Genomic DNA, 288,358 nt, shown 5'->3' on the forward strand with positions numbered 1-288,358 from the left:
CGGTATATTTAGTTTTTTAAGTCAAAAAACAGAATGTGCCATAAAGCTAAGGTATTGATTATTCTGAAATCACTAAAGGCAATTTTGATTTATAACAAATTTATTTCTCCTTTGTCTTACACCAGCTCTGGCTTGCTACCAAAAAAGAGGAATTTGAGGCTAAACAATTAAGAATGAATTGGTGATGGCTTTTGATGCCAAGCAACCAAAACAACAGATTCCGAGTTCACCCTGAGGATAGTCACCCTCTAAGATGGTCACAGCCCACTGCCCTGAGGGATCTGGACAATGTTGACAAACAACTTGGGACAAAGTGGGGGCGGATCCCTGGCAATTAAATGAAACGAACTCATTTTTTCTCTCTTTCCACATAAAAATATATACATTTATATCCAGCACACTCATATATTTTCAATCAATAACACTTCCCATTTAGCCTTTCAAAAATGACTCAGGATTTCTGTATCTTGGAATGGATTCCCCAGCAACTGAGCAAATCAACATCATGGACCCTGCGATGTGATACACTGGGAACACATTACCTGGGTAACAATATTCCTGCCCAAAGTGAAATTAAATCTTAAATTAATTATGGAGAAACAATCACACAAGTGTAAAGGGAAGGTCATTTTGAAAAATCCACTAGCCTACACTTTTTTGTTGCTGTTGTTATAAAATACATGTAACACAACGTTGGCCAATTTAACATTTTTCATATGTACAATTTACTGACATCACGTTAATCATGTTGTATAACCATCACCAATACCTGTTGCCAAACGAACCCAGACTTTTAAACAATATTAAAGACATGAAAGACCAAAAACGGTGGGGGGGGGGGGGCGGGGGAGAAGGGAGGAGATGGGATGCTGTTCAAGACCAAAAGTGGTAAAAAGACTTGACAGTGACAGCTACATGTGATGAGCGATCCTTACGTAAATCCTGGAGAGAAAAAAAATAGCTATTGTCTTAGTCATCTAGTGCTGCTATAACAGAAATACCACAAGTGGGATGGCTTTAACAAAGAGAAGTTTATTTTCTCACAGTCCAGTAGGCTAGAAGTCCGAATTCAGGGCACTGGTTCCAGGGGAAGGCTTCCTCTCTCTCTCTGTTGGCTCTGGAAGAAGGCTCTTGTCATTAGTCTTCCCGTGGTGTGGTCTGGGAGCATCTCGGCACAAGAACCTCCGGTCCAAAGGACGTGCTCTGCTCCTGGCGCTGCTTTCTTGGTGGTATGAGGGCCCCAACTCTCTGCTTACTTCCCATTCCTTTTATCTTTTGAGAGATAAAAGGTGGTGCAGGCCACACCCCAGAGAAACTCCCTTTATATTGGATCAGGGAAGTGACCTGGTAAGGGTGTTACAATTCCACCCTAATCCTCTTTAACATAAAATTACAATCACAAAATGGAGGACAACCACAGAATACTGAATCATGGCCTAACCAAGTTAATATACATGTTTTTGGGGGGATATAATTCAATCCATGACAACTATGAAGGATATCGTAGGGACAATTGGAGACATTTCAATATTGATAGTAAATTAGATGATATTTAGAATCAACGTTAAGTGTCCCGAGTATGATCATTATTCTTATCCTTAGGAGACACGTGCTGAAGTATTTGGGATGAAGAGCTGTATTGGGCAGCTTTTGCTGTACGACAAACTATGCTCAAACACAGCCATCACCATTGTTTACATCATTATCCTATTTAGGCTGAACACACCTGGGTGGTTCCTCTCATCTCAGCTGGGGTCCCTTATGTGTGTCTGTGATTAGCTCCAGGTTGGCAATGTAGCTCTGCTTTGGGGGGTAAGCTGGCAGTCAGCTGGATCAATAGGGATGACAAGGGTCTCTTTCGAATACAGATGAGAGCTTCGAGGGATAGCTATTTGCGGAAGAGTTTAATGAACTAGTAGAAATTATATTTTAAGATCACACTGGAAATGCAGTGAAGGAGCCTGCCACCTAAGGAAGAACCATCATGAACCTTTTCAAAACTCCAGCCATACTTCGCCACCACTCCAGCTTGTGCTGGTGAAGGTAAGCACTCGCTCTGAAATGCAGTTTCTTGATCTCCTCAGAAGGCCACACACTCAGTGGTCTCTTGGGTTCTTTGCACATTTAGGGTCTTCCCATATTTGTGTGTGTTTGAGCATTGGGAAGCAGAACAGTGCTGGAGGTCCAGGTGTCCCCACAAACCCAGCAGCTGCTTTAGGGGGGTGGAGAGCCCGGGAGCACCTATGAGGGCGGTGATTTTCTCACTTCTGAGCACTGTGACCTCTTCCTAGTTCAAAGGAGTCTGTAACGGAGCAACAATTTGAGCTTTGTGTTTGTTTGTATTACCCTGAGCAGCAGCAATGGGTGGAGATGGGGCTTAGAGTATACCTCTAAGGCTCCTTTCACCTACAATTTTAAGAGCTGTCTAAAAGTTGTATTCATTGAACAGGTATTTATGGAGCAACTACTAAGTGAATGAAACAGACAAGCTCCCTTCCCTCGTGGACAGAATATGGAGTCCTTTGTTGATTAGACGTAGAAGCTTGGAATAAGAAAACTTAGCATGTCTTACTTGGTGAGGGATGAGAGTTGAACTTCACACAGATCAAGATTAGGCATTCACGGTCCCAATTTACCAGTTGCCATTGAGTAGATTTCAACTCATGGTGACCCCATGTGTGTCAGAGTAAAACTGTGCCAATAGGGTTTTTAAAGGCTGGTTTTTCAGAAGTAGATTGCCAGGCCTTTCTTCCAAGGTGCCCCTGGGTGAACTCAAACCTTCAACCATTTGGTTAGCAGTGAGCATGTTGTTTCCACCATCTAGAGTCTCTAGTCTCCATTTACAGATAAGGATACTGAAACTCAAGAGGGATAAAAGGACTTGCCCAAAAGGTTACATGATTAGTAAGTGGAGTCCACCTGACTCGTCTTCGCTCTGTTTCATATATGGCACTTCAGATGACATGGTGAGGTGTGCCAACCTCTTAAAACAGAGGTTGGCAAACTGAGTCCTGGAGTCGAGCTGCCTGTTTGTGTACACAGTGTTATTAAAACACAGCCGTGCCCATTTGTTTGCCTAGTGTCTATGGCTGCTTCCCTGCTGCAAAGGTACCTTATGCCCACAAAGCCAAAAATATTTGCTACTGGCTCTTTTAAGGAAAAAGTTAGCCACCCCTCTCAGAACATTGTCCCCTAAATTAGGGTACTGCACGCTCTTGTAACGACTCCCAAATTGTAGTGGCTTAACACAATAAAATAATTATTTCTCAATCACAGAACAGCCTGGTGAGGGTGCTCCTGGGCAGCAACAGGGTGGGGCTCTACTCCGGGGATCCAGGATGATCACTGCTCTGCAGCCACCCTGGGCAAACGCACCCAGCCAGACGGCAAGGGGAAAGAGGGAGGATCCTGCACAGGACGATTTTAAGATTTAGCTCTAGAAGTGGCACACATCTAGCACTTCTGCCCACATTTTCCTTTCAAGGGCTGGAACTCAGTCACATGGCTTTACCTAGATGTAATGGCTGTTGGGAAATGCAGTCTAGTGCTATGTCCCAGAAGGAAATGGGTTTTGGTGAAGGCCTAACAGCCTCCACCCTAACCCCTGAATGCTAATCAACCTACATCTAGAAAAAGTTTTAACTTTTCAAATCTGCTTAAAGCTCACATAAATGTCTGTTTTTTTTTTTTAATTTAATGAGCTTTTTTTTTTTTTTTTTTTTGAGATACATACTGAAATACTTACAAGTGAAATAATATGTCTGAGATCTGCTTCAAAATAACTGGAAAGAGAGGAATTGGATGAGAACACAGATAAGACAAGGTTGGCCATGAGTTAATAGTTGTTGAAGCTGGGTGACGGCTTTGTGAAGAACTAGTTTTGACTTTATATTTTTACTTTCCTACATATTTAGGTTTTTCCATAATAAAAGTTTTTGTAAAGATGACACTAAAACTACTCTTTGATGTCTTTCAACAGTCTTTTGCAATAAAAAATAAAACCCTGACCATATTAAATCACAATGTTCTCTTCGATGGTATTTACTACAGGTGTTCTGGCCTGTCCCTTTCTCTTATGTTCTCCAAATATTCCAGTAAAATAAATGTCTGTAATATAAATGGACAAACAATGAAAGACAAACAAATCTATGAGATTATTGTACAAACAAGGGTCAGAAGAGTTAATAATATTTGCATGCCAGCTACCTATCATGAGGGCACATTAAGGAGAGTTAATTTTTTAAGTCTAAATAAAAACTGTTTATTTAGACTCTATTTAATACTGGAAACCCTGGTGGTGTTTAGAGCTATGGCTGCTGAGCAAAAGGTCAACAGTTTGAATCCATCAGGCACTTCTTGGAAACCCTATGGGGCATTTCTACTCTGTCCTACAGGGTCACTATGAGTCAGAATCAACTCAATGGCAACGGGTTTGGTTGTTTTTTGTTTTGTTTTTAATAAAAACTATGGGGCATTGGTGGTGCAGTGATGGAATTCTTACCTTCCAGATGGGAGGCCTGGGTTCAATTCCTGGCCAATGCACCTTACAAGCAGCCACTATCTGTCAGTGAAGGCGTGTGCGCTGCCATGCTGCTGGACAGGTTACAGCACAGCTTCCAGACTAAGATGACCAGAAAATAAGGCCTAGAAATCTACTTCCAAAATCAAACCGTGAAAACCCTACAGATGACAATGGTATGGGCGGCAGTTTGTTCTGTTTTGCATGGAGTCGCCATGAGTCGAGGCCACCATGCGGCAGGGTTGACTGCATGGCAGCTAACAACAACGAATAAAAACTATATTTGTTACATTCATTAAACAACCACTTATTGAGAAACGACTCTATGCAGGGCATTGCGCTCAGCTCTAGAACTATAATGACGATTAGGCAATTACGCCGTCTCGAAGATTGCGATATTAGGTAACACTAGCTGCTATAACAAACATCCCAACATTACAGTGGCTGTGAATAATCAAGTTTTATTTCTCACTTGTGCAAGATTGAATGCTGATTTTCCTGGTCTGATAGCTCTCTTTTGAGCAGCAACTCAGGGGTTTGCGTTCCTTCTACTTCAGAGGCTTTGCCACATAGAAAGGAGATGTGTGTAGATGATCACTCAGGATGTTTTATGGCTGGACCTGGGAGTAACAGAGCTCTTCATGGTCCACCTAAATGCAAGTGTTGCTGGAAAAATGGTCTCTAGCTGTGAACCCACAAAGAAGAAAACTAGATACCGGGGGGCTCTAGAATGTTCTACCACAAATATGATCCAGGTCCAGTGGGAAGACAAACATGCAAAGAGACACATTCTACTAGGGTATATAGTAAGATCAATAATGAAGATAAAAGTAAGGTACTATGAGAACTCTGAAGAAGGTAAGATTTTAAAAACTTTCACCAGCTGTTGGTACTGACTTCATAAATGCACTTGGAACTAAATTTGTTTCAGCTATTAAATTTGTAATTCTTTTTCCACAAAAATTGCAAGTCAGTTTTCCCTAACTCCTCAAAACCTGGCTGGGCACTGCTGGCAGCCTTGTTTGGTAACTCCAGTCACGTGTGCTTAACCAGCTGCTGCGGAGTCAATTCTAACTCATGGCAATCCCATGTGTGTCAGACTAGAACTGTGCTCCATAGGGTTTCGATGGCTAATTTTTTGGAAGTTGATCACCAGTCCTTTCTAAAGCACCTCTGGGTAGACTTGAACCACCAACCTTTAGATAGTTTGCACTACCCAGGATATGTGTGCTTAAACCTCACTGCCATAGCGTCGATTCCAACATGTAGTGACCCTTGCGGACAGAGTAGAACGTCCCCCATAGAGTTACTGAGGCTGTAAATCTTTATGGAAGCAGACTACTACGTCTCTCTGCTGCAGAGCAGCTGGTGGGTTTGCACTGCCAACTTTTCTGTTAGCAGCTGGACTGCTTAGCCAGTGTGCCACCAGGGGTCCTTAACGTGTGCTTGCTAGAACCTAAACTTACCTGGAAGTTGGAGCTAAAGCATGAAGGGATTTTAATAGGATTCATTCATACATTTGTTTAACATTTTATAAAAACTTTCATCCTAACACTCAATTTACAATTTTACAAAGGCTTTGATCCCCAAATCTCCCTTTATAAATTTATAAGAATTTGCATCCATTGCAAGGATTTCTTTCAAAAGTTTTTTTTTTTTTAAATAAGTTACTTTTCCTTACCACCAAAACATGTTCATTTTAAGCTGAGAGGAGAGGCAGTTGGAGCTCACATGTTAGGACTGTGGGTGATGAAAATGCAGGGCGCAGCAGCCTTAGATTCTAATTTAGACCAGCCTCCCTCAGGCAATAGGGAAGTCATTTTTCCTTGTGAGTCCACAACACAATCTGACACGACTGGTGGATGAGAGCCATCCTTAAACTACCCTGGCTACAGAATTCTACTTTGCCGTCTTAATTTATACGTAAGACCCTTGTGCTGATAGTCCAGCTCTTTCCCTCTTTTTAAGTGATCCTAATTAGAAAACTTACAGAAACATCCTTGTGGGATTTGCGAGCTGCTGGGATCCCCTCTTTGATCTTCCCTCTTAACCACCGAAGGGCTGTTGCTTCAGATTCCACCCCCCACCCCCCCGCATCCGAGTGCTCCAGTTGACAATTACTGGCATTTTAGAGCCTGGAGACTTCAATAACATGCCCATCAGGACCCAGGATATGCAGCCTGGAAATCTAAAGCAAATACTCCCTCCAACATACCCCCCCCTCCAAAAAAATACTGAAAAGGAAAAGATATCGCGCGCTCTATAACCAAATGCCAATTTCGTAAAAGATGGTTGGGTTACTTAGACTTTTAAAGATGCTCGAGGTACCTTTAAAGAGGCAGCTAGTTCTTCCCCCACCAAAAAATCTACTGCCTTGGAGTGGTTTCCGACTCATACGGGCCCTATAAGACAGAGCAGAACTACCCCCCTGAGGTTTTCAAAGCTGTAAATCTTTATAAAGGCAGACTGCCACACCTTTCTCCCGCAGCGGCTCGAACCACCGATCTTTCGGTTGGCAGCCGAGCGCTTTAACCATTGAGCCACCAGAACACCTCACGCTCTTCTCCCATCCCCCACCCCTCCCTTTTCCTTCCTTAGCCCCCCCCCACCCAACCCCCGCCAAACAAACTCGACCAGCATTCGTACCTTAATCACCGCTATTTAAAACCTGCAAAATGCCACGATGACCTGAGGAACTTTTGGAACTTTTGGCGAAAGTGTTCTCTCTCTTAATTTGGTTAAGACTTGGCTGAAGTGCCTTATGTAAAGATGTGAACTGAAGATGGTAGCTGATTTAAGAATCTTACAGCTTCTAGAACGCGTAGGAGGAGGGCAGAAAGGGGGGCGTGAGGGAAAGAAAGGTTTTTTGTTTTTGTTTCTGTTTGTATTTCACTCACCAAGGGAGAATTGCGAGGATCCAGCCTCCCCCAGAGATCGGGATGGACTTGGAAATTTGCAGTACGGGTTTCTGTAGACGCCCGAACTAGAGATCCGCTCAAGTGGAGGGAAGGGCTAGGCTGGCGCAGGGGAGGGGAGGGGAGGGGTGAGGGAGAGAGGAGAGGAGGAAACAGGAGCTGGGAGGTGGAGGGAGCAGACTATAAAAGGCCGTAGCCCTAGCCGGCGCCCGCCACTCGGAACCGCTTCGGGAAGGCGGGAGTCAGGGCAAGATCGGGAGGGAGGCAAGCACGCCGTGCCACTGCGGTGCCCTGAGTCCACGACCGGACCTAGGTTGCTCTTGCATCCCAGGCGAGGATCCCGAGCCATCAGCTCGACCCCTGATCCCTTCCACTCGCCAGCCGCCTCCGGCAAGGCATGAGCGGCAAGCGGGAGCCCGAGGCTGCAGCGCGGTCATGAGGCAGTGTCCCCGGAGCGGCCGATGCGCGACGGCAACCCCCAGATCCCCTCCAGGTGCAGCGCCCCCGGGATGAGCCTCCCGACTCGCGGCTGCCGGAGCTGAGAATCACCTCCAGTGCCCAACCTAGAGCCTGCGCGCCTGAGCGGCGGGCACTGCGTCCCTGCAGCTTTTCGCCACGACACCTGCGCGCTTAACTGGCCAGGCGGTTTCGATTCGCCTCCCCTCCCAGGGTCCACGGGGCGCCGCGGACGCGCAAGCAGCGTGTCTAGGAATCCGGCGGAACGGCGTCCAGGAGAAAGTGTCAAGACCCCTCCGGACCGACACTTTGTCATCCTCCCCCTCCCCTGCCTGCTCCAAGCAGCGGCGCAGACACCTGGCTAGTCCGGCGCCCCCTCCGTTTACTACCACCACAACTCCAGCTCCACTTTGCCAATAAAGGTTTCTAAACTCGCCCAAGCATCCCCACCCACCCACAGCTCCGAGCCTCGGTGCAGACTAGGGCCCTGCCTTCGCCTCCCACAGCGACCTCGGCAGCGGCGGCGCGCACTTGACACAGCTGGGTAGGAGGACGCGGACTCCGGAGGGGAGCCTAGGCCACCTCCAAACAGTGACAACTCCCTTGTGCCCGGGTCCTCCGATCTGGAACCGGCCCGCCCCGGGACTCGGCGAGCGGGACGGCGTGGCCCGGAGGAGCGAGGGGAGGAGGAGAGGTGGTTCGCCGGGTGAGTGGCTCGGGGCGGCGAGGGCGGGGGAGCTGAGCGTGGAGGTAACTCCGGGCAGCCGCTGAAGCCCTCCTCCTCCTCTCCACCTCCTCCTCCCCGCGATCCTCTGGCGGCCGTTCCCGCTCCAGCTGCGGCGCCGGGGCCACATCTGGGGCGCCCATGTGCGCTCGGGGGCTCGGCTGCGCCCGCCCCGCCGCCGCCCCCGCTGCCCCCTGCCCGCAGGGTGGCCCCTGGTCAGGCCCGGGCCCCGGACAGCCCCGGGTCCCAGTCCCCGCCGGGCGGCGCCGGGGTCTGCTCCACAGCCGGTTTGGACGCCCCCGGCCCCGCGGTGGCTCCGCCCCGGTGCGGCGGCGACGTCGGCGGCCCCTGCGCCTCCGGCCCCGCGCGCCCCGCCGCGCCCAGCTCCAGCCCGGCGGGCCCGGAGAGCGGGGCCCCGGTGGCGGCCGAGGCGGGAGCCGCGCTGCCCTGCTCCCGGGCTCCGACTCCTCCTCCCCCAGCGCCGCCGCCGCCTGCCGCGCCGGGTCCTAAAGCCGCGCGTCTCCGGAGGATGATGCGCCTGGCGGCCGAACTGCTGTTGCTGCTCGGGTTGCTGCTGCTCACGCTGCACATCACGGTGCTGCGCGGCTCGGGTGCCGCCGACGGGCCGGACGCGGCCGCCGGCAACATCAGCAGGGTCCAGCTGCAGGTGAGTGCGCGGCCGGAGGGGGGCGGGGACCGCTGCGGGGACGGGGGAGCGGGTGCCGATCTGGAGCCCTGCGGTTGCCAGGAGGCGGGCCCCCGCCCCACCGGAGAGCAACTGTCTTGGCAGCAGTTTTGCTCCGGCAACCCAGCACAGGCAGAGGCACAGCCGAGTCACCGGCGTGGAGGCTAGTCGCCGCTACCAGGCCGGCGGACGCATCCGTCCAGCGCTCTGTCAGGTCAGGTCCTTGCCATGGCGAGGCTCGGGATGAGCGCAGCAGTGTGGACTACCGGAGTTATCTGGGGTTCTTTAACTTTCAGAAAAGATTTCTTCCCAGCGTCTGCCCGTCCCTGTTGAAGGTTTTAGGAATCGGATTCTGTAGACACGTTTCAACTCCAAAACCGGGAAGGGGGCACGACTGGAGAGAGAGGAGTGGGCGTCGTATGCAATGGGGATTCTGGTTTCCCAGTGAAGAATTGCCCAGGTGGGGATTTCCTCGGGCCTTGTGACACTTGTCAAATTGGAGCTCGGGTAGAAGCGAGCAGGGAGGTTCCCAGGAGGAAGCGGGGATGCTCTGGCTGCTAACGCTTGCTCCTCACATCAGCCCCTCTAAAGCTCTCCTGCAGCGCGGAGATAGGCATTATTCACGCTGCCAGGAGGCTTTACAAGCCATGCTAGCGCCAATTCATTTTAAAACCTGACTGTTAGAGAAAGAGAATAATTCATTTAAACACTTCCATAGTGTTGACTACGTGCTACTGTTTTAAGTGCTTTACAGATTTTAACTCATTGAATAATCATAATCCTGTGAGATACATTGGGTCCCCGGTAGCGCAGTGGTTAAGGGTTTGACGGCTAACCAAAAGGCCCGCAGTTCCAATCCACCAGCCGCTCCTTGGAAACCTCATGGGACATTCTACTCTATTCTATAGGGTTGATATGAGTTGGAAATCCACTGAAGGCAATGGGTTTGGTTTTTGGGGTTTGGTTCGGTGGCCGAGTGGTTAAGAGCTCGGCTGCTAACCAAAAGTTCGGCAGTTTGAATCCACCAGCAGCTCCTTGAAAGCCTACGGGGCAGTCAACTCTGTGCTGTAGGGTCGGTATGAGTCAGAATCCACTTGATGGCAGCAGGTTTGGTTTTTTGATGTTAGAATCCTTGCTTTACTGATGGGAAAACTGAGGCACAGAAAGGTTAAGTAACTTACCCAAGTTCACGCATTCCAAGTTTTCTCTCTGCCAGCGTGTTACAGAATACAGAAAGGTGACCCTTGCACACAAATACAAAGCCTGAAAAAGTAGACACCCCGAAGCCACTTCTGAAAGTGTCCTAACTTTCTAGGGCTTTCTCCTTTTCTCCAGTGCGTCGACAGGTATGGTGGCAGAACGATGGAATTTCTCTGGGGAAATTGAAGACGCCTCCAACCCATAGACTATGTGATCCACCTACCAGCCTAACACTGTAGACTAATTCTTAATATCTTCAAGATTTCTGGAAGTCATCTTTCATACATGATGATTTCTTTCCTCGTGGACTCATGAATAGCTGTAAAAATGATGTTCTGTGGAAAAGTAAATTTGGCAGATTTCTTTCTGAGGTGTTTGCTATCATTAGAATAACCTGGGGTTGGCCTTTTCTACCTGAACAGTAAGGTAATGAGAGAAGCAGCTGGTGGAAGTAGCAACTGCAAAGGGGAAGTGGATTGAATTCTCTAAGGGGGCTTTGGTTGAAGAATTGCCCCCACAAGGGCAGAAGAAATGGTGGATTTAGAGAGAGTAGTCCTCCTTGGAATATCTTGGGTCCCAAGTAGCTGCTCACCCCTTTAACTTCTGCTTACCTTGTAATAGTGTGTTTGGCTATGCTGTCCAGTAAATGAACACACTATTCTAGCAGAATGATGAGTTTAACAGTTTAGCTTGTAATTTTTCTCTCCTTTGTTATTATAAAAGTTTTATGTTCTTCCTGACTGAAGTTATTTCTTTGGCCCTGTCTCTCTCCAAAGATATTAAAATTCTAACAGAGAAAATATGTTCTGCCAAGTAAGGAGGCCTGCAAAAGACATTTATTGTTCAGTCATTTGCAGGCCCCCAAAAGTGAATTCTCTAGTAGCAGGTGTATTTAAAGATAAAACTGTGGATACTGTATTCTGTTTACGGGGCATTTTTAACCCAAGCCTACTAAAATCCTTTCTAGCTGCAATAAAGTTAATTAATTCTTATACATTACATTTTTGTTATATCTGCATTGAATTAAAGTATGGGGTTGAATTTGTCAGGAAGATACAACGGTGGATCTTTTTACCCAGTGGTAGTATACTTGAGATCATTTCAAAAGACACACTCTTATTTACGATTTGGTGGTTTGGCTATATCAAGGACACCCAATAAAATAGTAGTAGTAATAACAATAATAATAGCTAAGATTTGTGAAGTCCCTTTTATGTGGGTCAGGCACTGTTTTTAGGACTTTATACAGATTAACTTTCTTAATCTTCACGAAAGTTCCATGAATTAAGCACTAATCACTAGGGGCAGATTAATCAGTAAGCAAGGTACCCACGGGCTTACAGTAATACATGGGCTTAACTGTGTTTCCTTACTAGCCTGTGGTGCACAATTTTACATGGGTGTCACCATATCTTTGATATCCTTATTGGGTAATTTGTCCCTGACTATCATTGTCCATGTTTCAGATGAGGAAACTGATGTTAGGTAAATTGCCTAAATTTGTACAGATTTGTTGTTGTTGTTAGGTACCGTTAACTTGGTTCCAAATCACAGTGACCCGAGGTACAGTAGAACAAAACACTCTCCAGTCCTGTGCCATCCTCACAACTGTTGGTATGTTTGAGCCCATTGTTGCAGCCACTGTGTCAATCCATCTCATTGAGGGTCTTTCTCTTTTTCAATGACCCTCTGCTTTACCAAGAATGCTGTCGTGTTCAAAATGCTTGAGACGAAGTCTTGTCATCCTTGCTTCTAAGGAGCATTCTGGTTGTACTTCTTGCAAGACATATTTGTTCATTCTTTTGGCAGTCCATGGTATATTCAATATTCTTCGCCAACACCATAATTCAAAGGCATCAATTCTTCTTCGGTCTTCCTTATTCATTGTCCAGCTTTCACATGTATATGAGGCTATTGAAAAGACCACGGCTTTTTTTTTTTTTTTTAAGTCAGGTGCACCTTAGTCCTCAAAGTGACACCATTACTTTTTAACACTTTAAAGAGATCTTTTGCAGCAGATTTGCCCAATGCACTGTGTCATTTGATTTCTTGACTGCTGCTTCCATGGGTGTTGATTGTGGATCCAAGTAAAATGAAATCCTTGACAACTTCAGTGTTTTCTCCATTTATCATGTTTCTTATCAGTCCAGTTGTGAGGATTTTTGTTTTCTTTGTTTTAAGGTGTAATCCATACTGAAAGCTGTAGTCTTTGACCTTCATCAGTAAATGCTTCAAGTCCTCTTCACTTTCAGCAAGCAAGGTTGTATCATCTGTATATCATAGGTTGTTAATGAGTCTTCCTCCAATCATTCTTCTTCATATAGTCCAGCTTCTTAGACTGTTTACTCAGCATATAGATTGAGTAAGTATGGTAAAAAGATACAACCCTGATACACACCTTTCCTGATTTTAAACCACACAGTAGCCCCTCGTTCTGTTTGAACAACTGCCTCTTGGCCTATGTACACATTCTGTGTGAGCACAATCAAGTGTTCTGGAGTTCCCATTCTTCTCAATGTTAACCATAATTTGTTATGATCCACACAGTCAATAAAACACAGATAAACACCTTTCTGATATTCTCTGCTTTCAGCCAAGACGCATCTGACATCAACAATGATACCCCTTGTTCCACGTCCTCTTCTGAATCAGGTTTGAATTTCTGGCAGTTCCCTGTTCATGTACTGCTGCAAACATTTTTGAATTATCATCAGCATAATTTTACTTACATGTGATATTAGTAATATTGTTCGATAATTTCCACATTCTGTTGGATCACCTTTCTTTGGAATGGGCACAAATATGGATCTCTTCCAGTCGGTTGGCCAGGTAGCTGTCTTCCACATTTCTTGACATAGACAAGTGAGCTCTTCCAGCATCGCATCCATTTTTTGAAATATTCCGTCAATTTCTGGAAGCTTTATTTATTTATTTTCTTGGCCAATGCCCTCTGTGTAGCCTGGACTTCTTCCTTCAGTACAGTGGATTCTTGGTCTTATGCTACCTCCTGAAATGATTGAATGTTGACCAGTTCTTCTTGGTCCAGTAACTCCTTCCATTTGCTTTTTGTGTGTGTGTGTATGTTTTCTTTTTTTTTTTTTTCATTTGAACTTTAGATGAAGGTTTACAGAACAAACTAGTTTCTCATCAAACAGCACACACATTGTTGCATGACACTGGTTAACAACCCCATGACATGTCAACACTCTCCCTTCTCAATCCTGGGTTCCCTATTACCAGCTTTCCTGTTCCCCCTTACTTTCTAGTCCCTGCCCCAGGGCTGCTGTGCCTCTGTAGTCTTGTTTTGTTCCATGGGCCTGTTCAATCTTTGGGTGAAGGGTGAACCTCAGGAGCGGCCTCATTACTGAGCAGAAAGGGTGTCCGGGGTCCATACTCTCAGGCTTTCTCCAGTCTCTGTCTGGTCTTTATTTTTGAGTTAGAATTTTGTTTTACATTTTTCTCCAGCTCTGTCTGGGACCTTCTATTGTGATCCCTGTACTGGACTTAGTCTGGTGGAGGCCGTGGTAGATGTGGTCCATTAGTCCTCTGGACTAATCTTTCCCCTGTGTCTTTAGTTTTCTTCATTCTTCCTTGCTCCAGAAGGGATGAGACGAGTGCAGCATCCTAGATGGCCACTCACAGGCTTTTAAGACCCCAGACGCTACTCACCAAAGTAGAATGTAGAACATTTTCTTTATAAGCTTTGTTATGCCAATTGAACTAGATGTTTCCTGAGATCATGGTCCCCACAGCCCTCAGCCCAACAATTCGATCCCTCAGGGAGTTTGGGTGTGTCTATGGAGCTGCCATGGCCCTGCCTTGTACAGGCTGTGCTGGCTTCCCCAGTATTGTGTACTGTCTTACCCGTCACCAAAGTTACCACTTACCTATTGTCTAGTAAGTGTTTTCCAATCCCCACCCCTCCCCACCCTCATAACTATCAAAGATTGTTTCTTTTTGCATGTAAACCTTTTCATGAATTTTTACAGCAGTGGTCTCATACAATATTTGTCCTTTTGTGATTGACTTATGTCACTCAGCATAATGTCCTCCAGATGCATCCATGTTATGTGATGCTTCACAGATTCATCGTTGTTTTTTAGCGTTGCATAAAACTCCATCATGTGTATGTACCACAGTTTGTTTATCTCTTCCTCTGTTGATGGGCATCTAGATTGTTTCCATCTTTTTGCTCTTGTGAACAATGCTGCAGTGAACATGAGTGTACATTATCTATTCATGTGATGACTCCTATTTCTCTAGGATATACTCCTAGGAGTGGGATTGCTGGATCATATGGTATTTCTATTTCTAGCTTTCTAAGGAAGCACCATATCATTTTCCAAAATGGTTGTATCATTTTGCTTTCCCACCAGCAGTGCATAAGAGTTCCAATCTCCCCAAAGCCTCTCCAACATTTGTTATTTCCTGTTTTATTGATTCACGCCAGTAATGCCAGGGTGGGATGGTATCTCACTGTGGTTTTGATTTGCATTTCTCTGATGGCTAGAGATCATGAGAATTTCCTCATGGCCGTTTGAATGTCTTCTTTGGTGAAGTGTCTGTTCATATCCTTTGCCCATTCTTTAATTGGATTACTTACCTTTTTGTTGTTGAGGTGTTGGATCTTCTTGTGGATTTTAGAGATTAGACCTTTGTCTGATTTGTAATAGCCAAAAATTTTTTCCCAGTCTGTAGGTTCTCTTTTTACTCTTTTGGTGAAGTCTTTTGATGAGCATAAGTGTTTAATTTTTAGAAGATCCCAGTTATCTAGTTAATCTTCTGTGGCTTATGTGTTGTTGGTTGTGATTTGTATCCTGTTAACACCTTGTATTAAGGTCTCTAGCATTGGTGCTATTTTTTCTTCTGTGAACTTCATAGTTTTTGGCTTTATATTTAGGTCTTCTATCCATTTTGAGTTAGTTTTTGTATATGGTGTGAGGTATGGGTCCTGTTTCATTTTTTTGTGGGTGGACATCCAGTTTTGCCAGCACCATTTGCTGAAAAGACTGTCTTTTCCCCTTTTGATGGACTTTGGGCCCTTGTTGAAGATCAGGTGACCATAGGTGGATGGATTTACATCTGGGTTCTCGATTCTGTCCCATTGGTCAATGTATCTGTCGCTGTACCAGTACCAAGCTGTTTTGACTACCATAGCTGTATAGTAGGTTCTGAGGTCAGGTAGTGCGAGTCCTCCTATTTTATCCTTCTTCTTCGATAGTGCTTTACTTACCCAGGGCCTCTTCCCTTTCCATATAAAGTTAATGATAAGTTTTTCCATCTCTTTAAAGAATGCATTGGTATTTGGATCGGTATTGCTTTGTATTTGTAATTGCTTTGGGTAGAATTGTCATTTTCACAATGTTGAGTCTACCTACCTATCCATGAGCATGACACGTTTTTCCATTTATGTAGATCTTTTTTGGATTCTTGCAGTACTGTTTTGTAGTTTTCTTTGATATCCCTGATTAGGTTTTTTCCTCAAGTATTTTATTTTTTTATGGGCTATTGTAAATGGTATTGTTTTCCTGATTTCCTTTTCATCATTCTCTTTATTGGTATATAGGAATCCAACTGATTTTTGTATGTTGATCTTGTATCCTGCTACTCTGCTGAATCTATTAGTTCCAGTAGTTTTCTGGTGGAGTCTTTTGGATTTTCTAAGTATAATATCATATTATCTTCAAACAGGGAGAGTTTAACTTCATTACCAATTTGGATGCCCTTTATTTGTGTTTCTTACCTTACTGCTCTAGCTAAGATTTCCAACATGATGTTAAATAGGACTGGTGATAAAGGGCATCCTTGTCTTGTTCCTGTTCTCAAGGGGAATGTTTTCAACCTCTCTCTGTTGAGAACAATGTTGGCCGTTGGTTTTGCATAAATGCCCTTTATTATGTTGAGAAATTTCTCTTCTATACGTATTTTATTGAGAGTCTTTATAGGAATGAGTGTTGGACCTTGTCAAATGCCTTTACTGTGTCAATTAAGATAATCATGTGATTCTTTTCTTTCATTTTATTTATGTGGTGGATTACGTTGATTGACTTTCTAATGTTGAACCATCCTTGCATACCTGGTACGAATCCTACTTGGTCATGGTGTATTATTTTTTTGATATGATGCTGAATTCTATTGGCTAGAATTTTGTTGAGGATTTTTGTTTCAATATTCATGAGAGATATTGGTCTGTAATTTTCTTTTTTGTGGTGTCTTTGCCTGGTTTTGGTATCAAGGTTATGCTGGCTTCATAGAATGAATTCGGAAGTATCACCTCCTTTTCTATGTTCTGAAATAGTTTGAGTAATACTACTGTAAACTCTTCTCTGAATGTTTTGTAGAATTCTCCAAGGAAGCTATCTAGGCCAGGGCTTTTTTTGGTTGGGAGTTTTTTTTATTTCCTTTTCAATCTCTTTTCTTTTATGGATCTGTTGAGATTTTCAATGTCATTTTGTGTTAGTTTGGGTAGGTAGTGTGTCTCTAGAAATTTGTCCATACCCTCTAGGTTTTCAAATTCGTTGGCGTATAGTTTTTCATAATACTGTTATGATACTTTTCATTTCAGTTGGGTCTGTTGTGATGTCCCCCATTTCATTTCTTATTTAGGTTATTTGCTTTCTCTCCTGTTTTTCTTTTGTCAGTTTGGCCAGTGTTTGATTTTGTTGATCTTTTCAAAGAACCAACTTTTGGTTATGTTGATCCCTTCTGTTGCTTTTCTATTCTCTATTTATTTCTGCTCTGATCTTTATTATTGCCTTTCTTCTGGTGCTGCGGGCTTCTTTTGCTCTTCCCTTCTATTGTTCAAGTTGTGTAACTAATGTTTTGATTTTGTCCCTTTCTTCTTTTTTGATGTGTGCATCTAGGGCTATAAATTGACCTCTAAGGACTGCCTTTGCTGTGTCCCAAACGTTTTGATATGATGTGCTTTCTTTCTCGTTTGATTCTAGGAACTTTTTGATTCCATCTTTGATTTCTTCTATTACTCAGTGGTTTTTAAGCAGGGTGTCGTTCAGTTTCCACGTAACTGATTTTCTTTCCTTACTCTTCATGTTGTTAATTTCTACTTCAATGGCATTGTGGTCAGAGAAGATACTTTGCATTATCTCAATGTTTTGGATTTTGTTGAGGGTTGTTCTGCGGCCTAATATATGGCCTATTCTGGAGAATGTTCTATGTGCATTGGAAAAGAATGTGTACTTTGCAGCTGTTGGGTGAAGTGTTCTGTATATGTCTATGAGGTCAAGTTGGCTGATTGTGCTCTTTAACTCTTCTGTATATTTGTTGAGTTTCTTTCTACATGTTCTGTCCTTTACTGAGAGTGGTGTGTTGAAGTCCTGCTATTATTATGGAACTGACAATTTCTGTTTTCAGTGCTGTTAGAGCTTTATGTATTTTGGAGCTTTGTCATTGGGTGCGTGGATGTGTGTTATGGTTAAGTCTTCATGATGGATCATCCATTTAATCATTATATAGTGCCCTTCTTTGTCTTTTGTGGTGGATTTTGTTTTAAAGCCTATCTTATCTGAGATTAGTATTGCCACTCCTGCTCTTTTTTGGTAGTTATTTGCTTGATATGTTTTTTTGCATTCATTGATTTTTAATAAATTTACATCTTTGTTTCTAAGGTGTGTCTCTTGTAGACAGCATATTGATGGATCCTGTTTTTTAATTATTATTCATTCCGTCACTCCTCATCTCCTTATGGGTGTGTTTGGGCCATTTACATTCAGTGTAATTGTTGGTAGGTGTGAGTTTATTGCTGTCATTTTGTAGTGTTTCTTTTTTGTATTGCTAATGTTTTCTTTGTTCCTCTTACTCTCCTCTGCTAAGTGCCTTTTGTTTTGTTTATGAATTTCTTTTGTTTTTGTAGATTTTGTTTTTATTGAGACTTTGTTTTCTTCTTTATTTTGATGAGTAGGTTTGTTAACTTCCTTTGTGGTTACCTTGATATTTACCCTTGTCTTCCTAGGTTTGAACTAGTCTGTTATTACTTGGTACCGCCTTGCCTTCCTCTCCATTACAAAGTTCTATACCTACAACGTTTATTCCCTCTTTTATTGTTTTGATGTTCTTGTCATTTACAGATTAACCTCTCTGGTTTCCTGTTACAATTGTTTTGGTTTTGGCTGGTCCTTGAGAGTTCATTTCCTAGGTTGGTATCTGGCTAGTACAATCTTGCATCCTATATTCAGGCTGTGTTCTGATGTTGTTTGTTCTCAGACAAGAGGACTACCTTTAATAATTCTTCTAAATTTAGTTTGGTTTTTACATATTCCATTAATTTCTGTTTATCTGGAAATGTTCTAATTTCCCCATCATATTTGAATGAAAGTTTTGCAGGATATATTATTCTTGATTGGCAATTTTTTCTTTAAAGGTTTTATATATGTCATCCCATTGCCTTCTTGCCTGCATGGTTTCTGCCAAGTAATCAGACCTTAGTCTTATTGTTTCTCCTCTATACACAACCTTTTGTTTTTCTCGAGCTGCTTTCAGGATTTTTTCTTTGTCTTTGATTTTAGCGAGTGCAATTATGATATGCCTTGCTGTTTTTCTTTTGGGGTCTATCCTATATGGGGCTCATTGAGCTTCTTGGATGGTCAGCTTTTCATCGTTAATGATATTAGGGAAGTTTTCTGTCAGCAATTCTTCAATGATCTTCTCTGTGTTTTCTGTTTTCTCTCCCTGTTCTGGATCTCTGATCAGCCACAGATTTTTACTTTTGATTGTATCCCACATAATTCTCTGGGTTTCTTCATTTTTCTTCATTCTTTTTTATGATTTTTCCTCAGAGTTGTATCTAAGTGTTTGTTTTCAATTTCACTGATTCTGTCTTCCATTATTTCAAACCTGCTCCTCAGCCCTTCTATGACACTGTCCATTGCTGAAATCTTGTTTTTCTTTTGGATTTCTAATTGTTGTTTTTGTGTGACTTGTAGTTGTGAGTTTATTTTGGCATTTTGTTCTTGTATTACTTTCCTGAATTTTTTCATTTTTTGTCTGTATTTTCCATGAATTTGTCTGCCTTTTCCATAAATTTGTCTATTTTTACCTCATTTCTGTCTGCTTTTTGCTTCAACCCTTGTATTGCTCTGAATAATAGAGATTTGAATTCCTTGTCAGGTGGTTCTAGTGCCTTTTCTTCTGCTGGAAAGTCATCTGGTGTTTTATTTTGAACGCCCACTGGAACCATCTTGTCCTGTTTTTTTATGTTTTGGTATTGTCTGCTGTCTTGGGGATATTCAGCATTTTCTTCATTTTTTGATTGTAGATTTGTTTGTTACGCCCTGCTTTTTTGTTTTATTTGGTTATGTCTGAGCAGGTGGTCTATGCATTCTTGGTTGTTTGCTCATCTGTAGTAACAATATTTTTCACCTCGTTCTCCAATGGGCTGGGCCAGTCAATCAGCTATGGTACAGCAGGGCAGGTCCAGCTGAAGGGGAGGGTCTGGGATGGGTTATTTGTGGCACGTACTAGGGCCAACAGGTCTGGCCAGGAATCAGTGCAGGGCAGGTTCCAGTAGCCATGCCTGTGCTACTCAGGGGTGTGATGTTCAGTCCATGGTCCAGGTAGGCAGGAAAGAGGGAGGAGGTTGTGATGTGTGGAGCCATTAGGAGCTTTTTTTTTTTTTTTACAGGAGCGAGAGGAGCTAGAAACAGGAACTAAGAACAAACAAGCCAAGAAAGAAAGGAGAATAAAAAAGAGTGCTAAAGGAGCTCACCATTGGATGGAGAGAAAAGAAATGGAGAAAAGCAAATAGGAAAAAAAGAAAAACAGAAAGGGAAAAGGCAAGAAAAAATAACTAGATAAAAACTTGGAAACAAAAGCCCCCAGGAGCTCTGGAGTCCCACCAGCGTGGCTGCTACAACCAGGGAAGCGGCTCCCAGGCTGCACAGTATGGACTGGCTAGAGGGGGTATAGCTGTCACACAGCACCAGGTATTCAGGAGGCAGAAAAACAAGGTAAGTGTAGAGAGAAAAGAACTGAGAAATGAGGAAAGGCAGAAAGGGAAAAGAGAGAGAGAGAGAGAGAAAAGAAATGCCCCCAGGGATCCCGCCTACATAGCTGCATAGATTGGGGAGTGGCTCCTGAGCCATTTAGTGCAGCCCAGCTCTCAAGCCGCGAAAAGATAAAGAAAACAGAACAAAGCATAACTAGGCAAAAACAACAACAAAAAAAGAGCCCCAGGGATCCTACCAGCTTGGTGTCACAGACCAAGGGCATGGTTCCCCAATTAAGCATGGCTTCACAGCCTTTCAAAAAGAAGCAAAGATGCCACATGGACCCAGGTGTTCCAGAGAAAGGAGGGGGAGGTGGTAGGAGGCACAGAAGAAACCAAAAGAGACAAAAAGAACCAACACCAGTTCAGGAGCCCGGCCAGGGTGGGCAGGGTGAATCCAAGTAGCCTGAGGCCAAAGCATTTGCCTCCCGGCCAAGAGACTGTGGCTGGCAGGAAGCAGAGGTCCAAAGAGGGGAGGCAGAAGGAGGGGGTTTAGGAAAGCATATATCCCTCGTTACTGGCTGCCCTGTCTCCTGTTGGGAACCTTGTGAAGCTGCTTCCCCATACTCCCTGTCTGCTGATCTCCAACATGGATAGGGCGAATCCAAGCAGCTCAGATGCTGCACTTCCTGGCTGGCCAAGCCACTGCAGCCAGCCAGCAAGCTTGGAGGTAGAGCAGCGGGAGAGAATAGTGGGTGGGAAAGTGTGTATCACTGGTTACTGGGGTGCTCTGTCTCCTGCTGAGTGTTCCATGAAGCTGCTTTCCTGTGCTCCCTCTCTGCCGATCCCCAGCAGGAGTTCAAGATGGTGGATCCATACTGAGTTAGGGATGGGGCCCTCCAAACATTTCTCTTTTCGCTCTCCGTCCTCTGTCAGTTTCTTGTTCTATTTGGTGCTTGGCTGAGTTCTTTATCTCCTCATTTGACACTTCAGGTTCCAGGAATGACATTTGTCTCTGTTTTACTTAGTTTTTCAGGTCTTTGCTGTAGATGGATGGCATGGTGCTTTTGTCTATGGTGCCATGTTGGCCGGAAGTCTCCATTTTCTTTTGATACTTCCTGTGTCACTCAATATTTTGCCCATAGAATCCCTCAATATTGCAACTCGAGGCTTGAATTTTTTTCTTCAGTTCTTTCAGCTTGAGAAATGCCGTGTGTGTTCTTTCCTTTTGGTTTTTTAACTCCAGGTCTTTGCACATTTCATTATAATACTTTACTTTGTCTTCTCAAGCTGCCCTTTGAAATATTCTGTTAATCTCTTTTACTTCATTGTTTCTTCCTTTTGCTTTAGCTACTCTGTATTCAAGAGCAAGTTTCAGAGTCTGTTCTGATGTCCATTTTGGTCTTTTTTGTTTGTTTTCTGTCTTTCTATGACCTTTTGCTTTCTTCATGTATATTGTCTTTGATGTCATTCCACAACTTGTCTGATCTTCTGTCATTAGTGTTCAATGCATCAAATCTATTCTCGAGTTAGTCTCTAAATCAGGTGGGATATACTCAAGGTTGCTATGAGTTGGAGTTGACTACACAACAGGTTGTAGAGCTAGAAGCTGCTTAATTTGCTTTCATTTTTTTATACTGTTAAAATCCTTGAAACATACTTGTATTCCAAGTTCTTCGTAAGGTTATAGAAGAGAGAAAGCCTTTTAACAATTTGCATTTTCTCATGCATCGTGATTGTCTTATTGTATCAAATATGGACATATATGTGTAGACACATGCGTACACAGATACATCATATATATGTGTGTATACACACAAACATATATATATATATAAATATAAACATGTTAGGACATGAATTTTTTTTGTAGTTTCAGCATATTAGGGGGTATATTTTAGACTCTGTAAATGACTGTCCCTGTAATATAAGTATGCTGTTATGAGGTGGCAGTAACATGATTTGAGCACATTACCTCTATTGATCATCTGGCTCATGAAGATAATGATAGTATTCTTCTTGCAGTTTTTATGTTTTAAAATAAGAAATTTTACAGTTGTTTACAAGAGCTGCAAAAAATGTACCGAAACATCAACTTTCTTCATTTTTTAATTAAGTCACATCTCCTCATTAAGTTTGTCTGCTACCAATCAGATACCCAGATTGGTTCTTTCATGTGTCTGTAATTAATAATAGTTCATTTATAGCTGTAGAAGCAAAAGCAACATTTCTTTGTACTTAATACACATAAGTTTCCTCACAATGACCTTTTGAGATAGATAGTACTTATGCACTTTTTCACAGATGAGGAAATTGCCCCAAGTCCCACAGCTGTACTAGGACAGAGCCAGAATGCAAACTCAGGCAGTCTTACTGTGGAATGGAAGTTCTTGTTTCCATCTATCAACAGTGATTCCTCCAGCTTTAACTCAAATCAACAGCCGTTTGTGTTTCTTATCTCATGACTTGCCTGCCCATTTTCCAGGCATGCTGTTTATTCTTATCGTTGTAACTCTTTATAAATTATTGATAATTGTCTCCATTTTCTGTTGCTGTATAACAAACCACTCTAAAACTTACTGGCTTAAAACAACAACGATTTCATTTGCTCATGAGCTTGTGCATCAGCAGCTTGCTCTGGGCTCACGTGGTGTGGTTTTTGTGCTGGTCTTGCCTGGGATCACTCATGTGGCTACAGCCATCTGATGGCTTGATGTGGGCTAGATGGTCCAAGATGACTTCACTCATGTGTCTGATGGTTGGTGCTGGCTGTCAACCAGGTCTCTGTTCTGAGCTTTTCTACATGGTGGTCTCGGAGCAGCAAGAGAGTAAACACAGAAGTCAGGAGGCCTCTTGAGGACCTCGCACAATGTCACTTCTGCTGCGTTTTTTGGCCAAATCACAAGATCGTCTTAGATCGGGGACGGGAAATAGATTCTACTTCTTGACGGGAGAACCAGCAAAGTAACATTGCAAAGGAACAATACAGGGAGGGAAGGAATTGTTTTGACCATCTTTGCAAAGTATCTACAATATTGACCTTTTCTTTCATATATATTGTAAATGTTTTAACCAATCCAAAAAGATATAGACTTATAAGATCACAATTACTAATTATATTATGCAAATCCTGCATATCCTGACTTATTTATTGTCCCTGGGTAGTGCAAGGAAACTCTGGTGGTGTAGTGGTTAAGTGGTATGGCTGCTAACCAAAGGGTCAACAGTTCAAATCTGCCAGGTGCTCCTTGGAAACTCTATGGGGCAGTTCTACTCTGTCCTATAGGGTCGCTATGAGTCGGAATCGGCTCGACGGTACTGGGTTTGGTTTTTTGGTTTGGGTAGTGCAAACAGTTAAGTGCTTGACTACTGGCTGAAGGGTTAGTGGTTTGAACCTATGCAGAGGTGCCTTGGAAAATAGGCCTGGCAATCTGCTTCTGAAAGGTTACAGCCTTGAAAATCCTATGGAGCAGTTCTGCTCTGAACACATGAGGTCACCATGGGTCAGAATCAACTTTACAGCAAACAACTCCAACCTATCCACTGATTCCTAAAAACAATTGATTGTAATCTTACACTCTTTTGCATTTGTGTGTTTCTCCTTGTGATTGCATTAATTTTTGCTTTACATGTTTAAAATACATGGTATTAGTACATAAAATGTCTTTGATAGTGGTTGTAATCGATGACAAAGGGTTCGGTTTTTTTGGTTTGGTATTTTTATCAGGTGAAGTTACTTTTCTCTTTTATTTCCTCTTGTTTTGAATGCTTCTTGTTTTTTATATTATGTTATTACATTGTACTGTAGTGTACTATACTATATTATATGTTGTTGATATTAATATTGCCTCTTCTGCTTTTTTTCTTTTTTTTTCCTTTTGGCATTTGCCTGTTTGTCTTCATCCTGCCTTTATTTTCAAGCTTTCTCTACCTTTTCTTGATTTAAACATCTGTCTTATTAATACCTATGGCTACATTTTTCCTTTACCATGCAACACATCAAAGAATTTAACCCATTCATATTTATTGTGGTTACTGATAAATTTGAATAAATTTCTTTCATTTAATTTGGTGCCTTTGATTTTTCAGTTTTTTCATTTTGTATCCTTCCCCCACCCCAACTTATTATCAATATGTCCTATTGATAAATGTGTCCATCTGTCTGAATCTCAATTTCCTCATCTGTAAAATAGATACATAATAAGTATTTCCCATTGTAGTTGCAAAGATTAAAAGAATGAATGCACGCTACTCATGCAGGCTTACTCTGGAATGAAATTCTTGTTCCAGTTCATCAACAGGACTCCTCCAGCTTTGACTCATGTCAATATCATTTGCGTTTCTTATCTCATGACTTGCCTGCCCATTTTTCAGGCATGCTGTTTGCACTTATTACTGGAACTCTTTGTAAATTATGGATAACTGCGTAGGTCAGAGCTTGGCATTTAAACATTTAGTGAGTATTTAAATATTATTTATTATGTTAATTGTTCCTCAAATTTTGAAAGTTAGCTGTTCTTGTTCTGTTGCTCCTAACATTTTAGCAGACACATTTGAACTTACATTTTCTATCAGTGATGACAATCAATCCATTTCTTTAGCCTGAAATCTGAAAACAAGATCCTAACATGCTTTTTCTCTCTCTTGACTGCTATCTCGCAAATTTTAACCGGTAGTAAACTCTCTGAGACCCTACATTTTGAAACATATTTTTTATTTAGTCCTCACACTTAAATGCTAATTTGGAAATTGTCTGTGTTCTTTTTCCCTTAGAATTTTGAAGATGCAATTCAATATTATTCTACCATCTCATGTTTCAGATGAAAACTCTGATGCCATTTCTTTGAAAGTAATTTTTTTTTCCAGCTGAAAGGTTTTCGTATTTTTCTCTTTTTTCATACTGTTAACAATTTTGTCAGATTACATTTAGATTCAGGTCTTTAGTTGCTAGTCCTTTTTAGCACTTGGACCCTATTAATCTAAAACCCCAAATATGTCTTTAGCTTAAGAAAATTTCATTGATTATTTGCAATATCTCTGTACTCTCCCTCTAGATCTCTTCTTAGAAGTTGAAACTAATATTGAGATTTTGAGGCCTATCCTCCATGTCTCTTAATCTTTCTCTAATAGTATTATCTCTTTGTGATTTTATAGCATATTTTATGAGACTGCCTTGGTCCAATCTTCCAGCTTTTGCAACCCCAGTACCCATTCTAAGAGTATCTGTGGTGAAATGAGTTTCTTTATGTGGTCTTTTGACTTGGTTCTGTGAAAAAGAGAGAAAAAGAAAAGAACTTGGGAAATTTTTTCCCCTGGCCCCTGAGGAGCTGTTACAGTTGCCCTTGTTGACGTTACCAAGGAAAGGAGCCAATCCCTGCTGGCAGAAAATGTCATTTATTATACAAATAGATGGATATACTTAAGAGGTGATTGGTCGATTTAATCCAGAGAAGGAATTGGTCATTTATTATGCAAATAGCCTGCATAAAATATGTCCAGTAGGATTGAGCCACTTGGCTATATAAGCACCCATCCCATAGAGGTTTAGGGAGACATCACTCACCAAGAACAGCCTAAAGCAGAGTGTGTCCTTTGGACCCAGAGTCCTTGTGCTGAGAACCTTCTAGACCCAAGAGACAGAGAGAGCTGTAATACTGCAGCAGCAGCAGAACCATGACACTGGAGCGAGTCAGCATGGTAGGCTTCCTGACTCATGAAGTGAAGCAACTGCTGTGGCCTTGCCAACCCGTAGAGTGAGAACTGAGCACCTTCAGGCAGGAGGCTTGCTGGTGGAGTGGGGTGCCTCCAAGGACTTGTTGGTGGAGCTAAAAAGCTGTAACACTTGCTGAACAGGGTAGAGACCAGGCCCGAGCAGAGAGTGAGACCAGGTCCAAACAGAGACTGAGGCCAGGCCTGACAGGGGGCTGAGAGGAGACCTGTCCTCAGGGGGCTGAGAGGAGCGTGTCCTTAGGGGGCCAAGAGGGACCTGCCATGAGGGGGATCAGAGGATGCCTGTATGGCCAGCCGAGAGAGAGAGAGCTGTCCTACGCTAAAGAAGGAAGGATGTGCTCTTCACTTTGGGGGAGCCTTCCAGACCTTGCCTCTGTGCTTCCTGATGTTGATCCTGTTCCTATTACTTCCTAGTTATTCCTGATCCCATGTTACTTCACTAATAAACCATATAAATGTGAGTATGCTCTGTGAGTTTTGTGTGTCCATTGCAATGAATTATCGAACCCAGCAGAGAAGTGGAGATTGCTATCAGGAGGACAACTAGTGTCAGAGTTGGTAAAAAAAAGTTGGAGAGTGGAGGTATGTCTGACCTCCACTTCATAGAATCAGCTTTGGGCTGATGCTGGTGCTGAAGTTAGACGAGGCCCAATGCTACCACTACCTGGTTGTAATTGGTGTCAGAAGTGGGATCTGTTGCAGTGGCTCCTGATTCATGGAAGTATGGGATTTTGGAAGAGAAAGAATGAAAGCTTGTGGGAGGTAAAAGTTTTGATTCTTGGGTGGTTATTTGGGTTGTTATCTTTACTGGCTAAAATGAAAATAAGAGATTTATGCTGGAGCAACAGATAGGAAAATTGAGGATAGGAAAGCTGCATCTGGAGTGGCTTGAGATGAAAGCCCAGCAGGTTAAGAAAGATGATTGACAGGGGGCCAAGGTCTTCTGGTTCCACCCAGTCATACAGGCCCAAGGCAATGTGCATATGAGTGAGAAATTGGTCAGGGGTTGAAGAAGAGAAGATGAAACAGGAATATTAAAAAAGGTTTGTGTTTATCTGAATATATTGCTTCTCTTACCTGCTTCTCTAAAACAGACCTAAAGGTGTTATAGAAATGAATTTTGAGTACTATAAAAAAAAAACAGAGTATATAACTCTGCCCAGCCAGAACTTGATTGGATATGCTAAAAGGGGAACTAAGATTTGCCCAAAAGAAACACAGTTTGCTCATTTTGATATAGTAGCCATGTACAGAGTACTGATTTGATAGGGTGATTTAAACATTGGCTATCTAAAATGGGGGGAGATAAAAGCTTGAAGTGGCTAGCTTACACACTTTCATAATTGTGCTTGCATTCAAAATAAGGGGACAAGGGAGCATCACCACTGAATAGACTCCTTTTTTCCTGATGGGTCTGGGGAAGAGAGTGTGGGGGAAGATGCTGATATGATTATATAGTTCAGTTGTGAGTGTTATTGTTAACAGGGTTAATTGTGATTGTAAAAACTGTAATTGTTGAAGTTATAAGTGTAAAAGAGTGGACTAAGGGGGAGGCACTGCTGGACTAGAGTACAATGGCTGAACCTGAAGTCCCTTAAGGGCTTTGCTATGTTAACACCTTGAGAGAGACTCAGAGCAAGGGAATAGTAATCTTAGTTAAATTTTATCAGATGCCAGAATGAGTGAAGCTGAGACAACTTTTGAAGAACCTGACCAGATGGACACGTGCAACAAACCTCTGCGGCTGGTACCTGAGTGACCTCACCTTGAAAGGAGTTTTTAAGATACCAGTGGACAAATTGTCAATGACTGCCTTTGAAATAAGATTGTAATATTGCTGGTAAAATGTAGGGGGAGAGGGAAGTAACCCTCTGAATGTTATATATGTGATAGAAGCCACGGCCAAAAGCCCAGAGGGTGGTCTGTGGTGAAATGAGTTTCTTTATGTGGCCCTTAGCATCGATTCTGTGAAAAAGAGACAAAAAGAAAACATTTTGGGTGATTTTTTTCCTCCTGGACCCTTACGCATTGTTACAGTTGCCCTTGTTACAGTTACCCAGGAAGAAGCCATTTCCCTCTGGGAAAATGTCAGCTATTATGCAGATAGATGGAGCCACTTGAGAAGGGGTTGGTCAGTTTAGTCCAGAGAGGAGATTGTTCAGTTATTATGTAAATAGGGTACATAAAATGCATCCAATAGGTCTGAGCCACTTGTATATAAGCACTCAACCCACAGAGGATGAGGAGGACCTATCATCAAGAAGAAGAGCCTGGAGCAGAGTATGTTCTTTGGCCCAGGGTCCCTGTGCTGAGAATCTCCTAGACCCAGGAGACAGAGAGAGCTGTAATACTGGAACAGTGGCAGCAGAGCCAGGAGTCTGGTTCAAGATGGCATGGTGGATTTCCTGGCCCCCAGAACGAGCTGGCTACAGGGGGCTTGCCAACATGCAGAGTGAGAGAGCTGAGTGCCTTCAGGCAGGACGCTTACTGGCAGAGTGGGGTGCCTTTGGGCACTTGTTGGCAGAGCTAAAGGGGCTTGCCAACCCAAGGGGCAATGGCACTGAGGGCTTTCCAGCAGGAGGCTTGCTGGTGGAGTGGGGTGCCTCTGGGCACTGTTGATGGAGCTAAAAAACCGTAACACTCACCCAAGCAGGGTGGTGACCAGGCCAGGGCAGGGGTAAAAACCAGGCCCAAGCAGGGACAGAGGAGTTCAGGCCCAAGAAGGGGCTGAGAGGAGGCCTGTCCTAAAGGGGCTGAGAGCAGCCTCCTGTCCTGAGGGGGCCTAGAGGAGGCCTGTCCTAGGGAACAAAGAGGAGGCTGGCTGAGGGAGAGAGAAAAAGATGACCTACACTAAAGAAGGGAAGGATGTGCTCCCCGCCCCTCCTCTCGCCTCCTCTCTTCCCCCCTCCTCCCTTCCCCTCCCGTTGGTTTATTTCCCTCTGCTCCTCTTTCCTCTCCTCTCTCTTTTTGAATTTTTAAAGATTGGTTTAAGTTAGGTATAATTTACACATATGAGAAAGGATGGATCTTAAGTATTTAGTTCTATTTTTGACAATTGCATATGTCCACATAACTACCATCAAAAATAAGAAATAGAACATCCTCATCACCAGAAAGTCTTCTGGTGTACATTTGTAGACAATTCACTCCCGCCTAGAGGCAACCACTTTCTGACGGCTGTCACTGGAAATTAGTTTTTCCTACTTGGATCTTCATATAAATACAATCATACAGTATGCATTTTTGTATGTGTGCCTGGCTTCATTCACTCAGCATAATGTTTTTGAGATTCATTGATGTGTATACTAGTAGATTTCTCTTTTTATTGCTAAGTAATATTCCACTGTATGACTATACCACAATTTGTTTATCCATTCCACTGTTGATGGACATTTGGGTTGTTCCCAATACTTTGGGGTTTTTTGTTCTTGTTGTTGTTCATTTGTTTGTTTATAATATTTTATTATGTTTTTGATGAAAGTTTACACAGCAAATTAAGCTCCCATTTAACAATTCTGTACATATTGTTCAGTGACATTGGTAACATTTTTCACGTTGTGTCAACATTCTCATTATTTCTATTCTGGTTGTTCTGTTTCCATTAATCTAGCTTTCCTCCCCGCCGCCCCCCCCCCACCCCCACCTTACGTTCTCATCTTTGCTTTAAGGTAAATGTTAACTGTTTGTTTTCAAATAGATGAATTTTTAAAGGAGCACTGTACTCACAAGTGATACTGTTTATTTTGTGAGCCAATCTGTTATTTAGCTGAAAGGTGACCTCTGGAAGTAGTTTTAGTTCCCAGTTTAAAGGGTACCTCAGGGCAAAAATATCAGGTGTTCCTCTAGTCTCTACTAGTCCAGTAAGCCTGGCCTTTTTTTTTAAGAATTTGAGTTTTGTTCTACATTTTTCTCCCATTCTATCTGGGACCATCTATCATGTCTTTGGTCACAACAGTCAGTATTTGTGTCTAGTTATTCTGGTCTCAGGGTAGATGAGGCACTGGTTCATGTGAGCTGTTAGACTGGTTTATTCTTCGAGTCTTTGTTTCCCTTCTTTTCTCTTATGCTCCAGACAAGTAGAGATCAGTAGTTGTATCTTAGATGGAATGCTTACAAGCTTTTAAGACTCCAGATGCTACTCACCAAACTAGGCTGTAGAACATAAACCTTATGAACTATGTTATGCCAGTTGACCAAGTTGTCCCATGAAACTATGGTTATAAAGCCTTCAAACCCAGTATACCAATCCCACAAGGTGTTTGGTTATGTCTAGAAAGTATCTGTAACTGTGCCTTTTAGATTCTTTATTATACAGGTAGCCACCAACTTACAACGGGGTTCCATTGCAACAACTCCGTTGTAAGTCTGTTCTGATGTAGGTTGAACACTTCATTTTTTTTTTTTTTTTAGTTTTCATCGTTATTGCCTTTTATTAGTATCATTATAAATCCAATCTTTGTCTTTGGAGGTTGGGAACATTACATATAAACTTGCAGATATGTTAATACCAGCAAGTTATGTGCTGCAACATTGTATGTAGTACGTATCACTAACAATAAGATGAAAGAAGGAAGGCAGGGAGGTGGGGAGGCAGGAAGGCGGGGAGGCAGGAAGGAGGAAGGAAGGAAGGAGGAGGGAGGGAGGGAGGGAGGGAGGAAGGAAGGAAGGAGGGAGGGAGGGAAAGAGGGAAGGAGGGAAGGTGGGAAGGCGGGCAGGAAGAAGGAAGGAAGGAAGGAAGGAAGGAAGGAAGGAAGGAAGGAAGGAAGGAAGGAAGGAAGGAAGGAAGGAAGGAAGGAAGGAAGGAAGGAAGGAAGGAAGGAAGGAAGGAAGGAAGGAAGGAAGGAAGGAAGGAAGGAAGGAAGGAGGGAAGACAGGCAGGAAGGAGAAAGGAAGGAAGGAGGAGGGAGGGAGAAAGGCAGGCAGGCAGGATGAAAGGAAGGGATGGTCATAAGTGTGGTTCGTCATAACTAGAATATGCCCAAACATGTATATACATATGCCTACAGGTGCACCTATACATGCACATGTGTATATACACATATCCTTCCTATTTGCATATATGCATACACATCTACCTATGTAATCTCACATGTATTTTTTGGTTGCTATTGCAAAATAGTATGTGTTAATAAAACCAAACCCGTTGGCCATCAGTTGATTCCTACTCTTAGCAACCCTATAGGACAGAGTAGAACTGCCCCCATAGGGTTTCCAAGGAGAACCTGGTGGTTTCAAACTGCCAACCTTTTGGTTAGCTGCCATAGCTACTACAACACCAGGTTTTCCACATATGTTAATAGCATTTACCAAAACTGTCCCTTATTCATGTGTACTTCTTGGTGTCATCATTTACCTTGATCAAGTTGTGCATGCTTCACCCGCATTTGGTGTTGCCTTTCCCATCACCAAAACTAACATGTGTCTACTATCTGAAAACGAGCCCTGGTGGCACAGTGGTTAAAGCGATCAACTGCTAACTGAAAGGTTGGCAGTTCAAAACCACCAGCTGCTCCACGGGAGAAAGATGTGGCAGTCTGCTTCCATAGAGATTTAGAGCCTTAGAAACCCTGTGGGGTCACTGTGAGTCAGAATCAACTCAGTAGCAGTGGGTTTGGGTACTATCTAAAGAGTGATTCTCCTTCCCTCCACTTCCCGTTCCTAGTAACCACCAGTGAACGTTGATTTCTGTGTGTATACCTATTCTTGTCTTTTTATAAAAGTGAGATCATATGTTTGTCCTTTTGTGATTAACTTACTTCACTCAGCATGATATTCTCTAGCTTCTCCACATTATGTTTCAAGAACTCATCATTATTCTTTATAGCTGCATAGTTTTCCATTGTAGGTATGTACCATGTTTTGTTTATCCAGTCATCCATTAATGGACATTTAGGTTGTTTCCATCTTTTTGCTTTCAAATAATGCTGCAATGACCCTAGGTGTGCACATGCCTGTTCATGTCACTACTATTATATCTTCCAGATATATACCTAGAAGTGGGATTGCTGGATCTTCCCCCATCTCTGCTGCTTTCACTCACTTGTTTAATCTCTTTTATATCTCAAAAGAGATTGACTTAAGACACACCCTATATAACCCTGCCTCATTAACATAACAAAGAAAACCCATTCCCAAATGGGATTGTAATCACAGGCGTTGAGGTTACCATTTACAACACATGTTTTGGGGGGACACAATTTAATCCATAACATTGTTCTCAAGGGGAAGGCTCTCAGTCTTTCTCCATTGCAAATAATGTTATCTGTTGATTTTGCATATATGCCCTTAATTGTGTTGAGGAATTTCCCTTCTATTCCTATTTTGTTGAGAGTTTTCATCCGAAATGAGTGTTGGATTTTATCAAATGCTTTTTCTGCGTCAATTGAGATGATCGTGTTATTATTTTCCTTTGTTTTATCTATGTGGTGAATTACATTGATTGATTTTCTAATCTGAACAACCCTTGCATTTTTAGTATGAATCCCACCATATGCTATTGAATTCTGTTAGCTAGTTTTTGAGAATTTTTTTTTTACTTGTGCTTTAGATGAAGGTTTACAGAGCAATTAATGCACATATTGTTTTGTGACATCAATGGCCAACCCTGCAATGTGTCAACACTCTCCCCTTCTCGACCTTGAGTGCCCCAATTCCTTTTGTCCAGTTTTCCTGTCCTCTCCTGCCTGCTTGTCCTTGCCCCGGGGCTGGTGAGCCCATGTAATCTCATATATGTGGTTGAGCTATGTGCATTATTTTTTGTCTTTTGGACCTGGGTAATCTTGGCTGAAGGGGAAACCTCAGGAGTGACTTCAATACCGAATTAAGAGGGTGTCCAGCGGCCATACTCTTGGGTTTTCTCCAATCTCTGTCAGACCAGTAAGTCTGGTCTTTTTTTTAGAGTTAGAATTTTTGTTCTCCATTTTTCTCCTCCTCTGTCCAGGACCTCTATTATGATCCCTGTCAGAGCAGTTGGTGGTGGTAGCCAGGCACCATCTAGTTAGTTTCTGATAATTTTTGCATCTATATTCATGATGGATATTGGCCTGTACTTTTTTTGTGATGTCTTTACCTGGCTTTGGTATCAGGGTGATGCTGGCTTCACAGAATGAGTTAGAAAGTATTCCTTCCTTTTCTATATTTTGGAAAAATTTGAGTAGAATTGGTGTCAACTCTTCTTTGAATGCTTGGTAAAATTCTATAGTGAAGCCATCAGATCCAGATCTTTTTTGTTGGTTTGGAGTTTTTTTTTATGATATCTTCAATCTCTTCTTCTATTATGGGTCTTTTTAGATTTTATGCCTCTATTTGTGTTAGTTTAGATAGGTAGTGTGTTCCTAGAAATTTGTCCATTTCTCCTAGGTTTTCTGATTTGCTGGAGTACAATTTTTTGTAGTGTTCTGATGATCCTCTTTTTCTCAGTTAGAGCTGTTGTAATGTCTCCAATTTCATTTTTTATTTTGGTTATTTTCTTCTCACATTGTTCCTTTGTCAATTTCCCCAGTGGTTTGCCAATTTTGTTGATCCTCTCGAAGAACCAACTTCTAGCGCTGTTGGTTCTTTCTGTGTTTTTCTGTTTTCTATTTCATTTATTTCTGCTCTGATCTTTATTATTTCTTTTCTTCTGGTAGGTTTAGTCTTCTTTTGCTCCTCCTTTTCTATTTGCTCAAGTTTAGTTTTTAGATTAAGTTATTGATTTGGGGCATTTCTTCTTTTTTAATGTATGCATTTATTACTATAAATTTTCCTCTGAGAACTCCTTTTACAAAAGAAAAGGGTTTTGGTATGTTATGTTTTCATTTTCATTTGATTCTAAGTATTTTTTATTTCACTTTTGATTTCTCCTATGACATAATTGTTTTTAGTAATGTCTTATTTAGCTTCCATGTATTTAATTTTTTCTCTTGTTTTTCCTGTTATTGATTTCTAGATTTATACTTTGTGGTTAGAGCAGATGCTTTGTATGATTCTAATCTTTTAAAATTTATTGAGGCTTATTTTATGGTCTAAAATACGTTCTATTCTGGAGAATGTTCCGTGTGTATTGAAGAAAAGTGTGTATGGTGCTTCCTTTGGGTGGTTTGTACTATATATGTCTGTGACATCCAGTTGGCTAATAGAGTTATTTAGATCTTCTGCATCTTTATTGATTTTCTTTCTAGTTCTATCCATCATCGAAAGTGTTATGTTAAAATCTCCTGTTATTATTGTAATTGTAGATCTGTCTAATTCTCTCTTCAATTCTGTTAGACTTTGTTTTATAAATTATGCAGCTATAGCATGGGGTGCAAGGAGCCCTCATGGTGCAATGATTAAGTGCGTGGCTGCTAACCGAAAGGTCAGCAGTCCGAACACACCATCTACTCCAGAAAAGAATGATGTGGCAGGCTGCTTCCGTAAAAATTTACAGCCTTAGAAACTCTATGTGGCAGTTCTACTCTATGAGTCAGAATTCAACTTGATGGCAAGTTTTGTTTGTTTGTTTGTTTGGGAGGGAGCATTGGGTACATAAATATTTATAATTGTTATGTCTTCTTGGTGAATTGACCCCTTAATTGTTATATAACATTCTTCTCTGTCTCTCATGGTGGATTTGACTTAAAGTTTATTTTGTCAGATGTTACTATTGCCACCCCTGTCCTCTTTTGGTTACTGTTTGCTTGGTCTATTTTTTACCATCCTTTGATTTTTTTTTTTTTTTTAGCTTATTTATGTCTTTGTGTCTAAAGTGTATCTTTTATAGACAAGGTAATGGTGAGTCATGTTTTGTTTTGTTTTAATCCATTCTGCTACTCTCTTTCTCTTGACTGGTGCATTTAATCCATTTAAATTCAGTATGATTATTGATAAGTAGGAGTTCACAACTACTACTTTGTTATACTTTTTTGTGTGTGTGATGTTAATGGTTTCTTTGTTCTTCTTTCTGTGCTGAACTCTCATAAATGGATTTCTTTTCCTTTCATTTGTTATTGTTGTTTTTGTGTTTACTGAGTAGAGTTATTAATTTTCTTTGTGGTTACCCTGAGGTTTACAATTATCATCCTATATTTAAAACAGGTCTTTTATATACAAACCAAAAGAAAGTTCTGTTATCTGAAAAGCCCCTTCGTTCATTCTGTTTCAGCCATGTTCTAATTTGTATTGATCCTTGAGACTGGGAATCACCCTCGGATACCATGAGAAATGCCCTTTCAGTAAAGAAGAATCTACTTTGGTTTTAAAGCCTCCAAAGGAAAGAATCCCACAGCCATCTTCCATACATCATACCAATATTAATTTTGACAAGCCTCAATGTCAGAAAATTCTTCCTTTGATATGTCCTTTGAATGTTTCATGCTACGTCTTAATTTGCTTTTCTCCTCCCAGTGTTCATGAGCAGATGGCTGCCCTCTTTTCAAGAAATTTCTTATGCAGGACTTGAAGATTATTATTTAATTGCCCCTCTGTCTTCTCCATATTTGATTATCTCAGTTCCTTGATCCTGTCTTCATTGATCTTATTTTACAACCCTTTAATTATCTCTGTGGTTCTCTTCTTTCTTTCTCATCTTCTGAACATCTTTCTTCTGCAACCCTTGGATCAAGGTTTTCATGATTTATAAATGAAAAGATGATGATGAAGCCCCTTTCTTCAGTGACAGCCAAGGGTATCCCTCCCGTTTGCACTCATCCCCCAGTATACAGAAGATAATTTAGGAGATGGGATAAAAACATCAATTTAAAGCCCTGGTTGTATGCAGTGAATGTAAAGAAATGGTGAGGGAGTTTGTTGTTGGAAAAATAGATGTCATTTTGTATCATGTTTAAGCCTCGTCTATATTCTCTTTCCATAAAAACTTTATAAGAAGTCATGTACATAAAAGGTATAAAACTTACTTTTTTTCTGGCATGTCTCAGTCAAGAGGTCAGATCAAGTATACTGTTAATAAAGTCAGCATGCCCTGGTCCAGTTTCCCCCATGGGACTGAGCACCCTGTGGCCACAATGTTAACTAGCTTATATACCCCATGACTCTTTTCCTTTCCCACTTTCCTACCCCCATCTCCAACCAGAGTTTCTTGGGTCATCTCCCAAATAAATGACTTGTTCTTTGTCTCAGAGCCTGCTTTGAGAGACCCCAAACTAAATGAAGCATTATCCAAATACTAGGCATAGGAGCAGTAACTATTTCCCTAGGTAGTGACTCTGTAGGAAGTCACTGGGAAGGTCCAAGGGCCTAGATTCCACATGGCACTTGCTGGTGTTGGTTGTCATTAGAATGGGATGTGTTGTGGAAGCAACTGAATCAGGCTACTCCATGTCCCCTCAGATCTGTTGGGAAGAAAAGAATTCCAAAATTGTAAGGGTGGGAAAGGTCAGGCCTATGCAAAGCCTATAACTTCCTGGTGTTTAGAGAGATAATTGGTCGTTTTTCCCTGAGAGCCTGACCTTGTGGTCAGTGGCTGTTTTAGGTGGGAGTATGAGTGGCAATGGGGAGTCCTGAAAGGTGTGTGGGATTGTCATCTAATGCCTGAGAAAGGCAGAGGCCAGGGTACCTTGAAAATATAGGTCAGCATCAAATTGCCATGCACAGCCCAGCGTGTGTCCCTGGAAAGTTATTTCTGTAAAGTGAGTAGAAGAAAAAACAGTCATGTTAACTACCCCTTCTTCCTGTTGGCTTGACCCATATACATTTCAATAAACTGAGTCATCTTGCATAGAGCTTTTTCTGTGGCTGGTATACCTCCATGAGAGAGAAATACCCCCAACTCCTCTTGAAGGGATGGTGCTGCAAGACTGGGGGAATAGGAGTTCTGCTGTCTTCAAGTTTGGGGCCCTGCGCTGCCAGGCTTGGAGTTTTGGGCACCACTACCCCCAGATGTTCAACAGCAGTGACCTGGAAAGGGCAGAACAACTTTGAATGCGATAGGCCTTTTCCTGCTGGACACGTCTCTATTTTCAAAAATAACAGGGTGTGGCTTGAATCTATACGAAGGTTGCAGAGAAGCTGAAGACGATGCCATGGCCCACCCAGGTGTTAACCCATGGGCATCCAGATAGAATATTCATGCCAATGCCAAGGAAACAAATAAAACACATGCCTTGGCTCATAGCCATCCCTTGTGGATAGTGATGAGGAGGGGAAGAAAGGGAAAGTGGAAGTCATTTTATTATTTTTTAAAACACAGTTTTATTGATGTGCAATGAGCTTAACATATTTAGAGCAAACAATTTGGTGAGTTTTGACACCTGTGAAACTATCACAACAATCAAGATAATGAACAAATCCACCATCCTCAAAACTTTCTTTGTGCCCATTTGTTATTCCTTTTTCATTCTCCAATAATCTGCAGGCAGCCATGGATCTCTGCCTTCTTTGACTGTAGATTAATTTTACCTTTCTTTGAATTTTATAAAAATGGAATTAAATCATACAGAATGTACAGTATTCTACAGCTTGGCTCCTTTCACTGACCATAGTGATTTTGAGATTCATCCAGGTTGTTACTGTGCATCGTTTGTTTCTTTTTATTGCCAAATAGTATTTCATGATATGGATATACCATAATTTGTTATCCATTCATCCACTGAGGGACATTTAGGTTGTTTCCAATTTGGGGCTATTAAAATAAAGATGCTATAAACATTCATGTTTAAGTCTTTGTGTGAACGTCTGCTTTAGTTCTCTTGGGTGAACATTTAAGAGTGAAGCAGCTTGGTCACAAATGGTAGTTGTATGTCTGACGTATTAAGAAATGATAGCAGTCTTTTTAATGCTCTCACATAATGTGTTTAGGATCTGCAGTGTCCTAGGGGCACCCTTAGAAAACTTCAGAGAGGTTAGAAGTTAGGCCCTAGGAGGAGATTTTCTTACAGTTAAAACAACTGTATGATTATTCTCACAGTATAAAACATAACATACTCTGTGTGATCTATGATAAATATATGAACAACTGAAGGAAAAAGGGAAGATATTGGCTCTTTGGAAATAATTTTACTTTCTTTTCAGAATTCCCAAAGCACAAAAGTCTCCGGGGGCTCAGTTTTCCAGGTGACGGTGGTGGCTGTAATGACAGTGATAGGGGTGGTGGCCATGGGTGGAATAGAAGGAAATGAGTTAGAAAAGTGTCCCAGCAGAAGACTTGACTTTCTTCTTGCTGCTGCTGTCCATTGCCACTCCCTCTATCCTCTGGCCCTCAGATCTGACCAAACTGGAAATTAAGAAAACCAGAAATGTATTTGTATCTCCTGCCTGGGGACTCAATCACATTAAAAAAAAAAAAAAAAGGAAGACTCTTAGGTGTTAACATGAACTGACTTCTGGCTCCACTGGGCATTAGAGGAACACAGATTGCTAAAACCCACACAAGATTCTCATTGTGAAGGCAAACAATGTCTTTCTCTTACACATAAGGTGGCCCACACACTGCCCAGGTGCTAACCACGTGCAGTTTTTAGCCCAGACATGCCGACAAGAAGCTCAGAAATGACTTCTTGGTCTTTGCACTCAGAGTATATTAAGTAGACCAGCATCATCAGCATTTACTGGAAGCTTGTTAGAAAATAAGACTCTCAGGGCCCACCTCAGACCTACTGAATGAGAATCTGTATTTAACAAGACTCCCAGGTTAATCATATGCATATTACAGTTTGAGAAGCACTGGTGTAAATGCAAGTTTTTCTTGCAAGTCCCAGAAGGCACTCCATATGGGTCCTGTATTATTTAGCTATTGCCCAGCCATGCTGCAGAACAAACTACCCCAAAGCCCAGGGACCTGCAACAGTAAGCATACATTCTCATGGTCATGGGTCTGCTGGATGGCTGGGATTTGGTAGATCTACACAGGTGTGGCTCCAAGATATGGACTGGGCTTTGGTTTGTTCCACATTCTTCTGTGACCCACAGGCTACCTGCCACACATTTCTCTCATGGAGATAAGAGAAGTGCTAAAAGACCAGCCCAAATGCACGTACTCACTTCAGCCCTTTGCTTGGGTCACGCTTGTTAATATTTCATAGGCCAAAACAAGACACAAGGCCCAGCAGAGTGGCCAAGGCATGGGCTTTGGAATTGTTTCAATTCCTTGTCTGCTTCTGACTTAATTGCATGCCCTCAGGCAAAAGTTTCATTTCTTTGCGCCTCTGTTCTGTAAAATGGGATAATAATTGCTGTATCTCTGGGGTGTTTTATTGTTGTAAGGACAGTCCTTGGTACAATAGTCAGTGTCTAACACATAGAGTTATTGGTATTTATATAGGTGTGTGACCTTGGGGAAGTCTCTTCAACTCTCTGAATTTCATTTTCCTAATCTAGAACTAGATGTCCTCAGGGAATAATTCTATTAGTTTTTTAACTTCACCTTTCAAAATTGATGATGATGATGATAATGATGGTCATGATAATAATAATAAATTAATATTGAGCATTTACTTTGTGTCAGGCACTGTTGTAAGGACTTCATATGTATTTACTTTAATTTTCAGTAATAGCCCAATGAGAATTATCCCCACTTTGAAGTTGAAACTGAGGCCAAGCAATGTCAGGAAATCAAGGTTTAACATTAGATCGTTCTGAGCACCTTACTTGGACAGAAACATATCACAGAACTGATATAGTCCAGGCTGGCCCCATGCAGCTGCCTTCCACTGAGAAGACACACATTCTGTCTTCTAATCAGAGCTGCTTCTAAAAAGGCTGTCCTTGAATGTTCCTCTTGTGTGGGAAAAGGACAGGAAAGAGTAGGGGTAGCTCAAGCGAAGGGACTCGGGGAGCAGCTGGTCACCTGGTTACAATTCCCTTTCCATCCCCACCTCCTTGCCCACCATGTGACACCATCCTGGGAAGCAGTTGCCCAACAGATGTGTTGAACATTTCCAGTGGGACCCAACCATCTAGGAGGACTTCTCAGCCTGGTTTTGAGGCCATGGTCAGGCCAAGGGGAAGGCTGAGGTCCATGATAATGGATCTGTATCTGAGCTATTAGAGCTGGAACGACTCCTGAGTGTCACCTTGTAGGTTTCACAGTCAGCACAGGATTTGTTGTTAGTTGTCGCCATGTCAGCTTCAACTCATGGAGACCCCATGTACAACAGAACAAAATGTTGCCCAATCCTTTGTCACACTTCACAATCGTTGGTATGCCTGAGTCCATTGTTGCAACCACTGTGTATTTATTTTTAGTGCTTTCCAACCTAGGGGGCACTTCTTCCAGTACCATATTCTGTTGTGATCCATAAGGTTTTCATTGGCTAATTTTTGGAAGAAGATCATTAGGCCTTTCTTCTTAGTCTTTCTTAGTCTGGGGGCCCCACTGACACCCGTCCACCCTGGGTGACCCTGCTGGTATTTGAAATACTGGTGGCATAGCAACACACAAGCCACCGGAGTAAGACAAACTGACAGATGGGTAGTGGAGCACAGGATTACACCCCACCAAAAGCTGTTTCTGAGTCAAGATGTGCACATCCATGTCTTTTAATCTTCTTTCTGAATGATCGCTCTTGTGCAGTTTCACTGCTCAAAATCATACTCTGTGATAGGGATGGAACTTTGCCCACCAATGTTATTCATCACTTATAGGACTTTGACAATTTCAGCCTACAACCACTCTCCCTGACAAAGGGGCACACTCTTCTACCTTCTTTTCCCAGACATAACAAGAGAAACAGGACATACCCGGGGACAGGGGTTCACAAGTTCTGTGAGTTGTATATTCTGCTTTTTAATTACTGCTGCTGGCCAGAAGAGTTTCTTCCTTTTAACTAATCAGATTTCCCTTTTCCTCAGTGTGTCACAGAGTCCATTTCTTCATGGTCTTTTGGGAAACAAGTGGTCAGGGGTTTAAAATGTTTCCCATACCCAAGAGCAGTGTCATATTTCCTTTTTTAGTTATGGCATTACATTGCTGATATCTAATTGGCTTGTGGGCCAGCTTGTTTCCAGATCTTTTTCTGTTATCTTTCCCATATCCCTGATGCCCTAGAGCCCCACTGAAGTTTATCTTTTGTTTTAATAATATTTCATTGTGTTTTCAGTGAAAGTTTACACAGGAAATTAGGTTCCCATTTGACAATTTCTATACAAATTGTTGAGTGACATTAGTTACATTTTCCAAAATGTGTCTACATTCTCTTTAATACTGTTCTGGTTGTTCGGTTTCTATTACTCTAGTTTCCCTGCCCCCCTTATCTTCTCCTGTTTGCTTTAGAGTAAGTGTTGTTCTTTTGGTCTCATACAGATGGTGTTTTAAAAGAGCACCGCACTCATGGGTGATATCCTTTATTTTGTGTGTCAATCTGTTATTTTCCTAAAAGGTGACCTCAGAGGATAGTTTAAGTTCAAGGTTTAGAGAGTATCTCAGGGTGATAGTCTAAGGGAGTCCTCTAGTCTCAACTGCCCTATTGTCTTCACTTTTTAAGAATTTGTGTTCTGCATTTTTTCTGTGTTATATCAGAGTCCATCTATTGTGGCCCTGATCAGAATGGTTGATAGTGATAGCTGGATACCATCTAGTTCTTCTGGTCTCAGAGTAGATGAGGCCGTCGCTCATATAGGCTAATACACCTGTAGACTAGTTCCTCCTCTGATACTTTGGTTTCTTTCTTTTTCTTTTGCTTCTGATGAGTAGAGACCAATAGTTATCTTTGATGGCTGCCCCCAAGTTTTTAAGATCCCAGACTCTGCTCACCCCACTAAGATGCAGAACATGAACTTTGCGAACTATATCATGCCAGTTGACTGAGTTGTCCCATGAGACTAAGGTCCTAAGCCTTCGAAACCAGAAAACCAATCTTGCAAGATGTTTGGTTATGTCTGAGAAGTAACTAACTGTGTCCTTTCTGAACTATATATGCACACACACACACCTGTACGTACATGTAGATAAAGCTACTTTCGTCTTATGCACACATATTCCTACCCGTACACATACATGTCCATACACACCATATGTGATCATACATTCATTTTTTTGTTATTGTTGGTTTTGTTGCAAAATTATATATGTCATATTCTTTAGCACAAACATCCTTTTTTCTTGTGTGCTTCTTAGTGGCATTGTTTACTTTGGTCAAGCTGTGTTCGTTATAGTCACTTTTGTTTACTTTGGTCAAGCTGTGTTCATTACACTCACTTTTAGTGCTACTTTTTTCCATCACCAAAAATAACAATTATCTACAGTCTACAGAGTGATTCCCTGCCATCCCCAACACTCATCCCTGCTAACCACCATTGGTCTCTATATATGTATCTATTCTTGTTTTCTTATAAAAATGGAATCATACAGTATTTGTACTTAGGTGCTTGACTTATTTCACTTAGCATTATGTCCTCCAGGTCCATCCATGTTATGTTTTGCAGACTCATCATTGTTCTTTATGGTTGCGTGGTATTCCATTGCATGTATGCACCACGTTTTGCTTATGCGTTCATTCGTCTATGGGCACTTAGGTCGTTCCCGTTGTTTCGCTCTTGTGAATAATGCTGCAGTGTCTATGTCTGCATATGTGCATGTGTCTGGCCATGTATCTTTTATTATTAGATCTCTAGGGTATATACCAAGGAGGGGGATTGCAGTGGTTGTGCCATTTTACAGTCCCACCAGCAATGGATAAAGGTTTCAATCCCTCTACATCCTCGCCAGTATTTCTTATCTGCTTTTTTTTTTTTAAAATCAGCGCCATTTTAGCCCAGGTGAGATAATATCTCATTGTAGTTTTGATTTACATCTCTCTAATGCCGTAGTGACACAGTAGTTAAGAGCTCGGCTGCTGACCAAAAGGTCAGCAGTTTGAATCCACCAGCTGCTCCTTAGAGCCCCTCTGGGCAGTTCTACTATGTCTTATAGGGTCGTTATGACTCAATGGCAATAAATTTTTTTTTCTCTCTTGGTGTTTAATGATTGTGAGCATCTTTTCATGTTTTTGTTGTTTGCTTGACTGTCTGTTTGGTGAAGTGTCTGTTAGTCTCCTCTGCCCATTGTTTAATTAGGCTGTCTGTCCTTTTGTTTTTGAGTTGTTGAAGTTTTCTGTATATTTTCAAGATTAGACCCTTATTGGATATGTCATTCCCAAATTTTTTCCCAGTCTAGGTTGTCTTTTTACTCTTTTGATAAAGTGTTTTGATGAGCATCAGTGTTTAATTTTAAAAGTTTCCAATTATTATTTCATCTTCTGCTATTTGTAGATTTGTACTTATGTTTGTTGGCCCTTTTTTTTTTTTTTTTAATTAGGTCCCATAGTTTTCTCCCTATGTTTGGCTCCCGGAACTTTATAGCTTTAGGTTTAACATTAAGGTCTTTGATCCATTTTTGGTTAGTTTTTGTGTATGGTATGAGGTATGGGTCCTGTCTTATTTTTCTGCAAGTGAATATCCAGTTTTGCCAGCACCATTTACTGATGAGACTGTTTCTTCCCCATTGAATGAACTTTGATCCCTTGTCAAAAATCAGTTGTCCTTATATGGGTGGCTTTATTTCTAGGTTCTCAGTTTGTTCTGCTGGTCTATGCCGCTATCATTGAACCAGTACCAGCATGTTTTGATTACAGTGACTGTATAGTGACTTTTGAGATTGGGAAGTGTGAGGCCTCCTGATTTGTTTCTCTTTTTCAGTACTGCTTTTAACTATTTGGGGCCTCTTTCCTTTCCATATAAAGTGGGTGATTAGTTTTTCCATTCCAGTAAAGAATGTTGTTGGGATTGGTATTGAATTGCATTGTATCAGTAGATCACTTTAGGTAGTATTAACACTTTCACTATATTGTCTTCTAATCCAAGAGCATGGAAGGCCTTCCCATTTATGATTCTCTTTTAGTCTTTTGGGAACTCTGGTGGCGTAGTGGTTAAGTGCCATTGCTGTTAACCAAGAGGTCGGCAGTTCGAATCTGCCAGGCGCTCCTTGGAAACTCTACGGCACAGTTCTACTCTATCCTATAGGGTCGCTATGAGTCGGAATCGACTGAAGGGCAGTGGGTCTCTTTTTTCTAGTCTTTTGTAGTAGTGTTTTATCATTTTATTATATAATTCTTTTATGTCCCTGGTTAGGTTAATTCCTAGGTATTTTATTGTTTTGGGGACTATTGTAAATGGTATTTTTTTTTATTTCCTTTTTGGAGTAACTCCTTGTTAGTGTAAAGAACCCAACTGATTTCTGTGTGTTGATCTTGTATACTACAACGTTGCTTAGTTCTATTAGATCCAGTAGTTTTCTTGTGGAATCTTTAAGGTTTTCTGTTTATAGGCCATGTCATCTGCGAGTAGAGATAGTTTTAATTCTTGTCCCATTTGGCTACCTTTTATTTCTCTTTCTTGCCTTGTTGCTCTGGCTAGGACTTCCTAGTATGATATTGAATAACAGTGATGATAATGGGCATTCTTGTCTATTTGTCTCAAAGGGAAGGCTCTCAGTCTTTCTGCATTGAGAATAATGTTCACTGTTGGTTTTGCATACTGTCCTTTATTAACTTGAGAGATTTCCCTTTTATTCCTATTTTACTGAGAATTTTTTTTTTTTTAATCAGGAAAGGGTGTTGAATTTTGTCAAATGCCTCTTCTGCATCAATTGATCTAATCATGTGGTTCTTTCCTTTGTTTTATTTGTGTAGTGGATTTCATTGATTGATTTTCTAACATTGAACCACCACTGCATTCCTGGTATAAATCCCACTTGATTGTAGTATATATAAATATATGTATATATATATATGTATTTTTTTATATGCTGTTGAATTCTGTTTGCTAGAATTTTGTTGAAATTTTTCCATCTATATTCATAATAGATATGGGTCTGTAATTTTCTTTCTTTTTTTTTGTGATACCTTTGCCTTGTTTTGGTTTCAGGATAATGCTAGCTTCATAGAATTATTTTGGGAGTATTCCTTCCTCTTTCATGTTTTTGAAGAATTTAAGTAGAATTGCTATAAAGTTTTTATTTTTAATAGACTGCTTTCTTGTTTATTAAGTACAACCTCTTCAATTTCATCAAACTTCTGCATCCCAAACGTTGAGTTGTGACCAGTCTCATTTCCACTATCTTAATAATTTATTGATTTTATGGTTCCTGAATTGAGCACTGACTGGATAGATAGAATAGAAAATAGAAAGGAAAAAAAAAAATCTTTAAAAATGGTATGACCACTAAAAATGTGAAACCTCTATATACCACTAGAATGGCAAAAATGAAAAAAAAAAAAAAAAAGCTATCGAGTGTTGGTGAGAATATGGAACAATCTGGTGGGAGTGTGAATTGATATAAACACTTTGAAAACTGTTATTTCAAAGTAATTACTAAAATAGAATGTATACATTCCTCTGACCCAGCAATTCCACCAGTGGGTATATACCCAACAGAAAACTGTGTATCTATCCTCTCAAAGACCTGAAAAAAATGTTCCTAGCAATAGTATTCATAATAGCCCCAAACTGGAGATGGCCCAAATGCCAACACATGGTAGAATGGATAATTAGGCAGTATGTTCACATATTGGAATACTACACACATATGGGAATGAACTACAAGCAACACATAAAATTTCGCAAGTAAAATGTTGTATAAAAGTAGCCAGACACAAGAGTACGAGCTGAATAGTTCTGTTGACGTAAAGTTCAAAAACAGAAAGAACTCTTCTATGCTGTTGGAAGACCAAAAAACAAACCTATTGCCATCGAGTCGATTCTGACTCATTAATTACCTAGAAGGGAACACAAGGAGGGGCATCCGGCGCACTGGCCATGCTCTGTTTCTTGATCTGTGTCTTGGTTAAACATGTGTCTTCAGTTTGTAAAATTTCATTGAGCTGTATACTTAGATTCATGCGCTCATCTATATGTATGTCATAAATTCAATCCAAATTAAAGGCTGCAGCAAGCAGGGCCAATAGTGTAGACAAGCTGGCCTTTTTTTCATTAACAAAGGTAACCTGCAGCCCTGGAGCCTACTCTCTGCGTTCCCTGACATGGGCTACCCTGCAGACTGTTCTCACTCCAATTTTCTTTCTTTTTTTTTTTTTGGACTTCAGATGAAGGCTTACAGAACAAACTACCTTCTCATTAAACAGTACACATATTGTTTTATGATATTGGTTGCCAACCCCACAACAAGTCACCACTCTCCCTTCTCGATCCTGGGTTCCCTATTACCAGCTTTCCTGTCCCCTCCTGCTTTCTAGTCCTTGCCCCTGGGCTGGTGTGCCCCTCTCATCTCATTTTGTTTAATGGGCCTCTCTAGTCTTGGGCTGAGTGGTGAACCTCAGGAGTGACTTCGTTACTGAGCTAAAACAGTGTCTGGTGCCCATACTCTCAGGGTTTCTTCAGTCTCCATCAGGCCAGTATCTCGCTCCAAATTTTAATGAAGGCCAACTAGTTTCTGTGTTATGGGAGTCCTCATCTGCCTCACTGGCCCAGTGCTATTGTTACAACATCAAAGACCAACAGCTGCTAAGATACAGTCCATATAAAAAGTGTGACCAGCAAATTTATTGCTTGACTTCATTCCCTTTAAATGGAACTGGCCCCATGGTCCTCTTTCAAAGCTCAGTTGTGGACATACATCTTCTTTATAAGACACCACGTACAATAAAGAGAAGCAATAACTTTAAAAAAAAAAAAAAAAGAGTACCTTTGAGGACACTGTGGGATGAACATTCCATTTTATAAACATCCCTGTGGTTTTGTATGCCTAAACCCTCCCAGGATTCTGGCCACTGGCCTGAGAGCCTTCTACTTGACATGGTAACTTTTTTGGATTAATTGTATTTTTATACTCCAACCTTTTCCTTAGGCTCTGCAAGGTTTTGGGGAACTCATTAATGAGAAGTGATCTACTTCAAACTAGACGACTGCCTCACTAAAATCAGGCAAAATGGCAAAGATCATATCCCATTACTCATTAACTTATTTGAAGTTGCCCTTCAGTGGAGTAAACATTTATTGAGCACTGAGGCCAAACTAAACTCTGGAATCAGGTATTATTGACAGTCCCCAACTAACTCTATGGACATCAGTCCTTCATGTATTCCTGAAGGGTGTTATGCTGGGTGAAATAAGTCAACCGCAAAAGGACAAATATTGTATGCAACCACTATTGTGAAAACCCAAGAGAAGGTTTTAAAAAACCCACGGCCATCGAGTCAGTTCCTACTTATAGCAACCTTATTGGACAGAGTAGAACTGCCCCATAGAGTTTCCAAGGAGCACCTGGCAGATTCGAACTGCCAACATTTTGGTTAGCACCCATAACACTTAACCATTACACCACCAGGGTTTCCAGAAAAGGTTTACACATGGGAAAAAAAAAAAAAAAAACTATCTTTGATGGCTACAAGGGAGGGGATGGTTAGATAGTAGACAAGTGTTAACTTTGGTGAAGGGAAAGACAGCACACAATGTCAGAGAAGTCAGCACAACTTGTCCAAGGCAAAGCATAGACGCTTCCTAGACACATCTAAACACCTTGAGGGACCAAGTTACTGGGGCTGAGGCCTGGGGGCCATGATTTCAAAGAACATCTAGGTCAATTGGCATAGCATAGTTTGTAAAGAAAATGTTCTACATCCTACTTTGGTAAGTAGTGTCCAAGTGGTGGAGGGTAACATGTCAGTTGATCGATAATGGACATATTGAGTTTGAAATGCCTGTAGGACATCTGGAGTCCCTGGGTGGCACAAACTGTTAAGCACGCAGCTCCTAATTGCAAAGGAGGGTCGTTCATATCCACCCAGAGGCACCTCAGAAGGCCTGGCTATCTACTTCTGAAAGGTCACAGCCATTGAAAACCCTATGGAGCACAGTTTTTCTCTAACAAATGTGGTGTCACAATGAGTCAGAATCAACTGGATGACAAATTTTTTGGTATGGGACATCTTAGTGAAAATGATGAGTAGGGAGGGGATCAAATAAATTTGGAACTGAGACTGAGATGGCATGACCAAAGTTTTAGGAGGAAAGCCAAGAGTTTTGTCACAAAAGCAGAGGGAGCATTTAAGGAGAGAGTCCTGGATGCTGCTGAAAGAGCAAGTAAGATGAGGACAGAGAAGTGTCCAATTAATTGCACAACGTGGCAGTTACTAGTGGCCATGATGGGAGCTAATTCAGAGGCATTATTATGGGAACAGATGCCAGTACCTACTGGCTAAAGGAGTGGCAGGGGAGGAAGTGGAGATAGAATACATTGATAAGTCTTACAGAAGTTTTGCTCCAAAGAGGTGAGTATTTTCGTTCATTTGTTTTAAGATGAGAGATACCAGGGCGTCTTTGATGCTGATGAGAATAATCCAGAAGAAAGGGAGAAATTAATGATGCAGAATTGAGAGAGGAGGACTTAGGAGTAACTCCTCAAGAAGGTGAGAGTATAAGTGTGGGAATTGGCCTTTAAAAAGAAAAAACGTTGTTAGGTGCTGTTGAGTGAGTTCCGATTCATAACGACCCCATCTACAACGAACGGAACGATACTTTGCCCAGCCCTGGACCATCCTCACAGTCCTTGCTATGCTTGAACCCATTATTGCAGTCACTATGACAATCCATTTCATTGAGGGTCTTCTTCTTTTTAACTGACCCTCTACCTTACCAAGCATGACGTCCTTCTCCAGTGACTGATCCCTCCTGATGACATGTCCAAAGTATGTGAGATGAAGTCTCACCACCTTCACCAAGGAGCACCCTAGCTGTACTTCTTCCAAGACATACTTGTTCATTCTTCTGGCATTTCATGGTATATTCAATATTTATCACCAACACCATAATTCAAAGGCATCAATTATTCTTCAGTCTTCCTTATTTCTTGTCCAGCTTTTGCATGAATATGAGGCCATTGAAAGCATCATGGCTTGGGTCAGACACACCTTAGTCTTCAAAGTGACATCTTTGCTTTTCAACACTTTAAAGAGGTCTTTTGCATCAGATTCAATGCAATATGTCATCTGATTTCTTGACTGCCGCTTCTGTGGTTATTGATTGTGGATCCAAGTAAAATGAAATCCTTGACAACTTCAATCTTTTCTCTGTTTGTCATGATGTTGCTTATTGGTCCAGTTGTGAGGGCTTTTGTTTTCTTTATGTTCAAGTGAAATCTGTACTGCAGCCTGTAGTTTTTGATCTTCATCAGTAAGTGCTTCAGGTCCTCTTTACTTTCAGCAAGCAAGGTTGTGTTATCTGCACATCACAGCTTGTTAATGAGTCGTCCTCCAATCCTGATGCCCCATCCTTCTTCATATAGTCCAGCTTCTCTGATTATTTGCTCAGCATACAGATTGAATAAGTATAGTGAAAGGATACAACCCTGGTGCACAACTTTCCTGATTTTAAAACACGCAGTATCCCATTGTTCTGTTTGAAAGACTGCCTCTTGTTCTATGTACAGGCTCCACATGAGCACAATGAAGAATTCTGAAATTCCCATTCTCCACAATGTTATCCATATTTTGTTATGACCCTCACAGTGGAATGCCTTTGCATAGTCAACAAAACACAGGTAAACATCTTTCTGGTATTCCCTGCTTTCAGCCAAGATCCATCTGACATCAGCAATGGTATCCCTCAGGTTACATGTCCTCTTTTGAATCCAGCTGGAATTTCTGGCAATTCCTTGCTCATGTACTGCTGCAACCATTTTTAAATTATCTTCAGCAAAATTTAACTTGTGTGTGATGTTAATGATATTGTTCGATAATTTTTGCATTTTGTGGGATCGCCTTCCTTTGGAATAGGCACAAATATGGATCTCTTCCAGTCGGTTGGTCAGGTAGCTGTCTTCCAAGCTCCTAAACATAGATGAGTGAGTCCTGCCTCCATTTTTTGAAACATCATAATTACTATTTCATCAGTTCCTGGAGCCTTGTTTTTCACCAATAACTTCAGTGCAGATTGGATTTCTTCCTTCAATACTGTCATGGATTGAATTGTGTCCCCCCGAAATATCTGTCAACTGGGCTAGGTCATGATTCCCAGTATTGTGTGATTGTGTACCATTTTATCATCTGATGTGATTTCCCTATATGTTGTAAATCCTACCACTATGATGTAATAAGATGGATTAGCCGCAGTTATATTGGTGCGATCTACAAGATTAGAGAGTGTCTTCAGCCAATCTCTTCTGAGATATAAAAGAGGGAGAGAAGCAGAGAGATGTGGAGACCTCACACCACCAAGAAAGCACTGTGGGCAAACCACGTCCTTTGGACCTGAGGTTCCCGTGCTGACATGCTCCCAGACCAAGGGAAGATTGGTGACAAAGACCTTCCTCCAGAGCCGACAGAGAGAGAAAAGCCTTCCCCTGGAGCTGACGCCCTGAATTTGGACTCGTAGCCTACTAGACTGTGAGAGGATAAATTTTTCTTTGTTAAAGCCATCCTCTTGTGGTATTTCTGTCAAAGCAGCACTAGATGACCAAGACAAATACCATCAGTTCATAATCATATGCTGCCTTCTGAAATGGTTGAGCATTGACCAATTCTTCTTGGTACAGTGACTTTGTGTCTTCCTTCCATTTTCTATTGATGCTTCTTTTGCTGTTCAATATATTGCTCATAGACTCTTTCAAAATTGCAACTTGAGACTTAATTTTTTCTTCATTTCTTGAGAAATGTTGAGCATGTTCCTCCCTTTTGGCTGTCTAACTCCAGGTCTTTGCACATTTCATTATGATACTTTACTTTGTCTTCTCAATCTACCCTTTGAAATCTTCTGTTCAGCTCTTTTACTTCATCATTTTTTCCATTCACCTCAGCTACTTTATGTTCAAGTGCAAGTTCCAGAGTCTCTTCTGACATCCATTTTGGTCTTTTATTTTTTTCCTGACTTTTTAAACATCTCTTGCTCTCTTCATGTATGATGTCACTGAGGTCACCCCACAACTAGTCTGGCCTCCAGACATTAGTGTTTGATGCATCAAATCTATTCTTGAGATGGTCTCTAAATTTGAGTGGGATATTCTCAAGGCCATGTTTTGGCTCTTGAAGGCTTGTTTTAATTTTCTTCAGCTTCAACGTGAACTTGTATATGAGCAGTTGGCAATCTGTTCCACGGTCAGCCCCTGGCCTTGTTCTGACTGATGATATTGAGTCTTTCTATCATCTCTTTCCACAGATGTAGTCAATTTGATTCCTGTGTTTTCCATCCAATGAGGCTGACATGTATAGTCACTGGTCCTGTTGTTGAAAAAAGGTATTTGCAATGAAGGAGTCATTAGTCTTGCAAACTTCTATCATGTAATCTACAGCATCATTTCAATCACCAAGGCCATATTTTCCCACTACTTATCCTTTGTTTCCCATTTTTGCATTGTAGTCATGAGTAATTATCAATGCATCTTAATTGCATGCTTGATCAATTTCAGACTGCAGAAGTTGGTAAAAATCTTCAATTTCTTCATCATTGACATTAGTGTTTGGTGTGTAAAATTCAGTAATAGTCATATTAACTGGTCCTCCTTGTAGGCACATGGATATTATCCTATCAATGACAGAGTTGTACATCAGGATAGATCATGAAATGTTTTTGATTATGAATGTGAGGCCATTGCTCTCCAATTTGTTATTCCCAGCATAGTAGATCATATAATTGTCTGATTCACGATGGCCAATACCAGTCCATTTCAGCTGACTGATGCCTAGGATATTGATCTTTATGTGTTCCATTTCATTTTTGATGACTTCCAATTTTCCTAGATTCATACTTTGTACATTCCACATTCTGATTATTAATGGATGTTTACAGGTGTTTCTTCTCATTTTGAGTCATGCCACATCAGCACATGAAGTTCTGAAAGCTTAATTTCATACACGTCATTAAGATGGACTCACTTTGAGGAGGCAACTCTTTCCCCAGTCGTATTTTGAGTGCCTTCCAACCTGAGGGGTTCTTCTTCTGGCACTGTATCAGACAATATTCCACTGCTCTTCATAAGGTTTTCACTGGCTAATTGTTTTCAGAAGTAGAGCACCAAGTCCTTCTTTCTAGTCTTAGTCAGGAAGCTCTGCTGAAACCTGTCCACCCTGAGTGATCCTGCTGGTATTTGAAATACTGGTGACGTAGCTTCCAGCATCACAGCAACACGCAAGCCACCACAGTACAACAAACTGAGAAATGCATGGTGGATTTTATTGTAGCAAAATATATGTAACAAAATTTGCAATTTTAACCATTTTTAGGTGAACAATTTAATAGCATTAATTACTTTTACAATGTTGGGTATCCATCAGTGCTATTTCCAAAACTTTTCATCACACCAGACAGAAACTTTGCACCCAGTAGGTTATAACTTCTCCTTCTCCCAAACCCAAGCCCTTGGTAAACTCAAATCTATATTCTGTCTGTATGAATTTGCCTGTTCTGGGCATTTCATATAAGTAGAATCACAAAATATTTGCCCTTTTGTGTATGGCTTATTTTGCTTAGCAAAATGTTTACAAGGTTGGTCTATGCGGTAGCATGTATCAGAATTTCATTTCTCTTTATGGCTGAATAACATTCCAGTATATGCAAAAAAAAATTTTTTTTTTATATGCATATACCACATTTTGTCTACCTATTCATCTACTAATAGACACTTGAGCTGTTTTCACCTTTTAGGTATTGTGAATAATGCTGCAATGAACAAGCGTCTGTTTGAATTTCGGCTTTTAATCCCTTGAGGTAATACTTATGACTGGAATTACTGGGTAATATGGTAGCCCTATGTTTAACTTTTTGAGAAACTGTCAAGCTGTGTTCCACAGTGGCTGCACCATTTTACATACCCGCTAGCAATGTATAAGGTTTTCAGTTTCTTCACATCCTTGCCAACACTTCTTTTTTTCTGATTGTTTTTCTATAATGGCTATCCTAGTGGGTGTAAAGTGCTATCTCATTATAATTTTGATCTGCATTTCCCTCATGACTAGTGATGTTGAGCATCTGTCTTAGGCTGGGTTCTCTGGAGAAGCAAAACCAGTAAAGCATATACATACAGAGAGAGAGAGAGATTTATATCAAGGAAACAGCTCATGTGATTGTAGAGGCTGGACCATCCCAAATCCATGGATCAGGATAGAGGCTTCTCCTGATTCACGTAGCTGGTGAGTCCAAGATCATCAGGTCAGAGAGCAGGGCTCTTGCTCACAGGCTGTGAAGATCAATGAATCCCAAGATCGGCAGGCTTCTCCTGATTCATGTAGCTGTGGGGGCTGGTGAAGTAAAGATCGGCAGGTCAGAGAGCAAGACTCTTGCTCACAAGCTGCAAAGATCGATGAATCCCAAGACTGGCAGGTAAGCTGCTAGCTCAAGTCCCAAGAAATGGAGATCAGATGAACAAGAGGCAGCTGCAGAATCCAGAGAGGGCAAAAGCCAGAATGTCTACTTATATTCAGATGCAGGCTACATGCCCAAGGAAACTCCATTTCATCTGATTGGCTACTCACAGCAGATCCCACCATGGGGGTAATCCCATATAAACACTGAGAATCATGGCCCAGCCAGGTTGACATGCAATCTTAACCATCACAGTCCACCCCTTGTCAACATGGCACCTGTACACAACTCTCCAAACCATACATAATCTCTGAATGCAGACAATTACAAAGTCATACTTGTGCCTAACATGATACAGCTAACACACGTACAACCAAAAACGCACTAGCCCCATTTACATCTTATATTTTATAAGTGAAGAAAACAAAAATATTTGATGCATACATACAAAGGAGAAATGCTCATAACAATTATAGTCCTCATTTCTGCAACTGGTCACATGGCCATAACTGGTATTTCTAACTACTTTCTTCCACCCCCAGTTCCGTGTTCCCTTTGCCCTCAGCAAGCACCTCAGCTGATCCTGGTTCTTTGCCTGATGGGGTGACCCAGACCTTTATTCCTGAAGGGTCTGGGCCATTAGTAGTCATGTCAGAATTGGGTTGATGTAGTTTTCCATTGACTTTAATCACAGGGCATGATAGTACTAAGAGACACCCTAAGGGATCTCCTGCATTCCGTACATCTTCTTTACCTCCATTATGTAATATCAATCTGATTTCCTCTTGGTAATCAGGATCAGTCACACCTGTCAGTATGGTAACTCCCTTCTTTGTTGATACAAAGGCATAAGGAGCCCTAAGTGACCAGATGGAATTCTTAGCTTCCAGTTCAGTGGAATCAGTGATGTGTCTCCAGATGGGAGCATTCCTCCCTTTGGAACTAAGATCTCTAGACCTGTAGAGCATAAGGATGTGGGGACAGGAAGCAAAAACCTTGCAAGTAGGTCACTAGGGATGATAGTGAGTGGTGCCATTCCTGTTTCCACCCCTTGATTCCTAGGCCCATAAATCCCGGATATGGGAGAAAGAGCACCATATATTGGATGCTGGTTTAGAGTATATACATCCTCCTGGAGAACATTGCCTCAACCCTGCATGGCATTGTCAACTAGCTGATGCCATAATTGTGTCCGTAGGAGGCTATTCCATCGTTCTATCAAGCCAGCTGCTTCAGGATGATGGAAAACATGGTAAGACCAGTGAATTCCGTCAGCATGGGCCCACTGCCACACTTCATTTGCTGAGAAGTGAGTCCCTTGATCAGAGGCAATGCTGTGTGGGATACTATGATGGTGGATAAGGCATTCTGTAAGTCCATGGATAGTAGTTTTGGCAGAAGCATTACGTGCAGGGAAGGCAGACCCATATCCAGAGTAAGTATCTATTCCAGTAAGGACAAAATGCTGTCCTTGCCATGATGGAAGTGGTCCAATGTAATCAACTTGCCGCCAGGTTGCTGGCTGATTACCTCGAGGGATGGTGCCATACTGGGGACTCAGTGTTGGTTGCTCCTGCTGGAAGACTGGGCACTCAGTAGTGGCTATAGTCCAGTCAGCCTTGGTGAGTGGAAGTCCATGTTGTTCGGTACATGCATAACCTCCATCCCTACCGCCATGACCACTTTGTTCATTGAGCAATGACAGGAGTAGCTGGGGAAAGAGAATGACTAGTTTCCACAGAACACATCCTCATATCCACTTGATTGTTAAAGTCATCTTCTGTTGAGGTCACCCTTTGATGAGCATTCACAAGAGACATAAATATCTTCACTTCTTTGGCCCATTCGGAGAGGTCTATCTACATTACTTCTTCCCCATAAATCCTTGTCTCCAGTTTTCCGGTCGTGTTCCTGCCAAGTCCCTGACCATCCAGCCAAACCATTGGACACAGCCCATGAATCAGTATACAATTGCACCCCTGGCCATTTCTGCTTGCAAGCAAAGTGAACAACCAGGTGCACTGCTCAAAGTTCTGCCCATTGGGAGGATTTCCCTTCACCAATGTCCCTCAGGAAGGTCCCAGAAAGGGGCTGTAGTGTTGCCACTGTCCACTTCTGAGTGGTGCCTGCATATCATGCAGAACCATCTGTAAACCAGGCACGAGTTTTCTCTTCTTCAGTCAACTGATCATAAGGCACTCCCCATGAGACCATAGGTGCAGACTGAGAGATGGAATGTAATGTGACAGGAGCGGAGACCATGGACATTTGGGCCACTTCCTCATGCAACTTACTGTCCCTTCAGGTCCAGCTTGGGACTGATCTTGTATATAACACTTCCATTTAATGATGGAGTGTTGCTGTGCACATCCAACTTTATGACTCTGTGGGTCAGACAACACCCAGTTCATGATGGACAGCTCAGGCTGCATGGTGACTTGGTGGCCCATAGTTAAGTGTTCAGTCTCTACTAAGGCCCCACAACAAGCCAAAAGTTGTTTCTCAAAAGAGTAGTTATCTGCAGAGGATGACTGGGCTTTGCTCCAAAATCCTAAGGCCTGCCAAAAACTCCAAATAGCATCTCTATCTGCCACAGACACTTTGAGCACCATTAAATCAGCTGGATCATATGGCCCAGGTGGCAGAGTGGCTTGTACAGCAGCCTGAACCTGTTGCAGAGCCTTTTCTTGTTCTGGACGCCACTCAAAACTAGCAGCTTCTCAAGTCACTTGATAATAGGCCAGAGTAGCATACCCAAATGAGGAATATGTTGCCTCCAAAATCCAAAGAGGCTTGGTAGGCATTGTGCCTCATTTTTAGTTGTGGAAGCAGCCAGATGCAATAATTTATCCTTCACTTTAGAAGGAATATCTCGACATGCCCCACACCACTCGACTCCTAGAAATTTTCTCTGAGGTGGAAGATGCCTGAATTTTTGTGGGATTAGTATTTTACCTTCTAGCATGCAAATGTTTTACCAATAAGTCCAGAGTCATTGACACTTCTTCCTTACTAGGTCCAATCAGCATATTGTCATCAGTATAATGGACCAGTGTGATGTCTTGTGGAAGGGAAAGGCGATCAGGTTCCTTGCAGACTAAATTATGACCTGGGGTTGGAAAGTTGATGTAGCTCTGAGGCAGGCAACTAAAGGTGCATTGCTGGCCTTGCCAGCTGAAGGCAAACTGATTCTGGTGGTCCTTTGAAATAGGTATGGAGAAAAACGCATTAGCCAGATCAGTAGCTGCATACCAGGTACCAGGAGACGTATTAATTTTCTCAGGCAATGAAACTGCATCTGAAACAGCAGCTGCAATTGGAGTCACCACCTGGTTACGTTTTTGATAATCTACTGTCATTCTCCAGAATCCATCTGTTTTTTGCATGGATCAAATAGACGAGTTGAATGGGGTTGTGGTGGAAATCCTTCAAGCCCTTGATGGTGGCAGTATTCTCTGCAGTTCCTCTCGGAATGTGGTATTGCTTCTGGTTTACTATTTTCCTAGGTAGCGGTAGTTCTAGTGGCTTTCACTTGGTTTTTCCTATGGTAATAGCCCTTCCTCCATTTGTCAGGGATCCAATCTGGGGGTTCTGCCAGTTGCTGAGTGTATCTATTCCAATTATGCATCCTGTAACTGGGGAAATCACTACAAGATGGTTTGGGGGATCCCCTGGACCTAGTGTGAGATGGACATGAGCCAGGACTCCATTAATATCCTTACCTCCATATGCCCCCATTCTGACTGGTGGGCCACAGTGAGTTTTTGGGTCTCCTGGAATTAGGGTCAGTTCAGAGCTAGTATCCAGTCTGATTTTTCCTTTTCCCCAGATTTCTATTTGTACATATTTAAAAAGTCAAGCAGTTCTTTTGAAATGTAGTGTACATCCTCCTGGGTCACACTTTTTACTTTACCTTTTGGGACTCGCTGAGACTTTAGTTATAGGTCTAGAAGCTAAAATCAGTAGTATGAAATTGTTTTGAGAACATTCAACATTGTCTTGTAAAGCTTCTGGCCCAGGTGATGTCCCAGGCAATGGCTCAAGCAAGGGCTCTTTAGAAGTAGCTCCATTGCCACGAAGTCGATTCTGACTCATAGTGACCCTGAAGGACAGAATAGAGCTGCCCCATAGGGTTTCCAAGGAGCACCTGGTGGATTCAAACTGCCCACTTTTTGGTTAGCAGCCATAGCTCTTAACCACTATGCCACCAGGGTTTCCTACAGGCAGCTGGGCTAGGGCTAATCTCATTAGATGTAAGTGGAGGGGGGCTAATGTTTTTTTTCTGGACAGGGTGGTGTAGCAGACAAACAAAGTAATCTCTTCAGATGGGAGTAGTTTTGTTGGCAGAAATGATTCAATGGAATTTAGGGGCTCAATATCTCCAGCTTCCTGATTATCTGCCTATATGTCCCCATCCCAAGTTTCAGGATCCCATTTATTACAATCAGTGCCCTCACTTTAACTTCAGACACCTCTCAAGGTTGGCAATTGAGCTGGTGTTGTAATTCAGCCAATCTTACAATAGGACTCTGGTTTTGGGCAATATCAGCTCTGTTACTACAAGAAATAAGGCTTTCTTTCAAAGTACAAGTGGAAACTTTGAGGTTGTTTATGCTGCACTTGAGCTTTGACTCTGAAGCCCTGAGCACATCTCTTTCACCAGTTTGTCTAGTGAAAGTAGGACCAACCAACCAGCTTCCTTATACTTCTCATTATAACAACATTGTAGAAAGTTATCATATATGCAATCACCCAGAGCCTCACCTTTCACCAATACCTGATCTATTGGTGGGAATATTTTGCATATTTGAATTGCCACATCATACCCTGGATTAGCAGTGCCCTCTTTACCACTGGAAGCAGAGTCATCAACACCTTTTAAGACTAACCAGACTTGGAAGCCAATTTAGAAAATTCATCCTTATAATTTTGTTTCTCTAGAATCACTCTCAGTACCAAATGTCTTAGGCTGGGTTCTCTGGAGAAGCAAAACCAGTAAAGCATACACATATATATGTAGTGAGAGATTTATACCAAGGAAACAGCTCACACAGTTATAGAGGCTGGAACATCCCAAGTCCATGGATCAAGATAGAGGCTTCTCCTGATTCACGTAGCTGCAGGGGCTGGTGAATCCAAGATCAGCAGGCGAAACCGCAAGGCTTCTCCTGATTCACATAGCTGCAGGGGCTGGCGAATCCAGTATCAGCAGGTCAAAGAGCAGGACTCTTGCTCACAAGCTGTGAAGACTGACAAATCCCAAGATCAACAGGTAAGCTCAAGTTCCAAGAATGAGAGGTCAGACGAACAAGAGGCATCTGCAGGATCCAGAGAGGGCAAAAGCCAGAATGTCTACTTATATTCAGATGCAGGTTACACGCTCAAGGAAATTCCCTTTCAACTGATTGGTTACTCACAGCAGATCCCATTATGGGGGTGATCACATATAAACATTGAGAATCATGGCAAGTTGACACACAATCTTAACCATCACAGCATCTTTTCATGTGCTTATTAGCCATTTGTATACCTTCTTTGGAGAAATGTCTATTCAAGTCCTTTGTTCATTTTTTAGTTTGTCCTTCAGAATATAAACCTTTGTCAGACATATGGTTTCCAAATGTTTTATCCTATTCTTTAGGTTGCCTTTTGGTTTCTGTCTGGGTTATTTACTGCTGCTATTTTTTTTTTTTTTTATAACAGAAATACCACAAGTGGGTGGCTTTAACAAACAGAAGTTTATTCTCTCACAGTCCAGGAGGCTTGAAGTCCAAATTCAGGGCTCTGGCTCCAGGGGAAGGCTTTCTCTGTCAGCTGTCGAGGAAGGTCCTTGTCATCAGTCTTCCCTTGTTCTGGGAGCACCTCAGAGCAGGAAACTCAGATCCAAAGGATGCGCTGTGCTCCCAGTGCTGCTTTCTTGGTGGTGTGAGGTTCCCACTCTCTGCTTGTTTCTCTTTCCTTTTATCGCTTATAAGATAAAAGGTGGTACAGACCACACTCTAGGGAAACCCCCTTTACATTGGATCAGGAATGTGACCTTAATAAAGGCATCGTAATCCTATCCTAATCCTCTTTAACATAAAATTACGATCACAAAATGGAGGACAACCACACAATACTGGGAATCATGGCCTAACCAAGTTGACACATATTTTGGGGGGACACAATTCAGTCCAAGACAGTTGCCTTTTCACTTTCTTAATAATGTCCTTTGATGTATGAAAGTTTATAGTTTTGATGCAGTCCAATTTATCTATTTTTTTCTTTCATTGCCATATTAAAAACTAGTGTCAAATACAAGGTCTTGAAGGATCACCCCTGTATTTTTTTCTAACAACTTTATAGTTTTAGGTCATAGATCCACTTAGAGTTAATTTTTGTATTTGGTGAGAGGTAGGGGTCCAACTTCATTCTTTTGTATTTGGAAATCCAGTTGTCTCGGGAATTGGCCTTTGGTAAATGCAGTGAAGCTCCATCCATGTAACAATTGGAAAGAGAGACAACAAAAGCGATGCAGACACACATGTGGATAGAGTGGGAATGGGAGTCATCATCCAATGGCTCTTGTTCATTCAGTGAATCCTAAATTGAAGTCAATGAGAAGGCATAGGGGATTTGAGAAGAGAAGGCATGAAATAGTTATCTCAGATGCTGGAGGTAAGATTATAAGAGAAGGCAGTAGGATTTTGGAACAGTACTGGGTACCCATTTGAGATTTGTGAATATGAATCTGAAATGAAGCAAATTTGTCAAGCTGGGCAATTTTATTTTTCCCATCATCCAGCTGCTTGGATGCTAACCTAGGGAAGTTGTAACATTGGGTCAACCAAAATTTAGGTTTTGCTGGTCAAATAGATCAGTAAGAAGAGAGCTAGGAGAGTTAAGGAAAGTTGCAAGGGGTTATATTATATGATTATCATAGGCAACACATGCTGAATAAGAAGGGAAGCAAAGGCAAGAGAAGGCTGATCGATCACTGGTGAGAAAATGGTGGATTAGTAATCTCAATGAGTTTGAAAAACTGTATAAATGAGCTAAAAGGACAGGAAGAATCAGAATGTGGAATGTTTGCTGAGGAAAAGGTCTGGGGAAATGAGTCGCTGAGGTAAAATGGAGTAGAAAGATTGTTGATCAAGGAACTGCGAGGCCAAGGAGTTGGAAGGGTCATCCACCTGCATGTTGAAGTCACCAAAAAGGATAACAGGGGGTGTTTGGTGAAGAGAACTAAGAGCCAGAAACTTAAATTTTCAGTGAATGAGGGAGAGAGCAGAAGCTCCATAGAGTGTCCAGCTTTAGAGTTGGAATATCCACTGTCCTGAAGGATGCATACAGGACTCTGTGTGCACGCTGCTCGGTACAGCTCTTGAGCCTGTGCCCTTGGCTGTTTGTCTTCTTCCTACCTGACCTCTAGATATTGCACATCACTAAGCAATCACTGATCACCTGAACACTATTAGCTGTCACGTAGCCCGTCACTTCTTAGAATACAAGATATAACTTAGTCCTTTCCCAGTGATGATACCCAAGCAAGAAATTAAATTAGAATTTCAAGCCATGTTCATCATATTTAAGCATTTATTGGCACTGTGAATATTTATCTAGAAACTAATAAGCAGAACATAGTTTAGGTAGGAGTTGCTACAACCCATTTGTGATAGAACACAGAACTTAGAGGTTTGCAGTATCTCTGCAGTTAGTGCAGTTAGTTTCCTGAAATAGATATCTGAAGAGAAGATGGACTTAGTTTCTCATTATCCAGATAACACATTTGTCTTGGTGAAAACAAGACAGACCTCAGCTCTCATGGGAGAAGGGAATGTTTATCTATTGCCACAGCTGCGATGTGGAAGAGCTGATTTACCCGCAGGTGATAGAGAGCGACACCATTAGCCAGTTTGGAGCGAAAATACTTGTAGATAAACCCAGTGTATTTTGGTATTCCTTGAATGAAAAGTACAGAAGAGCAGATGACTTGGTTCACAATAGCTCATCTCTGACTGGTTTGCACTTGAGCAGAGGTGGCTGTCTGTCTCCACAAAGATGACCACAGTCTTACAGAGGTCAAGCTGAAATACAGAGGATTTTACTGCAACCGTGGAAGATGCTGTGTATAAAACCCAGCCTTAGCTAATAAAAAATGTTCTTAAGTCCTACAAGTTATGTACAAAGTCAGTTTTGTAATTTTTTCTCAAAGCAAGAATACCAGCAAAAAGAATTTAGCTAAAATCATGTTTCATATAAAAACATATTAAAGAGGTTTAGCGTGGAGGCTTTATTCCACAGTTGACAGTCATTGGCTTTGCTATATATGACCATAACTCAAACATCAATGAAATCCCTTGGCTATATTTTCTCTTAACTGTTGTTCAGGTATTTTGGTGCTCTGGTGGTATAGTGGTTAAGTGTTATGGCTGCTAACCAAAAGATCGGCAGTTCAAATCCACCAGGCACTCCTTGGAAACTCTAGGGGGCAGTTTTGCTTTGTCCTATAGGGTCACTATGAAGTTGGAAATGACCCCATGGCAGTGGGTTTTGGTTTGGTTTTTTAATGCATTTGTGGAGTCCCTGGTTTGTACAAATGGTTATGGTGCTTGGCTGCTAACCAAAAGGTTGGAAGTTTGAGTCCAGTCAGAGGCACCTTGGAAGAAAGGCTTGGTGATCTACTTCTGAAAAATCACCCATTGAAAACCCTATGGAACACAGTTCTACTCTGACACACATGGGGATGCCATGAATCAGAATCAACTCGACAGCAGCTTTTCTTCTTTTTTTTTTTTTAATGCATTTGCAGAGTGACTTATTTCATATTGAGAGAATATTTTCCCTTTCTCACCTACCCCCCCCAAAAAAACCAATGCAAAATCAGAGTAAGACATTGTAAAAAGAAAACGTGTGTTTCCCCCTAAGTGTCAGATTCAGAAGCATCTGCCTTGCCTCTGCGTATGGCATTAATTTCCTGCCCTTGTTCTATCGGAATGCATCCCCCTGGGTCGTTTGAAATTGAAAATCAAGACCTGTTTCTTTAATCATCTCTAGGAAACTGTGAAAGAAGGGGTGGTGGTGAGCTTTCATTTTATGAAAAGTGCCTAACAACAACTCAGCCTAGAAGAAAGAGGGATGCATGACTTCGGATGATGATGCTCAGAGTCTGGGATTTTAATCCCAAAGAGCATTTGTCCCCTGCCCTTCCCATGTTAGTTAAGCATCTCCGTCCATGTATTAGTTATCTGTTGCTGTGTAACAAATGACTACAAGACGTATCAGTTGAAATGAACGTGTTTATTATCTCATAGTTTGCACGGAGCAGGAATTCAGGCACAGTTTAAACGGGCGCCTCTGGCTCAGGGTCTCTCGTAGGCTGTGAAAAAGGGATCAAACAGGGCTGCAGTCATCACGAGGCTTAAGTGGAGGAGGATTTCCAAGCTTACTCAATTGTTTTGCAGCAGGATTCGGTTTTGTGTGGCCTGTTGGCCAGAGGGTACCCTCAGTTTCTTGCCATGGGGGGCTTCACCATATGGTGGCTAACGAGATGGCCACTGGCTTCATCAGAGCAAACAAATGAGAAGAGCCAGAGAGAGGGGGAGCAAAATGAAAATCATAGTCTCTTGTAACCTGTTGTCAAAAGTGACATCCAATCACTTTTGCCATATTCTGTGGGTCCCTGGGTTGTGCAAATGGTTAAGCACTCAGAAATCTCAGAAGAAAGTCTGGTGATATACTTCTGAAAGGTCACAAACATTGCAAACCCTGTGAAGCACAGTTCTGCTCTTAGATACACAGGGTCGCCGTGAGTCGGAATCGACTTTGATGGCAACTGGTATTGATTAGAAGCAAGTCACCAGGTCCAGTCCACAACCAAAGGGAGGGAATTGCATAGGATCTGAATTCTAGAAGGCAGGGACCATTGAGAGCCATTTCAGAAGCTGCCTACCATACTGTCCTTCATGTGTACTGGGTACCTGCTCACTCCTGTCAACCCCAAAGATGACAGTTTCCCTTCACCGTCTGGTGTGGTTAGCTGGATCCTTATTTTCCCAGATTCCCTTAATTTCAATTCTAGTTTCCCTCTTGTCGTTTCCACTTAGAATATAATACCCAGATTCAGTTTCTTAAAAATGTTGCCGTCCAGTGGTTCCTCATCCCTCACCTCATGACGGGTATTGCAGAACTCCCTATCTGGAATTCACCAACCTTTCCTGCCCTCCATTCATCACCACCTTATAGGCTATATTTGCAGCCAGATTGGACTCTTAGCATTTCTGTGTCCTCTCTATGCTCTTTTTTTCTCTCTGCTCATGCTGTTCCCCTGGCTAATAAAGCCTTCCTCCCCATTTCCAGCTGAGAAAACTCTGGACATGCCACAAAAGCTTTTCTGTGAACTGCCAAGGTGGAAATGGGCTCATTTATGAACATCTGAACATCCATTAAATCTATTACATCCTTTGTCACACATACATATATGTCCACATACAGATAAGTAGATAGGCAGGTAGGCAGATAGATAGACAGGTAGGTAGGTAAGTAGGTAGGTAGGTATGTAGGTAGGTAGGTGCGTAGGTAGGTAGATAGATATAGATGATAGGTAGATACGTAGATAGATTAGATAGATAGATACATAGATAGATGATAGATAGGAAGGAAGGAGAGAGGGAGAAAGGGAGGGAGGGAGGGAGGGAGGGAGGGAAGGAAGGGAGGAAGGGAGGAAGGGAGGAAGGGAGGAAGGGAGGAAGGGAGGAAGGGAGGAAGGGAGGGAGGGAGGGAGGGAGGGAGGGAGGGAGGGAGGGAGGGAGGGAGGAAGGGAGGAAGGGATCATCCCTACTTTCCACTCTATCAAAATACAGTAGGGGTCTTGAGAGAATAGCATCTTCCTTCTCTTTTATACCCATGGCATTTAATGTAGCCTCATGCATATATCAAGGGCTGAGTAAAGTCTGATATGTGGGTGAGTGTTGTACTTTCCAAAATGCCTTTGCCACATTTAGGAAGACAGAGCAGATACTGTTATACCGATTTTATAGATAAGAAAACTGAGACCCAGAAAGGTCACATGCTTGACTGACAGCAGAACCCTGATTAAAGTCCCAAGTCCCTAGCCCTGGTCCAATCCCCCAATGTCTTGACCATTTAGAAAAAAAAAAAAGGAAGTGACTAATTTGGAGTTTTCCATTCATATTTCTTTTTCTTCATCTTTTAAATGTGAAACCACCTAACTTGACCTGATTTTGAATGGAAAGATTCAGAGAAACTCGACAACCCCTGCATTGTAGTAAATGCCCTTCTCTGAAGGATCTTTTCTTAACCTTTTTTTAAACCACTCCAAGAGAAGGGAGGGAATGGGGCAGAGATAAAACAGAACTTCAGGGGCAAGAAGAGGGCTTGGGTCTATGATATTTTGTTCCTCTGTGAATTAACATTTTCAGCTTACCCAAAAGAGCAGCATCAGAAAACGTGATTTGAAATGTCACCTTATGTGTCTCTTGCTGTCCCGTGATTAACTTCCGACTGTGGCGATGATGTTGTCATGTAGCTTGTAGCTTGCCCGGTTCAAGAGCATTCTAGTGACCCAGCTAGATGCTGCAGCTGGAATCACAGGCATTTCATCAAAGCGGGGTGTCTGTGTGTGTGTGTGTGTGTGTGTGTAGAAGGAAGAACAACTTAAAAGGGAGACTAAGGTGTGAGAATTAATTATTTCTCAAAATCCACTGTCCAGATCTCTGTAGGCAGTATTTCTGATTTTCAGCTAAGTCATGTTTGCACCTGGAAACTGTGAGAAGTATTGAAAACTTCATAAAGGAGATGAAACTTGTCCACGACAGGAAGTGACTTACAGCCTGAAGGCTCAGCCTTATTGACATAAGGTAGTGGAGTAGGAAAGAATTACTGCTCAAAAAGAAGTTGGATCTTGGTTTCTCTTTTATCTCAGTGTAATGTGTGTGTCCTAGAATCAAACCCTCTAACCACACTGCAGAAGTGACATTTAGGTAACAGGAGTGGTCTGAATCCCGTGCTTTTGTCGGATACAGAAGAAAGTCAGAATTTCACATATGACTTGTTCATCGTGTGTTAGTATTATGGTTTTCAAATACTGTGTGAGCCTGATTTTTCAGATTCCAGGTGGGCTGTGTGGGTGACTGTAACAGCCGAAAGTGCTGAAGGAATTAGCTAGAGCCACCATTTTACTTGGAGACTGGGGCTATGGCTGTCTGATTCGTTTCTCTGTACACAAATTGGCAAGAACCTTTACTCTCTAGCACTTCTCCGTAGTTAAAACAACCAGGGAATGATTTTATAGCCTCTTCATGGAACATTTTTCTTTCGCTTTTGTGTGTGTGTGTGTGTGTGTTAAATATATAGGTAACAAAACATTGCTATTTCAACAATTTTCTCATGTACAGTTGAGTAGTCATGTTGTTCAACCATCACCATTAACCGTTTCCAAATTTTTCCATCACCCTTGACAGCAGCTCAGGGTCCCCTAAACGTTGTATCTTTCTTTCCCCTTTCCTCCCACCTTTATTCTCTAGCATTTCTCTACTTGATTCTCCTTTTGGAACATTTCTAATTCATCTCCTAGAATTCAGGGTCTTGTGTCCAGCAGCAAGTGATTATCCAAAGGGCTGAGTGTGGACTGTCTCAGAGGGTCCATAATTGACTGGAAATTTTGATATAATCATGACAAGTTCTTGGACCATTCATCTTGGCAGTAAGATGTCTACATTCTGCAGGAAGCTGGGTTTTTTTATGGGCAAAATCTGACATACTGATCTCCAAGTTAGCAAAAGCACGCTTCATCGTCTCTCAGCAGGTGACTTCTTAATAAATGAGAACATTGAATTCCACCCCTTGAACCAGGTCATATAACACTAATTTCTACCGGTGTTCATCTCAGGTGCCCTTGGTTAGCTGAGCTAATTTTGTTTCCTCTTCCATTACCCTTCTTTTCCTCTCCTTCCTCCCAATTCCTACGTTAGAGTGACAACTTCAGATATGCTGAAGGGAAGTCACATGATTACTTTTCATGCCGGTCCCTTGATCCCATGAGATATTTCCGTACTCTGCATTACCAAGCTGTTTGGGGAAAGGAAAAAAAAAAAAAGCACAGTGGAATAAATATATTTTTATCTACAAAGCATAGCATTGGCTTTGAACTTAACATTGAAGATGCAAATGGAAGGCTTAGGGTAAAAGCATATGATGTAAGTAAAAGAGTTGATAAACATGAGAATAGTAGAAAGGGCTGTTATTTCTTAAGATGCTTATATAGAGGGGGAAAAAAGCTGTTTATGTTTGGGTGGGACTGGGTAAACACCATGGGCCAAATTTGGGCCCCAAGTACATGTGGTCAGCCTATGAGCTCTGAAAAGAATCTGGCTTTGCCTTTATCCAAATATTAGTCATTGCTGGGTGGATTTTTGTAGGATGATTTTCAAAAAGATAAATAAAATAAGGACACAAAGACCTGGAAGGAAAGCCAAATTTCACAAGGAGGGAGGATCTCAATGCCCTTTCACTCTCCCTACCAGTGAGAGCTACTCCAAACCAGGCCAGGAGTGAGGACCAGCAGAAAGCCTTCCCATTACACAGATGCACCAGGAATCAGGGGCTAATGCAGCCAGTCCAGTCCCAGCGCCTCCTGCCTCTCCATCCCTGCCTCTGCCCAGCAGGCTGCCATAGCCAGACATAAAGACCAACAGGCCAGCTTGACCCCCTCCACGCCCTGAGTGGATGGACGTGGTGGGAGTACATGGAGTCCACTCTTCCCTAGCAAAGCAGTGATGTATTTCAGGCAAAACCCCAACCTGGGATGATTTGGCCCAAAGGAAACATTTACAAGCAAATTATACACCTCAGAAAATAAATGAGCTTTCATTTTGGAAGGAAACCCTGCCAAGCTCTTTATTATTTGCACCACAATCATAAAGTTGGTTTTAATCTCTGTAATGGAATGCTGCTGGGTAGGCCAACTGGCAGGCTCTGGTGGTCTCTGAGTGGAGACCACTTCACCTTTCAGAACACACAATGGGAGGCAAGGTAAAGTACTTCTCCTAAAACATTTTTCTCAGGATCCATGGCCTTTTTTTTTTTTTTGGCCTGTTTGTTGCAACTTCAAAGCAGACTCTTTTTTTTCTTTTCTTCCTCTTTTCTTTTATTCTCAATTTTTAAAATTCCTGGGACCTTCCAGAAAAAGGCTTAATGTAATGTTTCCTTTCTAAATTGTTGCAAATCCAGGAGTGAGCCCAAGAATGTCTATAATGGATTTCCATTGATGGCTTGAAGGGGAATTGGTACGAAGAAGCTCAGAGAGAGCCGAGGGGAAGGGCCATGGAGCAAGTTTTCTTTTTCCACCTAAACAAAAAAATCTGGCAATGAAAACCTGCCCAGAAGTCCGCTCCCAGGACTCATGCCATGAAATGACCTTGTTGATATGGCAGCTGGGAGGCTTAGATTTTCCGGGATAGCCTGTGTTTCAAATATTTTATACCATTATCAGATTAGGTGCCGGGTAATGTGGCCCAATTTGGGACTTGGAAAAAGGAGGTTTTACCAGCTTTTAATGATGTGGCTATGTAATTTTAGGAAAATCCCTTGAAAGGACTCAGAATGGATTAAACTGCCAGAGAATTTCACACTATTACTGATGACATTAGAGCGAGATCTTCCTGGGTGTATTGAGTTTTAAACAGCAGAGCAGTTACTGCTAACAGTAACGGGCAAGGGTTCAGTGCTGGTCAGTTCACCAAATGATGGCAACACAATTAAGACCCCTAAGTGGTTGCCCAAACTTCAATGCACGTTGAAATCACCGGTGAGTTTTTAAGAAGAACTGTTGCCTGAATTCTATCGCAGACATCTTGATTTAGATGGCTTGGGATGTGATCTGAACATCAGGTATGCTGATAAATTTGGGAATCCCTGCTGTGGACTATAAGGTCCCTGAGAGCAGGTACCAAGTCTGTCTTGTTCGCCATTGTATTCTCAGCACTTGGAACAGAATAATTGGGTCTCAGTAATTATATGTTGAATAACTAAATGAATAAAGGCCTGGAAACACATCTGCCCACACAATCAAATAAATCCCAGCTCATTAGGTGATTTCAGCTCTCAAATATTTTGGGTGGTTTAGGGTAGCATGTAGCATAAGTTCTAGGTCCTCCTTTCTTGCTCCCATATATTTTTACCTCCACTTCTCTCAAGTTAAAACAACCAGGGAATGATTTTATAGCCTCTTCATGGAACATTTTTCTTTCACTTTTTTTTTTATTGCATTAAATGTATAGATAACAAAACATTGCTGTTTCGACAATCTTCTCATGTACAGCTCAGTGATCATGTTGTTCAACCATCACCATTAACCAAATTTTTCCATCATCCTTGACAGAAGCTTAGGGTCCCCTAAGCATTGTGTCTTCCTTTCTGCCTCCCTCCCACCAGCCCCTGATAACCATGACTAAACTTTGATCTCTATACACTTGCCCTTTTTAGATATTTAATGTAAGTGGGCTCACACAATATTTGTCCTTTTGTGACTAACTTGTTTCACTCAGCATGATGTTTTCAAGTTTCATCCATGTTGTAGAATGTATCAGGTCTTCATTTCTCTTTATGGCAGGTGATCTATGTGTATGTATATGTATATACGTACACACACACCACGTTTTGTTTATCCATGCATCTGTTGATGGACATTTAGGCTGTTTCCACCTTCTGACTGTTGTGAATACTGCTGCAGTGAGCATGGGTATATAAGTATCTGTTTGCACTTCTGCTTTGAATTCTTTTGGGGATATACCTAGGTGTGGAATTGCTGGATCATATGGTATTTCTATGTTTAACTTTTTTAGGAATCACCAAACTGTTTTCTACAGCGGTTGCACCATTTTACAATCCCACCAGCAATGGATGAGGGTTTCATGAAACATTTTTAATAATCGTGACCTGGCAGTTTCATAACCGATGACCCTTGATTGCTTTATATTTTCCAAAAGTCAGGAATTTATGCCTGAGCTGTCTGCTCCTCTGGTTTCCTCACCCCTCCCTGTAATAGCTGAATTCTTTGGAGGTAGATCAACCAGTTCTTTGCCTGCAGCGCTGTGCGGGCGCCTTCCCCCCAATGGTTCAATGGGCAGCACTTGTTCTGTAGTTACAGATTTGCACTTCCCACTCCCGGCCTCCTTCCCATGCCACCCCCACCCCCACCTCCCAGACACCAAACCCTGGCAGGGGATAAGTCAGCTTTTATTGTAAAACTGTTTATGGAGACTGTCAGTTCTTAACCTTAAAACTGAACCATGCTGTTTGTATTTTTCCAAGTGATGGAGAGTGTGAAAGACTAATGAAAATGGAGCGTGAAGAGATCAAACATGCGTCGTGGAGGCTTTGTTCAAGATCTGGAGCAGGGGAAATTCTGCTTTCAGGGAGGGGGGTGTCAGACATTCTGGGGAATACGATCCTTGTTAGTCCAGCTCGGACCTGAGATCATGATCTGGCATGACGAAAAGTGAGGCGCGCGGGCATGGGGGGACCAGCGGTGGGGCTGTGGGAGGGAGGCATCGTGAGACCCTTTTTGTGTCTTTTGAAAAGCTACAAACATTATTTCCTTTGGTCAGATAGCGAATAAATCCACTTGTAACAAACTCTATCTTCTGACCTTCTCAAGCCTGCATTTCAGAAGTCAGGATTTTGAAAGAAATCATTCATAAGTCTGTATACCATGCTGTGTTGGAGGACTTTTGGCTTACCATGCGACTTTTCTGTAGACCACTGGGAGAGCGCGCATTGGGATCGGAGAGCTGGGCTCTTAGTAACTGAATAGCCAGGACTTTGGTAAAAAATGAGTTTGGCTAAATCTAAAAAGCCAGTCATTATATCTGAAGATTTTGGGGGTGAGCGGGAGAGACCAAGCTGAAGCAAGCAAAGGTATTTTCACAGGACAAGTTACAAATTTGCTGGAGGAAAGTGCAGCTGCGTTGCGACACGAGCCTTTCCAGTTGGGGCCTGTGCAGCTTATTTAAAGATGAGCATTTTCTTGGGTTGAATTCTTGGCAGCAGTTGGCCCTGTCTGCAGAACCTTCAGACACACAGATATGGGTGGATCCACTGGGCCTCTGTTTTCCGGAAGATCTCCCCGGAAAAATAAGATACAAGTGTCCAGAGAAGCTGGTGATGAATGCTTCCCAGGGATTTTTTTTTTTTTCTTTTGAGTAGGCAAGGTTTGGCCTCTGGAAACAGAGTAGATTTTACTTCTTCAACTTCATCCATGAATCATTCCTTTAATCTGGAAAACTTCAAGTGAGATGTTGAACTGTCTGAGGTTCGTCCCTGCTGATAAGTTTGTCTTGAGTAGGCTGTTTGGACACCATGGTGCTCTTGGGTTTGAACAGGATCAATCTTCAAAACACCTCCTTTCTTCACACTTTTTTAATATACTGTTTCTCCTCTCTCTTAGGCCTTCCTGGGCCCCTAGGTCCCCTCTCAGGTCTTGCTTATTCTTCTGGGCTAGAAAAGTTTATCCTAGCAGGAGCCAATCTGGACCCAAGCTAGCCCTGGACCTGTGGCTTACTTAGGAGATGCACAATGATGGAAAAGCCATTTAGAGGCCATTTGCTTCCCCATTTGGGGGCACTTGCTATCTAAGCAATCCTGGCAAGACTATGATATATTTATGCCAGGGAAAAACAGAAAATGAGTCAAGTGATATGTTTACCCTCCATCTATCTTTTCACCTTGTGTGTTGACCTTTAACGTCACTTGGCTTAGCTGGCATCCTCCTTCAGCTCAATCACCCAGGGAGGCAGGAGCTTAAGGAGCTTGGCCCTTGCCTCACAGTGTTCCATCCAAGGTGGAGGGGCAAGTGGGCAATGGCTCAGAGGGCCTCTCCATACAGACTGGATGCCTTGCAGTGCATTTGCTGTTTATCTCATTGCATTCCCCTGAGGTGGAAGCGCACCAACCAACTGAGAGCCCTTCATGTCGTAGAAATCTTTTCCCTTTCTAAAGTGACCCTCAGAGTAAGAGTTCCTTAACTACTACTCAGCCACCTGCCATTCATCTTCTCCTAGTTAGAGGCAAGGTTCTCAGATATTAGCTAGCACCAGAACCACCTAGGAGAACTGTTAAAATACAGATTGCTAGTGCCAACCCCCGGAGACTCTGATTTTGTCGGTTGGGGGATGGGGCCTTAGACAGCTTTTTTAACAAGTTTCCAGGTGATGGTGATGCTGCTTGGAATGGGGACCACACTTTGAGAACCACTGGGTTAAGGTGCTAACTTAGCATTATTGTCAGCTTTTCTGTGAGCTTAGTTAGAAAGGGATGGGATGGTTGGGGTATCTTAAACACACACACTCATATGTATGTATTTGTGTATATACACACATGTATATTGGTATTTTTGAATTTTTATTTGACATTGAAGAGAAGCAAGCAGATTCAGAAAGTATTCAGAATCAGAATTGAATTCAAGAGAGCAAAATGCCTGCCTCAGGCAACTTACCTCCTTTCCTGACCTGCTTCCCAAATCTCTAGGGTCCCATTTTGCTCCAGCAGGGCTGCTCCTTGGTGCATTTGTGGGGTGTTGTGAATTGGTCATGCACAGGTGTCTGCAATGGTTGGTCCCTGCAACACAGTCTGTGTATTCTCCGCCTAGGCAAAGGCAAGGCTTGGCCTTGCTCATGACATCATTCGGAGGCAGATGTCTGTGCCATGGCTGTTGTGACAGGACTCAGCGTCAAGAGACAAGTGGACTAAGCAGGAACTTTGCCAGGAGGACGTTTCTCTGCCTCTGCCAGAGCTTCTGGTCATTGTTCCACATCCCAGGACCTGCAGGTGCTTACATGTCCCAAACTTTTGAGACTTTGAAATCCTATTCTTTTGTTCATTTATTCACCCATCTATCCGTCCATCCATTTATTCATCCATCTATACATTCATTCACTCATCCATCCATTGATTCATCCAAAGGGTATTTAGTGAGGTGCTCCCATGTGCCAGGCTCTGCGCTAGGTGTTGAGGATACAGAAGTGACAGAACAGACATAGTCCATGCCTCAAGTTGCCGACATCTGGTCGGGGCTGACAGCAAAGAAGCATATGAATAGAATAATGTCCACTTGAGATAGTACTATAAAGGAAATAAACAGATGATTGAGAGGACCTATGAGGGGAGGAGCACTACTTATTTAAGATGATCAAGGATTCTTCCCTTTCTGGGGGCGACATTTAAGCTGAGACTTGAAACATAGAAGAGACAGTGATGATGGTGGATTGAACTAGGATGATGCCAGAAGAATGTGAGAAGTGGACAAAATGCTCCTTTTTGTTGTCAGCAGATATGAATGGACTTGAAGAAGGTAACATGGCTAATGTTTTACCCCCTAGGTGCAGTTGAGTTTACAGTTCAATTACTGTTTGTGGGCCTTTATTAGCTAGGAACTGGACAAAAAGGAATAAAAGTCTAGTTTTTTTTAATGTATGTAAATACAATAGAAGAAGTATATGTAAGGTATAGAAGTAATGCGGAGCAAGGAGGGATTAATTCCGTTGAAGATTAGAAAAACTTTCACAGGGAAAGCAATATGTAAACAGGGTTTTAAAGGATGCATAGGAGTTTCCTGTTTGGCTAGGGAAAGGAAAAGCTTTATAGGTAGAAGGGACAGAAAGAGGCATAAACTAGGGCTATCCATAAGCACCTATTAGCTTCTCTAGGAATCAAAGGCCTTTCTCTGGGCAGACTATAACCCTTCCTCCAGTCTGAATTTCAACCCCTACCGACCCCCTTACCTGACATCTTTGTGCTATGCACAGATGCTACAGCTTACGTCCTAGCCCTAAATGAAACCACAAAGAAACTCAGATTTTTTGACGAAACTGCGATTATAAGGAGGGAAAGACTAAGTTTTTGTGATTCCATCTTGGAAAACTGTGAAGGGAAACCAGCAGTGCCGTTGAAGCAGCCCAATTTAACAGGAAGAGCACTAGGCTGGGCATCTGAACCCTGTATTCTGGGCTCAGGCCGTCCAGATTGTCATGGATTGAATTGTGTCTCCCCAAAATTTGTGTTGACTTGGTTGGGCCATGATTCCGTATCGTGCAATTTCCACCATTTTGTAATTTGATGAGATTTCCCTATGTGTTGTAAATCCTATCACTATGATATAATGAGATTATTTAGTGGCAGTTATATTAAAAAAATATATATATATTGATGAGAACTACAAGATTAGATAGTATCTTAAGCCAGTCTCTTTTGAAATATAAAAGAGAGAAGTGAGCAGAGAGACATGGAGATCTCATACCACCAAGAAAGCAGTGCCGGGAGCAGAGTTTGACCTTTGGACCTGAGGTTCCTGCGCTGAGATGCTCCCAGACCAAGGGAAGACTGATGACAAGGACCTTCCTCCAGAGCCAACAGAGAGAGAAAGCCGTCTCCTGGGCTGGTGCCCTGAATTCAGGCTTCTAGCCTACTGGACTGTGAGAGAGTAAACTTCTCTTTGTTAAAGCCATCCACTGGTAGTATTTCTGTTAGAGCAGCGCTAGATGACTGAGACACAGATACATTTTCATGTGCCACCTCCCTACTCCCACCCCTGCCTGATGATCCTCTGGATCATTTCTGGAAATCTGGATTGGATCACTTGCTACAAAAATAGGGAATTAGAACCTGAGACCCTCCTGGGCCATGCTTCTCCCAGGCAGATCTGGTCTGTCTATTCTCAGTGTAAAAAAAATAAAAAATAGTTTCATTGAGTCAGTTCTGACTCATGTCGACCCCATGTGTGTAGAGTAAAACTGTGCTCCATAAGGTTTTCAATGGCTGCTTTTTCAGAAGTGGATCACCAGGCCTTTCTTCCAAGGCACCTCTGGGTGGACTTGAACCACCAACCTTTCGGTTAACAGCCAAGCAATCAACCATTTGTACCACCCAGGGACTCCATTCTCAGCATAGCTGAGTTTTAAGAGGGATTTTTTTTTTTCCTCAAAGCTGGAAGGAACCATTTTATTTATTTATTGGTATAAAAACTTTAGTGAGATATAATTCACACACCATACAGTTTACCCATTGAAAGTGTACAATTCAGTGATTTTTAGTGTATTCACAGAGTTGTGCAACCATCAATACCAAAAATATTAAAAAAAAAAAACTATCAATAACCGCTCTCTAATTCCAGAACATTTCACCATCCAAAAAAGAAATCCTGTACCCATTAGCAGTTACTCCCTATTCTGCACTCCCCCCGACCTCAGGCAACCACTAACGTACATTCTGTCTCTATGAATTTACCTATTCGGGACATTTCATATCTCCCTGGGTGACACGATTGGTTAAATGCTCAACTACTAACCAAAAGGTTGCTGGTACAAACCCACCCAGAGGTACTTTGGAAGAAAGCCCTGGAAATCCAAAAGGTCATAGTCTTGAAAACCCTATGGAACAGTTCTACTCAGCACGCATACAGTCTCCATGAGTCAGGATCAACTTGACAGCAACACTTATTTATTTATTTTTGAATCATACAATATGTGACCTTTTGCATCTGACTTCTCTTGCTCAGCACAACGTTTTTTTTTAAGTTTTATCCACACTGTAGCATGCTTCAGAACTTCATCCGTCTTTTATGACTGAATAATACTCCAAATAGGGAATTGTGTAGTAGAAATGGAAGTGGCTTTAAAAGTCAAAAGACTAAAGTAGTGCCCCCGCCAAAGATAAGCCTTTTTTGGGGAGGCTGCCACCTGGTGGTCTAGGTCCTTCTCAGTGTTGTAGCCACTCTCTTTACACGGGGTGGTTTAGAAAAGTTGTTAGCACTCTCCTTGTGGCATCAGACAACACAGGCTGGTGTCCATCTCTCATCTGGCCCAGCTTTAACACTGGCAGCTCCCTGCAAGGTAGGAGGATTCCACAGGTCTTACTGAGCCCCAACTGGACCCTTTATGAGCTGGGTGACTTTGGTGTAATTCTAAACTTCAGTTTCCTCACTTGTTAAGTAGGGGTGATGGTAATTGTACCTGTCTGGTGGAGAGCTTTGGGGGAGATTTATTGAGATAATGCATGAAGATGTTTGGATCTACCCAGCACACAGAAGACACTCAGAAAAGATGGAGGAGGTGGTGGTGTGGTTATGATTGAGGAAGACAAGAGCTGGGCCTGAGGGGGAAAAGCGTTTAAGAGAAAAGGGGACAATATAAGAATGAGTACTAGAAAAGGCAAATGAGAGAAGGGAATGAAAAAGGGGAGAAAAAAAGTGCTTTTACCATCAAGATGCTCCCCATTTTACAAGTGAGAGAACTGAGCCACAGAGAGATTAAATAAAGTACCCAAGGTGGATCCCCTCTTTTAATATTGTATTTTCCTGCACTATTTATTGTTCAGGAAATAAATAACAGTGACAGAGAAACTTATCTTCTTTAAGAAATATCTATGACCTTACCTTGCCAATTGCCATTTCTATTTCATTTCTAGTTTCTTCTCTTTTGTTTTTCTTTCTTTCTTTCCTTTTTATTTTTGTAGTTAAGGAAGTACTATATGTAAACATTGTGGTGGTGATTGTTGTTGTCAGATGCTGTCGAGTCGGTTCCGACCCATAGTGACCCTATGTACTATAGAACAAAACAATGCCCAGTCCTGCGCCATGCCCACAGTCATTGTTATGCTTGAGCCCATTGTTGAAGCCACTGTGTCAATCCATTTCGTTGAGAGTCTTCCTCTTTTTCATTGATTCTGTTCTTTACCAAGCATGAAGTCCTTCTCCAGGGACTGATCTCTCCTGACAGGACGTCCAAAATATGTAAGACGTAGTCTTGCCATCCTTGCTTCTAAGGAGCATTCTAGTTGTACTTCTTCCAGGACAGACTTGTTCATTCTTTTGACAGTCCATGGTATATTCAATACTCTTCGCTAATACCGCAATTCAAAGGCGTCAATTCTTCTGTCTTCCTAATTTATTGTTTGGCTTTCACATACATATGATACAATTGAAAATACCATGACTTGAGTCAGGCACACCTTAGTCTTTAAGGTGACATCTTTGCTTTTCAACACTCTCATGAGATGTTTTGCATCAGATTTGCCCAATGCAATGCGTCTTTTGTTTTCTTGACTGCTGCTTCCATGGATGTTGATTGTGGATCCAAGCAAAATGAAGTCCTTAACAACTTCAGTCTTTTTTCCGTTTATCATGATTTTGCTTATTGGTCCAGTTCTGAGGATTTTTGTTTTATGTCGAGGTGTGGTCTGAAGGCTGTGGTCTTTGATCTTCATCAGTAAGTGCTTCAAGTCCTCTTCACTTTCAGCAAGCAAGCTTGTGTCATCTGCATAACACAGGTTGCTAATGAGCCTTCCACCAATCCTGATACCCTGTTCTTGTTCATATAGCCCAGCTTCTGAGATTATTTCCTCAGCATACAGATTGAATAACCAAAAACCAAACCCAGTGCCGTTGAGTCAATTCCAACTCATAGTGACCTTATAGGACAGAGTAGCACTGCCCCATAGAGTTTCCAAGGAGCGCCTGGCAGATTCAAGCTGCTGACTCTTGGGTTAGCAGCCATAGCACTTAACCACTACGCCACCAGGGTTTCCACAGATTGAATAGGTATGGTGAAAGGATACAACCCTGTCACACACCTTTCCTGACTTTAAACCACTCAGTATCCCCTTGTTCTGTCCAAACAGCTGCCTCTTGATCTATGTACAGGTTCCTCATGCGCACAATTAAGTGTTCTGTAATTCTCATTCTTGACAATGTTATCCATTATTTGTTATGACCCACACAGTTGAATGCCTTCGTGTAGTCAATAAAACACAGATAAACATCTTTCTGGTATTCTCTGCTTTCAGCCAAGATGCATCTGACATCAGCAATGATATCCCTGGTTCCATGTCCTCTTCTGAATTTGGCCTGAATTTCTGGCAGTTCCCTGTTGATATACTGCTACAGCTACTTTTAAATGGTCTTCAGTAAATTTTACTTGCGTGTGATACTAATGATATTGTTCAATAATTTCCGCATTCAGTTGGATCACCTTTCTTGGGAATAGGCAAAAATATGGATCTCTTCCAGTCAGTTGGCCAGGTAGCTGTCTTCCAAATTTCTTGGCATAGACAAGTGAGCACTTCCAGCACTGCCTGCATTTGTTGAAATATCTCAGTTGATATTCCTTCAATTCCTGGAGCCTTGTTTTTTGCCAATGCCTTCTGTGCAGTTTGGACTTCTTCCTTTAGTACCATCGGTTCTTAATCATTGGTACCTCCTGAAATGGTTGACTATCGACCAGTTCATTTTGGTATAATGACTCTGTATTTCCTCCATCTTCTTTTGATGCTTCCTGCATCGTTTAATATTTCACCATGGAATCCTTCACTATTGCAACTTGAGGCTTGAATTTTTCCTTCAGTTCTTTCAGCTTGAAAAATATGGAGCATGTTCTTCCCTTTTGGTTTTCTATCTCCAGCTCTTTGCATGTGTCATTATGATACTTTGTCTTCTCGAGCCGCCCTTTGAAATCTTCTGTTCAATTCTTTTACTTCATCATTTCTTCCTTTTCCTTTGGCTACTTGACGTTCAAAAGCAAGTTTCAGAATCTCTTCTGACATCCATTTTGGTCTTTTCTTTCTTTCCTGCCTTTTTAACGACTTCTTGCTTTCTTCATGTTTGACGACCTTGATGTCATTCCACAACTTGTCTGGTCTTCAGTCATTAGTATTCAACGCATCAAATCTATTCTTGAGTTGGTCTCTAAATTTAGGTAGGATATACTCAAGGCCATACTTTGGCTCTCATGGACTTGTTCTAATTTTCTTCAGTTTTAACTTGAACTTGCATATGAGCTGCAGTCAGCCCTGGCCTTGTTCTGACTGATCATAATGAGCTTTTCCATTGTCTCTTCCCACAGATGTAGTCAGTCTGTTTCCTGTGTATTCCATCTGGTGAGGTCTATGTGTATAGTCACCATTTATGCTGGTGAAAAAGGTATTTCCAGTGAAGTTGTTGGTCTTGCAAAATTCTATCATGCTATCTCCGACATTGTTTCTGTCACCAAGGCCATATTTTCTAACTACTGATCCTTCTTAGTTTCCAACTTTCCCATTCCAATCACCAGTAATTATCAATGCATCCTGATTGCGTGTTTGATCAATTTCAGACTGCAGAAGTTGGTAAAAATCTTTAATTTCTTCACCTTTGGCCTTAGTGGTCATTGCATAAATTTGAATAATAGTCATACTAACTGGTCTTCCTTGTAGGTATATGGGTATTATCCTATCACTGACAGCGTTCTACTTTAGGATAGATTTTGAAATGTTTTTTTTGAAGATGAGTGCAATGCTATTCCTCTTCAAGTTGTCATTCCTGGCATAGTAGACCATATGAGTGTCTGATTCAAGATGGCCAATACCAGTCCATTTCGGCCCACTAATGCCTAGGATGATGATGTTCGTGCCTTCCATTTCATTTTTGACAATTTCCAATTTCCCTAGATTCATGCTTCATACATTTCCGTTTCCAATTATTAGTGGATGTTTGCAACTGTTTCTTCTCATTTTGAGTCATGCCACATCAGCAAATGAAGGTCCTGAAAGCTTGACTCCATCCACGTCTACTCCTCCATACTACTTTGAAGAGGCAGCTCTTCCCCAGTCATCTTCTGAGTGCCTTCCAGCCTGGGGGGCTCATCTTCCAGCACTATATCAGACAATGTTCTGCTGCTATTCATAAGGTATTCACTGGCTAGTTCTTTTCAGAAGTAGACTGCCAGGTCCTTCCTCCTGGTCTGTCTTAGTCTGGAAGCTCAGCTGAAATCTGTCCTCCATGGGTGACTCTGCTGGTATCTGAATACGGGTGGCATCATTTCCAGCATCACAGCAACACGCCATGGGGTTAAATGTAAATAACATACAGAAAAAAGTACAAATCATACACGTATTGCTCAGTGAATTTTCACAGGGTGAACACATCCATGTAAGTAGCTCCCAGATCAAGAAACAGAATGTGGTGATGTCCTGGAAGAATCAGGAGCACTTCCTTCCAACCTGTAGCAATCCAGGGTCACCACTGTCCTGATTTCTAGCAGCATTGATTGGTTTTGTCTGCTTTTGAACTTTGTATAAATAGAGTCATAAGTGATATGTCCTTTTGTATCTGGCTCCCTTCATTCAATATTATGAAATTCATCAGTGCTGGTGGATGTGGTTATAGTTTGTCACTGTATTGCTGTATAGTATTCCATTGTGTGAATATTTACTTACACATTCCACTTCGATGGTCATTTGGGCCCCTGTCAATTTTAGAGTTCATCCCAAATGTTTACTAGGTCTAAGGAATAACATGGTGATATCCAAAACAATATTTAGGCCCTGGCTTTTTGGGACCTCACTTTCTCTATTCTCTGCCTCACTCAGTCCATTGAATAGGTCTCACAATGTTTGCATAAAGTACCAGGTGCTGTTTCACTCCCACCTTCTCCTTTCACAAGTTAGTCCCGTCATTTCTCTTACATACTCATTATATCTTCTGCTTTTGTTGACCTGATCTAATGAACCCCGTGAATTCACCGGACTGCACAAGTCAAGCAGTGTTGATATGGACTGTATCTAGATGTGAGTTTTCCTAGGAAAATGAGGCTAGGACTTCCCCTGCCGTACAAAGGGGAGCAGTGTTCAGGGTGAAATCAATGATGTGCTGCAGGTTAGTGTTCTTGAGCCAGGCATCGTAGACCCCTAACTCTAGATAGGGCCATAGCTGGGGGATGATGGGGAATTCAGGGTGGCTGTAGACCCTCTTACACTAGATAACACCTCTAGGCAAGAAATTAGGGCATCAGGGTACGGTGGAAAGAACACTGGAGTCCACTTACTAGTTGAGTCTCCTTAGCCTCAATTTCCTCATCCATGTGATAGAGTGACTCGTCTACCTCAAGAGGATGTTGTGAAGATTAGATTTAATGTACAGTGCCTGGCACATATGCTAGCTGATATTTCTTCCAGACATGTCCTGTGGGTCGAGTATCTTCTATTCATCTCTCTAGATCCACTCTTTACCCTTTGCCGTTCCTAATTTATGCCTTGAGCACCTGACCTATATATATTACATCAATGGGCTTCCTTACTTCTTGGCTCTGTTTGGATTTGGCCAATGGTAAACATGGCAGGAGATGAGAGGAAGAGGAGAAAGAGGTTGCAGCCCTCCATTTCCCCTCCACATACACAACTTTCTCTTTCTCTGTGTATGTGTCTGTCTGTCTGTCTGTCTGTGTGTAAATAGTAACCTCTATTTTCCTTGCCTCATAAGGCCTAGGGGGTTAGATCTCCTTGGCTTTAGTGGCCCTGGATATTATAGCATCCCTGTTTGTTCTAGGATACTCTGCCCAGACATCTATAAATTGTTCCTTTATTAAGCTCTTCCCGGTTAATCAGTTTGAGGGTGTCATCCATTTCCTGCCCAGACCCAAACTGATACATCCTATTGCCATGATATTCATACTGGGGAGAATAGAAAACATAACCATGTTCTCTGCTGCATCCTCCTCACGACCACCTTGAACAGAAAGCCTCTGAGAGGCTAACAGCTAACAGAATGAGTTCTAATGGGTGAATTACCTTTGATGAGAATAACACTAAGAGACACTTTGTCTCTCTAGCGTCAGAGTAGTGACTTGTATGGGGATAACCAGTTGCCATTGAGTTGACTCTGGCTCATGGCAACTTCATGTGTGTCAGAGTAGAACTGTACTTCATAGGATTTTCCATGGCTGGTTTTTCAGAAGTTGATCTCCAAGCTTTTCTTCCTAGGTACTTCTGGGTAGACTCTAAACTCCAATCTTTTAGTTAGTAGGCAAACGTGTTAGCTGTTTGTACCACTCAGGGACTTGTATGGGATAGGAAGGTAATAATATAGTTGAAAGTAAAGTGGGTGCCCTCTGCTACCTGATGCTTTGCCTTCTGCCTTCCCCCAGGGCTCCTCACGTGGGGAGATACCAGGGGCAGTTCCTGTTCACAAGCCATGTCCCTCATCACTTGTTACAACCTGTTAGTTCATTGGACCAGTATCCAGATAGGGGTCTTTTACAGAAAATTAAAGAACAAAATATGGTGATATCGAGGATTCCACAGGTGGTAAGTCACAGTGTCACTGGGCTCATAATTAGGAGTCAGAAATGGTTTGCTATCCACTGTTAACCTAAAGGTTGGCAGCTTGAACCCACCCAGCAGCACTGTGGAAGATAAGCCTGGTGATTTGCTTCCATAAAGATTACAGCCAAGAAAACCATCTGGAGCAGTTCTACTCTATAACACATGTGGTTGCCATGAGTCGACATCAACTCAATGGCCACAGTTTTAGTTTGTTTTTTTACATTGAAAACTTCCACTCCTTAAGAATTTCCCACTTTCTGCCTTGCATTTTATATGCATGTAAGGGTTTAAGTCCCTCAATAGAGTCTGAACTCCTTGAAGACAAAAGCCTATCCAAATATAGTTTTCAAAATATTAAAAACATGAGTCTTACATGAACATAGAACAAACACATGTCAAAGATTTATTTAATTGATTAATGAGGGAACTAAAAAAAGATGCTAATGCTAGTTTAGAGCATTTGAGGAACTGAAAAAAAAAAAAAAAACATTGCTGTCGGGTCGATTCCGACTCATAGCGACTTATAGTACAGAGTAGAACTGCCACGTGGAGTTTCCAAGGAGCGCCAGGTGGATTCAAACTGCCGACCTTGTGGTTAGCAGCCATAGCTCTTAACCACTACACCACCAGGGTTTCCAACTTGAGGAACAGAGATTTGTGAAGTTAGTCAGGAAAATTATGCTGAAGTAAATTTGTAAATTAGAAATAAGACTGGTTAATGTTCTATGGGTCAATAAAACAAGCTTTTGAGTTACTGTTTCTACCAGACAGAATACATTGGCATTTCTACAGTATGAAAATCTATAAGGTAACATGTAACTTTTAATCTGGACCCTAATCAGTAGTAAATAGTAGGCCAAACAAAGGAACATTCTTCTAGAGAATTAAATCATTCACAGGAAGGTTTGTTAGACTGTGACCTAGTATAAAGTGAATGACTTGCAGTCATCCTTTTGTTTTTATGGTATGTCCAAGTGTAGGATAATTTATCTTAACAAACCATGTGTGTTGAACTGTCTCACCCCAGCATGGTACCTGGCACATAGTAGATGCTCAGCGTTTGCTGAATGAACCCATGAAAGGAACAAATGCCCCAGCCACTTATAGAGAAGGGTTGGCCAAGTCAATGGCCCATAATTGCATTGGCTGCCAGTTTTCGAAGCAGGGATCAAACAGTTTCCCTGAAGGAGAACATAACAGCAGTCCAAATAAGAACAATCTGTATAGGCAGGTGGGAAGGGGAACCAGCCCTGGTGGTATATAGCTTTCTCTTTACCTCAGGCCATATTTGGTCTGTGATAGCGCCATAATCACTTTATAGTGTCAGTGGGGGTTACCTAGTAAATGAGCATTACTAGTTTCTGGCAACCCACAGAGCTGTACAGGTGCATCATGAAAGTGCAAGGGAGAACTGTTAAGCCTCAGATCCAAATCTTTGAAATAACTGGCAATGAGGCCGTTAACAAGGAAACACATGTAAATGAAGGAAGAAGTAGGCAGGGGCTGGAACTTTCCAACAGATTTTACCCAGCTCTGAGTAAGCAGGTAGAAGGATAGGAGAGAGGAGAAGGTGCTCTAGTCATGAAGACAGTATTTATATTTTACACGTTTAGAACCATGATTTTTTTGTTTGTTTGTTTTTTAATTTTCCTGCTTTCAATTTGATGTTTTCAGCACTTGGGTAAGTTTTTTTTTTTTTTTTAAGTTTTGGAAAATGATTTCTTAAGCATCTTTTCAGGATTATTATTCTCTTTCTAGGATGTCAGAACTGGATGGGCTGAGAGGTTTTCTGCAATCCCCATCTTACCTCCCCATACCCATTTCGCAGAAGAAATAACTGAGGTCCAGCATCAGTTAGCTTTTGTTGTGTAACAAACCGCCCTGATTCGTTAGCTTAAAGACACAAACATTTATATTTCTCATGATTCTGAGTCAGCTGGGTGGCTCTGCCAGTCTGGGTTGGCTCAGTTGGGGTGGGGTAGCCTAGGATGGTCTCATTCATGTCATTGGCCATTGGCAGACTGATTGGTTTGGGATAGATTGCCTCAGTTCCACTCGTCTCTCGTCATCCGACAGGCTAGCCTAGGCTTCTGCACATGGTGGATTCCAAAGAGCAACAAGAACAGATAAACTGCAGTGCACAAGTACTTTTCAAATCTCTGCTTACTGCTGTCTAATTGGCCAAAGTAAGTCACATGGCCAAGCTCAGTGTGGGAAGCAGCTACCCAAGGTGTGAGTAGCTAGTCAACGAGAAGAATTTGTGACATTTTTGCAAATGAATTTACCACAAGTGCAAAGGTATGGTAACTTTCCTAAGCTTACAAAGGTAGGTAGGGGGAGTGCTAGGACCAAAAGCCAGGCCTCGTAACTCCTGACCCGAGCCCCCTCCGCAGTATCATGAGCTCTTTTCCAGAATTCCAAGTATATGGTCCAGTATCCTTAGAACGTATTTCAGAGGCACTTGGAGCAGAGAGATTTGTGGTAGTTTTCCATTAGTGGTCTTGATGTTGGGCTTTAAAAGGAATCCATCTCCTTAGTCAGAATAACAAGCCGGCGAACTGTCCCACCCACAGCCTCAGCCTCTGCCATCCCATACTCCGGCTTGCCTTCCAGAGTTCTGCCTCCCAATGGCGTAACACCAGCCTTGGCCTGGGTCTTGGGGCTCCCATTCCGTGTGGAGAGACACAGAATCCCTATAAGGGACATTTGCCTCCTTGTCCTGCTCTACATCCTCCTAGTCAAAGAGGACTCAGGTAGCTGGGCCTCTCAGGCACACTAATTCGGTGCCTCACCAATCCCATATTCATTAAATATTTGCTCAGAATTTGACTTAGAGGGGAGGCTGAGCTCTCCATAGGGGAAGAGCAGAGACTGAAGCCCTCTGGTGGCCAGCCGTGGCCTGTCTTCTATAAAATCAGTTGAAGTAGAGGCCATTCCAACTCAGGGTGACTCCATGTGTGTCTGTGTAGAATTGTGCTTCACAGGGATTTCGATTGCTTTCCTCCTGAGATAGCCCTGGGTAGACTGAAGCCTCCGACCTTCCAGTTAGCAGCTGAGCAACCGTCTGCACCACCCCGTGTCTTCAGTGTTGTTGTTGCTGTTAGTTACCATGGAGTCGATAGCCCTAAGCAATTTAGCTCTGGCCTTGAATACCCTGCTCAGTAGACAAAAGTGTCCCTTCTAGGCCAAGTCCAGCATTCTCCTGAGAAGGCTTGCTTCTGGTAAATACAATTTCTCCATCTCCTTACATTTGCAAAGATGTTTTACAGGATGGGTGAAAGTTTCTTTGGCCAAACTGGATTTACACCTTACCCTACTTCTTACATATTCCCTTAGACTTACAGGAATACTTCATGTTTCATTTCTGTTCAATCTTTAGCCTAACAGGACATAAAGGAAATGGGCCTTGGAAAGTTATCACTCTGTTTTCTTTGCCAGCAGTGGGAAAGCATAACTTGAAAATTCACTGAATATCCACACAATTTCAAGGTCAAAGCCATTTATGGAAGTGTTCAAGGTGAAACACTGGGGTACTGACTTCCATTTTTTCAGCCTGCCCCAGCAGCCTTCCTTTAAGAAAGATGCACAGGGGTGGGCAGCCCACAGGAGTGGTCCTGTCTCCCATGGAGCTAGCTCTCTGCCCAAGTGCAACAAACTGACCAGTCTTCATTTCTTCTAAAGTGTCACCCAAGATCATATACGAGGTCACTTCCAAGCCCTAAAGTAAACATCCATTCTGCCACCAGAATGAGAGGTTCCTCAGCTATTAGTCAGCCTTTCAACAGAAGGCTCTGTTCCCAACCAGGACTGCAACACTCCTGTGTTCCTGAAGCTTAGTGTGTCTGTGTCACTAGCTCCCAGGGTTATCTTCAGGGTCCTACAGCAAAGATTGAAGCTGAGTTTCTGGCCAGCTCCTTTCTGCCTGGGATGGATCCTAGAGATACATTGCATTTTCATGCTTAGTATAAAATAAAACTAAAAAAAAACATGTTGCCATCTATTCTGACTCATGGTGACCACATATGGTGCACAGTAGAACTGCTCCATAAGGTTTTCTTGGCTGTAATCTTTACAGAAGCAAATCGCCAGGCCTTTCTTCCACAGCGCCGCTGGGTGGGTTCAAACCGCCAACCTTTCCGTCACTCTTGTTAGCTGTCATCGAGTCAGTCCCACCTCTGGCGACTCCACATGTGCACAGTAGAACTACTCTACCGGGTTTTGAAGGCTGTGACTTTTTGGAAGCAAATTGCTGGGCTTGTCTTCTGAAGCACCTCAGGGTGGGCTCAAACCACCAACTTTTCAGCTAGTAGTCAAGTGATTAACCATTTTGCCACCCTGAGCACTAACCATTCACACCACCCAGGACCTTTTGCAATAAAACAGGGCCATGGTTAGCCGCTCTGTTCTCACCGCCTGAAGGGAAAGCATTACAATCACACATGGGTGGAGTGAGAGCAAAAGGTGTCGTGACAGATCCTGGTTCCTCCTTTCCAACATGTCACAGAACAAGCCTCCACCACCCCCTACTGCCACTCTTGTGATGGTGGTCTCCAGGGGTAAGCACAAGTGCGCCCCCTTGGGGACAAGTGTGCAGATTTTACGGTCTGAAACTCGCGTTGCTCCTTCCCCTTGGCTTCTCTTCCGAGGAGCAGTTGCTTCTCAACCATGTGTAAAGATAATCAGTGTGTCCTTTTCTTGCAAATAGGGAAACTTTTGCTCTTCCCTTTGAAATACCACCGGTGGCGTTCTTGAACTTATTTTTAGATGTGCGGATTTGTTCCAGACAAAAATTGATGCCCACCACAGATAAAACCCTGAGTGTGGCTCTCGTGGGTAATGGGAAGAAGCAGCCCAGGGTTTTAATGTGGAAGGAGCACTGCCATACGCCTGTGTACAGTACGGCTCCCTTTAATCTGAAAAAGGAAACAAGCATTGTCGATAATAATATGCAGATGTCCGGCCCCAAATGAAGACATATTGCTAATTAGCTATATTGTTAGCCTCTTTTAAAGAGAAAGGCTGCAGTGACGTTAATTATAATCTCTGTTGTTTGTTGTTCAAAGTCTGAGACCAAAAGCATTGCTAATAATGTCTTCTTTAATATCTTCAATAGAACATTCCTGGATTTTTCTCTTTCTTTAAAATCCCACATAAAAGCCACATTAGGGGTAATGAGGCCTGTAGACTGAGCCTAGTTAAAACAAAATATAACTAGGCACGTAGCCATCTTTATCTTCAACTAGTACTTATTGGGTGCCCCTTGAGCTTGTGGAATTGGGGGAATGGGGTTTGGAGATTACAGATACGACTTGTTCTCTGCCCTCCAGAAACTTGCCATCCAGTCTGCCTCCAAGAAGTAGGCCTGGTTGTGTTAATCTGAGAATAGTTACCACAGCCTTAAAAAGAAAAAAAGTACTAAAACTGTCCTAGCTGGCCACACAATTTGGTACCAGTTTGGGCCTCCTCCGAAGGTTCTGGGAGTGGTCAAATCAGCCTTTTCTTTCACTTGCCGCCTTTTGTTACTGTTTGCAGAACAGGCAAGGTGACTGTTTTAGACTGGGACATCGATGCTTAGCACATTTTTTCCAAAGGTGGGCCCGATTTCCCATTTCCACACCTTGATCTTCCCACTCAGGTAATCACCCTAATTTTCTCTGTGGTGTGATTCTCTAAAAACCTCATTCTCTCCCTTGTATTCATCTGTCTGTGCCAGCTGAACAGCTAGGGGACTCTGACCATTGTGACCACTTTATTCCTGTTGTGGCTATGGCAATTCACCTTAGTCACCAGGACAGCCAAAATGAGCAGCTCCAGCCATGCAGTGGTTGGGATCGGTGGCTGGGTATCCTTCATCTTGGGCCAGTGATGTACTCGGCAGAAAGGACACCAATGATAAAGCATCAGGCTCACATCTCAGACATTATATCCAGCCTGCACATGAGAGATTTATTCTTCTGCATTCATCTTGGCAGAGCTTTCTCAGGGCCAGGGGAATTCAGAGCCAACACAGCTTCGGCAAGCCTCCAAATGACCCAGAGAGTGCTGCCAGGGACACGATGGTCTAGTGGAAAAGTCACAACACACTGTGATAGAACACCCTCAACCCAAAGGCTGAGTGTCCAGACCCCTGGGTGCTAGCTCTGGCGATTTTGTTGTTCCATCAGTAATCTCTTAAGAAAACAGTAGAATGGCCCAGACTGTAACATCCATTCCATCCCAGCCCTGAAATCCTTGGGATCAATACACCAGTCACGCTCTAGGAGGCCTCAGGGAACCTGCACCTGCCGTTTCCTTCTCCCGGATTGCGGTTTTACCTGGCCCACCTCCTCCCTCTGCCCTGTTTTCTTCACCTGCTGAAATTGTCTTTTTTATCTCAGCTAAAGCATTACTTTCTCAGGCAAGCCTCTCTTTCTCCTTAATACTAATTTTCAAAGTAAGGAGTTTTATAATAACTACCTCAAAGAGAGACAGTAAAGTTTCTTCTGGCTTTCTCTCTTCTTTGGGCATCATCGTAGGAGCTTGGCTTTTCACAACTTTTGACATCTAGGTTGCCTAATCTTTGAGTGATGGCAACCCTTTGCACTTCGCTTCTGTGTTCTTTAAAGAGGACCCTGATCATTGAAAGCTTCCTTGTGTTCGGGTACAGCAAAGTATCTCAAAATCCCTGTACCTTCCCCACACAAGCTCTGAAATCAGCCATTTGTCCAAGGAGCCCTGGTTCCTTTTAGTGAAGACAAACCCCTTGAAATTTAGTGGCAGTATTTTAAGACAGTGAATAACTGATTTGCAGAATGTAATTTATAGATGTTTAAACGATGAAAAGATTCTGTAAACATATGGAGAAAGGTGTAGATGGCAGATGTGGAATAGAATATTCAGGACAGTTATCAGCAGAGCTGCTGAGTATAACCAGAATGCTTCTTAGAGCAAGGATGGTGAGACTACATCTCACATACATGTTATCAGGAGGGATCAGTCCCTGGAGACGGACATCATTCTTGGTAAAGTACAGAGTCAATGAAAAAGAGGAAGACCTTCAAAGAGATGGATTGACACAGTGGCTGCAACAGTGGGCTCAAGCATAACAATGATTGTGAGAATGGCACAGGACTGGGCAGTGTTTTGTTCTGTTGTACGTCGTGTCGCTGTAAGTTGGAATGACCCGATGGCACCTAACAACAACAACAACAACAAGCAGCAGAGCATTCCTAGCTTTGGTGCTATTGTGAAGTTCAACCGTTACGTTTCACTAAATGCCCCGTAGGCACTTCCATCAGTTGGGGATTGTGTTCAACTGCAAGGAACAGAAAACTCAAGTTAGAGAACCTCAGACAAATAGGGCTTTTATTTTTCTCAGATGAAAGAAGGTCTGAGGTCAGAATTCCAGGGTGGATATGATGGCCTGACACAATTATCAGGGACCCAGGAACCCTCCACCTTTGCTTTCAGCCATCCTTAGAGTGTGGTCTTCATCTTCATGGCTGCCAGCTACCTCACTTCACTTCAAGCACAATTTCCAGGCAGAACAAAGTGGAAAAGAGAAGGACAAAAGGCAAAGTTGAATCTGCCTCCTTGGGAGCAGTCCCACCGTCACCTCCTACTTTTATATCATTGAGCAGAATTGTGTCACATGGCCACCCTGGCTGCAATGAATGCTGGGAAATGTAGTTTTTGTCAGGTCCGTTGCTACCTGAAACAAACAACCAAACAACCGAACTAAACCATTGCCGTTAAGTCGATTCCAATTCATAGCGACCCTGTAGAACAGAGTAGAACTGCCCCATAGAGTTTCTAAGGAGCCCCTGGTGAATTTGAACTGCTGACCTTTTGGTTAGCAGCTGTAGCACTTAACCACTACACCAAGAGGGTTTCCAACAGTAGGAAACAAAGAGAGGAAGGGATATCAGGTAGGCAATGTAATGGCTGCCATGGTACTGCCATCTAAGGGAAAATACTAGGTTGCATGAGCCTGGCATTTTTATTATTATTCATGCTTTAGATAAGAACAAGTTGTAAAATAATGAGGGGACAGGCACTGTGCCCACAGGTGGGGAGCACCAAGCAGTAGCAGCATGGATCACCTGCCTTAGCAGTTGGTGTGGGTATGTGTATAAACCATGTAATAAATAGCTTTAGTTCTTTTTACTGGTAGCCACCACTCTAAGATTGAAGTCACAAGAGGGCACATTTCTAGGGGCATTGCAGAGTTGTCACTGTTAACTCACAGATCGAATATAGCTCAGACGTGCTCTGGGTAAAAAGACATCTTCCCAAGCTGAGCAGGCCCCCTCTTGTCACTTTAATTCAGACAAAATAAATCCTACAGCACCTTGGAAAGAAGGATGACCTTTCTCTTCTTAAATTCCTGGACTTCCCTATGCTATCACCTTCACGGAATAAAGCACAAACTACTTTAATCCTCATTTTGAGATCCACTCTTCCTGAGACTCTTTACTCCGCTAGAGTAATTTAAGGAAGACACTTCATGAGCAAGGTTGGTGAGTGCTGGTGATAACCGGAGTGAATGTCCACCACCCAGAACCGCTGACTGGGGTTCTGTAAGGAAATGTGCCGTGTGCCCCTTTGAGAAAGGAGGAGTATGAAGAAAAGGCTCCGTCCTACATTTTTTTTTTTTTTATAATAACTTTTATTAAGCTTCAAGTGAACGTTTACAAATCCAATCAGTCTGTCACATATAAGTTTACATACATCTCACTCCCTACTCCCACTTACTCTCCCCGTCTTGAGTCAGCCCTTTCAGTCTCTCCTTTCTTGACAATTTTGCCGGCTTCCCTCTCTCTCTATCCTCCCATCCCCCCTCCAGACAAGAGTTGCCAACACAATCTCAAGTGTACACCTGATATAATTAGCTCACTCTTCATCAGCGTCTCTCTCCCACCCGCTGACCAGTCCCTTTCATGTCTGATGAGTTGTCTTCAGGGATGGTTCCTGTCCTGTGTCAACAGAAGGTCTGGAGAGCATGACCGCCGGGATTCCTCCAGTCTCAGTCAGACCATTAAGTTTGGTCTTCTTATGAGAATTTGGGGTCTGCATCCCACTGCTCTCCTGCTCCCTCAGGGGTCCTCTGCTGAGCTCCCTGTCAGGGCAGTCATCGATTGTGGCCGGGCACCAACTAGTTCTTCTGATCTCAGGATGATGTAGGTCTCTGGTTCATGTGGCCCTTTCTGTCTCTTGGGCTCTTAGTTGTCATGTGGGCTTGGTGTTCTTCATTTTCCTTTGCTCCAGGTGGGTTGAGACCAATTGCTGCATCTTAGATGGCTGCTTGTTAGCATTTAAGACCCCAGACGCCACATTTCAAAGTGGGATGCAGAATGATTTCATAATAGAATTATTTTGCCAATTGACTTAGAAGTCCCCGCAAACCATGTTCCCCAGACCCCCGCGCTTGCTCCGCTGAGCTTTGAAGCATTCATTTTATCCCGGAAACTTCTTTGCTTTTGGTCCAGTCCAATTGAGCTGACCTTCCATGTATTGAGTGTTGTCTTTCCCTTCACCTAAAGCAGTTCTTATCTACTGATTAATCAATAAAAAACCCTCTCCCACCCTCCCTCCCTCCCCCCCTCGTAACCACAAAAGTATGTGTTCTTCTCAGGTTTACTATTTCTCAAGATCTTATAATAGTGGTCTTATACAGTATTTGTCCTTTTGCCTCTGACTCATTTCGCTCAGCATAATGCCTTCCAGGTTCCTCCATGTTATGAAATGTTTCAGAGATTCGTCACTGTTCTTTATCGATGCGTAGTATTCCATTGTGTGAATATACCACAATTTATTTACCCATTCATCCGTTGATGGACACCTTGGTTGCTTCCAACTTTTTGCTATTGTAAACAGAGCTGCAATAAACATGGGTGTGCAAATATCTGTTTGTATGAAGGCTCTTGTATCTCTAGGGTATATTCCGAGGAGTGGGATTTCTGGGTTGTATGGTAGTTCTATTTCTAACTGTTTAAGATAACGCCAGATAGATTTCCAAAGTGGTTGTACCCTTTTACATTCCCACCAGCAGTGTATGAGAGTTCCAATCTCTCCACAGCCTCTCCAACATTTATTCTTTTGTGTTTTTTGGATTAATGCCAGCCTTGCTGGTGTGAGATGGAATCTCATCGTAGTTTTAATTTGCATTTCTCTAATGGCTAATGATCGAGAGCATTTTCTCATGTATCTGTTGGCTGCCTGAATATCTTCTTTAGAGAAATGTGTGTTCATATCCTTTGCCCACTTCTTGATTGGGTTGTTTGTCTTTTTGTGGTTGAGTTTTGACAGAATCATGTTGATTTTAGAGATCAGGCGCTGGTCGGAGATGTCATAGCTGAAAATTCTTTCCCAATCTGTAGGTGGTCTTTTTACTCTTTTGGTGAAGTCTTTAGATGAGCATAGGTGTTTGATTTTTAGGAGCTCCCAGTTATCGGGTTTCTCTTCATCATTTTTGGTAATGTTTTGTATTCTGTTTATACCTTGTATTAGGGCTCCTAGGGTTGTCCCAATTTTTTCTTCCATGATCTTTATCGTTTTAGTCTTTATGTTTAGGTCTTTGATCCACTTGGAGTTAGTTTTTGTGCATGGTGTGAGGTATGGGTCCTGTTTCATTTTTTTGCAAATGGATATCCAGTTATGCCAGCACCATTTGTTAAAAAGGCTGTCTTTTCCCCAGTTAATTGACACTGGTCCTTTGTCAAATATCAGCTGCTCATACGTGGATGGATCTATGTCTGGGTTCTCAATTCTGTTCCATTGGTCTATGTGTCTGTTGTTGTACCAATACCAGGCTGTTTTGACTACTGTGGCTGTATAATAGGTTCTGAAGTCAGGTAAGGTGAGGCCTCCCACTTTCTTCTTCTTTTTCAGTAGTGCTTTGCTTATCCGGGGCTTCTTTCCCTTCCATATGAAATTGGTGATTTGTTTCTCTATCCCCTTAAAATATGACATTGGAATTTGGATCGGAAGTGCGTTAAATGTATAGATGGCTTTTGGTAGAATAGACATTTTTACTATGTTAAGTCTTCCTATCCATGAGCAAGGTATGTTTTTCCACTTAAGTATGTCCTTTTGAATTTCTTGTAGTAGAGCTTTGTAGTTTTCTTTGTATAGGTCTTTTACATCCTTGGTAAGATTTATTCCTAAGTATCTTATCTTCTTGGGGGCTACTGTGAATGGTATTGATTTGGTTATTTCCTCTTCGGTGTTCTTTTTGTTGATGTAGAGGAATCCAAGTGATTTTTGTATGTTTATTTTATAACCTGAGACTCTGCCAAACTCTTCTATTAGTTTCAGTAGTTTTCTGGAGGATTCCTTAGGGTTTTCTGTGTATATAATCATGTCATCTGCAAATAGTGATAACTTTACTTCTTCCTTGCCAATCCGGATACCTTTTATTTCTTTATCTAGCCTGATTGCCCTGGCTAAGACTTCCAACACGATGTTGAATAAGAGCGGTGATAAAGGGCATCCTTGTCTGGTTCCCGTTCTCAAGGGAAATGCTTTCAGGTTCTCTCCATTTAGAGTGATATTGGCTGTTGGCTTTGCATAGATGCCCTTTATTATGTTGCCGTCCTACATTTTTATAAGACCCTGTCTGCTGTCTTTCACCCAGGATTTAAAATCTAGATCACCAAAATAATGTCTAGTCTAGAATCTTGTTAAACTGATTGAGTTACATGGAGTTTCATTTTATCGGGACCACTCTTGAAACCTCTTCATCTAGCACAGGACTCTTAGTTTCTGAGCAGTTTGGGGCATTCCATTGCAGGGACCCAAGGCTTCTTGTTAAATATGTCTTGGCAAAGGTGCAAGAGTAGTTCAAATATTCGGACATTGTGATTAGCATTTTCTTATTACTTCCCATCTTCCAAGTGCTTTATAAACACTGAGCCTGGGCTGGAGAGAAGGGGGGATATGGAGAAATATCACAATTGTGGCTGTAACTCAAGCCAAAACATACATTATTAGCCCCAGTAACCGGAATAGTCCTGGCAGATGCGCTTGTGGCCTGAATTGCCCAGCAAGTGCCCTAACTCTGCACTTCCCTTTTCATGTGTAGACACAGCCCAAGTTATCTTAATTGTCCTGCTGGGAGAGGACAGGGCTGTCCTTATTATCTGCTCAGTTACATGGAGGCTCTGTGAACCACACAGAGCTTAAATGAGTTGCTTGGTCAGTGGCAGAGCCAAGATCACTCTGCGGAGTTGTATCTCCTACCAGAAAATATTCAAGAGTCAGGTCAAGAAACCACTTGGATTCAGGCCTTTTTTTTTTTTTTTTCTTTTTTTAACCATCTAAGTGAAATGCCAAATAGCAAAACTACAATTCCTAGCTCTTCTTTTATAAACCATAAGTTTTAGTTGTAGAAAGAGTAGTTCATCACAGGGGAAAGATAGAGTTGGCTTCAAACCCCATTTTTCACCCAATTAAGCAGTATGTCCAAGTTGCCACAATGAAGTTAGAGCTTGATTTGACAGGGAATCCTGAAGCAATTGGGAAGCAAATCCTGGTCCCCTCCTGAGACTTATCTACCCAAGTCCTGTGCAGTAGGCTTTCCATGAGAATCCACTGTCGTCACTAATGCTGTTGAGAAAGTTCTAAGGTTTGGGAGAAAAGTAAGATAACAATTGTTCATTTCTTTTTCCTTGGGCTGTGATAGAAAGCTCTTATGTTGAGGGAAGACATAGAGTGTTTTCTTCTTCTCTCTCATCTCTCCTCCCTCCTCTTCCCTTCTTTCTCCTTTCTCTCCCTCCCTTGTCTCTACTCCTTCCTCTCCCTTGTCCTTGTCCTCTCTCTCTCTCTGTTGGGCTCAATCTCAGAGTAATACATTTGGACTCCATTGCATTTAGCAATGCCTCAGAATGCCAGGGCAACTCCCTCTGCAAGGATGTGCCAGGAGAAAACCCATGGCAGAGAAGTGGCTGGAAAGGTGAACAAAGACTCTGCCCCCGGCCACATTTCCTGCACAGAAAGGAAGGGCAAGCAAAAACATGAAGAAGGGCAGCCAGCTTTTCCCTCTGTAACTGCACCTCTTAAAGAGGAGTCAGACATGTTTCCTGTCTTGTTCCTCCTCTTGGCCTCTTCACAGATTCACACAGGTGGTCTCTGCACCAGTAAGTGTTTTCTTCAGCCCCATTCCTGTTTAAAGCAGCATGTTAAACTCCATTCTTCTAAGAGCCCTCATGCTAGCTCTCTAAGAAGTTATTTGTCTGTTGCATGTGTTTTATCCTCAGGCCACTCTTGACCTTGGATTTTCAGAGTCAGGAGTGTTTTGATACCAGATGTAACCCCTTGGCTGGGCCAAAGGCGCTGTGGTGGGGGCCAGGGAGTGTGTGTGGAGACACTGTACTGGAATAGACACTCCAAAACCCCAAAACATGCCCAAGAATAACAAGGGCATTCACCACTGATCCAAACGCTGGCGAAATTCTATCTCCACAGCTCTCTCCACTAGTAAACGTGAATACACAATCCCCAAAGGAATGGAGGAAGCCTTTTGGGTGAGAGAGCCAGGGAGAATGAGAGGAGCAAAAGAAGGGCTGGTTTGAGAAAGGAATCCAGCAGCTCCTACACTCTTCAATCATTAGAAAAATTGTCCCCCAGTGAGTGCTAAATAGAGACATTTCTGCTAGTTGTGAAGAACAACAGACTTGCAATTTTCTTTTAGAGTAAAGGCATTCCATTTCAGAATGTTGTTTTGTCCCTTTTGATTGGCTGTGCCAATCTTTTCTTCCCTCATTCACTCCAAACCAGCCTCACCGGCCTTTCTGTTCTTAAACAAACCAAGCTCATCCTCATCTCAGGGCTGTTTTACTTACTATTCCCTCTGCTAGAATGTTCTTCCCCCAAATCCTTGCAGGGTGCCTCCTTCTTTTATTCATTTGTCACTTTCTTGGAAAGGTTTTCCCTAGCCATCTACCTACTATTGTCCCTAGCCGCTCTCTAGTACCTTCTTCTTGTTTCTTTTCTTCTTAGCAGTCACCATGCTCTGATCTGGTCTTATTTATTTATTCATGTATATATTGTTTATTTACACCACCCCCAACTAGATATACACTCCAAGAAAATAGGGTTCATGCCTGTCTTGTTCTTGACTGTATCCACTGTGCCTAGCATGTGGTTGGCATTTGTTGATTGGATGGATGGATGGATGGATGGATGGATGGATGGATGGATGGATGGATGGATGGATGGATGGATGGATGGATGGATGGATGGATGGATGGATGGATGGATGGATGGATGGATGGATGGATGGATGGATGGATGGATGGATGGATGGATGGATGGATGGGTGGGTGGGTGGGTGGGTGGGTGGGTGGGTGGGTGTTTGGGTAGGTGGATCGATGGATCGATGGATGGATGGATCGATGGATGGATGGATCGATGGATGGATGGATCGATGGATGGATGGATCGATGGATGGATAGATCAATCGAATCAATGATTTGGCTTCAGTATTTTATCCAGTTTGGCCAGACATTTACTCCATGGCCTATACCAAAGAAACAAACCCTGGACACTGGGGCCACAGCTAAAGCCAGGGTGGTTAGTAGATTAAAGCTATGAGAAAGAAACCATAATTTGATTCCAGTTCTAAATGAGCACCTATTCTCCTTCAAAACAGCACTTTGTTTTGATGTGCTTTGAGGCTTAATAAATACCCCTTAACTCATTAACCCTCATAATATTCCCAAGGAGTGGGCTGGAAGAAATTTCCTAATGATTAGGCTTTTTGAAGATAGAGAAACTAAACCATAGGGAAGGCAAATGAATTGGGAATATTTTCCTGGCTTAATTTCAGCTGCTGGAACATCCTTGCTCTTGACTTTGATGGATTGTTAAGGGTGGCATTGTTTTTAAATCATATGTCTCCTATTTGTTTGTTTTAGAATAACCTCAATGTGGAAAGTGATTCCACATCAGAAACCAGCTTTACCGTCTCCAGAGAAGAGCCTGGGGAGCCTTCAGATCATCAGGTCGCACACAGACCCTTCCCCAGACAGCGATTCCGTCAGGAGACTGGGCACCCTTCGTTGCAAAGAGATGGCCCCAGGTCCTTTCTCTTCGATCTACCAAATTTTCCAGATCTTTCCAAAGCCGATATCAATGGACAGAATCCAAATATTCAGGTAATGTTTGGCAGCTGGATGGTGGAAGAAAATGCAGCAGGCCATCTCTTTCTTTCATGATCTGATCCCAGAACAACTTCTGTCTTACTCCACTTTTCTTCTTAACCCATTGATGAGTCCTGTGTATGATCATGGTGTTTCTAATAAGAACAGTACTGCACTTCGTCTAATCTAATATCTTTGATTGTAAGACGTTCCATTATTTTATGAACTATACATGAAGAAAAAGCTAACTGAATTATGATAAACTGTTGATTATAAGACATATTCTGATTCCAGAGACTATATATATATATATATATATATATATATACTGAAATTGATGAAATATGGCAATATGTTAGCCATAGGAAAGGGCAATCTAACATGAATAGTCTAGGCAAATCATAGTATGACTTCAAAAGCACTCAGGAAAGGCCAACTTCTCTCTCAAATACTTCTCCAGCTTGACTTGGACACCAGAAATTCCTTCAGTAGGTGACAAAGCTTTAGTTACTCTAAAGTGTAAATGACTGACAAAAAAAAATTCTGCCAAGAGGAAAGAAGGTGAGAGCAGGAGTTTCTGGGGAGAGATGAGTACATACTAATAAACTGGGATGGCCAAAGCACAGGGAAATGGGAGGTTAGGGAAAGGGGTGCCTAGCGTTAAAGTTAATAACACCCATCTACCGAAATAGCACTCTATACATTGAGTAGTTCCTGGGTGGCGCCAATTGTTAAGTGCTCTACCAGTAGCTCAAAGGTTAGTGGTTCGAACCCATCCAGAGCACCTCAGAAGTCAGGCCTGGTGATCTGCTTCTGAAAGATTACGGCTCTGAAAGCCCTATGGAGCAGTTCTGCCCTGCACACATGTGGTTGCCATGAGTTGGAATTGACTCAACGGCAGCTAACAGCATTACAAAGCAAATGCTGATCTGACTTGACCTTCCCAATACCCTCATAAAGGAGATGGAGCACATGTCATTCTTTCAATATTATAAAGGATACAACAGGTACTTAGGAAGTTATAATCTGGTTTACCCAAGGTCACATGGCTAGTACACAGTAGTCGTGGGCCTCAAATCCAGGTTCTCAGCTTCCAAGAACACTTATCCCACCAATCTGTGTTGCAGAGACAAACTCTTACTTTTGAATTGGGTTTGTACCTCCCTCTGTCTCTCCCCAAAGATGGTCCCATGATGACTGAGGGAGGCTCATGCCCACCCCAGGCAGTCTAGCCCCTGCCCAGCTCCTGTCCTCATTTGCCTGCTGCTGTACTTTTTACTGGAGTCCCTAAGTGATATAAACTGTTAACATGCTCAGTTGCCAGCCGAGTTTGGAAGTTTGAGCCCATCCAGAGACATTTGGGAAGAAAGTTTTGGCAATCTGCTTCTGAAAAATCAGGCATTGAAAACCCTACGGAGCACAGTTCTACTCTGACACACATGGGGTCACCATGAGGTAGAATCAACTGAATGGCAAGTGGTGATGGTCATGGTATATTTTTTAGCTTTGTTTTCAATTCTTTTCATTTGTGCAAAGGCAGCTTTTCCTTATTCTTCCTTTCTGCACCAAATGCCAAATTAGCTCACAGGGCAGAAAGTTCCTGAACTTGACCTCAGAGCAATTGATGCTTAATTAAGTTAACTGTCTCTCTCTCAAGACTAAAGCCCTCTGCATGACACAGTTTTAGATCAGGTTTCTTTGATCACAGCTGTTTGCTCATAACACTAGTGTCAGGAGAGCTGATGGATGTCACTGAAAGCACAACTCAGTTAGAATACACTGACCTGCACCTACTACATAGAAGACACTGTTAGATCATGGGAAACTGAGAAACGTAAGGCCTTTTCCCTCCAGTAATTCATAGGCCAAGGGAGGAAATGCCAAAGGTGTAAAGGTTCTGGTACTATATAAGACAGTGCCAGAGGGAGCATGGGGAAAAGAGGAACAAGCCCTGTTTTCCACAGTGGGCAGATCTCATCCACCTAATAGGTTTGTGCATGAATAGCCAAGGAGGGCAGGACAGTGACAAAACGTGCAGAAATGGAAAGTGTTTTAGAGGGCATCTTTAATAATCCATATGCAGAAATCAGTGCATGCCCCAATTAATATTTCTGATGAGTCTTGTGTTGTTCTAATTGATTAATTAAAAAAATGGACCTCTTGCCCCAGTGTGCTTTCTTCATGTAGCTCTCTGATAAAGAACAAAGGATCGACTTGGGGGAGGTGCAGATGGCCAAAAAAGGCTTCAAACATCTCCATCCTGTTGCTCAACCTTCTCCCAATCATGGCTTCATCTGCAGGAAGTAATTTATCATTGTTAATAGATTCTGTGGTTCCAGGACCTGATAGCCCTCACCCCAAGGGTGCTTAAGCCATGCCCTAAACTACATGGGTTTTCTGTAGCTAGCATTTTTTTCCCAGAGGAGGGACATGTCACTGTAGGGCTTAATGTTGAGGACCGAGCTATTAGTGCAGTTGATTTAACAATTACTGATGTAAAGAAAGGCCTGGTGATCTACTTCTGAAAAACCAGCCATTGAAAACCCTATGGAGCACAGTTCTACTCTGACGCATACTGGGTCACCATGAATCAGAGCTGACTCAATGGCAGCTGACTGGTTGCTTGCAATGTAAGTTTACCAAAAATTGCCTAGATGCAGAGGCATGGGAAGGCTGTAGGGAGAGTGGGTCCTTGCTGAAACATCACGGAATGTGTAGTGCTATACCTAAGAACCAAATTTTGAGAATTTCTCAGGATCCCTTTTTTTTCTCCCAGATGATCCAATCCATCTAAATATCCCCATACCCAGCTCAGATCCCACTTGGGTCTTTTAAAACTATTACCTAAATGTTAGGAAAGAACAAAGATACAAAAACAGTTGGGATCCACAAGGCTGGGAGCCCAGCTTTCTTTTCCAAAAAAAAGGAACGGGAAACCATGAAGTGCCAACCCCACTGCCAGCTCCATGATGGATTTTTGCGTGAACTCAGTAGAGCAGCAGGATTGCAATTCATTTTTCATCATAATAAGCTGGGCTGTTTTTAGCTGAATGGGAAGTAAAGCATGCTTTGCAAGAGTTGGGCCTAGCTTCCTGGTGGGGAAGGGGGACGCTGGACTTGCTGGGCATGAAAGAACTAGAGTGTAACAAGGGAACAGAGGATAAATGCAGGGAGAGGTATAACAAGGCTGTACTAGGTGATGGCTGCTCAAAGCCTGGAGTCTCTCTGGCGGCCAGTTGGACTTTTATAAAATTCAGCTTCCCCAAATGTTGTCACAAAGCTGGGGCTCCAAGTATGCTACAAGTGGAAATAATTTGCCCTCATTTTCTCTGATCCACCCACCCATCTGCCAGTTGGTCACACTGTGGTGGCTCATGTGTGGCTGTTATGCTGGAAGCTATACCACTGGTATTTCAAATACCAGCAGGGTCACCCATGGTGGACAAATTTCAGCAGAGCTTCCAGACTAAGACAGATTAGGAAGAAAAGCCTGGCAATCTACTTCCAAAAATTAGCGCGTGAAAACACTGTGGATCACAGCAGAATATGGTCTGGTATAGTGCTGGAAGATGAGCCCCCGAGCTTGGAAGGCACTATGCAATAGCTGCCACAATGGACTTACGCATGCCGGCTAACATGAGAATGATACAGAACCAACCAGTATTTTGTTCTGTTGTGCATGGGGTTGCCATGACAGCGACTAACATCTTTTCTGATACCCGAAGCTGTGTGCTTATGTAGACTTATATAACAAGTGGAAAGTAAGAATCACTGCTCTGTCTTCCACTTCCTCTTACCCCTACCCCAGCATGGGAACAAGAAGTTTACCTCCAGATGGTCCTTCCAAAATTGAGCTTTCGAGCCCTGGGTGGGAAGGGGGACGGGTCACTTCTATGAGGTCCCCATATTCTTCTTGAGTTACCCTTCTAACAGCAAAGACCACCACAGATCCCAAGAATATAGATTTTCATTTGTATAGGGACAGCTTTTCTAAAGCTTCAAATATTGGTGCTAGATATTAGAAACTAGTTCAGCTACAACCCAGATACAGTTAAAGTCAAAACCTGAAAAGACTAGCCCAACACTGCCTTTTTGCCCATCACCCAGTGGGGTCATTTCATTTCTGCTTTTATACAGTCCCTGTGCCTGTGAACCTTCCACAGGCGGTCGGAGGGGGTGGAGATATGGGCGCAAGTATTAATCCGATGACCTGGTGGTCCTAAAGAAAAGAAAATTGATCATCATTTCTGGCCTTCTGCTTCTGGAAGACCACAAAAGTTTAGTGCTGGCCACTCGGAAAGATGTTCAAAGAAAGAATGAAGCAGCTGCTGCCTCTGGGAGCCTCAGGCCTGTTTTTGTATGTAAGTGCACACAAACACACTCACATACACACTCACACACGCAGAGCACTGCCCACTGTAGGCCCATGCACCACTGCACTTCAGTAAACCAGTTCCTTGGTGGTCCTTTAAAAGATGAGGTGTTTCCCAAAAGGGGGCGATGATTTCCTTGTTGGCAGTGCTCCTTTGTTGAAATCCACTGGTTTGACACAGGGCCGATTCAGCAGAGCAGACAGCCCCGCTGGTCGGTGCAGACCCAGTCAAAGCACTTTTACTCTCTGGGTAGCAGAGTGAAGACAGGTGAAAGGGCGCATCAGTGGGTCAGCTTCCGCTGCCAACTGCGGCTGGCCGTGTCTCCCCCTCCCCTGGCAACCTGCTCGCCACCCCCTACCTAGTTCTCACTTCGGCTGGAGCTGGGAGCTGAACAGGAATTTGACACCCCTCTCTCTGAACTGCCACCCCCACCCCCAGCCCTGCCAGTCTCTGGAATCATTTCCCACGCTCCCAGGGTTGGGGTCCCAAGAAACAGCCCGCACCTTCCCCGGTGACATTGCTGAGCCCATGCGAGGGGCACATCCCTCTTTGGCCTTATGGCTTTTAAAGTAAGGCACAGCATCTGCTTCTGCGGAGTTTTTTGACCCCCGGCCTCTCTCTCAAGTTTATCAGACTCTCCCATTTAAGACTGGCCGCAGGTTGTGGAAGTGAGTGGGAACAAAAAAAACTTTGCACAAAATATAAAGATACAGTCTCAAACTCCTGAGCCAAATCTCCATATTAAATCTACAATACTGGGTGTTGGGTTTTGTTTAAAAAAAAAAAAAAAAAATTATTCAGGAAAGAAAATAAATCCCACAGGACGAGTTAGACTTGAATTTTAGTACAGTATCATTGTCTGGGTTTTTGGGCTACAGCCGATGGCCAGATAGCAAAGACAGAAATCTCTAAAATAAACTCATTATTAGGCTTACTGCATCAATTCATTGCTACAGTAGCTATTCACACCCAAGTAGTTCTCTTTTCTGGATCAAGCTGAGATTTGTATTCATTTCAACCAATATACATATGTCTCTTCTTCCACTGAATGAGACTTTAAAAACAGTTATCTGAAGGCCCTTTTCCCCTCTTAGATATCACAAGATACCATCAGATGAGTTGGCCAGGGCTACACATGGCGTATGTGCTGCTTCTTCATATTCCTTCCCTCCTTTTTCTCTAAAATAATTTGGAATAGCAGGTCTGGCTGAGTAAGAACCAAGAAATTTCAGTGCCCAGGACACTGGCCCACACACCCATGGGGACCGACTACTCCTGTTCTGCTCAGATTCTCTTGGGGCACTGCTGTCAACACATGAGCTAGGGAGTCAGATTGAAATGTATTTGGGATCTGACACCACCATATAGTGGGCCAGGCTTGACCTCCGTGGCCTCATATAGATTACTCCACATCTCTGTGCTACAGTTTCCTTGTCTTTAAAGTTAGAATGGTCTTATACCAGCTTTCATTGAGTATATTCTGACTCATGACAACCCTATCTGTTGGAGAGTGGAACTGCACACTCCATAGGGTTTTCAAGGCAGTGACCTTTCAGAAGCACATAGCTGTGCCTTTCTTCTGAGGCACCTCTAGATGGGTTCAAACCACCAACCTTTCAGCTAGTAGATATACCCTTAACTGTTGAGCCACCCAGGACCTCCCTAGAATGACCATAAAACCAAACCCATTGCCGTTGAGTTGATTCTGACTCATGGCAACCCTTTAGGACGGAGTAGAAATGCATCATAGGGTTTTCAAGGAGCAGCTTGTGAGCTTGAACTGCTGAGCTTTTGGTTAGCAGCCAAGCTCTTAACCACTGAGCAACCAGGGCTCCAGAATGATCATACTACCACCTATATGGTTGTCTGTGAGCATTAAATGAGAAAACCTCTGTGAAACTGTTAGCACAGGGTCAGAAACAAAGTGAGCTTCCCAAAACTGTTAGGTGTTGGTTGATAAGAATAACAGGGATAAAGGTGACAGAGGAAACATGTAGGAAATAACTGGCAGTCAGAAGACCTAGTTTTGGGACTCTATTTCTGCTTTGCTGTACACCTCGGGAACTTAATTCTCTGGTCTAGTTTCTATACCTGAAAATTGGGACTCAATTGTGTAGAAAGAGCAATCATGTTTTGGGAAAGTACGCTGCCAGGTTCAAACCACAGTTATCTGTGTTGCCACTGTTGTTTTTATAGCATTGGTGGGTCTGAGAGGAGGAGAGTCCATCTTCCTAAGGAAGAAGGGGTTATATAACCTGAGGCCAAAATATTATCAGGAGACTGTCTTCTAGTCCCAGGAGGCAGTGTGCTCCTGAGCAAATCACCTCACCTTTTGGTACAAATTTTCCTTTCTGGGAAATATCAACCAACAAACACCTATTGCCACTGCTCACAAGGGCTTGGTAGGCTTCCGAGGAACATGCATGGCTTCCAGATTCTTACTGCCATTAGTTTATTATCAGTTACAGTGAGAATTGTATTTGTTTCCCTATGGAAAGTGCTTCTCAGAACAAGAGGTGAAGAGTTTGTTTCCGGTAAATGTCTTAATTATCAAGAGAAGGAAAGAAGCTGGTAAAATTGCCTAAGATCCTATCCTCATTCCATGCTTTTCAACAGATTTCTCTCCTTGTTGGTATCAATTTTGGACTTTGTTTCTTGGAGCTGGGAAAACTTTGCAAGAAGTTGGACTTGAGGCTTTTGACAGTCTCTTTTCTTTTACTGTCTTTATTCATAGTGTTGAAAAGTCTGGAAGAAACAAGTGCACTAAGACGCTTCAATTATAGGTCTTAAGTATGAGAAAGCATGTAAGATCTAGGGTCTTCATCAGTTTGGAGATGTGGTTTGCTCACACGCACACCTTCAGCTCATCACAACAATTATAGCTCAAGACATCTTAATAAAAGAATCCCTTGACTCTAAAGAACATGGAACTAGAATGAGAGCAACAGGAAATATAAAACTAATCCCCATCATTTTAGAAGTCATTGATCATACTCATTAAGTCTTTTTAATTGGATGCCTATGAAATTTCAGATTCGAGATAAGATTTCTTCTTTTGATAGCAGTTTAAGGTTTCCACATTGTTAATTCTAGGAAAGGGTGGAGCTGAAGGTTTTTTTGTTGTTGTTCTTTTTTAAGTCAGTTGGGGCAGCAGATAAAAATTAAAGGGAAAAAAGAAACCTCTAAACTGTTGAGATGTAGTCATTGATATAGCTTTTGGAGTAAATTCTTATTTTGCTACTCACTGCTTGGCCAGGCAACAAATCTATTTTGTTTGGATCTGAGCAGCAGTTTGAAAAAAATTTAAAAAATTGTATTGACGGTAATAGCTTGAAACATGAAATTGTTTTTATTCCCAGGTTGGAGAAATTGCAGCCCATGTTTTGTTTAGGCAATGCCTTTGACTCCAGTCTGAATACAAGCAGAATACCAAAACTGTTGGGCACGTTCTCTTATCTCCTACCCAGGGACTGATTTCATTACCATAATTGAAGGCTTGCCTGGATCTTCGTAACCTCTCCCCTCCGAGACTCTTAATAGCTTTGCAGACATTATTGCAGCTCCATTGTTCCGTATGCAGGCAGAGGGGGACAAGCCTGCACAGAGGAAGGTTATGTCTCCCAAGACTCAGCATTGCCTTGTCACTGCCCAGCTGGGCACTCCTTCTGCACTTGTCCTTCCAGAGTTGCAAGTGGGAGCCAGTCACCATCTCTCTGCAACCAGCATCCATTCCAGCAAACAACAGTGATGCAAGATGTATCCCTTTGCTTCCTCATCCTTTTATCTTTTGGGGGATGACTAAGAAGTTCTATAATTATTTATAAAATATGCAAGGGATGCTTACAAGACTGAGATAATGGTGGTGGCATGGGATAAAGCTTAGGGTGCCCTTGTAGGCATTGCATGCTAGAGGAGAAAGATGTGCTTGGCCTTCTGTGGTCTGAGTATATTCTGGGATTGAAGGCCACACACTTGACCTTGGCGTGGGCCACAAAAGACAACAGCCTATATCCACCCTCAGCTGGGTGACTTCCTTGACTGTCAAAGCGAGGAGGATTACAGCCTCCTGTTTCCTAACATAAAAGGAAGGGGCTGTTTGTCTCCGGGATGGGCACACCCCATTGCAATTTGGCAGAGCATCTCAACAACTCTCAGATGTCAGGTTGGGGCAAAACTGGAAATGCATCTGTCCAGTACATCTTGCACTGATTACTTGGAGCGCGTGTTTCTGATTCATTTACACGTAACTCATCCAGGGGGTATTGCAAGAGCTATGTGAAGGCCAAATTAGTCCAATGAGTCTTTTATTATATTTTTTAAACAAGTTTCTCTTAGTTGATTGTCTCTCAGAGCCAAGAAGCTGCATTCTTCCAACCATGTACCAGACTTCAAAATTAGGTTTCATAAATCTGAGAGCAAGTTCTAACCTTGGCTAGGGGACTATCTGCTCTGACCCTGAGGGTGCAGTTAATGAGTCCGCCATTCTGGGTCTGGCCTGGGCTATAAGATGAATGAAAATCATAACTGTGAAAACCTGGATCTTGAGGAACTTGTGTTTCCACACCATGTGGCATCAGCCCCTACAGGGAACTCTCCAGCTCCACAGCTGTATCTGTGACCATTTGTTCCCTCAGTTTCATGAGGGAACAGAACCTCTATTATTACCTTTTTGAGAGGCAGTGTGGCAAAGTTGGTAAGAGCATGGGCTCTGAAACAAGACCACTTGAGCCTGCCACGTACCAGCTCTGTGACTAGGAGCGAGTTATTAACTTGTCTGTGCGCCAGTTTCACCTGTCTGTAACAAGCTGTCTGTTGCTAACAGCCACCCCAAAACTTAATAGCTTGAAGAAAAGACCATTTGATTGCTCATGATTTTGTGGGTCAGGAATTTGAGCAGGGTTCATCTGGGAGAGCATATCTCTGTCTCATGTGATATTGGCTGTATGACAAGTTTGACGCAATTGGGACTGGAAGAACCGAGATGACCCCACCCACATGGCTACGGCATCAGAGCTGACTGTTAGCTAAGGTTCCCAAGTCCTTATCCATGTGGCCTCTCTCTGTGCATGTAGTAGTCTAGGCTAGGTTTCCTTATGTTTCCAAGAGATTGAAAATGAAAGCTGCAAGGCCTCATAAGGCCTGTCACATAGTGTCACTTCCACTACATTTACTCCTTGAATTATAAGGTTCCCAATAACTTAGTCATCAGTAAGCCAGGGGCCTGATGAAAAAATATCTACTCCCAATCCAAGGCCCGTGTATATCAGTTTTATCTAGTCATGGAACTCATTTGGGCCATCCCTGAATGTTTCCTATTCTGTGTCACCATGCAATCTCAGCTTTCTTTCATGAGGGGTGCATCCATCATTCCCTCTGCTCTGTCAGATTTTCTTGAAAGGATCATGCAGCTTGGATGCTGTTGGCTCTTATTGACCCTGGCATGTTCTGAATTCTTCAGGTCACCATAGAAGTGGTCGACGGTCCTGACTCTGAAGCAGATAAAGACCAGCATCCAGAGAATAAGCCCAGTTGGTCAGTCCCATCCCCTGACTGGCGGGCCTGGTGGCAGAGGTCCTTGTCTTTGGCAAGGGTGAACAGCGGGGATCAGGACTACAAGTATGACAGTACCTCAGATGACACCAACTTCCTCAACCCTCCCAGGGGGTGGGACCGTCCGGCCCCAGGCCACCGGACTTTTGAAACCAAAGAGCAGCCAGAATATGGTGAGTTTACCACCCAGTATTATAAAATTAGTGGGGAGAATAAAAGAGGATGATGAAGCCTAAAGGGCATGGAGCCAAGCAAAACCCAGTTTACAGTATGTGGCTTTTGGTCTTCTGTGAAGCATACCTCATAAAGGCTCTATTCCACAGAAGCCCCAAAGAGGCACCAACAGCTACATTTTTCCGGAAAGAATATAATTTTAAAATCATAACGATTATCTTAGGAGATGATTTTTTTTAGGGGTCTTTGGAGTTCTGCCTTTAAAAAACAGAAATTAGTTCTTTTTCTAAAAATGAAGAGATAACAGAATTAACTTGCTTGAGTTTCTTACCATAAAAATTCATACTGAAGATCAATTCAGTTAAAGAGACACACCCAGCTGTTTCCTTTAACCAGGCACTGTGTTATGCTTGGCATTGACAGGAGATGGAGAAGTGGATCCCTTAGGAATACACATGGACATGTGTATCATGGAGTGTCAAAGTAAGGACACCCCCTACTACATTTCGAGAGCCTAAGCCAGGACTTTTCATTTCCCAGTATTTATAGTAGGATAGCTGAGGCAGCAAACAACTTCCAAATTCAGTGACATAAAATCGTAAAGGTTTACTTCTCACCTGAATTTGGATGGGAGATAGGGTGGGAGGATCTCGACTCCACTCAGTCATTCAGGGACCCAGGATCCTTCCATCTAAGAGCTCCACCAACTTTTTGGGCCTGAGAGTTATCTGCTGCGTGCTCTACGTCCAATCGGTAGCCAAGGAAAGAGAGGGAATCTGGAGAAGACACACACACACTCTTAACCACCTCAGCCAGAAGTGACACATCACATCCATTCAAATTCTGTGGTGAAGACCAAGTAGTATGGCCTCACTTGGTTGCAAGGAAGGCTAGGAAATGGATTCTGTTTGTCCAGAAAGAAGTTTGGCAAGCATCTGTCAAAGCACTATCTAAATGTTCACAGGTACTGAAAGAAGGATGTTTCTGCTTACTGACAGGGTTATTGTAGGAATTCATTCAGTGGGTATATATAGAGCACCTGTATAGAGTGGGCTCTCACTCAATGGTAGCCATTATCATCTAGGAGAAATGATGGAGGCTTGCCTGGGGGCTGAGCCAAGACTCCAGTCACTTCAGATTCCCTGACACTCTAACTCCCCCGCAGAACTCTAGTTCCCTGAAACTATATGAGGACTAGTTTAAAATTCTAAGTGGCGTCTACAGAATCCAGCTCTCAGCCCAATGCATGATGATTGTTTTCTTCCCTCTCTGGGGTCTTTGATGTCTCCGATAGGGGCTGTCAAAGCACCATATAAATGTTCACAGGAACTGCTTTTTACTCTGGTTGTTATCTTTGCCATGACTGTTGTTAACATTAATTTTCTGCTCTGAGCAATGCTCCCTGGTAGGCGGGTGAATGAGAACAAGCTTATTACGGCATAAAGCAATATTGCCCTCAAAGCCTTGTCCCACACTCAGAAGTTCCCTTTCTGTCCTTTGAGCACATTAACACATAGAAGTTCTCCAAGAGGAGCATCTCTGCCTGGACGTTCATTGAGGCTTCCGGGCGGTAAGCTGACATACACAGTTTTTCCTAGGTAGCATCATTACTAGCTTCAATACAAATGATATGCCACATAACTATATAGATGTTCTGTGCCTAGCTTTTAGGTATTCATATAAAAAATATTTGTGAGCATTTAAAACAAAGACATGACAAAGGCTACTTAATGGGATGACAAACCCTTAACAGTCACTGAGTCTGTTCCCCATTAAGAGAGCTAATTTTAAGGAGTATTACCTAGTATGTTTGTAACAGTTAGCTTTTGCTGCTAAGCAACTACTCCAAAATTTAGTGGCTTAAAACAGCAAATGGAATCTCTCTTGTGATTCTGGGTGGTCTGAACTGTTCTGCTGGTCTAGGCTGGTTTGGCTGGGGCTGTATGGTCTAGGCTGGCCTCACTCACACTGATGGGGCCTCAGCTGCAATGTTGAGTTGGCTGGGGCCTCCCCCACATGGCTCCTCACCCTCCAGGAGGCTCCAAAAAAAAATGAAAACAAACCCATTGCTGTCAAGTCAATTCCAACTCATGGCAACCCTATAGGACAGAGTAGAACTCCCCATAGGGATTCCAAGGAGTGGCTGGTGGATTCCAGCTGCGGACCTTTTGGTTTGCAGCAGAGCTCTTAACCATTATGCCACCAGGCTTTTCACACAGTGGAGGAAGTGTCCCCAACAGCACGACAGTACAGACCATGATGAGCAGCTTGCATTAGGTTTGCTATTGTCCCACTGGTCAAAGCCAGTCTCGGGAGGTGGAGGGCTGGCAGCCTAATATCAGCACGAAAGGGCAGTAACCAAGGGGGTAGGGATATGGGGAGGGGAATTGTGGAAGTCATTTTTCAAACAATCTGCCCCAGTATTAATATCGAATAATTTAGTTCCAAGAAACTACTTCATGCAAAGATTCCAATGTAAGCCTCATCTGGATTTATAGCTTAATGTTAAAATCTCAAATTTGGGGGATGATATTTCCCAAAATTTGTTCTCTACATTAGTGTAACAGGGAGGAAAGCCTGCAGGCGATTTCTGGATGGTTGAGGCCCCGTTGCTCTTGCTGAGCCCAGCAGGGCATGACTCGGCATAATTGGATTATTTTTTACGCTGGTACCTGCCTCACAGGTGACGTGAACTCTACTTAAATGTGATTTAATGAGCTTTTTCTGACTTACCCACTCCCCCCTTTTTATGGGTCTAAAAACATTATAATTTTAACTTGTGACTCTTTTGGTCATTGCTATTCCCTTGAACAAAACCTGGCCTTGGTGGTGTGTGCAGGATATGGCTGAGTGTGTGTGTGAGCCCACAGCAGCTGGATGCTCCCGCTGACAAGGGTGTGACTATGAGGTTGCTCCAGCCACATCTCTGGGGTCCTTGGGGAGATCACTGGCTGGGCCTAAGACTGTGCAGGTTTCAGAGAGAAAAGCCACTACCCCTAACTCAGTGGCTTTTTTCTCTGGAAGCAACTTGTCTCTGCAGTTTTGCTGTGTTGATGCCTAGTACCCCAAAAAAAACCTATTGCCATCGAGTCGATTCCGACTCATAGCAACTCTATAAGGCAGAGTAGAACTGCCCCCTAGAGCACCTGGTGGATTAGAACTGCCAACCTTTTTGGCTAGCAGCCATAGCATTTAACCATTATACCATCAGGGTTTCTTGATGCCAAGTAAGAAGTGATAAAGAGGTGAAGGAGGCTGAAGCTGGACAAGCAGCCCCAACTCCCTCACATAAGGCAATGGTTTCAAACATCTGCTTTGGCTGTATTGTTGGAAAAATCATTTCTTAAAAGAAAATCAAAGTTTGGAAAAATTCTTTTTTGGGGGAGGGAAGAGAGATGGATAGGACTCCTGGGTGGAGGTGGGCAGGAGACAAACTTTCCCCTCAGGCTCAGGGAATAGGATACAGCCATGAATCTCCTTCGGACTCTCCTTAATGGGCTGAGGAGGCTTCACTGCCATGTTTGCCTGAAGGGTGTTCTGAGTGAACGCCATGTAAACAACGGGCTGTAAGGCTGGCATGGGCCCACAGTTCAGGTAGAAACATGTGTGGACAGCATTCTTGCCAGGCCTACATAATAACAATCACACAACCTGTTAAGAATGAGGCCACCCTTCCCTGCAAGGCACATGCCTGTTGCTCTGTGCTTGGCACCAAAAGAGGCCCCAGGGCCATAGAAGCATTTGGGTGGACCAGGAGAAATGATTACACAGTGGAGGAGCTGCAGAAAGAGCAATGCTTTAGAGATGGAGGGCTTAGCACTATAACCCAAGCTTTCCTTTCTGTTAACTGTATGACCTTGGTCAAGTCACCCAACTATTCCAGGTCTTCATAATATACCAACCTTTCCTACACCTTTCACCCTCCCAGGCCCCATTAGCCTAGTCTATGTTTCCTTTTCCTATACCACTCATCAACTTCTAACATACTATGTAATTTACTTGTTCATTATGTTTATTGATTATTGTCTGTCTCTTTCCACTAAAATGTTAGTTTCCCCAGGGCAAGGATCTTTGGAACTATTATTTAATGATATACCCCATATACGTAAAATTGTGCCTTGAATATAGTTAAAAATAAAAATGAAAAAAAACATTTGCTATTGAATCAGTTCCAACTCATGGTGACCCCGTGTGTGTCAGAGTAGAACCGTGCTCCGTAGGGTTTCAATGGCTGATTTTTCAGAAGTAGATCACCAGGTCTTTCTTTCAAGGTACCTCTGGGTGGACTTGAACCATTAACCTTTCAAGTAATAGAGGCTCAAATGTATAGGTGTAGAGCAATGACTACAAAGGGCTATTTCTAGCTTTAATGTTATGTATCAATTTTCTACTGCTGGGTGACAAACCACCCCAAAATTTGAGGCCTTAAATCAACAGCAATCTAGTATGTCTATGATTCTGGTTTTTTGGTATGGCTCTGTGTCTCAGGATTTCAGACAGGAATCTGCTGGGAGGCCCCTCTGTTCCTGCTGGCATTGGCTGGGTCGCTCATTCAGCTGCATTCAACTGTCGTTGTACAGGACTGGAAGGTTCAAGAAGGCTTCACACACATGGCTGGTGCCTCAGTTCTTCATGTGTCTTTCCTTCCTTGTAATGTCCTATAATTCACAGGTCTAGCTTGAGCTTCTTGCACAATGACAAGATTCCCTAGAGGAAAAGCTAAAAGCTGGCAGGCCTCTCAAGGCCAAGGCTCAGAACATGCACAGCAGCACTTCCATTGCATTCTATTAGTCAGAGCAAGTCAGGAGCCCAGCCCAGATTCTAGGAAGGGGAAATAAACCCAACTGTTAATAGGTGGATGTATGCACAGGAAGGAACTGGTGGTAGCCATCTTTGGCAACTACCCACCATATTATTCCACGGTCCCATGCTCTGCAGATATAGTCACTCTCAGTATTTACTGGGTACCTTCTAGGGGTCAGGTACTGGTCATGTACTGATCACCACACTACAGGACAAAGTCTCTGCCCTAGTGAAGCTAATCACTAAGATGAGCCCTGGAGCTGTAAGCCTTATGGCTCCACCTGGCATCTGGCCGCCTCCAACAGTGAGACGATGGAAGTGGATAACTGGTAAGCTGCTTGACGAGAGAGACGGGGGACTCTTTGGGCAAGGTTGTTGACTATCTCCCTGTCTCCCTTCCAGATTCCACGGACGGTGAGGGTGACTGGAGTCTCTGGTCTGTCTGCAGCGTCACCTGTGGGAATGGCAACCAGAAACGCACCCGGTCTTGTGGCTACGCCTGTACCGCAACAGAATCGAGGACGTGTGACCGTCCAAACTGCCCAGGTGGGCTTATGCAGGGGCGTGGCTCTAAGTTCAAGAGGAAGCTCTTAGTTTATATTTAAAAGTTATTAAAATTGACTTTTTAAATGACAACCTTTTCCCTAAACAAGACTTCTGACCAGAGTGAGACAAGAGACAATTAATGAGCTGAATGGATAAAAAGATGAATTTTCTGAGTCTTATTTTAGTTTTATGCACAGTTGTAGTGGCCGTGACCTAGGGGACAAGTCCAAACGCCACTTACTGGATTTAAAGAAGGGATCTGGTTAATTTGGGCCTTTGAAGTACATTAGTTTGTGTCTTGAAGAGGACAGTAAACTCGACATTAACAGCCTGACAAGGAAGCTAGGACAAGAGGTTTGACAGCCATCTACAGAAAAATTACACATTAATCCTGCCTACAAAGCCTGAAAGTTGCCAGAGACTCCCAAGAGAGCAAACTAGGACCTTGGCAATTATTTATTACTTTATACTCCATTGTCAGTTTTTTTTTTTTTTTTAAACTAATTGCAAACTTGTTGAAAGGTCACAATAGGGGTAAAAAATAATTGTGACTGTCATGGTTAGGCATTGGGCTGCTAACCAAAAGGTCAGCAGTTCAAATCCACCAGCTGCTCCTTGGAATCCCTATGAGGCAGTTATACTCTGTCCTATACAGTTGCCATGGGTCAAAATCTACTGGACAGCAACTTTTTTTTTTTTCTTAATAGCAAGGGTTGTCAAACTATGACCCATTAGCCAAGTCCGGCCTGTGGCCTGTTTTTGTGTGGCCCACACATTTTTAAAGAGTTGTTAAGAACCAAAAAGAAGGAGAATACGCAACCAAAACCATGTGTGATCCCCAAACTCTGAGATATTTACTATCTGATCATTTACATTTGCTATATGTCCCCCGTTGCCAGGTAGAATACCAGCCTAAAATATTATCTTTGGCTCATCCAAAAAACCACACATTCCAAATGACTTCATCAGAAGGAAATTTCAGACAGAAAATTTGACCCTCCACCCCAGACTTCCTTTTCCTACCCTCTAGACCCTCTGATTCCAAACCATAAGGCCAAGATTTGAAACTAAAAAGAAGTGGAAGAGCAAAGGGGTCCCTGAGGAAAAAGAGAAAGGGTCAGATTGGTATGGATGTGTATGTTAGCAGAAGGGGCATATGTGGAAAGTGGAGGTAAAATATAAGAAGTGGCCGTCCTGGCTCCATGTCATCCATGCAAAAAGATCTCAAGAAGTGGAGCAATCATCAAGGTGCTTTTCCTGATCTTTCTCATGCTCATCATGATGAAGCTGAGGTCATTATGGGATCTGGTGGGATGGTTGGGATTTGGGTAGATAGAAATCAATCAATAATAATAATAGGAGGAGAAAGAGGAGGACAAGAAGAAAATGAAGAAGGAGGTGAGGGAGAATACAAAGAATAAGGAAGAAGAGGAGAGGGAGGAGAATGAGAAGAAGGAAATAAAAAAGTTAATGGTAAAGGAGATCATGAAGAATAAGATTTTGGAGTATTTATATATCAAGTACATTTCTAAGGATGTTATTCATTCAATCCTCATGGTAGACTCATGAAAGGAGTATTATTATTGTATCCATTTGACAACTGTGGAAACTCAAGTACAGATGGTTAACTTGATTAGAGCCACATAGGTAGCAAGTTATCAGTGTGAAGCCAGGAGATCTGATTCCAGGGTCCATGTTCTTAACCATTAAGCTGTTCCCCCTCCATCAGAAAGAAGGGTATTGGGGTTTTGCCACATATGGATACAGACAGCATTTAATGTCAGAGTGTTTGAGGCTTCCCTTGTGTCTTCTTGCAGAGCTGACACCTAGACCCAACGTGGTGGATTTAGGTATCTTCTCGGGGGAGGCTCTTCTCTGCTGCCATTTTGAATGTTTCATTCTCGTTTTCTCTCACCACTAAGAGCAATGTGGCTAGCAGCCCTGTTCATGCATGCTCCTCTCCCCTGTCCTTGCTCTCCTTCCATCCTTTCTGCCTCTGTTCCTGACAGTTCCAGCTTTTCAGGGCTCCCTTGGAGCATGAAGGATTTCCATTTGGGGCATCTTTTTCCTTGTTGGGCTTTGTTGATTCTCAGCCTTACTAGAAAGAATCATGGGGCAGACAAGGTCTCACTGGCCTGGCAGAGATTTCACTGTAAAAAGTATATCCCCTATGTCAACTCTAAAAATAAGTTTGCAATGTCTTAAATAAAGTCAGAGAGAGCCCCTTAAAAGAAATCAAGTCATGCCCAGCAGGGAGACCAAAGTTCGACAACAAAGGCCCTGGCTTCCATCAACCCTTCCTCTTTGCATTAGTTTTCACAAGATTCCTATTTGTAAAGGAAGCTGGGTGGGGGTGGTAGTTTGGTGGCAGAAGGAGGTGTTGAGGCAAGCTGAAGCCAGTTCCTCAGAACAAGTAATGGCAAGCCCACCTTATTTATTCGTTCTGGAGCATCAGGGCAGTGCTGAGTCCTAGAACATGGGACATCTGGTCTTTGCCTATGGACTGCTGCATCCTCAAAATGAGCCAGACAAATATCAAGGGAAAAATATCACATAACACTGACCACTTTCTTTCTTGACACAGAACTCATTTAATTCATTCAGCAACCCTGTGAACTTCTTTATTTTGTTCTTCCCATTTTAGAGATGTGGAAACTGAGGCACACAGATTGGTTAAGTGGCATATCTAGGGTCATACAGATAGTACGATTTGAACTCTGGCAGCCAGTCCCCAAAGACAAGGTATTAACAGCTACACTCAACTGTCTCTAGTTTGTCACTCTGAGACCACCAATCATCCTGCCACATGTCCCCCACTGCCAAGACCCCATCCCCAGACCTACCAAGGGACTTCCTTAGGACTCACTCAGGCGCATTTGGATCTGATTTCATGCTGCAAATGGTATGTGGAGTTTTCATATATTTTATGTTGTACTACCTGCTTTTTACTGTTTCCTCTGCTGGCAAGTTTCTGCCAGTGAGTGGTAATGAATACAAAAAAAGGCTTTGTTCAGGTGTATTTGTTTTTTTTTTATTTTAAGTTTTAGGGGGGAGGGTGCTGACTTTTTCCGCATAACTAGGGAAAAATGAGCTCTTGTCTATGTACAGGAATTGAAGACACCTTCAGGACAGCTGCCACTGAAGTGAGCCTGCTTGCGGGAAGCGAGGAGTTTAATGCCACCAAACTGTTTGAAGTTGGTAAGAAGATTTTTTTTTTCTTCTTTATCCAAATATTGATTTAGTGCTTTGGAGATCCCTTTTGCCTTTGCAATGCCATCCTTGGATCTATTTAAAAGTTTCATTTTCCTCTGATGGGGTCCAATTCTCTCAGCATATTTCTTGTTCACTGAACACACTCCAAGCAACATGAGCAATCCCATTTTTCCTGCACCAGACAGAGCCCAGTAACACTCTTATGTCCACCCTGCTTGCTATGCAGCTGCCACGGCAATGGGCAGGCAGGGACCACTCCCTTCCCTTAGCAATGAATCAGTCCACAGGAAGGGCGCAAGCTGCCATGAAATCTGCTGACAGCCAGGCTGTCGCCAATGAAATCGAGAAATGATGATCTCAGTTCTTCAGCAGAGGGAGGAGAGGGGGAGTATTTTCAATATTATGCCCCCCATGAATTTTTCATAAGCCTTTGGTACACCCCGCTACTACTTGTCTGATATTTGTGTGTTTCTGGATGTAATTCTATATTGTAGAAGGGTAAGGACTCCTTCTGCTGTATTCCTTTTGCTACCCAAAAATTCTTTCTTAGCCTCTTCACACTTCTAACCTGCTGCCTAAGTTAAAAGTTATGGAGCACTGAGTTCCTGTTTACGGTGATGGAAAATTCACCTTGATTAAAGGTAATGGTCACACAGCCATTTAATGTAATCGATGTCACTAAGTTGTACACCTATAAAAAATTTAATTGACAAATGTTGTGTTATTTACACTTTTACAACAAAAAAAAGAGGAGCTGCTAAGGCTGCTTATGTAAAACCAAACACCTCATAGGATTTGTTTTCTTGGTTTGGAGGTTTAAGGCCATGGATCAGAGATTCTACAGAAGAATACTAATCAAAAGGGGGGGAAATATAGAACAGGGTTTCAAATTCTCATGGAATCCAGATTATCTGGAGTCATTAAGGCTGGATAAACCTCCAGAACTATTGCCTGAGATAATCTTTAAAACTTAAACCAAAAATATCCCCTGAAACCTTCTTTAAATCAAATAACCAAACCAAACCCAGTGCCATCGAGTCGATTCTGACTCATAGCGACCCTATAGGACAGAGTAGAACTGCCCCACAGAGTTTCCAAGGAGCGCCTGGTGGATCCGAACTGCCAACCCTTTTGGTTAGCAGCCGTAGCACTTAGCCACTATGCCACCAGGGTTTCCCTTAAACCAAATAGTTTAGCTTAATTAGTAAAGGATGTCTGCCTTGAGCATTGTGCTCTTCTAAAGAACTGTCTATTTGGGATCAAACTGACAACAGCAACTCTAAAGGTTAGATAGGAAGCTTGGAGACAATGAGTTTTTGTTAATGTGGAGAAACAATTTGCAAAGGGAGGGTGAAAATGGTTGGACAACTTGAAGAATGTTATCAGTGTTACTGAATTGTACGAGTAGAAATTGCTGATTTGGTGTATGTTCTGCTGTGTGTATTTTCAACAATAAAAATAAATAAAATTATTTTTTAATTAAAAGTTAACAGTCCTAAGTTCCAATTTTTCACATCTCTGCTGTTTGATAGCCAATCTACTAAATGTTGTTGTTGTTTTGTTCTTGGGCACTGTTGAGTCAGTTCCAACTCATAGTGACCCCAGGTAACAGAGTAGACCTGCCCCATAGGGATTTCTTGGCTGGAATCTTTGTTGAAGAAGATCGCACCCTGCTTGCTAAACAGCCTCCACGACAATAGACAGGCAGGAGCCACTCTCTTCCTTTAGCGACGAATCAGTCCATAGGACGGGTGCAAGCCACCATGGAATCTGTCCTCATGGCCCTCAAAGAATACAGATCCAGTTTTGCCAGGGATTCTGGTTTTCTAAAAGAGGCCAGAAATCTAGGTTTCGGCAGAACATCTCTCAATTTTTTAAACACTTGATAATAATGCATTTTTTGAAAAACCTGACATGTCTCTGAGCCAAACTGAAGGCAGTATGCAAATTCTGGATCACCCGGGGTCTGACTTTATCCCCAATCCCTTCACAGACCCAGCAGAACTACATTTTAACAGGAGCCTTCTGAAAATACAGTACATTAGAACTAAGGAATGACTTTAAAGGTAGGAATTTTACATGAAATGGTAGAGCAGTAAAGGAGAACCTTTTGGGTAAAGAGTTTCACCAGTCTTCTCACATCATACTCCACAGGCTGGCAACCTCCCTCGCTTTTGCAGAGAACCAGTCAGATGCACAAGACCTCACCCTGTGTGTGGCCAAGGGCTCAGAGGGGTAAGGAGGCCTGGTAGACCAGTCAAGTCCTGGTAGGAAAGGACATAGCTCACTCAAAATATGTAAGTGAGGAGCATTTGATGGTGGAACTGTTTGCAAAGCTATGAGAAGGATGGGGGGAAATCAACAAGGGCTTGTGCAGAACCCCAGGCCTGGCAGTAGTGGGAGCGCTTACCACCCCTTGGCCTAAAGGGGCCAGAGAAACGAGTGGTCACTGGAACCCAGAGGGAGTAAGTGTCTGCAGAGGCCACCTGACAGCAATGCTTCCCCAGAAGAATGCAGCCAGCCTGCACCACTGAAGGAGGAGCCAAGTGGATAAATACTCTGACATCACTCTCCTCTCTCCCTCGAGCCTCTTGCCAAGTTCTCCCATTGGCTGAACCCAACTGGAAACCAGGGGTCAAGAAGCCTGTTGACAAAGTCCACACAGGTCATCCTTCCAGGGCAAGGAGAAGATTGGGATGGGGATAGAGAAGGACAAACGGAAGATGCCCAGCAGAGATGAGAAAGAATGACTTGCACAACATCGTTACTTTTCTTAGTCCTGCCTCAGTTTCCTGGTCTGTAAAATGGTATGAGGTGATAGTGCCTAGTTCATAGAGTTATTGTAAAATCAAGTGAGTTGATATCTGTAAGGCACTTAGAGCATGCCCATCATAATGAAAGCACTATATAAGTTTGATAAATGAACCATAAAAACAAGTCAGTGACAGACTGGGAAAGAATTTTCAGCTCTGACGTCTCCGACCAGCGCCTGATCTCTAAAATCTACATGATTCTGTCAAAACTCAACCACAAAAAGACAAACAACCCAATCAAGAAGTGGGCAAAGGATATGAACACACACTTCACTAAAGAAGATATTCAGGCAGCTAACAGATACATGAGAAAATGCTCTCGATCATTAGCCATTAGAGAAATGCAAATTAAAACTACGATGAGATTCCGTCTCACTCCCACAAGGCTGGCATTAATCCAAAAAACACAAAATAATAAATGTTGGAGAGGCTGCGGAGAGATTGGAACTCTTATAAACTGCTGGTGGGAATGTCAAATGGTACAACCACTTTGGAAATCTATCTGGCATTATCTTAAACAGTTAGAAATAGAACTACCATACAACCCAGAAATCCCCCTCCTCGGAATATACCCTAGAGAAACAAGAGCCTTCACACAAACAGGTATATGCACACCCATGTTTATTGCAGCTCTGTTCACAAAAGCAAAAAGCTGGAAGCAACCAAGGTGTCCATCAACGGATGAATGGGTAAATAAATTGTGGTATATTCACACAATGGAATACTACGCATCGATAAAGAACTGTGAAACATTTCATAACATGGGGGAACCTGGAAGGCATTATGCTGAGCGAAATCAGTCAGAGGCAAAAGGACAAATATTGTATAAGACCACTATTATAAGATCTTGAGAAATAGTATAAACTGAGAAGAACACATACTTTTGTGGTTACGAGGGGGGAGGGAGGGAGGGAGGGAGAGGGTTTTTTACTGATTAATTAGCAGATAAGAACTGCTTTAGGTGAAGGGAAGGACAATATTCAATACATGGAAGGTCAGCTCAACTGGACTGGACTGGACTGGACCAAAAGCAAAGAAGTTTCCGGGATAAACTGAATACTTTAAAGGTCAACAGAGCAAGGGTGGGGGTTTGGGAACCATGGTTTAAGGGGACTTCTAAGTCAATTGGCAAAATCATTCTATTATGAAAACATTCTGCATCCCACTTTGAAATGTGGCGTCTGGGGTCTTAAATGCTAACAAGCGGCCATCTAAGATGCATCAATTGGTCTCAACCCACCTGGAGCAAAGGAGAATGAAGAACACCAAGGTCACACGACAATTAAGAGCCCAAGAGACAGAAAGGGCCACATGAACCAGAGACCTACATCATCCTGAGACCAGAAGAATGAGATGGTGCCCGGCCACAATCGATGACTGCCCTCACAGGGAGCACAATAGAGAACCCCTGAGGGAGCAGGAGATCAGTGGGATGCAGACCCCAAATTCTCATAAAAAGACCAGACTTAATGGTCTGACTGTGACTAGAGGAATCCCGGCGGTCATGGTCCCCAAACCTTCTGTTGGCACAGGACGGGAACCATCCCCGAAGACAATTCATCAGACATGAAAGGGACTGGACAGTGGGTGGGAGAGAAATGCTGATGAAGAGTGAGCTACTTGTATCAGGTGGACACTTGAGACTGTGTTGGCATCTCCTGTCTGGAGGGGGGATGGGAGGATAGAGAGAGTTGGAGGCTGGCAAAGTTTTCACGAAAGGAGAGACTGGAAGAGCTGACTCATTAGGGGGAGAGCAAGTGGGAGTAAGGAGTAAGATGTATATTAACTTATACGTGACAGACTGACTTGATTTGTAAACGTTCACTTGAAGCTCAATAAAAGTTAATAATAATAATAAAAAAAACAAGTCAGTGGATGCTCTGCAGCTACATGAACACTGCACCCTGGAGGGAACATACAGAGCCATTTTCTGAGCTTCAACATCCCATGGAATTTTGTTTCTGAAGATCTTGCCTCCTGAGGGAGATCCCTTAGGCTTTGCAGATACAACTGCCCAAGATCCAACTTCCATTTTCTCAGTAACTGTCTAGTCAGTGATTGTAGCCGTGGAATCAAAGAACTTAGAGCTGAAAGGAGCCTTAGACACTATTCCAGCTGCCAGGACACCGGACACTGTTTTGAGCACTTGCTAGATTTGCTCCCATTTAATCTTCCTCAGTGTTCTGAGATAGGCCCCATTTTACCCCCAGTTTGGAGATGAGAAAACTGAAGCACGGTATGGTGAGGTAACTTGAAGGTCACAGAGTTAATAAATAGTTGAGTTGGGATACAATCACAGGCAGTCTAGCACCAGATCCCAAGCTTTCAACCTTATGCCAGGCCTTTCTGAGCTCACTGGAGATGCCCTGTTTCTCTGTTCCTCATTTTCCTGAGTCCTCCTGGTGGGTCCACCTGAGCCCTCCTCCAAGATGCTCCTCTTCCTGATTTCAACTATGGCATCACCAGCCCCCCAGACGCCATGATCAGAGTCTGAGTCACTTCTCATAGCTTCCTCTCTTTACCCCTATGTTCACCAACCACCAAGACCTGGCAGCTCTAACTCTCTGACTACTTTTGGTCCTACATGCTTTCCCTTCCCAGAGTATCTCACCTGGACCCTTTACAAGTACCTCTAATTGTTCTCTACGACCTTCCATTCTGTTATCAGTGCTGAATTCACTTTCTTACTATAAAAATCAGTTAATAACCTACTATCATCTACAAGACACATAGTCTACATGAACCACAGCCTCATCTACCCTGAGACCAGAAGAAGTAGATGGTACCCAACTACTACCACCAACCATTCTAATCAGGGCCACAATAGATGGACCCTAATAGAATGGGAGAATAATGTGGAACAGAACCATAAATTCCTTAAAAAAAAAAAAACTAGACCTACTAGACTGGTTGAGACTCCTCAAGACCATAACCCTGAGATACTCTTCAAATCGTGAATGAAAACTAACCCCTGAGGTCACCTTTTACCTAAATAACAAATCAGCTGAGAAAATAATATCACCCATAAGTACTGTGCACCTTTAAAAAATCACTTATATGAGACCAAAAGGTCAACAATTACTTTCAAACAAAGATGAGAATGTAAGGAGGGCAGGGAAACCAGACTAATGGAATCAGAACAACCAGAATGTAAAGAATGAGAATGTTCACACATTGTAAAGAATGTAACCAATGTCACTGAGTAACTTGTGTAGAAGTTGTTGAATGAGAACCTAAACTGCTGTGCAAACCTTCAAAGAAAACACAATAAAATTGAAAAATAAGTAGCAGGAAAAGAGTAATAATCCACTATGACTCAAAAACCTTCAGTGTCTGCCCAGTGCCTTCTTAATAAGCCTGAGCTGCTTTGGAGACGTCCATGATATGACACCAACAACCTTATTTCCCTCTATCCTCTGCTCCAGTTAAACTCAACAAGTCCCCAGCCCCTAAACATCCCCGCCAGAGTCTTTCTGCTAAACCTTGGTTTGCACACTTCACATTTTCCTTGAATGCCCTCCCTTGACCCTGCCCCCATCTCTGCTATTGCAGCCTATGTCAGTTCAGGTCCTCCAAGAAGCAAGTACCCAGGTGGGAATAGACCTGCAATTTGTTGGGGGAATGCCTGTGAAGGATAAAGGGGAAGGGAGCAGGACTAGGCAGGGAGAGCTTCCAGACTGAGGTGAAGGTCTGACTACTGTGGAAGGAAGAGGGAAGGAAGAAGGATCGGGAATGAAGAGCCCAGGATACCTCTGAGAGAGTCTCAACCATGTGGTGAGGAACCCCAGCACAGGCTACTGGTAGGAGGAGTCCTGCATTGGGTAGGAATGCACTGACTCCCATACCCCCACCTTGCTGAGTCATTGGCTGAGAGCAGCCACCACACCGCCCTACCATGCCTTAGGGCCAGCGTGGTTGTCACATGCTTCTTGAAGCCCACCTGACATCCCTGCTGGAAATGGCATTGTGTTTTTGAACATCCACAAGGCTTTTTTCTTTATAATTTTTATTTTATTGGGTAATGTATATATAATATGAAGTTTGCCATTTTAACTGATTCAGTGGCATTAATTTACAATGTGGTATAACCATCACCACCATCTACTTCCAAAATTTTTCATCACCCACCCATGGTCATTTTGCCTTTGCCTCCTTTACTGCACCCCACATTCCACCACAGCTGGCTTCCTTAAAGGGTGTGTACCTCGGCTTATCCGCTGCAACACACTGAGGCAGATGCTGTGGTTGCTCTGCCCATGTCCCCTTGTCCCCACCAAGTCCCTGTACACCAGCTCGACCGCCACATGGAGGCCCCTGTGTTTCTTTGCTGAAGGCTTTTTCTGGTCTCCAGAGCTCACAGGCCCATGAATGTGTGGTGGCTGGAAGTGACTCAGCCAGGAATGTCCAAAAGCAGCACTCCTTCAGTTGTTATTTGGAGCTGTTGGGTAAATAACCAGATCCATCACCCCTTGAATGGGAAAGCTCTGAGGTGTGTCCTCTGCACTGTTTCCCCAACAGAGCTGAGCTCCAGCTGTTAAAAGTGATTATCTATTTAATAATAATTAAAAAAAAAAAAAAACCCCTATTTAATATGCACCCTATATTGGCCCTGGGTGGTGCAAATAGCTAATACATTCATCTGCTAATGGAAGGTTGGCTGTTCAAGTCCATCTAGAGGTGCCTCAGAGGAAAGGCCTGGTGATCTCTCAGCCATTGAAAACCCTGTGGAGCACAGTTCTACTCTGACACACTTGTGGTCACCATGAGTCTAAGTCAACTTGACTACAACTGGATTGGTCTTTTTTTTTTTTTTTGGTTCTATATTGACTGCCTTCCTTCCCTATCTCACTTCCTTGCTTCCCTACTGGCATTTTTTAGAATCATCAGCCAAAGAACCATTTTCACTGGAATCTTCATCTCAGGGTCTACTTCTGGGAGTACCCCAACTAAGATATTAAGTAAATCAGAGGTCCCAAACTCAGATGACAAAATAAAGCCTATGAATCAGGTGGCTCAAGCAGGGACTGGGGTGGTCTGGAGAACCTGCACCATTGTCCAAGAAGTGGTCCCTGTTCACCTATTCACAGCAGCCAGTGGTTCCCATGGAGAAATGCAGGACCAGTGTAGACACATCTTTGGGTTTTTCAAATGAAGCCAGGAATCCCCATTTGTAAGTGAAATTGCCTATTTTTAAATGTTGACAACTAATTCAAAATTTTTTATTACTGTAATAACTAAACAGAACATCTCCTCAGGTAAATTCTGGCCAGTGACCTCTAGCCTAAATGTTAACAACAACAACAAAAAAAGTTGTCATTGAGTCCATTCCAACTCTTGGCAACCTCCTGTGAGTCAGGGTGTTCAATGGCTGGTTTTTCAGAGGTAGATTACCAGCTTTTTTTTCTGAGGCACCTCTGGGTGGACTCCAGCCTCCAACCTTTCAGTTAGCAGTCAAATGCGTTAGCCATTTGCACCACCCAGGGACGCCAGCCTAAATGTTAAGTCCCCCAAAAGGAGGGACCACCCCTCCCTTTCCTCACTGAAGCATTTTATATAGATTTACATACAATGATTGATAAATATCTAAGGTTGTTATGTTGTTTGTTGTTGTCTGTTGCCTTTGAGTCAGTTCTGACTCATAGCAACCCTATAGAACAGGGTAGAACTGCCCCATAGTGTTTCCAAGGAGTGGCTGGTGGATTCCAACTGCCGACCTTTTGGTTAGCAGTCATTCCTAGCTCTAAACCACATCTACGGTTAAGAGGCTAAAAGACTAAAAGACTAGCCCTAGTTTAAACCAGAAACCGAGTGGCAAAATAAAACTTAGTCCTTCGAATGTTTTTCAGAGGCATTTCTACCGCCTCATCCCTTGTTTAGAGAGGCGATTCAGAATGGTCCTGTGAATTATTGTTAATTTTGTTAAGGGTGTTCATGAGATTATAATTACCTAGGAAAAATCTCTTTTATTTGTTTATGTATTTTTATAGATTCCTAGTTAAATTTAGGAGTCATAATATCATATAAAAAAAATTTTTTTTCATAGTTTCACAAAATTAAAGACAAAAGATGAAGCAAATATAAAAACCCCATATAATGATGGTTAAATCCAGATGATGGCATATAGGCAGTCATATAAGTATTATTCTCTCTACTTTTATATGTATTTAAATTTTTTCATAATATAAGGGGGAGGGGAGCCTATGGACAAAGAAACTCTCAGTCATCTCCAAGTCCAAGAGAGACGAGAGTGGCCATCTGTGGCTTGGGGGCTCCAGGCAGCTGTGGGGGACTGGGGCTCAATGAGGGAGGTATTGACTGTAACATAGACTAGTTTTGCACATGGTGAGAGGGTGTCTCTGTGGCCTTTTTCAGACATGGACAGTTGTGAGCGATGGATGAGCTGCAAAAGTGAGTTCTTAAAGAAGTACATGCACAAAGTAATGAACGACCTGCCCAGCTGCCCCTGCTTCTATCCCACCGAAGTGGCCTACAGCACAGCAGACATCTTTGACCACATCAAGCAGAAGGACTTCCGCTGGAAGGACGCCAGCGGGCCCAAGGAGAAGTTGGAGATCTACAAGCCAACGGCCCGATACTGCATCCGGTCCATGCTGTCACTAGAGAGCACCACACTGGCTGCCCAGCACTGTTGCTATGGTGACAACATGCAGCTCATCACCAGGGGCAAAGGGGCTGGGACGCCCAACCTCATCAGCACTGAGTTCTCTGCAGAGCTCCATTACAAAGTGGACATTCTGCCCTGGATTATCTGCAAGGGTGACTGGAGCAGGTATAATGAGGCTCGGCCTCCCAACAATGGACAGAAGTGCACAGAGAGCCCTTCAGACGAAGATTACTTCAAGCAGTTCCAAGAGGCCAGGGAATATTAAGAGGCTGGGGATAAGGTGGACGGAGATGGGGGCGCCACCTCTGGCATTTGTAACACAGACACGCTGCACTGGTCTACTCACCTGGAGCAGAATCCTCGTTACCTGCATATGTGTATATTTGTATATACTACACGAATATTTTCCATAAATTACATGAGAGGTGTGCGCCAAGCCCAGGTGACTGCCATCTGAAGCCACGCTTACCCTCTGAGATGCCTACAGACTTTTTGGATATCCTGTTAGGACAATGCAGGCAGGTGCATGGGACAGCAAAGCAGCCAAAAGGACCTGGAGGGGATAGTGGGTAGGACTCAATTCACACCTGATCCAGTGTTTCTAAGAGAAGCTAAGTGGGCAAGAGACTGAAGGTGTAAACGTTATAAGCAATTTTTATATATAACTTATTTAATATGAATGTGACTTAAGTGCAAACTTTTCTCTGGAGTTGTTATTGTGAAACTATTTAATCACTTCTCTGAGAAAACAGAGAGGAAGGGGCTTAGAAAAGTGGAAGAGAAAGGGAATTTAGTAATGAGTTCTTTTAAACAAAAAGAAACTCAATGGAAATGTAGCGAAACAAACAAACAAACAAAAAAGCCACTGTAAACCAAAGGTTATTTAGTCATAAGGCACCTTGCTGAAGTCTCGACCATCCAAAATTCCCTTGCCTCAGACTGGGTCACGATGAGTTGGAATTGACTCAATGGCAAGGGGCTTTTTTTTTTCCAGACTGGGTAGGGTTTGGGAGCAAATGAGTAATTTAGGGGCAAATCTGAGGTCTGGTTTTTGTAACCATATTAAAAGGCTTTAGAATAAAAGAGCAATATTTCTTATTTGCATAATGCTATGATTCTACTAAAAAACTCCAAAATGGCAGAATTTCTGTTCATGTAGGTTCAGAAAACAACAGAAAGTTCAGGCATAAGAACAGGGAATAGCACTTTTCCAAAGGAAAAAAGGAAGAATTAGACCTCATTTCATCTATTTTATTTTAATACCATTGTAACAATTTTCCCTTCACCGATATATTCCTAGTAAATGCTATAAAAAGGGGAGGGAGGGCTAAAGTCTGGGAAATCCTAATTTTTTTTTATGTTTTAAGAAAGAAGAAAGCTGCATTATTTTTATAAAGTATTTATTGAATCATTGGGTCTTGTGCATCAAGCAGTTGTAATATGACCTGGTTCTGTAGGGTGGAACGTGGGGCAAATAAAGAGTTGGTTCTTATTCAATATTTTACTTGCAAAACTCCAGGAAAAGAGAATATATAATAAACTCATAATAAAATGTGTTGCCTGCATCCTTGATTTATGACACAAATACCATAAATAGCCTTGATGAAGCAGGGCTTCTAGGCAGGGAAAGGAAGGTTCAAACCAGGTGGGAATAAAGGACTCATTGATTGACATGATGGTGGGTGGTGTAGGTCATAGCATCTTTGGCACAAAGAGCATCCACCAAAGAGGCTGGAGCCCATTGACGCATGTGTGACCCGTTGCCCACCCAGAACTAAGAAAGTGAAGCCAAAGTAAAGGCTTAAGACAGCCCAGGTGAGTGGGACCACTTCCAGACAAAATTCTGCAATTAGGGTAATAAGTAAAACTATGCATCTTGCAGATTATTCCTTTTCCAGATGAGAAAACCAAGGCTGAGAGAACATAAATCACATTGAAACTCATCTTTCATTTCCTAGCCCAGTGCTCTTTCTACTACATTTTTGGTGTCCTCATATTCCTGGTGTCTTTGGTATTCTTGATGCCATCTTTGTTGTTGTTGTTAGGTGCCATCAAGTCGATTCCAACTCATAGCAACTCTATGTACAACAGAATGCCCAGTTCTTACCATCCTCACAATCCTTGCTGTGCTTGAGCCCATCGTTGCAGCCACTGTGTCAACCCATCTCATTGAGAGTCTTTCTCTCTTTCACTGACCCTCTACTTTACCAAGCATGATGTCCTTCTCCAGGGACTGGTCCTTCCCAATAACGCGTCTAAAATATGTAAGATGAAGTCTCACCATCCTCACTTCTAAGGAGCATTTTGACTGTACTCCATCCTTAGGTTCCCCTACTACAATCCTGCTCTTATCAGTCATTTGTACTTTAGAATGAATCGTCCATGTATTTCCCATTCTCAGGATATTTATATTTAAGATTCATTTCTAATTTGTGGAATGAGAAGTATTATGCACATCTAAAGGAATTTTAGGCAGCTGAACTTGTAGGGAAGAAAATCAATGTTTCCATATATCAGGGAAGCAGATTTGGCTTCTAGTAATAGGCAAAGAGAGTTGGCCAGCAATAATAGAATGCCTTGCCTTTGAGGTGAGCTCCCTGTCGGGACAGGTGTTCAAACGGAGGCTGGAGACGATGCACATGAGAAACTCAATTGAGTGATGAAGAGAGGCAGAAACGTACAATGACACCCTCTGATAGATACTCTGTTAATGGTGGGTGCAAAGCACTGGGAAAATAGAGGCAGGAATCAGGAAAGTGCCTATAAATTCTTACGGAGGAGTGGAATTTTCTAATGCAAAGAGAAGGGAGGGCGGAGTGGATGCATTTGGAATAAGAAAATAGCATGGACACAAAGTAATCAAATAGGAAGGAGCTTGATGTTTTTAGTGTTTTCTGGAAGCTAGGATGTTTAGAGTGATGAGCAGAGGGAGGAGAGTGGCAAGTAATGGAGCCATATTTCGGGAGTTTTTGTTGAGAATCTAGCATGGAATCTTCAGGGGACACAGAGATCTTTCTTACTACAGTGAGAATGACTGATCCAGTAATGTTTTCCATGGGTTATTTGTTTTTGTTGACCTAGTTAATTGATAATCAGAAAGTGGAGTGAATTGGGAGTGGGGAAGAGCATTTTGCCTCCTAAAGGCCACTCCAAAATACCTTTAGTCTCTTTGACATCATTGGGATGGTGTCATGCCTCTAAAAATTTGCTGATCTATAATCTGCCTCTATCAAGATAAGCTAATTTTCAATCTCAAAGCCCTATGAGTCTGATGGGTGAACCTCAGAAATCAAGACTCCACTACCCAGGTTATCCAATAAGACAAGGACGTTCTTGTTTTAGTCAATCCAGGGCCCACACTGCCCCAAGGTGGCTTCAAGCAATTTCCTCAGTGAATAGTGAATAATTTTCTGAAGGGCCAACATTGCCCACAGCAGAGTACTGCCTGTGACCTCTCTCTATAACATCTCACCAGCTGTTCTACAAACTTCTTATCTAATGTGCTGCTCCTTTGCCTCTCCCTGGAAAGATAACCCCTTTTCTGGTAATCCACTGGGCCCCTGGGGTGTCACATCTCAACAAGCCAACCTTGGCAAACAGATACCCAAGGCCCTCTAGTGGCTACACATGGGAAGGGCGAGGGAGAAGCCCAGGAAGTGTGTAGCTTTCTCTTCAGCATCAGAGTGCTGTTCAAGTGCCCACCATGATTATAGTCTCAAAGAGTTTCTGCCTTTGTATTTCAGCAGCTAAGAGAGTAGAGGGCCCTATCTTTGGACCAGGAGTCAAAGAATAAGTACTATAAAAAAGAAAAACAAACAAAAACCCACTGTGGTAGAGTCAGTTCTGACTCATAGCGACCACAGGGCTTTCCAAGACAGTAAATCTTTATGGAAGCAGGCTGCCACATCTTTCTCCCATGAAGCCCTGGGTGGTTCCGAACTGCTGACCTTTCAGTTAGCAGTCAATCACTTTACCCACTGCACCACCAAGTCTTCTTATAGGTACTCTACCAGTCATTATTTTCTGAGTATTTTGTGCCTCTGTACTAATCACTTTATCATGGGAAACCAAAAAAAAAAACCTAATTTCTGTCAAGTCAATTCCGACTCTTAGCGACCCTATTGGACAGAGTAGAACTGCCAGTACAGCTTCCAAGGAGCACCTGGTGAATTTGAACTGCTGACATTTTGGTTAGCAGCCACAGCTTTTAACCACTACGCCACCAGGGTCTTGCAGGTATTATTACATCCATTCTATAGGTGAGGAAAAAGAAGTCCAGAGAAATTAGCTAACTTGCCCATGCCATACTACTAAGTAAATGGCAGTCATGTTGAAGACAGTCTTTGTGATCACCAAGCCCAGGCTCTTAAACTTAACCCCTGTGCTATACTCTCTTCCTAAATCTTCCCAAGACTCACAGGTTCAGTTCTTTAGCTCTGACTTACTCTGCCTTTGCTCAAATTGTTCAAATCTGCCAACGTCCCTGGGCCAACCCTCATCAGTGTCTCACATTGGTCATACCAGGATCTGGCTTTTTCTCTTCTGTGTTCTGCTTAGTTCTGTCATATTCCCTAAGAAGTTTTTCTGAGTTCGTAGCTAAGATCTTGCTCAGATCAGGGTGAGTGGCAGATCTCAACGTTTCTAGAAGACAGTCTGCTCCACAAATAAGGGCAGAAACTGCTCTATTTTCCCCTGCACGTAAACTCAGTGCTAACTGTTGACTGTGGGATAGACCTCAGGGGCAGACACTGTGTCTCACCCTTCTCTGTACATTCAGCTCCTAGCACTGCATCTGGCACATATAGTCTGGACAAGGTGTAAAGGCCTCAGAGTTTAGGCGTTGAGTCAGACTGTCTGGATTCCAATCCTGACTGGCTCATTTGCCTGCAGGGTACCTATGGATAAGTTAATCAATGTCTCTAAGTCTCAGTTTCCCTATATGCTTGTGAGAATGAAATGAGATAAAGTCCATAGTTCCTAGGATGTCCAGGACCTGTCACATACCAAGTGTGCAATAAAGGAAGATTTGGGGTTGGTAGTTTGTCATTCGACAAATATTTATTGAGAATCTACTAGGTTCCAGGTATTGTTCCAGATGCCGAAACCATATCAGCGAACAAATCCAAGTCCCTCTTTTTGCAGGGCAGACAGGCAATAAATAGATATGTAATCTAATATGAGGTAATGGTCGTCGTCTTTAGGTGCTATCAAGTCGGTTCTGACTCATAGTGACCCTCTGTGCTACAGAATGTAACACTTCCAGGTCCTGCTCCATTCTCACAACCGTTGCTATACGTGAGCCCATTGTTACAGCCACTGTGTCAATCCATCTCGTTGAGGGTCTTTCTCTTTTTGGCTGAGCCCCTACTTTACCAAGCGTGATGTCCTTCTTTAGAGACTGGTCCCTCCTAATAACATGTCCAAAGTACACAAGACAAAGTCTCACCACCCTCGCTTCTAAGGAGCATTCTGGCTGTAATTTTTCCGAGACAGATTTGTTCGTTCTTCTGACATTCCACGGTATACTCAGTATTCGTCACCAACACCATAATTCAAAGGTATCAGTTCTTCTTTGCTTTGCCTTATTTGTTGTCCAGCTTTTGTATGCATATGAGGCGATTGAAAATACCATGGTTTGGGTCAGGCACACCTTAGTCTTCAATGTGACATCTCTGTTTTTTAACACCTTATAGAGGTCTTTTACAGCAGATTTGCCCAGTGCAATAACAGGTCGTTTGATTTTTTGACTGCTGCTTCCATGGGTGTTGATTGTGGATCCAGGTAAAATGAAATACTTGACAACTTCAGTTTGCTCCGTTTATCATGGTGTTGCTTATCGGCCCAGTTGTGAGGATTTTTGCTTTCTTTATGTTGAGGTGCAATCCATACTGAAGGCTGTAGTCTTTGATTTTCATCAGTAAATGCTTCAAATCCTCTTCATTTTCAGTAAGCAAAGTGCTGTCATCTGCATATCACAAGTTGTTAATGAGTTTTCCACTAATCCTGATGCCACAATCTTCTTCATATAATGCAGCTTCTCAGATTATTTGCTCAGCACACAGACTGAATAAGTATGGTGAAAGGATACAGCCCTGACACACACCTTTCCGGACTTTAAGCCACACGGTATCCCCTTGTTCTGTTTGAATGACTGCCTTTTGGTCTATGTACAGATTCCTCATGAGCACCCTCGTTTGTGAGTTTGTCATATTGTAGTGGCTTGCGTGTTGCTGTGATGCTGAAACTTATGCCACCAGTATTCAAATACAAGCAGGGTCACCCCTGGTGGAAAGGTTTCAGTGGAGCTTCCAGACGAAGAGAGATTAAAAAAAGGAAGGAGGAACTGATCATCTACTTCTGAAAAAAAATGGCCAATGAAAACCTCATGGATAGCAGCCGAACACTGTCTGATATAGTGCCAGAAGATGAGCCCCTCAGGTTGGAAAGCACTCAAAATACAACTGTGGAAGAGCTGCCTCCTCAAAGTAGAGTCAATCTAAATGACGTGGATGGAGGAAAGCTTTCAGAACCTTCATTTCTTGATGTGGAATAACTTAAAATGAGAAGAAACAGCCACAAAAATCCATTAGTAATCGAAACTCTAAATGTACAAATTATAAATAAAGGAAAATTAGAAGTTATCAAAAATGAAATGGAACCTTTGAAGATCGATATCCTAGGCATTAGTGACCTGAAATGGACTGGTATTGGCCATTTTGAATAAAACAATCATATTTTTTTTTTATGGCTACTATGCCAGGAATTACACATTGAAGAATGGTGTCTCATTCATTGTCAAAAAGAACATTTAAAGATCTGTCCTGAAATACAATGTTGTCAGTGACAATACAATATTCATATGCCTACAATGAAGACCAGTTAACACAACTATTATTCAAATTTACACACCAACCGCTAATGTGAAAGATGAAGAAATTGAAGATTTTTACCAACTTCAGCCTGAAATTGATCAAACATGCAATCAAGATGCATTGATAATTACTGGTGATTAGAATGCAAAAGCTGGAAACAAGGAACTAATGGTAAATGATATAAAATAATATAAAGTATTTGATTACCTATGTATAACGTTGCATTATTTAAGGTAAATCTAGTTGCCGTAATAAATATGTCTAAAATCACAGTGACTTAACATAATAAAAGTTTATTTCTCACTCTTGCAACAGTCTAAAGAATATATTTCTGGTTGAGTGTCCCTCCTCTAAATATGACCCAGGGACCCAGGCTTTTTCCATCCTGTGTCCTGCCACCTTCATGGGTACCCTGGTGGTCATCTCTTTTCCAGCCAGCTTTTAGGGAAAGAGCAAGGAGAGTGGGCATGCAGGGTTTCACAGGTCAGGTCAAGAAGTGTTATACTTTCACTTGCCCTCCACAGCGAAGTACATGCCACACCTTTCTTCAAGGGACGCTGGGAAATGAAGTCCAGTCAGAAGCCTAGAGAGCGGAAGAAAAGGACTTTGTGAGCACCCAACCAGCCTCTCCCACAGAGGTAGATCACCACCCACCTGATTACACAGAGCAGGCAAGAAAGTAAAGGGGCTCTGGATGGGCCCAAAGTAGGTGAACAGAAGGGAAAGCTCCTTCCCACCCCTCCACCGTCTTCCACATTGCACTATAGTGACAAGTTGGTCCTCTGTTTCCTTAACAGGTGGTCTTATGCCAATTATAGGTAACTATAAATTGGCATAAGTTACCTATAAATTGGCATAAGACCACCTGTCCTACTTACTTGTGACAGTTAATTTTGATGCCTCCACATCTTCTTGGCACTTACTGTTTCTGTGCAGAACAGCCCAGCTTTCATTGTCAGCTCCTGCTCCAAGTCTTTGCCTGATGGCTTCCTCTAGCCACTGGAGCCCACTCTGCTTACACAGAGGCAGGGTGGGAGGGCCAGGGAGTTAACACTGCTCCCAGAGCACTTTACACTTGACTGACAGGAACGTGGAGCACAAATACCCCAGCTCCCTCACTCCTCAAGTGGCAATTCTGGAGCATGCTTTATACCATTCTTGGAGTTCCCACTGGGTTTAAGCTCCAGTCGTGTGCAGTGGAATTTTGCTAGGTTACACGTGAATTTGTTAGTTTCCTTCCCTTCCCTCTTCTCCACTCCCCTGTGAGTGCTTCTGGGAACGCCTCTCAAATAAGCTACCTGCACTAGAATCCCTGTCTCAGGGTCTGCTTTGGGGGGTAGTGGAGCCATACCAAGACACCTTCATGCTTTAATACTGTTAAGTGCTATTCACATATGAGCTACTTGTTATTATTTTCATCATCCATGTCTGGGGATGAGGTTTTCTTGATGACTAAATCTACCAAAAAAGAAAAATTAGTCTCATTCTGGCCAGAGATAGGAGCACTACTAGATTTCAATACCACTGAGATTTTACAAAATAAAAATAAAAATCAAGTCTTTGCTATATGATGTAGAAGTAGAGGAATGGATAAACCCATAAAACGCTTTTTTTTGACAAATGGATTCCACTCCACAGAGAACCTATTTTCCCTTTCCTGATAACCTTTGGGGATAAATTGTGCCTAAGAAGCAAGTGAACCAAAGGGCAGGTGGCTAGAAATAGCGAAAACAGAAGGCATCAACGCCAAAACCAAACCAGTGCCGTCGAGTTGATTTCGACTCATAGTGACCCTATAGGACAGAGTGGAACTGCCCCATAGAGTTTCCAAGGAGCGCCTGGTGGATTCGAACTGCCAACCTTTTGGCTAGCATCTGTAGCACTTAACCACTACACCACCACTGTTTCCAAGAGAAGGCACAGGGCCTGTGTAATCACGAATTAGAGCAGCAACAGTGGCTGTTTCCGTCTTACCTTCTTCTGCACAGAAAACCTCTTTCTACCTGTATGTTTGAATTGAAAGGAAAGGTAAGTACTCCCTTCTCCCTTTACCTCTGAAGGCTGTGTTAGAGCAATCAGGAAAATTCAAGAATGCTCAGTTATCCTCTTGGATGATAGATTAAAGTTACTGGCATACAGACAATGTTCCTTCTATCAAACTCATATCTGCAATCATCCTGGGTTACGTTGGTGTGGGGCAGGTCTAGGTTTATGTTTCAACAGGAGCAGACCCTAAGACAAGGATTTGAGTGCAAGTAGCTTTTTTGAAAGGTGATCACAAGATGCACTAGTAGGACAGAGAAGTGTGACAGAGAAGGGAAGGCAAAATAAAGGTGTGTTAGCAGGTAAGCTATGGAGACAGTGTTGGTTCTGTGGTAGATTTCTAGCCTTCCATACAGGAGACCTGAGTTCGATTCCTGGCCAATGTACTTTATGCACAACTACCACCCATTCATCAGTAGAGGCTTGAGTGTTGCCATGATGCTGAGCAGATGTCAAGACTAAAACAGACTGGGAAAAAAGGGCTAGCAATCTACTTCCAAAAATCAGCCAGTGAAAATCGTATGGATCACAATGGTCCAATCTGCAACCAATGATGGGAATAACACAGGACCAGCAGCATTTTGTGGTGTCTAGGGCCACGATGAGTCAGGTCTGACTTGACAGTAGCTAACGATAACATCAAGTAAGTTACCACTATGGATAGCCAGAGCTCAATACCACCATGCAACTCTGGGAGTTATAACCAAGGGGTAAGGGAGCTGGGGTATTTATTCAACAACTCTCATCAGTCATTGACTGAGGACTAATTCTGGGTGCGTTAACTCTCCAACACTCCTGGCTCGCCCTCTACCTGGGCCAACTACAGTCTTGTGGCCATAAAAAAAAAAGTGCTCTTAGGTGGAGAGTCACAGATACTCAGAGTAAACAGCCTCTGGTGTATAGAGATGATTGTCTAAGGGACAGGAACAGGGCACCAACAGCATCTACAAAGTAACGATCCATAAATTGCGGAGACTTTACTTACATTCAGCCTTGACAAGAGACAGACAACTGAACCTGCTTCCAAAAGGCTGCAAAGGCACGGAAACACAGAGGCAGAACACAGATACAATACACACCCTCTGCAGAATTCAAAGAGGAGACGGAGATCAGGAAATTCAGATGGGAAGAAAAGCAGTGTTTGCAGACTGCAATGTAAAGAAGCCTTGACAGCTACTGAGTGGCCTGTGGAATGCTAACACTCATGGATAACAGGGATGCTGCTGGCCAGTGTGTTTCGCAGGAGTGGCCTATCTACTGTTCTAAGGCTCCACACACTTACTCGGAATGCATTGGGCCCAACTCACAGGGCCTTAGCCAAGACTCACAGGGCCTTAGCCAAGAGGGAAGAGTTCCCTGGACCACCAGGGAATTGAGAATGTGGGTTTTCCCCCTTCAACACAGTTTTCTAATCCACTGCTTCTCAAACCATCCGTGATGAAGAAGCAGTTCTGAGAGACTGATAGATTGATTTCCAGTTCATCACAGCCTCGTGTTTTGTCAAATACAATAAAAAAAAAATGAATGAATAGTAAATGCTATTGAAGGAATGTCTGGGCGGCACAAATATTTAATGCTCTCAGCTGCTAACTGAAAGGTTGGAGATTCCAGTCCACCTAGAGGTGCCTCAGAATAAAGGCCTGGTGATCCACTTCCGAAAAATCAGCTGCTGAAAGCCATACGGAGCACGGTTCTGCTCTGACACACATGGGGTCACCATGAGTCAGAACGACTTGATGGCAACTGGTCTTTTATTTAAACAATATTTTTAAAAAGACATACAAAAAACAAGCCCCCAATTTTTATGATTAGATTCAACAGACATAAAATTACTCTTCCAAGTTGCTCTAAACATTTGTAAACAAATCTTCTCAACTTTTGAGTTTATCTCCTTGAGAACTGAAGAACAGTACTGCTCTGAGGACCACACTTTGAGTAGCACAGCCCTAATCAACTTTGCGAAAACTATCAAGACCTCCATGAGCATTGATTCTGGCCCAACATAGGAAGAGTTATGAGAAAGTTTCCCAGGAAGTGGGGGAGGGGTGGGAGCGCAGAGTTCTGTCTTTGTCATCCATTTACAATTTCCAATGGAAAAATGTGTGGGTCGTCACCATTATGCCTGCACAATTTCAGACAAATTAAAGGCTTGCCTCAGTAATTACGGGGTGGGTATATTCAGAAACGTACATCCATGTATACAGGACTGCATACAGTAGTGTAAATTAAGGCAGAGCACTTACAGCCAGTTCCTTTCCTGAGGTTCAGTATTGGTTTACAGTGTGGGATTAGAAGAACAGGGATGTTTTCTGGGATTAGAAGGTAAGACTTTCCAGGAATAAATTCACGGGACTAGAAAGTCTTTGGTGAACCCCACCAGAAGAACAAAGCTTAGATACAGATCTTTTTTTTTTTTTTAGGTTTCCATGTAGATATTTGGAAGGCCAACATACAAAGACCAGTGACTTGCTTGTAATGGCAAAAATAACATCATCCTTAACCATTTTAGCAACCGGGGTATTGGCAGGAGACTGGTTTGAGACACAGCTGCAATAGCAAAGCTGGTCAAGAGTTTTATGACTTTGCTAATTTTCTATCTGCTCTGGGAGTAATAAATATGCCCTTATAGATATTCATGTTTGCACTCAAAATGCAAAAGCCTTTTAAATGGCACAGAAAAGCCTTTCATTCTTGAGTCATGTAACTCATGGATGATTTTCAAATTGTCATGTTTGAACTGGAAAAATAACATTTCTCAAATTAATCAGGCAATTGCTTCAAGAATATGACTCAAAGGATATAAAAATTTCAAGCCTGACTTTGAAAAAAAAGAAAAAGTTTTTTTTTTTTCTATGCAGCTAAGTTTATTTTTCACAAAAGACCATAGTTAAATCTTAGGTTTATTAGCCATGGAAGGGAACAGTCTAAATGAACTACGCCTTTAATTCCTTAGTGAAAGGGAATGTTAGAGGATCTTAACAAGCAACTTTGAATTTTTTATACCGCTAGACATGTAGTTCTGCTTTATCTAGCTGACCCTCCTTTATTCCCTCTATACCCAGCTGCCCCCTGCCACCCACCCACCTATGGAGAGCTCAGCAAATGGAGAAGTAGTAAGGCAGAAAAAAAAAAAAGAAGAAGAAGAAAGAAAACAGCCAAAGTCTCCCAGGACAAAATTCAAATTCTCTTCGGAGCCTCTACAGAGGGACCCCCTCCCCTGTCAGCAACACAAACAGAGTGAGGCTTTTGATAAGGTGAAAATAGAGTGACTCACACAGCTGGTGCACCTTTCCCCAGGAAGCATTCCCATCCCTTCTCAGGGAGGACAGGACCAGGAAGGGATTTCCAAAGGCCTTCAGCCTCAGAGCCCTCAGACTTCCTCAGGTCAAAAAAGAACAAGGTGTCCTACACTGATGGCTGTTGAGGGCAAAATTTTCATCAAGAACGTTCCAGGGTCCTTGCCGGGAGACCCCACTGAGTTGTGGCCAAGGTCACCTGCTCCATATCCCAGGCAAGCCTACCACCGAGCCATTCTTGAGCAATTTCTCCTGCTCCTACAAGGTATTATGAAAAAAAAAAATTATAAAGAGGGGGAAAAAAGTGATCCAGTGCTGGGCAAATAAAAGCTAGAAGCTACCACTCCTCAGCAGCAAGCGTAGAAAGTGAAGCTTGGGCTGGGGACTGGCTGACTCACTTTTTGTTCCCTTCTTCAACACAATTTCTACACCAGCCCACACCTGGCCATTCCAATCACCTTCCCCACTGCCCTTCTAGTACACCCCTCTACCACTTAGATCTGTCATCCAATTGGCCTTCTTGGAAGTAATCTTTTTGATTTTTACATTTTTAAACATTTTTTTGTAGTATAATGTGCATTCATGAAAGTACACATGCGTCATCAGTACACAGCTCAATGAATTTTTACAAAGTGAGTATATTCAAGTAACCAGTGCTCATGACCAAGGTCAAGAAATAGAGCATACAGGTCATGAGAGAGCTCTCCAGTGTGATGGAAATGTTCTATACCTTGATATATGCTGGTTACACAATGGCTTGCATTTGTCAAAACTCATCAAAATGGACACTTTAAAAAAGTTAATTTCCTTACAGGTAAATTTTACCTCAATATATACTACAAAATTAATAAACGTTATGACACTCCCCTGCCCTTCTTCTGGTAAACACCCACCACCTTCTAAGAGAAATCAGTATTGTACTTCTCTACAATAGTCAGTTCTGCCTGGCTTTTTTTTAAATTATGCTTTAAGTGAAAGTTTACAGCTCAAGTTAGTTTCTCATACAAAAATTTATACAACTCATTGTTATGTGACCCTAGCTGCTCTCTCTATAATGTGACAGCACACTCCTACTTTCCACCCCAAATTTCCTGTGTCCATTCAACCAGCTCCTACCCCTTTCTGCCTTGTCATCTTTCCTCCTGACAGGAGCTGCCCATTTAGTCTCATGTATCTACTTGAACTAAGAAGCACACTCTTCACAAGTATCATTTTATGTCTTCTAGTCCATTTTAATCTTTGTCTGAAGAGTTGAGCTTTGCCTGGTTTTGAACTTTGGGTAAATGGAATCCTACAGCGTATTCTCCTTGAGATCTAGCGTTTGTTAACATTGTACTGTGAGATTCTTTCTTATTGCTGCATGTTGCTATAGATTACTCATTCTCATCGCTATCTAGTATTCCAACTCCACATTTTTATTTAACAGTTCTACCGTTTGTGGGCATTTGGGTAATTTCCAGTTTGGAATTTTTGTAAATAGTGCTGTTATGATATTCTAAGGTACATCTTTTGATGCTCACATGCATAGATTTCTCTTGGGTAAACGCCCAGAAGTGGAATTAATTGTCATAGGGCATGCGCAGCTTTGGTAGATGTTGCCCAAGAGTTTTCCAGAGTGGTTATATGGTTGACACTCTGTCCAGAGGTATTTTAAGGTTCCAGTTCTTTGACCAATCTTGGTCCCATTCCTTTCACTAAGACTTTCCTGATCACTCTGTTCTTTGATCCCTTGTTTCTTTATGTTTAAGTCAACATGTGTGTACTGAGCACTTACTGTGTGCCTGCCACTGTGCTGGGTGCTAGGGACACAAAAAAGAACAGACAGGAACCCCATCATCAATGAATGACCTGGTCGGGGTGACTATATAGTCAGTCACTCAGATGATTACAATGTGATATATGCCATGTGAACAGATGAGGGTATGTTTAATCATCAAACCAAGCCCATTGTTGTTGAGTTGATTCCAACTCATAATGACTCTATAGGACAGAGTAGAACTTCCCCGTATGGTTTCCAAAGAGCAGCTGGTGGATTCGAACTGCCAACCTTTTAGTTAGCAGCCAAATACTTAACCACTGTGCCACCAGGCCTATCCGCCAGAGTTACCACATTGTTATTGTTATTGTATGCCTTCCAAGTCCAACCAGCTTCCTCATTAAACTAAATGAATTTCTCCCTGATCTCCACCTTCTTTTGGCCATTCCACCACCCATAACTGATGATTCAGCATTCAAAGGTCTGCCCAGGGAGTCTTTCCACAATCTGCTCCTTGAAAAAACAATGTGCAGAAAACCAGAGAAAGAGCACGAGCAACTGTTGTGTCAGCAGATGGTCTGGACACACATCACCCCAAAATATGCACACAGCACCCTAGGTGTCCCAGCTTCTAGAAGACGGAGCTCTGGCACATCAGGGGCAGCTGATCCACATCATGTTTGGGTTTAGTGGAGGCCTGGAGTCGAGGAATGATCCTCATTTAAACCTAAGAGGGAAGAGTCACCAGAGAGGGTAAGAGAGGAGAGTGAGATATGGTACAGATTAGAGAAAAGAGAGAACTAAAAAAAGAAAGAAAGAAAAAAAGGCAAAATGGCAGCTTGAGAAACATATCCCACCTCCTACCTCATTTGTCTGTCAAGAAAAAGAGGATCAGTTTTCAGTGTTCTAAGGCTGCTATGATACTTGGAGATACAAAGGCGTTAAGTTTTGGCTACAGGGAAATGTTTATTCACTGATTTCTATAAATTAACCCCACCCCAGCCACACGCATACACACCACACACACTTACACTCCACTGCAACACACCCCAGACTGTGAGAGAGACCCAGGCAGGGGCACCACATCGCCTCGTCTCTGGCCTGCAGCACTCAGCACGGCACATGGCTGTGGCTGGTAGAGTTTGGTTGAGGAGGGAGGCACTCTGAGCATCATGGGCCATCAGAGATGGTGTAGGTCCCCTTCCAGTGAGCAGGGGGCGACTAGCCCTCCTGGCACCAGAACAAAGGGAAGAACGCACAGGCAGTCCTGAAAGCTCCACCTAAGGGTGAGGGTGTTGTCTGTTCACCTGGAACTAAGACCCCAATCTCTGGAAAGAGAAAGGATGATAGATCATAACTGCAACAAACACACTTCCCAGATTTCCAAGAGAATTGTTGGAACTTCATTAGCAGAGTTTGTGTTTCAGGGGGTACCTTCACCCAAAGAGCCTTGGCAACATGTTGTGTTTGCAAACCAAAGTGAAGAGTTTAGAGACACCCAGTACCAGTCCGGGCTCAAGGCTAAGAACATAAGAACTTAACTCTGGTTGAATTAAAGAAAAAGTAAGCGTATTGGAGAGATACTGGGTAGTTCTTAGAAAGGATGGGAGACAAGATAAACTGGCCTCTCCACTTCCTTCCCAGGAGGAATCCTAGGTGCTGAAAGGCCCCAATTGTCAAAGGAAACCCTAAGATATGAAGTTGTTGGATATTCCGACTGGATGCATGTCACAGGGAGGAGGCAGAGACCTAGGCAGGGAGAGACAGGACTCTGAAAGTGGACCTCTCTGGTTCTTGAGTGGCTGGGGCCTGGGACCTGCGAGAGGAGGAGAAAGCAGAAGTAGTGCATACTGGCATCTGTAGCAGGCAGTAAGACTGAGAATGCTCTGATGCAGAAAGGGAATTTGAGCAGGACTAGAGAAGAGACATTTCCTTTGGCTGCACTTGGCACAAGGAGGGGAAGTAAGAGGTTAACAGCAGAACCACACTGTGTATGATCTATACATGGCACTTGCTTAATTTAACTCTTTTTAAAAAAAACTCTACAATTTGTGGCATTGTGCTTGTTCATTAATTCTGAATGAATTCTTGTTGTTGATTTTTGAAAGACCCAAATTAAAAGAACCACTTCAAATATGATTCAAGAGAGATGCTATACAAACTAGAATAAGTTTTCACTATCGTAGGTGAAGGTGGCGGGGTGGCACAAATAGTTAAGCACTTGACTACCATATTTTTACACAAATAATGCACGTTGTATGTTTTTTGCCAATGGCACCCTCCCTCCAGGAGGTATTTTCATAAGCACACTGTGCTAATTTTTTTTTAAGTACTGCATAGCAAGTTTATGAAAATATCTCAAGGACAGAAGGCTGTGATTAGCAAAAAAAAGTATATAACATGCACATTATTTGCATAAAAATACTATACTAGTGGAAATGTTGATGTTTCAAGCACATCCAGAGGCACCTTGGAAGACAGGCCTAGTAATCTGTTTCTGAAAGATCACAGCCTTGAAAGCCCTATGGAGGGGTTCTACTCTGCACATGTGGGGTCACCTTGAGTGGAAATCGACTCCATAGCAGCTAATAAAACAAAAATGTAGTGGGTGAGATAAAAGCAAAGTAACCACGGTTTACATAAGATAAGAGTTTGTTGCTTTCACATGAAAAAAGAAATTCCGACGTAGATAGTCCAAGGTAGGTATGGGATTCAGGTTCCTTCAATCTCATTGTTTCACATTTCTCTTCAAGCAACTTTAACTTCATGACCTAAGATGGCTGCCCAAGCTCCAGCCATCACATTCATTTCCAGCCAGCAAAAAAAGAGGAAGGAGTGAAAATGACTTCCCAGGAGTTACAGACAGGATTTTTCTTTGTATCTCATTGAACAGATCTTACTGATATGGCCACTAGTTTCAAGAGATGCTGTGTAATAGAGTCTTTACCTGAGGCAGCCAAGTGCCGTCAGCTAAAAAATAAGGATTTATGGCTAAGAAAGGATATACTGGAAAGGAAATTTTCAATTTCTTCCACAGGGGTCTAAGCTATATGAATCCTAGCTGGCAGTTTTAGCAAAAAATTTTATGTAAATGTGGTCAAACCAGATAAGGAGCCCACTGTGAAGTACTCCCTCAAGCAGGGCTTTTCCTCTCTGGTGAGTGGTGACTACTGCTTGAGTCAGGGAGAGAAATTCTCTGTCCCAGAAAATTCCAGAATCCTGACCTCACAGTGTTTAAAATCCTTACTAGCATTACAGAGTAAACGTGATCCTCCATCTCTTGGCCTGTTGCCTTTAAGCCTCATCCTGAGCATAGAAACCTGGTACATTTTCTCAAGCACTCAATCCCCAGCACCTTGCCCTGGGCCTGACACACACAGACAGCTCTCAAGGAAATGTTCGCGAACCTGAGGAAAGAACCACTACATTCAGCTGCCTCCACGTGAATGTATGACTACTTTTCATGTGTATGCAAATTGCTCTTGTGATCACTAAAACACGTTTATTTAAAAGTATTTAAAACTCCATGGCACCTTTTCTTACCTTGTCTATTCTCTTAGTGAATTTCTAAGAAGGAGCAGCATAGTCAGAACCTGGGACTAGACTGGGTTTGAATCTCTAATCAGCCACATGCTAGCTGTGTGAGCTTGAGTAAGTTACTTAACCTCTCTTTGGCTTACTTTCCTCATTTATAAAATGTGGTTAGGAAATGCTACTCTTGCTCAGACTGTTTTCATGAAAATTTAATGAGTTAATATTTATATTATAGAAATTGGGTGTGTATGTGTGCATACGCACACACGTATCATTTAGAAAGGTGATCAGCACAGAGTGTTAAATACAACTACTAGAAGAAAACATTGGGACAAATCTTCCTGACCCTGGATATGACACTAAAAGCACAAGCAATAAAAGAAAAAATAGATAAATTGAACGTCAACAAAATTAAAAACTTTTGTGCATCAAAGGACACTGTGAAGAGAATGAAGGCAAACCACAGAATGGGAGAAAATATTTGCAAGTCTTATATCTGACACTGCTGTAATATTCAAAACATATAAAGAACTCTTACAACTCAACAGCAAAGAGGTAAACAACCAATTTGTCACAGGCAAAGTACTTAAGTAGACGTTTCCCCCAAGAAGGCATACAAATGGCCAACAAGTACGTGAAAAGATGCTCGACATCGTTAGTCACTAGGGAAATGCAAATCAAAACCACGATGATATACCACTTCACAACCACTAGGATGGTCATGATAAAATAATAATGACAACAAGTGTTGACAAGGATGTGGCAGAATTGGAATACTGGTTCATTGGTGGTGGGAAAGTGAAACGGTGCAGCTGCTGTGAAAAACAGTTTGCTGGCTCCTCAATACATTCAACACAGAATTACCACAAACCGGTTGCGATTGAGTCAATTCCAACTCATGACGACCCCAGGTGTGTCAGAGTAGAACTGTGCTCCATAGGGTTTTTAATGGCAGATTTTTCTAAAGTAAATCACCAGGCCTTCCTTTTGAGAAGCCTCTGGGTGAACTTGAACCTCCAACCTTTGGGTTAGCAATTGACAGCATTAACCATTCACATGACATAAGGATCCAGAATGATCATATGACCCTGCAATTCCACTCCTAGGTCTATGCCCAAAAGACTTAAAAAGATCTGTTCAAACAAAATCTTGTACAGAAATGTTCATAGTAGCTCTGTTCACAATAGCCGAAAAGTGGAAACAGTCCAAATGTTCATCAAAGGTAAATGGCTAAACAAAATGTGGTATAGCCATACAATGGAATATTATGCGGCCATAAAAGAGAATGAAGTACTAATACATGCTACAACATGGATGAACCTTGAAAACATGCTAAGTGACAGAAGCCAGACATAAAAACCACATATTTTATGGCTTCATTTATACGAAATGTACAAAATAGGCAAATCGATAGGGACAGAAAGCAGACTAGTAGTTTACAGAATGGGGAGTAACTGCTAATGGGTACAGGGTTTACGTTTGTGGTGATGAAAACATTTTGGAACAAGATAGTGGTTGATGATGGTTGCACAATTTTATGAATGTACTTAATGCCATAGAATTGTACACTTCAAATGGTTAAGCTGATAAATTTAGCGTTGCATGTATTTTACCACAATAAAAAATATATATATACTTTTTAAGTGCAACCCTTTTGCAAAGACTTGTTTTTGTTTTTAATGTTATAAAGAGAGTCTCCTCAACAAAGCTGGAAAACTGTGACCTATCCTGGATGATTTCCAATTTGGTGGCTTTTTAGGTTCAAGCGTTTCTTAAAATTGCTCACCTGCCAAGAGTGAGGCAGTTCATCATCATCGATGACAGTTTGTGGTGCAGGTCCTGAGTGTCTGGACTCCAGTTAAGGTTGCTCTAAGAAAAGAGACTCTACCCAAACCCTCCCGTTTTCCTGGCAGTCGAACCCAGTGGAGGGACTGATGTTATTTCTCTCTCAAAGCCCTCCACCTGCCAACTCGCTTGTTTTGTTGCATCCCAGCCACTGATCATGTTGCAACCAGAGACCAGCTTCCTTTGAAGCCAGGACCAGACGAGGTCCATATGAGGCTCTCCAATGAAGCTTTCGCTTTGTTTCTAAACAAAAGAAGAATTAAAGGAGGAAGAAGTGCCCTATTTTCTCAGTCTCCCTTTCCTGCTCAAACAGAAAGAAAAACCCAAGACCCAGGGAGGGACACAATAAGACAGAGGGAGACAGGCTTTGAGGAGGCAGGCAGAAGCTCAGGACGAGAAATGGCTGCAAAGCTTACATTACTTTCTAAAGAACGGGGGTGGGGGATACGTGATCTTTATCTAATCAGACAGTCTACCCAGGAAGTCACTGAGATCAAAGCAAAGGGCTTTTTATTTAGCACTGTGTCAACTTAAAAACAGTCCTGGCAAAGCCACAGATCTGGACAAGCTCACACCTCTCCCCACCCCCACTGCCCTGTCTCTCAGCATCTGAACCCTCTTAACATTCCATTTGGAATAAAACCCTGGGATGAAAAGAGTCCCTGGGATTACTGTAGGGAGAGACAACATCTGACAAAGCAAGGGAGAAAACACTTGGCAGAGCCTCAGTCCTTCCTGGCTTCCCAGAACTAGGTGTGTGCTCTAGGCGAAGGCACTGGCACTGTCATTTCTCTCCGTAGATCCTCCCCACCCCCAGCCACTATTCTTCTAAGATCAAAGAAGTCACCAGGGGAAAAGGTACACAGCTTCTTGTCAGGAACGTTTTCCTCAACCTGAGACACCGCCTGGCTTTCTGTCATGACAACTCTGAGGAAAAGCAGGTACTAAGGGAAAAAGGGGAGTCACTGAATGGTGCAATAGTTAAGGCGCTCAGCTGCTAACTGTAAGGCTGGAGGTTCAAGTTCACCCAGAGGCATCTCCTAAGGAAGGCCTGGTAATCTACTTTCAAAAAATCAGCCAATGAAAATCCTATGGAGCACAGCTCTACTCTGACACACATGGAGTCGCCAGGAGACAGAGTCAACTCCGCAGGAAGTGGTTGGCTATGAGAAAAAGGATACGGAAGGGAGAGCAATGGAAATGGTGATATGGAATAGAGGAAGGTAAGAGAAAAGACATACAGTCCCCAAATATTCCTTAGTGAAAAGGATGAGTGATTGGCAGGGCTGGGCGTGAGGTGTGTTTGTGTAAGGAGACGCAAAGGATGGCCTCTTTGGAAGAAAGGACAGGTACTGAAGACACTGGGGACTGGTTCAAAGAGAGGAAGGTCATTTCTTGGAAATAGAATGGGTCAAGAGGAACAAGGCAGGAACTGTGAATTATAGTACAAAGGCAAAAAAATAACTCTTCTTCCTGAATAAAAGACTATTAAAACACATTTTTCTTTCCGCAATGTATTTCCACAGAGAAAGAGCCCAGCCCAGGTTTTCCTTCCCAATGCAGGTAATATCCTGGGATGTTTTCCTACTAAAAACATGGTCTTGATTTCCTCATTGTGGTACTATTTGTTAGAAGCTGCAATTTCTTGGTAATTTACTTTGTTGAGCATTTAAAAATATATATTATCTCATTTCATTTCTGTTAATGAGAGAGGAACAACTTGGGAAATGAGGGTGAGAATGGTTGCCAACTTGAAGAATGTAGTCAATGTCACTAAACTGTACACGTAGAAACTGTTGAACTGGCATATGTTTTGCTGTATATATTCACAACGACAACCACAAAATAAATAAAATTCAGAAACATATATTATCTCATTTACTCTTTATAACTGCCTTATGATTATAATACCCATTTAATAACTCTGTTCATCAGTTTGGACTTGACTTTTCTTACAGATGCCGTGGATTACTCCAGGAGTCAATTATTGAAGGAATTTTTTTTTTTAATAATTTTTATTGTGCTTTAAGTGAAAGTTTACAAATCAAGTCAGTCTGTCACATATAAGCTTATATACACCTTACTCCATACTCCCACTTACCCTCCCCCTAATGAGTCAGCCCGCTCCCTCCTTCCAGTCTCTCCTTTCGTGACAATTTTGCCAGTTTCTAACCCTCTCTACCCTCCTATCTCCCCTCCAGACAGGAGATGCCAACACAGTCTCAAGTGTCCACCTGATACAAGTAGCTCACTCTTCGTCAGCATCTCTCTCCACCCATTGTCCAGTCCCTTCCATGTCTAACGAGTTGTCTTCGGGAATGGTTCCTCTCCTGGGCCAACAGAAGGTTTGGGGACCATGACTGCCGGGATTCTTCTAGTCTCAGTCAGACCATTAAGTATGGTCTTTTTGTGAGAATTTGGGGTCTGCATCCCACTGTTCTCCTGGTCCCTCAGGGGTTCTCTGTTGTGCTCCCTGTCAGGGCAATCATCGGTTATGGCCGGGCACCACCTCGTTCTTCTGGTCTCAGGATGATGTAAGTCTCTGGTGCATGTGGCCCTTTCTGTCTCTTGGGCTCATAGTTATCGTGTGACCTTGTGTTCTTCATTCTCCTTTGCTCCAGGTGGGTTGAGACCAATTGATGCATCTTAGATGGCCGCTTGTTAGCATTTAAGACCCCAGACGCCACATTTCAAAGTGGGATGCAGAATGTTTTCATAATAGAGTTATTTTGCCAATTGACTTAGAAGTCCCCTTAAGCCATAGTCCCCAAACCCCCACCCTTGCTCCGCTGATCTTTGAAGTATTCAGTTTATCCTGGACACTTCTTTGCTTTTGGTCCAGTCCAGTTGAGCTGACCTTGCATGTATTGAGTATTGTCCTTCCCTTCACCTAAAGTAGTTCTTATCTACTAACTAATCAGTAAATAACCCTCTCCCACCCTCCCTCCCTCCCTCATAATCACGAAAGTATGTCTTCTTCTTGGTATATACTATTTCTCAAGATCTTATAATAGTGGTCTTATACAATATTTGTCCTTTTGCCTCTGACTAATTTCACTCAGCATAATGCCTTCCAGGTTCCTCCATGTTATGAAATGTTTCACAGACTCGTCACTGTTCTTTATCGATGCATAGTATTCCATTGTGTGAATATACCACAATTTATTTACCCATTCATCCGTTGATGGACACCTTGGTTGTTTCCAGCTTTTTGCTATTGTAAACAGAGCTGCAATAAACATGGGTGTGCATATACCTATTTGTGTAAAGGCTCTTATTTCTCTAGGGTATATTCCGAGGAGTGGGTTTTCTGGTTTGTATGGTAGTTCTAATTTTTTAAGAAAACACCAGATAGATTTCCAAAGTGGTTGTACCATTTGACATTCCCACCAGCAGTGTATAAGAGTTCCAATCTCTCCGCAGCCTCTCCAACATTTATTATTTTGTGTTTTTTGGATTAATGCCAGCCTTGTTGGAGTGAGATGGAATCTCATCGTAGTTTTAATTTGCATTTCTCTAATGGCTAATGATCGAGAACATTTTCTCATGTATCTGTTAGCTGCCTGAATATCTTCTTTAGTGAAGTGTGTGTTCATATCCTTTGCCCACTTTTTGATTGGCTTGTTTGTCTTTTTGTGGTTGAGTTTTAACAGAATCATATAGATTTTAGAGATCAGGCGCTGGTCTGAGATGTCATAGCTGAAAATTCTTTCCCAGTCTGTAGGTGGTCTTTCAACTCTTTTGGTGAAGTCGTTAGATGAGCATAGGTGTTTGATTTTTAGCAGCTCCCAGTTATCTGTTTTCTCTTCGTCATTTTTGGTAATGTTTTGTATTCTGTTTATGCCTTGTATTAGGGCTCCTAAGGTTGTCCCTACTTTTTCTTCCATGATCTTTATCATTTTAGTCTTCATGTTTAGGTCTTTTATCCACTTGGTGTTAGTTTTTGTACATGGTGTGAGGTATGGGTCCTGTTTCTTTTTTTTGCAAATGGATATCCAGTTATGCCAGCACCATTTGTTAAAAAGACTATCTTTTCCCCAATTAACTGACACTGGGCCTTTGTCAAATATCAGCTGCTCATATGTGGATGGATTTGTATCTGGGTTCTCAATTCTGTTCCATTGGTCTATGTGCCTGTTGTTGTACCAGTACCAGGCTGTTTTGACTACTGTGGCTGTATAATAGGTTCTGAAATCAGGTAGAGTGAGGCCTCCCACTTTCTTCTTCTTTTTCAGTAATGCTTTACTTATCCAGGGCTTCTTTCCCTTCCATATGAAGTTGGTGATTTGTTTCTCCATCACATTAAAAAACGTCGTTGGAATTTGGATCGGAAGTGCATTGCATGTGTAGATGACTTTTGGTAGAATAGATATTTTTACTATGTTAAGTCTTCCTATCCATGAGCAAGGTATGTTTTTCCACTTAAGTAGGTCCTTTTTAGTTTCTTGCAGTAGTACTTTGTAGTTTTCTTTGTATAGGTCTTTTACATCTTTGGTAAGATTTATTCCTAAGTATTTTATCTTCCTGGGGGCTACTGTGAATGGTATTGATTTGGTTATTTCCTCTTCGATGTTCTTTTTGTTGATGTAGAGGAATCCAAGTGATTTTTGTATGTTTATCTTATAACCTGAGACTCTGCCGAACTCTTCTATTAGTTTCAGTAGCTTTCTGGAGGATTCCTTAGGGTTTTCTGTGTATAAGATCATGTCATCTGCAAATAGAGATAATTTTACTTCCTCCTTGCCAATCCGGATGCCCTTTATTTCTTTGTCTAGCCTAATTGTTCTGGCTAGGACCTCTAGCACAATGTTGAAAACGAGCAGTGATAAAGGGCATCCTTGTCTGGTTCCCATTCTCAAGGGGAATGCTTTCAGGCTCTCTCCATTTAGAGTGATGTTGGCTGTTGGCTTTGTTTGTATAGATGCCCTTTATTATGTTGAGGAATTTTCCTTCAATTCCTATTTTGCTGAGAGTTTTTATCATGAATGGGTGTTGGACTTTGTCAAATGCCTTTTCTGCATCAATTGATGAGGTCATGTGGTTTTTGTCTTTTGTTTTATTTGTATGGTGGATTACATTAATGGTTTTTCTAATATTAAACCAGCCTTGCATAAAAAAAAGATTTGCATACCTCGTATAAATCCCACTTGGTCGTGGTGGATTATTTTTTTGATATGTTGTTGAATTCTATTGGCTAGAATTTTGTTGAGTATTTTTGCATCTATGTTCATGAGGGATATAGGTCTGTAATTTTCTTTTTTTGTGATGTCTTTACCTGGTTTTGGTATCAGGGATATGGTGGCTTCATAGAACGAGCTAGGTAGTATTCTGTCATTTTCTATGCTTTGAAATACCTTTAGTAGTAGTGGTGTTAACTCTTCTCTGAAAGTTTGGTAGAACTCTGAGTGAAGCCATCCAGACCAGGGTTTTTTTTTGTTGGAAGTTTTTTGATTACCTTTTCAGTCTCTTTTTTTGTTATGGGTCTATTTAGTTGTTCTACTTCTGATTGTGTTAGTTTAGGTAGGTAGTGTTTTTCTAGGAATTCAGCCATTTCTTCTAGGTTTGCAAATTTGTTAGAGTACAATTTTTCATAGTAATCTGAAATGATTCTTTTAATTTCATTTGGTTCCGTTGTGATGTGGCCCATCTCGTTTCTTATTTGGGTTATATGTTCCCTTTCCTGTATTTCTTTAGTCAGTCTAGCCAATGGTTTATCAATTTTGTTAATTTTTTCAAAGAACCAGCTTTTGGCTTTGTTCATTCTTTCAATTGTTTTTCTATTCTCTAATTCATTTAGTTCAGCTCTAATTTTTATTATTTGTTTTCTTCTGCTGCCTGATGGATTCTTTTGTTGGTCATTTTCTATTTGTTCAAGTTGTAGGGACAGTTCTCTGATTTTGGCTCTTTCTTCTTTGTGTATGTGTGCATTTTTCGATATAAATTGACCTCTGAGCACTGCTTTTGCTGTGTCCCAGAGGTTTTGATAGGAAGTGTTTTCATTCTTGTTGCATTCTGTGAATTTCTTTATTCCCTCCTTAATGTCTTCTATAACCCAGTCTTTTTTCATCAGGGTATTGTTCAGTTTCCAAGTGTTTGATTTCTTTTCCCTAATTTTTCTGTTATTGATTTCTACTTTTATGGCCTTGTGGTCTGAGAAGATGTTTTGTAATATTTCGATGTTTTGGATTCTGCAAAGGTTTGTTTCATGACCTAATATGTGGTCTATTCTAGAGAATGTTCCATGTGCACTAGGAAAAAAATTATACTTTGCAGCTGTTGGGTGGAGTGTTCTGTATAAGTCTATGAGGTCACGTTGGTTGATTGTAGCAATTAGGTCTTCCATGTCTCTATTGAGCTTCTTACTGGAAGTCCTGTCTATTGAAGAAAATTTTAAAGAGTATTAACATTCACCTTGAAAGCAAACCTTGTCATTCAACCCCAGCAGTTTGAAATGGAGGCTTCCTTATGAAAAAATGGACAAACTTTTTCCTGTTCTCTCCTCCAAACAAAATATATATATATTTTAATAGCTAAACTGACAAAGGAGGCCTGGTGGTACAGTGGTTAAGTGCTATGGCTGCTAACCAAAAGGTCGTAGTTTGAATCCACCAGCCACTCCTTGGAAACCTTAGGGGGCAGTTCTACTCCATCATATAGGGTTGCTGTGGGTTGGAATCAACTCAACAGCAATGGGTTTTTTGGTTTCAAACTGATGAAAAACACATTATTGTTGGTGAGTTTTTCTGAGTTTCTGTGGAGTCAGTTAACCACTTCCATGACGTGTGTTTCTTCAAGAAATGTATCTGACCTTCTTCTAAAGTAAGGACAGCAATTTGCACTGAGGAGGGATATCATTTATAACCAGGAAAAATTTGATGTAATGTCATGATGTCCTGTAGGAAAACACTGTGATTTTCAGGTGCCATCTCTGGGATCCAGCTGTGAAATCAGTTTTAATAACATTCACTAATGCTTGTGTAAGGAGCCCTGGTGGCACAGTGGTTAAGTGCTCAGCTGCTAACCAAAAGGTCTGTGGTTCAAACCCACCAGCCACTCCATAGGAGAAAGATGTGGCAGTCTGCTTCCGTAAAAAAGATCATGGCCTCGGAAACCCTATGGGGCAGTTCTACTCTGTCCTTTAGGGTCTCTATGAGTTAGACTCAATTTGACAGCAATGGCACTGGCGGGGGTTAGGTTTTGTTTTGTTTTGTTGGTAAGGCTTGTGTAGCCTCTACAAAGCCTATCCCCATGTGTTGTCTCTGACTCTCACAGCCTCTACTCACAGGTAAGGAAATAGAAGATGAAAGCAATCAAGTGACTTGCTTAAAAATACACAAGTAGTTGTGGGGATCAACAGCCTTCTTAGCTGTAAAACGTGGCTCAAATGTGAGATATATTTTTTAAATACAACCTAAAGCTTCAGGATTGTGTAGCCTTAAAACGGTGGGCAGGAGCTCAAGATGGTGGCTTAGCCACACACATTATGCTGTCACCCTATAGTAAAAAACCCAAGAAATCAGGTGAAACGTACAGATGACAATCTGGGAACCAAAAACAGCAAACGGAAAGATAAAGAATTAGATCAAACACTGAATGAAAGCAGAAACTGGATGAAAATAGCCAACGAGGGGATTTATGGATCATAGGCTCTCCTAGCTGACCTGGTGCAGCGTGGACTTCTTGAGACAAAGCAAGCAGCATTCCTGGGTGAGGAGCATAGGAAGGCAACTTCACAGAATTCCCAGTAGGAGACAGGGATACTGTTTGGACAAACTCAGAGCGAAGCAAGGTAAGCAGAACATGAATCAGACCTAAGGAGGGAAATTGCAAGAAGGCAGAGGAGAGCTCTAGGGATCCAGGCAACCACAGAGCAGGGAGGGAGCCAGAAAATAATGACAGAACTACTCACCAGCAGTGGTCGCTGATTATTTGGGTGGGTGGCATTCACAGAGTAGGGAATCCGTAGATTGGCCACTTGAGATTCCTCACCTGACTAAACTCTGAACAGCCCCCCTTCTTCTTGCATTTATTTGGAGCCAGGTCCTTATTGCCAACTGTACAGGGAGTACATTGGCACCCATGCCAGTGACCAGCGGACCATGCTTATCCCTCCTTCCCTACCCTCCCAGTGACCAGTGGTGTGGCCCTCTGTCCCCCCACCTGCAACCTGTGACACATGCCCACCCATCTGGCAACCAGAGGTGGACCCCCTGCCACCACCCTGCTTGGAAATCCACTACATGTGCTCCCATGCTACCAGACCAAGGACTAGAGGCACACACCCACCCCATGTGCCCTCTCCCACTGTTCTGTTCCCCTGCCAATCAGCAGAGCATCCTCCCTGCACCACCAGACTGGCAGCCAATGGAGCATACCGGTTCCACCTGACCCGACCACCTCACCATTCTGGTGATCATGCCCACCTGTGCTGCCAGATCAGCAACCAGAGGCATGTGACTGCCCCACCTGCCCTGATCTCTACCCCTGCCACCCTCACCTGTCTGGCTACCTGCATACACTCCAGTGCTGCTGAACTAGCAACTGGAGGCACATAAGCACTCTGCCTCCCCTCCTTTACCACCCCACTTCCCTCGTGATAGGCTGCATTCATTCCCCACATCACCAGACTGACAACCAGTGGAGAACCCCCTTCACTCCATCTGCACCCCTGCACCACACTGTCCACTGGGCAACTGGCGTCATGCACTCCCGTGCTGCCAGACTGGTAAATAGCAAAATGCAGCTGTGCTGCCTGCCCCTCATCATAGCCCTACCCACCCAGTGATCAGCAACACATGCTCCCACGCTGCCAGACCATGACCAGGGATGCAAGCTTTCCCCCACTTTCCCTGCCCTACAAATGGCAGTGCGAGCTCTTGTGCCACATACCTAGTGACAATGACCTGTGCACCTCCACCCCAACCACACAGCAACCAGTGGCACACACACACAGTGCCCAACTCAGCAACTGGTGAGAATGCTCCCTGCACCCATGTTCAGTGACCAACCAGACAGGTACATCACCTCATGAGCAATGCCAGTCACATCCCAACAGGTGTCATCTGCACCTCTGCCAAAAGATGAGCAGAACATCATAATGCCTTCATCCAATGTCCACCCGGCAACAAAGTCATACATACCACACCCAAACAGTTCCTGCAGGCTAACTGCACATCCGCTGAAACCCCTTGATCACTCCCCCCACACTGAGATGCTAATTTCTACATGCAGCGTGGGCCTACCCCATCCATTTTGGTAGCACTCCCTCACAAGTGGATATAGAAATGTCCTTCCCTGAACTGCAGAGAACACACTAACTTCTAGCACCACCCTGGAAGGACCCCGCAGTCCCACAAAGGCTACGGAGGGACTCTGGCCACTCAACACTTATCACCCAATATTAGGGAAAGAACCAGCTCTCCTGCCTCCACTCAATCCTGTAAGGGAAGACATACAAGACTATGACCCACCATACCCACTAGTGAAAAGAAATCACACCCAGCCAACTGACACCAACAAAATCACACATAGACAAGAGCCACAAAAGAACAACTAAAATGATACAAAGGAAAGAAGACATTCTGAAGAGAAAGAGAAGAAACAAAGCTCCTGATAGATCAAAATAAGATTTTTAAAAAATCAGCACAAAACAAACAACAAATAAATAAACACCTTAATGCTTCAGAGACAGCAGACAATAACAAATCATACAAAGAAACAGGATAAGATGGCCCAAACATGTGAGCAAAATAAAGAGAAAAAAGACCTTCCTAAGAAAGAAATGGTAATAGAACAACCTGATATGGAATTCAAAAGCATTGTATTTAGGCTCCTCGAGATCAAGGAGACATAGACAAAACCCTGGAAGAATTCAGGAAAACAATGCAAGAACAAAATGACAAACTTAATAGACAATTACAAAGCATACAAAAACATCAACTATAAATCCAGAAGATTAACAATAAAATATCAGAAATACATAACTCAATGGAAGGACTTAGAAGTATAATTCAACCGATGGAAGAAAGAATCAGTGAAATAGAGGACAAATCCCTTGATACTAATTTGTTGGCGGAACGATCAGAAAAAAAGGAATGAAGAAAGCCTAAGAATGAAGTAAGAGCAATAGTTTACATATAATAGGATTTTCAGAAGAAGAGGAGGGATTCTAAAAATTGCAGAGGGAATTTTTGAAGAAAGCTTCACTAATATCAAGAAAGATGAGAAGGTTTCCATCCAAGAAGTTCAACAAACCCCATAGAGGATAGAATCCAAAAGCAATTCACCAAGAGAATCATAACCAAATTTTCAAAACCAAAGACAAAGAAAGAATTCTGAAAGCAGCATGGGAAAAATGAAATATCACAAAGGGACACCAGTAAGGCTAAGCATTAATTTCTCATCAGAAACCATGCAGCAAGAAGGCAATGGGATGAAATATATAATGCCCTGAAAGAAAAGAATTCCAACCAAGAATCATATATCCAGCACAATTGTCTTTCAAATACTGTAGTGAAACATTCCAGATAACCAGATATTAAGGGAATTTGTAAAAGCCAGACCAATATTACAAGAAATATTAAAAGGAGTCCTTCACGCAAAGAATCAACGACATCAGAAAACAACTTGAGATAAAGACATGCAACAGCATCATCAAGATACCAACCCAGGAAAAGAATTCTCAAAAGTAAAATAAAGCTGCAAAACTGACAACAAGGAATCACAGATGTCAAGCTATAAATGACCACAACTTAAAAACAAAATGGGGAAACAATGGTGTAGCTGTAGAACTTCCATATGGAGAGGAAGTCAAGATATCACAGGCTGTTTTAAGCTTAGGAAGATAAAGGTAAATTTCTCAGTAACCACAAAGTTAATAAATCTACTGATCAAAATAAAGAAGAAGAAAATAAAAAGACTCAGTCAACACATAATCAGCAACAACAAAAGATACAAAAAGAAAATCCATAAGCAAAAAGAACACAGCACAGAAAAGCAAGCAGAACAACAACAAAAAAAAGTGTTAACACTACAAAGAAAAGCATAACCAAATGGCAGCAGTAAATTCATACCTGTCAATAATCACCAGGTGCTACAGCTGCTAACCAAAGGGTTGGCAGTTCGAATCCACTAGGCGCTCCTTGGAAACTCTGTGGGGTAGTACTACTCTGTCCTATAGGGTCACTATATGTCGGAATTGACTCAACAGCAACGGGTTTTCAATAATCACACTGAATATAAATGAATTAAATGAATCATTGGTCTGCTATGCCGGGAATGACAACTTGAAAAGGAATGGCATTGCAGTTATCATCAAAAAGAACATTTCAAGATCTATCCTGAAGTACAGTGCTGTCAGTGATAGGATAATGTCCATACACCCACAAGGAAGACCAGTTAATACAACTATTATTCAAATTTACACACCAAACACTAATGCCAACAATGAGTAGAAGATTTTTACAAACTACTGCAGTCTGAAATTGATCAAATATCCAATCAGGATGCAGTGATAATCACTGGTGATTGGAATGCAAAAGTTCAAACAAACAAGGAGGATAAGTAGTTGGAAAATATGGCCTTGGTGATAGAAACAATGCTGGAGAACATGTGATTGAATTTTGCAAGACCAACGACTTCTTCACTGCAAATACCTTTCTTCATCTACATAAACGGTGACTATACACATGGACCTCTCCAGATACAATACGCAGGCATCAAATCAACTACATCTGTGGAAAGAGATGATGGAAAACCTGAATGTCATCAGTTAGAACAAGGACTGGGGCCAACTGCTGATCAGATGATCAATTATTCCTATGCAAGTTCAAATTGAAACTGAAGAAAATTAGAAAAAGTCCATGAAAGCCAAAGTACAACCTTGAGTATATCCCACATGAATTTAGAGATCATCTTAAGAATAGATTTGATGTGTTGAACACTAATGATTGAAGACTAGATGAGTTGTGGAATGACATCAAGGACATCCTACATGAAGAAAGAAGGAGGTCATTAAAAAGACAGGAGAGAAAGAAAAGATCTAAATGGATGTTGGAAGAGACTCTGAAGCTTGCTGCTCTTGAACATTGAGTAGCTAAAGCAAAAGGAAAAAAATGATGAAGTAAAAGAGCTGAAGAGAAGGCTTCCAAGGGTGGCTCAAGAAGACAAAATAAAGTATGATGATGACACGTGCAGAGACCTGGAGATAGAAAACCAAAAGGGAAGAACATCCTCAGAATTCCTCAAGCTGAAAGAACTGAAGAAAACAGTCAAGCCTCAAAATGCAATACTGAAGGATTCTACAGGGAAAATATTACACAATGCAGGAAACATCAAAAGAAGATGGAAGGAATGCACAGAGTAACTATTCCAAAAAGAATTGGTTGATGTTCAACCATTTCAGGAGGTAACATATGATCAGGAACAGATGGTACTGAAGGAAGAAGTCCAAGTTGCACCAAAGGCATTGGCGAAAACAAGGCTCTGGGAATTGATGGAATATCAGTTGAGGTGTTTCAACAAATGGATGCAGTGATTCAAGCACTCACTCATCCATCTATGCAAAGAAATTTGGAAGACAGCTACCTGGCCAACTGACTGAAAGAGATCCATATTTATGCTTATTCCCAAGAAAGGTGATCCAACCAAATGCAGAAATTATCAAACAATATCATTAATATCACATGCAAGCAAAATTTTGATGAAGATTATTCAAAAGTGGCTATAGCAGTATATTGACAGGGAACTGCCAGAAATTTAAGCCAGATTTAGAAGAGGACATATAACCAGGGATATCATTGCTGATGTCAGATAGATCCTGGCTGAAAGCAGAGAATACCAGAAAGATCTTTACCTGTGTTTTATTGACTATGCAAAGACGTTTGACTGTGTGGATCATACCAAATTAGGGATAACGTTGTGGAGAACTTGAATTCCAGAACACTTAATTGTGCTCGTGAGGAACCTGTATATGAATCAAGAGGCAGTTGTTTGAACAGAACAAGGGGATACTGCATGATTTAAAGTCAGGAAAAGTGTGCATCAGGGTTGTATCCTTTCACCATACTCATTCAATCTGTATGCTGAGCAAATAATCCAAGAAGCTGGACTATATGAAGAAGAATGGGGCATCAGGATTGGAGGAAGACTCACTAACAACCCGTGTTATGCAGATAACACAACCTTGCTTGCTGAAAGTGAAGACGACTTGAAGCGCTTACTGATGACCAAAGACCACAGCTTCAGTATGGATTACATCTCAACATAAAGAAAACAAAAATCCTCACAACTGGACCAATAAGCCACGTTGTGATAAATGGAGAAAAGATTGAAGTTGTCAAGGATTTCATTTTACTTGGATCCACAATCAACACCCATGGAAGTAACAGTCAAGAAGTCAAAAAATGCATTGCATTGGGCAAAAAGGCTGCAAAAGACCTCTTTCAAGTGTTGAAAAGCAAGGAGGTTCACCTTGAGGACTAAAATGCACCTGACCCAAGCCATAGCGTTTTCAATCACCTCATATGCGTGCGAAAACTGGACAATGAATAAGGAAGACAGAAGAACTGATGCCTTTGAATTGTGTTGTTGGTGAAGGATACCGAATATAGTATGGACTGCCAAAAGAATGAACAAATCTGTCTTGGAAGACGTACAACCAGAAAGCTTCTTAGAAGGAAGCATGGCAAGATTACATCTCACATACTTTGGACACTTTATCAGGAGGGATCAGTCCCTAGAGAAGGACATCACTCTTGGCAAAGTACGAGGTCAGCGAAAAAGAAGAAGACCCTCAATAAGATGGCTGCTACAATGGGCTTAAGCATAGCAACAATTGTGAGGATGGTGCAGGACTGAGCAGGGTTCCATTCTGTTGTGCATATGATTTCTTTGAGTTGGAACTGACTCAACGGAACCTAACAACAACAACAACAACAATCACACTGAATGTAAATGAATTAAATGCACCAGTCAAGAGACAGAGTAGCAGACTGGATAAAAAAAGCATAATCCAACAATATGTTGCCTACAAGAGACACACCTTAGATACAAAGACATAAGTAGGCTGAAAACAAACAAACAAACAAAAAAGTATCAAGCAAATAGTAACTAAAAGAGAGCAGGAGTGGCAATAATAATTTTGGATAAAATAGGCTTTATGTCAAAATCCGTTATAAGAGACAAAGGCCATTATATAATGATTAAAGGGTCAATCCACCAAGAAGACATAACAAAAATAAATATTTATGCACTTAAAAACAAAGGTCCGAAATACATGAAACAAACTCTAACAGAATTAAAAAGAGAAATAGACAATTCTACAATAATAGCATGAGACTTTAACACACGATTTTTGATGAAGGACAGAACAACTAGAAAGAAACTCAACAAAGATAAAAAAGATAGAAATAACATAATAAACCAAATTGACCTCATAGACATAAACAAAATATACCACCCAACAGCAGCACAGTACACATTCTTCTCCAATGCACCTGGATCATTCTCTAGAATAGACCATATTTTAGGCCACAAAGAAACCTCAATAAATTCAAAAACATCAAAATATTGCAAAGCATCTTTGACCACAATGCTACAAAACTAGAAGTCAATAAGAGAAAAAACAAAGAAAAAAATTAAATGCATGAAAACTGAATAACACCTTACTTAAAAACTATTGGGAAATAGAAGAAATTAAAAATGAAATAAAAAAAAATTCTTACAATTAAATGAGAATCAAAACAACATACCAAAACCTTTCGGGACACAGCAAAAGCAGTGCTCGAGGAGAATTTATAGCAACAAAAGCATACATCATAAAAGAGGAAGGGGCAGAACTCCATAGCTTAACCTGACAGCTTCAATGAACAGAAAAGGAGCAGCAAAAGAAGATCACAGTTACCAGAAGAAAGGAAATAGTAAAGATCAGAGCAGAAACAAATGAAATAGAAACAGAAAAACAATAGAAGGAGGCAACAAGACTAGAAGTTGGTTCTTTGAGAAAATCAATAAAATTGACAAACCACTGACCAAATCAACAAAGATAAAAAATGAAAAGATGCAAATAGCCAAAAAAGAAATTAAGTGGGTGACATAACAATAGAACAAACTGAGATAGAGAGGATCATAACAGAATATCATGAAAAATTATACTCCAACAAATTTGAAAATCTAGAAGAAATGGACAAATTTCTAAAACAGGCTACCTACCAAAACAAACACAAGTAGAGGTAGAAATCTTAACAGACCCTTAACAAAAGAAGAAATTTATGATGCCATTAAAAAAACTCCCAGCAACAACAACAAAAAAGCCCTGGCCCAGATGACGTTACTGGAGAAATCTACAAAACATTCAGAGAAGAGTTTGCACCAATTCTACTCAAACTATTTCAGAAATAGAAAAGGAAGGAATACTCCATAATTCATTTTACGCAGCCAGCAGAACCCTGATACCAAAGCCAGGCAAAGACACTGCAATAAAAGAAAACTACAGACCAATATCCTTCATTAATATAGACACAAAAATTCTCAACAAAATTCTGGCCAACAGAATTCAACAACATATCAAGAAAATAATACATTGTGATTGTCTTAGTTATGTAGTGCTGCTATAACAGAAATACCACATGCAGATGGCTTTAACAAACACAAGTTTATTCTCTCAAAGTCTGGTAGGCTGGAAGTCTGAATTCAGGGCACCAGCTCTAAGGGAAGGCTTTTTCTCTCTGTTGGCTCTGGAGGAAATTCCTTGTCATTAATCTTCTCCCGGTCTAGTTGTTTCTCAGCACAGGGACCCCAGGTCCTTGCTCCTGGCACTACTTTCCTGGTGGTGTGACATCCCCCCATCTCTCTGTTTGCTTCTTTTTTTATGTATCTCAAAAGAGATTGACTCAAGGTTGAGTCTTGTAGGTTGAGATTTATAGATTGAGTCCTGCCTCATTAATATAACTGCCTCTAATCCTGCCTCATTAACATCATAGAAGCAGGATTTACAACACATAGAAAAATCACATCAGAAGACAAAATGGTGGCAAGCCACACAATAATGGGAATCCTGGCCTAGCCAAGTTGACAAACACTTTTGGGGACACAACCCAACCCAAGACAGTGATCAAATGAAATTCATAACAGTGATGCAAGGATGGTTCAACATCAGAAAATCAATCGGCATAATTCAGTGCATAAATAAAGCAAAGGAAAAGAATGATATGATCATCTCAATTGACAGAGCAAAGGCATTTCATAAACTCCAACACCATTTCCTGATAAAAACTCTCAGCAAAATAGGAATAGAGGGGAAATTCCTCAGCATAATGAAGCGCATATATGCAAAATCAGCAGACGAAATTATTCTCAATGGAGAAAGATTGAGAACATTCCCCTTGAGAACAGGAGCAAGACAAGGATACCCTTCATCACCACTCTAATTCAACATTACACTGGAAGTCCTAGCAAGAACAATAAGAAGAGAAAAGGAAATAAAGGACATCCAAATTGGAAAGGAAAAAGTAAAACTACGCTTATTCACAGATAACATGATCCCAGAGACTCCATAAGAAAATTACTGTACCTAATAGAGGTACAGTAGATCAACACAAAAAATAAGTTGGGGTCCTCTACACTAACAAGGAAACCTCCAAAAAGGAAATCAAGAAAACAATTTGTACCATTTACGATAGCCCCCAAATGGATAAAATACCTAGTCAGGGTTGTAAAAGACTTATACAAAGAAAACTATAAACACTACTGCAAGAAGCTAAAAGAGATCTACATAAATGGAAAAACTTTCCATGCTTGTGGATTGAAAGATTTGACATAGTGAAAATGTCAATACTACCCAAAGCAAGCTATAGTGCGATCCCAATCCAAATCCCAGCAACATTCTTTAATGAAATGAAAAAACTAATTTCCAACTTTATACGGAAAGGAAGGAGGCCCCAGATGGCTAAAGCAATATTGAAGAAGAACAAAGTAGGAGGCCTCACATTTCCCAGTCTCAACACTTAACTATATAGTCATGGTAATCAAAACTGTCTGGTACTGGTTTAATGACAAACAAATAGAACAATGAAAAAGAATTGATAACCCAGAAGTAAACCCATTCATCTTCACGCAGATAATCTTTGACAAAGGATCGAAGTCCATTCAATTGGGAAGAAACCGTCACTTTAACAAATGGTGCTGGCAAAACTGGGCATCCATTTACAGAAAAATGAAACAGAATCTGTACCTCACACCATGAAAAAAAAAAAATAACTCAAATGGATCAGAGACCTAAATATTAAAGCTAGAACTTTGAAGTCCCTGATAGCTAACACAGGAACAAAAACGTTGTTGTTGTTGTCAGGTGTCCTTGAGCTGGTTCTGACTTACAGTGATCCTATGCACAACAGAACGAAACACTGCCCGGTCCTGCACCATCCTCACAACTGTTGCTATGCTTGAGCCCCTTGTTGCAGCCACCGTGTCAATGCATCTCTTTGAGGGTCTTTCTCTTTTTTGCTGACCCTCTACTTTACCAAGCGTGATGTCCTTCTCTAGGGACTGATCCCTCCTGATAACATGTCCAAAGTATGTGAGATGTAGTCTTGCCATGCTTCCTTCTAAGAAGCTTTCTGGTTATACTCCTTCCAAGACAGATTTGTTCTTTCTTTTGGCAGTCCATGGTATATTCAATATTCTTCACCAACACCACAATTCAAAGGCATGGATTCTTCTTTGGTCTTCCTTATCCATTGTCCAGCTTTCACATGCATATGAGGTGATTGAAAACACCATGGCTTAGATCAGGCACACCTTAATCCTCAAGTTGACATCCTTGCTTTTCAACACTTGAAAGAGGTCTTTTGCAGCCTATTTGCCCAAGGCAATGCATCTTTTGGTTTCTTGATTGCTGCTTCCACGGGTGTTGATTGTGGATCCAAGTAAAATGAAATCCTTGACAACTTCAATCTTTTCTCCATTTATCATGATGTTGCTCATTGGTCCAGTTGTGAGGATTTTTGTTTTCTTTATGTTGAGGTGTAATCCATACTGAAGGTTATGGTCTTTGATCTTCATTAGTAAGCGCTTCAAGTCCTCTTCGCTTTCAGCAAGCAAGGTTGTGTCATCTGCATAACGCAGGTTGTTAATAAGTCTTCCTCTAATCCTGATGCCCCATTCTTCTTCATATAGTCTAGCTTCTCGGATTATTTGCTCACCATACAGATTGAATAGGTATGGTGTGTGGATATTATCCTATCACTGACAGCTTTATACTTCAGGATAGATCTTGAAATGTTCTTTTTGACGATGAATGCAACACCATTTGTCTTCAAGTTGTCATTTTGGGCATAGTAGACCATATGATTGTCCAATTCATAATGATCAATAAATATCAGTCCATTTTAGCTCACTAATGCCTAGGATATTGATTTGTATTCATTCCACTTCATTTTTGTTGATTTCCAATTTTCCTAGATTTGTAATTCATACATTTCCAGGTTCTGATTATTAATTTCTTCTCATTTTGGCTCATGCCACATCAGCAAATGAAGGTCCTGAAAGCTTGACTCCATTCACATCGTTAAGGTCGACTCTACCTTGAGGAGGCAGCTCTTCCCAGTTGTAATTTGAATTCCTTCCAACCTGGGGGGCTCATCTTCAGGTGCTATGTCAGACAGTGTTCTGCTGCTATTCATCAGGTTTCCACCAGCTAATTCTTTTCAGAAGTAGACCCCTGTGCCCTTCTTCCTAGTCTGTCTTAGTCTAGAAGCTCAGCTGAAACCTGTCCACCATGGGTAACCCTGCTGGTATTTGAATACCAGTGGCATAGCTTCCAGCAACACACAAGTCCCCACAGTATGACAAACTGACATACATGTTGGAGGGACAAAACTGGGGGACCCAATTTTGGCATAAATAGCCTATCAAACACAAGAAAAAAATGTATGAATGACAGAAGATAAATTAGATCATGGGGACCTTAAAAATTAAATATTTATGCTCTTTAAATGACTTCACCAAGAGAGTAAAAAGAGAATCTATGGACTGTGAAAAGGTCTTTGACAAAAGCATATCTGATAAGGGACTAATCTCTACAATATATAGAAAACTTCAACAACTCAACAACAAAAAACAATCCAATCAAAAAATGGGCTAAAGATATGAACAGATACTTCACCAAAGAGGACATTCAGGTAGACAACAAATACATGAAAAAAATCCTCCTGATCACTAGCCATGCAAACAAAAAACCCATTGCTGTCGAGTAAATTTGACTCATAACAACCCTATAAACAAACAAACAAAAAAATCCGTTGCCATCAAGCTGATTTAGACTCATAGTGGCCCTATACGACAGAGTATAACTGCCCCGTAGGGTTTCCAAGGAGCAGCTGGTGGATTTGAACTGCCAACCTTTTGGTTAGCAGCCAGGTTCTTAAGCACTGGGCAGCCAGAGCTCCAACAGGACAGAGTAAAAGTGCCCCATTGGTTTTTTGAGGAGGAGATGATGGAGTCAAACTGCCAACTTTTTGGTTAGAAGCCGAAAACTTAACCACTGGGCCACCAGGATGTCATTAGCCATTAGAGAGATGCAAATCAAAAGTACAATGAGATACTATCCCAGCACTGCAAAATGGCAATGTTCAAAAAACAAAACAGAAAACAACAGATGCTTGCAAGGTTGTGGGGATATTGGAACTCATACATTGCTGGTGGGATTGTAATATGATACAACCACTACAGAAAACGATATGGTGCTTCCTCAAAAAGTCAGAAATAGAAATACCTTATTATCCAGCAGTCCCAGTCGAACATATACCACCAAGAGATATAAAAGCAGTGACACAAATAGACATAAGCACACTCATGTTAATTGCATATAAATGGATAAACTGTGGTTCATACATACAATGGAATACTACACAGCTATAAGAAATAATAAGGAGTCCATGAAACATAACATGGATGAATCTGGAGGACATTATACTGAGTAAAAGAAGTCAATCATAAAAGTACAAATACTGTATGGTTCTACTATTATAAAAAGTCAAGAATAGATTTACACACAGAAAGCAACATTCTTTGATGGTTACTAGGGATGAGAAGGAGGGGGGAACACCTTCTGGATAGTAGACAGTTGTTATTTTTGGTGATGGGAAAGGCTATTCCAAATATGAGTAAAGTCAACAAAACCTGACCAAGGTAAATAAAGACACTAAGCAGTACACAAGAGAAAGGGACAATTTTGCCAAATGATATAACATATATAATTTTGCAAGAACACTAACAACAACCAAAAAATATGTATGTGGTTAGGTAAGTAGATATGTGTGCATATATGTGTATAGGAAGGCATATGCAAGTAAATCCACATGCATGTATAGGTGTGTCTGTAGACATATGTATATACACATTTATTTGTGCTGCATATATATCAATATATATAACAAAGCACATACAGACAGACCAGTTAGGGAGGCTTCATAGATATATCCAAACAACTCACAGGACTGATTTACTGGGTTAAAAGTCTTAGGACCATAGTCTCAGGGGACAACTTGGTCAATTAGCATAACATAGTTCATAAAGATAATGTTCTACGGCCCAGTTTAGTGAGTAGAATCTGGGTCCTTTAAAAGCTTCCCAGTGGCCATCTAAGATACAATGACTTGTCTCTATTCACACGGATCAAAAGAGAATGAAGGAAAACAAAGGTTCAAAGAAGGAACTCGTCCATGGGACTAATAGCCTACATGAACCACAGCCTCTTCTGAGACCAGAAGAACTAGACGGTACCTGGCTACAACTACAGACCATTCTGACCAGGGACACAATAGATGGTCCTGGATAAAATGGAAGAAAAATGAAGGACAAAATTCAAATTCCTAAAAAAGGCTAGACCTACTGGACTGATAGAGACTAGAGGAACCCCTGAGACTATCACCCTAAGATACTCTTTGAACTTGAAACTGAAGCTATTTCTGGAGGTCAGCTTTCAGTCAAATAATAGATTGGCTTATAAAATAAAGAATATCACCCATGAATGATGTGCTCCCTTAAACAATCAACAATATGAGACCAAACAGTTGATATTTACCCAAAAGCAAAGATGAGAAGGCAAGGAGGGGAAGGGAAGCTAGATCAATGGAAACAGAACAAACAGAAGGGAAATAATGAGATGCTGACATCTTTGTGAAAATTGTAACCAATGTCATGGAACAATTTGTGTAAAAATGGTTAAATGGGAACCTAACTTTCTGTGTAAACTTTCATCTAAAATGTAATAAAACATTATTTTAAAAAATGATGGGCAGGATGCAAAGATGTAGAAAGAGGGTCTTTCGGGGCCTTGACCACATTTTTGGTAGGAGTGTGGAATATGTCCTTACATCTCACCAAAAATATGTCAATTTTAATTGTAATTGAAGGAGAGACTGTTGGAAGAAACTACACTAGGTTTCAAGTTATTTTGTTATGCCTTGATCATAATCATCTATTTCAAATGTAAAGGAATCTTGAACTGGCAAAGGTGAAAAGGCCTGGAAACTGGGTGACGAGGAGATGTCTATGAGGTATCTATATTTTCTTCAACTTTCCAGGCACTGGCCTCGTCTCTGGACTGGTGTCAAGTCAGGCATCAGAAATGATGTCCAAACCATTGTGGAAGGTACCTCTTGAACAAATATCTGTGGAAGAGAAGTGGATAATTTTAGAAACAGAAGCATACTTATAAATTTCCTGGTTTAAGATTTTTTATTTTCCAGATGAGAAAATCAAAGCATAGTAAGGCAAAGTGACTTGCTCATGCAGCTTAAAAAGAGAGAGAGAGAGAGAGAGACAAGGACTCATAGCTCTGATGACCATATTTTAACACTATTTAGTCAGAAATTATTTTGTTCTCTTCTGTTTCTTTCGATGGTCAGCTCTTCCTTGCTGCTTCAAAGAAAGGAATCAGAATGCTTCTCTTTGTTTTATACTTAGCATTTCAGCCAGAGATCTTCTGGGTACAAGGAACAGAGAGTCACTCAACCTGGCTGATCTCCGGGGAGTGCCCACAGGACAACCAGATGAATGGGGTGTGACCATAAAGGGTCTTCCTTGTCACAGGAAACATATGTGTGATCATTACGGTTCTGTGTCAATTTGGCTGGGCCAGGATTCTCAGAGGTTTGGCAGTTATGATGTAGTTTGGCAGTTAGGTAATGAAGTAATCACCTCCATGATGAGATCTCATATAATGTAATCACCTCCATGATGAGATCTGCTGTGAGTAGCTAATCAGTTGAAAGAGTTTCCTTTAGGGTATGGCCTGCATCCAATATGTACGGACTTTGTGGCAAAGCTCACTGGCTTTTGCTTGATCTGGATCCTACAACTGGCTCATCATCATCTGATCTCTAGTTCTTGGGATCTGAGCCAGAAGTTTGTCATACTGCCTGCTGATCTTGGAATTCATTAGCCTCTGCAGTCTGTGAGCCAGCATCTACACTGTTCCCCTTTTAAAAAGTCATAGTTAGGAGGCAGGGCCAAGATGGCGCACTAGGTGGATGCTACCGCGGATCCCTCTTGCAACAAAGACTCAGAAAAACAAGTGAATCGATCACATACATAACAATCTATGAACCCTAAACAACAAACACAGATTTAGAGACGGAGAACGAACAAATACGGGGAGGCAGCGATTGTTTTCAGAGCCTGGAGCCAGCGTACCAGTCAGCGGATTTTCTGGAAAAACTAGTTTCCCAGTGATGGCTCGGAGACAGCAGTCCATATCAAACCACATAAAGAAGCAGACCATGACAGCTTCTCCAACCCCCCAAACAAAAGAATCAAAATCTTTCCCAAATGAAGATACAATCCTGGAATTATCAGATACAGAATATAAAAAACTAATTTACAGAATGCTTCAAGACATCACAAACAAAATAAGGCAAACTGCAGAAAAAGCCAAGGAACACATCGATAAAATTGTTGAAGAACTCAAAAAAATTATTCAAGAACATAGTGGAAAAATTAATAAGTTGCAAGAATCCATAGAGAGACGGCATGGAGAAATCCGAAAGATTAACAATAAAATTACAGAATTAGACAACGCGATAGGAAGTCAGAGGAGCAGACTCGAGCAATTAGAATGCAGACTAGGACATCTGGAGGACCAGGGAATCAACACCAACATAGCTGAAAAAAAATCAGATAAAAGAATTAAAAAAAATGAAGAAACCCTAAGAATCATGTGGGACTCTATCAAGAAGGATAACCTGCGGGGGATTGGAGTCCCAGAACAGGGAGGCGGGACAGAAAACACAGAGAAAATAGTTGAAGAACTCCTGACACAAAACTTCCCTGACATCATGAAAGACGAAAGGATATCTATCCAAGATGCTCATCGAACCCCATGTAAGATTGATCCAAAAAGAAAAACATCAAGACATATTATCATCAAACTCCCCAAAACCAAAGATAAAGAGAAAATTTTAAAAGCAGCCAGAGAGAAAAGAAAGGTTTCCTTCAAGGGAGAATCAATAAGAATAAGTTCAGACTACTCAGCAGAAACCATGCAGGCAAGAAGGGAATGGGACGACATATACAGAGCACTGAAGGAGAAAAACTGCCAGCCAAGGATCATATATCCAGCAAAACTCTCTCTGAAATATGAAGGCGAAATTAAGATATTTACAGATAAACACAAGTTCAGAGAATTTGCAAAAACCAAACCAAAGCTACAAGAAATACTAAAGGATATTGTTTGGTCAGAAAACCAATAATATCAGATACCAGCACAATATAAGGTCACAAAACAGAACGTCCTGATATCAACTCAAATAGGGAAATCACAAAAACAAACAAAGATTAATTACAAATAATAATAATAATACACATAACAGGGAATCATGGAAGACAATAGGTAAAAGATCACAATAATCAAAAAGAGGGACTAAATACAGGAGGCATTGAACTGCCAGATGGAGAGTGATACAAGGTGATACAGAACGATACAAGTTAGGTTTTTACTTAGAAAAATAGGGGTAAATAATAAGGTAACCACAAAAAGGTATAACAACTCCATAACTCAAGATAAAAGCCAAGAAAAACGTAATGACTCAACTAACATAAAGTCAAACACTATGAAAATGAGGATCTCACAATTTACTAAGAAAGAGGTCTCAGCACAAAAAAGTATGTGGAAAAATGAAATTGCCAACAACACACATGAAAAGGCATCAAAATGACAGCACTAAAAACTTATTTATCTATAATTATGCTGAATGTAAATGGACTAAATGCACCAATAAAGAGACAGAGAGTCACGGACTGGATAAAGAAACACGATCCATCTATATGCTACCTACAAGAGACACACCTTAGACTTAGAGACACAAACAAACTAAAACTCAAAGGATGGAAAAAAATATATCAAGCAAACAATAAGCAAAAAAAAAGAGGAGTAGCAATATTAATTTCTGACAAAATAGACTTTAGACTTAAATCCACCACAAAGGATAAAGAAGGACACTATATAATGATAAAAGGGACAATTGATCAGGAAGACGTAACCATATTAAATATTTATGCACCCAATGACAGGGCTGCAAGATACATAAATCAAATTTTAACAGAATTGAAAAGTGAGATAGACACCTCCACAATTATAGTAGGAGACTTCAACCCACCACTTCCGGAGAAGGACAGGACATCCAGTAAGAAGCTCAATAGAAACACGGAAGACCTACTTACAACAATTGACCAACTTGACCTTATTGACTTATACAGAACTCTCCACCCAACTGCTGCAAAGTATACTTTTTTTTCTAGCGCACATGGAACATTCTCTAGAATAGACCACGTATTAGGTCATAAAACAAACCTTTGCAGAGTCCAAAACATTGAAATATTACAAAGCATCTTCTCAGACCACAAGGCAATAAAACTAGAAATCAATAACAGAAAAACTAGGGAAAAGAAATCAAATACTTGGAAAATGAACAATACCCTGATGAAAAAAGACTGGGTTATAGAAGACATCAAGGAGGGAATAAGGAAATTCATAGAATGCAAAGAGAATGAAAATACTTCCTATCAAAACCTCTGGGACACAGCAAAAGCAGTGCTCAAAGGCCAATTTATATCGATAAATGCACACATACAAAAAGAAGAAAGAGCCAAAATCAGAGAACTGTCCCTACAACTTGAACAAATAGAAAGTGAGCAACAAAAGAACCCATCAGGCACCAGAAGAAAACAAATAATAAAAATTAGAGCTGAACTAAATGGATTAGAGAACAGAAAAACAATTGAAAGAATTAACAAAGCCAAAAGCTGGTTCTTTGAAAAAATTAACAAAATTGATAAACCATTGGCTAGACTGACTAAAGAAATACAGGAAAGGAAACAAATAACCCGAATAAGAAACGAGAAGGACCACATCACAACGGAACCAAATGAAATTAAAAGAATCATTTCAGATTACTACGAAAAACTGTACTCTAACAAATTTGAAAACCTAGAAGAAATGGATGAATTCTTGGAAAAACACTACCTACCTAAACTAACACATTCAGAAGTAGAAAAACTAAATAGACCCATAACAAAAAAAGAGATTGAAACGTAATCAAAAAACTTCCAACAAAAAAAAACCCTGGCCCGGACGGCTTCACTGCAGAGTTCTACCAAACTTTCAGAGAAGAGTTAACACCACTACTTCTGAAGGCATTTCAAAGCATAGAAAATGACGGAATACTACCCAACTCATTCTATGAAGCCACCATCTCCCTGATACCAAAACCAGGTAAAGACATTACAAAAAAAGAAAATTATAGACCTATACCCCTCATGAACATAGATGCAAAAATCCTCAACAAAATTCTAGCCAATAGAATCCAACAACACATCAAAAAAATAATTCACCCTGATCAAGTGGGATTTATACCAGGTATGCAAGGCTGGTTTAATATCAGAAAAACCATTAATGTAATCCATCACATAAATAAAACAAAAGATAAAAACCACATGATCTTATCAATTGATGCAGAAAAGGCATTTGACAAAGTCCAACACCCATTTATGATAAAAACTCTTACCAAAATAGGAATTGAAGGAAAATCCCTCAACATAATAAAGGGCATCTATGCAAAGCCAACGGCCAATATCACTCTAAATGGAGAGAACCTGGAAGCATTTCCCTTGAGAACGGGAACCAGACAAAGATGCCCTTTATCACTGCTCGTATTCAACATCGTACTTGAAGTCCTAGCCAGAGCAATTAGGCTAGACAAAGAAATAAAGGGCATCCAGATTAGCAAGAAGTAAGTAAAATTATCTCTATTTGCAGATGACATGATCTTATACACAGAAAACCCTAAGGTATCCTCCAGAAAACTACTGAAACTAATAGAAGAGTTTGGCAGAGTCTCTGGTTATAAAATAAACATACAAAAATCACTTGGATTCCTCTACATCAACAAAAAGAACACCGAAGAGGAAATAACCAAATCAATACCATTCACAGTAGCCCCCAAGAAGATAAAATACTTAGGAATAAATCTTACCAAGGATGTAAAAGACCTATACAAAGAAAACTGCAAAGCTCTACTACAAGAAATTCAAAAGGACATACTTAAGTGGAAAAACATACCTTGCTCATGGATAGGAAGACTTAACATAGTAAAAATGTCTATTCTACCAAAAGCCATTTATACATATAACGCACTTCCGATCCAAATTCCAATGTCATATTTTAAGGGGATAGAGAAACAAATCACCAATTTCATATGGAAGGGAAAGAAGCCCCGGATAAGCAAAGCATTACTGATAAAGAAGAAGAAAGTGGGAGGCCTCACCCTACCTGATTTCAGAACCTATTATACAGCCACACTAGTCAAAACAGCCTGGTACTGGTACAACAACAGGCACATAGACCAATGGAACAGAATTGAGAACCCAGATATAAATCCATCCACATATGAGCAGCTGATATTTGACAAAGGACCGGTGTCAGTTAATTGGGGAAAAGATAGCCTTTTTAACAAATGGTGCTGGCATAACTGGATATCCATTTGCAAAAGAATGAAACAGGACCCATACCTCACACCATGCACAAAAACTAACTCCAAGTGGATCAAAGACCTAAACATAAAGACTAAAACGATAAAGATCATGGAAGAAAAAATAGGGACAACCTTAGGAGCCCTAATACAAGGCATAAACAGAATACAAAACATTACCAAAAATGATGAAGAGAAACCCGATAACTGGGAGCTCCTAAAAATCAAACATCTATGCTCATCTAAAGACTTCACCAAAAGAGTAAAAAGACCACCTACAGACTGGGAAAGAATTTTCAGCTATGACATCTCAGACCAGCGCCTGATCTCTAAAATCTACATGATTCTGTCCAAACTCAACCACAAAAAGACAACCCAATCAAGAAGTGGGCAAAGGATATGAACACACATTTCACTAAAGAAGATATTCAGGCAGCTAACAGATACATGAGAAAATGCTCTCGATCATTAGCCATTAGAGAAATGCAAATTAAAACTACGATGAGATTCCATCTCACTCCAACAAAAAAGGCTGGCATTAATCCAAAAAACACTAAATAATAAATGTTGGAGAGGCTGAGGAGAGATTGGAACTCTTATACACTGCTGGTGGGAATGTCAAATGGTACAACCACTTTGGAAATCTATCTGGTGTTATCTTAAACAGTTAGAAATAGAACTACCATACAACCCAGAAATCCCACTCCTCGGAATATACCCTAGAGAAATAAGAGCCTTCACACAAACAGATATATGCACACCCATGTTTATTGCTGCTCTGTTTACAATAGCAAAAAGTTGGAAGCAACCAAGGTGTCCATCAACAGATGAATGGGTAAATAAATTGTGGTATATTCACACAATGAAATACTACGCATCGATAAAGAACAGTGAAGAATCTGTGAAACATTTCATAACATGGAGGAACCTGGAAGGCATTATGCTGAACGAAATGAGTCAGAGGCAAAAGGACAAATATTGTATAAGACCACTATTATAAGTTCTTGAGAAATAGTAAAAACTGAGAAGAACACATACTTTTGTGGTTACGAAGGGGGGAGGGAGAGAGGGAGGGAGAGGGTTTTTTATTGATTAATCAGTAGATAAGAACTGCTTTAGGTGAAGGGAAGACAACACTCAATACATGGAAGGTCAGCTCAATTGGACTGGACCAAAAGCAAAGAAGTTTCCGGGATAAAATGAATGCTTCAAAGGTCAGCGGAGCAGGGGCGGGGGTCTGGGGAACATGGTTTGCGGGGACTTCTAAGTCAATTGGCAAAATAATTGTATTATGAAAACATTCTGCATCCCACTTTGAAATGTGGCGTCTGGGGTCTTAAATGCTAACAAGTGGCCGTCTGAGATGCATCAATTGGTCTCAACCCACCTGGAGCAAAGGAAAATGAAGAACACCAAGGCCACACGACAACTAAGAGCCCAAGAGACAGAAAGGGCCACATGAACCAGAGACCTACATCATCCTGAGACCAGAAGAACTAGTTGGTGCCCGGCCACAATCGATGACTGCCCTGACAGGGAGCACAACAGAGAACTCCTGAGGAAACAGGAGATCAGTGGGATGCAGACCCCAAATTCTCATAAAAAGCCTGGACTTAATGGTCTGACTGAGACTAGAGGAATCCTGGTGGCCATGCTCCCCAGACCTTCTGTCGGCACAGGACAGGAACCATCCCTGAAGACAACTCATCAGACATGAAAGGAACTGGTCAGCGGGTGGGAGAGAGATGCTGATGGAGAGTGAGCTAATTATATCAGGTGGACACTTAAGAGTGTGTTGGCAACTCTTGTCTGGAGGGGGGATGGGAGGATAGAGAGAGAGGGAAGCTGGCCAAATTGTCACGAAAGGAGAGACTGAAAGGGCTGACTCAGTAGGGGAAGAGCAAGTGGGAATACGGAGCAAGATGTATGTAAACTTATATGTGACAGACTGATTAATAAAAAAAGTTAATAAAAAAAAAGTCATAGTTAATGTTTCATATATCAACTATGATGTTCAAACTCAAACAGTTTGGTAGTATAATATGATTGCTTTCCATATGAAAAATAACACCTCATTGTTCTATCAATGAGAAATAAATTTTTATGATAAATTAAAGGTAGTATGTCCTTTAAGCATTATAAAAATTTATTTCTTGTTTCATTTTCACTATTTTTAAAATCTTATAAAAATTCATCCTATTGGTTACCATGGGCTGGGGGGAAGAGGAGTTATTGCCTAATAAGCTCAAGCTTCTGGAGTGATGAAAAAGTTTTAAGAATAAATAGTGGTGATAGTCGCACAACATTGTAAGTATGATTAATGCCACTGGGTTGCACACTTGAAAATTATTAAAATGGTTAATTTTATGTTGTGCATATTTTAACACAATAAAAAAATATATCATACATTTACCCTCTTAAATAGAGAGTACAGATTCCTATTTAACCTTTCCTCAAGGACCAAGGATTATCATGTTGAAGATCAATTATCATACCTTCAATCTGATCCAATAAACATTTATTCGAGAGCATTTACAGGCAAATTATTATGCCAAGAGTAATGGCCCTTATTATTTGGTGTTATTCATGAGAAGTAAGGCAGGTTCATAAATTCATGATTCAAGGGAAAACAGAAATGCTATTTTAAAAATATGAACAAGTACCATGGGAGCACAGAACAGAGTGAGAGAGCTACATGGATATTTGAACCGTATCTTGAGGGATGATTCGAGGTGGCAAGAAAGCATGTGCCATACTAAGAAATTCACAGGTCTGGAGAGGCAGGCCCAAGACGGCAAAGTAGTCAGACGCTTCCGGTGATCCCTGTTACAATAAAGACCAAAAAAACAAGTGATTCGATTATATATATGAAAAGCTAGGAACACTGAGCATCAAAGGCAAAGTTAAGGAACCAGACTGAGTGACAGGGGAGGGAAAGATGGTGCAGAAGTAGCGAGGAGTTGCCAAGCCCATGGCAGCACCTGAGCTCTGATTCCTTGGCATGTTCCTTGGCACGACTGTGGCGGTGCTGAAGGCAAGTACCCTTTATCCCCTGGTGTGACGTGGGGGGACTGGTGGTGGAGTTTGGGACACAGCTGCTTCAGCGAAAGAAGGCAAGCGCAGGACACAACCCTAACCCCCTGAGGTGATCTCAGCAGGGATCCAGCCAGCACACACAGGCTACACACACCTCTGGAATCTGAGATAAAACAGTGCTCTCAGCACAAAATAAGTTATTTTGTCTATTTTACTGCACGGATCTAATAGCTCCTTCTTTTGAAAGAACTCTCTACTATCTATCTCATCCCTTCATTAACAGTTGATTTCCCTGGGCCTGAGATAGGTCCTGCTGTGCTCCCGGAACCATTCTCCTGGCCTTGGAGAAGGAACAAATAAACAAAATGGGGGAAAAATACTCTCCCGACTCCTTTAATCTGGAAGCTCAGAACAGAAGCAGCTCCAGTCCAGGCACAAGCGATCTGCAGACTTTGTCTTTCACCGATGCATGGATCCAGGTGGCTCAATTACACCAGATAGGATCTGGCTATTATATTGCAAGGGTGAATCTGTTTGAGGCCTGACAGTAACTATTTCAGCTGTGTAGTGGAGAGGCAGGTTTTGGAGGTTTGATACTGCTCTGCCTATTAAACAGGGCCTTCACCTACCCACAGCAGAGGTCTGAGGACTGGAGGCTCCATCCACGCCACCCACAAAATTATAGTGGTGCCTACCAGTCCTTACAGATACAAGCACTGGTTGTTTCAGGTACAGCTGCAGAGCCCACCCACCAGAGTGCTCTAAAGAACAGTCTTCTTTCCTTACTGACACTTGGGAGAAGGCTGTCAGTCCCCTGCCTTCCTCAGAGTGAGACCTCCTGCTGCTACCAGAAACCTGTGCATACAACTATCACCACTGCTCCTCTAAGACAGTAGGTGAGAGCCCATGTCACACACTAGGTGACTGACTATCAGGACACCTGAGCTGAATCTATACAAGGATAGTGAATGAACTCCTAGGCTCATATACCTAGTAACAGATCTAGATATCTGGTAACAGGACATTAGTGCTTCAAAGACTCCAGTAATCAAGCTAGCTCACCCTAGTAGCCTATTTCGGTATATCAAAACAACAACAAAAAAAAAAAAACAAGAAACTAGGACACAGTTAGCAAACATAAATTAATACAAAACTTATATATGGCTCAGAGACAAGTCAATATAGAATCACATAAAGAAGCAGACCATAATTGGTTCAACAAACTCCCAAAACAAAGAATCAAGGACTCTCCTGGAATTACCAGATGTAGAATACAAAAGATTAATATGCAGAACTTTTCAAGACATCAGGAACGACATCAGGAATGAGATCAGGCAACACACAGAAAAAGCCAAGGGACACACAGATAAAGCAGTTGAAGAAATTAAAAGATGTCAAGAACATAATGAAAAATTTAATAAACTGCAAGAATCCATAGAGAGAGAGAGCAATCACAAATTCAGTAGATTAACAATAAAATTACAGAATTAGACAACTCAATAGAAAGTCAGAGGAGCAGAACTGAGGAAGTGGAAGGCAGAATTAGTGAGACTGAAGATAAAACACTTGGCAACAATATATTCAAAGAAAAATCAGATAAAAGAATTTAAAAAATGAAGAAACCCTAAGAATCATGTGGGAATCTATCAAGAAGAATAACTTGAGAGTGATTGGAATACCAGAACAGGGAAGGATAACAAAAAATACAGACAGAATTGTGGAAGATTTGTTGGCAGAAAACTTCCCTGACATTGTGAAAGATGAAAGGATATTGTGAAAGATGGAAGAATACCTGGCCAAGATGCTCTTTGAAACCCATACAAGGTAGATCCCAAAAGAAAGTCACCAAAACATATTATAATCAAACTTGCCAAAACCAAAGATAAAGAGAAAATTTCAAGAGTGGCCAGAGATAAGCAAAAAGTCACCTACAAAAGAGGATCAATAAGAATAAGTTCAGACTACATGGAAGAAACTATGCATGCAAGAAGGCAATGGGATGACATATATAAAGTATTAAAGGAGAAGAATCATATATGGAGCCAAGAATACTATATCTGGTAAAACTTTCTATCAAATGTGAAGGTGAAATTACAACCTTTACACATAAACAGAAGCTTAGGGAATTTGCAAAAACCAAACCAAAACTACAAGAAAAACTAAAGGGAATTCTCTGGTTAGAAAATCAATAATATCAGGTATCAACCCAAGACTAGAACACAGGACAGAGCAACCAGATATCAACTTAGATAGGGAAATCACAAAAATAAATCAAGGTTTAAAAAAAAAAAACTCAAAACAGGGAATCAGTGATGTCATTATAAAAGATGACAACATTAAATCAATAAAGACGGACTAAATAAAGTAGGCATAGAGCTTCCATATGGAAAGGAAATCAAGGAGATATAGAGAGATAAAAGTAAGGTTTAAACTTAGAAAAATAGGGGTAAATATTAAGGTTATCACAAAGAAGACTAACAATACTACACTTCAAAATAAAAAACGAGAAGAACAAAAAGACTCAGCAAAAACAAAATCAACTACAATGAAAAACAGGAACACACAATTTACAAAGAAAAACTTCTCAGCCCAAAAAAGTAAGTGGACAAAAGAAACTGTCAACAGCGCACATAAAAAAGGCATCAAAATGAGAGCACTAAACTCATAAAAAAAAAAAAAAATTTTTTATACCTATCTATAATTACCCTGAATGTAAATGGACAAAATGCACCAATAAAGAGATAGAGAGTGGTAGAATGGATTAAAAAACACAATCTGGTCATATGCTGCCTACAAGAGACACACCTTAGACTTAGAGACACAAACAAAATAAAACTCATAAGGATGGAAAAAATATATATCAGCCAAGCAACAATAAAAAAAAAGAGCAGGACTGGCAGTATTAATTTCAGACAAAATAGGCTTTAAAGTTAAATCCACCACAAAGGACAAGGACGGACACTATATAATGATTAAAGGGACAATATATCAGGAGGATATTACCATATTAAATATTTATGCACCCAATTACAGGGCTTCAAGGTACATAAAACCAACTCTAAGAGCACTGAAAAGTGAGATAGATAGCTACACAGTAATAGTAGGATACTTCAATACACCACTTTCAGTGAAGCACAAAACATCCAGAAAGAAGTTCAGTGAAGACACAAGAGAGCTACATGCCACAATTAACCAACTTGACCACATAGACATATACAGAACAGTCCACCCAAAAGCATCCAAGTATACGTTCTTTTCCAACGCACAAGGAACTTTGTCTAGAATAGATCACATATTAGGCCTTAAAGCAAGCCTTAACAGAATTCAAAACATCAAAATATTACAAAGCATCTTCTCTGAACATAAAGCCATAAAATGAGAAGTCAATAACACAAAAATCAGGGAAAAGAAATCAAACACATGGAAACTGAACAACACTTTGCTAAAAAAAAGATAGGATTATTGAGCAAATTAAGGACAGATTAAAGAAATTCATAGATTCCAAAGAGAATGAAAACACTTCCTATCAGAACCTTTGGGACACAGCAAAAGCAGTGCTCAGAGGTCAATTTATATCAATAAATGCACACATCCAAAAAGAAGAAAGGGCCAAACTCAAAGAGTTATCTCTACAACTTGAATAAATAGAAAGAGAGCAACAAAAGAAACCCCCCGACACCAGAAGAAAGCAAATAATAAAAATTAGAGCAGAGTTAAAGGAAATAGAAAACAGAAGAATAATTGAAAGAGTTAACAGGACCAAAATCTGGTACTTTGAAAAAATTGACAAAATCAATAAACCATTGGCCAGACTGACAAAAGAAAAACAGGAGATGAAACAAATAGCCTGAGTAAGAAATAAGATGGGTGATCTCACAAAAGACCCAACAGAAATTAAAAGAATCATAACAGAGTATTATGAAAAGTTGTACTCCAACAAATTTGAAAACCTAGAGAAAATGGACAAATTTCTAAAAAACACACTGCCTACCTAAACTAACACAAACAGAGACAAAACAACTAAATAAACCCATAACAAGAGATTGAAAAAATAATCAAAAAAATCCCAACAAAGAAAAGCCCTGACCCTGACGACTTCACTGGAGAATTTTACCAAACTTTCAAAGAAGAGTTAACACCACTACAACTAAAGGTATTTCAGAGCATAGAACAGGGTGGAATACTCCCAAACTCATTCTATGAAGCCAGCATATCCCTGATGCCAAAACCAGGTAAAGACACCACAAAAAAAAGAAAATTACAGACCAATATCCTTCATGAACTTAGACACAAAAATCCTCAACAAAATTCTAGCCAATAGAATTCAACAACATATCAAAAAAATAATTCACCACAGCCAAGTGGGATTCATACCAGGTATATAGGGATGGTTCAACATTAGAAAAACAATCAATGTAATCCATCACATAAATAAAACAAAAGACAAGAACAACATGATCTTATCAACTGATGCAGAAAAGGCATTTGACAAAGTTCAACACCCATTCATGATAAAAAACTCTCAGCAAAATAGGAATAGAAGGAAAATTCCTCACCATAATAAAAGGCATTTACACAAAGCCAACAGCCAACATCATGCTAAAAGGAGAGAGACTAAAACCATTCCCACTGAGACCAGGAACCAGACAAGGATGCGCTTTATCACCACTCTAATTCAACATTGTACTGGAGGCCCTAGGCAGAGCTATTAGACTAAAAAAAAGGAAATAAAGGTCATCCAGATTGGCAAAGAAGTAAAAGCATCTCTGTTTGCAGATGGCATGAGCTTATATACAGAAAAACCTAAAGAATCGTGAAGAAAACTACTGAAACTAATAGAAGAGTTTAGCAGCGTATCAGGATACAAGATAAACATATATAAATCAGTTGGATTCCTCTACAAAAACAAAGAGGGCGGTGAAGAAGAAATCATCAAATCAATACCGTTTACAATAGGCACTAAGAAGATAAAATACTTAGGACTAAATCTAACCAGAGATGTAAAAGACCTATACAGAGAAAACTATAAGACACTACTACAAGAAACCAAAAGAGACTTACATAAGTGGAAAACATACCTTGCCCATGGATAGCAAGACTTAACATTGTAAAAATGTCTATTCTGCCCAAAGCGATCTATAGATATAATGCGATCCCGATCCAAATACCAATGACATTTTTTAATGAGATGAACAAACAAATCACCAACTTCATACAGAAGAGAAAGAGGCCCCGAATAACTAAAGCACTACCGAAAAAGAAGGACAAAGTGCAAGGCCTCACACCTGATTTTAGAACATATTATACCCCCAAGATAGTCAAAACAGCCTGGTACCAGTACAACAACAGATACATAGACCAATGGAACAGAATTGAGAATCCAGACATAAATCCAGCCACATATGAACAGCTGATATTTGACAAAGGCCCAAAGTCAGTTAAATGGAGAAAAGACGGTCTCTTTAACAAATAGTGCTGGCATACCTGGATACCCATCTTCAAAAAAATTAAACAAGACCCATACCCCACGCCATGCACAAAAACAGAGACAAAATGGATCAAAGACCCTAAATATAAACTCTAAAATGATAAAGATCATGGAAGAAAAAATAGGAACAACTCTAGGAGCCCTATTACATGTTATAAACAGTATACAAAACATTACTAGAACTGTACAAACACCAGAAGAGAAACTAGATAACTCGGAGCTCCTAAAAGTCAAACACCTATGCTCATCCAAAGACTTCACCAAAAGAGTAAAAAGATTATCTACAGATTGGGAAAACGTTTTTAGCTATGACATCTCCAATCAGTGGCTAATCTCCAAAATCTACATGTTACTACAAAAACCCAGCAACAAAAAGACAACCCAATTAAAAAATGGGCAAAGGATATGAACAGGCACTTCACTAGAGAGGACATTCAAGTAGCTAACAGATACATGAGGAAATGCTCCCGATCATTAGCCATCAGAGAAATGCAAATCAAAACTACAATGAGATTCCATCTCACTCCAACAAGGCTGGCATTAATCCAAAAAACACAAAATAATAAATGTTGGAGAGGTTGTGGAGAGACTGGAACACTTATACACTGCTGGTGGGAATGTAAAATGGTACAACCGCTTTGGAAATCTCTCTGGTGTTTTCTTAAAATTTAGAAATAGAACAACCCAGAAATCCCACTCCTCAGAATATACCCTAGAGAAATAAGAGCCTTTACATGAACAGATATATGCACACCCATGTTCATTGCAGCACTGTTTACAATAACAAAAAGACGGTAACAACCAAGGTGCCCATCAACAGATGAATGGATAAATAAATTATGGTATATTCACACAATGGAATACTATGCATTGATAAAGAACAACGATGAATCCGTGAGACATCTCATAACATGGAGGAATCTGGAAGGCATTATGCTGAGTGAAATTAGTCAGTAGCAAAAAGATAAATGTACGAGACCACTATTATAAGAACCCAAGAAACAGTTTAAATAGAGGAGAAAATATTCTTTGATGGTTACAAGATGGGGGAGGGAGGGAGAGAGAGAGGTATTCACTAATTAGATGGTAGACAAGAACTAATTTAGGTGAAGGGAAGGACAATACAAAATGAAGGATAGGTCAGCACAACTGGACTAAACCAAAAGCAAAGAAGTTTCCTGAATAAACTGAACACTTCTAAGGCCAGCGTAGCAAGGGCAGGTGTTTGGGGACCATGGTTTCAGGGGACATCTAGGTCAACTGGCATAAAAAAATCTATTAAGAAAACATTTTGCATCCCATTTTGGAGAGTGGCATCTGGAGTCTTAAAGGACAGCAGGCAGCCATCTAAGACGTATCAATTGGTCTCAACCCACATGGAGCAAAGGAGAATGAAGAACATCAAAGACACAAGGTAAGTATGAGCCCAAGAATAAAAATGGGCCACATAAATCAGAGGCTACACCAGCCTGGGACCAGAAGAACTAGATGGTGCCCAGCTACTACTGATAACTGCCATGACAGGGAACACCACAGAGAATCACTGAAGCAGCAGGAGAGCAATGAGATACAGACCTCAAATTCTCATAAAAAGACCAGACTCAATGGTCTGACTGAGACTAGAAGGACCCCAAAGCTCATGGTCCCCAGACCTTCTGTTAGCCCAAGACAGGAACAATTCCCAAAGCCAACTCTTCAGAGAGGGATTGGACAGGACTATAAGACAGAAAATCATACTGGTAAGGAGTGAGCCTCTTGGATCAAGTAGACACACGAGGCTATGTGTGCAGCATCTGCCTGGAGGGGAGATATGAAGGCCAGAAGGGACAGAAGCTGGCTGAATGGACACAGAAATACAGGGTGGAGAGAAGGAGTGTGCTGTGTCATTAGGGGGAGAGCAACTAGGAGTATATGCCAAGGTGTATATAAGGTTTTGTATGAGAGACTGACTTGATTTGTAAACTTTCACTTAAAGCACAAAAAAAATTGAAAAAAAAAAAAAGAGAAATTCTCAGGTCTGGAAGAGAAATGCATGGGTGTGGAACAGAACAGGGTGTTTCATTGGAGACACAAGTCATGTGTTTGGCGATAAATGGAACAAGGAGAGAACATTGAACTTATATCTATGGGGAATGGGAAGCCACAAAGTGTTTATAATAGAAGGTACCATAAGAATTGCACTTTAATGCATCATTGCATTTTCAAATACGTAGGAATTTTGTACCTATAGAAACTTGCAATTATGTGTCCTTTTAACTAATGATTATATGATTTATTTTTTGGCACCTGCCATCTACCTCTTCTTGATATTATCAGGATACATGACTCTAGCCACACCCAAATCTAACTTTCTACTAAAACTCTGCTTCTAGTTTACCAAAAGCTAGGAAATTAAACAACCAGGATTATTAGAATTGTAGTTAAATAAACATAAAAAGGCTGTGAGAAACAGACGGGGATTTATTATTTCACGAAATTGTTTACCGTTTACTCAGTAAACAGCAAGGATTCTTCTAAGAGTAAAGTGGGTAGGCCTATAATGCAATAAAGCTGAAGTTTTCTAAAGGAACGTTCTGGTTAAAAATAGTCCAATTAACTATGACTGTCCTTCCTTCCTACATAAATCTCATTAAAATGACAGTCAAGGAATTTAAAATTCAAATTAACCAACAAGGTCGAGGAGAATGAAAGACAATTTTCCATAAATGCTTTCAACAAATTTTTGGAGTGTGAGAAATGGATGAAGGAATGGTAATTACCCCTGGCAGAATGAAGAAAGTGGGAAGACAATTGCTTGCCGGCAAGTGGAAACAGAGCTGCTTCACCCTGCAGAACCTCTGAACTGCTCAGTGTTTGTGAGCAACAAGCATCTCAGAAGGGAGAAGAGGGTAAGGCCCATTGTGAACAATGGCATTTGTTGAAAGCTTACCCACATCATGTTTAATCCCATCAAATCTCCTCTCCTCTCTGCTGCATCCATGCAGCAATGCTTTCCCTGCTCCATGGAAGAAAATTGAAGGTTTATTCTTTGGAGTAATTGGACTTGAGGAACGGGCCTAGAGAAAAGTGGAAATGAAGCAAGGGTGAAATAAATGTCTACATGATATGCTATGGACTGCCTAAACTCCTTTCCCCACCCTGCTCCCCCAAATTTCTCGTATACACACACTCACACACACAAACACATCCCCTCTGGAAGGAGATTCAGGTTGCCCTTTAAAACAGCTCAGAAAAAAAGACGCATAGATAATTGCATCTAGGAGTATTTCAGTGAATAGGAGATTTGCTTCCCAATCTCCCTATGGTGAAGGTCAGAGGCAAGCCCCATCCAGGGTCATATTGCACACAGTCATTTGTTGTTTTTGTTGTTAGGTGGTGTCAAGTCAGTTCCAACTCATAGCAATCCTATGCACAACAGAACACAACACTGCTCACTCCTGCACCATCCTCACAACTGTGCATGAGGCCATTGTTTTAGCCACTGTATCAATCCATCTCGTTGAGGGTCTTCCTCTTTTTTAACTGACCCTCTACTTTACCAAGCATGATATCCTTCTCCAGGGACTGGTCCCTCGTACTTGAGACGGAGCCTCTCTATCCTTGCTTCTAAGGAGCATTCTGGTTGTACTTCTTCCAAGACAGATTTATTCATTCTTTTGACAGTCCATAGTATATTCAATAGTCTTCGCCAATGCCATAATTCAAAGGCATCAATTCTCCTTTGGTCTCCCTTATTCATTGTCCAGCTTTTGCATGTATATGAGGTGATTGAAAATGCCGTGGTTTGGGTCAGGCACGCCTTAGTCCTCAACGTAAAAGCATCTTTGCTTTTCAACACTTTAAAGAGGTCTTTTGCCACAGATTTGCCCAATGCAACACTTTGTTTGATTTCCTGACCGCTGCTTTCATGGGTGTTTATGTGGACCCAAGTAAAATAAAATCCTTGACAACTTCAACCTTTTCTCCATTTATCATGATGCTGCTTATTGATCCAGTTGTGAGGATTTTTTTTTTTTTATGTTGAAATGCAATCCGTACTAAAGGCTGTAGTCTTTGATCTTCATCAGTGTTTCAAGTCCTCTTCACTTTCAGCAAGCAAAGTTGTGTCTTCTGGATATCTCAGATTGTTAATGAGTCTTCCTCCAATCCTGATGTCATATTCTTCATATACTCCAACTTCTTGGATTATTTGCTCAGCATACAGATTGAATAACTATGGTGAAAGAATACAACCCTGACGCACACCTTTCCTGACTTTAAACCACGCAATATCTCCTTCTTCTGTTTAAATGACTAACTCCTGGTCTCTTTACAGTTTCCTCACGAGCACAGAGAGTATTCAGGAATTCCTATTCTTCGAAATGTTATCCATAATTTGTAACGGTCCACACAGTTCAATGTCTTTGGACAGTTAATAAAACACGCGTAAACTTCTTTCTGGTATTCTCTGCTTTCAGCCAAGATGCATCTAACATCATTCCACATCCTCTTCTGAATCCGGCTTGAACTTCTGGAAGTTCCCTGTTAATGTACAGCTGCAGCTGCATTTGAATGACCTTCAGCCAGCTTTAACTTGTGCGTGTTATTAAGGATATTGTTTGATAATTCTCACATTCTTTTGGATCACCTCTCTTTGGAATGGGCACAAATATGGATCTCTTCCAGTCGGTTGGCCAGGAAGCTGTCTTCCAAATTTCTTGACATAGACAGATGAGCACCTCCAGTGCTGCTTTTATTTGTTGAAACATTTAATTTGGTATTCCGTCAATCCTGGAGTCTTATTTTTTGCCATTTCCTTCAATGCAGCTTAGGCTTCTGTCAGTATCATCATTCTGGATCATATGCTACCTCCTGAAATGGTTGAAAGTCACCCAATTCTTTTCAGTACAAGTGACTCTGTGTATTCCTTCTACCTTCTCTTGATGCTTCCTGCACTGTTCAATATTTTCTGTGTAGAATTCCTCAATATTGCAATTCAAGGGTTGATTTTTTCTTCAGTTCTCCCAGTTTAAGAAATGCTGAGCGTGTGCTTCCCTTTTGATTTTTTAACTCCAGGTCCTTGCACATTTCATTATAATGCTTTCCCTTGTCCTCTCGAGCTGCCCTTTGAAATATGTTAAGCTCTTTTACTACATCATTTCTCCCTTTTGCTTTAGCTACTTTACATTCAAGAGCAAATCTCAGTCTCTTCTGACATCCATTTTGGTCTTTTCTTTCTTTTTAATGACATTTTGCTTTCTTCATGTATAATGTCCTTGATGTCATTCTACAACTTGTCTGGTCTGCCGGGTCCTTCTTCCTAGTCTGTCTTAGTCCAGAAGCTCACCTGAAACCTGTCTGCCACAGGAGGCCCTGCTGGTATTTAAATACTGGTGGCATAGCTTCCAACATCATAGCAACACTTAAGCCACTACAGTAGAACAAACTGACAGACATGTGGGGCACATAGTACCTCATAAATGAATATAAACAGAGCACCAGATATTTGTGCAAAGTCTCCTACATGAAAGACTAAAATCAAAGAGATACTGGAGCCTACATGGTGCTATAGAAAGAAGCACCATACTGTCTCTCTACAGCAAAAATCTGAAAAACTAAGTGAAACAGATACGAATGTTAATCCTGGAACCCTAAGCATCAAATGAAGGGATAAAGAACTAGATTAAGTACTGAATGGAAGACGAAACTGATAGAGAACAGGGAATAAAGAGAGCTACAAAGTGGAGGTCCCCTGCCAGCTAACACAGCACAGTTTCGCCATCTTGGAACACAACCATTGGACAGGGAGTATGGGAAGTTAACTTCATGGAGTTCCCAATAGGAGGCAGAGTACCTGGTAAGCAGAGATACACATTTCCCCACTCCTCACCATTCTGTCCTGTACACTGCCTCTCCCACTTTCCAACAGGCCATGGTCACTCAGTCATAGAGACACCAGCTCACTGCCACCCTGAGTCCACTCCACCCTCACGAGCCAGTTGCTGCAGTGCTATATTTTTATTTTCCTTTCCCTTTCCCCTTCTCCCTTTTCCTTCTCCCTCCTATCTAGGTCCTGCGCTGCCTCCACCCCTTCCTGAGTGACCATGCTATGCTGCCTGACTAGAGAGAATCCAGCTCACCATCATCCCTGCCCCTCCCCTGCTCCCAAGACCAGTTCCCTCAGATCCATATTTTTTTGTTTGTTTCTTCTCCCTTTTTTTCTTTCCTTCCTCCAGTCCATATAACCCCATACACCACCTCTATCCCTTCTTGATGAGCTGTGCTGCACCACTCAGCTAGAGAGCCACCAACACACACAGCCTCCCTGCGTGTGCCCCTCTTTCATCTGCTGTCTCCTGACACTCCATCTTTTTTCTTTTTTTTTTTTTACTTTTGTTTCTCTCTCTTCTCCCTTTTCTTCCTTCCTCCCTTCTAGCTCAACATATCACATTCTCTCCATTCCCTCCTGCCTGTCTGGAGCACCCACCAAGTGCCACACTCCAGAGTGGGAACAACACTGACCCCCATGTCCCCTGGCCCTACTCCACATGCCCTTTTGCCCTGCCCCATTGAGCACCACACCCCCATGCAGGGACAAAACAGACTCTTGAACTCCACCCTATGCTACCCTGACCCCACCCAGCCAAGCACCATGCCCCAAAATAAGACCAGCACAGACCTGAGGACTCTGGGACCCCACCCTGCTGCACCACTCCCAGGCCTGCCCCACAAGCCCTATTCATGTTGCAGGCAAATGACCCATCCCTGTGCCTCCCCACTTGCTGTACCTAACCTGCAGCATCATATCTGAGCAACCAGCCCTGCTCAGCTGAACAAGGTGGTGGGAACTATCATGCCCAGAGATGAGCAAGCAACAAAACACTCCAAGCCAGCCTCTCTGCCCAGACATAAACAAACAAAACAAAAAAGCAGGATGAAACAAACAAATTTACAATCAGTAAATGAATAATCCCTTAATGTCTCAAAGAGAGCAGACAATATCAAATTAAAAAAAAAAAAAAGGACAAGATGGCTCCAGTAAGCAAATGTAAAACACCAGATGACCTTCCAGTAGAAGAAAAGGCACTGAAATTACTTGATAGGAATCCAAATGTCTAATACTCAGGGCTGTGCAAGAGATTAGGAAAGAGATGAAGGAAAATGCAAGCAAAGCTAAGGAAAAAATAGACAAAATCAGGGAAAACACAGACAAAGCAATGGAAGAATTCAGGAAAAGAAAACAAAAACAAAATGTCAAAATAAACAATTAGAAATCATACAAAAACAGCAATTAGAAATCCAAAAGATAAACAACAAGATTTCAGAAATGGACAGCACAGTAAAGCTTTAGGAGCAAATTTGAAACAATGGAAGACAGGATCAGCAAAATCAAAGAAAAATCCACGGATACCACTTTGTTCAAGGAAAAATCAGAACAATGAATGAAGAAAAAAGAAGAAAACCTAAGAACTATGTGGTATACAATCAAGAGCAAAGATTTGCCTGTGATTAGAGTTCCAGAACAAGAGGAGAAAATGGAAATCACAAAGAGGATTATTGAAGATTTGCTGACAAAAAACTTCCCTAATATCATGAAAGATGAAAAACTAACCATCCAAGAAGCTCAACAAACCCCACATAAGATAGATGCCAAAAGAAAGTCACCAAGACATACTATAACCATACTTGTTAAAACAAAAGATAAAGAAAGAATCCTGAGAGAAGGTCAAGAAAAATGAAAAGTCACAAAGAGGAAACAATAAGATTAAACCCGGATTACTTGGCAGAAACCATGTGGGCAAGAAGGCAATGGGATGACATATATAAAACCTTGAAAGAAAAAAATTGCCAATCGAGAACAATATATCCTGCAAAATTCTCACTCAAATATGATGGAGAAATTAGGATGTTTCCAGATAAATGGAAATTAAAGGAATATGTAAAAAGCAAACCAAACTTACAAGAATTATGAAAAGGAGTCCTTCAGTTAGAGAACCAACAACTTCAGACAACAACCTGAATTTAAGACACGGGACATCATCAGCCAGATATCAACCCAGCTAATGAACCTTCAAGGATAAAACAAAACTAAAAGACTTACAACAGGGAACCAGAGACATCAATCTGTAAATGACAACAACATCAGAACAATAAAAGGGGGAATATACGGTGTTTGTACAGAACATTCAAATGGAGAGGAAGGCAAGGCGACACCAAGTAAATAACAGACTGGCTCAAACCTAGGAAGATAAGGGTAAATTTCAAGGTAACCACTAAGAACGTTCACAAACCTACTCATCAAAGTAAAGAAGAAAAATATAAAGTTTCAGTAAACACAAAGTCTAAAAAAACAAAGAAATGAAAAGGAAATCCACAATCAAAAGGAACTCAGAATAGGAGAGTAAGAGGAACAATAAAGAGTCAGCATCATAAAAAAAAAAAAAGCATAACAATATGACAGCAATAAACTTACCTATCAATAATCACACTGAAAGTAAATGGCTTACGTGCACCCATAAAGAGACAGAGTGTGACAGAATAGATTTTGTTTAAAAAGATCCATTAATATGCTGTCTACAAAAGACACACCTTAGAAACAAAGACACAAATTTATTAAAAATCAAAGGCTGGAAAAAAATATATCAAGCAAATAGCAAACAAAAAGAGCAGGAATGGGAATACTAATCTCAGATAAAACATAGTTTAAGACAAAATCCACCACAAAAGACAAGGAAGATTATTATATAATGATTAAAGGGACAATCCACCATGAGGACATACCATAATAAATATCTATGCACCCATTGATAGGGCTCCAAAATACATAAAACAAACTCTAGCAGCACAGAAACGAAAAATTGATAGTTCTGTAATAATAGTAGGAAGCTTCGACACATGCCATTGTTGGTAAAGGACAGAACATCTAGAAAGAAACTCAACAAAATTACATAAGATCTAAAGGCCACATTCAAAAAACTTGACCTCGTAGACATTTATAAACCATTCCACTCAACAGCAGCAACGTATACATTCTTCTCCAAAGAACATACAGCATTCTATGGAACAGAACACATCTTAGGCCACAAAGCAACTCTCAACAAAATTCAAAATATTGAGATAATACAAAGCATCTTCTCTGATCACAACACCATAAAAGCAGAGATTAAAAATAGGAAGAGCAGAAAAAAAAAAAAAAAAGAATACATGGAAACTGAATAAAGCTTTTGCTTAAAAAATCAATGGGTAGTAGAAGGAATGAAAGCTGGAATAAAAAAAAAAATCTAGAATCAAATGAGAATGAAAACACATCATGCCAAAACCTTTGGGACACAGCAAAGGCAGTCCTTAGAGGTCAATTTATAGCAATAGATACACATCGAGAAAGAAGACAGGGATAAAACAAAAATGTTAGTTTTACTACTTGAACAAATAGAAAGAGAACAGCAAAAGAAGCCCACAGCCACCAGAAGAAAGGAAATTATAAAGATCAGAGCAGAAATAAATGAAATAGAGAACAGAAAAACAACAGAAAGAATCAACAAAACCAAAAGTTGGTCCTTTGAAAGGATAGACAAAATCGACAAACCACTGGCCAAACTGACAAAAGAAAAACAGAAGAGGATGCAAATAACCAAAATAAGAAATGAAATGGGGGATTTTACAATATACACAACTGAAATAAAAAGGATCATAACAGAGTACTAAGAAAAACTGTGCTCCAACAAATTTGAAAAGCTAGAGGAAATGGACAAATTTCTAGAAACACACTATCTACCTAAACTAAGTCAAATTGAGGTCAAAATACTGAACAGACCCATAAAAAGAAAAGAGATTGAATAGGAAATTTTAAAAGTCACAACATAAAAAAAGTTCTGGCCCAGATGGCTTCACTGGAGAATTCTATCAAACATTCAGAGAAGAGCTTACTCCAGTACTACCCAAGTTATTTTAGAACGTAGGAAAGGATGGGATACTTCCAAAATCATTCTACAAAGCCAGCATAACCCTGATACCAAAACCAGACAAAGACACCACAAAAAAGAAAGTTATAGACCAATATCGCTCATGACTATAGATGCAAAAATTCTCAACAAAATTCTAGCCAATAGAATTCAGCATCATATCCAAAAAATAAAACACCTCAACCAAATGGGGTTCATACCAGGTATGCAAGGATGGTTCAACATTAGAAAATAAATCAACGTAATCCACCACATAAATAAAACTAAAGAATCCCATGATCATCTCAATCAACCCAGAAAGGCATTCAATAAAGTCCAACACCCGTTCCTGATAAAAGCTTTCAATAAAATAGGTGTAGCAGGGAAAGTCTTCAACGTATTAAAGGGCATCTATCCAAAACCAACTGCAAACATCATTCTCAGTGGAAAGAGGCTGAAAACATTCCCCCTGAGAACAGGAACAAGACAAGGATGCCCTTACCATCACTCCTATTTAATACTGTGCTGAAAGTCCTAGCTAGAACAATAAGTCAAGAAAAAGAAATAAAGGGCATCCCAATTGGTAAAGAAGAAGTAAAACTATCCCTATTTGCAGATAATACTGTACATAGATAACCCTAAAGACTCCACAAGAAAACTACTGGACCTAATAGAAAGATTCAGCAGAGTAGCAGGATATAAGATAAACATACAAAAGTCAGTTGGATTCCTATACACCAATAAAGAGAACCATGAAAAGGAATCAGGAAAGCAGTACCATTTATAATAGCCTGTAAAAAAATAAAATACTTAAGAATAAATTTAACCAGGGATGTAAAAGACCTATACAAAGAAAACTGCAAAACACTACTGCAAGAAACCGAAAGAGATCTACATAAAAGGAAAAACATACTATGCTCATGGATAGGTAGATTCAGCATTGTGAAAATGACAATTCTACCCAAAGCAATCTACAAATACAATGCAATCCCCATCCAAATACTGACAGCATTCTTTAACAAGATGGGAAAACTAATGATTAATTTTACATGGAAAGGAAAGAGTTCCCAGATAAGTAAAGCATTATTGAAGAAGAACAAAGTAGAAGGCCTAGCACTACCTGACTTCAGAGCCTGTTATACAGCTATGGTAGCCAAAACAACATATTACTGGTCCAGTGACAGACACATTGACCAATGGAACAGTATCAAGAACCCAGACGTAAGTTCATCCACCTGATTTTTGACAAAGGACCAAAATCCATTAAATGGGAGAAAGACAATCTTTAACAAATGATGCTGGCAAAACTGGATGTCCTTCTGTAAAAAAAAAAAAAAAAAGAGACAGGACCCATACCTTACACAACACAAAGAAACAAATTCAAAATGGATAAAAGACCTAAATATAAAACAATAAACTATATGGTGTAGTGGTTAAGTGCTACGGCTGCTAACCAAAAGGTTGGCAGTTCAAATCCACCAGGTGCTCCTTGAAAACTCTATGGGGCAGTTCTACTCTGTCCTATAGGGTCACTATGAGTCGGAATTGACTCGACAGCAGTGGGTTTGGTTTGGTTTTATAAAGAACACGGAAGAAAAAATAGGGTCAAGAGTAGGGGACTAAGTACACAGCATAAATAGGACACAAACCATAACTAACAACACACAAACACTAGAAGATAAGCCAGATAGCTGGAATCTTCTAAAAATTGAACACTTATGTTCCTCAAGTGACTTCACCAAAAGAGTAAAAAGTCTATAGGAAAATCCAACAGTTTTTAGTCATCTAGAGCTGCTATGACAGAAATACCACCAGTAAATGGCTTTCACAAACAGAAGTTAACCCTCTTCCACTTTAGGAGGCTAGAAGTCCAAATTCACAGTGTCACTCCAGCGGAAGCCTTTCTCTGTCTGTTGGCTCTGAGGGAAGGTCCATGACATCAATCTTCCCCTGGTCTAGGAGCTTCTCAGACACAGGGACCCTGGGTCCAAAGGATGCAATCTGCTCCTGGCAATGTTTCTTGGTGTTGTGAAGTCCCCGTCTCTCTGCTCACTTTTCTCTTTTATATATCAAGAGATTGACTTAAGACACAACCTCACCTTTTAGATTGAATCTTGCCTCAGTAACATAACCGCTTCTAATCTTGCCTCATTAACATCAGAGAGGTAGGATTTACAATACATAGGAAAATCAAATCAAATGACAAAATGGTGGACAATCACACAATACTGGGAATCATGGCCTAGTCCCCCATTTTTGGGGGACACAATTCAAACTATGACAATCTGTACAACAAAAGACAAATAATCTAATTAAAAAATGGGCAAATGATATGAACAAACACTTCACCAAAGAGAATATTCAGGCGGCTAAAAGACACAGGAGAAAATGCTCTTGATCATTAGCCATTAGAGAAATGCAAAGTAAAACTAGAGCGAGATACCATCTCACCCAGACATTACTAGCAGGAATAAAAAAAAAAAAAAACAGAGAATAACAAATGTTGGCGAATTTATGGGGAGATTGGAACTCGTAAACACAGCTGGTCAGAATGCAATACGTTACAATCATTTTGGAAAATGATATGGCACGTCCTTACAAAGCTAGAAATAGAAATACCATATGATCCAGCAATCCCACTCCTAGGAATGTATGCTAGAGAATAAGAGCCATCACTCAAATAGACATATGCACACCCATGTTCACTGCAGCATTATTCACGATAGCAAAAAGATGGAAACAACCTCAGTGCCCATCAACAGATGAATGGATAAACAAACTATGGTACATACACACAACGGAACACTATGAAATGATAAAGATCAATGATGAATTTGGAGGGCACGATGCTGAGTGAAATAAGTTGATCACAAAAGGACAAATATGAGACCACTATTATAAAAACTCATGAAAATGTTTACACACAGAAAGGAACAATCTTTGATGGTTACAAAGAAGGGGAGAGGTGGGGAGGGAAAGACACTAGATAATAGATAAGTGGTAACTTCAGTGAAGGGTAAGACAGTTCACAGTACTGGGGAACTCAGCACAACTTGACCAAGGCAAAGTCATAGAAGCTTCATAGACACATCCAAACTCCCTTAGGGACCGAGCTGCTGGTCTGAGGCCTGGGGACCATGGTCTCAGGGGATATCTATCTCAATTGACATAACATAGTTTATAAAGAAAATATTCTACATCCTACTTTGATGAGTAGCATCTGGGGTCTTAAAAGCATGTGAGTAGCCATCTAAGATACATCTACTGGTCCCACCCTGTCTGGAGCAAAAGAGAATGAAGAAAACCAAAGACACAAGGGAAAGATTAATCCAAAAGACTAATGGGCCACAACTACCACAGTCTCCACCAGACTGAGTCCAGCACAACTAGATGGCACCTGGCTACAACCACTGACTGCTTTGAAAGGGATCACAATAGAGGGTCCTGGACAGAGCAGGAAAAAAAATGTAGAACAAAATCCAAACTCACAAAAACAGACCAGACTTTCTGGTCTGACAGAGACTGCAGAAAGAATGGCCCCCGGAAACCCTTTTAACTCAGTACTGAAGTCACTCTTGAAGTTCACCCTTCAGCCAAAGATTAGACAGGCCTATAAAACAAACAATAACACATGCAGTTCAACCATGTATAGGAGACTAAAGGGGCAAACCAGCCCAAGAACAAAGACAAGAAAGCAGTAAGAGACAGGAAAGCTAGATGAATGGACATGGGTAACGTAAGGTCGATTAGGGAAGTATGTTGACACATTGTGGGGTTGGCAACCAATGGAAGAAAACAGTATGTGTATTAATTGTTTAATGAGAAACTAATTTGCTCTGTTAACTTTCACCTGAAGCACAATAATAAATAAATAAATAAATAAAAGAGGAAAAAAAAAACAATAAAAAGAGTTAATGCAGGAATGAATAAAAGTATCAAAAATATTATCAATATTTTCAGATTAAGAAAAGATATTGCATCCAAACAAGAACAGGTTGTAATGAAAAAAATGAACAATAAAGAGCAAAAAAAGAGCACTTAGAAATGAAAACAACGATTGCTAAAATTAAAAAAAAAAAAATAGAATGTTGACTAAGTTGAACAAAATTCCTAGAAAGGACCAAAAAGCAAAGAGATAGAAACTAGGAAATCAAAGGAAAGCAAATTAAAGAATTGATCCAACATCCAACAATAGAAGCTGCAGAAAAATAGGACAGAAAAAAAAAAAAGATTTAGGGAAACTACCAGAGAAATAATGCAGGAAAAAAGTCCAGAACTAAAATACATGAGTTTTTACATTGAAAGTTTCTCTGGAGGCCCAGGATAATAAATGATGAAAAATTTACACCAAGGTGCACAAATGAGAGATCTCAGAATACCAGGGTTAAAGAGAAGATCCCAGAAACTTCCAGCAAGAAAAAGTTACATAGAGAGAATGAGAATTAAAAAGGCATGAGGTTTCTCAAAAGCAATAAGATTTCAAATGGCCATGGAGTAATTCTTTTAAAATCCACAGGGAAAATGAGTTTTAACCAGGGCCAGCTTCATGGGTGCGTGACAAGTAAAGCTGGGCGCTCAGAAGGGGGCCTCACACTTGAGGTTTAATGCTTCAGTCACCATCTTGAAATTCTTAAAAGCCTCATCCTTCAACTGGTGTTTTTGTAAGTGAAGTCCAATGAGAAAATGATACTACGCACTGGGGAGCCTTGGTTCATGGATAGTCCTGCCTCCTGCCACCTCCTTGCTTCCCTGGCATGGGTTCTTGACCACCTGCTCTCAGCCCCTGGCACAGACTGCTGTTGCCCTCTCCCCTTGGTGGGGACCTGAGTGCAGATTCAGGCAGTGTTGAGGTTGGCATGTGGGCCCTACATACTTAGTTGTGAGATGGAGTTCAGGGCATCTGTGAAGATCTACACTCATTCCAACTATCCGTGTTTGCCTGAAGAAGCCTGTCCTTAAATAACAAAAAACACCAGACAGGTTGAGAGAGAGGTCACAAAAGAAAAGTAAAAGCTTTTTTTCCCACTCTTTGAAAAAAGGGATCCACATTTTTATTTTGCGTTGGGCCCCTCAGATTAGTAGCCAGCCCTGGTTTCAACTTAGTAACTGCTTGAGAAGAAAGATTTTTCTATTGAACCTCACAAACACCATTATGAATACAGGTAGTCCTCGACTTACAACAGGGTTCTGTTCCGAGGACTCCATCGTAAGTCAGTGCTGATATAAGTCCAATATTCCTTTTTGTTTTTCATTATTATTGCCTTTTATTATCAGTATCTTTATAAATCTGGTCTTTGAAAGTCTGTGAGTGAACGTCTGAGAATAACATCAGGAAATTACACACTGTAACACTATATGTAGTACATGTTACTAACAATAAGGTGTACAAAAAAAAAGAAGAACACACAGAGACAGCTGTAAGTGCGGTTCCTCGCCACTCAGATACATCGCATGTCAGAGACCACCTGTATTCCTAAGGATGAAAAGAGTAGGTGCCCCTAACGTTGGTTGACTTTATGACAGTTTCGGAATGGTTCCAAATGTGGACCTTGGATTCTAAGGTAGAAGGTTCTTGATATTTGTGAGTCTTTTCTGAGCCACACACTGACTTCTGGATTAGAGTGCTGACAATAGGTGTTGAATTAACATCCAAACAGTCACAATTTCTGGAGTCCTTGGCTGGCACAAACGATTAAGTGCTCTATTATTAACTGAAAGTTTGCTGGTTTGAATCCACCTAGAGGTGCCTCAGAAGACAGGCCTAGTGATCTGTTTCTGAAAGGTAACAACCTTGAGAACCCTGTGGAGCAGTTCTACTCTGAACACATGGGGTCGTCATGAATTAACTCAACAGCAACTGATAATAAATAACAGCCACAATTTCTGACCAAAAAACGACAGTTCCACGCAGCATTAGCTGCTCCAAAGGGATTCATGAGCGAAGCTCGTTGTCGTTGTTAGCTGCCATAGACTCAGCACCGACTCATGGCGGCCTTAAATATAACAGAAGAAAACATCGCCCGGTCCTGCACCATCTTCCTGATTGTTGGCATGTTTGAGACTATTGCTGCAGCTATTCCACGGAGCTTAGTGAAGTTTAGTCATAGGAACAGATGCACCTGTATTCTGAGAGCTGCTTTGGGTCTTCTAAGTTCAAGTTAAAGCAAAACTATTTCAAGGAGGATGCGCAACCTTGAAAATGACTCCCAAGGATGAGAAGGATTTCCTTCTTTGGGGAGTTTTAAGAGGAACCGAGATTCCAAATAGTCTGGAAGAGCACAGTTTTGACTAGAGGCAAGGGGGGTGGGGGGACTCACACAGACTCTTTCGTCCCTCCTACCTCACGCATCTCTGATTTTCATTTTCTTAGACACCGAGGCCATTACCAGCTGTGAGCATAACCAAGTCTAAATCTTGCTTTTTGAAGTAAGTAATAATACTTGGTTCACTCAGAAGCATTCCCGGAGCTCTTTATTCTCCACCCCCATCTTCCTTCTCACTGTCACTCCGTGAACTTCAGACCTCACTGGATTTGGTGACCTGACAACTGCCCTCTACAGAGGGATTTGTATTGTAAATTGCCACTAAGAGGCCGCTGATACACCTCTTCCTCACAAATTTATGCCGTTGTGGTTTTCAGACAGAAACTGGCGTGCTCACATGTGGCAGGCTTGGCGGCTCATCAGACAGGTTTTATTAACTTGGCCACCAGATGGTGACCATATTATTTCATGCTTCTTGGTAACTTTTGTGCAACACAATTACCTTTGACAATTCTTGAGTGGGACAACAATTTTCAGCAAATGTTTCCAGTAACCAGAGGCCAGAAGGAAAGGAAACGTGAGTGCTTCAGTTAAGCCCTGAGTGTGGCTCTGACAGCTCGTCAGCACCTCTGTGGTGTTATAAATAGGAATTCCCGTGGAAATTTCGTGCACATGGAACTGAAGGAAGGGAGTTGAGCAAGGCCAATGGTTTAGACTGTATTTAAAAAACAATTAATCCTTACACGTGATAATACCATGAAGAACTTCTTCCAAGCTCCAGAATATAGTAGGTTGCAAGAATTTTCTTTCGGCCGTCTTTCATGCTAAGGATCTTTTGTCCTCCAGACACTTATTTTTCATTGCAAAGAGTGTGACATTCATTTCTTGGACTTGTTGAATTTACAGTGTCCTCAGCATTCTTCGAAGTTATCCAACTAAAACTTAGTCCACTTGACCCTCCACGTATTAATTTCTAGTCTCAGGAACAGATAGTAAGTCATTACAGACAGGATGTTCAAAATCTGGCCTCATAGAATGATAATATGAAAGTCAATTGCTTCTCCACACTCACCACCATCACAACCATTACCAAGTACACACACACACACACGTACACATGCACACATGTTCGTATGCATGCATACTTACACATAATAAAGCCAGTTTCAAAGAAAACACAAAACAAAATACCTGCAATCTCTAATCATACATCATATGAAAAGAAAACAGCCATTTGGTCACAAAGCCATCGGGTGTTAAAGGGATGAATCACACACATCTGATAAATCTGCAGAGTTCATGGCTGGTGTGTGGCTGAACATGTCACATGGCCATGGCCGCAACCCTAGAAAACTTATTATGACTCATATCCCATTGGCCTGGTGCATAGCAAAACTTCCCTTGACACACCCAAGAAAGGAGTCTACCCTTTGCTCAGATTTCCTTAGTGATGTCTCACAGGCACGTTTTCTTTTGATCTTTATTGACTAGACACATGGTGTCATCACCTCTAAATCAAGCCACATTTTTACCCTCTCCTTAAAACTGGCCTTGTTGGTGAAGCCAGCAGTGGACTAATTTGCAACACGCTGCGGATTGCAACATCTCCTGGTGCCATTACGTGTCGCCTTCTTTATTAGCTTCCCAGCTACTTTGTCAGTAACATTTGGTGATTTTTTTCCCAGATTCAGAGAATTGGATTTTGGTTATAAACTTTTCCTGAATACTCCATCCCCAGTAAACTTTGACATTTGGTCATTACCACTTTTGAAATTGTTTGTCATGTGTCTCAAGAGTTTATTTCTTTATAGATGATCTTTCTTAGAAACCAACAGTCTGAAAGTGATCTTCATAGGATAAATATAGAATAACTCTGTTAAACATCATCCTTGTTCCCAAAGGTCACAGATGACAGTGTGTTAATCTTTCTCAGGTGTTGAACATTGATCTCCTGCTTGGTTCAGAAGATAAGGGAAGGAGACACAATAGCCAGGTAATACATTTGTAATCAAGTATTCCCCTGGGACCGTGCTCAGCATGAAAACAGTAGGTTGAGGTCTTTTATTTGATTACATTTAAAATAATAGCCTTTAATCAGCTTCTTAGTACAAAAACACAAAATATGTGTGTTACAAAACTATTAGGAAGTACTAACAAGTAAAAATAAATAAATACTCAAATGACCACTGTGATATCACTGTTTGGCCAACACGTTCCCTACTATATCCTCACTTGGCCACCTCTACTGTAGTCTGAAAAAGGTAAATGCTATCCAGACTTCCGTACTGCTTAGGTGGTCATGTGACACATTTCTAGTCAATGAGGTCTAAACAGAAAAGAAAAAAAGTTCTAGGAAGATTTCTGGGAAAACTTTGGATTCTCCCTCTTCTCTTGATTAGAGCTGCAGTAGCTATATTGGGACAACGAGACAGCAAGCATGAGGAGGAAAGCCACCATGTTAAGAAGGACAAGATAGGTACCTGGGCATCACTGAGCAACTGAACCAATGCCAGCAACCTCTCACCTCCAGGCTTCTTATGAAGTGAGAAAATAACCACCTATTTATGTACCAAACCAAAACCAACTCCATTGCTATCAAGTCAGTTCCAACTCGTAGTGACCCTATAGAACAGAGTAGAACTGCTCCTTAGAGTTTCCAAGGCTGTAAATCTTTATGGAAGCAGGCTGCCACATCTTTCTCCCTTGGAGTCGCTAGTGGATTTAACTCATCAAACTTTGAGTTAGCATTCATGTGCTTTAACTACTGCACCACCAGGGCTCCTCTACTTATGTAAACCACTGCTTAATCGGTTTACTGTTCCAGTCAGTATTCCTAACTGAGATACCTAGCCCCATCCTGTTGCTGTCTAGTCGATTCCAACTCATAGCAACCCTATAGGTAGAGGAGAACTGCCCCATAGAGTTTCCAAGGAGCGACCAGTGGATTTGAACTGCCAACATTTTGGTTAGCAGCCTGAGCTCTTAACTACTGTACCACCAGGGCTCCAATCACCTCCCCGGCCCTCCGCCTACAAAAACTCCATCATGCCAGTGTATATATACCCTTGCAAGGACTTTTGCTTTTAAAGGAAGTAGAATATATGTTTTTGTTTGTTTGTTTAACCCAAAATATTTCAAATTTGTCACTGAAATAAAGTTCAATAATAAGTTTATTCTTTTTTTAATTTTTTGGTCTAATAATAAGAAACTTTATTTAGATCAGCTTAAAAGAAACAAACATATTAGAAAACAAACAGCTATCTTTTGCCTTTTTAGTAAACAAGTACAGTTAAAACTGTTCATTAAAATTTATGTGAGTTTCCTGAATTTATGTAACATTTTTAAATAATAGTTTATGATAACAGATCTTTTTGCTTCTATTGGCAATGTATAATATCTCCTTCCATCTCCATTTTTTCTCTAAAATATGTTTCATAAAATCCCTATTTTATTTTCTCCCATTCCATGGAATTTTTTTTAATGTTTTAGTTTGGCCTCTATAGTACCTATATACATACAGTATTTATTTTGGTAAGTATCTATATAACAAAACAAATGGCACATAAGTTTACTCTTATACTAATAGTAATAAGAGATATTTTCATGGCACCTTAACACACATAATCTCCTTACTCTTATCTCCATTCTTAAAATAAGAAAATTAAAGCTCAGAGAGACTGAAGTTGGTCAGAAAGTAGTTGGGGCTTAAAGTCAAATCTTGTGACTGCAAATATTTTCCTCCTTCAATTCCAAAAGGAAGTTTTCTAAGAAGGCATGCTGCATTGAGCAGGTAATCATCAAGTCTTTCCTTGCTTCATGCTTGCTAAGGTCCCTTTAGCCAAAGTAAGCCACATGACCAAGCTGAGTCAATTCTAGAGGGAACAACACAGGATGTGTGACCAGTGCAACCATCTTTAACATAGGCCAAGTAGAGGGAAAAAATGAGGAGAAACCAAAGAAAATAAGTATCCATCAATAATCCTAAACTCTGACTATTACTATTAGCACTTTCCGGCAAATTTACCTTTGAAAAAGAGGGGCAGAGGCTAAAGAATTTAAATAATAACATCTTGCCTGTGTCAAGTACTATACGAAACATATTTTATATGTTCAGGGAGGTTAAGCTACATACATACCCATACTTATTCAATCTGTATGCTGAGCAGATAATCCGAGAAGCTGGACTAGATGAAGAAGAACGTGGCATCAAGATTTGAGGAACTCTCATTAACAACCTACAACATGCAGTTGACATAACCTTGCTTGCTGAAAATGAAGAAGACTTGAAGCACTTACTGATGAAGATCAAAGACTACAGTCTTCGGTATGGATTACACCTCAACATAAAGAAAATAAAAATCCTCATAACTGGACCAATAAGCAATGTCATGATAAACGCAGAAAAGATTGAAGTTGTCAAGGATTTCATTTTACTTGTATCCACAATCAATGTCCATGGATGCAGCAGTCAAGAAATCAAATTGGGCAAATCTGCTGCAAAAGACCTGTTTAAGGAGTTAAAAAGCAAAGATTCCACTTCGTATTTCAATTGCCTCATACGCATGCAAGAGCTGGACAATGAATAAGGAAGAATGAAGAAGAATGGATGCCTTTAAAGTGAGGTGTTGGCAAAGAATACTGAATATACCATGGACTGCCAGAAGAATGAACCAATCTCTCTTGGAAGAAGTACAGCCAGAATGCTCCTTAGAAGTGAGGATAGAGAGACTTTGTCTCATGTACGTTGGACATGTTATCAGAAGGTACAAGTCCCTAGAGAAGGACATTGTACTTGGTGACATAGAGGCTCAGGGAAAAAGAGAAAGACCCTCAACAAGATGGATTGACGCAGTGGCTACAACAATGGGCTCAAACATAGCAACAATTGTGAGGATGGTGCAGGACCAGTGTGATGCAACTGAATACTTTTGTATGGCCTTTTTAGCAACAGTCTTGTAACTCCCACCCAGGTGGTTGGGCAGGACTGTGTAATCATGGCCCACCAAAGGGGTTGGTCAGGTTTGCCTCCTGGAAGCAGGAGACCAAGAGAGAGAGAGCAAGCTGTAACCCTTAAGACAGTGAGAAGTAGCGGCAGGAAAGACCCAGCAGCAGACCCGCAGCAGGAGATAGGGCCCACAGAGACAGAAAACTGAGTGCTTTGGGGAAAGGCCAAGGGCCAGGGAGAGGTGTGCCTGAAAGCAGTCTGGGAAGAGTCTGTCTTGACCAAAAAACTTTATCTTCGAGTGTTCTTGAACCTGAATTGTAACCTGTTACTTCCCTAATAAACCCCATAATCTTGAGTATGATCTGTGAGTTCTATGTGGCCCTTGCAATGAATTATTAAAACCAGCAAAGAAATAGAGAATGCTATGCAAGGGAGAGTTGGTGTCAGAATTATTAGAAATGGTAGAGAGAGGAGGCTTGTCTGTCCTCTACCTCATGAGAGTCAGCCTTGCACTGTTGATCTTGGTTCTCCTTCTCCGTTGTGGGAAGTATTTCATTCTGTTGTCATTATGAGTAGGAACTGATTTGATGGCATCTAACAACAACCAGCACCCAATGTCATGGCTCTTGGGAGGGGTGAAGTCAGGATTTGAATCCTGTTCTATCTTATTTTAAGGCTGAGGGGCTAATCCACTATGTAATACTGTCTAACTATGGCACCAGTACTCTTCGGTATTTTAAAATATTGTGAACACTTATTTTGCTGATTTTCCCCCCCTCGGGCTCCACAGATCACTGGTCTTGATGTCAGAAGATCTGAGTTTGAGTCTCCTATCCACCACTTTCTGTGTGACCCTGAGCAACTTACCTGTCGTATTTTGAAATTTGCCTGTAAAATTAGAGTTGATGATAAATCAAAGGAGGTGATGTATTTTTAAGGGCTGAGTAAACAGCCATGACAACCACCTCCTCTGAGGTCCCTTTCTCTCACTCTTTCTTTCGTCTGCCCTTCTCCTGATGATAGCTTTAGTTGGTGTATCAGTTAGCTTTTGTCACGTAGCAAACCACCTATAACTTGGTGGCTTATGTATTAGTTCTCAAAGTTCTATAAATAGCTTAGGTGGTTCTTCCTATTTGGAATGGTTTGGCTAGGCTTTCTTATGCATCTCCAAACAAATGGGGGGTCAGCTGGCAGCTGAGTCTTCTAGGATGCTGACAGTTATACGCCTGGCTGTTGGATGGCTATCAGTCAAAGCAACAGAGATGACTGGCCACATGTCTCTAATCCTCCAGTAGGGTATCTTGGGTTTGTTCACATGGGGATCACAAGACAGTGAGAGAAAGTGTGGCCCAGGCTCAGAACTGGCACATGCTCACTTCTACCACATGCTATTGGCCAAAGCAAGTCACAGGCCAGACCAGATTCAACAGGTGAGGAAATAGGCTCCACTTCTTTACAGGAGGAGCTGTACAGTCACCTAACAAAATTGTGTGCATGCAAGGTTGAGAAGAATGTATGACCATTTCAGCAATCAGTGTACAATACTCAGCCAGTTTTCCAGAGCCATACCCTTGGGGCTGGCCTTCCCAAATCTTCTCTGCCCAAAAACCCAGACAGAGTTTGTTTTTCCAGTGGGCACATATTGCAGTCTGGATGAGCTGTTTGATTTTGTATTTATTTTTGTTTTGACTTTTAGCTATTTCCAAGATGTTTCTTTCAAAGAAAAGAATGGCTCAGTCCTGTCTACCATGTGTATGAAGATGGGCTGTGAACGACCATTGCTTTGTGGTTAGAGGCCCTGGAACCTAGTGGAAACAAATTTCAGCAGAGACTGTGACCGGCTCACAGGTCACACTTCCAAAATAAGAAGACAGTCTTCCTTCACAAGGCATTGGCTGCTCAACAGCTAGGATTGTGCAAGTCAAAGGCAGGGCCAGTATTGCCCAGCCCTGCCAGAGATGACAGAATGAGGTCACCTCATCAGCTAATAGAAGACAATCCCAGCCTGCTAAATTTGTGGAACTTTCAACCCTCAGATGCCAAGGTCTGGCTCACACTTTCTCTGCTTTCAAGTTTGGAGGTTGCTCAAGAGACATGAAAGGTTGCAGAGGGCCTTGGAATGTCCCTTTTGATGAAATCCCGCATAGAGCCCCTTTGGAAGGGATTGAGGAGGGGTCCATCCTTCCAACAGGGTGCTAGACGGGGTGGGTGTGTGTGTGTGTGTGTGTATTGGGGTTGTTCATATACCCAGCTCAGATCACTTCTTGCCACTTCCAAAACCCATCTGGGGCCTGGACAAGGAGAAAAGACAGGATGCGCCTGGGAGGGATGCAGGAAGGAATTTTTCAAGGAGAGAATAAAAATTGTTTTCGTGCACTTTGCTGGCAGAGCCTTCAGGAACAGAGCCTTCTTCTGAGGAAATATTGTAACATGGCTCAAATGCTAGAGGGTCAGAGGAAGGTCGTAGCCAGTGGAGGCCAAGATCCCTGCGCTGGCCTCTCTTACCTCAGGCAGAGTATTGCTGAGTGGTATTCTGACATGAGTGGACAAAATGAGAAATTCCACTTCTACTCTTCTCTGCCCACACTGAGGTATTAAAGATGGTCTGGTAGGAGGCCAGTATCAGATAAGCTTTGAGGCCTGTATAGGGAGGTCAAACCTCAACCAAAATAAATCACGGCCACTCATACCCACCACTCTTCGGGGAGAGAAGAGGCAGGCAGTCCCTGAAGAAGGCAAAGTTTGGTTCTTGGAAAATGGCCATTTGAGCCTCATTCCCCAGGTCCTTGTTTTTTTGTTTCTTTTTTTTTTTCTCTAGAGACAACGCTGAGTTTGGTTCTCACCCACGTGAAAGTTTATGAGTCCAAAGCTAAGAAGAATCCCCACTGGACTAGGGTACAAACAAACTTCTTTTCTATCGATTTTTCCAGGTTGGCTCCAGTTCCATTGCTTGAGTGCAGTGGAGCTGGGCCCAGTGACTTCAGTCCTGGCTTTAATTGAGTCAGTAGACAAGTCCTCCTAATCTAAAGATGGCTGTCTCATCCTGACAGTGGTACCGAATCCACTTTCCTGCTTTCTTCAAGCCTCAGAAAATTGCACTTACTCACTCTTTGCAGCTTTGCACCTCGCTCCTTCCTGTGGGCAAAGCCTCTGCTCTGGGTTCCCAGCAGAGTGTTGTGATCAGTGTGTAGGAAAAATGAAGCCAGCAAACTGAGTCCATCCCTACAAAATCCAGACCATGGGAGGATTCCCGAACCTACCTGGGAAGCCCCACTTCTAAGGGCCCACCAAGCCCCTTCTTTGGTACCTCTTGCCCACCCAGCTTCTGCACACTTCCATAGCCTCACCTCACTGAGACAAGTCCTCCCTTCATGCCCCTCCACTTTTGGATGTCCTACTTCCTGCTTTTTCCCAATTTCTCCACCCCAAACTGGTTCCATTTTCCTTTGTTTTTCTAAAGAGTTAGTACTGTTTCTTTGATGTTCAACTGACTTGTGGATTGTGTGACACTAGCATGAATTTCACTGTGGGGGAGGAGCGTGATGTATAGAAGGCCAGGGAGTAGACTTAGTCTTAACTTCTTGGCTCTGAGGACAGGCCCTGGGGATGACCACAAGTTTACAGACACACACACACACAAACACACACACCTGCCCAGACTAGATGCCCAAGTCCAAGATTTCCTTGAATAGAATTCCTGAATAGAATCAGGAATCAGCAGACTTTTCAGATCTTGGCAAAAGAGTTCAATGAAATTAAGTAAATGAAGGCAAAAGGGAGGGTTGGATGCCTCATAGTAAGATGAGGGTAAGAGAAGCTGTTTCTTTTCCATTTTCTTATAATCATAAAGACAACATGAAGAAACCAGGGAAATTGGGAAGGGAGAGAAGAAAGAAATTCTTCATTTGAAACCAGAGATTCTTAGAATTTAGTAGAAAGCTCTGCCTGTAGAGATCTTGGAATGAACCAGCCCTCTGCTTATGGGAGGTTTTCTGGAATGAACTCTTTATTCTCTCAAAAATCTCCTGGCTGCATTCAGCAACATCCGATCTCCTGGGAAGAACGTGCAGAATTATCCTATGGGGTAAGCATACCTTTACACAAGCCACTGTGGGAAGGTTCTCAGTCAGGGACCAAAATCTGAAAGGAAAGTCCCCAGGTTCCCCAGCATCCTTTTCCCTCCTTCCATCCCCCGTAACAGCCTTGTCTTCCTCACTTGCCCCACATCCCTCAGCCACACTATGTAAGCCCCCCTCCCTCCTCTTGGTGGCCCCATGTTTACTCCATATCCCCTCGCTCAGTGACTGACACTAATTCTTGGGTCTCCACTGGCCCAGGAAACAGCCCCAGCAGAAATCAGGCCTCACGCAGGTAAGTATGTCCAGTAAAACTAGCCTCCACCTATCCCCAGTCCACCTCACCATGAACCCAGGATCATGCTTTCATGAGTCTGGACACCTGGAACCATTAACCTACCCTGATTCTACCATTGAAAAACTGGTGAAAATGGTAGCTGTTTCTTTTCCATTTTCTTTTAATCATAAAGACAACATGAAGAAACCAGAGTTAAAAATAATCATTCTCAACCCATCCTTATTGTTGTTGTTGTTGTTAGGTGCCGTTGAGTCAGTTCCGACTCCCCCACACGTCTGTCAATTTGTAGTACTGTGGGGGTTTGTGTGCTGCTGTGATGCTGGAAGCTATGCTACCAGTATTCAAACATCAACAGGTCACCCATAGCAGACAGGTTTCAGCTGAGCCTCCAGACTAAGACAAACTAGGAAGAAGGACCCGGCAGCCTATTTCTGAAAAGAATTGGTTAGTGAAAACCTTATTGTTGTGACCCCATGAACAACAAAATGAAACATTGCCCAATCCTGTGCCATCCCTATGATCAGTCGCAGATCAAACCATTGTGTTCCATAGGGTTTTCATTGGCTGATTTTTTGTAAGTAGATCACCAGGCCTTTCTTTCTAGTCCATCTTAGCCTAAAAGTTTCACTGAAACCTGTTCAACATCATAGTAACATGCAAGCCATCACGGACAGACAAGTGGTGGCTGCATATGAAATGATTTGGCCAGAAATCAAACCTTGGTCTCACCCATGGAAAGAAAGAATTCCACCACTGAATCACCACTGCCCCGATCCATCCTTACCCCCTTATTTTTATTTCAATCTTTATTTGTGCATATACAGATTTTTTTTTAATAGTGACAATAAGAATGTAGGGAATTGTTTGGCTGACTTTTTCACCTCTTCAAGCTGCACTTTCTGACCCATTAGGCCTTGGACACTGGTGTCCTCCAAAGGCCAGACATGGCCACATCTGAGAGGCAGGCCCGTGAAGCCTGCCTATGAAGCCATGTCAAAGGGCTGACAATGAGGCTCCTCCATACCTTCCCCAGTGAGTCAAAGGCACCCTTGACTACACAGGGCTCAGGGGAAAGCAAGTTGCCTCCCTAAACAAGTGTATACTTTGGATACACTGCGTGTGTATCAAAAGTCATGGTTCTGGCCCTGCTCCCTGGCAGGTCTGAGCTTTGCAAGAGGGAGTCTAGCACGCACCTTTTTCTGGTTGAATGACGCAAGACCAGTGCCTCGCAGAACAGAGCTTTCAGTGTCTCCAAAGGATGGACCTTTGGCACTGGATTCTGAGCGGGTGGAACACTGGGCGTCTGTTAGCCGAGCCAACCCTGTCAGCTCCACTGTTTCCCCAAACCCATTAGTTTTCCTAACTCAGCCTGAGGTTGGAGGGGGCATCTGGGGATGTACGGCAAGACCCCAGTGGATTGACCCCCAAAGCTGCCACAGCCTTCCCAATGTTCAAATGGACTCTTCACATAGACACTCAACTCCTCTTAGACTGTAACAAATGAATGAAGACCTGGGCTGTTTGAACAATGCACAGGCCAAGAGAAACCTTGGAGGCAGCTTGAGGGCTACTACCTGCACATCAGGGGCCATGTTTCCAAATGCAAATATTAACCTTGGCAATCTGACCATATCCTGCTTCATGATTTAGACTGCACTGTTTGGGTCATGTTTAAGTTAGGGAAAAGGGAACTGAGATGAAAGTCTCCTGGAACAGAGTGAGCTTTGATTTCTAGACCCTAGTTAGTTTTTTTTTAGTTAGCTAGTACTGGCATTTAAAAGCCACCCTGTTTAAAGGCTATTTTTGATAGGCCTTTTCTAGAGCAGAAGAGATTGTAAGGGTAAATGCAAGCAGCTTTTCCTCATGATGTCCTAAGACTGGAAATATGAAAGTAAAAATGTCAATGACTGGCTTCTCGTTAACTATTACAAAGGCACTCAATTGATCGCTAATCCCCATAATTCAAGGTTGGAAGTCTTGGGAATCAACTTCACAAAATGTGGAGATTTCTGCACTGTAACCTTCCCCAGTTGAATCCAGAGCCAAGGAAAATGCACCTATCCTCATGAGTGATGCCACATCCAAAAGATGGCACAGGCTCTGCCCACAGTGCAGTGTTGGTGATCATGCCCAAACGATGTACCCCGGAGTTCAGCACACCCATGTTCGGGAGAGGAGAGTCTTCCCAGGAACCTCACAGAACCAGCCACTGCTGGGAGCAGCAAAACGCACATCATGATGCTGTGGGCCCCAAGCTTCACAAGGTCATCCTGGCTCCAGAGAAGGCAGAAAAATACGAGGTGCTTCTGTGAACTTGCTCTTGCTTGATTTATGTCCTAGTTATCTTAGCTCCCCAAGCTATATATAATTTGGGGCCCTTTTTCAGGGAGGCATCTCAATATGCACCGTTTGAAACAGATTCCACTTCTAAAAATTTGTCCTTAGGCAATAATCAGGGATGTATGTCCAGTCTTCACCACTTAGATTTCATGTGTGTTCGTAATAGGAGGAAATTTGAAAACAAGAGTGAAAAGTGAAAATGAATTGGCCATATACATTACATTACAAACAGGCAATGTGCAGCCATTTAAAATTATGTTTTAGATAATCTAATGTGAGAAGTGTTGATATGATAACTAAGAAAGTTATAAAACAGTAACTTTTATTTATACAGTTAAGTTATTGTTTTTATTCAAAAGCTCTGTGTGGGGGAGCCCTTCTTTGCCTGTCCCCACATTCCTACCTTGACTCATAAAATAGGACCTTCATCCAACTTCTTAGTTCTCTCAGAATAGGTGGTGCTCTTCCTCCCACCCTGTCCCTCTTCAAGCCCACCCTCCAACCTAGAAAGAGTGATTTATCTTGAGTAAATGGGGATCACTTTTCCTCAAAATCCTAAAACAGAACCTCCTTTCCTGGCCTTTAGGACCTGCTCACTCATGGCCATAGGATCATTTTCTGCCTTAGCTAGGCCTAGTTAGACCTCTTCTCTCTGGTTCAAACATCTTAGATTGTCTTGGGTCAGTGAAATCAGTCAGGTTCATTCTGAGGCCCAGTTGCCTCAATTTGCACAGCTAATAAAGATGATAAATTTAATTCTGTTTTGCTCAATCCTTTGTATTTATAAATGTCATCTAGACTCCGGGAGGTGAAGAGAAGTAAGTGGAAGAATTTAGTCAACAAACTCCACCTTGAACCTAGAATGATCTAAGGTAGTTTTTCTCAACTAAAGGCTATTTTACCCCCCAGGAGACAGTTGGCAGTGTCTGAAGACATTTTTGGTTTTACCAAAAAGGAAAGCCCAGTGGCATCAATTCTGACTCATGGTGACCCCATGTATTACAGAGTAGAAAATGTTCCATAGGGTTTTCTTGGCTATAAGTTTTACAGAAGAAATCACCAGACCTTTCTTGCACAGCCCCACTAGGTGGATTTGAACCACCAACCTGTAGGTTGGTAGTTGAGGGCAAAACTTCTGCACCACCCAGGGACCTTTCCCAAGAGGAAGGGGGAAGGAATTACTACTGGCATTTTGTGGGTGAAGCCAGAGGTGCTGCAAAACATCTTACACTGCACAGGCAGACCCCCACAACAAAGAATCATTTGTCCCAAAACGTCAGTAGTGCTGATGTTGAGAAACCCTAGTCTAAGGATATACACCAATGTTTACTGCAATTTGTCTTCAATTTGTATATTTATGTTTTCTATTTTTCTGCAATATCTGTGTGTTGCTTTAGTAATGAGAAAAAGAAACCAATAAAAGTTACTTTAAGTTTTAAGATAAAGTGGTTGTAGCATGACAAAAGTTGAAGGATGGCCAAACATTGGTATTTACTGATGAAGAAAATAAAAACCTGGTTCCTACCAACAGCTCCCAACACTCTTTGGAAGGCCCTTAGAATGGAAACAGTGATGGAAAGACACTTCATAGATATGCATTAATGGTGAAGAAACATGGCAAGTCAATCAATCCGTAGCAACCTAATGGATTTCATGTTGGCTTATTGTTTTCTTTTCACTCAAATGATGGGAGTCTTTAGGTACTAACAGCATTGCATGGGTGGTATAGTGCATGCCAGGGAGCATGGAGCTCTGGCTCTATAGGTTCATTATTGCTGGTCAGTCCTAATTAAAATCATCCCTTCGTCTTGTCTTTAGGACTTCCCAACATGGTGCATGGCCTTTATTTTTGGCTCTGAGCATCTATATTACTTCCTGTTTTGTTGCCAAATTAATCACACACAGCATGTGAGATGAGGTGGTCGAAGAGGGTTTCTTCTTTTGCCTTCTTTCTTATTCCCTGGGACAATTCTGGACCCACAGTAGATCAAGTGCATCATATAAGAGCCAGCAACTCTGACATGCAAACCACCCATGTCCTGCCACCTCCCGCAGGTTGGTATTTTTGACAGTCCTCAATTAGAGAAGCACAGTTAACTTCAGCCTGTCATTTTGTGTGGGCTAAACTGAAAAATCTTTGAGGGGTCAGCCAGTGGTGGGAGGACCGTTTTCCTATAAACAAATGATGGAAGCTGGATGTCTGAAAATCACCAACTATGGTTTGCTTCTAGAGCCTTTGGAGGGGTCAGAAAAGCCGGATTCCTTCTTCCTTGGCTCCATAGACTGTCTCATTCCTGGGACTGATAGTTTTCTATTCCATTATCAGAACCTTCTGAAGAGGCTTCTGGACCACGGGAATGTCTTATTCCTGTTTCATTTTATCATTGTTGGTGCTAAAGATGCAACATTTACTACCAACGGACTATACGGGATAACTTACTCGATGAGGTTGCTGAGTGGGAAGTTATAAATGCCTGAGGATACCTCACAAAGTTTGTCTCAGTTTTAGAATAGGCACTATTTCAGAAAAGCCAAGTCATCAAAATCACTCTTAGCATAAGATCATTTTATTGTGAGAACATTTATCCTCAAGTCCTTGTTGGGGGCATGAAGAGGAGAGGAAGCACACAGATAATTTAAACAAAGTTTAAGTCAGGACAATAGAAATAGAAATGAAAATTTTATGTGATAAATTTAAGTCATATAAAACAAGACTTTGTAACAAGTCATGTAAAATCAAGCCTTGTTTTATATAACTTGAACTTTGTATCTAATCTCTCAGTAGATTGTTACCAAAACCCTGATATTAATAAGTAGGCTTTTCCCATTCACGTAAAACATGATTGTCTACGTAGAAAATTGCAAGGAATCTACAAAATTTAGAACAAGTAAATAACCGTATCAAGGTCACAAGATACAAGGTTTACATTAAAAAATCAACTATATTTCTATACACCGTTGTTATTGTTATTAGATGTCATTGAATCCATTCCGACTCATAGCCACTCTGCAGGATAGAGTGGAACTGCCCCATAGGGTTTCCAAGGAGCGGCTGGTGGATTTGAACTGCTGACCCCTCTGTTAGCCACCAAGCTTTTAAGTACTACGCCACCAGGGCTCCTTCTATATATACTAGCAATACACAGTTGGAAACAATTTTTTTTTCAATCATTCAATAAATATTTACTGTTAAAGAAAAAAAATTTTTTTTTTGATGTGTCAGGCATTATTCTAGGTATTGAAAATATGGTAATGAACAAAACAAATTCTAAGCCCTCATGGAGCTTGAATTTTAGTGGGCTGACAGACAATAAACGAGATTAATATGCAAAGCACTTGGTATGTTAGTTGGTGATAAGTACGGAGAAAATCGAAGAAAGAAGGGGGAGGGAGGACCAGCTGGTTCTTGAGCAATACCCTCTCTCTGAGGACATCTTTTGCATCATCTCCATGTCACAGAGTTCCCTTTCTCTGTTTTGCTGTCTTTCATGGTAGAGGTTTTCCTCAAATGTCTGGCTCATGTTGAAGGTAGGGCTCTGGGGAGTTTGACAGAAGCTCTGTGTCAAGGGTCGCAGCCTGCCAACAAGTTAGCTTCTCCACTGTTCCACTGGGACCCTCCCAGTTGCCAGTGTTTACAGGTCTTTTTATTGCAGGGCAGGTCTTCTGCAGGGTTAGTTGCTCCAGGGGAATCCTCTGACTCCTGCCTGCAGCAATAAGGTTGAATGGGAGAATCAGTGCTCAGCTCTCACCCAGGAAACCAAAATTTTAAAAAGCAATACAATTTATAATAAAAACCCATCGCCGTCGAGTCTATTCTGACTCATAGCGACCCTATAGGACAGAGTAGAACTGCCCCCCTAGAGCTTCCAAGAAGTGGCTGATGGATTTGAACTGCCGACCTTTTGGTTAGCATCTATAGCTCTAAACCATTATGCCACCAAGTTTTCCACAATTTATGATAGCTCCCCAAAATGATATACTTAAGTATAAATCTTTAAAAAAAAAAAAAAATGTGTATAGAATCCACTAACAAAAATTACAGAACACTGGTGAAAGAGATCAAGGAAGATCCAAATAAATGGAGAGACAAACCACATCCATGGATCTGAAGAGTCAACATGATTAAGACACTGATTTCCCCCAAACTAATATATGAATTTAACTAAATTCCAATTACAACCCCAGGAGGTTTTTTGTTTTTTTTTTTTGGTAGATATAATCAGTGTGAGGGAACCCTGGTGGCACATTGTTAAGCACTTAGCTGCTAACCAAGAGGCTGGTGGTTCAAACCCACCAGCTGCTTCATGAGAAAGATATGGCAGTCTGCTTCTGTAAAGGTTTACTGCCTAGGAAACCCTAAGGGGCAGTTCTACTCCATCCTACAAGGTCACGTGGAATAGACTCTGTGACAGTTAATTTGGTTTTTGGTTACTAGGCAATTTGACTCTAAAATTTATATGGAAAAGCAAAGGAACTAGAACAGCAAAAACAATTAAAAAAAAAAAAGTAAAGTTGCAGAAATACTATTCAATTTCAAGAGTTACTATAAAGCAACAGTAATCAGAACCATCAAAATTTTAAACTTTTACTTTGTAAAAGACACTATGAACAGAATGAAAAGACAAACAACAGACTGGGAGAAAATATTTGCAAATCACATACAATCTATGCTCATAACTCATGGGTTCTATATTTATGAATTTGCCTACTCACTAAAATTTATTTGTAACCCCCAAATCAATGCTTATGACACTTTTGAAGTCATTTGTGTGCATGCACAGAGTGGCTAAAATTTTGAATCACCCGATATTTCTGTTCCCAGCTGAAGTTGAACCAGGTGATGCCTTGCCTTCTTGTTTCAACTCTTGTACTGTAAATAGGTGTCTTTTTTGTGGTCTCTTCAGTGCCACATTTTTGTGCCTTTTATTGGTGATTTTTCTGTTTAAAATGACTCGAGTAGTATTGAAGTGCTTTCTAGTGCTCCTATGCGCAAGAAAGCTGTGATACATTTTATGGAGAAAATGTGTGTGTTAGATAAGCTTAATTAATGTGTGAGTTTTAGTGCTGTTGCATATGAGTTCAATGTTAATGAGTCAACAATGTACATAAATAAGTCTTTAAATAGAAATACACGTAAAGTAAGGTTTAGTATTGATTAATTGAAGAATATGTTGTGACCAGAGGCTCACAGGAATCTAACCTGTACTTGCCATAGGAACAGTAGTTCAATATTTACTAATTCAGTGTTCTTAGTGACTTCGTAGGACATAATTACCTCAAATAACAACAATCAGTGGTATCTGAAAAAGAATTTATAAACAGAATATATAAATACCTCTCAAAACTCAATAGTAAGAAAACAAATAACCTAATTTAAAAAGGGCAAAACATTTGAAGAGACACCCCTCTGAAGAAGAGATAGGGATGGCAAATAAACACATGAAAAGAAATTCAACATCATTAAAAATTAAGGAATTGGAAAATAAAACCACAGTAAGATATCACGACACACATATCAGAATAAATAAAAAATAATAATTGACAATATCAAGTGTTGTCAAAGATATAAAATTCCTGGAAATCTCATTCATTGCTGGTGGGAATGCAAAAATAGCCTCTCTGGGAAACTTTTTGGCATTTTCTTAGAAAATTAAGTATGTACTTGCCATATGACCCAGCTATCCCACTCTTGGATATTTACCTTAAAGAAATGAAAAGGTATCTTCACTCAGAAACCTGTCCACAAATGTTTTAGCAACTTTATTCATAATGTGCAAAGACTGGAAACAACCAAGATGTTCATAAATGAATGAACGGTTAAACAAACTGTGATACAACCATAAAATGGAATACTATTCAGCAACGAAGAGGGATGGACTGAATCTCAAAGACGTTATGCTGAATGAAAAAAAAGTCTCAAAAGTTATATGTTATATTACTCCATTTATATGACATTCTTGAAAAAGTAAAATCTATAGGAACAAAGAATATGTCAGTGTTTGCCAGAGCTTAGGGTGGGGAGAGGGCTTGCCTATAAAGGAATAGCATGAGGGACTAGTGGGCATGACAAAACTGTTCTGTATAACAATTGTGGTGGTGGTTACACCAATCTATACATGTGTTTAAACTCACATAACTGTATGCACACACAAAAAAGTCAACTTTACTATATATAAATTAAAAAAATAAAAGTAGGCTTTGTATAACCATAGAACAATGCTATCTAGTAGAAATTTTGATGATGATGAAAATGTTTTATATCTGTGCTTTCCAACACAGTAGCCACATGTGATATTTGAGCACTTGAAATGTGGCTACTATGAGTGAGAAATGAATTTTTACTTTTACTTAGCTGTAAATTAATTTGATTTTAAATAGCCACATATGGCTAGTAGCTACCATTTGGACGTGGCAAACACAGAACACTAGAATTTCTATAATGTGTACCAGAGCATATCAAACACGTGCTGATGCAGAAAACAGAGGACTATCTAAAATAATGAGAAATTCCATTACATGCATGCTTATTGAGAATGCAATGTCTTAGATTTTTATGGCGGATTAACTCCCTGGTCAAGGTTTTCTGAGATGTGGGTTAAAATAAAACTAACATTCTCTCAGCATACTACATCAAATAAAGTGATGGGTGTGTGTGGTGGGGTGGGGTCTGGAGATAAACCAATAGCTTGTTGTGTGGCAGCTGAAATCCCACCAAGTCCTTTTTTTTTTTTAATTAAACCATACTCTATTGAGTTTTTAGTGAAAGTTTACTCAGCAATTAAGTTCCCATTTGACAATTTCCACACAAGTTGTTCAGTGACATTAGTTACATTTATCACAATGTGTCAACATTCTCTTCAACTGTGTTCAGTTTGTTCTATTTCCAGTACTTTAGTTTCCCTTCCCCTTTATCTTCTTATCTTTGCTTTTGAGTATTTGTTAACTTTTTGGTCTCACAGTGATGGTTTTTAAGCTGGGCACCAATCTTACAAGTATATCCTTTATTTTGCATGCCACTCTGCTATTCTGTTAAAAGGTGATCTCAGGGGATAGGCCCAGTTCCAGGCAGGGCTTTGAAATGGTTCTAAATTACTCAGTCATGGCTGTCAGGAACAAGGGCAGCTTATGCACTTCACAGCAGCCAAATCTCTTGTATGTTGGCTTTTGACTCGAGTAGGAAACAGTCAGTGGTGCCCCATGCAAAGATAGTCGCCCACTAGGCCACTTTGAATGTGTGTCACTCTCCAACAGTCCTGAAAATAATGGAATCTCCCACATCAGCCTCCTGAAAGCTTCCTGATGAGGAGAGATTGGATTATTGGCCGGAAGGTAGGGAGCGACACACATACAGAGTAACGTGGTCAGCCACCATCTTTGAGCAGGACATTGCTGCCCGTTTCCTACTCAGGTCAAAAGCTGACATGCAAGAGATTTAGTTGCTATGCAACACGTACACTGCCCTTGTTTCCATCAGCCATGATTGAATTGCTTCAGACTGGTTGGAAGCCCTGCCTTTTTTTCCTTCAACCATGACTAAACCATATAGAACTGGTTCGAAGCCCCGGTTCTAGGTTTAAAGAGTGTCTCAGGGCAATAGTTCTCTGTTCTCTACTGTTCCAGTTTGTCTGGCCTTTTTTTAAAATAAGAATTTGGGTTCTGCTCCATATTTTTCTCACATTATATCCAGGACACAGTATTGCAACCACAGTCAGAAGAATGGTCCGGGGCTGTAGTTGGGCACTATCTAGTTTTTCTGGTCCCAGGGTAGAAAAGGTTGTGGTTCATGCAGACTTGCTTCTTCTATGATATTTTGGTTACCTTCTTACTCTTTTGCTCCTGGTGAGCAAAGACAAATAATTGTACCTTAGATGGCCATGTCTATCAGTTTGTCATACTGTGCGGGTTGTGTGTTGTTGTGATACTATCAGGGTCACCTATAGAATACAGGTTTCAGCTGAGCTTCCAGACTAAGACTAGGAAGAAAGAACCAGCAGTCTACTTCTGAAAAGCATTAGCCGGGGAAAAACTTATGAACAGCAGTGGAACACTGTCTGATATAGTGCTGGAAGATGAGCCCCCCAGGTTGGAAGGCACTCAAAAGATAACTGGGGAAGAGCTGCCTCCTCAAAGTAGAGTTGACCTTAATGACGTGGATGGAGTAAAGCTTTCAGGACCTTCATTTGCTGATGTGGCATGACTCAAAATGAGAAGAAACAGCTGCAAATATCCATTAATAATCAGAACCTGGAATGTACGAAGTATGAATCCAGGAAAAATGGAAATCGTCAAAAATGAAATGGAACGTGTAAACATCAATACCCTAAGCATTAGTGAGCTGAAATGGACTGGTATTGGCCATTTTGAATCAGACAATCATATAGTCTACTATGCTGGGAATGACAACTTGAAAAGGAATGGTGTTGCATTCATCGTCAAAAAGAACATTTCAAGATCTATCCTGAAGTATGATGCTGTCAGTGATAAGATAATATCCATACACCTACAAGGAAGACCAGTTAATACGACTATTATTCAAATTTACACACCAACCACTAAGGCCAAAGATGAAGAAATTGAAGATTTTTATCAGCTGCTGCAGTCTGAAATTGATCGAACGTGCAATCAGGATGCACCAATAATTACTGGTGACTGGAATGCAAAAGTAAAAGTTGGAAACAAAGACAAAGGATCAGTAGTTGTAAAATATGGCCTTGGTAATAGAAACAATGCCAGAGATCAAATGATAGACTTTTGTAAGACCAACAACTTCTTCATTGCAAATACCTTATTTCACCAACATAAACAGTGACTATACACATGGACCTCACCAGATGGAACACACAGAAATCAAATTGACTACATCTGTGGAAAGAGATGATGGAAAAGCTCAATATCATCAGTCAGAGCAAGCCCAAGGGCCAACTGTGGAAAAGACCATCAATTGCTCACGTGCAAGTTCAAGCTGAAACTAAAGAAAATCAGAGCAAGTCCACGAAACCCAAAATATGACCTTGAGTATATCCCACCTGAATTTAGAGACCATCTGAAGAATAGCTTTGACACATTGAACACTAGTGACTGAAGACCACACGAGTTGTGGAATGACATCAAGGACATCATACATGAAGAAAGCAAGAGGTCATTGAAAAGACTGGAAAGAAAGAAAAGACCAAGATGGATGTCAGAAGAGACTCTGAAACATGCTCTAGAACGTCGAGCAGCTAAAGCAAAAGGAAGAATTGATGAAGTAAAAGAACTGAACAGAAGATTTCAAAGGGTGTCTCGAGAAGACAAAGTAAAGTATTATAATGACATGTGCAAAGAGCTGAGGATGGAAAACCAAAAGTGAAGAACACACTTGGCGTTTCTCAAGCTGAAAAACTGAAGAAAAAATTCAAGCTTCGAGTTGCAATAGTGAAGGATTCTATGGGGAAAATATTAAATGACACAGGAAGCATCAAAAGAAGATGGAAGGAATACACAGTCATTGTACCAAAAAGAATTAGTCGATGTTCAACCATTTCAAGAGGTGGCATATGATCAGGAACCGATGGTACTGAAGGAAGAAGTCCAAGCTGCTCTGAAGGCATTGGTGAAAAACAAAGCTCCAGGAATTGATGGAATATCAACTGAGATGTTTCAACAAACGGATGCAGCACCGGAAGTGCTCATTCGTCTATGCCAAGAAATATGGAAGACAGCTTCCTGGCCAACTGACTGGAAGAGATTCATATTTATGCCTATTCCCAAGAAAGGTGATCCAACCGAATGTGGAAATTACAGAACAATATCATTAATATCACATGCAAGCAAAATTTTGCTGCAGATTATTCAAAAACGGCTGCAGCAATGTATTGACAGGGAACTGTCAGAAATTCAGGCTGGTTTCAGAAGAGGATATGGAACCAGGGATATCATTGCTGATGTCAGAGGGATCCTGGCTGAAAGCAGAGAATACCAGAAGGATGCTTACCTGTGTTTTATTGATTATGCAAAGACATTTGATTGTGTGGGTCGTAACAAATTATGGATAACATTGTGAAGAATGGGAATTCCAGAACACTTAATTGTGCTCATGAGGAACCTTTACATAGATCAAGAAGCAGTTGTTCAGACAGAACAAGGGGATATTGATTGGTTTAAAATCAGGAAAGGTGTACATCAGAGTTGTATCCTTTCACCATACCTATTCAATCTGTATGCTGAGCAAATAATCCAAGAAGCTAGACTAGATGAAGAAGAATGGGGCATCAGGATTGGAGGAAGACTCATTAACAACCTGTGTTATGCAGATGACACAACCTTGCTTCAGGAAAGTGAAGAGGACTTGAAGCACTTACTGATGAAGATCAAAGACCATAACCTTCAGCATGGATTGCACCTCAACATAAAGAAAACAAAAATCCTCACAAATGGACCAATGAGCAACATCATGGTAAATTGAGAAAAGATTGAAGTTGTCAAGGATTTCATTTTACTTGGATCCACAATCAACAGCCATGAAAGCAGCAGTCAAGAAATCAAAAGATGCACCGCTTTGGGTGTATCTGCTTCAAAGGACCTCTTTAAAGTGTTAAAAAGCAAAGATGTCACCTTGAAGACTAAGGTGCGCCTGACCCAAGCCATGGTATTTTCAATCACATCATATGCATGTGAAAGCTGGACAATGAATAAGGAAGACTGAAGAAAAATTGATGCCTTTGAATTGCGGTGTTATTGAAGAATATTGACTATACCATGAACTGCTAAAAGAACGAACAAATCTGTCTTGGAAGAAGTACAACCAGAGTGCTCCTTAGAAGCAAGGATGGCGAGGCTGTGTCTTACATACTTTGGACATGTTGTCAGGAGGAATCAGTCCCTGGAGAACGACATCATGCTTGGTAAAGTACAGGGTCAGCAGAAAAGAGAAAGACCCTCAAAGAAGTGAATTGACACAGTGGCTGCAACAATGAGCTCAAGCACAACAACGGCTGTAAGGATGGCGCAGTGTTTCCTTCTGTTGTGCATAGGGTCGCTATGAGTCAGTACCAACTCAATGGCACCTGACAACAACAGATGGCCGCTTGCAAGCTTTTAAGGCTCCAGACATTACTCACTTCACTGGGATGCAAATCATGATTTTGTAAACTAGTTATGCCAATTGACTAAGTTGTCCCGTGAGACTACGGTCCTAAGCCTTCAAACTCAGAAAACCAATCTTGAATGTGTTTGGCTAGGCCTGAGGAATATCCATACTTGTGTCTTCAGTGAATATATATGTCTGCACCCACATATTTGTATTTACATATGCCTACGGACAGGGTTGCTATGGGTCAGGATTGACTCAATGGCAACAGGTTTGGTTTTTTGTTTGTTTTCTTTTTTTTTTTTTTGACAGATACTTCGGAGCCCTAGTGGCACAGTGGTTAAGAGCTTGGCTTCTAACCAAAAGGCTGGCAGTTTGAATCCACCAGTTGCTCCTTGGAAACCCTAGGGGACAGTTTTACACTGTCCTATAGAGTTGCTATTAGTTGGAAATAGACTGAATGTCAATGGGTTTCGTTTTTTTATAGATACGTCTATCTGTTCTCATCTAGGTACACATCTGTATCTGCCTGTATAGCAATTTGCCTTGTACTAGAGTGAAAACATAAAAGAGGTTTATTGAAGGGATAGCATCTAGCACTGGGGAATACAAAGCAAAAACACAACCTGCACTACAATACAGAAAATAAGGACTTTTATATAAGAGAAGTTTAGGGAAACTAACTATTAGTCATACATTAGTAATCATGAGTCATACGACAGTTAATTTATACAAGTCATGTGCTGGTGCTAGCCTACACAAACATTTTTTGAAAATGGTTTTACTTATCTTTCAAAGATAGAGGCAGTTTGTGCAAAAAACATTTCTTCCGAGAGTAGCTGCAGTTTTGTCTCGCCTCCTCTTTTTCTTCCCTGAGTCAGCGCAGATTAATTTATTACTGTGAGCTTGGCTAGAATGCTTTTGTTTTTCAGGTCTGTTAGTACAATACAAAAATGGAGTTCCCCTTGTACCTTAAATAGAAGCCTATACTATGCCAAACTCCTAGATTTTGGGGACTCTTTCACAATACCCCATTTTGAACAAGAATTTCCATAGAAAATTTGATCATTATTATAAGAGTGCTTCCTTCTGCATGGACACTTTTTTTTTTAATGTCTTTTAGATGGCCGTTTAATTAGAAAACAGGCTTTAAAGACTTTAGACATTATCCATAAAAGGTAGTCAGGCACTATCTGTTTTGTATTTACCCTGTCATAGCTTAGGCCTCTATTTCTGTGATTCTTTTAGGTAAGGGCATGTAAGAGTAGGGCCGAATTAGTTGGAACACATGGTAGAGAGGGCCTGTAACTAAGGTGAAGAGCAGAACTATTCCCTAGAGAATGATTGTTCTTTTAAAGCATGTAATTGTTTGAATAGTAAGTGGCATTGTATCATGGACACAAGCATCTGATGTACATTTGATAAAATACTTAACCTAGGGGGATGCCATAGTCTCACAGGTATGGCTTGTTTCAAGGTGAGGTTGGGATTAGTAGTAGCATTTGGTAGATGACTATAATTTAATACAGGAGAAGCTTATTGGTGTTGTTAGGTGCCATCAGGTAGGCTCCAACTCATAGCAGCCCTGTGTGCAACAGAACAAAACACTACCCAGTTCTTCTCAGTCCTCACAATCTTTGCCATGTTTGAGCCCATCGTTAGTTGTAGCCACTGTGTCAGTTGATCTCATCAAGGTACCTTTTTTTTTGCTGACCATCAACCTTACCTCTCATGATGTCTTTCTCCAGGGAATGATCCTTCCTGACAACATGTCCAAAGTATGTGAGATGAAGTCTCGCCATCCTCACTTCCAAGGAGCACTCTGGCTGTACTTCTTCCAAGACAGATTTGTTTGTTCTTTTGACAGTCCATGGTATAGTCAATACTCTTCGCCGGTGCCACAATTCAAAGGTGTCAGTTCTTCTTCGATCTTCCTTATTCATTGCCCAGCTTTCACATGCATATGATGCGACTGAAAATACCATGGCTTCGGTCAGGTGCACCTTAGTCTTCAAGGTGACATCTTTGCTTTTTAACACTTTAAAGAGGTCCTTTGAAGCAGATATACCCAATGCGGTGCATCTTTTGATTTCTTGACTGCTCCTTCCATGGCTGTCGATTGTGGATCCAAGTAAAGTGAAATCTTCGACAACTTCAATATTTTCTGTTTATCATGATGTTGCTTATTGGTCCAGTTGTGAGGATTTTTTTGTTTTCATTATGTTAAGGTGTAAACCATACTGAAGGCTGTATTCTTTGATCTTCATCAGCAAGTGCTTCAAGTCTTCTTTGTTTTCAGCAAGCAAGGCTGTGCCATCTGCATATCAAAGCTTGTTAATGAGCCTTCCTCCAATCCCGATGCCCTGTTCTTCTTCAAATAGTCCAGTTTCTTGAATTGCTTGCTCAGCAAACAGATTGAATATGTATGGTGAAGGGTTACAGCTCTGCCACACACATTTTCTGATTTTAAAACACACAATACCCTCTAGTTCCGTTGGAATGATTGCCTCTTGGTCTATGTGTAGGTTCCTCACGAGCACAAGTAAGTGTTCTGGAATTCCCATTTTTCACAATGTTATTCATAATTCATATTCAAATTCACTATGATCCATACAGTCGAATGCCTTTGAGTAGTCAATAAAACATAAGTAAACATCTTTCTGGTATTCTCTGCTTTCAGCCAAGATTCACTTGATATCAGCAATGATATCCCTCATTTCACATCCTCTTCTGAATCCAGCTTGAATTTCTGGCAGTTCCCTCTGTAAGGAGAGGATAATGAATCAAAGTCTTATGCTCAGATTGTGAGAAGGGATGACAAATACATCACTTAGATGTTGCCAGCACTGACTATTGATTGGGATAGCAGAAATTATTAAGGAGAGTAGTATAAAACTTAAACAATTTTTATTATGAACAAGTAGTATTCCTTCTAATTTTATATCTTAGACATACTAAGATTATCAAGTCTTTAAACATCTGAATAGTAATAAAAAAAACTTTGTGGGTAAGTGGTATGTATTCTTTAGTTAAAACCATTGGCCTTTATGATGCTAGATTCGAAGGAAATAAAGCTGTGATCGAGTCAGTAATTTAAATAATAAAATTATGGCATAATATTGTGTGCTTGTTCAGTATCAGGCAAACAATATTTGAGGCATAAAAGTTATTTAAAGAAATTTTGGTACTTCTGATTTGATAATCTGTTTTACGTAATTTATAACATATTAAATAAACTTTTTAGTTTTAATAAAACAGAAACCAACATTTCATGTCTTTCTATGAAGTTTCAAAGTTGTCCGGAGTTTGACATAGGTCATTAAAGAACAATACTTGACTTATTTAATTAAAGATCTTAAAGATAAAAACTTTTGGGTTTTCTAAAGTCAAGCAGCTTGTTGTCTTAGTCAAGGGAATAGAAGTTAAACTTAGATTAATTTCCCTCCTAGGCAAATTACACAGAATTAACAGTAAACTAAGGAAACAAGACTAGCAGAATTAAACAAGCTTTGCTAGTATTTTAACACATTTCATAGTGCTTCAGACTCAGGGATTTATTTTATTGAACTTTTACTTTTGAAGTAGATTGTACAAAGAACAAAATCAATTATTTAAATTAGTAATTAAAGAAAACTTTATTTTGATAATGAAAGACAATTCTTTTTGACATTAAAATTTTGAAGTTTTTTCATAAATTAATTTATTAAATTTATTTGCAGTAAAAAAAGAACTTTGTTTTAAATAAATTCTTTTTTAATATGTTTTTTCAATTTCTTGTTTTTTGTTATACGTCTCTTATAGTACAACCTTTTAATTGGCAAAAATGGACACATTTATTATTAAATCTAAATATTGGATATCTTTTTACCTGTGGCATAAAAATAGAAGAGTATAAACTTTAATTATAATGAATATGTATTAATTTAATTTAATATCAGTAAATTACTTAAAATTTTTGAAGTGTATGTTTATGTATTATAAAACAATTACTGTTGAAATAAAATTTGCTTATATAATTTATTATTTTTTTTCAAAATTTCTACTATTTCTTATGTTTGCCCAATATAACTTTAGATTCATATATGGGTTTTTTTTTATGTTGGTGATCTACTTAATTTCTGGTAACTGTATTGACAGAGTCTTTTTCCTATTTTAGACTTCATTAATGTCCACATAATTTATTTCTTGATAGTTTAGCTTTTTTTTTCAAATTCTAATTTCTTCTGTTTGAGCTAATTGTTTATGTTTTAAAAGTCTTTTTAAAGTTAGTTTAAGAAAATTAGAGTCATTAATAAATAAATTCTGGAAGTTTCTTTCTTACTTATAAGGGTAAGAGTAATTTAAGAAGTAGTTTGTTTAGCTCCCTCAAGAAGCAAGGTTGTTTTTGAACTGTTTTTTAGTTTTAATTATTTCTGAAAGTCAGAAAATCTCAGGCAAAGTTGGCAGAGCTCTCACTCATTTGTGGAGCTATGCCTCCACAATTTTAAGTGTACTTAGCATGGGTATAGCCTGGTTATCTGGTAATACAGAGGTGACCCTCTCTATTTTACTTCATCTTTTACTTTTGCAGCTGCTTGATTATCTTGGTGGGGTAGTTATCAGAAAATTCTAGAGAGGGCTTTCTAAGATCTCTTTCAAGACAGTTCAATACAAGTCTGGCTTCTTGAAAGTTGTTTTGTTGTTGTTGTTGTCATTGTTGCTTTTGCTTTGCCCTGGGTGTTCTCAGTGCTGGGGACTTAGAAACCTGTTACATGGGAGACTGAATTTTCTTACTCTCATGAGCCTTCCATTTCTTGTCATTCTGGATTAAAAAAAAAAAAAATCCTTCCTTCTTTAAATAAAGCAAATTTACTATCATATCTAGCTTAAGTTACATAAAGGGGTTTGCTATTAAAATGTTGCTTTTAAGGTTGACATAAGTATAAAAACTATTGTCAGATCAAATTTATTTTAATTAATTTTTGGGAATGTTGGGACTGTTTAACTTATATAAACACTTATTTATCATTAAACTAGTCAGAGTAAGTTCTTTGAATATTGTAATTTAATTTAATAATACCGTATGGAGGAGGGAAATTATATTTTCATATCCAAATTTTCTGAATGCTTAATACGATCCTTTAGAGAAACTATTTAGAATAATGTCTTTTTTTAAGGCCTTGTTACACTAATAAAATAAACAATTTATATTTTTCATTGTATTTTTCAAATAGACTGATTTATTTCAAAGTTTCTTAGAACAAGAAGAAATTGTTCTCAAAAAAAAGTATTGATATTCTTAGAACAGTTTTATGAAAACATAGTATTCATGACTTGCAACTTGATAACAAAATAGAAACCGTGTTCAAGACTGAAGCAAGCTTTTAGAACAAAATGAAGCAGAAAAACTACATATTTTCATTTGTCTGTGAGGCTCTGTAAAAAAACTAAGCTTACACAATATTACATAACATAACCTAGTTTCTTAAAATATATACAGCAATATTTGGATGTTGTTGTTAGGTGCCATCAAGTCAGTTCTGACTCACAGCAACTCTGTGTATAACAGAATGAAACACTGCCTGGTCCTCCGGCATCCTCGCAATTGTTCCAATGTTTGAGCCCGTTGTTGCAGCCACTACGTTAATCCATCTAGATGAGGGTCTTCTTCTTTTTAGCAGACCCTCTACTTTACCAAGCATGACGTCCTTCTCTAGGAACTGGTGTCTCCTGATAAAATGTCCAAAGTACATAATACAGTTTTGCCATTCTCATTTCTAAGGAGCATTCTGGCTGTACTTTTCCAAGACAGATTTGTTTGTTCTTTTGTCAGTCCCTGGTATATTCAATATTCTTCACCAACACCATACTTCAAAGGTATGAATTCTTCTTTGGTCTTCCTTATTTATTGTACAGTTTTCACACACACATGAGGCAATTGAAAATGCCATGGCTTGGGTCTGGAGCATGTTAGTCCTCAAAGTGACATCTTAGCCTTTTAACACTTTGAACAGATCTTTTGCAGCAAATTTGCCCACTGCAATACCTTGTTTTATTTCTTGACTGCTGCTTCCATAGGCATTGATTGTGGATTCAAGTAAATTAAATTCTTGACAATGTCAATATTTTCTCCATTTATCAAGATGTTGCTTATTGGTCCATTAGTGAGGATTTTTGTTTTCTTTGTGTTGCGGTGTAATCCATACTGAAGCCTGTAATCTTTGATCTTCATCAGTTCTTCAAGTCCTCTCTGCTTTCCACAAGCAAGTTGAGTCATCTGCATATTGCAGGTTCTTAATGAGTCTCCAATCCAAATGTCATGTTCTTCTTCATATAGTTCAGTTTCTTGAATTATTTGCTCAGCATACAGATTGAATAAGTATGGTGAAAGGATGCAGCCATGATGCACACCTTTTCTGATTTTAAACCATGCAGTACCCCCTTGTTCTATCTGAACATCTGCCTCTTGGTCTATGTACAGTTTCCTCATGAGAACAATTCAGAGTTCAGGAATTCCCATTCTTCACAGTGTTATCCATAATTTGTTATGATTCACAGAGTTGAATGCCTTTGCATAGTCATTAAAACACAGGTAAACATCTTTCTGATATTCTTTGCTTTCAGCCAGAATCTATCTGATGTCAGCAATGATATCCCTCGTTCCACATCCTCTCCTCAATCTGGTTTCAATTTCTGGCAGTTCCCAGTCGAAGTACGGCTGCAACCATTTTTGAATTATCTTCACCAAAATTTTACTTCATGTGATATTAATGATATTATTTGATAATTTCCACATTCTGTTGGATCATCTTTCTTTGACATTGGCACAAATATGGATCTCTTCCAGTCCATTGGCCAAGTAGCTGTCTTCCAAATTTCTTGGCATGCTTCTGAAAAAAAAATTGGCCAGTGAAAACCTTATGAATAGCAGCAGAACACTGTCTGATATAGGGCTGAAAGAAGAGACCCTCAGGTTGGAAGTATGGCTGGGGAAGAGCTGCCTCCTCAAAGTAGAATTGACCTTAATGATGTGGATGGCATAAAGCTTTCACACCTTCACTTGCTGATGTGGCATGACTCAAAATGAGAAGAAACAGCTGCAAACTTCCATTAATAATCAGAACCTGGAATGTACAAGGTACGAACCTAGGAAAATTAGAAGTCATCAAAAATTAAATGGAACACGCAAAGATTGATATCTTAGGCATTAGTAAGCTGAAATGGACTGGTATTGGTCATTTTGCACTGAACAATCACATGGCCTACTATGTCGGGAAAGACGAATTAAAAAGCAATGGCTGAAACCTGTCCACCATGGGTGGGCCCTGCTGATACTTGAAATGCTGGTGGCATAGCTTCCAGCATTGCAGCAACACACAAGCCACCACAGTACAACAAGCTAACAGATGACTGTTGGGACAAACTGACAGATGAGCGGTGGGAGAGAAAATGAACCTATTGCTGTTGAGTGATCTGACTCATAACGACCCTATCTCACAGAGTAGAACTGCCCCATAGTGTTTCCAGGAAGTGGCTGGTGGATTCGAACTGCCGACCTTTTGGTTAGCAGCCAAGCTCTTAACCACTTTGCCACCAATACAAATAGGAATTCATTTTTCTAAAGCAATCGCTGAGATTTTAAATTATAGTGTTTTTCAATATGAACTCTAAACCAGTGCTCTAGTAGAGGGGGAAATCCAGGCTCATTTATCAAGGACGTTTTAAAAGTCTTTCTAATTGGGTAGTACCTAAAAGTGGTTACTGATTTAACAGTTGTTGGGTTTTTGCTGGGTTAGGGAGTTCAAACAAAAATTCAAATACGAATAATTACAATAGGCATTTTACTGAGGTTGTTTAAATCAGAGGACCTTAGTTTCTAATTTGCCATGCAGAAAAACTAGTAAAAAAAAACAAAAAACAAAAGTGGCCACTGACTTTTTTATACTGTCTTTAGCGAAAGTGTGCTAATGGTTTAGGAAATAATAATAATAAATCTTGGTGGTGAAATGCTTGTTCATAAAAATGGACAAAGTGCCCGAGGGCAGCCCCACCAAATCCTGAGAGCTGACATACTCCATTTTACTAGAACTGTGAAGGCACGTATAATCAAAATCTTAATGTGTACACAAAGAAAAGGAAAGTGAGTTCCAAATTACAGGCTAAACTATGATTCTCTCAAAGTCAACTAGAGTCTTATAAGACCTGGAAGTATCTCAGAAACAGCCTTACCGAACTTAATTTGGCAACAAACTCTTCAAAATGTTTAAAGCAATGGATTAAAAATGAAAGAGAGAAAGATACCCAAAAATAACCTTGAAGAGCTTCATGCAAATGGCAGAACTCGAATTTTGAGGGACTTTTTACCTGGGACGGCTCCTGGGAACCTGGAGAGACAGTGAGCCCAAGCGGATCTGCTGGCACCAGGAGCCTGAATCCACGAAGTCTCAGGGGCTGCTGAAGATGATTGAAGATAACATACCTTCAAATCTTACATATCTGACATCAAGAAATGTACTAGAGTGAAAACACGTACTCTGTTAAAATAAGAGTAAAGAGGTTTATTGTCTTACTCATCTAGTGCTGCCATAACAGAAATACCACAAGTGTAGGGCTTTAACAAAGAGAAATTTATTTTCTCACACTCTAGTAGGTTACACGTCCAAACTCAGGGTATCAGCTCCAGGGGAAGTCTTTCTCTCTCTGTCGCCTCTGGAAGAAAGTCCTTGTCCTCAATTTTCCCATGGTCAAGAAGCTTCTCAAGCGCAGGGACCCCGAGTCCAAAGGATGCGTTCTGCTCCTGGTGCTGCTTTCTTGGTGGTATGAGGTCCCCGACTCTCTGTGGTGCAGGTCACACCCCAGGGGAACTCCCTTTACCTTTACCTTGGATCAGGGAGGTGACCTGGGTAAGGGTGGTGTTACAATCCCAGCGTGATCCTTTGAACATAAAATTACAATCACAAAAGGGAGGACAACCACTCATGGCCTAACCAAGTTGATACATATTTTGGGGGGGACACAATTCAATCAATGACAGATAGCAACTCGGGTGTGGAACTCCAGCTGGGGAACAAAAAAGGAAATACTCAACATGCTCCAAAGTGAAGAAAATGAGAAATGTTTTTATATAGTCGTTTAGGGAAACAGTAACTATTAGTCATACATTAGTAATTATTAGTTAATCTATAGACATCCTGTCTTGGAGCTAGCCTGTGTGTAAGCATTTTGAGACAGTGGTTTTACTTATATTTCAAGGATAGAGGCAGTTCGTGCAAAAACATTCTCTCTGAGAATAGTTGTAGTTTTGTCTCTCCTCTTCCTCCCTGAGTCAGTGCAGATTAACTCATTACTGTGAGCTCAGCTCAAATCCCTTTTATTTTTCAGGTCTGTCAGCACAATACAAAAATGGAATTTGGTCTGTGCCCTGGGTAGAAGCCTCTCCTATGCCAGGCACCTAGATTTTAGGGGCTCTTTCACAGCCTATCTTTGAAGCCCTGGGGGCAAGGTGGTTAAGAGTTCAGCTGCTAACAAAAAGGTCAGCAATTCAAATCCACCAGCTGCTCCTTGGAAACCCTGTGGGGCAGTTCTGCTCTGTCCTATAGTATCACTGTGAGTTGGACTCCACTCGACGGCAATGGGTTTGGTTCTTTTTCTTTTTTCTTTTTTTCTTTCCACAGCCTAAACCCATCCATATATGCTCAATCACTCATTTTCTCAGCTCAGCTGCTATCCAAAAGGTCAGCAGTTTGAATCCGCCAGCCGCTCCTTGCAAACCCTGTGGGGCAGTTCTACTCCATCCTGCAGGGTCACTAAGGTGGAATTGGCTCAACGGCAATGGGTTATGGGTACTTGCTACATCCACATTTGGTGTCACTTTTCCCAGCACCAAAAATAACAAGTCTCTATGGCCTAAAGTGTAATTTCCCCTCCCCTCATCCTCTCCCTCATAACTATCAATGAACATAGATCTCTCCATATTTATCTATTTTTGTCTTCTGATAAGAGGGGTCTTACAATATTTGTCCTTACATACCTGACTTATTTCACTTAGCATTATGCCCTCCAGTTTTATCCATGTTATAATATGTTTCATGAACTCCTCGTTGTTCCTTATGGTTATGTAGTATTCCATTGTGTGTATGTACTACAATTTGCTTATCCATTCATCTCTTGGCTGCCACTTTGATTGTTTCCATTTATTTGCTATTGTGAATAAAGCAGCAATGAACCTATGTGTGCATATGTCTGCTCGTGTCATTATTTTTAGGTTTCTAGGGTATATATGGATTACTGGGTCATAGGGTAGTTGTATTCCAATTTTTTGAGAAAGTGTTATACCATTTTCCATAGTGGTTGTACCATCCTACAGTCCCACCAGCAATGGATAAAGTTTCCAGCCTCTCACATCCTCACCAACATTTTTGTTATCCGTTTTTAAATCGGTGTCATTTTAGCTGGGGTAAGAAGGTATCTTATTGTAGTTTTGATTTTCATCTCTCCAATGGCTAATGATTGTGAACACTTTTTCCAAACATTTTGTTGGTTTTTTGGATGTCCTCTTTGGTGAAGGTTCTTTTCATGTCCTTTGTCTATTTTCTAATTAGGTTGTTTGTCTTTTTGTTGCTGAATGGTTGCAGTTTTCTATAGATTTTAAAGATCATTCTCTTATATAAGTCATTTCTGAAGATTTTTTCTCAGTCAGTAGGTTGTCTACTCTTTTAATAAAGTCTTTTGAATGAGTGTAAGTTTTTAATTTTTATGAAGTTCCATTTATCTATTTTGTCTTCTATTCACGTATTTGTTGTAACGGTTATCTTATTTTTACAAAAGATTAGGTCCCATAGTTTTCTCTCTCTGTTTTCTTCCAGGAATTTCACGGTTTTAAGTTTAACATTTTAGTCTTTGATCCATTTTGAGTTAGTTTTTTTGTATGGTGTGCATAATGGGTCTTGTTTCATTTTTCTGCAGGGAGAAATCCAGTTTTGCCAGCACCATTTATTAAAGAGGTTGTTTCTGCCCCACTGAATGGTCTTTGATTCCTTGCTGAAAATAAATTCTCCATAGATGGCTGGGTTTAATTCTGAGCTCTCAGTTCTATTCTGCTGCAAAAGACCTCTTTGAAGTGTTGAAAAGTGCTAAAAATCAAAAATATCACCTTGAGGATTAACATGTACCTGACCCAAGTCATGGTATTTTCAATAGCCTCATATGTGTGCTTCTAAGGAAAACCAAAGAAGAATTGGTGCCTTTGAATTATGGCATTGGCAAAAAATATTGAATATATCATGGACTGACAGAATAACAAACAAATCTGTCTTGGAAGAAGTACAGCCAGAATGCTCCTTAGAAGCAAGAATGGCAAGACTTCGTCCCACATACATTGGACATGTTATCAGGAGGGCCCAGACCCTGGAAAAGAACATCATGTTTGGTAAAGTAGAGGGTCAGTGAAAAAGAGGAAGACTCTCAATGAGATGAATTGACACAGTGGCTAGAACAATGGGCTCAAACATAACAATTGTGAGGATGGCATGGGAACGGGCAGTGCTTTGTTCTGTTGTACATGGGGTTGCTATGAGTTGGAACCTACCCAATGCCACCTAACAACAACAAAAAGCAATTCTATTCCACTGATCTACGTGTCTATCATTGAGTCAATACCAGGCTGTTTTCGTTACGGCAGCTGTATACTATGTGTTGATACCAGGGAATGTGAGGCCTCCTGCTTTGTCCTTTTTCTTCAATTGCTTTGGCCATTTGGGGTTTTTTTCCTTTCCATATGAAGTTGGTCATTAGCTTTTTCATTTCAGTAAAGAATGTTGGGATTTTTATTGGGATTGAATCACACTAGATCATGATGTATGATTTTTTTGATATTTTGATGAAGTTTTTTGGCTAAAATTTTGTTGAAAAATTTTGCATCTATGTTCATAAGGGATGTTTGTCTGTAATTTTCTTTTTTGTGATGTCTTTGCCTGGTTTAGGTATCAGGGGGATGCTGGCTTCATAGAAAAAGTTTGGTAGTGTTCCTTTGTTTTCTATGTTTTTGAAGTGATTGAGTAGGATTTGTGTTGACACTTCTCTGAATATTTGGTACAATTCTCCAGTGTAGCCATCTGGTCCTGGGCTTTTGTTCTTGTTGTTGGCAGTTTTGTGATGACATCTTCAATCTCTTCTTTTGTAATGGGTCTGTTTAAATTTTCTATCTCTGTGTTAGTTTGGGTAGGTAGTGTGTTTCTAGTAATTGTCCATTTCATCTAGGTTTTCAAATTTGTTGGAGTAAAATTTTATAGTAATCAGTTATGATCTTCTTTGTCTTTGTTGGATCGGTTGTAATGTCACCCATTTCTTAATTTGGTTCCTTGCCGCTTCTGTTTTGTTGTTGTTGTTGTTGTTGTTGTTGTTAATCTAGACAGTGGTTTGTCTATTTTATTGATTCTTTCAAAGACCTAACTTCTGATTTTGGTAATTCTTTCTATTTCATTTATTTCTGCCTTGATCTTTATTATTTCCTTTTTTTCTGGTGGCTTTTGGCTTCTTTTGCTCTTCCTTTTCTATTTGTTCAAGTTGTGAGTTTAAGTTAATGATTCTGGATCTTTCTTCTTTTTTTACTGTAGGCATTTCTTGCTATAAATTTCCCTCCAAGTACCGCTTCTGCAGTGTCCCAAAGGTTTTGATATGTTGTGTTTTCATTTTCATTTGATTCTAGGAATTTTTTTAATTTCGCTTTTGATTTCTTCTATGACCCAATAGTTTTTTTCAGTAGTGTATTATTTAGTTTTTGTGTATTTTCCTCTTATTTATCCTGTTCTTGATTTCTAGTTTCATGCTGTTATGATCAGGGAAGATGCATTGCATGATTTTGATCGACTTAAAATTTTTAAAACTTTTTTTGTGTCCTAGCATATGGTCCATTCTGGAAAATGATCCATGTGCGCAGGAGAAGAATGTGTATGGTTCTGATGCCGTGCGGAGTGTTTTATATATGTCTATTAGGTCCAATTGCCTTATGGTTTCATTTAAGTTATCAATGTCCTTGTTGTTGTTAGGTACCATTGAGTCAGTTCCAACTCATAGTGACCCTATGCAGAACAGAATGAAACACTGCCCAGTCCTGTGCCATCCTCATGATTGTTGCTATGCTTGAGCCCATTGTTGCAGCCACTGTGTCAATCCGTCTCATTGACAGTCTTCCTCTTTTTTGCAGACCCTCTACTTTACCAAGCATGATGCCTTCCCCAGGGACCGATCCCTTCTGATAAGATGTTCAAAATATGTGAAACGTAGTCTCTCTATCCTTGCTTCTAAGGAGCATTCTCATTGTACTTCATCCAAGACAGATTTGTTCGTTCTTTTGGCAGTCCATGGTATATTCAATATTCTTTGCCAACACCACAATTCAAAGGTGTCAGTTCTTCTTCGGTCTTCCTTATTCATCATCCAGCTTCCACACACATATGAGGCGATTGAACACACCATGGTTTGTGTCAGGTGCACCTTAGTCCTCAAGGTGACATCTTTGCATTTCAATATTTTAAAGAGGTCTTTTGCAACCAATGCCCAATGCAAAGGCTCTTTTGATTTCTTGACTGCTGCTTCTGTGAGTGTCAATTGCAGAACCAAGTAAAATGAAATCCTTGACAACCTCAATCTCCTCCCCATTTATCATAATGTTGCTTATTGGTCCATTTGTGAGGATTTTTTTTTTTTATGTTGAGGTGTAATCCATACTGAAGGCTGTGATCTTTGATCTTCATCAGTAAGTGCTTCAAGTCCTCTTCAGTTTCAGCAAGCAAGGTTGTGTCATTTGCATAATGCAGGTTGTTAATGAGTCTTCCTCCAATCCTGATGTCCTGTTCTTCTTCATATAGTCCAGCTTCTCAGATTATTTGCTCAGAGTACAGAGTGAATAAGCATGGTAAAATGATACAACCCTGACACTCACCTTTCCTTACTTTAAACCAATCAGTATCCCCTTGTTCTGTTCAAATAACTGCCTCTTGATTCATGTAAAGATTCCTCATGAGCACAACTAAGTGTTCCAGAATTCTCATTCTCTGCAATGTTATCCATAATTTGTTATGATCCACCAGTAAAATGCCTTAGCATAGTCAATAAAACACAGGTAAACATGTTTCTGGTATTCTCCGCTTTCAGCCAGAATCCATCTGACATCAGCAATGATATCCCTGGTTCCACATCCTCTTCCGAATCCAGCCTGAATTTCTGACAGTTCCCTGTCGATATACTGTTGCAGCCACTTTTGAATGATCTTCAGCAAAATTTTTCTTCCATGTGATATTAATGATATTGTTTGATAAATTCCGCATTCAGTGGGATCACCTTTCTGGGAATAGACACAAGTACGGATCTCTTCCAGTCAGTTAGCCAGGTAGCTGTCTTCCAAATTTCTTAGCATAGGCAAGTGAGCACTTCCAGTGCTGCATCCATTTCTTGAAACATCTCAATTGGTATTCCATCAATTCTGGAGCCTTGATTTTTGCCAGTGCCTTCAGGACAGCTTGGACTTCTTCCTTCAGTACCATTGGTTCCTGATCATGTGTTACCTCCTGAAATGGTTGAACGTTAACCTATTCTTTTTGGTATAGTGACTCTGTGTATTCCTTCCATCTTCTCTTGATGCTTCCTGCATCATTTAATATTTTCCTCATAGAAACCTTCAGTATTGCAACTTGAGGCTTGGATTTTTCCTTCAGTTTTTTCAGCTTGAGAAATGCTGAGCGTGTTCTTCCCTTTTGCTTTTCTATCTTCGAGTCTTTGCACATGTCATCATAATACTTTGCCTACTCAAGGCACCCTTTGAAATCTTCTGTTCAGCTCTTTTACTTCATCATTTTTTTTCTTTTGTGTTAGCTAGTCAACATTCAAGAGCAAGTTTCAGAGTTTCTTCTGACATCCATTTAGGTCTTTTCTTTCTCTCATCTGTTTAATGACCTCTTTCTTCATGTATGATGTCCTTGATGTCATTCCACAACTCATCTAGTCTTCAGTTGTCAGTGTACAACATGTTAAATCTATTCTGGAAATGGACTCTAAATTCAGGTGGGATATACTCAAGGTTGTACTTTGGCTCTTGTGGATTTGTTCTAGTTTTCTTCCGCTTGAGCTTGAACTTGCGTGTGAGTAATTGATGGTCTGATCCACAGTTGGCCACTGGCCTTATTCTGACTGATTATGTTGAGCTTTTCCATTGTCTCTTTCCACAAATGTAGGCAATTTGATTCCTGCATATTCTATCTGGCAAGGTCCATGTGTATAGTCACTGTTCATGTTGGTGAAAAAAGGCATTTGCAATGAAGTCGTTGGTCTTGCAAAATTCAATCATGTGATCTCTGGAGTTGTTTTTATCACCAAGACCATATTTTCCAACTACAGATCCTTCTTTGTTTCCAACTTTCTCCTTCCAATCACCATAATTATCATGCATCTTGATTGCACATTCAACCAATTTTAGACTGCAGAAATTGGTAAAAATCTTCAGTTTCTTCATCTTTGGCATTAGTGGTTGGTACGTAAATTTGAATAATAGTTGTATTAACTGGTATTCCTTTTAGGTACATGGATATTTTCCTATCACTGACAGCTTTGTACTTCAGGATAGATCTTGAAATATTCTTTTTGATGATGAATGCCATGCCATTCCTCTTCAATTTGTTGTTCCTGGCATAGTGGACCATATGATTGTCCAATTCAAAATGACCAATACCAGACCATTTCAGCTCACTAACGCTTAGGATATCAAACTTTGTGTTGTTCCATTTAATTTTTGTTGAGTTCCAATTTTCTTAGACTCATACTTCATACATTCCAGGTTCCAATTATTAATGGATATTTGCAGCTGTTTCTTCTCATTTTGAGTTATGCCACATCAGCAAATGAAGGTCTCAAAAGCTTGACTCCATCCATGTCATTAAGGTCAGCTCTACTCTGAGGAGGCAGCTCTTCTCCAGTTGTATTTTCAGTGCCTTCCAACCTGAGAGGATCATCATCCAGCATGATATCAGACAATGTTCTGCTGCTATTCATAAGGTTTTCACTGGAAATTCTTTTCAGAAGTAGACCACTGGGTCCTTCTTCCTAGCCTGTCTTAGTCTGGAAGCTCAACTGAAACCTGTCCACTATGGTTGACTCTGCTGGTATTTGAATACTGGTGGCGTAACTTCCAGCATCACAGCAACACACAAGCCCCCACAGTATGAAAAACTGACAGACATGTAGGAGTCAATGTCCTTAGTGATCTTCTATTTAGATGTTCTGTCTATAATTGAAAGTGGTGTGTTGAAGTCCCCTACTATTATTGTGGAGTTGTCTATTTCTCCTTTCATATTAGTCAGTATTTGTTTCATGTATTTTGTTGAGTTGCTGAAAGGTGCATATATATTTATAATTGTTATGACTTCTTGTTGGATTGACCCTTTTATTATTATGTAAGGTCCTTCATTATCTCTTATAATAGGTTTTGATTTAAAGTTCATTTTATCTCAGTATGGCCACCCTTGCTCTTTTTTTTTTTTACTGGTTGCATGGAATATTTTTCTGTATTTTTTTTATTTTCAGCGTGTTTGTGTCCTTACGTCTACAGTGTATTTCTTTTAGACAGCAAAAGGATGGATCATGTTTTTTAATCCATTCTGCCACTCTCTGCCTTTTGCATGGGACATTTAGACCATTACATTTAAGGTTATTACTGATAACAAAGTGTCTACCTCACACATTTTACTATTTGTTGTTTGAGTGTTTAGTATTTGCTTTTTATTCTGATTTTTCTATTTTTGTTTGTGTTTGGCTGCTGTCCTGTGATGAATCTTTTTGCTATCTTTCTTTTTCTGTGTTTTCTTTTTAGTGATTACCATGTATGTTATATTACACAACTTACAATTGCAACAATGTTTAACATATGAACAACAGTTAACATACACCCTTAAAGTAATAAATCTATTCTTTATAGGCTCTTCCCTTCACCATTTCTGTTGGTGTGCCTCCATTAAAATCAATACACAATTTTTATTTGGTAAGTTTATTTTGTACTAATTTCTTACAAACTTGATGTTGTATTGTTTGCAGGATTTTATTATTGAGTTTATTCCCTGAAAATATCATATACTTGGTCCTTATGATTGCCTGTGTTGTGTTTTTTGCTTTTTGGAGGTCTCCCTCTCTCTCTTATTTTTTCCTGTGTATAGATATGAGAATTTATTTAATGCTCTTGCCTTTCCATTTGGAGTATTCTCTTGAGTAATATTTGCAGACCTGGTCTAACCCATTGCCATAGCGACCTTATAAGACAGTGTAGAACTGCCCCATTGGGTTTCTGAAGCTGTAATCTTTGTGGAAGCAGACTTTTACATCTTCTTCCCACAGAGCAACTGGTGGTTTCAAACTGCCAACCTTTTAGTTAACAGTTGAACACTTTAACCACTGAGCTACCAGGGTTTCTTAGAGCTGGTCTGGTAGTGAAAAATTCCAGAGCTTCTGTTTCTTTTAGAATGTCTTTATTTCTTCCTCAGTTTTGAATGACAGTTTTGCTGGGTAAATAATTCTTGGTTGGCATTGGTTTTGTTCAGTATTTTACATATGCTGCTCCATTGTCTTCTGGTCTCTAGAGTTTTCAGGGAGCAGTCCACACTGATTCTTATGAAATCTCCTTAGTATGTAACATTGTGTTTTTCTCTTGCTGCTTTCAGAATTCTCTCCTTGCCTTCGGTTTTCAAAAATTTTATTAGGATTTGGCACAGAGTTGATATTTTTATGTTTCTTCTAATTGAGGTTCTTGTAGCTTCCTGTACTTGGGGGCTTGGTTCTCTGTTCAGATCTGGGCAATTCTCTGTGATTAGCTCTTAGAAAATCATTTCTATGCCTTTATTGTGCTCTGGGATTCCAAAAATTCTAATGTTAGATTTATTAATTGAATCTCATGTTTCCTTTGGGGTTTTTTTCTTTGATTTTTTTTTTTTTTTTTTTTTGAGACTTGATAAGCTCAGGTATTTTGTCTTCTAGTTCATCTATTCTATCTCCCATCTATTTGGCTTTATTGTTGAATGTTTCTCTTGCTTTTTCTAATTTAGCTGCTTTATTCTTCAATTCCAGTTGTTCTCTTTGGGGTGTTTTTTGTTTTGTTTTCAATTTCCCTGTTGAATCTCTCATTTTGTTTATCCATTTGTTTCCTGATCTCTGCTAGTTTATGTGTGTTTTGATTCCTTTAAACATATTTAGCACCATAGTCTGAAAATTATTGATTCTTTACATTAATTTGGCCTCCATAGGAGAAATTTTCCCTTCTTCTTGTTTTGTTTTTTATCATTCCTCCTTTTCTTGTGATTTTGCTTGTTTTACTATTTTTGTTGAACTTGGGGCATTTTGTCATTATTATTTTTTTTTCTTTAAATTTTGTGTTCTGGTCTTTGTCAGAAATTTTTCTGATTGGGTGCCCTGGTGGTACAGTGGCCAAGTGTTCAGCTGTCAATGAAAACTCCAGGTCCCGCACCCACCAGCTACTCCATGGGAGCAAATTGCTGCAGCCCTCCTCTTGAAAGACTCACAGCCCTGAGAGCCCCACGGGGCAAGTCTATTCCACCTCACATGGTCATTGTGAGTCAGATTCAACCCAGTGGCAGTAAGCTTGGTATCTTCTCCTGAGAACCACTAGAAGACACTATTATCCTTCTGCTTTTTACAATGTTGATTCAGTTCTGGATGCTCGATCTCCAGAATTCAATATGCATGTACTGGAAGGAGGGGTGGTTTAGCTGATTGCAGACTCTGACATAAGCGGTGGTCCTTGACTTTCCTGAGGGGAAGGCACTCCATGTGTCTCCCTCATGGGCACCCCTTCACAGGCTCTCCCACACTGACCCTCTATGGGCAGGGAGCTAGCCATTTCCCTCTGAGTTGCTGTCTGTCTGGCAAATTCCCCTTGCACTACCACCTTTGTAGCTACTCTCGGTCCTAGTCCCCATCCATCTTGGGCCTCAGTGAGACTCAACAGCACTGTCTCACAGCATCACAGTCTCTCTTCACCAGCTCCCAGTTGGTGGCCCATGAATTCCTCTGGCCAATCTGCTCTGCCTTAAAAAGTTGGACTACAGCTTCCTCAGATTAGCTCTCGTTCTGTGTTCCCTGTTTAGGGTGTTCCCCATCCCCATCCCAAAATGGCTGAGATGAACAAGTGCTTGCAATTTAATGGATAGGTTCTCCCAGATTTTGGGCAGTCCTTGTTCCTCCTCTCCCTGCTTCTTGGCTCTTCCGACTCTCCAACACTTCAGTTGCTGTATGGAGTTCTGAGACCTCAGTCTGTGCTTGCTTTTATCCATCGTTCAGTGGGTTAGTTGCTGTAGGAGTAAATAGGAGCATCCACTCACTTCACCATCTTACACTGCCTCCCCTTTTTGTTTTAATCCTTGTGAGAAACTCAAGGACAAATCATTACACATTGATTTTAATATCCGGCTTGGGTAAGCCACAGTGAGTAAGCCACATGCTTCCTCTCAAAAGGACTTGAATAAGCAGTTCATCAAAGAAGAAATTCAAACATCCAACAAGCACATGAGAATGTGCTCAACATCATTAGTCATTAAGAAAATACAAATAAAAACCACAATGAGATACCACTTCACACCTGCTAAGATAGCTATGATTTAAAAAACAGAAAATAACAAGTGTTGGTGAGAATGTGGATAAATTGGAACCCTCATCCATTGCTAGTGAGACTGTAAAACTGTACAGCCACCATGGAAAACAGCTTGGTGGTTTCTCAAAAAGGTAAACATAGAATTTCCATATGATCCTGCAATTCCACTCTGCGGCATGTGTCCAAAAGAATTAAAAGCAGGAATGCAAGCAGATATTTGTAAACTGATGTTCATTGCAGCACTATTCCCAATAGACAAAAGGTGGAACTGATAATGTCCATCAACAGATGAACTGATAAACAAAATGTGATACACACAAACAATGGAATATTACTCAACCATAAAGAGAAATGAAAGCCTGATACATGCTACGATATGGATGAACCTAGAAAACATTATAGTGAATGAAATAAGTCAGTCACAGAAGGACAAATATTGTATGATCATACTTACATGAAATATCTAGGATAGACAAGTATATAGAGATCTAAGTTTATTAGTGGTTACCCAGGTGGGCAGGAGGACAGAAGAAAAGAAAAGACACAATGCTTAGGGAACATTGAGCTTCTGTTAAGGGAGATGAAAATATTTGGTAATGGTTAATGGTGATGGTTGAACAACATGATAATCATAATTAATAAGCACTTAACTGTAAATGACTCACAGCAACTCTATAGGACAGAGTAGAACTGCCCCACAGAGTTTCCAAGGAGCACCTGGTGGATTTGAACTGCCGACCCTTTGGCTCACAGCCATAGCACTTAACCACTACGCCACCAGGGTTGCTATGAGTGAGAATTGACTCGACGGCACTGGGTTTGGTTTTGTTTTGGTTTAACTGTAAATGTAAATATTGTTAAAATGGCAAAGGTTTTGTTACCAATGTGTTTACCACAATAAATTAAAAAAATAAAATTAGAAAGAACCAAAAATAAGACAAAACAAAAAGAAGTTTCATACTGCCTTAGTTATCTAGTACTGCTACAACAGGAGCAAAAGTGGGTAGCTTTAATAAACAGAAATTTACTTTCTCACACTTTAGGAAGCCACAAGTCCCAATTTAGGGTGCCAGCTCTAGAGTAAAGCTCTCTCTGTCCATTCTGGGGGTAAAATCCTTGTCTTAGCTTCTCTTGCATTCCTAGGTTCCTTTGGAAATCTCCAAGTGGCATGTATTTTTCCCCATTTGTCCTTGTTTCTCTGTCCTAATCTGCTTTTTAAATCTCAAAACTGAGTAGATTTAAGACACATTCTACACTAATATGACCTCATTAGCATAACAAAGAAAACACTATTCCCAAATGGGATTATTTGCACAGGCATAGGAATTAGGATTTCAAATATATTTTGGGAGTACACAATTCAATACATAACACATATATTACAGATATGGCTTTGGTCCAACAATGTTACATTAAAAGTATCAAACCAAACAATAAAAAAATTAACATCCTTAGACTGATAAGAGACGATGCTGCATACATGAGATAAGAACAATCTATGAAACAATGGACCCTAATAAAAAAAAAATTCTTATTAATTTAAAACAAAAACAAAATCAGGATGGCTAAAATTTTTTTTTAATTCAGCATAAGTTTTGGAAAATAAAGTAGGTGGAATCTCTCAGAAACAAAACAAATAGACAAAGATTTTTTTTTTAAGAGTGCAAAAACCAATCTAGGAGATCAACTACCCAAATAATACTTATTCCAGAGAGTTAAAGAAAAGGGAAGAAAATTATCAAAGAAACAATAAAAAAAAATTCCGTAACTGAAGAACTTGTGTCGCAAGATTGAAGAAAGTAGCTGAGCGATAGAATATCCTCAAAACTACCCCAGAAAGAATAAAAAACATGTCACTTACCAAGGATTGGAAATGAGATTTGCACTGGACTAGCCACAGCCGTATGTGTGCTAGAAGCCAGTTTATAAATAATCATGAGGGGGAGAATAAAGGCATTTTCAGACACATCCCTGCACTAAAAAATAATTGCCTCCATATGTCCTTTCTTAGGAAACCACTAGAGAATATAACCCTACAATAAGAGGGAATAATAAGCCCAGAAAGGGTAAAACATAGGCTCCAGGAAACAGGGAATCCAGAGTGGGTGGTTCCAGGATGATGGCAAAGAAAAATTCCAAGATATCAACTGTGCAGAAGCCTAAAGACTACGTGGAATCAGGGGTCCAGGAGGGAGATCTTCAGAGGAAAAAAAAGCAGAAAAATAAATTATCTGATACATTTGAGTTTTGGGAAAAGCTGTCCATGGACACTGACAGATCTAATGGAAAAAATTTAAGGTAGAATCCAGAAAACTCTGGAAGTGAAAAGCAACGATAAAATACAGCATCGTTTGTGTTAATGGCAATGGAATATTTGAAAATGAGCAGTGGTAATTGGTTGTACAACATGATGGACATAACTAATGTCACAGAGTTCTACATGTAAAAAAATGTTGAATTGACAAATGTTTTGAGATATGTGTGTGTATATATAATATATACATATAAAGCCTTATTTTAACACAAATAACGGATATATTGTATGTTTGTTTGCCAACCTTGCCCTTCCCCTGAGCGGTATTTTCCTAAGCGTGCTACACTGGTAGCGTAGTGGTTAAATGCTACGGCTGCTAAACACAGTGTCGGCAGTTTGAATCCTCCAGGCGCTGCTTGGAAAATATGGTGCAGTTCTACTCTGTCCTCTAGGGTCGCTATGAGTCGGAATCGACTCGACGGCACTGGGTTTGGTTTTTTGATGCAATGCCAATTTTTTTTTTTACTCCAACAGGTATATGTATACACACATACATACATACATACATACATATGTGGTTGGTGTTGTTAGGGCCGTTCCAACTCATAGCAACCCTATGTACAATTGCTACTGTGCTTGAGCCCATTGTTGCAGCCACTGTTTCAGTGCGTCTAGTTGAAGGTCCTCCTCTCTTTCACTGACCCTCTACTTTACCAAGCATAATATCCTTCTCCTGAGACTGGTCCCTCCTGATAACAAGTCCAAAGTACATGAGACGAAGTTTTCCCATTCTCACTTCTAAGGAACATTTTGGATGTACTTCTTCTAAGACATATTTATTTGTTCTTCTGGCAGTCCACGGTATATTCAGTATTCTTCACCAACACCATAATTCAAAGGCATCAATTCTTCTTCACTCTTCCTTATTCATTGTCCAGCTTTCTCATGCATATGAGACAACTGAAAATATCACAGCTTGGGTCAGGTGCACCTTAGTCCTCAAGATGACATCTTTGCTTTTTAACCTTTTAAAGAGGTCTTTTGCAGAAGAGTTGCCCATTTGATTTACTGACTGCTGCTTCCATGAGTGTTGATTGTGGACCTAAATAAAATAAAATCCTTGATAACTTCAGTATTTTCTCCATTTACCATGACGTTGCATGTTGGTCCAGTTGTAAGGATTTTTGTTTTCTTTATTCTTTATCCATATGGAAGGCTATATTCTTTGATCTTCATCAGTAAGTGCTTCAATTCCTCTTCCCTTTCAGGAAACAAGGTTGTGTCATCTGCATATCACAGGTTGTTAATGAGTCTTCCTCCAATCCTGATGCCCTGCTCTTCTTCATGTAGTCCAGCCTCTTGAATTATTTACTCAGCATACAGACTGAATAAGTAGGGTGAAAGGATACAATCCTCATTTTAAACCATAGACTATCACCTTGTTCTGTTTGAACGATTGCTCCTTGGTCTATGTACAGGCTCTGCATGAGCACAATTAAGTGTTCTGGAATTCTCGTTCTTCACAGTGTTATCCATAGTTTGTTATGATCCACAGAGTCAAATGCCTTTGCATAGTCAATAAAACACAGGTAAACATCTTTCTGTTATTTTCTGCTTTCAGCCAAGGTCCATCTGACATCAGCAATGATATCCCTGGTTCCTTATCCTCTTCTGAATCTGGCTTGAATTTCTGACAGTTCCCTGTTGATGTACTGTTGCCGCCACTTTTGAATTATCTCCAGCAAAATTTTACTTGTGTGTGATATTAATGATATTGTCCAATAACTTCCACATTATGTTGGATCCCTTTCTTTGGAATGGACACAAATATAGATCTCTTCCAGTCAGGTGGCCAGGTAGCTTTCTTCCAAATTTCTTGGCATAGATGAGTGAGCACTTTCAATGCTGCATCCATTTGTTGAAACATCGCAACTGGTATTCCTTCGGTACCTGGAGCCTTATTTTTCGCCAATGCCTTCAGTGCAGCTTGGACTTCTTCCTTCAGTACCATTGGTTCTTGATCATGTGCTACCTCCTGAAATGGTTGAGCATCAACCAATTCTTTTTATATATTTATATATATTTCCCACAATTTAAAAAATAGAGCCAGGAAGGAAGAAAGGGAGGAAGAGAGGAAGAAGAGAGAAAAGAATGCAGAATTGTACAGGTAAGGTAATCACAGCTCCTGATTTAACTCTGGGACAAACCATTTTTGCTAATAATAATAATGTGAATAGTAACAATTGAATTAGCTACAAATTGTGATGTAATTATACTGGGAGAATAGGGAGAAAGGAAAAGGGGAGTGTGCGTGTAAGATATAATGTCCTTCTTGAAGTATCAGGAAGTCAACATAACATCTAAAATGGATAAATTCAAAAAGTATATAATCAAACAGAGATAAATACCAAAAGAAACAGTGGAAAGAGATGAAAGCATGTCTTGGGATATAGAACTTGAGAGTAGGAAAGACTAAGGCATGAAACTGCTATTTTGGGGGCATTATTCGATTTTTAAATTATGTCCATATGTTGTTGTGTGCCATCAAGTCAATTCTGACTCATATATTTTATGAAAACACACACACACTTTTAAAAAAGGAGAGAGAATGTATGGTTGCTGGGCTATGGAACAGAAAGCAGCATTTTAATTGCAGAGGGGAGCCATAAAATGTGGCACAACCATCTTTCTAAAGGCTCCCTTCTCCCACACTACCCCCAGATGATGTGAGGATACTACACAAGGGTTAAAAAGGAAATCCATGCCAAGTTCCGCCCTTCCTTTTGGGAGATTCTTGGCCCAGCTCACCAATACCAAGTTTTTCTCAACGTTTGCAGGACTGTACCGTTTCGGAGGAGAGATGTTTACTTTCCATGGCTGGAAAGTTATCTACATCCCTACCCATCAGTTGCATAAGCCCTATCATGCTTCCTCCACCACTGGTGTATCCAGCCTTAACTACAAAGTATGTGTAACATGATGGTAATGGAGGCTTTGGGTGCTTTATGGACTAGCTTTGTCTTCCATTTCAGCCAGGTGAATGGTTCATGATATAGCCAGGAATCTGAACGGTGGGGAAATGGCAACTTAATTGAGCTGTGGTTGACTGTCTTTGTGTAACCCTCTCTGCTCTTCCTCCCCACCCCTTATCTCTAGTCCTGTTTATCTTAGTCAAGGAGGTTCCCCCAACCTGAAAAAGTCCTGTAGAGATGACTGTATCTCATACTGGCAGCAAAATAGCCATGCTGATACCACCTGCATACTTACTCACAACTCAGCCACCACTGCTTCCTAAATGGTGAAACCTCATGAAAGTCACCCACTACTGTTTTAGCATGCTATCAGTGAATTTTTGACAGAAAAACTAAGGTTTTATCTGGTAAAGCAATCTTAAATCAATTTGAAAGAAAGGAAAGTCATAGGAAAAAAAAAAAAAAAACTCCATGTCTTGATTTTAAACTTTGCTGTTGCAACGTCATTATTTTATGTAAGGTGTTTTGTGGCTTAAACTCAAGAGATGAGAAAGCAGAAATTAGTATCTCAGTCATGCCTACAATTTTCCCAAATTTAACAATCAACAATACGAGTGATTGTAAAAAACAGTCTATTCATTCAGCATGTAAAGGTCAAAGAAGCAACCTGCCTTTCTATACTCAGTATTAAGGAACTGGTTTGGGGTTGAGGATGAGAATTGATCTGCCAACAGCCTTATAAGAACATCAGAACTAAGACTACATCAATAGGACTTAACTATTTGTTCCAGGAAATTTTTGCCCAGTAAATAACTTCAATGTTTGCTTCAGGAACTTTCTGAAAACTGTTTATTCAAACAATGGACTTCTCGATAGCCCCCTCCTTAGGTCAACTGGTTGCTCCACAAGGCATATCTTCTTGTTCTTCTAAGCAAGACTTGCTCCAAAACCCTCAACTCTTTGAGCCCACCAGTTCCACGCTATTAAATCATGAACTTTGCCCAGTTCAAATCCCCACACTGAAAGGCCTGCTTTAAAGCACTCAAAACCAGATCCCAAGCCCTTGACCTCTCTCTTCTTAAGATATTACTAAGAGTCTGTCAAGGCGGTGTTCTCCCTTATTACAATAAGTAATAAAATCAGCTTAGTGTGGTCAACAAGGTACTGTCGTGGTCTTTCTGGGGAGTTGGCAGTTGACAAACACATGCAAATTTTAGCCTTAAATTTAGAGCCACAATGTTAGTTTGGCAGTGCTGTTCCGTTAGCCACTTTTCCAGTTCTTTCATGTGTTTATTCATTCATTCTATTGTTTTTTGTGTTCTACTATAGCCATGGATATAATAGAGACTTGATTTCTCATTCAATGGTAAGGGTGAAGGCATCAATCAACTAATCATGTAAATATAAATTCCTATAAACTGCTAAGTGCTATAAAGCAAGGGTGCATAGTGCCAAACTATACCAAACCCATTGTCGTTGAGTCGATTCTGACTCTTAGCAACCGTATAGGACAGAGTAGAAGTGCCCCACAGGGTTTCCAAGGATTGGCTGATGGGTTTGAACTGCTAGCCTTTTGGTTAGCAGCTGAGTTCTTAACCACTCCACTGTCAGGGCTTTGCAGGCTTCTCACTGTAGGCCTATTAAATGTTCCCCTGGCACTATGCAGAAACCCTGGTGATGTAGTGGTTAAGAGCTATGGCTCGTAACCAAAAGGTTGGTAGTTCGAATCCACCAGACGCTCCTTGGAAACTCTATGGGGCAGTTCTACTCTGTCTTATAGGGTCGCTATGAGTCAGAACTGACTCGATGGCACCTAACAACAGCAGCAGTGAGAAAACTGCGAAGTATTAGACCACTGGGGCTGAGACCTAAGCAATGAGTAATCTCCAGGTTAGAGCCTGAGGAGGTGGGAAGAAGACAATTTCTGGCAGAAGAAACAATTGATCCCTGTTGAGCTACAGTTTCATTGGCATTCTTTTCAATTCCTTTCATCAGATAGCTATCTTTTTTGTTCTGGCTGTTTTTTTTTCCACAGAATTAAAAAGAAAGATGTATGTGTTTCCGATAAGAAAGAACTAGAAGGAAAAGACAGCAAAATTATTTTTCTTAATCTTAAATTCCCTTTCCCCTGAGAGACTTTTAACCCCTGATATGGAGTGAGAGTTCCCTGGGTGGTGCAAATGGTTCGTGCACTCAGCTGCTAACCGAAAAGTTGGAAGTTCACGTCACCCAGAGGTGCCTCGGAAGAGAGGCCTGGAGATAGACTTCCAAAAAGATCAGTCATGAAAACCCTATGGAGCACATGAGTCAGAATCTACTCAACAGCAACTGATTAGGAAGTAGCCATGGTAAAAATGGGAGAAGGTCAAAAGCTCTTGAGAAGAGTCTAACAGTTTTATATAATTATTTTCTTACATAAATGTAAACATACACTTACCATCCCCAACCCCAACCCCAGTGCTGTCGAGTCGATTCTGACTCCATATAACCCAGAAATTCCCCTCCTAGGTATTTATCCAAAAGAAATGAAAACATACTCACACAAACTTGCACTTGAATATCCACAGCAGCACTATTCTTGATAACCTCAAACTGGAAACAACACAGTGCCCATCAACAGTAAAATGGATAAATAACTTGTGGTATATCCATCCAATGGACTATTACACAGCAGAGAAAAATTAATGATTTACTGTTACAAACAACAACATGGATAAATCAAACCCATTGCCGTTGAGTTGATTTCGACTCATAGCAACCCTATAGGAAAGAGTAGAACGGCCCCATAGAGTTTCCAAGGAGCACCTGGTGGATTCAAACTGCCAACCTTTTGGTTAGCAGCTGTAGCTCTTAACTGCTACGCCACCAGGGTTTCTATAAACAACATGGACACATCTCACAAACATAATTTTAAAATCCAGAAACAAATGAATACACACTGCATTATTCTGTTTATATTAAGTTCTAGAAAAGGCAAAACTAATCTAGGGTCCTGGATGGGACTAGAGAGAGGCTGATTAAAAACGGGCAAGAGAGAGCTTTTGGGGTAATATAAATGTTTATATCTTGATTATAGAGGCAGTTACGTGGGATGCTTGTCAAAACTCATTAAAAAATAAACTTGAAATGGGTATATTTTATCACATGTAAATTTAAAAAATTTTTTATTGTGCTTTAAGTAAAAGTTTACGAATTGAGTCAGTCTTTCATACAAAAATTTATATACGCCTTGATATATACTCCTAATTGCTCTCCCCCTCTCTCTCTTTTCATGTCCATTTGGCCAGTTTCTGACCCCATCTGCCCTCTCATCTCCCCTCCAGACAGGAGGTGCCAACATAATCTCATGTGTCTACTTGATCTAAGAGGCTCACGCTTCACCAGTATCATTTTCTATCCCATAGTCCAGTCCAATCCCTGTCTGAAGAGTTTGCTTTGGGAATGGTCCCTGACTTGGGCTACCAGAAGGTCTGGGGACCATGACCACCGGGGTCCTTCTAGCTTCAGCCAGACCATTAAGTCTGGTCCTTTTACTAGAATTTGGGGTCTGTTTCCCACTGCTCTCCTGCTCCCTCACAGGTTCTCTTTTGTGTTCCCTGCCAGGGTTGTCATGGGTTGCAGCCAGGCACCACCTAGTTCTTCTGGTCTCAGGCTGATGCAGTCTCTGGTTTATGTGGTCCTTTCTGTCTCTTGGGCTCATAATTACCTTGTGTCTTTGGTGTTCTTCATTCTCCTTTGCTCCATGTGAGGTAAGACCCATTGATCCATCTTAGATGGCCACTTGAGAGCATTTAAGACCACAGAAGACACTCTCCAAGGTGGGATACAGAAGGTTTTCTTAACAGATTTTATTACGCCAATTGACTTAGATGTACCCTGAAACCATGGTCCTTAAACCTTCCCCAACCTCCACTCCCCCTCCCCACTACGCTGGCCTTTGAAACATCCAGTTTATTCAGGAAACTTCTTTGTTTTTGGTTTAGTCCAGTTGTGTTAACCTCTCCTGTATTGTGTCTTGTCTTTCCCTTCACCTAAAACAAAATTTATCTACTATCTAGTTAGTGAATTCCCCTCTCCCTCCCTCCCTCCCAGCTCCCCCCATAACCATCAAAGAATATTTTCTTTTCTATTTAAACTATTTCCCCAGTTCTTATGATAGTGGTCTTATGGTCTTACACAATATTTGTCCTTTTGCAACTGATTAATTTCACTGAGCATAAAGTCTTCCAGATTTCCCCATGACATGAAATGTTGCATGGATTCATCATTGTTTTTTATCAATGCTTAGTATTCCGTTGTGTGAATATACCATAATTTATTTATCCATTCATCTGTTGATGGGCATCTTGGTTGCTTCCATCTTTTTGCTATTGTAAACAGTGCTACAATCAACATGGGTGTGCATATATCTGTTCGTGTAAAGGCTCTTATTTCTCTAGGGTATATCCCAAGGAGTGGGATTGCTGGGTCATATGGTAGTTCTATTTCCAGCTTTTTAAGGAAGCACCAAATTGATTTCCAAAGTGGTTGTACCATATGATATTCCCACCAGAAGTTCATAAGTGTTTCAGTCTCTCCATAACCTCTCTAACATTTATTCTTTTGTATTTTTTGGATTAATGCCAGCCTTGTTGCAGTGAGACGGAATCTCATTGTAGTTTTGATTTGCATTTCTCTAATGGCTAATGATCGTGAGCATTTCCTCATGTACCTGTTAGATACCTGAATGTCTTCTTTAGTGAAGTGTCAGTTCATATCTTTCGCCCATTTTTTAATTGGATTATTTGTCTTTTTGCAGTTGAGTTTTTGCAGTGTCATGTAGATTTTAGAGACCAGGCGCTGATCAGAAAAGTCATAGCTAAAAACTTTTGCCCAGTCTGTAGGTAGTCTTTTACTCTTTTGGTGACATCTTTGGATGAGCATATATGTTTGATTTTTAGGAGCTCCCACTTATCTGGTTTCTCTTCTGCATTTTTAGTAATGGTTTCTATACCATTTATGCCATGTATTAGGGCTCCTAACGTTGTCCCCATATTTCTTTCCATGATATTTATTGTTTTAGATTTTATGTTTACATCTTTGATCCATTTTGAGTTAGTTTTCATGCATGGTGTAAGGTATGGGTCTTGTTTCATTTTTTTGCAGATGGATATCCAGTTATGCCAGCACCATTTGTTAAAAAGACTGTCTTTTCCCCAATTAACTGAATTTGGGTCTTTGTCAAATATCAGCTGCTCATATGTGGATGGGTTTATGTCTGGATTCTCAATTCTATTCCATTGGTCCATGTATCTGTTGTTGTACCAGTACCAGGCTGTTTTGACTACTGTGGTGGTATAATAGGTTCTAAAATCAGGTAGAGTGAAGTCTTCCACTTTGTTCTTCTTTTTCAGCAATGCTTTACTTGTCCGGGGTCACTTGCCCTTCCATATGAAGTTGCTGATTTGTTTCTCCATCTCGTTAAAAGATGTGGTTGGAATTTGGATTGGAATTGCATTGTATCTATATATCGCTTTTGGAAGAACAGACATTTTTATAATGTTAAACCTCCCTATCCATGTGCGAGGAATGTTTTTCCACTTATATAGATCTCTTTCAGTTTCTTGCAGTAGTGTCTTGTAGTTTTCTTTGTATAGGTCTTTTACATCCCTGGTAAGATTTATTCCTAAGTATTTTATCTTCTTGGGGACTACTGTAAATGGTATTGATTTGGTGATTTTCCTCTTCAATGTTCTTTTTGTTGGTCTAGAGGAATGCAACTGATTTCTGTATGTTTATTTTGTATCCTGATACTCTGCTGAACTCTTCTATTAGTTTCTGTAGTTTTCTTGAGGATTCTTTAGGGTTTTCTGTGTATAAGATCCTGTCATCTACAAATAGTGATACTCTTACTTCTTCCTTACCAATCTGGATGCCTTTTCTTTCTTTACCTAGCCTAATTGCTCTTGCTAGGACCTCCAGCACAATGTTGAATAAGAGCGGTGATAAAGGGCATTCTTGTCTGGTCCCCAGTCTTAAGGGGAATGCTTTCAGGCTCTCTCCATATAGGATGATGTTGGCTGTTGGCTTTGTATAAGTGCCCTTTATTATGTTGAGGAATTTTCCTTCTACTCCTATTTTGCTGAGAGTTTTTATCATGAATGGGTGTTGGACTTTGTCAAATGCCTTTTCTGCATCAATTGATAAAATCATGTGGTTCTTGTGTTCTGTTTTATTTATGTGATGGATTTCATTGATTGTTTGTCTAATGTTGAACCATCCCTGCATACCTGGTATGAATCCCAGTTGGTCATGGTGAATTATTTTTTTGATATGTTGTTGAATTCTATTGGCTAGGATTTTGTTGAGGATTTTTGCATCTAAGCTCATGAGGGATATAGGTCTGTAATTTTCTTTTTTTGTGTGTGGTGTCTTTTAGCTGGTTTGGGTATCAGGGATATGCTGGCTTCATAGAATGAATTTGGGAGTATCCCACCCTGTTCTATGCTCCGAAATACCTTTACTAGTAGTGGTGTTACCTCTTTTCTGAAAGTCTGCTAGAACTCTGGAGTGAAGCCATCAGGGCCAGGGTTTTTCTTTGTTGGAAATTTTTTCATTACCTTTTCAATCTCTTTTTTTTTTATGGGTCCATTTAGTTGTTCTACCTCTGTGTTAGTTTAGGTAGGTAGTGTGTTTCTAGGAATTTATCCATTTCTTCTAGGTTTTCAAATTTGCTAGAGTAATCTGATTCTTTTAATTTCAGCTGGGTCTGTTGTAATATCGCTCTTCTCTTTTCTTATTTGGGTTATTTGGTTCCTCTCCTGTTTTCCTTTGTCAGTTTGGCCAGTGGTTTATCAATTTTGTTAATTTTTCCAGAGAACCAGCTTTTGGCCTTGTTAATTCTTTTGATCGTTTATCTGTTTTCTATTTTATTTAGTTCTCTCTAATTTTTATTGTTTGTTTTCTTCTGGGGCCTGAGGGTTTCTTCTGTTGCTCTCTTTCTATTTGTTCAAGTTGTAGGGATAATTCTTTGATTTTGGCCCTTTGTTCTTTTTGTATGTGTGCATTTATTGGTGTGAATTGACCTCTGAGAAGTGCTTTTGCTGTGTCCCAAAGGTTGTGACAGGAAGTGTTTCCAATCTTATTGGATTCTATGAGTTTCTTTATTCCATCTTTAATGTCTTCTATGACCCAGTCGTTTTTGAGCAGGGTATTGTTCAGTTTCCAAGTGTATGATTTCTTTTCTCTGCTTTTTCTGTTTGATTTCTACTTTTTTCATGGCCTTATGGTCAGAGAAGGTGCTTTGTAATGTTTTAATGTTTTGGATTCTGCTAAGCTTGCTTTATGACCTAATATGTGCTCTATTCTTGAGAACGTTCCATGTGCACTAAAAAAGAAAGTATACTTGGTTGCTGTTGGGTGGAGTGTTCCATATATGTCTACGAGGTCAAGTTGGTTGATTGTGGCATTTAGATCTTTGGTGTCTTTATTGAGCTTCTTTCTGGATGTCCTGTCCTTCACTGACAGTGGTGTGTTGAAGTCTTCTACTATAATTGTGGAGTGGAGCTGTCTATCTCACTTTTCAGTGGTGATAGAGTTTGTTTTATGTATCTTGCAGCCCTGTCATTGGGTGCACAAATATTTAATATGGTTATATCCTCCTGGTAAATTGTCTCTTTAATCATTATATAGTGTCCTTCCTTGTCCTTTGTGGTGGATTTAACTTTAAAGTTATTTTGTCAGAAATTAATACTGTCACTCCTGCCCCTTTTTGATTGTTGTTTGCTTGATAGATTTTTTTCCATCCTTTTTGTTTGTGTCTCTAAGTCTAAGGTGTGTCTCTTGTAGGCAGCATATAGACAGATTGTGTCCTTTTATGCATTCTGCCACTCTCTGTCTCTTTATTGGTGTGTTTATTCAGTTTACATTCACCATAATTATAGATAGGTATGAGTTTATTGCTGTCATTTTGATGTCTTTTTTGTGTGTTGTTGACAGTTTCTTTGTCCCACTTAATTTTTTGTGCTGAGTAGTTTATCTTTATATACTGTCTTTCCCTTTTCTTCTTTGTTGTTGATTTTGTTTCTGTTGAGTCTCTATTTTTTTCTTGTATTTTATTTTGGTGTGTCGGATTTTTAGTCTCCTTTGTGGTTACCTTAATACTTACCCCTATTTTTCTAAGTTTAATCCTAACTTTTATTTGTCTATATCACCTTGTCTTCCCTCCATGTGAACAATCTGTAACTACATTTCTTAGTCCTTATTTATTGTTTTAATGTTGTCTTCTTTTACATAATAACATCTCTGTTTCCCTGTTTTGAGCTTTTTTTATCTTGATTTATTTTTGTGATTTCCCTGTCTGGGTAGACATCTGATTTTTCTGCCCAGTGTTCTAGTCTTGGAGTGATACCTGATATTATTGGTCTTCTAACCAAAGAAATCCCTTTAGTATTTCTTGTAGTTTTAGTTTGGTTTTTATGAATTCCCTAAACTTCTGTTTATCTGGAAATGTCCTAATTTCACCTTCATATTTGAGAGATAGTTTTGCTGGATATATGATTCTTGGCTGGCATTTTTTTTTTTTTTTTTGCATGTCTTTACATAATTCTTCCCATTGCCTTCTTGCCTACATGGTTTCTGCCGAATTGTCCGAGCTTATTCTCATTGACTCTCCTTTGTAGGTGACTTTTTGTTTATCCCTAGCTGTTCTTAAAATTCTCTCTTTATCGTTGTTTTTGGCAAGTTCGATTATAATATGTCTTGGTGACTTTCTTTTAAAATCTACTTTATGTGGAGTTTGATGAGCATCTTGGATAGATAACTTCTTACCTTTCATGATATCAGGGAAGTTTTCTGCCAACAAATCTTCAACAATTTTCTTTGTATTTCCTGTTGTCCCTCCCTGTTCTGGTACTTCAGTCACTCGTAGGTTATTTCTCTTGATAGAGTCCCACATGATTCTTAAGGTTTCTTCATTTTTTCAAAATTTTTATCTGATTTTTCTTCAAATATATTGGTGCCAAGTGCTTTATCTTCCAGCTCACCAGTTCTGCCTTCCACTTCCTCAATTCTGCTCCTCTGACTTTCTATTGAGTTGTCTAATTCTGTAATTTTATTGTTAATCTTCTGAATTTCTGATTGCTGTCTGTGGATTCTTGCAGCTTATTAAATTTTTCATTATGTTCTTGAATAACCTTTTTAATTTCTTCAACTACTTTATCCATGTGTTCCTTGGCTTGTTCTGCATATTGACTGATCTCCTTCCCAATTTCATTCCTGATGTCTGGAAGAGTTCTGCATTTAATCTTTTGAATTCTGCATCTGGTAATTCCAGAAAGACACCTTCATCCAGAAGATTCACTGATTCTTCATTTTGAGAGCTTGTTGAGGTGATCATGGTCTGTTTCTTTATGTGACTTGATATTAACTGTTTTCTCCGAGCCATCTATAAGTTATTGTATCAGTTTATTTTATGTTTGCTTACTGTATCCTAGCTTCTTGCCTTGTTTTGTTTTGATATGCCTAAATGGGTTGCTTGAGTGAGCTAGTTTGATTATTTTCACCTTTGACATCCTGTCACCAGATGGCTAGAGCTGTTATCATGTATATCAGTCTAGGAGTCCATTTGCTCTTCTTGTATGAATTCAGCTCAGGTGTCCATGTAGCTGATCATCAAGTGCGTGGTACAGGCTCTGTCCTACAGTCTTAGAGGGGTAGGGGTGATTGGTGTAGTTACAGGTATCTGGGTGCAGCAGTGGATCACACTCTGAACAAGGCAGGGGGCTGAGAACCATCTCCTGCATGTCTGTGAGGAAAACATGTCTCTGTGCCCTAGAGCAGACAGGTGTGTGGGTTCTGCAGAAGGACCATGTCTGTTAGGACTTAAAGGTACCAGTTATCCTTGGACCCCTGTCATAGGTGGCTGGTGACCTGAGTGGAGCCTCCAGTCCTTATGCCCCTGATGTGGGTAGGTGAGGACCCTATTTAATAGGGAAAGTGGTTTCAAATATGAAACACCAGCCTCTTCACTGCATAGCTGAAATGGTTGCAGTCTACCAACAAGGGCCTATTCTCCTAAAATAGGCCCACACAGGCCCATGCAGGGGGGAAAGGTATTTGAAGTCCACAAACCATTTATGCCTGGGCAGGAACAGCTTCTGTCCTGAGCTTCCCCAGTTAGTGGAGTTGGCAAATTATCTTTTCCCCAGATTGTGAATTTATTCCTACTCCAAGGCCAGGAGGATGGCTCAGGGTGCTTAACATGGCCTATCTCAGGCCCACGGAAATCAACAGCCACTGAAGCCAGCTTGGGGGCTGGGGGACACAGTAAAGTAGTTATATTTTGATGACAGTGCTGTTCTCTGGTTCGGGAGGTGTGAGTAGGCTGTGTGGCTGGCTGCTTCTCCCTGAGGAAAGTGCAGCCAAATGCTACCACCAGCCTGCCATCACCATTCTCAGGAATGGTGCCTGAGGGATCCAGGCATTTCATGTCTAGTAACTCCTCTCCACTTCTGAACCCTCTCCCCTTTCCCCTGCTGCTCAGTCAGTTTTCTAACTTTGCCTTTGATGTTCAGGGCTCCTAGCTTGTCATAAATATAATCTTTTCACTTGTTTTTTCAGGCCTTTGTTGTAAGAGGGATCGCAGGAAGTTTCTGGCTATTCCACCATCTTGGCCCTACCTCCTATCATATGTAAATTTTACCTCCATTAGGTCAATTTTAGAGTGAAGGTAAAGTGTGTCTGTATATGAGGCTGCTGAATTGTGCTGCATGTTAGGACTACAGTCACAACTCCTAACAATTTCATGAGTTAAATGTCATTATCACCACTTTATACATGAAGAAATGGAATTTCAGATTCCCAAAGTCCAACTCAGGATCCAGAGGTTTATTTGTTCTTTATGAATGCTTTCAGAGCAGGAAGGCATGAGGAGGTATGTGTGTGTGGTGGGTGGGTTGACAGGGGAGGTAATAAGTGATTTTTTTATACAATCAGCCAAAGAAGTAAGACCTGGCCAGGGAAGGGGGAATAATGGGGAGACATTTCCAGAAATTTGTTTATAGGCCTTTGAAAGAGTGACCCTCCAGTCAACCAGTGCCACATTTTCAAACACACATATTGCCTAGAGTCTATTACACACTACCTTTCCCTAGTTACAAAAAATAATTAAAAAAGGATTTCTCTTCTGTGAAGAAAATGAAGATTGGTTAGGAACAGCTATTAATGACTTTCTTCAGTATAATAAGTTCATGCTGAAGATATGTCTTTAAAGCTGACTTACCATTCAGCAATATATTCATTCCTAAGTAGATTTTCTCTGAGTTAAGTCAGGTTCATAGACAAATATTGTAAGCCCTTTTCTTTAGCATTAATAATAATAATACCAGTCCATGGCTGTTCCTAAGCATAATTAGTGCTCGATGTCTGGGCCAAGTAAGAAACAAAAATGTAAAAGTATGTTTCCTTGGTATTCTTTGGGCATAATTAAAAATAAATATTCAAATATTGGGCTAAAGTTTCCATAATCTCTTGTTATCAGTAGTATTTAGAACTTCCTACTTCATTGGTATTCCTGAAAGGTCAGTGAGATAGGTCTTAATGTATGTATTTTAAAGATGAGGTAAGGCCATGTGCCCAGCTGGGCCCTAGTGCCAAGTGCAGTGCCTGGTACATAGTAGGTTATTTCAGTTATCTATTCATAACTGACCATCCAGTACATAGTTGCTAAAGCATTATATTATTATTCATAATTCTGTGAGTTCATCAGTTAGTTCTTCTATTCCAGATGGTAAGGGCTGTGGCAGTGAAATCACTGGCAGGTCCAAATGATATCGTTCATTTGGTACAAAATGACCTTGTCCAAAATGGCTGGCAATGGATGCTGGCTCTGGAGCCCAACTGAGGTTATCTTCACATGAGTTTCTCCATGTGACTGCTCGTGCCTCCTTACAGTATGGCAAATGAGTTCCAAAAAGGAATGTTCCAAGAGGAAGGTAGCAGAAGCTTCTGGTCCTCTTATGACCTTGGCTCAGATTCCCATAAATCAATCTCTGCTGCATTCTATTGGTCAAAGCAGTGACAGGACTAGTACACAGTCAAAAGGAGGAGAAATAATTTCTACTTCTTTATGGGAAAAGTGTATATATATGTATATATATATATATATATTTTCTTACCACTCATCTGTCAGTTTGCCATACCATGGTGGCTTGCATTTTGCTGTGATGCTGGAAAACTACAGCCTTCAGGATGGATTACACCTCAGTATGAAGAAGACAAAAATCCTCACAACTGGACCAATAAGCAATATCATAATACATGGAGAAAATGTTAAAATTGTCAAGGATTTTATTTTACTTTGATCCACAATCAACGCCCATGGAAGCAACAGTCAAGAAATCAAAGGACATATTGCATTGGGCAAATCTGGGAAAGACATCTCTAAAGGGCTAAAAAGCAAAGATGTCACATTGAGGACTAAGGTGCACCTGACTCAAGCCATAGTATTTTCAATCGCATTATGTGAATGTGAAAGCTGGATAATGAATAATGAAGACCAGAGAAGAGCTGATGCCCTTGAATTATGGTGTTGATGAAGAATACTGAATATACCATGGACTGCTAGAACTAACAAATCTGTCTTGGAAGAAGTACAGCCAGAATGCTCCTTAGAAGTGAGGAAGACAAAACTTCATCTCATGAACTTTGGACATGTTATCAGGAAGGACCAGTCCCTGAAGAAGGACATCATGCTTGGTAAAGTAAATCATCAGCAAAAGAGAGGAAGACCCTCAATTAGATGGATTGACACAGTGGCTACAACAACTGCCTCAAGTATAGCAATGATTGTGAGGATGATACAGGACCAGGCAGTGTTTTGTTCTGTTGTACGTAGGGTCGCTATGAGTCACAACAGCACCTAACAACAATAAATATATATTTTTATATATATGCTTCACTGATTTTGCTCCTCTAAAGAACACAGCTTAGGACATTTGGTACCAAAAGTGGTTCTAGAGGAACAAACTTCTAAGGATAAGTTTTCTGAATTGGTTCTCAAGTCATGCTAGACCTAAATAAACTGATGACTCTAACTCCAGTAGGGAAGAGTGTACTGTTAATCAATGGCATGAGGTGGCATTAGAAATATGTAAAATATCACCACCATTGGATCAAATATTTGTGAGAAACAAGCTTTGGGTGACTGTGTATTTGGCCCCTTTCAGCATTTCTTTTTTCTTGATTTTTTTTTTTTAATGTGCTTCAGATGGTTTACAGATCAAATTAGTTTCTCATTAAACAATACCCATATTGTTTTGTGACATTGATTGTCAACCCCATGAGTTGTCAACACTTTCCTCTTCTTGACCTTGGGTTCCTGATTTCCATTTGTCCAGCATCCTGTTCCCCCCTGCCTTCTCATCCTTGACCCTGGGCTGGTGTGCCCATTTAGTCTCATATACATGGTTGAGCTGCATGTATTATTGTTTGTTTTATGAAAGTTGCCAGTTGTGCCCTGAGAGAAAACTTTATTTTTTGTAGTAACGAAGCTGCTATTGCTGAAAACCAAACCCAGAGTATTATCATAAGAGGGGCTGAATTACTATGCCAGTTGAATTCCCAATCTCCAATTGTGTCTGAAGTTAAAGTAAGGGTATTGATTGGGAAAAAAGGATCCTGAAACTTGGGATGGGGACATATGGGCAGATAATCAGGAAGATGGGAACAATAAACACCTAAATTTCATTGAATCACTCCTATCAACAGAACCAGCACTCTTTTTTATATATAGCTTTTATCATGCTTTAAGTGAAAGTTTACAAATCAAGTCACTCTCTCACACAAAAGCTTACATACACCTTGCTACGTACTCCCAATTACTCTCCCCCTAATGAAGCAGACTGCTCCCTCCCTCCACTCTCTCTTTTCGTGTCCATTTCACCAGCTTCTAACCCCCTCTACCCTCTCATCTCCCCTCCAGATAGGAGATGCCAACATAGTCCCAGGTGTACTCCTGATCCAAGAAGCTCACTCCTCACCAGCATCCCTCTCCAACCCATTGTCCGGTCCAATCCATGTCTGAAGAGTTGGCTTTGGGAATGGTTCCTGTCCTGGGATAACAAAAGGTCTGGGGGCCATGACCACCGGGGTCCTTCTAGTCTCAGTCAGACCATTAAGTCTGGTCTTTTTATGAGAATTTGGGGTCTGCATCCCGCTGCTCTCCTGCTCCCTCAAGGGTTCTCTGTTGTGTTCCCTGTCAGGGCAGTCATCGGTTGTAGCCGGGCACCAACTAGTTCTTCTGGTCTCAGGCTGATGTAGTCTCTGGTTCATGTGGCCCTTTCTGTCTCCTGGGCTCTTCATTCTCCTTTAATCCAGGTGGGTTGAGACTCATTGATGCATCTTAGATGCCCGCTTGCTAAGAACCAGCACTCTTAATCCCATCGAAAGAGATTACTCCATCTTTGCTAGCCACCCTCCCCAGTAAAACCATTATCCTTTCCACCCCCATCCGATGAGATTAACCCAGCTGTGTGTGAAAAGGCTTTATCTGAGCTGTCACCTGGGGCAGCACGTGGGGCATTACCTGTGGTATCTCCTGAAGCAGATGTCTTACAAGATGTTGTTGAATGTTTCCAGGATCCACGCCCACCCCTTATTTTTGCTTATAGACCTGTAGCTAGACTTAAGTCCCAGTAAGTCCCAAGAGGTGAAGTTCAAAGTGTGGCCCAGGAGGGGGTATGCTACACTCCTAAAGAATTGCTTGATTTTTCTAATATATACAAATAGAAACCTGAGGAATATATGTGGGAATTGCTATTAAGGCTGTGGGACAATGGTGCAAGGAATATAAACCTGAATCAGTCTGAATTTATTGATATAGGCTCACTAAGTGCAAATTCTTCAGTTTTTCAGCTCAAGAGGTTAGAAAGGTATCTAGAAGTTTATTTGGTTGGTTCACTGAGCCAGGGATTAAGTGGTGGCTTACACTAAATCAAGTTGAAATTCCAGACCTACCCTGGTATACTATAGACGAAAGTATCCAAAGCCTTAGGGAAATTGGCATGTTAGAGTGGATTTATCAGGTTGGACCAACAAAGCCACATGTGGTGTGCCCAGAGGACACCCTTTCACTACATTGGTGATGGATGTATTTGTGAAGGGAGCCCCAGCATCCTTGAAGACTGCTATGATTGCCATTTTATGTAAGTCAGATTTGACAGTAGGAACTGCCATAGCTGAATTAAGACACTTAACTACAACGGGACTGATTGGACCCCAGGGTGGTGGGGCCAAGTGGTGGCACATCATCATGTCATCACCAAAGACAATGTGGGTGTGGTTACCATAATGGACAACAGAGTCAAAGCAGTAATCAGAATAGTCTGGCTCGTATGGACTTACATCACTGGCTACTTAGTTATGATGTCCCTAGTAGTGAAATAGATGTGAAATCTGCTAAATATTTACTTGATCAGTACAAGCAGAATTCTAGTTCAAGTAAAAGGCAGTCTGACTCAAACTACCAAAATAGAGAATCATGGCCTTTCAATCAATTCCCAGACTTGAGCCATGTTATAGACCCACAGCCCCTTGAACGAAGGGGAAGCTGGGTCCCCTTGAGAAAGGAACCCACTACCCTGCCAAAAATTTGTACTGTTAACCTTCCTCCCAGCCTTCCCGAAAGAACTGGTGGCCTTTTATGAAAGCGACTATTCACTGGGGAAAAGCAAATAATCAGATTTTTCTGGGATTACTGGACATTGGCTGTGTACTGACATTAATTCCAGGAGACCCAAAATGTCACTGTGGCCCACCAATCAGAGCGATGGTGTTTGTAGGTGAGATTATTAATGTAGTCTTAGCTCAGATCCATCTCACAGTGAGTCCAATGTGTTTCTGATCCCATCCTGTAGTGATTTCCCCAGTTTCAAAATTCATGCATTGCAGTTAAGTGCTAAAGCTGCTAATGAAAATGTTGGCAGTTCAAATCTACCAGGCACTCCTTGGAAACTCTATGGGGCAGTTCTACTCAGTCCTTTAGGGTCACGATGAGTCAGAACAGACTCAATAGCAATGGGTTTTTTTGTTGTTGTTTTTTAGCTCAGGTCTGTCTCATAGTGAATCCAATGGGTTCCTGAACCCATCCTGTGATTCCCTCAGTTCCAGAATGCATAATTGAAATAGATGTAATCAGCAACTGGCAGACCCCCCACACTGGATACCTGACTTGTGATTAAAGACTATTATGGTGGAAAAGGTCAAGTGAAAGCCATTAAACCTGCCCTTACCAAGGAAAATTGTAAACCAAAAGCGATACCACATTCCTGGAGGGATTGCAGAGATTACTGCCACCGTCAAGGACTTGATGAGTACAGGGGTGATGACTTCCACCACATCCCCATTCAACTCACCTATTTGGCGTATGCAAAAAACAGATGGATCTTGAAAAATGACACTGGATTATTGTAAGCTTAACCAGGCGGTGACTCCAATTGCAGCTGCTGTTCAAAAAGTGGATTCATTGCTTGAGCAAATTAATACATCTCCTGGAACCTGGTTTGCAGTTATCCATCTGGCTAAAGGCTTTTTCTCTATACCTGTTTCAAAGGATCACCAGAAGCAGTTTGCCTTCAGCTGGCAAGGCTAGTAATACACCTTCATTGTCCTACCTCGGGTTTATAAATTCTCCAACCCTATGTCATAATTTGGAGCCCTGGTGGCACAGTGGTTTAGAGCTTGGCTGCTAACCAAAAGGTTGGCAGATCCAATCCACCAGTCGCTCCTTAGAAATGCTGTGGGGCAGTTCTAATCTGTCCTACACGGTCTCTGTGAATTAGAATCCACTCAATGGCAAAGGGTTTGATTTGGTTTGATTTATGTCATAATTTAGTCCACAGGGCACTTTATCTCCTTTCCCTTCCATCAGATGTCACACCAGTTAATTACATTGATGACATTATGCTTATTAGACCCAGTAAGGAAGAATTATCTATAACCCTAGACTTATTGGTAAAACATTTGTGTGCTAGAGGGTGGGAAATTAACCTGACAAAAATTCAGGGGCCTTCCACCTTAGTGAAATTTCTAGGGGTCCAGTGGTGTGGGGCATGTCGAGATATTCCTTCTAAAGTGGAAAATAAGTTGTTGCATCTGGACCCTTCTACAACTAAAAAGGAGGAACAACACCTGGAGGGCTGCTTTGGATTTTGGAGGCAACATATCCTTCATTTGGGAGTGCTACTCTGGTTTATTTATCAAGTGACTCAAAAAGCCATCAGTTTTGAGAGTCTTAAAAGCTAGCAAGCAGCCATCTGAGATGAAGCAGTTGGTCTCAACCCACCTGGAACAAAAGAGAATGAAGAACACCAAAGATGCAAGGAAAATATGAGCCCAAAAGACAGAAAGGGCCACATAAACCAGAGGCTCCATCAGCCAGGGACCAGAAGAACTAGATGGTGCACTTGAAGCACAAGAAAAATAAAAGAAAATAAAATTGGTAACAAAAAGTGCTCTGTAAAAAAAAAAAAAAAGCTGCCAGTTTTCAGTGGGGCCCAGAACAAGAGAAGGCTCTGCAACAGGTTCAGGGTACCATGCAAACCATTCTGACACTTAGGCCATGTGATCTGGTTGATCTAATGGTACTTGAAATGTCAGTGGCAGATAGAGATGCTGTTTAGAGTCTTTGGCAGGCCCTATTGGTGAATCACAGCGCAGACCCTTAGGATTTTGGATCAAAGCCCTGCCACTCCCTGTAGATAACTACTATCCTTTTTGAGGAACAGCTTTAGGCTTGTTACTGGGCCTTAGTAAAGACTGAATGCTTAACCATGAGTCAAAAAGTTACCATGTGGCCTGAGTAGCCCATCATGAACTGGATGTTGTCTGACCCACAGAATCATAAAGTCAGATGTGCACAGCAACACTCCATCATTAAATGCAAGTGGTATATATGAGATTGAGCTAAGTTACACAAGAAAGTGACCCAAATGCTCATGGTCTCCACTTCTGTCACATTACCTTCCCTCTCCCAGTCTGCACCTATGGTCTCATGGGGCATTCCTTAAGATCAAATTCACTGAGGAAGAGAAAACCTGTGCCTGATTTACAGACAGTTCTGCACGATATGCAGGCACCGCTCAAAAATGGACAGTGGCAGCACTGCAGCCCCTTTCTGGGACCTCCCTTAAGGACATTGGTGAAGGGAAATCCTCCTGATGAGAAGAACTTCAAGCAGTGTACCTGGTTGTTCACTTTGCTTGGAAGGAGAAATAGCCAGATGTATGATTGTATAATGATTCATGGGCTGTGGCCAGTGGTTTGGTTGGATGATCAGGGACTTGGAAAGAACATGATTTGAAAATCGGTGACAAGGAGGTATGGGGAAGAGCTATGTGCATAGACCTCACTTAACGGTCCAAGGAAGTGAACATATTTATATCTCATGTGAATGCTCACCAAAGGGTGACCTTAGCAGAAGAGAATTTTAACAAATAGGATGACTTGATCTGTGGGAACAAGTCATCCTCTTTCCTCAGCCACTCCTGTCATTGCCCAAGAGGCATATGAACAAAGTGGCCACGGTGGCAGGGATGGAGGTTATGCATGGGCTCAGCAATTTGGACTTCCACTCACCAAGGCCAACTTAGCTACACCCACTGCTGAATGCCCAATCTGCCAGCAGCAGAGACCTACACGGAGTCTCTGATATGGCACCATTCTTCCAGGTGATCAGCCAGCAACCTGGTGGCAGGCTGATTACATTGGACCACCTCCATCATAGAAAGGGCAACATTCTATTCTTACTGGAATAGACACTTACTCTGGATTCAGATTTGCCTTCTCTCCATGCAATACTTCGGCCAAAACTACCATTCATGGACTTACAAGTGCCTCATCCACCACCAAGCTATCCCACACAGCATTGCCTTGAATCAAGGGACTCATTTCATAGCAAATGAAGTGCAGCAATGGGCTCATGCTATGGAATTCACTGGTCTTACCACGTTCTTCTGTCTTGGACGAAGGACAACCAAAATGCTCCTTAGAAGCAAAGATGATGAGACTACATCTCACATACTTTGGACATGTTATCAAGAGGGATCAGTCCCTGAAGAAGGACACCATGCTTGGTAAAGTAGAGGGTCAGTGAAAAAGAGGAAGACCCTCAACGAGATGGATTGACACAGTGGCTGCAACAATGGGCTCAAGCATAACAACGATTGTAAACATGGTGCAGGACCAGGCAGTCTTTCGTCCTGCTGTACATATGAGTTGGAACTGAATCGACAGCACATAACAACAACAACAAAACCATGTTTCCCATCATCCTGAAGCAGCTGGCTTGATAGAATGATGAAATGGCCTTCTAAAGACACAATTACCCCACCAGTTAGGTGGCAATACTTTGCAGGGTTGGGACATTGTTCTCCAGGAGCCTGTACATGCTTTAAACCAGCATCCAATATATGGTGCTGTTTCTCCCATAGCCAGGATTCACGGGTCCAGGAATCAAGGAGTGGAAATGGGAGTGGCACCACTCACTGTTACCCCTAGCAACCACTCACATGATTTTTGCTTTCTGTCTAACCTATGTTCTGTGGGTCTAGGGGTCTTACTTCTAAGAGGAGGAATGCTCCCACTTGGGAACACAACTCTGATTCCTTTGAACTAGAAGTTAAGAATGCCACAGGCCTCCTCATGCCTCTGGATCATCAGGCAAAGAAGGGCATTACCATATTGGCTGGTGTGATTGATCCTGATTACCAAGGGGAGACCTGATTGAAATTATATAATGAAGCTAAAGAAGAGTATGTGTGAAATACAGGAGATACCTTAGGGCATCTGTTAATACTACCATATGCAAAACAAACCCACTGCCATCAAGTTGATTCAAACTGATAGTGACCCCATAGGGTTTCCAAGGCTGTAAATCTTTACAGAAGCGGGTGGCCACATCTTTCTCCCACAGAGCTGCTGGTGGTTTTGAGCTGCTGATCTTTCAGTTAACAGTCTATTGCTTTAACCTCTGTGCCAGCACGGATCTTTCAATACCACCATGCCCTGTGATTAAAGTCAATGGAAAACTACAGCAACCCAATTCCAACATGATTACTAATTGCCCAGACCCTTCAGGAATGAAGGTTTGGGTCACCCCACCAGGTAAAGAACCACAGCCAGCTGAGATGCTTGCTGAAGGCAAAGGGAATATGGAATGGATGGTTGAAAAAAGTAGTTCTACATACCAGCTACAACCACATGGCCAGTTGCAGAAACAATGACTCGTAATTGTTATGACTTTCTCTTCCTTGTTTTGTTATACTTGTATGTGTGTCTATACATACATATATATAATGTTTTTGTTTTCTTCCCTTCCTTATACCATTACTTATTATAAAATATAAGATGTAAACAGGCTAGTGCATTTTCAGTTGTACACATGTTAGTTGTATCGTGTTAGGTGCAAGTATGACTTTAAAATTGTCTTTGTTTAGAGATTATGTATGGCTTAAGGAGATGTGCATAGGTACCAAGTCAACAAGGGGTGGACTGTAATGGTTAATGTTATCTGTCAATTTGGCTAGGCCATGATTCTAAGTATTATGTAATTATCCTCTATTTTGTGATCTAATGTAAGGGCAGTTTTCCCTGGGGTTGTGGCCTGCAACAATATACATGGACGTTGGGGCAAAGTTCATTCACTCTCAATCCTGCATTCAACTCATCATCCTCTGGACTCTGGTTCATGGGACATAAGACAGCAGCTTCCTCCCTGCCCTCCAGATTTTGGGATTTGCCAGCTCATGCAACCCTGTGAGCCAGCAGCCTTCCACCTGACCTGCTGATTTTGGGTTCATCAGCCCCTGCAGCCATGTGAGTCAGGAAAAGCCTCCAGCTTGATGCCTAACTCACATATTTGGGACTTGGCAGCCTCCACAACTGCATGAGCCATTTCCTTGAAATATATATATTTCACTGGTTTTGGTCCCCTAGAGAACCCAGCCTAAGACAGCCTCCATCTTTGGAAACTATAATGGGTAATTACTCAATAGATATTTGAGGAAGGATTAGATGGATGGGATGCCCAAGGATCCACAGCTGGTAAGAATCAAAGTGCAAGGAGAACAGAATGCAAGCCTCTTGGTCCTCATCTCTATATTGTTGACAGTCAATAGAAGGTTGGGGACACGGGAGTCAGTCTACCTGGGTTCAAATCCTGGCCCTGCCACCACTTGTTTGATCTTGGTGAAGTCATTTAATCTGTCTGTACGTCAGTGTCTTAGTCATCTTAGATAATTTACACAATGGCCCTGCCCTCCAGACTGTAAGTATTGGCCACACTCTCTGGATTCTGAGTGGAGGCCCCTTAGCCCTGGGCTTCAGCTCCACCTTCCAGGCCCACTGGGATCGCAAATCTGCTCACTTGGCCTTAGGCTCAACATTCTCCTAATCCACCTGACTGGTAACTCCTCCCTTAGAAACAGTAGAGGTCATGGCTCCACCCTTTGAAGCCCCAGAGATTCTGGCCATAACTTTTCAGACAGAGGCAGCTCAGCTTCCTGTGTTCCTTGTCTCTTCAGCTCTTGCTTCCTGGTTCCTTGGCTTCTCGGCCCTCGGGTCTCATGCACTCATCTGCCCTGCTGGGGCAAGTGTCCCAAAGCTCTGTAGCTCCACCAATAATTGTCTGGAGGCACCCCACTCTTCCAGGAAGCCTCCTGTACACAGGCACTCAGCTCTTTTCCTCCATGGGTTGGCTCCAGTGATGTCACAGGCTGGCCTCCTAGTTCTGCTGTTTCTGGGTGTCTTCTACTGCCGGTCCTCTGGTGCTGCCAGTCCCCTGCTGCTACGGGTCCTCTGCTGTTGCTGGTCCTTTATCCATTCACAGTTTCAAAACCACTTCCACATTTTTTTTTTTTAGAGCAGTACTCCTCTCTTTTGGTACTAAATTCTGTCTTAGTCATCTAGTGCTGCTGTAACAGAAATACCACAAGTGGATGGCTTTAACAAAGAGAAATTTATTTTCTTACAATCTAGTAGGCTAGGAGTCCAAATTCAGCATGTCAGCTCCAGGGGAAGGCTTTCTGTCTCTGTTGGCTCTGATGACAAGGTAACTCCTCCCTTAGAAACAGTAGAGGTCATGGCTCCACCCTTTGAAGCCCCAGAGATTCTGGCCATAACTTTTCAGACAGAGGCAGCTCAGCTTCCTGTGTTCCTTGTCTCTTCAGCTCTTGCTTCCTGGTTCCTTGGCTTCTCGGCCCTTGGCCCTTGTCATCAGTCTTCCCCTGGACTAGGAATTTGTGCAGGAACACTGGGCCCAAAGGATGTGATCTGCTCCCAGTACTCCTTTCTAAGTGGTAAGAGGTTCCACCTCTCTGCTCATTTCTCTTTCCTTTCATCTCTTGTAAGATAAAATGTAGTGCAGGCCACACCCCAGGGAAACTCCATTTACATTGAACCAGGGATGTGACCTCAGCAAGGGTATTACATCCCACCTTAATCCTCTTCAACATAATCCAATCTTGCCTCATTAACTACAGGCAGAGATTTAGGATTTGTAACATATAGGAAAATTATATCAATCACAAAATGGAGGACAACCACACAATACTGGGAATCACAGCCTAACCAAGTTGACACATATTTTTGAGGAACACTATTCAATCTATGACACTCATTTATCCATTTGAAAAACAAGAAGAATGATATTTCTTACCTCAAACAGCTGTTATAAGGGTTAAATTAGTAAATATTTGTTAAGAGCTTTTGCACATAGTAAGAACTATGTAAGTGTTAGCTATGACAATTCTTCTAACTCGATTATAGTGCCTCTGGTGATGATGTAACTAATACATATTAGTGTCTATACTTAGTGATGTGGAAGTAGGGATTTGGCTCTTTTCCTAGGATGAAAGTATGTACAGCAAGGTGCTGGTTTTCATGGTTTGTACCACCTAGATCATTTCTACTAAACATTTCCTGAGTCCTCTCAAACAGGATCTACCAGAGGTGTCTCCCATTTAAAGGACATCCCAATATTCAAGTCAGGGAATTTAGAGAATACATAACTGGCATTAAAATGATTTGTCTTTATTACAAAATAGTTAGGTCACATTTACTGCAACTTAAAAAAAAAAAAGCCTTTTTAGATAATTTGGATAAGAGCACTTGTCAAAGGTTTATGACAATCTTGGTTCAGGGAAAAGACTTGTAGCAAGCTAATCCAAGGAATTACTCTCAGTGTGGACATTCTGAAAAATTTTTTTCTTCCAAATATACATACACTAGAAAAGATGGAAGGAAAACATTTGAAAATGTTAACTGCAGTATACATTTCTAGGAGGTGGGATTGTAGGGGAGCTTGATTTTATTCCTTTTCTGTATTTTAAAAAAATTTTCTAGTATACCAATGCATTACTTTTGTAGTTCTAGTAATAAGAAAAAAAGTTTTTTTAATCCTTATTTAAATAATTTCTTTTTTTCATTATAAAATGTTGATTTTAAAAAATGAAATAAGAAATATGAAAGTGCTGGGCTGGGAGGCTGTGGAGGGCAGGGCCATATCTTCTCAACTGTACCAAGCTGAGAAATAAATTAAGGCTAGGAAGGGGTGACAATTTCTTAGTGAAGGAAGGATGTCAAGATATGAAAACCAATGGCGCCATGGCCATTGGTAGAAGAGCGGGTGTTATTTGATCTTGTCTGTTTTCTCCAAATCTTTTGTGCCTGCAGTGACCAAAGATGAACAAATGGCACTGGTCCACCTGACATAGAGTGGCCTACCCAGTGCTCCTGCCCAATGGGCCTGAAATTTAACAAAACAAAACAAAACAAAAAAAACAAACCTGTTGTTGTCAAGTCTATTCCAACACGTAGCAAACCTCTTGGACAGAGTAGAGCGGCCCCATAAGGTTTCCAAGGAACGGCTGGTGGTTTCAAACCACTGACTTTTTGATTAGCAGCCAAGCTCTTAACCACTGTGCCACCATGGCTCCAGGGCCCTAAAATAGAAGGGCTGAAAATTCTAGTTTTGAAATCAAAGACTGAGAGATGGGCAAATTTGTTGTCTCCACTGAAACAATTATATCCATAAAAAGATGAAAAACTGGAAGTGACCTGGGAGTAGTTTGTTGTTCATCATATGTCCTACTTAATGCATCTGGTGGCTTAGTGGTTAAGTGCTATGGCTGCTAACCAAGAGTTCAGCAGTTCAAATCCGCCAGGCGTTCCTTGGGAACTCTATGGGGGCAGTTCTACTCTGTTCTATAGGGTCGCTATGAGTCGGAATCCACTCTATGGCAGTGGTTGGGTGGGTAATGCACCTTCCAAGACCAAATTAAAATTCGTCTTGCTAAGTCAGCCTACTCCTCATGCCTTTGGCCCACACCATATTTCTATTCATGTGTATAGATCTTTCCCTCATTAACAACTCGGGCTATAGCTAAGTGGACATGGGGAAAAAAATTGGGCTTTTTTTTTTTTTTTTTCCTGACCTGATAAGTTAAAATTATTCTGTATCTAAATATTATCTGAATGAACAAGTGAAAATTTGCTACCCCTGGTCAACAACCTACATTTTGTTTCAAGATCAAATTACTTATTTTCAGAGTTTTCTTAATTATTTCACTGGGATCTCTGGCACTTATCTATTTTTCTTTATTTGTTTAATAAATATATATTGAGCACCTACTCTTTGCCAGCAATATATTTTAGACCTTAGAAATAGAATGATGAATGAGACATATTTGCTATCTCACCTCATGGAACTTACAGTCCAGAATGAGAGATGGAAAATGAGCAGCCAAGTAAAAAGAATAATTTCAGGGAATCCTAATTTTTATGATAAAAATGAAATAGAATAATAAGATAGAGGGTGATTGTAATGTGCATGGAGATAGAGTTTTGCTTGGTATGTCAACAAGGCCTTTCTAGATGGGTGACAGTTGAGTATAGCTCTGAATGCTTGAAAGGAGATGGGAGAATCAGACTAGGCAGAGGGGATGGTAAGTGCAAAAACCCTAGTGCAGGAATAGCTTGGTGTGTTGAAGATGCTGAGTAATGGCCACTGTGACTACAGTCAACAAGGGGGAGAGAAGGGAGATGAGTTTGGAGAGGTGTGGGGCACCATAGCACATCGGGGCCTTGTATGATATGATAAGAAGTCTTGATTTCATTTTGATTAAATTGGAAACCATTGGAAGCTGTTGAGCAGGGAAGAGATGTGAAGATTTGCATATTTTACAAAGCTCATTCTGGCTGCAGTGAGAATAGCCTAGGGTGAAAAGGGAGTGGGAGATAGAGAGACCAACTAGAAGGGGCTGTGGTGGAAGTCCAGGCAACACATGATGGCAGCTTAGGCTAGAGTGATGGGGGGGAGATGTTGAGAAATGCTGGAATTCAGGATACGTTTTGCAGAGGTGAGGAAAAGAGAGCTCAAAGATGATTTTTAGATTTTTTTTTTGTTGTTGTTTTACCTGAGCAACTGGATAAATGAGAACATCAATTGAAATGGTGAATTCTGGGGGAGAAGTGGGCTGGAGTTAGGGGATGGGGCTAAAGAAACTAACGGTTCAGTTTTGGACATAGGCACTTGGAAATGTTTTATTAGGTGTCATAGTGGAGATGTCAAGTCAGTGTTTAGAGTCCATATGCAATCCAGGCTGGAAATTTGGGAGTCCTGATATTCCAAGTTCTTTGAATGGATACAATCACTAGGAGACAAGAGGGCTGAGAACGAAGCTTTGGGACGGCCATTATTCAGAGTCCCAGAAGCAGAGAAACCATGAAAGGATACTAAGGAGGAACCAGGGCATTGAGGAAAATCAGAAGAATGTAGTAGTTTGGAATCCAAGTAAAGAAAGTCTTTAATTCTAAGTTTTATACTGCTCCAACTTCTTCTCTTGAAGCAATACTTTAAGCAATGTCTGCACTATTTTAACCCAACAACCCACCACTCCCAGTGCTACTAAAAAGACATTTACTAAGATTAAATCTTTGGGCCATGGCACAAGCTCCCATATGGTTGGTTTTTCCTTCTACTGTCCAGGGCGAGGTCAGGCAAAAACAAGTCCCCTGCATAAAGAATTTGTTATCTGGCCTTTAGGATGAGAAATGAGTCTTCCCCACTTAACGAGCATTGACTGCCCTGTCCTAACCAAGACCAGTGCATTTAATAGACATGATCTTCCAGGCAAGAGATGGGTTCCAAAGACCATTCTTTGAGATGTGCACCAAAAGGCATTTCCTTTTCCTTGCATACTCTTCCTTGCTCTTGGTACCAAGAGGTTCTTGCCTTACTTGGATACACCGCCCCCCCCACCCACACACACACAAAGTATGACTCAAGCAAAGGATTAAAAACTTTGAGCAATTCAGGAATTGGTGTTAGATTCAGAAGTACCAAAAGTTAGCATCACCCAGCTCTTGCTAAGCCTTGGGCGTTGTAGTTAATCAGGTAGTAACATTGAAAGACTCCTTTTATGGAGACTTCCCCACCATCAATGAACTCATTTTATATAAATATTTAGCCAGGCAATAAACTGGACAGCCTATATTACTCAACATCAGCCTCAAAAGACCCTCCCAATTTATATACAGAACATCTTGGTAGAGCAATATATTTTACACGCATGACATGGTCAGCGATAAATATACCAGGGTAGGTCAAACCCTATTTGGTTCTTTGCTTTTAACTGTCCAGGCTTTGTGTGTTTCTTTAATCAGTTGGATGATTTAGATAAACAACATGTATTAGTCTTTGTGAGTATAACATGCCTTGAACTTTTTTCAGATATTCATTCTCATTTATCATCATAATAGTTGCTCCCCCTTGGCCATCATTAAGATTAGAAATGTCCTTGAACCATTTAATGATATTCCACAAGACTGGACAGACTTTTCATGCCTTGATGAATTGCGATCACTCAGCTTAGGCCAATGAAATTGGATATCCTTTAATGTGCCTGATGAATTTAAGGAGGTTAGGGAAAAAAGCCCTCTGGAATCAAAATGGCTTCACAGAATAACCATCCTTCGAGGGAAGATGCATGATTCAAGTAAAAATTGATGAATGAGTTAGTATTTAATCACTAATTGCAATGGATATAATTTCTTTTTTCACATTGCTGAATATAATTTTATCTACAAATGCCCAATTATAGAAGTTATTAGAAGGCATAAAGGAGGTATGAAATGATTTTTTTTTTTTAAGTTCAAGTTAAAATGTTAAAGAATGAGTTTCCTCCCAGAAAACCGATGTAGATGTTCGCATCACTGGTGACAAGAAAAACATAAAAAGAAGGCTAGGTTAGGATGTGTTTCAACGACCTTGAAGCTGAGAAAGACTGGTTGCTTCTATTTTATAGGCACCAGCAGCTCCAAATGGCACGAGGGGAATAAAGTAACCTCCAAATATCTGTGTGTCATAAGCAAGCAATCTTATCACTTTGTGTCACAAATGTCTTTAATATTTTCACAGATCTTTCAATTTCACAGAGTCTGAAATCATCAATGTTACCAAGATTTAGAACTGGGTGATGATAATGACATATTTGAATCATGTTTAAGTTACTCTGCAAACCATGATCTGAGACAACAGAGTTAGGAACACAAACCTGGGTCCAGGCGTATAGCGGAGCAAGCACTATGCTTGAGGCCAAAAGACTATCACTCAAATTGGGGCTCTATCACTTGAAGTTTGATCAAATTATTTACATAAGCATCAGTTTCTTCCTTTATTAATCAATTACTTATTGAGCATCTATTATTTTCTAGGCACCATTCTTGGGTCACATCAGTGAACAAAACAGAGTATAGGGCTTACTTCCATTGTAAGCCTTCTTTAATATGATTTGCTACTTTCCAGAATTGTTCCATGAGTCAAGTGATATATATCATGACAGCTAAATGTTTTAAATTTTATTTTTATATTCTAATTTTCCTACTTTAACGTTAAGGTTAAAGTGAAACATACACATACAAAAACCTCAAATTTGTTTCTTAAATGAACTGGTGAGGTATATTTTATAGTGAATAATATGTGGTTAAATTTAGAGTGAAAGCATACAAATACTTGCTAACAAATATAAAAACGTGTTTATAGCTTGATGTCTTAAGCTGGGTTCTCTAGAGAAACAAAACCAGTGAACCATACATATGAATATACATAGAGAGATTTCTTTCAAGGAAATGGCTCTCACAGTTGGGGAGGCTGGCAAGTCCCAAATTCGTGGGGGCAAGCATCAGGCTGGAGATCTCCCCTGATTCACATGGTTTCAGGGGCTGGCAAATGCCAAAATCTACAGGTCAGGCAGCAGACTACTGGATCACATACCAGAAATGGTGCTCAGAGGATGATGAGTGAGACGCAAGATTCAGTGACAGTGAGCTTTGCCAGAATATCCATATATTGGATGCAGGCCATACCCCCAAGGAAACTCCCCTTTCAACTGATTGGCTGATCACATCAGATCAGAAAATAGGGTGCCAAACCACTGAGAATCATGGCCTAACCAAATTGACATGTAACCATAATCATCACACGTGGATATAGTATAATTCACTTTGCTTACTATTCATTTCAAAAATAAAATGCTCAAAATATGGCCTTAAAAAATAAATTTGTTACCCAAAAGGAAGAGTAATACTAGTGATAGTGTTGATGACTCAAATGATGGATACCAACTTCAAAATCAAGAGAATCAAGCCAACTGATATGTCTAATTTGCAAATAAATGCTTCTGTAATTCACTTCTGGAAAGATGGAGTAGATGTTTTTCTCTCTAGGTCTGCTACGAAGCATGACTACAAACACTGGTCATCACATATAAAAAACACAAGAAGACTTTGAACAGTGGTGCAAAGAGGCAGACCAGTTAGGGACCTCAGAACCTGAGAAACAACACAGCAGTGAGTTCTCTGAGTTTTTATTCTGCATCTTATATCCCAGACTGCGCATTGGAGTAGCCAGAAATCTAGAAATGCCAATGGGTACACACAAAAGAAGCTGCAAGAAAAGTCTGCTCTCTGCAGCCAATGGACTTGGAAAGAGGCATCACACCAAAACAGAAAACATTGACAGCTAAACACCACACAAAAGAACTGAGTTCCTACTTCCACCCCTCCATCCAAGGTCAGTGGAGACCTAGAATTTCACCCTTGTCAGGCTATAACAGACATCTTAAACCCCTTCTCTGCCAGCATTTTGTCAAAGAAAGCCCAGAGGGAATCTGGTGCTTTAAGCCCTTCTAGACGGTAAAGGGATCTCTTCCCAGTCCCAGATGAAGTGGTGGTAACAGAGGCCAAGCAGGAGCCTGAACTCTCACCCTACCAAGCAGTAAGGGGGAGCTGCTGTCTTCTGGGTGTCACTGCAGCCAAGTGGGGAGCCTGCACTCCCATATAGCAAGGAATGAGGCAGTATTCTCCTTCTTCCATCAGAGCAGTGTCAGAGAAAGTACGCTAAAATACAAGATTTAAATAAGATCCAGAAACTGCTAACATGATACCCAAAACTTTCAAGTTTCAATACAAAATCATTTGTCACACCAAGAGCCAGGAAGATCTGAACTTGAATGACGAAAAACAATCAACAGATGAGAACATCAAGATAAAAACAATGTTAGAATTATCTGACAAGGATTTATAAGCAGTCCTCATAAAATGCTTCAATGTGCAGTTATGATGTGCTTGAAAAAATAAAAAAATAGAAAGTCTCAGCAAAAAAATAGAAAGTCTAAGCAAGGTAAAAAAATATATAAAGAAATACCACACAAAAATTATAGAATTGAAAAACACAGTAATTGAAATTAAATCAAATAATGATTTAAGGTCAACAGAACAGCGTAAAGCAATGTAACGTAATTCATTATATTAAATCACTGTTAACAAGAACTTCATTGGTTTTGGGGTTTTTTTGCATTAATTTGGAAATCTACTTGGAGTTACGATTGCATAACAGGTTTATACATAATTTTCTTTTTGTACATTTTAGTTTTTTTTTTTTTTTGGTGCCATTAAATTAAAATAATATATGTTAACACTAGAGAACTGTGATTATTTTTCTTTCCACCTCAATCAAACATTTAAAAATGACATTTGTAAGACAATTGAAAATTTGAACTCTGACTAGATTTTTGATTATATTAAAAGAATTGTTTTAGACGTAATAATGATGTCCTTCATTCGTCTGTCAGTTTGCTGTACTGTGGTGACTTTCGTATTGCTGTCATGCTGGAAGCTATGCCACTGGCATTTCAAATACAAGTAGAGTCACCTATGGTGGACAGGTTTCAGTGGAGCTTCCAGACTAAGATAGGCTAGAAAGAAGGACCTGGTGGTCTACTTCTGAAAAGAGTTAGCAGTAAAAACCTTAGAAACAGCAGTGGAACATTGTCTGATACAGTGCAGGAAGATGAGCCCCTCAGGTTGGAAGGCACTCAAAAGACGACTGGGGAAGGGCTGCATCTTCAAAGTAGAATTGACCTTAAGGATGTGGATGTAGTAAAGCTTTCAGGACCTTCATTTGCTGATGTGGCATGACTCAAAATGAGAAGAAGCAGCTGCAAACATCCATTAGTAATTGAAATGTGGAATGTACAAATTATGAATCAAGGAAAATTGGAAGTTGTCAAAAATAAAACGGAACATGTAAACATCAATATCCTAGGCATTAGTGAGCTGAAATGGATTGGTATTGGCCATTTTGAATCAGACGATCATGTGATTTACTACACTGGGAAAGACAAATGGAAGAGGAATGGCATCTCATTCTTTGTCAAAAAGAACATTTCAAGATCTATCCTGAAGTACAATGCTGTTAGTGACAGGATCATAACAATATGCCTACAAGAAAGATCAGTCAATACGGCCATTATTCAAATTTACACACCAGCCACTAACAAGAAATTAAAGATTTTTACTAATACCTGCAGTTTGAAATTGATAAAATATCAATCAGGATGTACTGATAATTACTAGTGGTTGGAATGCAAAAGTTGGAAACAAAGGAGAAGGACCTGCAGTTGGAAAATATGGCTTTAGTGATAGAAACGATGCTGGAGACTGCTGTACAGAATTTTGCAAGACAAATAACCTATTTATTGGAAATACTTTTATTCAACAACATAAACAGTGACTACACATGTCGACCTCACCAGATGGAATACAGGCATGCCTCGTTTTATTGTGTTTCACTTTGCTTTGCAGATATTGCATTTTTTTACAAATTGAAGGTATGTGGCAACCCTCTGTCAAGCAAGTCTGTCAGTGCCATTTTCCAACAGCATGTCCTCACATTTTGGTAATTCTTGCAATATTTCAAATTTTTTCATTATTATTATATCTGTTATGATGATCTGTGATCAGTAATCCTTCATGTTACTTTTGTAGCTGTTTTGGGGTGCCACGAGCCGAGCCCATAAAAACAGCAAACTTAATCGATAAATGTTGTGTGGGTTCTGACTCTTCCATGGAACCAGCCATTCCCTGGCCTCTCTCCCTCACCTCGAGCCTCCCTGTTCTCTGAGACACAGCAATATAGAAATTAGGCCAATTAATAACCCTTAAAATCTCTCCCTTAAAATCAAAAGCAAGAAATGATTAAGCTTAGTGAAGAAGACGTGTCAAAAGCCAAGATAAGCCAAAATGTAGGCCTCTTGTGCCAAACAGTTAGCCAACGTGTGAATGCAAAGGAAAAGTTCTTGAAAGAAATTAAAAGTGCTGCTCCAGTGAACACAGGAATGGTACATGAAACAGCCTTATTGCTGATATGGAGAAAGATGTAGTGGTCTGGATAGGAGATCAAACCAGCCACAACATTGCCTTAGGCCAAAGCCTAATCCAGAGCAAAGCCCTAACTCTCTTCGACTCTATAAACTGAGAGAGATGAGGAAGCTGCAGAAGAAAAGTTTGAAGCTAGGAGAGGTTGTTTCATGCGGTTAAGGGAAAGAAGCTGTGTCCATAAAAGTGCAAGGTGAAGCATCAGGTGCTGATGTAAAGGCTGCAGGAAGTTATGAAGAACATCCAGCTAAAATAACTAATGAAAGTGGCGACACTAAACAGCAGGTTTTCGGCATAGACATTGGAAGAAGATGCCATCTAGGACTTTCATAGCCAGAGAGAAGTCAGTGCCTGGCTCGAAAGCTTCAAAGGACAGGCTGACTCTTGTTAGGGGCTAATGCAGCTGGTGACTTTAAGTTGAACCCAGCACTCAATTACCATTCCAGAAATTTGAGGGCCTTTTTTTTTTTTTTTTAAGAATTATGCTAAATCTACACTGCCTGTGCTCTAAATGAATGGAGCCACAAAGCCTTGATGACAGCACATCTGTTTACAACATGACTTATTGAATATTTTAAGACCACCATAGAGACTTATTGGTCAGAAAAAAAGATTCCCTTCAAAATATTACTGCTTATTAACAATGTAGGAAACCCTGGTGGCGTAGTGGTTAAGTGCTACGGCTGCTAACCAAAAGGTCGGCAGTTCGAATCCGCCATGCGCTCCTTGGAAACTCTATGGGCCAGTTCTACTCTGTCCTATAGGGTCGCTATGAGTCGGAATCAACTCGACGGCACTGGGTGTGGTGTTTGGCTTTATTAACAATGTACCTGGTCACCCAAGAGCTCTGATGGAGATGTACAAGGAGATTAATGTTGTTTTCATGCTTGCTAACACAACGTCTGTTCTGCAACCCATAGATCAAGGAGTAATTTTGACTTTCCAGTCTTACTACTTAAGAAATATATTTTGTAAGGCTATAGCTGCTCTAAATAGTGATTACTCTGATGGATCTGGGCAAAGTAAATTGAAAAACTTCTGGAAAGGATTCAGGATTCTAGACCCCATTAAGAACATCCATGATTCATCATGAAAGGAGGTTAAAATATTAGTATTAATAGGAGTTTGGAAGAAGTTGATTCCAACCCTCATGGACTACTTTGAGGGGTTCAAGGCTTCAGTGGAGGAAATAACTACAGGTGTGGTGGAAATATCAAGAGTACTAGAGTTAGGAGTGGAGCCTGAAGATGTGACTGAATTGCTGTAATCTCATGATAAAACTTTAACACGTGAGGAGTTGCTTCTTATGGATGAGCAAAGAAAGTGGTTTCGTGAGATGGAATCTACTCCTGGTGAAGATGCTCTGAACATTGTTGAAATGACAATGAAGGGTTTAGAATATTACATAAATTTAGTTGATAAAACAGCAGCAGGGCTTGAGAGGATTGACTCCAATTTTGAAAGAAGTTCTATGGGTAAAATGCTGTCAAACAGAAATCTTTTGTGAAAGGAAGGGTCAATCGATGTGGCAAACTTCATTGTATCTTATTTTAAGAAATTGACACAGCCACCCCAACCTTCACCAACCACCACCCTGACCAGTCAGCAGCCATCAACATCGAAGCAAGACCCTTCACTAGCAGAAAGATTATGACTCCCTGAAGGATCAGATGATGCTTAGCATTTTTTATCCATAAAGTGTTTTTTTTTTTTAATTTTATTTAAGGTATATACATTTTTTTTTTTTTTTTTTTGGAAAACCTGGTGGCTAGTGGCTAAGTGCTACAGCTGCTAGCCAAAAGGTCAGCAGTTCAAATCCACCAGGTACTCCTTGGAAACTCTATGGGGCAGTTCTACTCTGTCCTATAGAATTGCTATGAGTCGGAATCGACTTGGTGGCAATGGGTTTGGTTTTTATGGTTCATTATTTTTTTTAGACATAATGCTGTTGCACACTTAATAGACCACAGTATAGCGTAAATGTAACTTTTATATTCACTGGGAAACAAACAAAAAAATCATGTAATTCGATTTATTGTGATATTTACTTTATCGCAGTGTCTGGACCCAAACCCACGATATCTCCTAGGCATACTTGTACACAGGAATCAAATTAACTACATCTGTGCAAAGAGACAATGGAGAAAGTCATCATCATCAGCCAGAACAAGGCCAGGGGAGGACTATGGAACAGACCCTCAACCGCACATATGCAGTTCAAGTTGAAACTGAACAAAATTAGAACAAGTCCACATGAGCCAAAGTACAGCCTGGAGTGTATCAGGCCTGTATTTAGAGACCATCTCAAAAATTGATTTGAGGCATTGAACACTAATGACCAAACACCAGACGAGTTGTGGGATGACATCAAGTATATCACACATGAAGAATGCAAGAGGTCATTAAAAGACAGGGAAAAAAGAAAAGACCAACATGGATGTCAGAAGAGGCTCTGAAACTTGTTCTTAAACGTAAAGTAGCTAAAGTGAACAAAAGAAATAAATAAAAGCTGAACAGAAAGTTTCAAAGAACTGCTTGAGAAGACAAAGTAAAGTATTATAATGAAATATGCAAAAGCTGGAGTTAAAAAAACCAAAAGGAAAGAATACACTTGGTATTCCTTAAACTGAAAGAACTGAAGAAAAAATTCAAGCCTCAAGTTGCAATATTGAAGGGTTAAAAAAAATTTTTTTTTTTTTATGGGCATATTATTGAAAGACGCAGAAAGCATCAAAAGAAGATGGAAGGAATATACAGAGTCAGTGTACCAAGAAGAGTTGGTCGACATTCAACCATTCAGAGGGTAGTATTTGATCAAGAACAGATGGTACTGAAGGAAGAACTCCAAGCTGCACTGAAGGCAGTAGCGAAAAACAAGGCTCCAAGAATTGACAGAATACCAATTGAGATGTTTCAACAAGCAGATGCAATGCTAGAAGTGTTCACTCATTTATGCCAAGAAATCTGGAAGACAGCCACCTGCCCAACTGACTAGAAGAGATCCATACTTGTGCCCAACAGAATGTAGAAATTACTGAACAATATCACACACAGGTAAAATTTTGCTGAATTGTTTTTTTTTAATGCAAAAATGGTTGCAGCAGTATATCGACTGGGAATTGACAGAAATTCTGTCTGGACTCAGAAGAGAACATGGAATGAGGAATATCATTGCTGATGTCAGAGGGATCTTGGCTAAAAGCAGAGAATACCAGAAAGATGTTTATCTGTGTTTTGTTGACTATGTAAAGGCATTTGACTCTGTGGATCATAACAAATTATGGATAACATTGCAAAGAATGGGAATTCCAGAACACTTAATTGTGTTCATGTGGAACCTGTACATAGACCAAGAGGCAGTCATTCATACAGAATAACGGGACCTTGAATGGTTTAAAATCAGCAAACGTGTACATAGACCAAGAGGCAGTCATTTGTACAGAATAAGGGGATCCTGAGTGGTTTAAAATAAGCAAATGTGTGTACATTTCAAAAAATGGAACTATAAAATATGTGGTTTTCTGTGACTGGCTTCTTCCACTTAGCATAATACTTTAAAGTTTCATCTATGTTGTAGCATGTATCGGTACTTCATTTTTTTCTTGCCAAATAATATTCCATTGTAAAGATATACTGCATTTTGTTTACCCATTCATCAGTTGATGGCCATTTGAGTTGTTTCCACTTTTTGCTATTATGAAATATGCTGCTATGAAAATTCATGTACAAGTTTTTGTGTAGCCAGGTTTTCATTTCTCCTGTGCATATATATCTAGGAATGGAATTGCTGAATAATATGGTAACTTTTGTTTAATTGTTTAAGGAACTTCCAGACTGTTTTCAAAGTGGCTGTACTCAGAATAAGCTGGGAAGTGTTTCCTCCTTTTAGGTATTTTTGAAGAGTTTGTGAAGAATTGGTGTTAATTCCTTAAATATTTGATGGTAGTCACCAGGGAAGCAATCTAGTCCTGGACTATTTGTGTGGAAAGTTTTTGATTCCTAATTTTATCTCTTTACTTGTTAGAGGTCTATTCATGTTTTCTATTTCTTCTTGACTCAGCTTTGGTAGTTTGGTAGTTTGTGTCTTTATAGGAAGTTGTCCATTTCACCTAGGTTACCTAACTTATACCTAACTTATAAAGTTGTTCATTGTGTTACCTTATAGTTCTTTTAATTTCTATAAAGTCAGTAGCAATGTTCCTGCTTTCATTTCTAGTTTTAGTAATCTGAGTCTTCTTTTTTCCTGGTCAGTGTAGCTAACAACTTGTTGATTTTGTTGATCTTTTTGAAGAACCGTTTTTTTTTCTTCTTTTTTTAAATTGTGCTTTAAGTGAAAGTTTACAATTCAAATCAGTTTCTCATACAAAAATTTGTACACACATTGTTATGTGACCCTATTTGCTCTCCCCACAATGTGACAGCACACTCCTTCTCTCCACCCTGTATTTCTCATGTCCATTCAACCAGCTCCTGTCCCCTTCTGACTTCTCATCTCACCTCCAGAGAGAAGCTGCCCATTTAGTCTCATGTATCTACTTGAGCCAAGACGCAAAAGTATTTTCTAATTTCCCTCATGCTTTTTTCTTTGACCACTTGGCTATTTGCTAGTTAAGTTCCATATACTTTTTAATTTTCCAAATTTCTTTGTCATTAATTTCCAATTTCTTTATGTTATGATCAATGAATATATTTTGCATAATTTCAATCCTTTTAAATTTAATAAGTCTTGTTTTATGGCCTAACATATGGTCTATCCTGTAGAATATTCCATGTGCTCAACAAAAAGAATGTGTATTCTGGTATTGTTGGGTGGCGTGCTTTATAAATCTCTGTTATGTCAAGTTTGTATATTGTGTTGTTCAAGTCTTTTATTTCCTTGTTAATCTGCTTATTCTATTCAGTATTTATAGTGGTGTATTGAGGTCTCTGACTATTACTGTTGAATTGCCTAGTTCTCTCCTCAACGTTGTCATCCTTTGTTTCAAGTATTTTGGGGCTCCGCTATTAGATGGCTGTATGTTTATAATTTTGTAACTTCCTTGTGGATTGACACTTGTATAATTATAAAATTTGCCTTTTTATCTGTAGTTGTATATTTTGTTTTAAAGTCTATTTTGTCTGATACTAGTAGAGCAGCTCCAGCTTACTTATGTTTGCTGTTTGCGTGGTATGTATTTTCTACCCTTTAACTTTCAACCTATTTGAATGTTTGAATTTAAAGTTTTCTCCTGTAAAAGACATATAGTTGGATCTTGTTTTTTCATCCAGTCTGGCAATCTTTTGCCTTTTGATTGGAGTGATTAATCCTTTCACATTTAATGTTATTGAAATAGTTAGATTTATGCCTGCCATTTATTTACTTTTTTGGTTGTTGTTTTCTATATATCTCCTGTCTTTTTATTCCTTTATTTCTCTTACCGCTTTCTTTTGCATTGAGTGAATATTTTTTAGTGTCACATTTTAACCCCTTTAATGTTTTTGTTTTTCTATTTAGTTATTTTCTTAGTGGTTACTCTAGGGCTTACCAGGTACACCTTAACTCATCAGAACTTACTTCAGATTTATACTAACTTAATTTTCAGTAATATATAGAAACATTCCATCTATATAGCTCTATTGTGCTATTGTTATACATATCATATCTATAAATGTACAAAAACTGACAATTCATTGTTAAAATTATTAGTATAATTTAGTGTTATTAAGGAAGCTGATATAAGAAAGAAGAGCATGTATATATTTATAGTGTTTGTTATATTTACTTTCTTATTTACAATTTCTGGTTCTCTTCATTTGTTCCTATGGATTTGAGTTACAATCTGGCATGATTTCCCTATGTCAAGAGAACTCTGTTTTCACCCACCTCCTTTGTGCTGTTATTATGAGATATATTATACTTCTATAGGGTCAAAAATTAAATTACATATATATTTTTATATGCATTTGCTTTAAAAATCAGTTAAGAGAAGGAAAGAATGATTTTCATTGATAGTCTTTTACAATTACATAATTAATTTTACCAATGCTCTTTTTTTAATGTAAATTTGAATTTCATCTGAGTTCATGTGCTTTCGGTCTGAAGAACCTCCTTTAGTATTTCTTGTGGGGGACCTGCTAGCAACAAGCTTGCTCAGTATCTGTTTATCTGTTAATAGCTATTTTTTCCTTCATTTGTGAAAGATAGTTTTGCTGGATATAAGATTCTTCGTTGATAGTATTTTTATTTTGGCACTGGGACTATGTCATTCCACTGTTTTCTGGCTGTTTATTTCATTGGGGTTCCTTTGTAAGTGAGGAATTTTTCTTTTTTCTCTTGCTGTTTTCAAGATGTCCTCCTTGTTTTCAGCTTTTAGCATCTTACTATGATGGGTTTATTTGTGGGTCTCTTTGCCTTTATCCTACTTGGAATTTGGTGGGTTTCCTTGGTGTGCAGATTGATGTTTTTCAGCAAATTTTGGAAGTTTTCAGCCACAACTTCTTTAAATATATTTCTCTGCTTTTTTTCTCTTTGTCCTCTCCTTCTGGCACTCCCATACTGCATATGTTGGTGTGCTTAAAAGTATCCCACACACTTGTCTGAGACAGTTCTTTTGTTTTTTAATTTTAATTTCTCTCTGTTCTTCAGATTGCATAATCTCTACTGAGCTATCTTCAAGTTTGGTTATTCTTTCCTCTACAGGCACTAATGGAAAAAGAAGAGTCCCTGGGTGGTGCAAACAGTTAACATGCTCAGTTGCTAACCAGAAGATTGGAGGTTCAAGTCCACCTAGAGGCTCCTTGGAAGAAAGGCCTGGCAATCTACTTACAAAAAATCAGCTGCTGAAAACCCTACATAGCACAGTTCTACTCTGACACATATAGGGACATCATGAGTCAGAATCAACTTGAAGGCAACTGGTTTGGGATTTTTGGTTTGGTAGCGTCAGAAGGGAAAATCACTGGGTGGAAGCCACAGGAAGGCAATTTGAAAATGAACATAAGCAAGATTTTGTTAACTTTAATGGACCTCCTTATAATGCAGTGGATTCTTTATCTTCAGAACGATTTAAACAGAGAAGCCAGATGGCATTTTCCAGTAATCTTGTAGTTGGTATTGCTGCATTAAATACATGGCTGAATTAGGAGAAAAAATTGCTATTCCTTAATTCCATGAGATGGGGTGGGGAGGGAAAGCACTGAATGCATGTTTATGAGAAACGTGTGTTTGGAAGTTTATATGCATAAGAAGTGTTACAGTATTTTCAATTGCATCATATTCATGTGAAAGCTGGACAATGAATAAGGAAGACCAAAGAAGAATTGATGCCTTTGAATTATGGTGCTGGCGAAGAATATTGAATACACCATGGACTGCCAGATGAACAAACGAATGTGTCTTGGAAGAAGTACAGCCAAAATGCTCTTTCTTTCGAAGGGAGAATGGCTAGACTTTGTGTCATGTTCTTTGGACATGTTATTGGGAAGGACAAGTCCCTAGAAAAGGACATCAGGCTAGGTAAAGTACAGGGTCAGGGAAAGAGAGGAAGGCCCTCAATGAGATGGAATGACACAGTGGCTGCAACGACGGGGTCAAGCATAACAATGATTGTGAGGATGGCGCAGGATCAGTCAGTGCTTTGTTCTGTTGTGCGTAGGGTCGCTGTGAGTCAGAACTGACTCAATAGCACCTAACAACAACAGAATCATTACTCTTACATATATCAACTTTTATTTCTTATTTATATCTCTTAGGCTGGGTTCTCTAGAGAAGCAAAACCAGTAAAGCATATGAATATCTATATAAAGAGATTTATGTTAAGGAAATGGTTCACGAGGTTGTAGAGGTCAGGCTGGAAGCTTTTTCTGATTCATGTAGCTGCAGGGTTGGGCTGGCAAACCCAAGACTGACAGGTCAGACAGCAGGGCTCTTGCTCACAGGCTGGTAAGACCAACAAATCCCAAGATCGGCAGGTGAGACAGCAGGTAAGCTGCTAGCGCATGTCCCAAGAAATGGAGGTCGGACGGACAGGAGCCAGCTGCAGCATCCAGAGTGCGCAAAAAGCTCAAGAGCTTTGCCAGAGGGTCCACTTATATTTGATGCAGGGCACACCCCCAAGGAAACTCCCTTTCTACTGACTGGCTACTCACAGCAGATCTCATCATGGAGGTGATCACATTGTATCCAATCTCATCATGGGAAGTGATCACATCATCATACAACTGCAAAACTACCTCCTAATTGCCAAAGCACCGAGAATCATGGCCCAGCCAAGTTGACACACAACCTTAAGGATCACAATATCTTTCCAGAATTTCTTATGCAATACATGAAAATACAAATGTATAGTCTTTATCCTACTTCTTACCCCAAAGACAGTATACTGTATATAATATTCATTACATGTCTTTTTTTCACTTAATATATCCTGAAGATCTTTCCATGGCAGTACAGAGAGAAACTCATTCTTTTTTCAACAGCTGTGTAATACTCCACTGTGTGGATAAACGATGGATCATTCAACGTTCCTTATAATGAGCATAGGTTACTTCCAATAATTTGCTTTTACAAACATGCTACAACAAATATCCTCATACACATACCATTTTTTCAGTATGCGTGGAGTATGTTCATAGGATAAACTCCACTGCCAGAAGCATGTTGCGGAGTCAGAGGGTAAATGTATGTGTAATTTTGATATTGTCAAATTGCCCCCATAGGTGATGTATCATGTTATACTTCTACCAGCAATATATGAGTGCCTATTTCAACACAGTATATCAAAGTTTTATATATTGACTAAACAAAGTTATATCAAGGTAGGTCATATAAAGGCATGAAGTTGGTGGGGTGGACTATAACATCTTCTCTAGCAAATTAAAACTCTGGCTTATTGTGGGCCCAGGATTATCAGACTTAGTATTTTTTAAGGATGCCTAGGTTCTAGGTAACTCTGATCTAATCCAACACTTTTCATTTGGCACTCAAGGACACTGCAGCCCTAAGAATTTAAAGGACTTGTTCAATGCCACATGGGAGGTTAGTGGCAGGATCGGAACCAGCATCTGATGTCCTGCCCTCAATTCACTGTACATTTCATTGCTTATGGTCAGCAGAATAATGGTTTTCAAAGATGCTAACACTCGAATCCTTAGAACACATGAGCAAAGATGTGAGGGAGATGAGGAAGGACCAAGCCACGTGGTTTCCTTAGGAACATACTTTCCAAGGTGAGGTAGAATATGTGTGGTGAATCTCAGTTGGAAAAATGACAGAGTGACTTGAAGAACAGCAAGGAAGACAGGATGGCTGAAGGAGAGGGAGTGAGGGGAATAGAAGGAAATGGGTCAGAGAGTAATAGGGAGGAGATCCCAAGGCTCCAGGAAAAAGCATATATTGGAAGGTCTTGATCTGAGGAGCATTATGATGTGACTCACTCTAGCTGCTGGGTGTACCAGTGAACGTCAGGACAATGAGTGGGAAGCAGGGAGGCCAGTGACGAGCCTATTGTAATAATTCAGGTAGCAGACCATCTGGATGGTAACAGTGGAGATGGTGAGAAGTGATTGGACTCAGGGTATATTTTAAAGAAGAGCCAACAAGATTCATTGATGGACTGGTTGTGGAGTATGAAAGAAAGGAAAGATTCAAAGATGATATGGAGTCTATCAGGTTGGTGGCCCCCAATGAACCTTGTCTCCAGTAGTCATGCTCTTATCCATTCTCCTTCTGTTGAATCTGGGCTGAGCCAGGTGACTTGATTTAATCCATAAATGTGGCAATAGAGATGTTGTACTAGCTCTGGACCTAAACCATGAGAAGGCCTGGCAGCTTCCAATTTTGTGGTCCTGGGAGAGACCACATGGAAACACCATGTAGAAAGACCATGTGCAGAAGGAGAAGCCCTGATCAGCATGGAGAAAGAAGGAAGTCCATTCCCAGCTCATCCTTCAGCTGAATGCAGTCATGACCATGAGCAAGAGCAGCAGAAAAACCAGAGTGAAGCCAAGTCCAGTTTGCAGAATTGTGAGCAAATAAAATGGTTGTTGTGTAAGCCACTAAGGTTCAGTGGTGGGGCGATATTATGCAGCAATAGATACCTGAAACAGATGGCCCCAAGAGTTTTGGCCTGAGCACCCAGAAGGATGGAGCTACCATTAACCAGCATGGGGAAAACTGTTAGTTGACAGGTTTTGGGAAGAACTTGGGAGGAAAGATTAAAAACACCACTTCTACATGGAAAATAGCACAGGCACAGATGTTTTTCTTAATATATTAGAATATGATACCCCATTTCTTAAGCATTATTGGATTTTCCAAGCCAGGAAAGGCCAATTTAGGAGCAACTCTTTGTATCCCAAACTTAATAGCAATAGGAGAGGTTAGAGTAATTGCTTAGATTAGACTTTTTTTTTCTTCTTTCCAGCTTCTGAAGGTCTGTTGATAATCAGAGAATTCCCCACAGCAGTTCAAGGCGGTAGGTACCCTTGCCCAGTTTTTCTGGCTTTGCCTGCTGTGGTTTCAGCACTTCTGTGACTCTCCCATGTAAAGGAGAAACCACTGTGCTCACTTTCCCTCCTGCTTTCCACAACATGTTGTAACAAACTACCTTGGGCTTCGCTGATGGTCTTCTGGAAGCTGAGTGTGCCACCTTGGAGGGAAGCCCTTGCCAGTTTTAGATTTAATCCATTCTTTGACCTTGCATGCTAGAGACAGCAGCAGCATGGGAAAACAAAAACTGCCTGGTCAATTTGGTCAGCCTGTGGGTCTGTGATCACAGACACTTGGGCTAATGCTGTGTGAACTTGAACCCAAAATTAAGTATTGGGGAAAGGCACTGTTTTCCTTAAGTTTTCTTAAGGTCCCAGAACAAACATTAATGTGAAAGGATTAATTTTATGTTGACAACCTCCCACACACTAAGTGACCCTGTAGCCCACTACTCTCACCCACCCACATCTCCCTCTCCTGGTTAGTCAGCTTGTAGAGGGAGGTTTAGAGAAGAGCTAAAGTAAAACCATTTAAAGCTACGCACAGGGATTCATTTCATCTGGGCTCAGCCTTTTCTCAGTAGAGGGGAGTGGCTTCCACCTAGATCACTTTGGTAAGTTTTTTACCCGATGATGAACTACTCCAACGGTGAGTGAACGGTTGCTGGGAAGTAAAAGTAAGCTATCAGATCTGTATGGAGTGTTATTCTTGGAATTTAGAAATCAGATTCTTTTGATATGTAAAATTATGGCTATGCATTCTTCTCTCTTCAGGTAAGATACGTGACTTTAAAGTTTGAGAACTCACAAATCCAGGGTCATTTTGCTCCATTACCTTTGGAAGTGGGCACTGCCCTGTCCTCTATCCATACAAACATGGTCTGTCATTTAACGTCATCACCTTGGGCCCTCTTTGGGCAATAAATTCATATTATTCTCTAAGAGCAAATAAGTTGCGTGAAAGTGGACATTTTATACTTTGTTATATAGTTGCCTGTCCCTAAGGACACTGGCTGTTATTCCTACCTTCATTCTTACGTATCCTTGCCAGGAAGAAAATTGTTGTTTACTGCCATTGAGTGAATTGCCAAATTATGGTGACCCCACGTACAACAGATTGAAATGCTGCCTGGTTCATGGAAGGCAAGAATTCTACCATCAATACCCCAATGATGAGGGTTTCTTACTACCGTCTCTCCACTCTTCTAGCTTTTGAGGGCATTTGAACTTGCCAAAAAAAAAAAAAAAAAAATGAGCATCCGGGAATGGATAAATACCTTAAGAGAGCAGAAGCCATCCTCAAAGAGAATGAGAAAGAGATACAGCTATGCCCAAATTTAAACCAGGTGCTTGGTGTAGCTTTGATATTCTCCTTGCCAAAGTCAAACAGACGGATCATTAACAATAAATACTACTACTCCTCAGATTCTGGTTGTGGCAGAGCGCACCAGAGAGAGCAAAATTCCCAGAGAGCATCTTTGAAGGCACCCACTTCCACCACTGTGGACAAAGACACTGGGCTTCGCAGCAAAAAAGGACTCAAAATGTTGAGCAATTACAGGATTTATGTCAGAACAAATTCATGTGATGGACTTAATAAACATTTTGTTTTAAGAAAAAAAATTTTTTTTTTTTAACTTGTGGATGGCCAGTTGTAGGACGTGGCTTCAGGCTGCCTCTGTAAGGAAAGCCATCCATTTACTCACAGAAGTTTACACTGGAAGACTTACGGACAAGTTCCAATTGATCTATACAGAAAACTATAGTGCTTCATGAAATTTCTAGAGCAAGGACTGTCTGTCCATGGGAATTAATTAAAAACTCGCATGGACTGTATAAGCAAATTAGGATACATAAATACAGTGGATATAAATGATATATTCAAAATCATAAACACTATGTTATGGACATCCAGGCTTGAGAAATGGGCTGCTGGAAATGGGCATTGTATGAGGTTGGTATAGCATTATGGTCATTATGGAGACACATTCACGACACAGGACACTGGCAACCACTGTTTTGGTCAATTCAAATCTCTTAAAGTCACGGCACACCTTTCTTCTTGTTGCCAGGTGCCACTGAGTTGGTTCTGACTCATAGTGACTCTGTGTACAACAGAACAAAACACTGACCAATCCTGCCTCATCCTCACATTCCTTGCTATGCTTGACCCCATTGTTGCAGCCACTGTGTCAATCCATCTGGTTGAGGGACTTCTTCACTGACCTTGTACTTTACCAAACATGATGTCCTTCTCCAGGGACTGGTCCCTTCTGATAACATGTCCAAAGTATGTGAGATGAAGTCTTGCCATCCTCAATTCTAGGGAGCATTCTCACTGTACTTCTTCTAAGACAGATTTGTTCATTCATCTGATAGTCCATGGTATATTCAATATTTTTCACCAACACCATAATTCAAAAGCATCAATTTTTCTTCAGTCTTCCTTACTGTCCACCTTTCACATGCATATGAGGCAACTCAAAATACCGTGGCTTAGGTCAGGTGCACCTTAGTCCTCAAAGTGACATCTTTGCTTTCTAACATTTTTTTTTTATTGTGCTTTAAGTAAAACTTTACAATTCAAATCAGTTTCTCACACAAAAACGTATACACACATTGTTATATGAGCCTAGTTGCTCTCCCTACAATGTGACAGCACACTCCTTCTCTCTACTGTGTATTTCCCATGTCCATTCAACCAGCTCCTGTCCCCCTCTGCCTTCTCGTCCCACCTCCAGACAGGAGCTGCCCACATAATCTCATGAGCTAAGAAGC

General features: G+C 40.9%; 1 protein-coding gene across 1 annotated transcript; it reads left to right on the forward strand.

The window, feature by feature from the left end:
- Nucleotides 1-9,031: 9,031 nt before the first annotated feature.
- ISM1 (isthmin 1) lies at nt 9,032-127,060 on the forward strand. The gene is made up of 6 exons (XM_049868959.1): nt 9,032-9,281; nt 96,387-96,626; nt 106,443-106,707; nt 111,914-112,057; nt 115,166-115,255; nt 124,456-127,060. Exons 1-6 carry the CDS (start codon nt 9,144-9,146, stop codon nt 124,971-124,973), a joined length of 1,395 nt encoding a protein of 464 aa, XP_049724916.1. The 5' UTR covers nt 9,032-9,143; the 3' UTR covers nt 124,974-127,060.
- Nucleotides 127,061-288,358: the final 161,298 nt, after the last annotated feature.

This window comes from Elephas maximus, chromosome 25 (genome assembly GCF_024166365.1).
Source record: "Elephas maximus indicus isolate mEleMax1 chromosome 25, mEleMax1 primary haplotype, whole genome shotgun sequence".
In the NCBI taxonomy this organism is placed as follows: domain Eukaryota; kingdom Metazoa; phylum Chordata; class Mammalia; order Proboscidea; family Elephantidae; genus Elephas; species Elephas maximus.

Coding starts and splice junctions, on each gene's coding strand:
- ISM1 (XM_049868959.1), top strand. CDS start 9,144: ATGATGCGCCTGGCGGCCGAACTGCTGTTGCTGCTCGGGTTGCTGCTG. Junction 96,627..106,442: donor GACAGAATCCAAATATTCAG/GTAATGTTTGGC, acceptor TGAATTCTTCAG/GTCACCATAGAAGTGGTCGA. Junction 106,708..111,913: donor CAAAGAGCAGCCAGAATATG/GTGAGTTTACCA, acceptor TCTCCCTTCCAG/ATTCCACGGACGGTGAGGGT.